Below are 258,222 nucleotides of genomic sequence, written 5' to 3'. Positions count from 1 at the left end.
AGGCAGGAGCTTCCGCTCCCTTTCTTAATTCTCTGATAGAGCTAGGGGTTCCGTGAACCAGGAAATAGCCGACTGGCACTTTCCAATGGCCATTTATTGCTACAGCCATGAAAACTAGGGCCGATATTGCAATCTCGTCAGAATCTTGGGCATTGTGGCCTAACCCTAAGTTTTCGTAACCGGAGAACTCTTTCCCTGTCCATTCTGTATGTTTTTGATGGACATTTCATCCAAAGATAACGCTATTAATAGCGAGTGTTTTGATTTTAGCACCTCATTTTTGATGTATGCAAAGCTTTCAGCAGTGAAACCAGGTTGGCCATCAATTTTATTTACCCATTCACGTATAGTGTTTGGGTGGGGCAAACAACGCGTTTTCCTCAAATATTCATACGCTTTGGGCGAAAAAAAGTGGATCGTCAAGGCAAAGCTTCGAATTAACTGAGGGTATTTTTGTTTTGTTGGATTTCTCACTCCTGTGTGTCGTAAAAGTTTAAACATTTCTTTCGCAGTTGGTCCAAAGCGCTCTTGAATTAGCTTCGCATTTTCTTCTAAAAGAAGATTTTGCTTCCTCATTTCACGAAGAGCGTCATTGAGGCAAGAAAGTTTTAAATTCTTTCGCCGTCGTGTTTGATGAGCGACCTTGAGCTTTTTTCGATGGGTTTTATTTTTGTTTTTTCTTTTTGTAGTGCATATTGAAGCGCCATCAAATGCATGGATGTTTGACTGGATTTCTGTTTAGTGGAAAGTAAATTTCACGACGAAGAATTTAATATTGTTAGGTATGTTTTAGATAATTGATTTTTCAAACCTCGCGTGTTTCTTTTTTTTTATGAACTGATGGCGAATCACAGGTACTGTGCCTCCTGAAATATGTCGTAAAAACCGTGGAAAAAACCTACTGTATGCACTGATATCGTAATTATTACTCGTAGCTCAGCCGCCTACATGATCATATTTGTTTTGTATTTGTGTTATCTCTTGGTAATCATGAACCCCATCAGGTTCTTGTACATCCATGGTGTTTCCTAGGTCATCAATTGAAGGATTACCTTCTCCCACATCATCGATCATTTCACTTGATCCAGCCTCAATTAATGCATTGTGGTCCAAAATCTCCGCAGACTTCCCATTGCAAATAATATATTATTAACCAAGCTGGGTCTTAATTATTATAATTTAATTATATTATTATTTTTCAAGATATGTACTTCGACGCTGTGGACGGCTGATGTACAGACTTCAACTTCGTGGGTAAAGAACAGAAAATCTTGGATCGATGATGAAGACTCTGTTGCGCGATGTTGGGTGGGTATTGTACTAGGCAATGCACTGTCAATGTATGGTTTCTGCAAATCTCTCGCGCCCGATTTGCCATAGGTGCGCTATTATGTTACATACTATGTACTGACATTCCGAACTTAATATTGCAGCGGCCTCATCCCTGAAGCCGTTGCAGACGATGACGGAGGGCTGAGCACCTTAGTCCACTTTGGGACTATGTTCAGCCTGCCGCCATCTAAGCCTCTCCTCCTTTCTTATTCTATCCTTAAAAAAAACCCCGTTTAAAAAATCAAACCGAGGCGAAAAGGAACGCCGGTTTGTTTCATATAGTTTAGTTCGCCTTTTTGTTTCTGCGGGTCAGTTCGTTTTTAGTTCCCGAACAGTTAGTTCGTTTGTGATTCTCACGGGACCAGGCACGGGTCCATTTCGGTTAAAGTATTTTTGAACGAACTAAATTGTATTCCGCGTGTATCGCGATTCCAATCTTGGATCTCGATTAATTTTTGACAGTTAAATTACTTCGACTTAATAAAGAATTATTCAAAGATCGACCACAAGGTATGTTTATTTACCTTTAAATCAAATTCCCTTATGGGACGATAGTGACGGTTTTGAGTTAGGCCTACACAACTCCCCTCGCTATTGTACACAAGGGACTTGTAGCGCGAACCCCTCCAACGACCGGCCGATAATTCTTTTTCCGAGGGGGAACCGTTACAAATGGTGCCGTGCTTGTCTTTCTGGGACTCGGTCTTTTTTTCCGTCGGGGTGATCGGACCCGATTCGCGAGTTAGCTAGAGGTTCATACACGTTTAGACAGAACGCCGCCATGATGGAAACTTTCCTTCTCGAACATTCGAAGCGAATTTCCGATTTTTATTTTTATCAGATTGAGTTATAAAATTATTATTCCTATCATTGATTTAAATTGAACATAATTATTTTTGACTTATCGTGCGTTAATTAAATTTCCGGGATAAATATTTTTGAATTAAGAATTTCCTAAATTAAATGAACACTCCCGAATCGTGCCCAAATTTAAAATTATACCGTGAAAGACAAGATACAGAATCCTCCTCAGCTTCGGGAAATATTTCGGAGTCCTCGGGTTCAACGTTACCGTTAGCTAAGCCTAATCTCGTGGCCGCGGATATTATACGCCCCCCTAGACTGAGCGATTTAAATATGGCATATGCCCAAAACCAAGGTGACGATTCCCCATGGGACGATAATCTGGATTTAACCCCATATTGCAATACGCAGGAACAAAGAACTAGACAAGAGAATTATTTAGCCCTATTTGATAACATGAGTCAAAGTTATTACCCCCAGGGGAATAGCCTAGTTAGAGCTAGACACGCGGGGAGTATCCCCGGTATAGTTGCGTTAAGTGGGCTAACTAGACCTAGTCTACCCAAACCAGACCCACCTAAACAAAAGTTAGAGGTTAAATTAAATGCATATGAAAAGGCAAAGCAGTCTCTGAATAGTTGGGTTTCCTCAAGGAAAAATATGGCAAAAGCCACGTCAAATGCAAATATTTCGCCAGTCACAGTAACTACTATCGCCCCCAGTAGGTCATTTCCACGTAGAAGTTCGGTCACATATACAAATGCTCCTAGTAGACCAAATAGACCCAATCCAATAAACCCTGGACAAACCCAGAACCCTACGGGACATATTCCACAGGGCATTCCCCAGTCCCCTCCTAGAGGACAACCTCAAGGTACTAATTAACCCCTAAGGGACATCAAACCCTCATCCCCAGAGTAGTCCCAATACTGGAGGTGCCCAGCAGGCAGCCTTCCTAGCGTCAGTCCTACAATCCTTTTCAAACCTGGCAGTATCAAACCAGGGTAACGTAAAGGGTTTAGAACCCCCTGAGAGATTAGCTTTTTACGGTAGAAAACATGAAAGTGTCCCTGAGTTTCTTAAACAATTCGAAGAATACGCGAACTTCTATAAACTAAGTGACGATGATAAGATGCTTTTCATGCCCCTCCTGTTAAGGGACAACGCTCTATATTGGTATCGTTCCCTCCCCCAAAGAGTAGATTGGGCAGAATTTAAGAGACGAATGAAGCATCATTATAGAGTTAAGGATGAGGGAGCTAAGGCCCGAATAGCTTTACATAATAGAAAACAAAACCAAAATGAGTCCATCGAGGAGTTTTTTTGGCTATTTCGTGAAAGTAAATCAGAATTTAAACCCTCCAATACCGGAAGATGAACTACTCCTCATAATTAAACAAAATTTAAGAATGGAATTAAAGGGGTTACTGATTGTTTTACCAACGCAAACGTTGGCTGATTTGCAAGATGTTTGCTTACAAATAGAAAAAACTTTTGATTAAGATCAGCCCCTCTCATTCCAAGACAACCCAAATCCTGCCCCACAACAAAATAGGGATGTTAGAGAGCCATCACTACAACAGATCCCACCATATCTAGCCCCCAGAAAAAAAGTAAATCAAGGGAACATCCCGAACAGGGGAACTCATACTAACATGGACATCCCGCATGGGAACAATAACAATCCCCATCAGGAAGGATATTACAATCCTCCTCCTGTCCAAAATGATCCCCAAAGATATCGAGCTCCCTTCCCGAGGCCAAATTCCCAACCAAGGCAATCCCACCTTACGTCTAGACCTCCACGAACAAGAAGCCTACCCAGAGATTTTTCTTACCAAACTCGGGTCTTTGAGAGAAGGAATCTTGAAGTTAAGCCTCGAGAGAACCATCCTCAACAAAATGAAATGCAACTCGTCCCAAGACGTCCACATAATCAAGTCCAGGAGAACCAAGATCCTCCGAGAGTCACTCAGGACGACCGACCAGTCACTTGTTTCAACTGCGGTGGCTTACGTCACTATGCCAGTGAATGTCCGTCACCAAGGGTGGTGAGACAAAGAGGTCCGTTTCCGGGAAACGCCAACCCGGGGGGATTCCCAGAGGACGTCTCCCTCCCGCCAACCAATAGTCCCACAGGAAGAAAACCGAATTGTGGCAAGACCACCGTTACAATTGGCCACAATTCGACGAAGAAGAAGACCCCGCAAAAGAAATCCACACCTAATAAACATTAACTTTGAACATACAACCCTACAAACTAGAATAGATAATGGTGCAGAAGTTTCCATGATTAGTTTAGACCAATGGCGGGTCATACAAAGATTTCGAGGCGATGTCAGATTAGAACGGAACTCGGAAAAATCAGAGTGTATCGTAATGGGAAATGGGCAATACTCTTTCACTAAAGGCTCTACCGTATTAGATTTCGAAATTAAATTCGAACAAGATATCACGAGGAGGTTTAGTCAGGAGTTCCACATCGTTCCTTCACTTCTCTGCGATGCAATCTTAGGTCAAGATTTTCTAGAAGACGGGAAAACTATTATTGATTTTGGAAACTTAACCTGTAACATTGGTGGACTAGTATTGAAATTCGTAGAAATAACAGAAGATAAACTTCCTCCCTCACCTCAAATGGTCTCTAACGTTAATGAAGCGGATGAATCAACCTCTCTCTCATATAAGCAGATGAGAGAGTTGAAAGAACTCCTTCTCCGATTCCCAGAACTGTTTAGTGATAAGCTAGGAAGAACCAGCTTAGTGGTTCACGAAATACACACCGGAAATGGGGCACGTAATTAACGAAACCGGAATTTACATAGATCCTTCCAAGGTTGATGCCATCAAGAAATACCCTCAGCCAAAGACACTGAGACATCTCCAAAGATTCCTTGGAATGGCCGGATGGCATCATAGATTCATACCTCACTATTCAAAACTAGCCACTCCACTCAATAAATTGAAGAAGAAAGGCGTTAAGTTCATATGGGTTCCTGATCAAGAGGAATCTTTTCAGAAAATCAAAGAGGCCATCTGCAGTTCACCTCCATTGGCCGCGTATAAACCAGATGCGCCGAGCATATTAACAACAGATGCGTCAGACGCCGGCTTAGGAGCGATGCTCTCTCAAGTTCAAGAGGGAATCGAAATCCCGATAGCATACGCCAGCCGAAATCTCCGAAATGCGGAAGCAAAGTACAGTACTTCCGAAAAGGAATGTCTAGCGATCTATTGGGCCATTGGACATTTCCGCCCTTACCTGGAAAGTAAACCTTTTACAGTCGTAACAGATCACAAGGCGTTACAATGGCTATTTAGACTCAAAGAACCAAACTCGAAACTTGTCAGATGGGCAATGTATCTACAGACGTTCGATTTCAAGGTTCAACATAAGAAGGGAGTCGAAAACGTCGTAGCCGACGCCCTCTCGCGAGCTCAAATAGGACTGTTCGCCATGTCGGTAGCCTCCACTATGGAAGAAGATAATCAGATCACGTCATCGGAAGAATCGACCGTACCATCGGATCATTCACACGTCGCGTACATTTTACCACCTTACCCTCACGCGATTTTTTATATCTTTGATCGCGATGATATCATTACCGCTCAAGGGGAAGATCCTGTTATTCGCGAAATCATTGAACAACTTCGACCAGATAATCCTCCAGACAACGCAGATTACAAGATGGTATACAACCTCTTGTACCGAAAAGCGCCGGGAGTTCGTCCAGCGAGGATTTATCTACCACAATCTCTCAGAAGAGAAGCCTTGAGACTCTTACATGATCATCCTCTATCTGCCCATAGAGGAAAATACAAGACAAGAGAAAAAGATGGACACAGATATTGTTGGCCCGATCTCGATAAGGACGTCAGACAATACGTCAAGGAATGCGTCCTTTGCCAACAGTATAAGATCAGTAACCGTAGGACTCATGGTCTTATGATATCTACAGTTTCGACTGGACCCTTCGACAAAATAGATTGGAGGTAAAGCAACATACGCCTGATGAGGCGCTGTCAAAGGCTTAGCGCCTTTAATTAATTAATTAATTAAATTAAGAACCTAATTACTCGAAATTATACAAAAAAAAGCCATTTACTGGATGAAAAATTGCTCTAAAATAGTCTATGCACTGCGGACAGAAGTACCACATACCCAATCTTAATTATTTATCAACCCTATATTGATTAATTTAATAATATTACATCAATTAGTTTTAATTTCTGCCTTAGTGGACACATTTCCTTGAACATCTGTGTTCGGCAGAGTAAACATCTTTACAGGCGCTCATTGAAAACCACTGGGATTTCAAAACCCTATAGGATGGCTAGATTTATCTTGATTTCCCAATACACCATTTTCAAAAGTCTGGAAGTAAAATAGAGTCTGATGTGTTGAGTACCTTGTTTTCTTACGCGGACAACAAATTAATTAAGATAAGTCTTCTTACAATACGTAACAAATTTTGACTGGTGACATTTAAGCCCTATTTAACGTCTTTGCGTCCACATAAATATTCAATGTTCCGTCTAAACTCTATATATAAGCAGACGACACTGCAACCGACTTCGCCCCATTTTGAAAACAGTAGACCTATTTGAAATCGTCGGATTAATCAACTTTTGTTGGGTAATGCATAAAGGGTATCGAGGAAGTGGGCTTATGAAGGAATAAAAGGCTTGTCAATAAGTGTATCGAGGCTTCTCTGCACGCGCTCTGCCATATTTCGAAGTTGGGTAATCTGCAGCTGGTAACCAATGGCAACCGAAGCGACCGGTTCGGAAGGTCCTTGAAAACAGCTTTCAGCTCTCTTTTTCTATTTGTTAACCCCGAATCAGCCTTTTCGTTCGGCCTTCCTTGGTTCTCAGGACTGTTATTGTTTGAAAATTTAATGATTCCATTAGGGCTTATCTCTCCCTTAAGTAACTATAGTTTTTTTGATTTCATTTCCAAGAAGAATTCGTCATCCCGCCCACAGTTCATCACATTTAATCACAGATTTATCAACTTGTAATCTTGAGGCGCTGTCAAAGGCTTAGCAATTCAGACTAAATAGGAAGATGGAAGTCCTGCAAAATTAACCACCGAATGTAGGACTTCAATACTCGCTTCCGTCGTTCTCGAACTAGCTCGAGCTGTAAGTCTGTAGCACTACGAAGTATGGGTAGTCTCATACTTTTGGAACATATCTTATTAACTTATGATATCAGTAACACTAGGGAAATCAAGTTCATTAGAAGTAGTTTGGTTCAGTTCTTCACAAGGGTTGGGACTTGTGCTAACACCTAGCCATTAAGCCTATTAAGAACTTCTTATTGTATACCTGTAACCTTTATAATTAACTTCTTATTGAGCATCGTTTAATTAAAATTGATAGTTGCAATATAACTGGTTAAAAAGAAATGCCTTCAAGGAGATGTTTTATTTGAGTGGGCATCTACATAGACTTCAGATCCTTAAAACATCCCGGGCAACGCCGGGTTTCTTGGCTAATGCAGATTTAATAGGAAACACATTTTTGTTTATATCTTAGTTACGCTTAATATAGTGTTGTTATTTTATCTTGGGAGAACTACCTAATCCAAACAGTAAAAAACTAATTTTGTCACAGGCTGGATTCGAGCCTGTGCAAAAACCTGAAGCTGATCTACTGCAAATCGCTTACTGGCCACTTTAAATTAAATATGTTTATTTGTATCAATGGCAAATAGAGATAAAATGGAGTGAGATAGTATGGACATATGTCAGCAAAGAGGGTACAAAGAGGCTACCCTCTTTGCTTGGCTGGAGTGTTCTCGCTTTGGAAGTCTTTCTCTGCACTCTTATTGGTTGAAATGCGGTGAACCGGATATAAAGAGTGAACTATAACCTGAGGATAAAGCAGTACAGCGAGAACTCCCACAATGCCTTGCCCAAGCAGTTAGCTTCAACTCCTAATCTCTTTGATGTTAGCTGCTTCAGAATAAGCGTGTTTAATTTTGATTTAATTAGAGAGTGGGTGAGCCGATCCTGAATGTAATGCAATATCAGGTCGACTCGTGGCGAAGTCGGGCAAGCCCGTTAAACTTCGCCCAGTTCCAAAAATGGAGTTAATATCGAAGGGTCCCAATGGAACCCGATCAGATATTAAGCTGATCAGAACCGATACTACACATGATCTTAGCCAAAAGGCCGAGAAGCGATACTAATTGCACGGTTAATTAAGCTTAAATATTTCATTAATTATCGCTAATTAATTAATTAAATTATGAACCTAATTACTCGAAATTATACAAAAAAAGCTATTTACTGGATGAAAAATTGCTCTAAAATAGTCTATGCACTGCGGACAGAAGTACCACATACCCAATCTTAATTATTTATCAACCCTATATTGATTAATTTAATAATATTACATCAATTAGTTTTAATTGCTGCCTTAGTGGACACATTTCCTTGAACATCTGTGTTCGGCAGAGTAAACATCTTTACAGGCGCTCATTGAAAACCACTGGGATTTCAAAACCCTATAGGATGGCTAGATTTATCTTGATTTCCCAATACACCATTTTTCAAATTCTGGAAGTAAAATAGAGTCTGATGTGTTGAGTACCTTGTTTTCTTACGCGGACAACAAATTAATTAAGATTTAATTAAGATAAGTCTTCTTACAATACGTAACAAATTTTGACTGGTGACTTTCAAGCCCTATTTAACGTCTTTCCGTCCCCATAAATATTCAATGTTCCGTCTAAACTCTATATATAAGCAGACGACACTGCGATCGACTTCGCCCCATTTTGAAAACAGTAGACCTATTTGATATCGTCGGATTAATCAACTTTTGTTGGGTAATGCATAAAGGGTATCGAGGAAGTGGGCTTATGAAGGAATAAAAGGCTTGTCATTAAGTGTATCGACGCTTCTCTGCACGCGCTCTGCCATATTTCGAAGTTGGGTAATCTGCAGCTGGTAACCAATGGCAACCGAAGCGACCGGTTCGGAAGGTCCTTGAAAACAGCTTTCAGCTCTCTTTCTCTATTTGTTAACCCCGAATCAGCCTTTTCGTTCGGCCTTCCTTGGTTCTCAGGACTGTTATTGTTTGAAAGTTTAATGATTCCATTAGGGCTTATCTCTCCCTTAAGTAACTTTAGTTTTTTTTATTTCATTTCCAAGAAGAATTCGTCATCCCTCCCAAAGTTCATCACATTTAATCACAGATTTATCAACTTGTAATCTTATTTCAGATTGTTTTTTCTTCATGACCTACACAGTTGCAATTGGTTACAGAATATGAATGGTCAAACTGTATCAACGTTAACCATAAGTTCATAAGATATGTTCCATAATAAGTTTTCAAACTCCTGGATACAAACTGGAGTTTGACAAGAAGTGATTGAAGTAGGTCATAGATTGGAGGTAAAGCAACATACGCCTGATGAGGCGCTGTCAAAGGCTTAGCAATTCAGACTAAATAGGAAGATGGAAGTCCTGCAAAATTAACCACCGAATGTAGGACTTCAATACTCGCTTCCGTCGTTCTCGAACTAGCTCGAGCTGTAAGTCTGTAGCACTATACGAAGTATGGTAGTCTCATACTTTTGGAACATATCTTATTAACTTATGATATCAGTAACACTAGGGAAATCAAGTTCATTAGAAGTAGTTTGGTTCAGTTCTTCACAAGGGTTGGGACTTGTGCTAACACCTAGCCATTAAGCCTATTAAGAACTTCTTATTGTATACCTGTAACCTTTATAATTAACTTCTTATTGAGCATCGTTTAATTAAAATTGATAGTTGCAATATAACTGGTTAAAAAGAAATGCCTTCAAGGAGATGTTTTATTTGAGTGGGCATCTACATAGACTTCAGATCCTTAAAACATCCCGGGCAACGCCGGGTTTCTTGGCTAATGCAGATTTAATAGGAAACACATTTTTGTTTATATCTTAGTTACGCTTAATATAGTGTTGTTATTTTATCTTGGGAGAACTACCTAATCCAAACAGTAAAAAACTAATTTTGTCACAGGCTGGATTCGAGCCTGTGCAAAAACCTGAAGCTGATCTACTGCAAATCGCTTACTGGCCACTTTAAATTAAATATGTTTATTTGTATCAATGGCAAATAGAGATAAAATGGAGTGAGATAGTATGGACATATGTCAGCAAAGAGGGTACAAAGAGGCTACCCTCTTTGCTTGGCTGGAGTGTTCTCGCTTTGGAAGTCTTTCTCTGCACTCTTATTGGTTGAAATGCGGTGAACCGGATATAAAGAGTGAACTATAACCTGAGGATAAAGCAGTACAGCGAGAACTCCCACAATGCCTTGCCCAAGCAGTTAGCTTCAACTCCTAATCTCTTTGATGTTAGCTGCTTCAGAATAAGCGTGTTTAATTTTGATTTAATTAGAGAGTGGGTGAGCCGATCCTGAATGTAATGCAATATCAGGTCGACTCGTGGCGAAGTCGGGCAAGCCCGTTAAACTTCGCCCAGTTCCAAAAAGGGAGTTAATATCGAAGGATCCCAATGGAACCCGATCAGATATTAAGCTGATCAGAACAGATACTACACATGATCTTAGCCAACAGGCCGAGAAGCGATACTAATTGCACGGTTAATTAAGCTTAAATATTTCATTAATTAACGCTAATTAATTAATTAAATTATGAACCTAATTACTCGAAATTATACAAAAAAAGCTATTTACTGGATGAAAAATTGCTCTAAAATAGTCTATGCACTGCGGACAGAAGTACCACATACCCAATCTTAATTATATATCAACCCTATATTGATTAATTTAATAATATTACATCAATTAGTTTTAATTGCTGCCTTAGTGGACACATTTCCTTGAACATCTGTGTTCGGCAGAGTAAACATCTTTACAGGCGCTCATTGAAAACCACTGGGATTTCAAAACCCTATAGGATGGCTAGATTTATCTTGATTTCCCAATACACCATTTTCAAAAGTCTGGAAGTAAAATAGAGTCTGATGTGTTGAGTACCTTGTTTTCTTACGCGGACAACAAATTAATTAAGATTTAATTATGATAAGTCTTCTTACAATACGTAACAAATTTTGACTGGTGACTTTTAAGCCCTATTTAACGTCTTTCCGTCCACATAAATATTCAATGTTCCGTCTAAACTCTATATATAAGCAGACGACACTGCGATCAACTTCGCCCCATTTTGAAAACAGTAGACCTATTTGATATCGTAGGATTAATCAACTTTTGTTGGGTAATGCATAAAGGGTATCGAGGAAGTGGGCTTATGAAGGAATAAAAGGCTTGTCATTAAGTGTATCGAGGCTTCTCTGCACGCGCTCTGCCATATTTCGAAGTTGGGTAATCTGCAGCTGGTAACCAATGGCAACCGAAGCGACCGGTTCGGAAGGTCCTTGAAAACAGCTTTCAGCTCTCTTTCTCTATTTGTTAACCCCGAATCAGCCTTTTCGTTCGGCCTTCCTTGGTTCTCAGGACTGTTATTGTTTGAAAATTTAATGATTCCATTAGGGCTTATCTCTCCCTTAAGTAACTTTAGTTTTTTTTTGATTTCATTTCCAAGAAGAATTCGTCATCCCTCCCAAAGTTCATCACATTTAATCACAGAATTATCAACTTGTAATCTTATTTCAGATTGTTTTTTCTTCATGACCTACACAGTTGCAATTGGTTACAGAATATGAATGGTCAAACTGTATCAACGTTAACCATAAGTTCATAAGATATGTTCCATAATAAGTTTTCAAACTCCTGGATACAAACTGGAGTTTGACAAGAAGTGATTGAAGTAGGTCATAGATTGGAGGTAAAGCAACATACGCCTGATGAGGCGCTGTCAAAGGCTTAGCAATTCAGACTAAATAGGAAGATGGAAGTCCTGCAAAATTAACCACCGAATGTAGGACTTCAATACTCGCTTCCGTCGTTCTCGAACTAGCTCGAGCTGTAAGTCTGTAGCACTATACGAAGTATGGTAGTCTCATACTTTTGGAACATATCTTATTAACTTATGATATCAGTAACACTAGGGAAATCAAGTTCATTAGAAGTAGTTTGGTTCAGTTCTTCACAAGGGTTGGGACTTGTGCTAACACCTAGCCATTAAGCCTATTAAGAACTTCTTATTGTATACCTGTAACCTTTATAATTAACTTCTTATTGAGCATCGTTTAATTAAAATTGATAGTTGCAATATAACTGGTTAAAAAGAAATGACTTCAAGGAGATGTTTTATTTGAGTGGGCATCTACATAGACTTCAGATCCTTAAAACATCCCGGGCAACGCCGGGTTTCTTGGCTAATGCAGATTTAATAGGAAACACATTTTTGTTTATATCTTAGTTACGCTTAATATAGTGTTGTTATTTTATCTTGGGAGAACTACCTAATCCAAACAGTAAAAAACTAATTTTGTCACAGGCTGGATTCGAGCCTGTGCAAAAACCTGAAGCTGATCTACTGCAAATCGCTTACTGGCCACTTTAAATTAAATATGTTTATTTGTATCAATGGCAAATAGAGATAAAATGGAGTGAGATAGTATGGACATATGTCAGCAAAGAGGGTACAAAGAGGCTACCCTCTTTGCTTGGCTGGAGTGTTCTCGCTTTGGAAGTCTTTCTCTGCACTCTTATTGGTTGAAATGCGGTGAACCGGATATAAAGAGTGAACTATAACCTGAGGATAAAGCAGTACAGCGAGAACTCCCACAATTCCTTGCCCAAGCAGTTAGCTTCAACTCCTAATCTCTTTGATGTTAGCTGCTTCAGAATAAGCGTGTTTAATTTTGATTTAATTAGAGAGTGGGTGAGCCGATCCTGAATGTAATGCAATATCAGGTCGACTCGTGGCGAAGTCGGGCAAGCCCGTTAAACTTCGCCCAGTTCCAAAAAGGGAGTTAATATCGAAGGGTCCCAATGGAACCCGATCAGATATTAAGCTGATCAGAACAGATACTAAATTATTTTATTAGTTTTGTCCAAAATTTACAACAAATCAGATAAACCGATATATTTTAAATTGCCATTAAGTTAATTTAATTTAGGCAATTTTCTGTCAGTAAGATTAACTAGGAAATATCTTATATGCCACTAGTCGTCAGGAGGAAACGATATTATCAATTAAATTTAAAATTTTTCATGTATAAATTAAAATTAAAAATGTTCACGTGTAAATAAAAATTTAAAAATATTCTTGTATAAATTAAAAGTTCATTAAGACTAGAATAACAATATTAGCGATTGGCCATCGCACCTAACGACTGGTAAGTTAGTATTACACCATCGGTCACCGAACTGAGAGGGGGTAAGTCTGTACTGGTCCAGGTACGCCTTGTGGATGAGGTTAGTTCGTACGCGCTCCAGGACTACTTTAGCAGAGTCCTGTCTGTTGTCGAAGATCGCTGCGTTTCGAGATTTCCAAATTTGATAGTTAATTTCGGTTATTAACAACGTAAGTGTTTCAACTAAGGGTAGTTGAACCGGAAGTGGCGCGAGATATAGAATTGACCTCCATTGAATGAAGGGGACATTGACGAACATGCGCAAGTGGTTACGTAGGAGTTTAGCCGTCTCGCACTCATAAAAGACGTGGATAATGGTTTCGTTGGCTGGGCACCTGGGACAACGCCGTGAGTTTCCAATTTGACGTGATAAGAGAACGTCTCTCGTGGGAAGCGCGTCGTGAATGATTCGAAACGCCAGGTCTCTACGGGATCCTTCCAGACGCGGATTTGCTGCCCGACCAAAGGTAGCTGTCCAGTTCAGATGAGGCTGGAGGGAGCAGACTCTAGGTCTATGTTGAAGGCGCAGGTGCTTCTTCACTTGTTGATTCGTAGCTTTACTGAAGTCAAAGGTGTTGTCCTTTCTTTTAATCGCGAGTGCCATGTTCTTCATAGACGTATAAGTCTTATGGACGGTGCCCGCATGAACTTGTTGGGAATTCCATGGAAGGTTGAAGATCGATTTACTTGTTGTGGACAGATTATAAACCACACAACGTGAGACTGGATGCTTAGATAATAGGCATGCTAGGTACCGGGTAAGAGTTAGAGCTTTAATTTCTAAAATAACATCTGGTACCCCCTAATCCTCCTTCGGACTTCGGTAGATACATAGTATTTCTTGAGATGCATTCTTGGCGTCCATCCCAGATAAAATTAAACATTGTCCGGGTAACTGTGATAAGTTGTTCCTCGCTTAACTTGAAGAACGGCACTCCATAAGTAAGCTTTGGGAGTGCCACTTGTCGGATGAGTTGGATTTTCGTCCGCCACGTCATAGGCAGGTCTTTCCAGTCCTGAAATGTCTCAGTAAAGTTATGTACGGAAGATTGTGCCGTTCTCACATCTGTCCCTCTCCCATTGAAATAAAGGCCCATTATTTTGATTGGTTCCTTCGTTGGTCGCAAGTCAAGTGCCCGGGGTAAATCGTCTCCTGTACCCGGTCCAATTATCATTAATTTCGTTTTCTTCTGATTCTGCTTACTACCCGATACGTGGCCAAACTCGTCCAAGATTCTCAGGGTTTCGACAACTGATGGACCATCGCCTAGAAGCATATTTGCATCATCGGCATGTGCGATATATCGTTCTTCTTCATGGGGTTTTCCGGGACAACGAAGACCTCGGATGCTTGGTGATTTTGTGATGGCGAAGAGGGCTGGTTCAAGTGCCAGGCAGAAGAGAACGGGAGATAATGGACAACCTTGTCGTACTCCGCGGCCAATAGTGAACTCAGGCGTAAGTTCACCGTTAATCAGTAAATGACTGTTATTGTCCTTGTATAGCAGCTGAAACCAAGAGATGAAAGAGTCTCCAAATCCGAAGCAATGCAACACCTTCCAGATGTAACTATGTTCTAGGCGATCAAACGCCTTCTCAAAATCAATGGCTAAAAGGTATCCTGACGTCTTTCTTTCATTGTAGGATGCGATGATGTCCCGTAACATGACTAGGTTAAAGACTGGCTGGCGACCTCTGACTCCACATGACTGTGTCGAGCCGATGAGTTTCTGAGTTAATTTTGACAGACGTAACTCAATGACCTTGGCTAGAAGCTTCCGATCAAAATTGAGTAGGGTGATTGGTCTACAGTTAGCTGGATCGTGTTTGTTCTTCTCATCTTTACACAGGAGCGTAACAACCCCTTTCTTAAAAGAATCCGGTAGAGTCTGGACGCGAAGTATCTCATTAAAGATGCGGGTTAGTAGCGGCCGAAGGGTAGCCCATAGGAACTTATAAAATTCCATAGGTAATCCATCTATGCCAGGTGCCTTTCCACTATTCATGTGGCTGAATGCTGCTTGCAAGTCTGCTTCCGTTATAGGTTCCGTGAGAGAGTCCAATTCTGTTGACGGTAATTGGGGTAAAGCCTCTGGTAAGTCTTCCAAGAATGTCCCCGAAGTTGCTTCGCTGCTATATAGATCATTGTAGAACTGCACGAAAGTTGCCTTGATGTCTGTTTTGTTCGTAGTGAGACCGTGCGGACCAATGACGGAGGTAATGTCTATATTGCGTTTTCTGCGGCGATACCTGCGATAAAATGCCGCGGAAAAAGTTTCTTCGCTACTCAACACCTCCGAGTGACTGGATAGTAAGCGATCCTGGTACTGTCTGCGGTATTCTTAATGGAGATCGGCCTGTACCCCATCCTTCGCTGCAATCACCTCCATAGTCTGGTCAGGGACACGGCTTATTTTTTGGAGAGCCCATCTCAAAAATGTTAAACGTCGCCTCTTCTGCGCCGATACAGCTTTGCTTACTTCCACGAGTATCGATTTCATGTCGTTTTTGGCGTTATCCCAGTCTTGTGGGGATTTCACCGTCTCGATAAGTGCTTCTAATCGTGGTTTTAAGGAATCCGCAGAAATTGCATCGTTCAACAATGCTATATTCATCCTCCAAAGTCCCGGACCCCTCGATACCAGTTCGGTGACTTTTAAAACGATTATGACAAGATCATGATCCGATACTACTACATTATTACTACCTACAGGTAAAACTTCAGCCTTAGTACAGAGTAGCGTTTCAGAGTTTGTAACATAGATTCTATCTAGCCTAGAATGATAATTTTTAGAGTGCCAAGTATAAATTGTTTTAGTCGGATGTAGGAGTCTATACACATCAATTAAGAAAAGGTCACTTAGCATGTTGCTTAATTCCCTGACGCTGAGATCATTAACAACTCCTGGACCCATACGATCCAATACATTATTTTCTACACAATTAAAGTCACCCCCTACAATCACATCGTCATATTTACCATCAAAAAATTCAAATAAGTTATTAAAAAATAAGCGCCGCTGTCTAGGTTTACAGGGAGCATACACATTTAAAATTCTAAATGTTCTATTGTTAAGTCTAAAATTAAGGCTTAGTACTCGACCATCGTTATCAGTGCGAAAATTTTTTACACAGTCTTTATATCTATCTCTAATTAAAATGGCGACACCACATGAGTAAGGCGATGGGGCGCTACTATAAAAAATAGTACAATTTATGAAAACACTACGTATCGAAGTCCAATCGTCCGCTTGCAATAAATGTGTTTCTTGTAAAAATAAAATATCTAAATTTTCTCCTAAGAAAAGTGACGCGACATTTTTCTGCTTGTTCTTATTTTTCATACCGTTAATGTTTAAAGTTCCGATTTTTAGAAATGACATAAAATAATTTAAAATGTCAACTGTTAAAAATTCAATAGTCTAAGCTTATTATCTACGTACTGTCCTCGTGTTCTTTAGCTTCCCCTTGGGACTGGGAGATCCTGGACTTGCTCTTCTTTTCACGGAAGAGCCTTTCTTGGTCTGGTTGGTATTACTTTCTGAACCGGTACTTGGGGTATTTTCACTCGCCATAGTTGCGAAATCTTTGCTGCTCGGTGTGGTACTTGATTCCTCGTCAGAGTCATCACCGGAATCATCACTGTTGTCCTTTTCGTCGTTTCCCAATGATTGGGATGTATCCTGAGGCGTGGCATCCTCGTCTAAGACTAGGTCACCGTCACCACTAGTGTTACTCTGAGTGGCCTCTCCCCTGGGCTCTTCTGGGGTTTCCGATTTGTTAACTTCCGGAACCTCATCTTCATGTCCTCCCAGTGGTGGGAAGTTGGTCGCTTCGTCGGATCTTTCCAAACCCGCGGAGCTCCCGTCTGCCTGTTGTTGACGACCTTTCACAACAGGGCAGTCCTTTTTAGCATGGCCCAGCTCATTACAGCCGAAGCAGCGTTTTTCCACTCCGTTGTAGAAAATTAAAGCTCGGTGAACCCGTGAAAACGTCATGACGTTAGGTAATGGTTTCACCATCTGCATTTTGACGATTCTCGTCCCAGTCTTTATTCCCGGTAGATCCGCGTATTCCTCAAATTTGTAGCTGACTACTTTACCGTATGGTGCTAGCGACGAGCACACTGAGTCCCATTGTAGCCAACGCGGTAGATTACGAATAGTAATCCATTTGCCGGCATCGTCTAAACTCGTTATGGGGCAATCCTTACCCTTGACGGTGATCTTGCTCAAGTCAAAAGCTTTAGTTGCACATACCAGGTTCATAAACGTGATGAGGTAAATCCCTCTTCCCGCCGGTTGAATGGTATCCACCGACTTTGGTCCAACGTCTGCATACAAAGCGTGGGCCACGTCGACGTAAGGAAAATCGGCTTCCAAACGCCCCGTCCGTTTGCGATCCGCGGTGGCGCCTGCCATTACCGCGGCACAAGCTGAGACGACCCCAAATATGGGAATCGTTAAACTGAACTTTTTAAATAACCCGTAAAGTCGCGTTAAAAAACGAACTAATTTCGAAAGCCGAAAAGCGTCGCGAAAAAAAGAACTTCGGAGACTAAGAAAACCGCAGAACCGAACAGATACTACACTTTGATCTTAGCCAAAAGGCCGAGAAGCGATACTAATTGCACGGTTAATTAAGCTTAAATATTTCATTAATTAACGCTAATTAATTAATTAAATTATGAACCTAATTACTCGAAATTATACAAAAAAAGCTATTTACTGGATGAAAAATTGCTCTAAAATAGTCTATGCACTGCGGACAGAAGTACCACATACCCAATCTTAATTATTTATCAACCCTATATTGATTAATTTAATAATATTACATCAATTAGTTTTAATTGCTGCCTTAGTGGACACATTTCCTTGAACATCTGTGTTCGGCAGAGTAAACATCTTTACAGGCGCTCATTGAAAACCACTGGGATTTCAAAACCCTATAGGATGGCTAGATTTATCTTGATTTCCCAATACACCATTTTCAAAATTCTGGAAGTAAAATAGAGTCTGATGTGTTGAGTACCTTGTTTTCTTACGCGGACAACAAATTAATTAAGATTTAATTAAGATAAATCTTCTTACAATACGTAACAAATTTTGACTGGTGACTTTTAAGCCCTATTTAACGTCTTTCCGTCCACATAAATATTCAATGTTCCGTCTAAACTCTATATATAAGCAGACGACACTGCGATCGACTTCGCCCCATTTTGAAAACAGTAGACCTATTTGATATCGTCGGATTAATCAACTTTTGTTGGGTAATGCATAAAGGGTATCGAGGAAGTGGGCTTATGAAGGAATAAAAGGCTTGTCATTAAGTGTATCGAGGCTTCTCTGCACGCGCTCTGCCATATTTCGAAGTTGGGTAATCTGCAGCTGGTAACCAATGGCAACCGAAGCGACCGGTTCGGAAGGTCCTTGAAAACAGCTTTCAGCTCTCTTTCTCTATTTGTTAACCCCGAATCAGCCTTTTCGTTCGGCCTTCCTTGGTTCGATTTCTCATTGGCTGAACGATGTTTTTTAAGTCGACTATGACGGTAAAAATAGAACACGTTTTAAGTCCGACCGAAACGAACCGAGCGGCAATTCTGTCGAGCCCGACGTAAAAGATTTCCGTCGAAACCAGTTACGCCGTGTTTCCGTCGTAATTTTCTGCCGAGTAGAAATCCAGCTTAAGCGATACAGGCTCGAGAAGAGATGCAGTAAAGGAGTTTTCCTCCGCGGTCTAACCCGGTTTCTCCTTTCCATAAAAACTTGTAGTGGTTAATGGTACTAGTTAGTATGCTGTGGCATAGGGGCTAGCCACCACCCCTCTATGCAATGTAAAGGGACCCACCCTAAAACAAGCCACAGGCTTGTTTTAGAAATCCCTTCATAGACAAAGCCTAGTTATTATTATTAGTCCATCAGAACATATATATCAACCAATTTTTAAATTTCAATTAAATACAAAATTTTACTTCCTAATTTTAACCTACTACTATTTTGTTTAATAATTATATATTTGTTATGCCTAATAGGATTATCGATTGTAACATTTTATATTTCTGTATAATTATCATATGTGAATGTGTTTTTTGGGGAACAAGTAACAAACGCCGCCACGAGGCGTCGTTTTCCCTTTTGACCTTTGATCCCGAATATACGCGCTTAGTCGGCCTAGTCACTTTTCATTTAGGTGCGGCATGGTTTGGGCTTAGTTGGCGGTATACGGGTGTCTCTCACTTCGATGGAAAACTGTTGGAAAATAAGAACTAAAGGATGTAACGTATTATTTAATTATTAATTTATGGACTCTATAGTAGCGAGATGTTTTCTCTGGCCCGCTAACTAGCTTTAATGTACGGATTGTAGGATTTGGTCTGTTACAGCCTTACTGGGCTCAGCAGATGGGATATTAGGCTTAATAGACACCTGCATTTGATAGACGTTGATACTCATTCTTTATCTCCTCTTTGCTGCAGCTACAGTGAGGGTGCACAATATGTATTTGGCATCAGTGGTGGGACGTGACTCCTCCCACAATAATAATTACTATAATTAAAGGGTTCCACATCCACAAGTCGCTTGGTAGGGATGAAATGACTAGTGATGCCACGAATATTCGGTTACTATTCGGTATTCGGCCTATTCGGCCATTTTTTTCGTATTCGGTATTCGGCCGAATATTTCGTAATATTCGGCCGAATACCGAATCTCCAATCATGAAGGGAAAAAACGGCAAAATGACTCAAAAACTATTTATTTCAATAACAATTTTTACTTTAATATTTATAATCTAATATTTATAATCATAATATTTCCAAACAGGCGATTTTTTGTTTGCCGATGACATTTTGTAAAGCATATACGCGCCGAGGATTGGTAGGTTAACTAACACGCAGCGCCTCTAGCGGACTGAATTGAAAACTCTAGGCGGGAAGTTCGCGAATGGTAGATTGGCAGTTTAAAAATGGCAAGCGCTACAATTATAAAATACGTCGCATTTTTAGCATTAGAAGGTTTACAAAATTATTTTAGGAATTCTACTCGTCGAAAAGTCTAAAATCTAATAAAACCTAAACACATTTTTAAAGTAAGAAGTATTTGTAAACCAAACGAAGTTAACACCGTAGTCTCGGGATAGTGTAACAGGGAAACTAATGTAACAAGCAAGTTTTTGATATTACCATCTATTTAAGTGTTCAAATTAAATAAATATGTTTATATTGTAAGTTAATTAAATTGCAAGTGATTCCAGACAGAAACATTTTTGAGGTTAACTGTGCCTATATACATCTCGTAGGAGTTTTGTACATTTAATTTGGGTGTTGGGATTAGATAAGATAAAGTCTGAAAACTTACTTTTTCTCTCTAAGCGCGTTAATTCATTCATTTATTTTAATACAGTGAATTCTAGAACTTCGAAAATGGGTAAAATTTCACCCCTTCTGGGGAATTTCAGTAATAATTCCTACAAGTAACTACACAACTACCCTATGGCTTCATTTAAAGACGCGGTAATTTTCCCGCCAATTTGTTATTCTAAAATCCGCTAGATGGCGAACGCGGCGGCTCGCTCGGCGCGTATAGTGACACGATCTACTCGCAAATGAACCAAAAACCTAAAAACGCTATAGACGGGTCCTATAGAGTAATGTCAGTTCTACTATGCAAACGTCATACCATAGAGTAGTGTCGGTAGAGGGGGGAGTAGACTGTGTATCCTTCCCTCTAGGCGCGCTTTTGTAAGAGGTGATACTGTACGGGCCTGGTAGGGGGGATGACACTTAGTTAAGAGATAGAAGGGTATGACGTTTGCATACGTAGAACTGACATCTAGCTCTAGCTCAATGTCATCCCCCTACCAGGCGCGTAAAGAATCCCCTCTTACAAAAGCGCGCCTAGAGGGAGGGATAAACAGTCTACTCCCCTCTCTACCGACACTATTCTATAGTGTTAAAGAGAGCGCGTTGAAAAATCGTAACTTCCCCCTTTTCATTCCCTCCTTCCCGAGTTTATCACCAACGTTGAAAGCTTCCGCGCAGGCGCGCTGTAGCAGAGGCGGTAGAGAGTGGATCTAAATCTAAACAGTGTATCCCTCTCTCTGCTTGCGCGCAAATATTGCGCAGAGCAGTAATCGCGTTACAGCTAGTGACGAGAGGAGAGGAGAGTTTTCCCACGTGACCCTACATTTCGCGTAGCCGTCTGCCAATTCACCTCACCATTCCATACCCTTCTTCTTCCATGATGAGACCTGTCCCATTGCCGTCCGTGCGGGGGATGTACGTATTTCGCGGAACGGGTTACAGCTCATAACCGGTTTCGCGCAAGTTGCACATATCTCACGCCCGAATATTCGGTGGCCGAATATTCGGTGCTTCGGCCGAGAGCATGGCTGAATATTCGGTATTCGGTATTCGGCAAAATCAATATTCGCGGCATCACTAGAAATGACACTACCTAGCTTAAACCGCACTAGGTGAAAGTAGCGCCATTGTCGCGGAGCAAGATTTTTCCAGTGGAAAGTATATAAAAGGAATGGCCGACTGACTTGTGCAAATTGATAGTCTTCGGCACATATCAAAATATATTTCCACTGCATATTTTGAGTTTCTATTTTAGAATCAGATACCGCGGTGAACTTCTTGCTAGGTTTTATAATAATTTGGAATTTTGAATTAGTTTATTGCGTGCATAACAACATACATAAATGTACTTTTCATAGTCATACACGCGTTAAACTATATTAATTTAAAATATTTACTAGCTAACAATTATATCTTTTTCCTTTTAAGACAAAAGTTATTCATTTGATAAATAAAAGAATTATATAAAGTTTTAAAATCCTATATCTTTGACTTTCAGAAGAATCGTCAATAAAATGTGAAAATAATAAAAATGTTAATGTCAAAATTTAAGTTTTTAACAATCATGTCCGTGTCTAGCCTTCCAATAGGTATTTAGTTATTTAAAATCTAATATAGATCATTAGTGGCATTATAGATAATAATAATAATAATAATAATAATAAAGGCTTTTTATTGGAACAATCATTAAGGTGGAGTCCTTATTTACAATGATGTCCAGAGTTAATTTAATAAATAAAAGTAATAGATAATAACTTAGATTAAAAGTATAGAGCCTGTTTACAGATAATTGCAGCCTCATTGGTCAAAGTAGTAGTTGTAGTCCGTGGTATTTATATTTGTGACTTCCGTCGCGGAGGAGTATTTTCGAGTATTGGATATAAATGTATGTATATTTTTGAAAGTAATTGGTTTATTTGTTCACTTTGCTTATATATTGGAAACACTAAGTTGTCCCTTTGATTACGTGTGGCAGAATTGGGCTCAAACATGTTTATTTGCTATTACAATTATGAAACTAAATTAGTCAAACGCAAAGGTGAATCTATTTCTTTTCAACGTCAATAAAGGATCAATGTATTGTATTTGTGGTTTATCATTATAATAAGCACACAGTAAGACCAAGTGTAAGTCACTGAACTAAATTAAATACTTACTAAAATAGGACGAATGCATTTCAATATAGTGGCTATGTAGGATCACATCCGCAAACCAAAATTTTGGAATAAAAAGAGTATAAAACCCGCGCCTTCAAACCGTCGTCTGCTCTAAGTCTAAGCTGTTAAATGGCAACTTATGTCCAGCACTGGTACCAAAAAATGGTCTGATCATAAACCAACCTTAAAAATTAAAGGTGGCAGCACATTCTCTGATTTTTTTGAAGCTGTGCGGGCAAGTAAAACTCTAGGGGCGAATCGTGAGCAGATTTCCGCTTTAACTGTCCGTATGTTCTCGGAGGGGGGAGCAGTGATGAAGGGAGTGCTTCCCTCCCGCGGAAGGACTTTATAGACTCTTCCATTTACTAGCCTTGAGTGAAGCGTTCCATAACTTGCATTCCCATTCCCCATTTTGGACGATACCAAATTGACTGTTTTTAAAGAGGTGATACCTAGCATCGCACGAAAAAAAGTTATAATATATGGCATGTTTTCAAAGGAGTAGTTCAAAATAACTAAGCCTACCGAAAAAAGGTCTTAAAATTAATATTATCATATTGCTCTCAAATTCATATCCCAAACAAATCATCAAATCCGCAAAATATCTTCAAACTTCTAATAAATCTTCAAATTATCGAATCCCTAGACAATTCTTTAAATCTATATCTATTAAATGAAAGTCCTGACTGACTGACTGACTGATAATCAACACCCAGCCCAAACCGCTTGCCCTAGAAGGCTGAAAATTTGCAGGAACGTTACTCTTTTTCTTTAACCTATAGACGGGCTGAATGGTCTTTCGGGTGCTCTTTTTTGCCATCTTTTTAAGTATCGGCCAAAAACTTAAAAACCTTTCTTTATGGAATAATGTCCGCATGAAAAGTAATAAAAATGTCCCGACGGGCTGACGGGCAACGCCGAGTACCTTCGCTTTTAGGGTGCCACAAAAATATTAGTCATCAGTAAAATATACCCATTCTTTATATCGTTTTGATGGAAGTTCTTACTACACGCTAGTCCTTAATAAATCTTCAAATTCGTAATAACTTTTGAAGTCCGCAATAAATTTTCAAACCCTTAATAAATCTTCAAACCCTTAATAAATCTTCAAACCCTTAAAAAATCTTCAAACCCATAATAAATCTTCAAATCCTTAACAAATTTTCAAATCCTCAACAAATCTTTAAATCCTTAACAAATCTTTAAATCCTTAACAAATCTTCCAATCCGTAACAAATCACAAATCAAAGAATTTGGCATAGATTTCAAATCTCGTACACAATTTTAACGAGTGACGGACCCCTCGGCTAATATACTTAAAGATGCTTTTTAAAAAGGGTAGTGATTTGTTGGTGTAGAATCTGCAGTTTAGCTCAGAGAGTTAATGAAGCGGCTTGTATTACGTTAGTGACATCTTCAATCCAGTTGATTTATTTTTTGTTCTATATTTAATACTATTGAACTAAGTTGGTTAATGTCATTAATTGGTAGCTTTTTTTACTGGTTCCATCGCGCTTGGTTTTGTTTTATTGATGTAGAGTCTGCAGTTTGGTTCACAGTTAATGAGGAGCCTCGTGTTTCACTATTGAACTAAGATGGCGTTAGTGGTTAATGTCATTAATTGGTTCACAGTTAATGAGGAGCCTCGTGTTTCACTATTGAACTAAGATGGCGTTAGTGGTTAATGTCATTAATCGGTAGCTTTTTTACTAGCTCCATCGCGCGTGATTTTGTTTTGTTAATGTATTGCAGAATCTGCAATTTAGTTCAGAGAGTTAATGATGTGCCTTGTGTTTGGTAGCGACATCTCCAGTCCATTTTATTTTTTTTGTATATTTATTACCTTTGAACTCAGATAGCATTAGTGCTTAACGTCATTAATTGGCAGCTTTATTTTACTAATTCCATCGAGCTTGTTTTGTTTGGCAAACGTCCGTAAAATAACGTTCATAAGGCGTTTCGATGGAAATTTAAATTGAAGTCCAAGGTGATTATGCGGTTAATCACAGTTGGGTTTTTTAGAGTTACGAGTGAAGTACCTGAGGTTTAATCGGGTGGTGAAGGAGGGGGGATTTGGGGTATTTCACCACCCGCGGACACGGGAGTAGTCAGTTCCTGTATGGTAGGCATGATGACAAGTCCCTTATTCCCTCAAAACTTTGTCGCCCAGAAGCTTGGCTTACAGGAGTGCGCCCAACTCCCAACATAGTAAAGAACATAATTTTAGTAACAAACCATTGCTGTTCTAAATTTTAATAACGTAAGCAACTTTTGTTGAAAAACGTTTTTTAAACTAATTCATAGCTGTTATGAACTTCTATTGTGTTGATGAACTTGAAGGCAAGGCTTGCCAAGCCGATACATAATTATGCAGGGAAACCAAATAATTGACATGTATTGTTTGGCCTTGGTACAGCTTGACCTTCTATAGACACTCGCTCAACCAATACGAGAATTATTTCTTTGAATATCTTTGCTGTTTTAATCCAAAGTCACTCTCATTCTTTGAACACGCCAGTCTAAAGTGTCTGAACTTATTTCGGCATAGAAGTTGAATATTTATATTTCTTGATCTGTCTATCGAAGTCTTGTGGTGTTGTTTTTTATAATGATGATGTTCATATTTTTTAGCTGTGTAGTTTTAACCTTTCATTATACTGGTAAAGGCTATGATGAATTATCTTTCTGTTGAAGCTTAGCAGCTGGCACGTGTTGATACAATACGCTTGTAGTTGTACGAAAATAGTCTTTAAATTGCATGTTTCAAACTTGAAAATATGCACTGCTTGTAGCATTTATGTCGAAATAATTTTGTTCTTCGTTATATTAGTTATGTAAAGGGGCGGAGGGGGAGGAGGCGAAAGAAAACTTTACTATTTACTCGCTATTATATGTTCATTTAAAAATAGATTTTGAGGGTCAATTTTTTAAAATTTTGTTAGGCAACTCTTAGCTTTAAGTTTGGAAACAGTGCTGCTAGAACATGAGAATTATTGTTTTGCGCGTGGGTTACCAAAGGGACAATGAAAAGGTTATTAAATTTTGAAGAAAAAAAAGCTATTCGAGAAGTTTTGCAAATTCTACCCCTGTTGGTTTTACTCAATGGCACCCGTCACTTAGACTACTCCAGCTGGTGAGAAACACATAGAGAATATGCAAAACTTCCTGGAATATTAATTGTAAAAAAAAATGGTTTAGTTATTTTATTTACAAGGGTAATGTAATATATATATATATATATATATATATATATATATATATATATATATATATATATATATATATATATATATATATATATATATATATATATATATATATATATATATATATATATATATATATATATATATATATATATATATATATATATATATATATATATATATATATATATATATATATATATATATATATATATATATATATATATATATATATATATATATATATATATATATATATATATATATATATATATATATATATATATATATATATATATATATATATATATATATATATATATATATATATATATATATATATATATATATATATATATATATATATATATATATATATATATATATATTGGTAAACGCAATTGGGGAAATAATTCTCAAACTTTATAAAAACAAATTCTCCAACAATAGTAGGATATTAGTTAGTGGGAAAAATTAATAAGTTCATATGGCAGGGCTCCCACAGAAATTTCTTAAAATAATAGTGAAAAAAGAGACCTTTCACGGTAAAAATAGGGTAAAATAAGGACCAAATTCTAGGAAATGGAACCAAATAGAGACCAATTCAAAATCAAAATTAGATCTTTATTTGTACGGAAGTATCACAAAAAAAGTTGGGAAACCAAAATAAACCTCTCCGAGCCAAGACGAATTTACTTTCTAAACACAGTTCCACCAGCCAATGAGAAAAACTGGAAACACATAGTTCAAATTGGCGAGATATTGCCAAGGTCATTTGTAAATGTTAAAGCGTTTAATAATTCCCTGTGGATCGGAGTGAGAATAGTTTTACTCTTGCAAAAAATTTTAGATGGAATATTAAAAACGGGAATTTTTGAAAATAGGGTGGTTTAGAGACCAAATGGCGATTTTAGGGTGGTTTAGAGACCTACCCAAAAAGTAGAGACTTTTAGGTATTTTAGAGACCAGATGGGAGCCCTGATATGGCTATTAAATAGTTTAAAAATGACTTTTTGTAAGTGGTATTAGATTGGGTCCGGTACACATTATTGATAAGTTATACAAAGGAAAGGTTATATTAATAAATAATATTGAAACACAAAATCTTCGCTACAGGGGGTTCAGTGTAATATTAGATTAAATTAATTTAGTTTATAAAATCTCGTGGATTTTTTTGGAACGGTTTGAAATTGTTAATGCAAAAAAATTTATAAGCGTCTTAATGTAAAAAAAACTATAGCGCGCTTAAAAGAGAAAATATGGTAGTTGCGAAACTGATATTTAGAGAACTCTTCGAATATATTAATTTTAATCAGTATTTATTTAATATTTGGTTACGAGTGTCTAAATCTCAGTTCCAAAAATCTGTTTAATGTTAACTAATAATATGAGTTTGTCTCAATAGTATCACCAGCTTATTAAAGAATTATATTTAATCACATAGCATTACCAACAGGGGCTACGTTTTTAACTTGTTTTTACATAAAATACCATTGGGGCAAGACTAATACAGAGTATTAAAAACCCTTCACTAGAAAATTTACAAATTAATGCAAGAATCATCGCCTTTTTTCATAACAATAGCATGGCCCTACAATCCTCCCTCCTCTCCCATTCACGGTTATTATAGTCTGGGCAACATCAAAATTAATCTCTAACCATTGTAAACCTTAAACATGCTCGAGGGCCAACAATCTTACCCAAGCATAAATTACTTAAAAGGGAACTATTAGTATATCTTCGACAGATATGATGCTCCTCTCTGGTACGATTATTGAAATTTTAGGCTTTACTCGGGGTAAATTTAATATGGACTTCAGGCACGTTAGTTCCCCTTTAAAGTGTTTAGACTCTTTCCAATAGCAAAACAGTGACGTCAGTCAAGCTACTGACGAATCCCTCCTTTTTTTCTGATCATTGCATCGCTGACCTCGTACCAGCCGTTGTTTTTTCTCACAAAGTTCACATAATGTCCCTCGGCCAACGATTGACCTTTATGAATAATCACCCCTTTAGTTTTAAAGAGAATCTTGCTCAAAGTGACATTTTGATTTTCAAAATTTGATATTTTAGTCGAAATCTTAATTGGTCGACCATCTCTGAAATCGCCCCGTAGAAGGCACAGAAAAACGTACTTTCCGCTGGATATCAATACATCACGCTCTTGTATTGTTGGATTATTACAATAAACGCACCGCATCTCTGTTAACCTCATCCTTTTTTCTAGAGATTTCCAATCAATTTTATCTCGGTTTTCTAGTGGAAGATTGAAAATGTTGCTTTCAACAATATTTTCCGAATTTTGTTCAACTTGACATTTGGGGCATTTGGTAACGTTTCGCGACTTTGACCGGAAAAGTTCTTTTAGAACCTTGGAGTAATCTGCTTCCATTTCTTGGCTTAGTGTCGTCAAGAGGACCATCAAAAATTCACTGGCGTCTTGTTGATCGTTTTGCGTAAAATGATTTCCAACAGCCATTCTCAGTTCCAACCCTTTACGACTGAAACTTCCTTGAGAACTCTCGATGTCGTTTATCGTGTTATGAAGGCACCGTAAAACTGGTTTTTCAACGAACGATCCATTGTAAGACTTAACCAATTCTCTTAATTCCGGCACTAATAAGAGCAGTTGCAAAACGCTATTAGAATAGCACGTTACTTGATCATCGTTAGCTAAACCCTTCAAGGGAAAATTTTATAAACTCTGTTGGGCTTTCCTTTTCTTCTTCGGTGTTTCTTCACATCTCTCTTCCTCGCCTTCTAAAAGGCTTTTAGATAGTGTAGGCGCACTTCTTTTCCTACCTCGACTTTCTTTCAACTCCGTTATTTCCAAAAGAGGCAGATCTGGCCTATATTTTTTGCGAAGCCTGTTATACTCCATAATGGCTCGTCCATACACCTTAATTTTAGTCGGATCGAACTGTAATAGATGGAGTCCGGCTGAGGACGTCACTCTCGATAAAGCCACGTACGCCATGCCAGTTCCGAATAAATTCGGACCCAAATCCATAATGGCGCATTTTAAACTCATGCCTTGGCTTTTGTGTATCGTAATAGCGTACGCCAGGATGACGGGAAACTGGGAGCGTTTAACGTAAATGTTTGCCATGAGCAAAAATTTGACGCAAATTTTCTCAACTAAAAAGTCAGTGTTAGCGTCATCGTTATTCGGTTCGCGATCTACTACTCTGAGAAAAATACCAGTAACGTTTCCTTGTTCGTCCTTCTTGAATCCAGTTACGAAACCCATCGTACCATTTACAACGCCTTTTTCAAAACTGATATTCCTTCTGACCATTATTCGGCAGGCAACGCAAAGAACTAACTCGCTCTCCAAACCGCCTGTTTTGGACGGTTCGTTTTGTAGCCCTTGCAGTCTCCTGAGAATGTTTTTATTCATTTTTTTCCCATAGTCAGCGAGTCTATCCTGACAACGAATGACTTCAACTTTCTCGCCGTTTTTTCGCAGCATATCAAAGTTGAATTTTACGCACATGGCTAATTTAGGCATCAAACAAATTGGGTGAAACCCTTCATTGGACAGCTTAATGAAAAGGTTCATAGCCACCTCGATGTTTTGACCTCCCTCAACCAATCTAGTTCCTAAGGTTGCAACATCAGCTTCGGAAATATTTCCAATTCTAACTCTGCTTAGAATGTCGCCGTAACTTTGGTCGTTGGCTTGTCTAACATTTTGCGTTAGTTCATCGTATTTAAAAAACTTCCAAAGATCACTTCCTCCGATGCAATTGAATCTAAGTCTGGCTTCTTCGGAAGTGATTTTGATAAACGCGGGATTTCCTTGAACCGGTGGCAATTGGAAAAAGTCTCCCAAGACAAGAATAAATACAACTCCACCAAATGGTTGGTTCATTTCCCAAAATTCGTTCAGCCTCAAGTGAACGTGTGTCAGTAAAACCGATGAGACCATAGAAATTTCATCAATAATTAACAGTTTTAAATTACCCAAAGTTTCTTTCATAATGCTCATATTGTCAGAACTTAGGGAATGGTATTCGGCAATACGCCCATGATCTACCGGCAGCATTAGTAATCTGTGTAATGTTACGCCATTAACATTCAACGCTGCCAAACCCGTTGGCGCGGCAATTGCCACGCTAGCAGGATTTTGAAAGTGTCGCCTTACGGCGTTGGCGAGAGTGTCGATAAGAAACGATTTGCCAGTGCCACCAGGTCCCGACACAAAAAGGCACTTGTTTTTAGATTTTTCTCCCTCTTGGGAGAAGTGATCCATGATGTGATCATAAATTCGCCTTTGATCCGAGTTTAGTAACGCCACATTGTCAACATCAGTCTCGAAATTCATTTCCATGGTTCCATGGCAGCTTCCACATCAGCCATCGCGTGTTCGGTTTCGATAACAATTTCCTTCCCTTGCAGCGCATTTTCATCGTCGTCACTTTCAGTCTCCGAGACTATGGTTTCTGGCTCTTTCGCCTTCTTAGAAGCCTTCCGTTTCTTTTCAACTTCTTTGGAAACCGAGAGTTTCTCGTGATATTCTCTCATATCTTTTAACACTGAAAGCGAGTTTTCGAAAGCATCGGCGTATGTTTCAAAATCGCCCAATAGCTCAGTTTCGTCACGCCACGGTTTGAAGAGGATCAGTAGAGCGTGACAATACTGTTCTTTCTCCTCTATCGGGTCGTGAATAAAGATTATGTACGGCTTAATTCTCTTTCTCATGAAACCCAGATTGTTTTTCAACTGGATTACATTCGCATTTTTCTCCACACCCTCTGAGCGCATCGCATAATCGTAAAACTGACCAAATTCCCGCAAACTTATATTTTCCAAGCTGTCAGGACGATTCGGATATTTGTCGTCGACGAACCCTTTTTGGCAAGTGTCCTTGCTTTCGGGGTCAGTTTCCCTCAAACGAGCGAGTTCCTTGTAACCTTTCAAAATTCTCGATCGGTTTTCTTTCAAGTTAGTGTTTATAAATTTAGTGCTGTCAGACTTGTTGAAAAGGTCTTGGCCCAGCATCATATCGAGAGCTTCATAAATTCCTATTTGCTTGCACGTCAAAGATTTCAATCTATAGGCAAATAATTTTTTGGACAAACTTTCGTTGCCTAACTCGGCAAAAGTTTGGTCCATGTCAGCCCGATCTCCCTTTGTCACGTAAGCCGTGACATAGTTTGCCACTATTTCCGATTTGTCAGCGACAAATTGCAAATCCATGTTGGCTTTGGAAGCCAAAAGTAGCGTGGGATTGTAATCATTGATTAAAACTTCGTGCTGTTTTCTCGGCAAGTCGTACAGTCGTTTCTGCACCTTTTTCATTTTACGGTGACGAGTAACTGATCTAACAGAATTCATAGTAGCAATGTTTGTTACGTTTCGAGGGAAACCGTAACGACACACTTTCAATCCTTTTTTAGAATTTTTCACCTTCTTATAACAACTGGAAGTGCATTTGTGAGTTTGGAATTTTTTTACCAGCCGGTGCAGTTCCGGACTTACCGATGCTCTTGGCATCGAACACGTGACGTGTTTTTGCACGTAATCCAAAATAGTCTCGGTCGAAGAAGTTCCAATCTTTGGAGCGTCCTTGGCCCACAATAGCATGTGGTAGTGAGGCAAACCTCGAGATTGGTATTCAACCCGCCAAAAATGATGTTCTATCATGCCAAGAACTGGATTTTGCTTACACAAAACAAAGTTGTTTAACAGCGACCGCACTTTGTTGTGAAAGTGCAAATTGACGCTAAGCGGGTCGAAATTCAACAATTCAGCCACCGTCATCGACTCTACTCCTGGAACGTCTGAATTCACTTTTCTCAAGTGATCGTGCAGTTCCATATCATCGTACTCGGCCGGATTAAAAGTTAAAAGCCAGGTGGGAGGACCAAATTCCCGAATCATCGCTAAAACGTTTCTAAGAACCTTATACCAGTAGTCCTTCGTTCCTCGAATATGACCCAAGAAAGTAGCTAAATTACTCTCGAGTTCTTTATCGCCAGATTTAACTCGATTGAGCAAATTTTCAACACCAATTGGCATGGGTTTCTTAACACGAAGAACGTAGTTCAAACTGCTAGAAATCGCTTTCATTTCGCATTCTTGATAAGAGTGGAAGAGATAGGCGTAATCTCGTCTAAAAATGGGACTTTTGTTCAAAATACGGGATAAACGATACTTGGTTTCCGTTATTTTCCCAAAAGGTCTATCATCGTGCTTGCCAAAGCGACCCCGAGGGAACAAATGAACGAAGCTCATGTATTCCAGTTTTTTGTCCCAAGTGCTAACCGGCTCGGCCTCGACGCGCTTCATTTGGTAAGCACCCAATAAATCCTTCGGCGGTTGGACGTTCACTGGATGAATAGAGTAATGATCACGGGCTTCACCCTCAGATAGTTTTCGCAACAAAGCCTCGGGCTGTGTTAAAATTTTGTAGGCGTTGCCTGGTGCAAGCCTAGACTGATTTTCATCCTGCTCCTGCATGTTCGAAGCGTTTTGGTCACCTTGGACGTCGTGACTACTATCCGGTGGCCCTTCTGTTTGAAGCGCAGCGGAAGCGCGTGTCAACGCATCAGATCCATCATTAATTAACGCAAGTGGATCTGTTACGCTCAGTAATTCTTCGGGAGTCAATGAATTTTCATTTCCATCAATTTCATGCGTGCCACAAATATATTCCTCATTCATTGTCGAAATATCAATGTCTTTGTAAAAAGGGTTTATCCTTTTCAGCACACTGAAAGCTTTCAACACTTTTTCGAGGCAAACAACCTGTTGCCAAACTTTTTTGTCCGCTGTGGGAACGCCATTGACCAAGATATGCAGTTCGTGATTTTTGGGCAACGTCTTGGGAATCATCTTCAAATTTTTCTCCACGGGAATTGGAAGATAAATTACTCTTCCCTTTAAAGCTTTAACAGTGCCAAACTGCATGTTGGAGTTGGTTTTGGTGCCTAACCGCACCACAGTGTGGAAGGCCTTCACAAGCTGAATTAAAACTTTCTCAAACATGTTTAAACTGGTGACATCTGGTGGAGGATTGTCAACCGCCAAGTTGTTCAGAAAACATCTGATGGGAACTTTACCCTTTCCCAAATCCGTAGCGCAGTAACGACATAGTAGCATGTCTGCTTCTCTCGTGTCGGAATTATTCATTATCCAGCCAGCTCTTAAAATCAGATAGGCCTCGTTCTCAAAAACAGCTCTGTTTACCAGTTTTTCTACTGCTCTTAAATCAGATTTTTTCAATAATCTTAAACAGCAGTCGCAGGGCGTGTCATGAAACTCGTTGCTGTTTAGCATTGCCCGAGCGAATTGATTCTCGTAAAGACTCTAGATTTCACTTTCATCGAGAGTCGGCCGAGGAGCGTTAATGCTTCCTGTGGGAGCATTGTTTTGTTCGTTATTTAAATTTTTCCCACGTGTAGCAAGGGTTTTCCTTAATTCCGCCATGACATTCGTCACAGACTCGTAATCACCACTTTCAATTTCAGTTGAGATTTTAGTTAACGCGTTGAGTAACGCTTTGACGTGATAAATATTATTCAGAATATTTCTAATTCCCGAATAGTGAGGAGCCAGTTCAGCTAAAGCACGCAAATGACTTTGGCACTCTTCGCTATCAGCGCAGTAAGCAGTGTGTCCTAGGAACGGAACTATTCTCACCACTACTTCGTCCCCATCTGGTGGTATTAACACGTTTGATTTTTTGCAAAATTCTTTTCTTAGTTCGCAAAGGTCCAAATCAGACTCAAAAATTTTAGTCAAAGATTTTTCATTAGCATTGGCAACTGTGTTTATGAAAGCTAGTACTTTTGCAATGGCTCGAGTTCGAACATTACAAATGTCACTGCATTCCCAGTATACAGTTTTGTTTTGGGTTTCAATAAACCCCCCTTCATTGATCACAAAATTTGCTTTTGGATTCTTCTCTTCAGTTTCAACAATTTTGAAAAGATTTGAAACAATTCCCGACTCATTAACTTGCAAAACTCGTTCTACGTTACTAGTCTCGTTATTGTTTTTTATGTCAACGAAATTTCCCATTTCGTCAACAAACAATTCTTTAGTCGAACTCGTAACACGGTCTCTCAGAACTTTTCGTACACGACCATTAGAATCCAATTGAAAAATTTTGGCGTAATGTGACTCATCGCCAGTTTTCAATATTTTTCCATTATTTCCAATCAGATGATAGGAAGTTTCATGGAAATAGGCCTCTTTCATGCTACTGTGAAGCCTTTTCCCACCCACAACTTCTGCCAAATTGTCAGGATCAATGGACCCAATTTCTTTGATTTTCTCGACAAAATCCTTAAATTCACTAACAACAGTTGTTAGTTGGGCGTGGTAAGCCGAATACAATTGCCTTTTTAAATGCAATATTCTACCAGCTAGCACTTGGCATTTTAGCTTGTGAGAGATAGACTTCGTGCGTCTATTTTTAGTCTCAGTGTCAAGAGACTTTGACGCCGCCAGTCTTTCAGTTAGACGTTTGACTAGAAATCTTTTATAGGTTTCAGCTATAAACTTTTTGTTTCTCGTTTTGAAAATCCCCGCATTAAGGAGTTTTTTCGCAAAGACAAATTTATCCCGTTTATTTGGTTTTGTATTTTTTGAACGCAAATTAGCAGCTCCACCTGGCGGCGAAGTTCTCTTCGGTTTTTTTCGCTCTCTCAAGTAGAGATTTACGCTCCACATAGTTTTTTGCATTATTTCTTTTAAAGAACCCCTTGTTTTTAAGATAGTACCGTTTACACTTAAGTTTGTTTGTTTGATCACGTTTCAATGATTTACTCGGAACTTGCAATTTTAGCTTGGCTTGCGCTCTTCTTTTTTGCAATAGTAAACGTTTATTTACTTTGTTTCGTTTTCCTCGAGAAAACATTTCAATTTTTCAAAATTGAGTGGAACTTTTGTACTGTATATGTTACAGGTATACACAGAACGCCTTTGTACTTGCAAAAGGTACACGCAGATCCTGTTGGATTTGCAAAGGTACACGCAGATCCTGTTGGATTTGCAAAGGTACACACAGATCCTGTTGGATTTGCAAAGGTACACACAGATCCTGTTGGATTTGCAAAGGTACACACAGATCCTGTTGGATTTGCAAAGGTACACACAGATCCTGTTGGATTTGCAAAGGTACACACAGATCCTGTTGGATTTGCAAAGGTACACACAGATCCTGTTAGATTTGCAAAGGTACACACAGAGCCCCTCTGTATTTGTAAAGGCATACTTAGAAACTTTTGTATTTGTAAAGGTGCACAACGAAAATATATGTAGTTCAAAGCAAAAGTAGATTTTAATAACGTAGAAAAGTTTGAAAAAAAAATACACTTAAACAAAGAAAACATAAACTTAAAAGGAATTGAAAGAAGTAGGCTTAAGGTAGGTTTATAGAATTGATATGAAAACGAAATAAAAGATTTAAGAAAAAATGTAAAAAGAAATGAGTTAATAGTTATTATTTACCTTATAAACCTTTCCCAGTTTAATCAGAAAGGAAAATGATACTAAGTTGCCGGTGGCTTTGGGTTACGAAATAAATATTATTATTAAGTGTCGCAAAGCAAATTACCCCAGGTCTTAAATTAAAGATCGGACGGGAAAATGTTTGGTTGGCAACCCTGCTTAAATTTAGCAAAATTTTGTATAGGGTTTGAGACGGCCAACTTGTATTAGGATCTTAGGAAAATAAGTTCACCCAAGTTGGCCGTGTTATAAGTTTAACTGTCGAACGTCAAATTCAAATTTTATTTGACATTAACAAGAAATCACGTAAGTTTTATGCCAAGTTTTATGAAAAGTTTATAATTTTACATATATTTTTATGGGAAAGGCATATATTTGAAAACACAATAGTTTGATTTATTGCCAAGTTTAAAAATAGAGTGTTTGCAAATTAATTAACGGTAATATACTAAGTTATTGAAATTTCTGGTTAATTGGCCTAGGCTTAGCAAAATGGACGCTTTGAAGGGAGCCCATTTTCATGGTAAAGTTACTCTTAACGTGATTGAGGGAGGTCGCGGTCGAGGACGAGGTGGGCGTCGCGGTCGCGGTGGACGCGTATGGAGAGGCGGGAAGAATGGTAAACCTTATGAAAGGACCTGTTATGAATGCCGTAAGCCAGGCCACCTGGCCCGGGATTGCCCAAACCTTAAAGGTACAATAAATTTGCCCCGGATTTTTTGTTATCTAATGCTAATAGCATGGATGAAGAATGCGCGTGAGGAAATTTGTTTTCACTTTACAGGATTGGCAACTCCCTATCTTGAACGACAGCTTATTCTGTATATACTCTGTTACAGCATCGGTTGGCAGCACGCGTAAAGCTAAGTCTCTATGTAACGTAGCCTTATACGTGCTGTCAAGAGACCAAAAAACTTCAGGATCTTCAGGATTTTAATATCCGCGAGTTTTTTGTCTCTTGTCAGCACGCGCAAGGCTAGATTACATAGAGACCTAGCTTTGCGCGTGCTGACAACCGATGTTGCAACAGAGTGTATACAGAATAAGCTGTCGTTCGAGATAGGGGAGTTGCCGATCCTGTAGCGTGAAAACAAATTTCCTCACGCGCATTCTTCATCCATGCTAATAGATTGTATTTTTTGAAGTCGCTGATTTTTTTAATATAATTTCCTAATTTTTTTAAAAAAACGAACAAACATATATTACTAACCTTTTAGACAGAGATGGGCATTTTTGCTAACTATTCTAGGTTATTCTGAGCTTGTCACTTATAAGAGAAGACCCACAGGGATGGATATAGTCTACTCCTATCCCTAGGGACACTAACTAGTCTATAGAATCAAAAAAGAAATAGGAGTTCTTTTTCCAATACAGGAAAATTAGGCATAAGTTTTTTCTCTCTTTTTTTTCTTTTTTTTTTCCATAAAAATAGTCAGCCAAGTTGACTTTATTAATATTGCAGGATCCCCAAAGGTAATATAATTCCTATAAAATGCTCCCACCATTTGCTCTCCTGTAGATTTGCAAAAAATAAACTGGTCCCGAGGACCAGTAACCCCTACTTTAAACTAGGTCAAGCTATTAATAAGCTGGTTTTGGACCAGAGGAAGTGTGCTATTTCCCAGACTGGTTGGCTGACCCAAAAAGCTTGACAAAGATAGTTTTAGCTCTATGTACCTTTATAAAAAGTTTTTATCTTATAAAAGTATGCCTTTAATTTAAAATCTCTATTCTAGACTTGAAAATGATAAATTTCACTGTCATAAAACTAATACCCAAATAATGCTTAAATTAGATATTTGATCAACTTGAAATGCAACATTTAATTAACTTTTGAATAGATCAGCCACAATCATAAGACAATATTTCATAATTTTGATATTTTATAAAAAAAGGGCGTGAGGGGGTTGGAAAAAAGGTTCCTGAAGGGGAAGAAAATCAGGGGCCGAAAGAAGATGAAACAATTGTGGTTGAAAAAGAAAAAGATCAAACCCAACTTAAAGAAGTGGTAGTCCAAAAAATGGACACAATTCCAGTTTAACAATTTATTGTAAGTATCATTAAAATATAACCTTATATTAAATTGTGACACTGGAAAATAGAATTAACTTTAAAATGTGTTAGACATCATCCTTCCTAAATTTAAATAAATTTTTAAAAATTTAACTGAGACTCAACCAATATTAACTTTTGACAGTTTTTTTATTAATATGATCGATTACTTTCCTGTGTTCCAATTAACATTTTTTAGTACCAGTAAATATAACATTGTTCTATGGTTTTTATGTAGCATCATCATCATTTAACGTCATCATTTAAACTAACAGTCATCCACGTAAAATTTTATTAACTAGTCATCCTTTAATTAATTAAATGTATCATCAAAATTTACTAAAAAAACTTGTTAACTTTTCATCATCAAAATTTACTAAAAAATATGTTAACTTTTCTAATTAAATTTTACCAAAATTTCATATTAGCTATTTATCATTTAACATTAAAATTTATAAACTATTTACCATCAAAATTTTCTAACTTTAAAACTAATTAGCAATTATTCGTAATTTATTAGCAATTAATTTTTTTTTTAAATGTATATAATAAACTGAATGATTTAACTTCTGAAATAAATTTTTTTTTGAACTTGAATCGTATTTTTAATAATTATTGTAGAAGTTGGGAGTTTTTTATCAATAAAGCAAGAATAGGGCTAAGTTTTATTGCATAAAAATAGCCAGCAAAAGTGCGTTTATCAATATTAAGAACATCAATTTTGTGTAAACATCTGGCTTGACTTTTAAAATTTGTTAATCCTTAAAAAGTGTAAAGATGGCAACGTTGAAGTTTCCTATCTTCTAATTTCTAACACTTTCCTTTAGTATTTACTAGCATTCCATAATGTCAATATGTTTGGGTGTCTTTCATTTCCATTTAATTGGAATTTTTACTTAACAGGGTTGCCACGGATTTTTCAGAACCAAATTCCCTGACCGTTCCAGGTTTTCCCTGACCTTTTTCTTAGTTTTTCCACGACCTTTTTAGACCCAAACTAAAAACAACTAATCTGCTTAAACTAAAAACAACTAATATACTTGAAAAATAAAAGTATTATATTCTACCGATATTATCTATAGATAGTTTTCACACATGGAGGATTCATACCATTTACACCAGGAAGCCGGGCTATCTGAAGGACAAAAGCAGACGGGTTTTTGTCCACCAAATAGCCCGGCCTCCTGGTGTTCATGGTATGAATCCTCCATGTGTGAAAACTATCTATTAAACGATTATCTTTTTTTTATCAACTTGCGTTAATCATTTCCTTCCTAACATAATTAATTTTTCTTAGATTGAAAAGCAAATAACTGGTGGGGTTTAGATTAAAAAAGCGCCATTAGATGCTCCCGTAGTCTAGGGGTGGAATTTACTACCCTGCTAACCTCAGAAAAATAAACTCCATTTCTACAAAACAATAAATTTACAACATAAGAAACATTGTTTTTTAAACTGAGTTATGGACATGCAAATAATTCAATTATTATTTAACTTTTACCTAATAACAATATTGGGCATTAAATACTGATTCAAGCATCGTATGACTTGATGTTCAGAAAACTTTTGTTTACACCAACGGAGAATTTTCTCCCTCAAACTGATGTAATTTATTTTGAAATAAAAGAAAAATACTTGCAGCATGCTTGGAAATAATACACTATTTTTGATTTACTCACAATAGTCTATTTAGTTAGAAACCTTTGTTTGTTGGTTGGCAAGTGTAAAGTGGTATCGTACCAAACTAAGCCTCATCCATCAACCGTTACATTCATTTAACCACAACTTGATAATGATATAACTTGTTAAATGTGTGTCAATTATAGGCCTTTTGAGTTAAAATTTCAATAAATGTGGACTATTAGTAAAGAAAATAAGGTGTGCTGCCATTACTTTCCTTGGGAAATCACCGTTAATGGCTGTGCTTTTTCTTGTGTTTAATAGTTTACAAGGTATAAAAAGATGTTACGTTGGTGACGAATATGTGTATATCTTCCTTAGTAAGCGTGGTCTTTCACAAAGCATTACATAATTAAAAATTTTAATCCTTTGGGTAGAAATGTAATTTTTTAATTAGTACAATGGAGAGATCGAAATAGCGGTAACGGATAAAAACACGTATGTACTAAAGAACACGGCAATATTACAGAATAGCTCCTGGTAGCAGATATCTTTTGTTTTTATGTTTACTATATGTAATATTGGATGAAAAAACAAAGACTTAAACGCTTGTAACTTTTTAAATAATCATTTGCGCCGAAAAAGTTTTGCACCATAATTATTTTCATCCAATTTTACATATAATAAACATAGAAAGAAAAGTGAACGACTACCAGGAGCTATTCTGTAATATGTCCAAGAACACGACTACGTTGTAAAAACTGTAAATTTAAGTGACAGTGTTATTCTCTATTACCCTGATTTAAGTAGATTAGATAATGGTATCCTGAATTAACTAGCGCTACTGTTAACTCTGACGAAGGCCCAGTCAACTTTTGGCAAGGCCTAATACCATTTTGCTTAACTGGCGCCGTCAAATTCCTTTTAAAGCATAGATTATATAGTATCCACCCTTGATTTTCATTTCGCAAGACACGTTGGATTCGTAAACCTCGACGCGCACCACGATTAGAATCATTAAAAGGCAAAAACAACACACTGAGTCACTGACCATGCGGTCAGTGACTCAGTGTGTTGTTTTTGTTAAATAACATTTGCTCACTACAGCTGTTTCCTGGGCTGAAAGACCGAAAAAAGAGTCAACAGACGGCGATAAATAAAGAAAAAGCCTCCGGCCAGTAACGTAAAGGGGGTAGTTTCGAGGGAACGAAATTCAAATGCAAGGCGCGTTCCATCAACAAAAAACATTGAATTCGTTTTACGCAATTATAATATTAAAATTTTATACAATTAAGTAATATTTAAGAAAACTAAGCACTACTTTCAAAGTCTAAACTTAAGTACGACGATACGAGAAGGCGAAGTAACGGGCAACGAAAGGTAAACATTTTTTAAACGGCAAAAATTAATGGTAAGCCAAGGCTTAGCGCAATTTCACCGCCTTAAAAAAAGTGCCAAGTTTAGAAATAGATTGTGGGACAATAAAAAGGTGGAAAATTATGAAATTGGGCTTATATTAAAGCTTGAAACCTACTTTATATTATATTTAAAATCCATCCATGAGCAAATCCTCAAAATATATGAAAATGACAACGAAAAAGGACCCACTCTCAAATTTTTTCACCTTAAAAAAATGGCGGCCACAAACGGGGTGAAAAGGGGGAAAAGAGCTATTAAAGCAGTCTTATCTCACTATCGATAGGCCATTTCAACCAAAAGGCATTAAGAATAAACAATCGGATTATATTATGAGGCAACTATACGTAAAAAAAGGCCAATACTGGTTGCGCTGATATTTGCTAATAAAACAGTGTATCCATGCCAAAATATCGCAGATTGGGGTAGTTTTTGAAATTTAAAATTAAACATACTTAAAATTAATTTTTCTCAAAAACCTTAAAAATTGTCCTAGAAAAAGGTTTAAAGTTTAATTTAAGACCGTTCCCAAAACTAACCAACGTATAGTTTTTCTAAATCACGAGGAACCGATTTGTTTTTTTCGAAAAATTTTCCATGTTATTTCTATGGGAAAAATTCCTGTTTTTCATCAAAAGGTGTGATTAATTTTATGGAAATGAAAACCACCCTTAGCAACTTTATTTTTTGTAAAATAAACTAATTAATGGATCTCTTTGAAATTTTAACCACATATTAAGGGCCCAAATTGTAGTTCTGTGGAATTATTTCAAAACAGTTAATACAATACAAAAAAACTACATCCAAACAAAAAACCCTCCTTATACATTAAGAGCAGTATGAAGTCTTATCTAAGAGAGCTACCGCTCTCTCAGAATTCATAAACCTATGTCCTTAAGTCTATTCTTCAAAACCGGTACAAAAGCACCCGCTCCGGTACCGGGAATCGAACCCGGGCCTTCTGGGTATCCTACCCACTAGACCATATCGGACTTGCTTAACCAAGTCTTAATTCTATTCATAAACCTATATCCTTAAGTCTATTCTTGAAAAGCGGTACAAAAGCACCCGCTCCGATAACGGGAATCGAACCCGGGCCTTCTGGGTGAAAGCCAGATATCCTACCCATTAGACCATATCGGACTTGCTTAACCAAGTCTTAATTCTATTCATAAACCTATGTCCTTAAGTCTATTCTTCAAAACCGGTGCAAAAGCACTCGCTCCGATACCGGGAATAGAACCCGGGCCTTCTGGGTGAAAGCCAGATATCCTAGCCACTAGACCATATCGGACTGGTTTGAGCAACCCTAGATATTATTCCTAAAAATGTGTCTTTAAATTTATTCTTTAAAAGCGGTACAAAAGCACTCGCTCCGATACCGGGAATCGAACCCGGGCCTTCTGGGTGAAAGCCAGGTATCCTACCCACTAGACCATATCGGACTTGCTTGAGCAAGTCTTAATTCAATTCATAAACCTATATCCTTAAGTCTATTCTTGAAAATCGGTACAAAAGAACTCTTTCCGATACCGGGAATCGAACCCAGGCCTTCTGGGTGATAACCAAGTATCTTACCCACTAGACCATATCGGACTTGCTTAACCAAGTCTTAATTCTATTCATAAACCTATGTCCTTAAGTCTATTCTCAAAACCGGTACAAAAGCACCCGCTCCGATACCGGGAATCGAACCCGGGCCTTGTGGGTATCCTACCCACTAGACCATATCGGACTTGCTTAACCAAGTCTTAATTCTATTCATAAAACTATATCCTTAAGTCTATTCTTCAAAACCAGTACAAAATCACCCGCTCCGATACCGGGAATCGAACCCGGGCCTTCTGGGTATCCTACCCACTAGATCATATCGGACTTGCTTAACCAAGTCTTAATTCTATTCATAAACCTATGTCCTTAGGTCTATTCTTCAAAACCGGTGCAAAAGCACTCGCTCCGATACCGGGAATAGAACCCGGGCCTTCTGGGTGAAAGCCAGATATCCTAGCCACTAGACCATATCGGACTGGTTTGAGCAACCCTAGATATTATTCCTATAAATGTGTCTTTATATTTATTCTTTAAAAGCGGTACAAAAGCACTCGCTCCGATACCGGGAATCGAACCCGGGCCTTCTGGGTATCCTACCCACTAGACCATATCGGACTTGCTTAACCAAGTCTTAATTCTATTCATAAACCTATATCCTTAAGTCTATTCTTGAAAAGCGGTACAAAAGCACTCGCTCCGATACCGGGAATCGAACCCGGGCCATCTGGGTGAAAGCCAGGTATCCTAGGCACTAGACCATATCGGACTGTTTTGAGCAACCCTAGATATTATTCCTATAAATGTGTCTTTAAATTTATTCTTTAAAAGCGGTACAAAAGCACTCGCTCCGATACCGGGAATCGAACCCGGGCCTTCTGGGTGAGAGCCAGATATCCTAGCCACTAGACCATATCGGACTTGCTATTACCAAGTCTTAATTCTATTCAGAAACCTATATCCTTAAGTCTATTCTTGAAAAGCGGTACAAAAGCACCCGCTCCGTTAACGGTAATCGAACCCGGGCCTTCTGGGTGAAAGCCAGATATCCTACCCATTAGACCATATCGGACTTGCTTAACCAAGTCTTAATTCTATTCATAAACCTATGTCCTTAAGTCTATTCTTCAAAACCGGTGCAAAAGCACTCGCTCCGATACCGGGAATAGAACCCGGGCCTTCTGGGTGAAAGCCAGATATCCTAGCCACTAGACCATATCGGACTGGTTTGAGCAACCCTAGATATTATTCCTATAAATGTGTCTTTAAATTTATTCTTTAAAAGCGGTACAAAAGCACTCGCTCCGATACCGGGCCTTCTGGGTGAGAGCCAGATATCCTAGCCACTAGACCATATCGGACGTGCTCTTACCAAGTCTTAATTCTATTCAGAAACCTATATCCTTAAGTCTATTCTTGAAAAGCGGTACAAAAGCACTCTCTCCGATACCGGGAATCGAACCCGGGCCTTCTGGGTGAAAGCCAGATATCCTAGCCACTAGACCATATCGGACTTGCTTAACCAAGTCTTAATTCTATTCATAAACCTATGTCCTTAAGTCTATTCTTCAAAACCGGTACAAAAGCACCCGCTCCGGTACAGGGAATCGAACCCGGGCCTTCTGGGTATCCTACCCACTAGACCATATCGGACTTCCTTAACCAAGTCTTAATTCTTTTCATAAACCTATATCCTTAAGTCTATTCTTGAAAAGCGGTACAAAAGCACTCGCTCCGATACCGGAAATCGAACCCGGGCCTTCTGGGTGAAAGCCAGATATCCTAGCCATTAGACCATATCGGACTTGCTTAACCAAGTCTTAATTCTATTCATAAACCTATGTCCTTAAGTCTATTCTTCAAAACCGGTGCAAAAGCACTCGCTCCGATACCGGGAATAGAACCCGGGCCTTCTGGGTGAAAGCCAGATATCCTAGCCACTAGACCATATCGGACTGGTTTGAGCAACCCTAGATATTACTCCTATAAATGTGTCTTTAAATTTATTCTTTAAAAGCGGTACAAAAGCACTCGCTCCGATACCGCGAATTGAACCCGGGCCTTCTGGGTATCCTGCCCACTAGACCATATCGGACTTGCTTAACCAAGTCTTAATTCTATTCATAAACCTATATCCTTAAGTCTATTCTTGAAAAGCTGTACAAAAGCACTCGCTCCGATACCGGGAATCGAACCCGGGCCTTCTGGGTGAAAGCCAGATATCCTAGGCACTAGACCATATCGGACTGGTTTGAGCAACCCTAGATATTATTCCTATAAATGTGTCTTTAAATTTATTCTTTAAAAGCGGTACAAAAGCACTCGCTCCGATACCGGGAATCGAACCCGGGCCTTCTGGGTGAGAGCCAGATATCCTAGCCACTAGACCATATCGGACTTGCTCTTACCAAGTCTTAATTCGGGCTCTCGAAGTTGGAGACGCAAGCTGGATGGCGCGCTTAATTTCCCCCCTTGCTTTGCTGCTCTGCCTTACCTTTCGCTTGCGCGACCGCTAGCTTGGGTCCTCAACAGTGCGTTGTATCACACCTCCTCGGTGGTGAGAGCTGGGCAACCACTGCGTTTTGTGGGCTGAGCTGATACGCGCCCTTCCCAAGCCAAGGTGTGCAGGTATCGTGCTGAGGGCTGTGTGGTACCGGGGAAGTTAATCTACGGTATCTCGAACGATCCCCTCGGGGCACCAGGCGAAACCCCGTTGTAACTAGCCTTCCACCCGGGTTGAGGACTACCGGGTGGCGACCTTTTATTTGCCTCATTACTCGTGGGATCTCTATGGATTCTTTAAAAACAAAAACCAAAACCAAACCTGGGCATGGAGCCGGTTCTACCGGTACCCAGCCTTCTCTCAGGGAAGGAGGCAACTCCCAACCTGCTTCTGGGCGAGATGCTGCCTCTGGCAGCACCCACCCGCAATCGGCGGAAGGCCAAAAGTCGCCTCCTGCTCCTCAATCGGGTTCCACCAGGTTGAGTGAAGCAAATAGGAGGCGCAGGGCCAACCGCCGAAGAAAACAACCCCTAAAAGGTGGCCAGAACTCTGCACTGGGTGCAGGAGATACGGGCCGAGATGTGACTCCTGTACCTTCGGGTGCTGGGAGAAACGTCCCGGGTACGGACTCTACGCCTGGTGCAAGAGAAGCAACCACCCTTTCTGGCAAGAGAGCTAGGACAGAGGACCCTGATCCCTCGCCTAGCTTACAAGCTGCGGCGTCAAAGAAGACCAAGTCTTACTGCGACGTCGCCAGTATTGTCAAGATGGCCATCGTTAAAGATGGCTATCCGACTAATGCGGTCACGGAGGAGGACGTCGTTCCTATCCAGGCCGCTATACTTGACGCATTGGACGCTGAGCTTTCTTCGGGAAGCTCGCTGCCACGTCCTCTCAATTTCCACATCATGGCTGGGGCCATGATCTATTCATGTGGGGATTCTGCGACCAGTGAATGGCTCGTGAAGGTGCTACACCATAATGAGCGTGCCATAGGGGGAACACGACTTTCAGTGATGAAGGCCAGTGAACTCCCGAAGCCGTTCAAGGTGTCCTTCCGGACCAAGGACCGTCGCACCACTGATCCGGCGGCTCTTCTCCGGCGATTGAAGGCCTACAACGGAAGGTTTCTGACCGACTGTTGGCGGTGCCTGAAGTCGTTCGATGAGAAGAGCACCAGACGCTGGATCTTCCTAATTGATGGCTCCTCCATGGAGGCCATCAAGGAAGCCGGCTTCGAGGGTCTTACTGGTGTAGATGTCGGGACATTTAAAGTCCTGAATGCGCCAAAGGACCCTCTCCAGAATGCCTCTGAGGCTTCTGAAGAAGAGGGTAATACTGCAGCCAGCGTGAGTGGGGAGCTGGCAGCAAATATTGCTAGTATTAATTTAGAGCCATCCCTTCCAGATAGCTCAGACATTGACCTCGGGACAGAGTCCGACTTCTTGAAGGACTCTGATACCGAGAGGACCTGCGCTCCTGTTACTGGGATGGAGCTGGGGGCCGAGGGTGCTGCTGGTGGTGGCGAAGGAGATACCGGTCCTGGATCGGGACTCCACGCTACCGCCAAGCGGTAGCCGGGGCCGCCTCTCTCCCTAAGTCATGAGCATCAAGGTGATCCAGATCAACCTGCATCACTGCAAAGCAGCCTCGGCAGTTCTATGCCGGAGGTTTGCCTTAGAGGGCCTGGATGTGGCCCTCATTCAGGAACCTTGGATTCATAATGGCAAAATCCTTGGTTTAAAGAATGCAGGTAATATCTCTTATGACTTTACCTCACCCAACCCCAGGGCGTGTGTTCTGACCAGGAAGGGTCTTGACATCCTTCCGCTTCCGAACTACCTCACTAGGGATACTGCTGTGATTAAGGTAATGCCCTCCTCTTCTGGAGAGGCAACTGGCCTTATCATGGCGTCTGCTTACTTTCCCCATGATGCCACTGGCTCCCCTCCACCACAGGAGGTTGTCACTCTTGTCGACCGCTGTGAGAGGCAGGGGGACAGGCTCATTCTGGGTTGCGATGCCAATGCCCACCATGTCACGTGGGGCAGTAGTGACTGCAACAGACGTGGTGATGAACTGCTAGAATATCTGGTCGGTACGAACCTGCATATTCTCAACAGGCACAATGAGCCTACCTTCGTTACTTCTAACAGAAAGGAGGTCATTGATGTCACCCTGGCCACAGGCAATATCAGTCTGTCGGTTTCTAACTGGCATGTGTCTAATGAACCGTCTCTCTCGGATCATAGGCACATCTGCTTCTCGGTCGCGGTCAAGTCAACTTCGGTTAAGACGGAACTGCGTAATCCCCGTCGGACCGACTGGTCTGGCTACAGGGAGGAACTTTGCATCCTACTCAGAGGTAATGCTCCAAAGCTTTCCTCGGTGCTGGAATTTGATTTGGCAGTTGATCTCATGCAACAAGCCATTATCAATTCCTACCACCACAACTGTCCGGCGAAGCCTGCCAGCCGGCCGAGGCTCGTTCCTTGGTGGAATACGGAACTTGGCAAGCTTCGCAAGCTCACTCGTAAACTCTTTAATAGGGCTAAGAGGACTGGGGACTGGACTATTTATAGACAGACCCTTAACAAGTATAATAAAGCCATCCGGGAGGCCAAAAGGAACTCCTGGAGGGACTTCTGCGGTAGCATCTCTGATGCCCCCGCTACTGCCAAGATCATGAGGATCCTGGCTCACGATAACACTCACCAGCTCAGCACCATCAAGGTGGCAGAAGGTGAGTTTACCAAGTCAGGGACTGACACCCTTAAGCATATGCTTAAGGTACACTTTCCGGACTCCGAGGCTTTTGACCCCACAAGCACCGACACTCCCCCCGTGCACTTTCGAAGAGCACACAGGGCGGACTGGGGCATCGCCAATAAGATAGTTACATACTCTAGACTTAAGTGGGCTGTAAATTCGTTTCAGCCCTATAAGTCCCCTGGCCCAGATGGCGTCTTTCCCGCCCTCCTTCAGGAAGGCATAGACGCCATTGGCCCCTATCTGTGCAGGATATTTAGAGCCTGCATTGCTCTGGCGCATATTCCAGATATCTGGAAGCGCTCGAAGGTTATCTTTATTCCCAAACCTGGGAAGACGAGCTATCTTGAGGCTAAGGCATTTAGACCTATCTGTCTTACCTCTTTCTTCCTAAAGACTTTAGAGAAATTGGTGGACAGGTATTTGCGGGATGGTGTTCTTTCCCACACACCCCTGTCCACTTTTCAGTTTGCCTATCAGAAAGGCAAATCTACAGAGACGGCGCTCCATGGCATCTTGAACTGCCTTGACAGGGCCATCGAGTTCAAGGAGATGTCTTTGGCCATCTTCCTTGATATTGAGGGGGCCTTTGATAGGGTCTCTAGTGAAGTTATCCTTCGCGCTGCGGAGCGGTTTGGTATTGACGACACTTTGTGTCGTTGGATAAAATCCATGCTCACGTACCGTAGGGTGACGGCGTCTCTTCTCGGGGAATCCTTGGAGATCTCCACCGACCGTGGCTGTCCTCAGGGAGGGGTTCTTTCCCCTCTTCTTTGGTGCCTGGTGGTGGATGAGCTGCTGGGCCGACTCGGGGAGGGGGGGTGTCACTGCTTTGGCTATGCGGATGACATCGCAGTGATTGTTACAGGGAGGTTCCCTGCAACTAACGCTGCACTGATGAAATCTGTCTTACATGATGTTGAGGAATGGTGTAGGGAAGTTAACCTCACCGTCAATCCCAATAAGACTGTCCTTATACCGTTTACCCGGAAAAGGACTAATGACCTCTTCAATGATATTTCCTTCTTTGGACAGGTTTTAAAGAAGTCCTCCGAGGTCAAGTACCTTGGCGTGACTCTTGATGCCAAGCTTACTTGGAAATCCCATCTTGATCTGAGCATCAAGAAAGGAGTTCAGTCAGCAAGTCCTGGGGTTTAAGCCCTGGCGCTGTAAACTGGATTTATAATAGGATCATCAGGCCAGTGGTCTCCTATGGAGCCCTTGTCTGGTGGCCCAGGGTTCGCCTTAAGACAGCCCAAGATGAACTACGCAAGCTTCAAAGGCTGGCGTGCATCGGTATCACGGGGTCCATGAGGACAGCCCCCACAGCCTCTCTGGAAATCCTTCTCAATATGCTTCCCCTTCACCTCTTTATTGAGGAAGAAGCTATTATGGGAGCCTGTAGGCTCAACAACCTCGGCTGGTGGAAGCCCAAGCACTGGGACTTCAGTCACACCAAGCTTTTCAGTGAGTACAGCAGTACTGAGCCATCACTTGTGATGGTCTCAGATAAGTCTGTTATATCACACCACTTCGACAAGCCCTTCAGCGTGCACTTTCCCAGTCGCGCTGTTTGGGAGACCACCCCAGTCCTTGGAACTGGGGGGGAGTCCGTCTGGTTCACGGACGGCTCTAAAACGGACTCTGGAGTTGGTGCCGGGGTCTACTGCTTGACCAAGAAGTTTGGTTTTTACGAGAGCCTTGGCAACTTTGCCAGCGTTTTTCAGGCGGAAATCATGGCCATTTGTTTATGTGCGGATTTCTGCAACAAGAAAAACTACCGCGGACGGACGATTCAGATTTATTCGGATAGTCAGGCCGCCCTCAAGGCGCTAAATCAGTGCCTTGTCGATTCTAGACTGGTGCTCAGCTGCCTGGATCTGCTGAGTTCTTTGGCTGCCCGCAACAAGGTTCAATTGCTGTGGGTGCCAGGGCACTGCGGATACCTGGGCAATGAGAGGGCTGATATGTATGCCAAAAGGGGGCTGAGGCGAAATTCTTCGGACCTGAGCCTGCGGTTCCCATCCCCCATGGCATCATTCGCCATAGGATTCACTGCCGGATGTCTGCACTTCAACTGCAACTCTGGCTTGACATGGATGGGCAGAGACAAGCCAAGGAGTTTGTCCCGGGTCCTTCTATTACTAGGGCAAAGGAACTGCTTGCCCTTACCAAAAGCAAAATTAGGCTGGTCACCAGTCTCCTCACTGGACACTGCCGGCTGAATAGACACCTGCACCTACTGGGCATCGTTGATGACCCACTCTGTAGGTTCTGCCGGGAGGAAGAGGAAACCTCCTCCCATATCCTGTGTTGCTGCGACTATCTCGCGGCCATGAGGTTTGAGCATTTCGATATGCATACTATGGAACCTCACCAGTTCTCTACTGTCTCGGTCAATCGGATTCTCCGATTACTCGAGGCGACAGGACTCTTCGCAGTCTAACCAGTTCGGGGCGCACAATATACCCTTAGTATCGGTGCTCGACGCGGCGACGCGTCACCCCCTTCAACAATAACAATAAGTCTTAATTCTATTCATAAACCTATATCCTTAAGTCTATTCTTGAAAAGCGGTACAAAAGCACTCTCTCCGATACCGGGAATCGAACCCGGGCCTTCTGGGTGAAAGCCAGATATCCTAGCCACTAGACCATATCGGACTTGCTTAACCAAGTCTTAATTCTATTCATAAACCTATGTCCTTAAGTCTATTCTTCAAAACCGGAACAAAAGCACCCGCTCCGGTACAGGGAATCGAACCCGGGCCTTCTGGGTATCCTACACACTAGACCATATCGGACTTGCTTAACCAAGTCATAATTCTATTCATAAACCTATATCCTTAAGTCTATTCTTGAAAAGCGGTACAAAAGCACTCGCTCCGATACCGGGAATCGAACCCGGGCCTTCTGGGTGAAAGCCAGATATCCTAGCCATTAGACCATATCGGACTGGTTTAAGCAACCCTAGATATTATTCCTATAAATGTGTCTTTAAATTTATTCTTTAAAAGCGGTACAAAAGCACTCGCTCCGATACCGGGAATCGAACCCGGGCCTTCTGGGTGAAAGCCAGGTATCCTACCCACTAGACCATATCGGACTTGCTTGCGCAAGTCTTAATTCAATTCATAAACCTATATCCTTAAGTCTATTCCTGAAAATCGGTACAAAAGCACTCGCTCCGATACCGGGAATCGAACCCAGGCCTTCTGGGTGATAACCAAATATCTTACCCACTAGACCATATCGGACTTGCTTAACCAAGTCTTAATTCTATTCATAAAACTATATCCTTAAGTCTATTCTTCAAAACCAGTACAAAATCACCCGCTCCGATACCGGGAATCGAACCCGGGCCTTCTGGGTGAGAGCCAGATATCCTAGCCACTAGACCATATCGGACTTGCTTAACCAAGTCTTAATTCTATTCATAAACCTATGTCCTTAAGTCTATTCTTCAAAACCGGTACAAAAGCACCCGCTCCGGTACCGGGAATCGAACCCGGGCCTTCTGGGTATCCTACCCACTAGACCATATCGGACTTGCTTAACCAAGTCTTAATTCTATTCATAAACCTATATCCTTAAGTCTATTCTTGAAAAGCGGTACAAAAGCACTCGCTCCGATACCGGGAATCGAACCCGGGCCTTTTGGGTGAAAGCAAGATATCCTAGCCATTAGACCATATCGGACTGGCTTAACCAAGTCTTAATTCTATTCATAATTCTATGTCCTTAAGTCTATTCTTCAAAACCGGTGCAAAAGCACTCGCTCCGATACCAGGAATAGAACCCGGGCCTTCTGGGTGAAAGCCAGATATCCTAGCCACTAGACCATACCGGACTGGTTTGAGCAACCCTAAATATTATTCCTATAAATGTGTCTTTAAATTTATTCTTTAAAAGCGGTACAAAAGCACTCGCTCCGATACCGGGAATCGAACCCGGGCCTTCTGGGTGAAAGCCAGGTATCCTACCCACTAGACCATATCGGACTTGCTTGCGCAAGTCTTAATTCAATTCATAAACCTATATCCTTAAGTCTATTCCTGAAAATCGGTACAAAAGCACTCGCTCCGATACCGGGAATCGAACCCAGGCCTTCTGGGTGATAACCAAGTATCTTACCCACTAGACCATATCGAACTTGCTTAACCAAGTCTTAATTCTATTCATAAAACTATATCCTTAAGTCTATTCTTCAAAACCAGTACAAAATCACCCGCTCCGATACCAGGAATCGAACCCGGGCCTTCTGGGTGAGAGCCAGATATCCTAGCCACTAGACCATATCGCACTTGCTCTTACCAAGTCTTAATTCTATTCATAAACCTATATCCTTAAGTCTATTCTTGAAAAGCGGTACAAAAGCACGCTCTCCGATACCGGGAATCGAACCCGGGCCTTCTGGGTGAAAGCCAGATATCCTAGCCACTAGACCATATCGGACTGGTTTGAGCAACCCTAGATATTATTCCTATAAATGTGTCTTTAAATTTATTCTTTAAAAGCGGTACAAAAGCACTCGCTCCGATACCGGGGATCGAACCCGGGCCTTCTGGGTGAAAGCCAGGTATCCTACCCACTAGACCATATCGGACTTGCTTGAGCAAATCTTAATTCAATTCATAAACCTATATCCTTAAGTCTATTCTTGAAAATCGGTACAAAAGCACTCGCTCCGATACCGGGAATCGAACCCAGGCCTTCTGGGTGATAACCAAGTATCTTACCCACTAGACCATATCGAACTTGCTTAACCAAGTCTTAATTCTATTCATAAACCTATGTCCTTAAGTCTATTCTCAAAACCAGTACAAAACCACCCGCTCCGATACCGGGAATCGAACCCGGGCCTTGTGGGTATCCTACCCACTAGACCATATCGGACTTGCTTAACCAAGTCTTAATTCTATTCATAAAACTATATCCTTAAGTCTATTCTTCAAAACCAGTACAAAATCACCCGCTCCGATACCGGGAATCGAACCCGGGCCTTCTGGGTGAGAGCCAGATATCCTAGCCACTAGACCATATCAGACTTGCTCTTACCAAGTCTTAATTCTATTCATAAACCTATATCCTTAAGTCTATTCTTGAAAAGCGGTACAAAAGCACGCTCTCCGATACCAGGAATCGAACCCGGGCCTTCTGGGTGAAAGCCAGATATCCTAGCCACTAGACCATATCGGACTTGCTTAACCAAGTCTTAATTCTATTCATAAACCTATGTCCTTAAGTCTATTCTTCAAAACCGGTACAAAAGCACCCGCTCCGGTACCGGGAATCGAACCCGGGCCTTCTGGGTATCCTACCCACTAGACCATATCGGACTTGCTTAACCAAGTCTTAATTCTATTCATAAACCTATATCCTTAAGTCTATTCTTGAAAAGCGGTACAAAAGCACTCGCTCCGATACCGGGAATCGAACCCGGGCCTTTTGGGTGAAAGCAAGATATCCTAGCCATTAGACCATATCGGACTGGCTTAACCAAGTCTTAATTCTATTCATAATTCTATGTCCTTAAGTCTATTCTTCAAAACCGGTGCAAAAGCACTCGCTCCGATACCAGGAATAGAACCCGGGCCTTCTGGGTGAAAGCCAGATATCCTAGCCACTAGACCATACCGGACTGGTTTGAGCAACCCTAAATATTATTCCTATAAATGTGTCTTTAAATTTATTCTTTAAAAGCGGTACAAAAGCACTCGCTCCGATACCGGGAATCGAACCCGGGCCTTCTGGGTGAAAGCCAGGTATCCTACCCACTAGACCATATCGGACTTGCTTGCGCAAGTCTTAATTCAATTCATAAACCTATATCCTTAAGTCTATTCCGGAAAATCGGTACAAAAGCACTCGCTCCGATACCGGGAATCGAACCCAGGCCTTCTGGGTGATAACCAAGTATCTTACCCACTAGACCATATCGAACTTGCTTAACCAAGTCTTAATTCTATTCATAAAACTATATCCTTAAGTCTATTCTTCAAAACCAGTACAAAATCACCCGCACCGATACCGGGAATCGAACCCGGGCCTTCTGGGTGAGAGCCAGATATCCTAGCCACTAGACCATATCGCACTTGCTCTTACCAAGTCTTAATTCTATTCATAAACCTATATCCTTAAGTCTATTCTTGAAAAGCGGTACAAAAGCACGCTCTCCGATACCGGGAATCGAACCCGGGCCTTCTGGGTGAAAGCCAGATATCCTAGCCACTAGACCATATCGGACTGGTTTGAGCAACCCTAGATATTATTCCTATAAATGTGTCTTTAAATTTATTCTTTAAAAGCGGTACAAAAGCACTCGCTCCGATACCGGGAATCGAACCCGGGCCTTCTGGGTGAAAGCCAGGTATCCTACCCACTAGACCATATCGGACTTGCTTGAGCAAGTCTTAATTCAATTCATAAACCTATATCCTTAAGTCTATTCTTGAAAATCGGTACAAAAGCACTCGCTCCGATACCGGGAATCGAACCCAGGCCTTCTGGGTGATAACCAAGTATCTTACCCACTAGACCATATCGAACTTGCTTAACCAATTCTTAATTCTATTCATAAACCTATGTCCTTAAGTCTATTCTCAAAACCAGTACAAAAGCACCCGCTCCGATACCGGGAATCGAACCCGGGCCTTGTGGGTATCCTACCCACTAGACCATATCGGACTTGCTTAACCAAGTCTTAATTCTATTCATAAAACTATATCCTTAAGTCTATTCTTCAAAACCAGTACAAAATCACCCGCTCCGATACCGGGAATCGAACCCGGGCCTTCTGGGTGAGAGCCAGATATCCTAGCCACTAGACCATATCGGACTTGCTCTTACCAAGTCTTAATTCTATTCATAAACCTATATCCTTAAGTCTATTCTTGAAAAGCGGTACAAAAGCACTCTCTCCGATACCGGGAATCGAACCCGGGCCTTCTGGGTGAAAGCCAGATATCCTAGCCACTAGACCATATCGGACTTGCTTAACCAAGTCTTAATTCTATTCATAAACCTCTGTCCTTAAGTCTATTCTTCAAAACCGGTGCAAAAGCACTCGCTCCGATACCGGGAATCGAACCCGGGCCTTCTGGGTGAAAGCCAGATATCCTAGCCATTAGACCATATCGGACTTGCTTAACCAAGTCTTAATTCTATTCATAAACCTATGTCCTTAAGTCTATTCTTCAAAACCGGTGCAAAAGCACTCGCTCCGATACCGGGAATAGAACCCGGGCCTTCTGGGTGAAAGCCAGATATCCTAGCCACTAGACCATATCGGACTGGTTTGAGCAACCCTAGATATTATTCCTATAAATGTGTCTTTAAATTTATTCTTTAAAAGCGGTACAAAAGCACTCGCTCCGATACCGGGAATCGAACCCGGGCCTTCTGGGTATCCTACCCACTAGACCATATCGGACTTGCTTATCCAAGTCTTAATTCTATTCATAAACCTATATCCTTAAGTCTATTCTTGAAAAGCGGTACAAAAGCACTCGCTCCGATACCGGGAATCGAACCCGGGCCTTCTGGGTGAAAGCCAGATATCCTAGGCACTAGACCATATCGGACTGGTTTGAGCAACCCTAGATATTATTCCTATAAATGTGTCTTTAAATTTATTCTTTAAAAGCGGTACAAAAGCACTCGCTCCGATACCGGGAATCGAACCCGGGCCTTCTAGGTGAAAGCCAGGTATCCTACCCACTAGACCATATCGGACTTGCTTGAGCAAGTCTTAATTCAATTCATAAACCTATATCCTTAAGTCTATTCTTGAAAATCGGTACAAAAGCACTCGCTCCGATACCGGGAATCGAACCCAGGCCTTCTGGGTGATAACCAAGTATCTTACCCACTAAACCATATCGGACTTGCTTAACCAAGTCTTAATTCTATTCATAAAACTATATCCTTAAGTCTATTCTTCAAAACCAGTACAAAACCACCCGCTCCGATACCGGGAATCGAACCCGGGCCTTCTGGGTGAGAGCCAGATATCCTAGCCACTAGTACATATCGGACTTGCTCTTACCAAGTCTTAATTCTATTCATAAACCTATATCCTTAAGTCTATTCTTGAAAAGCGGTACAAAAGCACTCTCTCCGATACCGGGAATCGAACCCGGGCCTTCTGGGTGAAAGCCAGATATCCTAGCCACTAGACCATATCGGACTTGCTTAACCAAGTCTTAATTCTATTCATAAACCTATGTCCTTAAGTCTATTCTTCAAAACCGGTACAAAAGCACCCGCTCCGGTACCGGGAATCGAACCCGGGCCTTCTGGGTATCCTACCCACTAGACCATATCGGACTTGCTTAACCAAGTCTTAATTCTATTCATAAACCTATATCCTTAAGTCTATTCTTGAAAAGCGGTACAAAAGCACTCGCTCCGATACCGGGAATCGAACCCGGGCCTTTTGGGTGAAAGCAAGATATCCTAGCCATTAGACCATATCGGACTGGTTTGAGCAACCCTAGATATTATTCCTATAAATGTGTCTTTAAATTTATTCTTTAAAAGCGGTACAAAAGCACTCGCTCCGATACCGGGAATCGAACCCGGGCCTTCTGGGTGAGAGCCAGATATCCTAGCCACTAGACCATATCGGACTTGCTCTTACCAAGTCTTAATTCTATTCATAAACCTATATCCATAAGTCTATTCTTGAAAAGCGGTACAAAAGCACTCTCTCCGATACCGGGAATCGAACCCGGGCCTTCTGGGTGAAAGCCAGATATCCTAGCCACTAGACCATATCGGACTTGCTTAACCAAGTCTTAATTCTATTCATAAACCTATGTCCTTAAGTCTATTCTTCAAAACCGGTACAAAAGCACCCGCTCCGGTACAGGGAATCGAACCCGGGCCTTCTGGGTATCCTACCCACTAGACCATATCGGACTTGCTTAACCAAGTCTTAATTCTATTCATAAACCTATATCCTTAAGTCTATTCTTGAAAAGCGGTACAAAAGCACTCGCTCCGATAACGGGAATCGAACCCGGGCCTTCTGGGCGAAAGCCAGATATCCTAGTTATTAGACCATATCGGACTTGCTTAACCAAGTCTTAATTCTATTCATAAACCTATGTCCTTAAGTCTATTCTTCAAAACCGGTGCAAAAGCACTCGCTCCGATACCGGGAATAGAACCCGGGCCTTCTGGGTGAAAGCCAGATATCCTAGCCACTAGACCATATCGGACTGGTTTGAGCAACCCTAGATATTATTCCTATAAATGTGTCTTTAAATTTATTCTTTAAAAGCGGTACAAAAGCAATCCTTCCGATACCGGGAATCGAACCCGGGCCTTCTGGGTATCCTACCTACTAGACCATATCGGACTTGCTTAACCAAGTCTTAATTCTATTCATAAACCTATGTCCTTAAGTCTATTCTTGAAAAGCGGTACATAAGCACTCGCTCCGATACCGGGAATCGAACCCGGGCCTTCTGGGTGAAAGCCAGATATCCTAGGCACTAGACCATATCGGACTGGTTTGAGCAACCCTAGATATTATTCCTATAAATGTGTCTTTAAATTTATTCTTTAAAAGCGGTACAAAAGCACTCGCTCCGATAACGGGAATCGAACCCGGGCCTTCTTTGTGAAAGCCAGGTATCCTACCCTCTAGACCATATCGGACTTGCTCTTACCAAGTCTTAATTCTATTCATAAACCTATATCCATAAGTCTATTCTTGAAAAGCGGTACAAAAGCACTCTCTCCGATACCGGGAATCGAACCCGGGCCTTCTGGGTGAAAGCCAGATATCCTAGCCACTAGACCATATCGGACTTGCTTAACCAAGTCTTAATTCTATTCATAAACCTATGTCCTTAAGTCTATTCTTCAAAACCGGTGCAAAAGCACTCGCTCCGATACCGGGAATAGAACCCGGGCCTTCTGGGTGAAAGCCAGATATCCTAGCCACTAGACCATATCGGACTGGTTTGAGTAACCCTAGATATTATTCCTATAAATGTGTCTTTAAATTTATTCTTTAAAAGCGGTACAAAAGCAATCGCTCCGATACCGGGAATCGAACCCGGGCCTTCTGGGTATCCTACCCACTAGACCATATCGGACTTGCTTAACCAAGTCTTAATTCTATTCATAAACCTATGTCCTTAAGTCTATTCTTGAAAAGCGGTACATAAGCACTCGCTCCGATACCGGGAATCGAACCCGGGCCTTCTGGGTGAAAGCCAGATATCCTAGGCACTAGACCATATCGGACTGGTTTGAGCAACCCTAGATATTATTCCTATAAATGTGTCTTTAAATTTATTCTTTAAAAGCGGTACAAAAGCACTCGCTCCGATAACGGGAATCGAACCCGGGCCTTCTGGGTGAAAGCCAGGTATCCTACCCTCTAGACCATATCGGACTTGCTTGAGCAAGTCTTAATTCAATTCATAAACCTATATCCTTAAGTCTATTCTTGAAAATCGGTACAAAAGCACTCGCTCCGATACCGGGAATCGAACCCGGGCCTTGTGGGTATCCTTCCCACTAGACCACATCGGACTTGCTTAACCAAGTCTTAATTCTATTCATAAAACTATATCCTTAAGTCTATTCTTGAAAAGCGGTACAAAAGCACTCGCTCCGATACCGGGAATCGAACCCGGGCGTTCTGGGTAAAACCAGATACCCTAGCCACTAGACCATATCGGACTTGCTCTACAAAGTCTTAATTCTATTCACAAACCTATATCCTTAAGTCTATTCTTCAAAACCAGTACAAAATCACCCGCTCCGATTCCGGGAATCGAACCCGGGCTTTCTGGGTGAGAGCCAGATATCCTAGCCACTAGACCATATCGGACTTGCTCTTACCAAGTTTTAATTCTATTCATAAACCTATGTCCTTAAGTCTATTCTCAAAACCGGTACCTAAGCACCCGCTCCGATACCGGGAATCGAACCCGGGCCTTGTGGGTATCCTACCCACTAGACCATATCGGACTTGCTTAACTAAGTCTTAATTCTATTCATAAAACTATATCCTTAAGTCTATTCTTGAAAAGCCGTACAAAAGCACTCGCTCCGATACCGGGAATCGAACCCGGGCCTTCTGGGTGAGAGCCAGATATCTTAGCCACTAGACCATATCGGATTTGCTCTTACCAAGTCTTAATTCTATTCATAAACCTATATCCATAAGTCTATTCTTGAAAAGCGGTACAAAAGCACTCTCTCCGATACCGGGAATCGAACCCGGGCCTTCTGGGTGAAAGCCAGATATCCTAGCCACTAGACCATTTCGGACTTGCTTAACCAAGTCTTAATTCTATTCATAAACCTATGTCCTTAAGTCTATTCTTCAAAACCGGTACAAAAGCACCCGCTCCGGTACAGGGGATCGAACCCGGGCCTTCTGGGTATCCTACCCACTAGACCATATCGGACTTGCTTAACCAAGTCTTAATTCTATTCATAAACCTATATCCTTAAGTCTATTCTTGAAAAGCGGTACAAAAGCACTCGCTCCGATAACGGGAATCGAACCCGGGCCTTCTGGGCGAAAGCCAGATATCCTAGCCATTAGACCATATCGGACTTGCTTAACCAAGTCTTAATTCTATTCATAAACCTATGTCCTTAAGTCTATTCTTCAAAACCGGTGCAAAAGCACTCGCTCCGATACCGGGAATAGAACCCGCGCCTTCTGGGTGAGAGCCAGATATCCTAGCCACTAGACCATATCGGACTTGCTCTTACCAAGTTTTAATTCTATTCATAAACCTATGTCCTTAAGTCTATTCTCAAAACCGGTACAAAAGCACCCGCTCCGATACCGGGAATCGAACCCGGGCCTTGTGGGTATCCTACCCACTAGACCATATCGGACTTGCTTAACCAAGTCTTAATTCTATTCATAAAACTATATCCTTAAGTCTATTCTTGAAAAGCCGTACAAAAGCACTCGCTCCGATACCGGGAATCGAACCCGGGCCTTCTGGGTGAGAGCCAGATATCTTAGCCACTAGACCATATCGGACTTGCTCTTACCAAGTCTTAATTCTATTCATAAACCTATATCCATAAGTCTATTCTTGAAAAGCGGTACAAAAGCACTCTCTCCGATACCGGGAATCGAACCCGGGCCTTCTGGGTGAAAGCCAGATATCCTAGCCACTAGACCATATCGGACTTGCTTAACCAAGTCTTAATTCTATTCATAAACCTATGTCCTTAAGTCTATTCTTCAAAACCGGTACAAAAGCACCCGCTCCGGTACAGGGAATCGAACCCGGGCCTTCTGGGTATCCTACCCACTAGACCATATCGGACTTGCTTAACCAAGTCTTAATTCTATTCATAAACCTATATCCTTAAGTCTATTCTTGAAAAGCGGTACAAAAGCACTCGCTCCGATACCGGGAATCGAACCCGCGCCTTCTGGGTGAAAGCCAGATATCCTAGCCACTAGACCATATCGGACTTGCTTAACCAAGTCTTAATTCTATTCATAAACCTCTGTCCTTAAGTCTATTCTTCAAAACCGGTGCAAAAGCACTCGCTCCGATACCGGGAATCGAACCCGGGCCTTCTGGGTGAAAGCCAGATATCCTAGCCATTAGACCATATCGGACTGGTTTGAGCAATCCTAGATATTATTCCTATAAATGTGTCTTTAAATTTATTCTTTAAAAGCGGTACAAAAGCACTCGCTCCGATACCGGGAATCGAACCCGGGCCTTCTGGGTATCCTACCCACTAGACCATATCGGACTTGCTTATCCAAGTCTTAATTCTATTCATAAACCTATATCCTTAAGTCTATTCTTGAAAAGCGGTACAAAAGCACTCGCTCCGATACCGGGAATCGAACCCGGGCCTTCTGGGTGAAAGCCAGATATCCTAGGCACTAGACCATATCGGACTAGTTTGAGCAACCCTAGATATTATTCCTATAAATGTGTCTTTAAATTTATTCTTTAAAAGCGGTACAAAAGCACTCGCTCCGATACCGGGAATCGAACCCGGGCCTTCTAGGTGAAAGCCAGGTATCCTACCCACTAGACCATATCGGACTTGCTTGAGCAAGTCTTAATTCAATTCATAAACCTATATCCTTAAGTCTATTCTTGAAAATCCGTACAAAACCACTCGCTCCGATACCGGGAATCGAACCCAGGCCTTCTGGGTGATAACCAAGTATCTTACCCACTAAACCATATCGGACTTGCTTAACCAAGTCTTAATTCTATTCATAAACCTATATCCTTAAGTCTATTCTTGAAAAGCGGTACAAAAGCACTCTCTCCGATACCGGGAATCGAACCCGGGCCTTCTGGGTGAAAGTCAGATATCCTAGCCACTAGACCATATCGGACTTGCTTAACCAAGTCTTAATTCTATTCATAAACCTATGTCCTTAAGTCTATTCTTCAAAACCGGTACAAAAGCACCCGCTCCGGTACCGGGAATCGAACCCGGGCCTTCTGGGTATCCTACCCACTAGACCATATCGGACTTGCTTAACCAAGTCTTAATTCTATTCATAAAACTATATCCTTAAGTCTATTCTTGAAAAGCGGTACAAAAGCACTCGCTCCGATACCGGGAATCGAACCCGGGCGTTCTGGGTGAAACCAGATACCCTAGCCACTAGACCATATCGGACTTGCTCTACAAAGTCTTAATTCTATTCACAAACCTATATCCTTAAGTCTATTCTTCAAAACCAGTACAAAATCACCCGCTCCGATTCCGGGAATCGAACCCGGGCTTTCTGGGTGAGAGCCAGATATCCTAGCCACTAGACCATATCGGACTTGCTCTTACCAAGTTTTAATTCTATTCATAAACCTATGTCCTTAAGTCTATTCTCAAAACCGGTACAAAAGCACCCGCTCCGATACCGGGAATCGAACCCGGGCCTTGTGGGTATCCTACCCACTAGACCATATCGGACTTGCTTAACCAAGTCTTAATTCTATTCATAAAACTATATCCTTAAGTCTATTCTTGAAAAGCCGTACAAAAGCACTCGCTCCGATACCGGGAATCGAACCCGGGCCTTCTGGGTGAGAGCCAGATATCTTAGCCACTAGACCATATCGGACTTGCTCTTACCAAGTCTTAATTCTATTCATAAACCTATATCCATAAGTCTATTCTTGAAAAGCGGTACAAAAGCACTCTCTCCGATACCGGGAATCGAACCCGGGCCTTCTGGGTGAAAGCCAGATATCCTAGCCACTAGACCATATCGGACTTGCTTAACCAAGTCTTAATTCTATTCATAAACCTATGTCCTTAAGTCTATTCTTCAAAACCGGTACAAAAGCACCCGCTCCGGTACCGGGAATCGAACCCGGGCCTTCTGGGTATCCTACCCACTAGACCATATCGGACTTGCTTAACCAAGTCTTAATTCTATTCATAAAACTATATCCTTAAGTCTATTCTTGAAAAGCGGTACAAAAGCACTCGCTCCGATACCGGGAATCGAACCCAGGCCTTCTGGGTGATAACCAAGTATCTTACCCACTAAACCATATCGGACTTGCTTAACCAAGTCTTAATTCTATTCATAAACCTATATCCTTAAGTCTATTCTTGAAAAGCGGTACAAAAGCACTCTCTCCGATACCGGGAATCGAACCCGGGCCTTCTGGGTGAAAGTCAGATATCCTAGCCACTAGACCATATCGGACTTGCTTAACCAAGTCTTAATTCTATTCATAAACCTATGTCCTTAAGTCTATTCTTCAAAACCGGTACAAAAGCACCCGCTCCGGTACCGGGAATCGAACCCGGGCCTTCTGGGTATCCTACCCACTAGACCATATCGGACTTGCTTAACCAAGTCTTAATTCTATTCATAAAACTATATCCTTAAGTCTATTCTTGAAAAGTGGTACAAAAGCACTCGCTCCGATACCGGGAATCGAACCCGGGCGTTCTGGGTGAAACCAGATACCCTAGCCACTAGACCATATCGGACTTGCTCTACAAAGTCTTAATTCTATTCACAAACCTATATCCTTAAGTCTATTCTTCAAAACCAGTACAAAATCACCCGCTCCGATTCCGGGAATCGAACCCGGGCTTTCTGGGTGAGAGCCAGATATCCTAGCCACTAGACCATATCGGACTTGCTCTTACCAAGTTTTAATTCTATTCATAAACCTATGTCCTTAAGTCTATTCTCAAAACCGGTACAAAAGCACCCGCTCCGATACCGGGAATCGAACCCGGGCCTTGTGGGTATCCTACCCACTAGACCATATCGGACTTGCTTAACCAAGTCTTAATTCTATTCATAAAACTATATCCTTAAGTCTATTCTTGAAAAGCCGTACAAAAGGACTCGCTCCGATACCGGGAATCGAACCCGGGCCTTCTGGGTGAGAGCCAGATATCTTAGCCACTAGACCATATCGGACTTGCTCTTACCAAGTCTTAATTCTATTCATAAACCTATATCCATAAGTCTATTCTTGAAAAGCGGTACAAAAGCACTCTCTCCGATACCGGGAATCGAACCCGGGCCTTCTGGGTGAAAGCCAGATATCCTAGCCACTAGACCATATCGGACTTGCTTAACCAAGTCTTAATTCTATTCATAAAACTATATCCTTAAGTCTATTCTTCAAAACCGGTACAAAAGCACCCGCTCCGGTACCGGGAATCGAACCCGGGCCTTCTGGGTATCCTACCCACTAGACCATATCGGACTTGCTTAACCAAGTCTTAATTCTATTCATAAAACTATATCCTTAAGTCTATTCTTGAAAAGCGGTACAAAAGCACTCGCTCCGATACCGGGAATCGAACCCGGGCGTTCTGGGTGAAACCAGATACCCTAGCCACTAGACCATATCGGACTTGCTCTACAAAGTCTTAATTCTATTCACAAAACTATATCCTTAAGTCTATTCTTCAAAACCAGTACAAAATCACCCGCTCCGATTCCGGGAATCGAACCCGGGCTTTCTGGGTGAGAGCCAGATATCCTAGCCACTAGACCATATCGGACTTGCTCTTACCAAGTTTTAATTCTATTCATAAACCTATGTCCTTAAGTCTATTCTCAAAACCGGTACAAAAGCACCCGCTCCGATACCGGGAATCGAACCCGGGCCTTGTGGGTATCCTACCCACTAGACCATATCGGACTTGCTTAACCAAGTCTTAATTCTATTCATAAAACTATATCCTTAAGTCTATTCTTGAAAAGCCGTACAAAAGCACTCGCTCCGATACCGGGAATCGAACCCGGGCCTTCTGGGTGAGAGCCAGATATCTTAGCCACTAGACCATATCGGACATGCTCTTACGAAGTCTTAATTCTATTCATAAACCTATATCCATAAGTCTATTCTTGAAAAGCGGTACAAAAGCACTCTCTCCGATACCGGGAATCGAACCCGGGCCTTCTGGGTGAAAGCCAGATATCCTAGCCACTAGACCATATCGGACTTGCTTAACCAAGTCTTAATTCTATTCATAAACCTATGTCCTTAAGTCTATTCTTCAAAACCGGTACAAAAGCACCCGCTCCGGTACAGGGAATCGAACCCGGGCCTTCTGGGTATCCTACCCACTAGACCATATCGGACTTGCTTAACCAAGTCTTAATTCTATTCATAAACCTATATCCTTAAGTCTATTCTTGAAAAGCGGTACAAAAGCACTCGCTCCGATAACGGGAATCGAACCCGGGCCTTCTGGGCGAAAGCCAGATATCCTAGCCATTAGACCATATCGGACTTGCTTAACAAAGTCTTAATTCTATTCATAAACCTATGTCCTTAAGTCTATTCTTCAAAACCGGTGCAAAAGCACTCGCTCCGATACCGGGAATAGAACCCGGGCCTTCTGGGTGAAAGCCAGATATCCTAGCCACTAGACCATATCGGACTTGCTCTTACCAAGTCTTAATTCTATTCATAAACCTATATCCTTAAGTCTATTCTTGAAAAGCGGTACAAAAGCACTCTCTCCGATACCGGGAATCGAACCCGCGCCTTCTGGGTGAAAGCCAGATATCCTAGCCACTAGACCATATCGGACTTGCTTAACCAAGTCTTAATTCTATTCATAAACCTCTGTCCTTAAGTCTATTCTTCAAAACCGGTGCAAAAGCACTCGCTCCGATACCGGGAATCGAACCCGGGCCTTCTGGGTGAAAGCCAGATATCCTAGCCATTAGACCATATCGGACTGGTTTGAGCAACCCTAGATATTATTCCTATAAATGTGTCTTTAAATTTATTCTTTAAAAGCGGTACAAAAGCACTCGCTCCGATACCGGGAATCGAACCCGGGCCTTCTGGGTATCCTACCCACTAGACCATATCGGACTTGCTCTTACCAAGTCTTAATTCTATTCATAAACCTATATCCTTAAGTCTATTCTTGAAAAGCGGTACAAAAGCACTCTCTCCGATACCGGGAATCGAACCCGGGCCTTCTGGGTGAAAGTCAGATATCCTAGCCACTAGACCATATCGGACTTGCTTAACCAAGTCTTAATTCTATTCATAAACCTATGTCCTTAAGTCTATTCTTCAAAACCGGTACAAAAGCACCCGCTCCGGTACCGGGAATCGAACCCGGGCCTTCTGGGTATCCTACCCACTAGACCATATCGGACTTGCTTAACCAAGTCTTAATTCTATTCATAAAACTATATCCTTAAGTCTATTCTTGAAAAGCGGTACAAAAGCACTCGCTCCGATACCGGGAATCGAACCCAGGCCTTCTGGGTGATAACCAAGTATCTTACCCACTAAACCATATCGGACTTGCTTAACCAAGTCTTAATTCTATTCATAAACCTATATCCTTAAGTCTATTCTTGAAAAGCGGTACAAAAGCACTCTCTCCGATACCGGGAATCGAACCCGGGCCTTCTGGGTGAAAGTCAGATATCCTAGCCACTAGACCATATCGGACTTGCTTAACCAAGTCTTAATTCTATTCATAAACCTATGTCCTTAAGTCTATTCTTCAAAACCGGTACAAAAGCACCCGCTCCGGTACCGGGAATCGAACCCGGGCCTTCTGGGTATCCTACCCACTAGACCATATCGGACTTGCTTAACCAAGTCTTAATTCTATTCATAAAACTATATCCTTAAGTCTATTCTTGAAAAGCGGTACAAAAGCACTCGCTCCGATACCGGGAATCGAACCCGGGCGTTCTGGGTGAAACCAGATACCCTAGCCACTAGACCATATCGGACTTGCTCTACAAAGTCTTAATTCTATTCACAAACCTATATCCTTAAGTCTATTCTTCAAAACCAGTACAAAATCACCCGCTCCGATTCCGGGAATCGAACCCGGGCTTTCTGGGTGAGAGCCAGATATCCTAGCCACTAGACCATATCGGACTTGCTCTTACCAAGTTTTAATTCTATTCATAAACCTATGTCCTTAAGTCTATTCTCAAAACCGGTACAAAAGCACCCGCTCCGATACCGGGAATCGAACCCGGGCCTTGTGGGTATCCTACCCACTAGACCATATCGGACTTGCTTAACCAAGTCTTAATTCTATTCATAAAACTATATCCTTAAGTCTATTCTTGAAAAGCCGTACAAAAGGACTCGCTCCGATACCGGGAATCGAACCCGGGCCTTCTGGGTGAGAGCCAGATATCTTAGCCACTAGACCATATCGGACTTGCTCTTACCAAGTCTTAATTCTATTCATAAACCTATATCCATAAGTCTATTCTTGAAAAGCGGTACAAAAGCACTCTCTCCGATACCGGGAATCGAACCCGGGCCTTCTGGGTGAAAGCCAGATATCCTAGCCACTAGACCATATCGGACTTGCTTAACCAAGTCTTAATTCTATTCATAAAACTATATCCTTAAGTCTATTCTTCAAAACCGGTACAAAAGCACCCGCTCCGGTACCGGGAATCGAACCCGGGCCTTCTGGGTATCCTACCCACTAGACCATATCGGACTTGCTTAACCAAGTCTTAATTCTATTCATAAAACTATATCCTTAAGTCTATTCTTGAAAAGCGGTACAAAAGCACTCGCTCCGATACCGGGAATCGAACCCGGGCGTTCTGGGTGAAACCAGATACCCTAGCCACTAGACCATATCGGACTTGCTCTACAAAGTCTTAATTCTATTCACAAAACTATATCCTTAAGTCTATTCTTCAAAACCAGTACAAAATCACCCGCTCCGATTCCGGGAATCGAACCCGGGCCTTCTGGGTGAGAGCCAGATATCCTAGCCACTAGACCATATCGGACTTGCTCTTACCAAGTTTTAATTCTATTCATAAACCTATGTCCTTAAGTCTATTCTCAAAACCGGTACAAAAGCACCCGCTCCGATACCGGGAATCGAACCCGGGCCTTGTGGGTATCCTACCCACTAGACCATATCGGACTTGCTTAACCAAGTCTTAATTCTATTCATAAAACTATATCCTTAAGTCTATTCTTGAAAAGCCGTACAAAAGCACTCGCTCCGATACCGGGAATCGAACCCGGGCCTTCTGGGTGAGAGCCAGATATCTTAGCCACTAGACCATATCGGACATGCTCTTACCAAGTCTTAATTCTATTCATAAACCTATATCCATAAGTCTATTCTTGAAAAGCGGTACAAAAGCACTCTCTCCGATACCGGGAATCGAACCCGGGCCTTCTGGGTGAAAGCCAGATATCCTAGCCACTAGACCATATCGGACTTGCTTAACCAAGTCTTAATTCTATTCATAAACCTATGTCCTTAAGTCTATTCTTCAAAACCGGTACAAAAGCACCCGCTCCGGTACAGGGAATCGAACCCGGGCCTTCTGGGTATCCTACCCACTAGACCATATCGGACTTGCTTAACCAAGTCTTAATTCTATTCATAAACCTATATCCTTAAGTCTATTCTTGAAAAGCGGTACAAAAGCACTCGCTCCGATAACGGGAATCGAACCCGGGCCTTCTGGGCGAAAGCCAGATATCCTAGCCATTAGACCATATCGGACTTGCTTAACAAAGTCTTAATTCTATTCATAAACCTATGTCCTTAAGTCTATTCTTCAAAACCGGTGCAAAAGCACTCGCTCCGATACCGGGAATAGAACCCGGGCCTTCTGGGTGAAAGCCAGATATCCTAGCCACTAGACCATATCGGACTTGCTCTTACCAAGTCTTAATTCTATTCATAAACCTATATCCTTAAGTCTATTCTTGAAAAGCGGTACAAAAGCACTCTCTCCGATACCGGGAATCGAACCCGCGCCTTCTGGGTGAAAGCCAGATATCCTAGCCACTAGACCATATCGGACTTGCTTAACCAAGTCTTAATTCTATTCATAAACCTCTGTCCTTAAGTCTATTCTTCAAAACCGGTGCAAAAGCACTCGCTCCGATACCGGGAATCGAACCCGGGCCTTCTGGGTGAAAGCCAGATATCCTAGCCATTAGACCATATCGGACTGGTTTGAGCAACCCTAGATATTATTCCTATAAATGTGTCTTTAAATTTATTCTTTAAAAGCGGTACAAAAGCACTCGCTCCGATACCGGGAATCGAACCCGGGCCTTCTGGGTATCCTACCCACTAGACCATATCGGACTTGCTCTTACCAAGTCTTAATTCTATTCATAAACCTATATCCTTAAGTCTATTCTTGAAAAGCGGTACAAAAGCACTCTCTCCGATACCGGGAATCGAACCCGGGCCTTCTGGGTGAAAGTCAGATATCCTAGCCACTAGACCATATCGGACTTGCTTAACCAAGTCTTAATTCTATTCATAAACCTATGTCCTTAAGTCTATTCTTCAAAACCGGTACAAAAGCACCCGCTCCGGTACCGGGAATCGAACCCGGGCCTTCTGGGTATCCTACCCACTAGACCATATCGGACTTGCTTAACCAAGTCTTAATTCTATTCATAAAACTATATCCTTAAGTCTATTCTTGAAAAGCGGTACAAAAGCACTCGCTCCGATACCGGGAATCGAACCCGGGCGTTCTGGGTGAAACCAGATACCCTAGCCACTAGACCATATCGGACTTGCTCTACGAAGTCTTAATTCTATTCACAAACCTATATCCTTAAGTCTATTCTTCAAAACCAGTACAAAATCACCCGCTCCGATTCCGGGAATCGAACCCGGGCTTTCTGGGTGAGAGCCAGATATCCTAGCCACTAGACCATATCGGACTTGCTCTTACCAAGTTTTAATTCTATTCATAAACCTATGTCCTTAAGTCTATTCTCAAAACCGGTACAAAAGCACCCGCTCCGATACCGGGAATCGAACCCGGGCCTTGTGGGTATCCTACCCACTAGACCATATCGGACTTGCTTAACCAAGTCTTAATTCTATTCATAAAACTATATCCTTAAGTCTATTCTTGAAAAGCCGTACAAAAGCACTCGCTCCGATACCGGGAATCGAACCCGGGCCTTCTGGGTGAGAGCCAGATATCTTAGCCACTAGACCATATCGGACTTGCTCTTACCAAGTCTTAATTCTATTCATAAACCTATATCCATAAGTCTATTCTTGAAAAGCGGTACAAAAGCACTCTCTCCGATACCGGGAATCGAACCCGGGCCTTCTGGGTGAAAGCCAGATATCCTAGCCACTAGACCATATCGGACTTGCTTAACCAAGTCTTAATTCTATTCATAAACCTATGTCCTTAAGTCTATTCTTCAAAACCGGTACAAAAGCACCCGCTCCGGTACAGGGAATCGAACCCGGGCCTTCTGGGTATCCTACCCACTAGACCATATCGGACTTGCTTAACCAAGTCTTAATTCTATTCATAAACCTATATCCTTAAGTCTATTCTTGAAAAGCGGTACAAAAGCACTCGCTCCGATAACGGGAATCGAACCCGGGCCTTCTGGGCGAAAGCCAGATATCCTAGCCATTAGACCATATCGGACTTGCTTAACCAAGTCTTAATTCTATTCATAAACCTATGTCCTTAAGTCTATTCTTCAAAACCGGTGCAAAAGCACTCGCTCCGATACCGGGAATAGAACCCGGGCCTTCTGGGTGAAAGCCAGATATCCTAGCCACTAGACCATATCGGACTTGCTCTTACCAAGTCTTAATTCTATTCATAAACCTCTGTCCTTAAGTCTATTCTTCAAAACCGGTGCAAAAGCACTCGCTCCGATACCGGGAATCGAACCCGGGCCTTCTGGGTGAAAGCCAGATATCCTAGCCATTAGACCATATCGGACTGGTTTGAGCAACCCTAGATATTATTCCTATAAATGTGTCTTTAAATTTATTCTTTAAAAGCGGTACAAAAGCACTCGCTCCGATACCGGGAATCGAACCTGGGCCTTCTGGGTATCCTACCCACTAGACCATATCGGACTTGCTTATCCAAGTCTTAATTCTATTCATAAACCTATATCCTTAAGTCTATTCTTGAAAAGCGGTACAAAAGCACTCGCTCCGATACCGGGAATCGAACCCGGGCCTTCTGGGTGAAAGCCAGATATCCTAGGCACTAGACCATATCGGACTGGTTTGAGCAACCCTAGATATTATTCCTATAAATGTGTCTTTAAATTTATTCTTTAAAAGCGGTACAAAAGCACTCGCTCCGATACCGGGAATCGAACCCGGGCCTTCTAGGTGAAAGCCAGGTATCCTACCCACTAGACCATATCGGACTTGCTTGAGCAAGTCTTAATTCAATTCATAAACCTATATCCTTAAGTCTATTCTTGAAAATCGGTACAAAAGCACTCGCTCCGATACCGGGAATCGAACCCAGGCCTTCTGGGTGATAACCAAGTATCTTACCCACTAAACCATATCGGATTTGCTTAACCAAGTCTTAATTCTATTCATAAAACTATATCCTTAAGTCTATTCTTCAAAACCAGTACAAAACCACCCGCTCCGATACCGGGAATCGAACCCGGGCCTTCTGGGTGAGAGCCAGATATCCTAGCCACTAGACCATATCGGACTTGCTCTTACCAAGTCTTAATTCTATTCATAAACCTATATCCTTAAGTCTATTCTTGAAAAGCGGTACAAAAGCACTCTCTCCGATACCGGGAATCGAACCCGGGCCTTCTGGGTGAAAGTCAGATATCCTAGCCACTAGACCATATCGGACTTGCTTAACCAAGTCTTAATTCTATTTATAAACCTATGTCCTTAAGTCTATTCTTCAAAACCGGTACAAAAGCACCCGCTCCGGTACCGGGAATCGAACCCGGGCCTTCTGGGTATCCTACCCACTAGACCATATCGGACTTGCTTAACCAAGTCTTAATTCTATTCATAAACCTATATCCTTAAGTCTATTCTTGAAAAGCGGTACAAAAGCACTCGCTCCGATACCGGGAATCGAACCCGGGCCTTCTGGGTGAAAGCCAGATATCCTAGCCACTAGACCATATCGGACTTGCTTAACCAAGTCTTAATTCTATTCATAAACCTATGTCCTTAAGTCTATTCTTCAAAACCGGTACAAAAGCACCCGCTCCGGTACCGGGAATCGAACCCGGGCCTTCTGGGTATCCTACCCACTAGACCATATCGGACTTGCTTAACCAAGTCTTAATTCTATTCATAAACCTATATCCTTAAGTCTATTCTTGAAAAGCGGTACAAAAGCACTCGCTCCGATACCGGGAATCGAACCCGGGCCTTTTGGGTGAAAGCAAGATATCCTAGCCATTAGACCATATCGGACTGGTTTGAGCAACCCTAGATATTATTCCTATAAATGTGTCTTTAAATTTATTCTTTAAAAGCGGTACAAAAGCACTCGCTCCGATACCGGGAATCGAACCCGGGCCTTCTGGGTGAGAGCCAGATATCCTAGCCACTAGACCATATCGGACTTGCTCTTACCAAGTCTTAATTCTATTCATAAACCTATATCCATAAGTCTATTCTTGAAAAGCGGTACAAAAGCACTCGCTCCGATAACGGGAATCGAACCCGGGCCTTCTGGGCGAAAGCCAGATATCCTAGCCATTAGACCATATCGGACTTGCTTAACCAAGTCTTAATTCTATTCATAAACCTATGTCCTTAAGTCTATTCTTCAAAACCGGTGCAAAAGCACTCGCTCCGATACCGGGAATAGAACCCGGGTTTTCTGGGTGAAAGCCAGATATCCTAGCCACTAGACCATATCGGACTGGTTTGAGAAACCCTAGATATTATTCCTATAAATGTGTCTTTAAATTTATTCTTTAAAAGCGGTACAAAAGCACTCGCTCCGATACCGGGAATCGAACCCGGGCCTTCTGGGTGAGAGCCAGATATCCTAGCCACTAGACCATATCGGACTTACTCTTACCAAGTCTTAATTCTATTCATAGACCTATATCCATAAGTCTATTCTTGAAAAGCGGTACAAAAGCACTCTCTCCGATACCGGGAATCGAACCCGGGCCTTCTGGGTGAAAGCCAGATATCCTAGCCACTAGACCATATCGGACTTGCTTAACCAAGTCTTAATTCTATTCATAAACCTATGTCCTTAAGTCTATTCTTCAAAACCGGTACAAAAGCACCCGCTCCGGTACAGGGAATCGAACCCGGGCCTTCTGGGTATCCTACCCACTAGACCATATCGGACTTGCTTAACCAAGTCTTAATTCTATTCATAAACCTATATCCTTAAGTCTATTCTTGAAAAGCGGTACAAAAGCACTCGCTCCGATAACGGGAATCGAACCCGGGCCTTCTGGGCGAAAGCCAGATATCCTAGCCATTAGACCATATCGGACTTGCTTAACCAAGTCTTAATTCTATTCATAAACCTATGTCCTTAAGTCTATTCTTCAAAACCGGTGCAAAAGCACTCGCTCCGATACCGGGAATAGAACCCAGGCCTTCTGGGTGATAACCAAGTATCTTACCCACTAAACCATATCGGACTTGCTTAACCAAGTCTTAATTCTATTCATAAAACTATATCCTTAAGTCTATTCTTCAAAACCAGTACAAAACCACCCGCTCCGATACCGGGAATCGAACCCGGGCCTTCTGGGTGAGAGCCAGATATCCTAGCCACTAGACCATATCGGACTTGCTCTTACCAAGTCTTAATTCTATTCATAAACCTATATCCTTAAGTCTATTCTTGAAAAGCGGTACAAAAGCACTCGCTCCGATACCGGGAATCGAACCCGGGCCTTCTGGGTGAAAGCCAGATATCCTAGCCACTAGACCATATCGGACTTGCTTAACCAAGTCTTAATTCTATTCATAAACCTATGTCCTTAAGTCTATTCTTCAAAACCGGTACAAAAGCACCCGCTCCGGTACCGGGAATCGAACCCGGGCCTTCTGGGTATCCTACCCACTAGACCATATCGGACTTGCTTAACCAAGTCTTAATTCTATTCATAAACCTATATCCTTAAGTCTATTCTTGAAAAGCGGTACAAAAGCACTCGCTCCGATACCGGGAATCGAACCCGGGCCTTTTGGGTGAAAGCAAGATATCCTAGGCACTAGACCATATCGGACTGGTTTGAGCAACCCTAGATATTATTCCTATAAATGTGTCTTTAAATTTATTCTTTAAAAGCGGTACAAAAGCACTCGCTCCGATACCGGGAATCGAACCCGGGCCTTCTGGGTGAGAGCCAGATATCCTAGCCACTAGACCATATCGGACTTGCTCTTACCAAGTCTTAATTCTATTCATAAACCTATATCCTTAAGTCTATTCTTCAAAACCAGTACAAAATCACCCGCTCCGATTCCGGGAATCGAACCCGGGCTTTCTGGGTGAGAGCCAGATATCCTAGCCACTAGACCATATCGGACTTGCTCTTACCAAGTTTTAATTCTATTCATAAACCTATGTCCTTAAGTCTATTCTCAAAACCGGTACAAAAGCACCCGCTCCGATACCGGGAATCGAACCCGGGCCTTGTGGGTATCCTACCCACTAGACCATATCGGACTTGCTTAACCAAGTCTTAATTCTATTCATAAAACTATATCCTTAAGTCTATTCTTGAAAAGCCGTACAAAAGCACTCGCTCCGATACCGGGAATCGAACCCGGGCCTTCTGGGTGAGAGCCAGATATCTTAGCCACTAGACCATATCGGACTTGCTCTTACCAAGTCTTAATTCTATTCATAAACCTATATCCATAAGTCTATTCTTGAAAAGCGGTACAAAAGCACTCTCTCCGATACCGGGAATCGAACCCGGGCCTTCTGGGTGAAAGCCAGATATCCTAGCCACTAGACCATATCGGACTTGCTTAACCAAGTCTTAATTCTATTTATAAACCTATGTCCTTAAGTCTATTCTTCAAAACCGGTACAAAAGCACCCGCTCCGGTACAGGGAATCGAACCCGGGCCTTCTGGGTATCCTACCCACTAGACCATATCGGACTTGCTTAACCAAGTCTTTATTCTATTCATAAACCTATATCCTTAAGTCTATTCTTGAAAAGCGGTACAAAAGCACTCGCTCCGATAACGGGAATCGAACCCGGGCCTTCTGGGCGAAAGCCAGATATCCTAGCCATTAGACCATATCGGACTTGCTTAACCAAGTCTTAATTCTATTCATAAACCTATGTCCTTAAGTCTATTCTTCAAAACCGGTGCAAAAGCACTCGCTCCGATACCGGGAATAGAACCCGGGCCTTCTGGATGAAAGCCAGATATCCTAGCCACTAGACCATATCGGACTTGCTCTTACCAAGTCTTAATTCTATTCATAAACCTATATCCATAAGTCTATTCTTGAAAAGCGGTACAAAAGCACTCTCTCCGATACCGGGAATCGAACCCGGGCCTTCTGGGTGAAAGCCAGATATCCTAGCCACTAGACCATATCGGACTTGCTTAACCAAGTCTTAATTCTATTTATAAACCTATGTCCTTAAGTCTATTCTTCAAAACCGGTACAAAAGCACCCGCTCCGGTACAGGGAATCGAACCCGGGCCTTCTGGGTATCCTACCCACTAGACCATATCGGACTTGCTTAACCAAGTCTTAATTCTATTCATAAACCTATATCCTTAAGTCTATTCTTGAAAAGCGGTACAAAAGCACTCGCTCCGATAACGGGAATCGAACCCGGGCCTTCTGGGCGAAAGCCAGATATCCTAGCCATTAGACCATATCGGACTTGCTTAACCAAGTCTTAATTCTATTCATAAACCTATGTCCTTAAGTCTATTCTTCAACACCGGTGCAAAAGCACTCGCTCCGATACCGGGAATCGAACCCGGGCCTTCTGGGTATCCTACCCACTAGACCATATCGGACTTGCTTATCCAAGTCTTAATTCTATTCATAAACCTATATCCTTAAGTCTATTCTTGAAAAGCGGTACAAAAGCACTCGCTCCGATACCGGGAATCGAACCCGGGCCTTCTGGGTGAAAGCCAGATATCCTAGCCACTAGACCATATCGGACTTGCTTAACCAAGTCTTAATTCTATTCATAAACCTATGTCCTTAAGTCTATTCTTCAAAACCGGTACAAAAGCACCCGCTCCGGTACCGGGAATCGAACCCGGGCCTTCTGGGTGAAAGCCAGATATCCTAGGCACTAGACCATATCGGACTGGTTTGAGCAACCCTAGATATTATTCCTATAAATGTGTCTTTAAATTTATTCTTTAAAAGCGGTACAAAAGCACTCGCTCCGATACCGGGAATCGAACCCGGGCCTTCTAGGTGAAAGCCAGGTATCCTACCCACTAGACCATATCGGACTTGCTTGAGCAAGTCTTAATTCAATTCATAAACCTATATCCTTAAGTCTATTCTTGAAAATCGGTACAAAAGCACTCGCTCCGATACCGGGAATCGAACCCAGGCCTTCTGGGTGATAACCAAGTATCTTACCCACTAAACCATATCGGACTTGCTTAACCAAGTCTTAATTCTATTCATAAAACTATATCCTTAAGTCTATTCTTCAAAACCAGTACAAAACCACCCGCTCCGATACCGGGAATCGAACGCGGGCCTTCTGGGTGAGAGCCAGATATCCTAGCCACTAGACCATATCGGACTTGCTCTTACCAAGTCTTAATTCTATTCATAAACCTATACCCTTAAGTCTATTCTTGAAAAGCGGTACAAAAGCACTCGCTCCGATACCGGGAATCGAACCCGGGCCTTCTGGGTGAAAGCCAGATATCCTAGCCACTAGACCATATCGGACTTGCTTAACCAAGTCTTAATTCTATTCATAAACCTATGTCCTTAAGTCTATTCTTCAAAACCGGTACAAAAGCACCCGCTCCGGTACCGGGAATCGAACCCGGGCCTTCTGGGTATCCTACCCACTAGACCATATCGGACTTGCTTAACCAAGTCTTAATTCTATTCATAAACCTATATCCTTAAGTCTATTCTTGAAAAGCGGTACAAAAGCACTCGCTCCGATACCGGGAATCGAACCCGGGCCTTTTGGGTGAAAGCAAGATATCCTAGCCATTAGACCATATCGGATTGGTTTGAGCAACCCTAGATATTATTCCTATAAATGTGTCTTTAAATTTATTCTTTAAAAGCGGTACAAAAGCACTCGCTCCGATACCGGGAATCGAACCCGGGCCTTCTGGGTATCCTACCCACTAGACCATATCGGACTTGCTTAACCAAGTCTTAATTCTATTCATAAACCTATATCCTTAAGTCTATTCTTGAAAAGCGGTACAAAAGCACTCGCTCCGATACCGGGAATCGAACCCGGGCCGTCTGGGTGAAAGCCAGATATCCTAGGCACTAGACCATATCGGACTGGTTTGAGCAACCCTAGATATTATTCCTATAAATGTGTCTTTAAATTTATTCTTTAAAAGCGGTACAAAAGCACTCGCTCCGATACCGGGAATCGAACCCGGGCCTTCTGGGTGTGAGCCAGATATCCTAGCCACTAGACCATATCGGACTTGCTCTTACCAAGTCTTAATTCTATTCATAAACCTATATCCATAAGTCTATTCTTGAAAAGCGGTACAAAAGCACTCTCTCCGATACCGGGAATCGAACCCGGGCCTTCTGGGTGAAAGCCAGATATCCTAGCCACTAGACCATATCGGACTTGCTTAACCAAGTCTTAATTCTATTCATAAACCTATGTCCTTAAATCTGTTCTTCAAAACCGGTACAAAAGCACCCGCTCCGGTACAGGGAATCGAACCCGGGCCTTCTGGGTATCCTACCCACTAGACCATATCGGACTTGCTTAACCAAGTCTTAATTCTATTCATAAACCTATATCCTTAAGTCTATTCTTGAAAAGCGGTACAAAAGCACTCGCTCCGATAACGGGAATCGAACCCGGGCCTTCTGGGCGAAAGCCAGATATCCTAGCCATTAGACCATATCGGACTTGCTTAACCAAGTCTTAATTCTATTCATAAACCTATATCCTTAAGTCTATTCTTGAAAATCTGTACAAAAGCACTCGCTCCGATACCGGGAATCGAACCCGGGCCTTCTGGGTGAAAGCCAGATATCCTAGCCACTAGACCATATCGGACTTGCTTAACCAAGTCTTAATTCTATTCATAAACCTATATCCTTAAGTCTATTCTTGAAAATCGGTACAAAAGCACTCGCTCCGATACCGGGAATCGAACCCGGGCCTTCTGGGTGAAAGCCAGATATCCTAGCCACTAGACCATATCGGACTTGCTTAACCAAGTCTTAATTCTATTCATAAACCTATGTCCTTAAGTCTATTCTTCAAAACCGGTACAAAAGCACCCGCTCCGGTACCGGGAATCGAACCCGGGCCTTCTGGGTATCCTACCCACTAGACCATATCGGACTTGCTTAACCAAGTCTTAATTCTATTCATAAACCTATATCCTTAAGTCTATTCTTGAAAAGCGGTACAAAAGCACTCGCTCCGATACCGGGAATCGAACCCGGGCCTTTTGGGTGAAAGCAAGATATCCTAGCCATTAGACCATATCGGACTGGTTTGAGCAACCCTAGATATTATTCCTATAAATGTGTCTTTAAATTTATTCTTTAAAAGCGGTACAAAAGCTCTCGCTCCGATACCGGGAATCGAACCCGGGCCTTCTGGGTATCCTACCCACTAGACCATATCGGACTTGCTTAACCAAGTCTTAATTCTATTCATAAACCTATATCCTTAAGTCTATTCTTGAAAAGCGGTACAAAAGCACTCGCTCCGATAACGGGAATCGAACCCGGGCCTTCTGGGCGAAAGCCAGATATCCTAGCCATTAGACCATATCGGACTTGCTTAACCAAGTCTTAATTCTATTCATAAACCTATGTCCTTAAGTCTATTCTTCAAAACCGGTGCAAAAGCACTCGCTCCGATACCGGGAATAGAACCCGGGTTTTCTGGGTGAAAGCCAGATATCCTAGCCACTAGACCATATCGGACTGGTTTGAGCAACCCTAGATATTATTCCTATAAATGTGTCTTTAAATTTATTCTTTAAAAGCGGTACAAAAGCACTCGCTCCGATACCGGGAATCGAACCCGGGCCTTCTGGGTGAGAGCCGTTATCCTAGCCATTAGACCATATCGGACTTGCTTAACCAAGTCTTAATTCTATTCATAAACCTATGTCCTTAAGTCTATTCTTCAAAACCGGTGCAAAAGCACTCGCTCCGATACCGGGAATAGAACCCGGGCCTTCTGGGTGAAAGCCAGATATCCTAGCCACTAGACCATATCGGACTTGCTCTTACCAAGTCTTAATTCTATTCATAAACCTATATCCATAAGTCTATTCTTGAAAAGCGGTACAAAAGCACTCTCTCCGATACCGGGAATCGAACCCGGGCCTTCTGGGTGAAAGCCAGATATCCTAGCCACTAGACCATATCGGACTTGCTTAACCAAGTCTTAATTCTATTCATAAACCTATGTCCTTAAGTCTGTTCTTCAAAACCGGTACAAAAGCACCCGCTCCGGTACAGGGAATCGAACCCGGGCCTTCTGGGTATCCTACCCACTAGACCATATCGGACTTGCTTAACCAAGTCTTAATTCTATTCATAAACCTATATCCTTAAGTCTATTCTTGAAAAGCGGTACAAAAGCACTCGCTCCGATAACGGGAATCGAACCCGGGCCTTCTGGGCGAAAGCCAGATATCCTAGCCATTAGACCATATCGGACTTGCTTAACCAAGTCTTAATTCTATTCATAAACCTATGTCCTTAAGTCTATTCTTCAAAACCGGTGCAAAAGCACTCGCTCCGATACCGGGAATAGAACCCGGGTTTTCTGGGTGAAAGCCAGATATCCTAGCCACTAGACCATATCGGACTGGTTTGAGCAACCCTAGATATTATTCCTATAAATGTGTCTTTAAATTTATTCTTTAAAAGCGGTACAAAAGCACTCGCTCCGATACCGGGAATCGAACCCGGGCCTTCTGGGTGAGAGCCGTTATCCTAGCCATTAGACCATATCGGACTTGCTTAACCAAGTCTTAATTCTATTCATAAACCTATGTCCTTAAGTCTATTCTTCAAAACCGGTGCAAAAGCACTCGCTCCGATACCGGGAATAGAACCCGGGCCTTCTGGGTGAAAGCCAGATATCCTAGCCACTAGACCATATCGGACTTGCTCTTACCAAGTCTTAATTCTATTCATAAACCTATATCCATAAGTCTATTCTTGAAAAGCGGTACAAAAGCACTCTCTCCGATACCGGGAATCGAACCCGGGCCTTCTGGGTGAAAGCCAGATATCCTAGCCACTAGACCATATCGGACTTGCTTAACCAAGTCTTAATTCTATTTATAAACCTATGTCCTTAAGTCTATTCTTCAAAACCGGTACAAAAGCACCCGCTCCGGTACAGGGAATCGAACCCGGGCCTTCTGGGTATCCTACCCACTAGACCATATCGGACTTGCTTAACCAAGTCTTAATTCTATTCATAAACCTATATCCTTAAGTCTATTCTTGAAAAGCGGTACAAAAGCACTCGCTCCGATAACGGGAATCGAACCCGGGCCTTCTGGGCGAAAGCCAGATATCCTAGCCATTAGACCATATCGGACTTGCTTAACCAAGTCTTAATTCTATTCATAAACCTATGTCCTTAAGTCTATTCTTCAAAACCGGTGCAAAAGCACTCGCTCCGATACCGGGAGTCGAACCCGGGCCTTCTGGGTATCCTACCCACTAGACCATATCGGACTTGCTTATCCAAGTCTTAATTCTATTCATAAACCTATATCCTTAAGTCTATTCTTGAAAAGCGGTACAAAAGCACTCGCTCCGATAACGGGAATCGAACCCGGGCCTTCTGGGCGAAAGCCAGATATCCTAGCCATTAGACCATATCGGACTTGCTTAACCAAGTCTTAATTCTATTCATAAACCTATGTCCTTAAGTCTATTCTTCAAAACCGGTGCAAAAGCACTCGCTCCGATACCGGGAATAGAACCCGGGTTTTCTGGGTGAAAGCCAGATATCCTAGCCACTAGACCATATCGGACTGGTTTGAGCAACCCTAGATATTATTCCTATAAATGTGTCTTTAAATTTATTCTTTAAAAGCGGTACAAAAGCACTCGCTCCGATACCGGGAATCGAACCCGGGCCTTCTGGGTGAGAGCCGTTATCCTAGCCATTAGACCATATCGGACTTGCTTAACCAAGTCTTAATTCTATTCATAAACCTATGTCCTTAAGTCTATTCTTCAAAACCGGTGCAAAAGCACTCGCTCCGATACCGGGAATAGAACCCGGGCCTTCTGGGTGAAAGCCAGATATCCTAGCCACTAGACCATATCGGACTTGCTCTTACCAAGTCTTAATTCTATTCATAAACCTATATCCATAAGTCTATTCTTGAAAAGCGGTACAAAAGCACTCTCTCCGATACCGGGAATCGAACCCGGGCCTTCTGGGTGAAAGCCAGATATCCTAGCCACTAGACCATATCGGACTTGCTTAACCAAGTCTTAATTCTATTTATAAACCTATGTCCTTAAGTCTATTCTTCAAAACCGGTACAAAAGCACCCGCTCCGGTACAGGGAATCGAACCCGGGCCTTCTGGGTATCCTACCCACTAGACCATATCGGACTTGCTTAACCAAGTCTTAATTCTATTCATAAACCTATATCCTTAAGTCTATTCTTGAAAAGCGGTACAAAAGCACTCGCTCCGATAACGGGAATCGAACCCGGGCCTTCTGGGCGAAAGCCAGATATCCTAGCCATTAGACCATATCGGACTTGCTTAACCAAGTCTTAATTCTATTCATAAACCTATGTCCTTAAGTCTATTCTTCAAAACCGGTGCAAAAGCACTCGCTCCGATACCGGGAATCGAACCCGGGCCTTCTGGGTATCCTACCCACTAGACCATATCGGACTTGCTTATCCAAGTCTTAATTCTATTCATAAACCTATATCCTTAAGTCTATTCTTGAAAAGCGGTACAAAAGCACTCGCTCCGATAACGGGAATCGAACCCGGGCCTTCTGGGCGAAAGCCAGATATCTTAGCCATTAGACCATATCGGACTTGCTTAACCAAGTCTTAATTCTATTCATAAACCTATGTCCTTAAGTCTATTCTTCAAAACCGGTACAAAAGCACTCTCTCCGATACCGGGAATCGAACCCGGGCCTTCTGGGTGAAAGCCAGATATCCTAGCCACTAGACCATATCGGACTTGCTTAACCAAGTCTTAATTCTATTTATAAACCTATGTCCTTAAGTCTATTCTTCAAAACCGGTACAAAAGCACCCGCTCCGGTACAGGGAATCGAACCCGGGCCTTCTGGGTATCCTACCCACTAGACCATATCGGACTTGCTTAACCAAGTCTTAATTCTATTCATAAACCTATATCCTTAAGTCTATTCTTGAAAAGCGGTACAAAAGCACTCGCTCCGATAACGGGAATCGAACCCGGGCCTTCTGGGCGAAAGCCAGATATCCTAGCCATTAGACCATATCGGACTTGCTTAACCAAGTCTTAATTCTATTCATAAACCTATGTCCTTAAGTCTATTCTTCAAAACCGGTGCAAAAGCACTCGCTCCGATACCGGGAATAGAACCCGGGTTTTCTGGGTGAAAGCCAGATATCCTAGCCACTAGACCATATCGGACTGGTTTGAGCAACCCTAGATATTATTCCTATAAATGTGTCTTTAAATTTATTCTTTAAAAGCGGTACAAAAGCACTCGCTCCGATACCGGGAATCGAACCCGGGCCTTCTGGGTGAGAGCCGTTATCCTAGCCATTAGACCATATCGGACTTGCTTAACCAAGTCTTAATTCTATTCATAAACCTATGTCCTTAAGTCTATTCTTCAAAACCGGTGCAAAAGCACTCGCTCCGATACCGGGAATAGAACCCGGGCCTTCTGGGTGAAAGCCAGATATCCTAGCCACTAGACCATATCGGACTTGCTCTTACCAAGTCTTAATTCTATTCATAAACCTATATCCATAAGTCTATTCTTGAAAAGCGGTACAAAAGCACTCTCTCCGATACCGGGAATCGAACCCGGGCCTTCTGGGTGAAAGCCAGATATCCTAGCCACTAGACCATATCGGACTTGCTTAACCAAGTCTTAATTCTATTTATAAACCTATGTCCTTAAGTCTATTCTTCAAAACCGGTACAAAAGCACCCGCTCCGGTACAGGGAATCGAACCCGGGCCTTCTGGGTATCCTACCCACTAGACCATATCGGACTTGCTTAACCAAGTCTTAATTCTATTCATAAACCTATATCCTTAAGTCTATTCTTGAAAAGCGGTACAAAAGCACTCGCTCCGATAACGGGAATCGAACCCGGGCCTTCTGGGCGAAAGCCAGATATCCTAGCCATTAGACCATATCGGACTTGCTTAACCAAGTCTTAATTCTATTCATAAACCTATGTCCTTAAGTCTATTCTTCAAAACCGGTGCAAAAGCACTCGCTCCGATACCGGGAATCGAACCCGGGCCTTCTGGGTATCCTACCCACTAGACCATATCGGACTTGCTTATCCAAGTCTTAATTCTATTCATAAACCTATATCCTTAAGTCTATTCTTGAAAAGCGGTACAAAAGCACTCGCTCCGATAACGGGAATCGAACCCGGGCCTTCTGGGCGAAAGCCAGATATCCTAGCCATTAGACCATATCGGACTTGCTTAAGCAAGTCTTAATTCTATTCATAAACCTATGTCCTTAAGTCTATTCTTCAAAACCGGTGCAAAAGCACTCGCTCCGATACCGGGAATAGAACCCGGGTTTTCTGGGTGAAAGCCAGATATCCTAGCCACTAGACCATATCGGACTGGTTTGAGCAACCCTAGATATTATTCCTATAAATGTGTCTTTAAATTTATTCTTTAAAAGCGGTACAAAAGCACTCGCTCCGATACCGGGAATCGAACCCGGGCCTTCTGGGTGAGAGCCGTTATCCTAGCCATTAGACCATATAGGACTTGCTTAACCAAGTCTTAATTCTATTCATAAACCTATGTCCTTAAGTCTATTCTTCAAAACCGGTGCAAAAGCACTCGCTCCGATACCGGGAATAGAACCCGGGCCTTCTGGGTGAAAGCCAGATATCCTAGCCACTAGACCATATCGGACTTGCTCTTACCAAGTCTTAATTCTATTCATAAACCTATATCCATAAGTCTATTCTTGAAAAGCGGTACAAAAGCACTCTCTCCGATACCGGGAATCGAACCCGGGCCTTCTGGGTGAAAGCCAGATATCCTAGCCACTAGACCATATCGGACTTGCTTAACCAAGTCTTAATTCTATTTATAAACCTATGTCCTTAAGTCTATTCTTCAAAACCGGTACAAAAGCACCCGCTCCGGTACAGGGAATCGAACCCGGGCCTTCTGGGTATCCTACCCACTAGACCATATCGGACTTGCTTAACCAAGTCTTAATTCTATTCATAAACCTATATCCTTAAGTCTATTCTTGAAAAGCGGTACAAAAGCACTCGCTCCGATAACGGGAATCGAACCCGGGCCTTCTGGGCGAAAGCCAGATATCCTAGCCATTAGACCATATCGGACTTGCTTAATCAAGTCTTAATTCTATTCATAAACCTATGTCCTTAAGTCTATTCTTCAAAACCGGTGCAAAAGCACTCGCTCCGATACCGGGAATCGAACCCGGGCCTTCTGGGTATCCTACCCACTAGACCATATCGGACTTGCTTATCCAAGTCTTAATTCTATTCATAAACCTATATCCTTAAGTCTATTCTTGAAAAGCGGTACAAAAGCACTCGCTCCGATAACGGGAATCGAACCCGGGCCTTCTGGGTGAAAGCCAGATATCCTAGCCACTAGACCATATCGGACTTGCTTAACCAAGTCTTAATTCTATTCATAAACCTATATCCTTAAGTCTATTCTTGAAAAGCGGTACAAAAGCACTCGCTCCGATACCGGGAATCGAACCCGGGCCGTCTGGGTGAAAGCCAGATATCCTAGGCACTAGACCATATCGGACTGGTTTGAGCAACCCTAGATATTATTCCTATAAATGTGTCTTTAAATTTATTCTTTAAAAGCGGTACAAAAGCACTCGCTCCGATACCGGGAATCGAACCCGGGCCTTCTGGGTGAGAGCCAGATATCCTAGCCACTAGACCATATCGGACTTGCTCTTACCAAGTCTTAATTCTATTCATAAACCTATATCCATAAGTCTATTCTTGAAAAGCGGTACAAAAGCACTCTCTCCGATACCGGGAATCGAACCCGGGCCTTCTGGGTGAAAGCCAGATATCCTAGCCACTAGACCATATCGGACTGGTTTGAGCAACCCTAGATATTATTCCTATAAATGTGTCTTTAAATTTATTCTTTAAAAGCGGTACAAAAGCTCTCGCTCCGATACCGGGAATCGAACCGGGGCCTTCTGGGTATCCTACCCACTAGACCATATCGGATTTGCTTAACCAAGTCTTAATTCTATTCATAAACCTATATCCTTAAGTCTATTCTTGAAAAGCGGTACAAAAGCACTCGCTCCGATACCGGGAATCGAACTCGGGCCGTCTGGGTGAAAGCCAGATATCCTAGGCACTAGACCATATCGGACTGGTTTGAGCAACCCTAGATATTATTCCTATAAATGTGTCTTTAAATTTATTCATTAAAAGCGGTACAAAAGCACTCGCTCCGATACCGGGAATCGAACCCGGGCCTTCTGGGTGAGAGCCGTTATCCTAGCCACTAGACCATATCGGACTTGCTCTTACCAAGTCCTAATTCTATTCATAAACCTATATCCATAAGTCTATTCTTGAAAAGCGGTACAAAAGCACTCTCTCCGATACCGGGAATCGAACCCGGGCCTTCTGGGTGAAAGCCAGATATCCTAGCCACTAGACCATATCGGACTTGCTTAACCAAGTCTTAATTCTATTCATAAACCTATGTCCTTAAGTCTGTTCTTCAAAACAGGTACAAAAGCACCCGCTCCGGTACAGGGAATCGAACCCGGGCCGTCTGGGTGAAAGCCAGATATCCTAGGCACTAGACCATATCGGACTGGTTTGAGCAACCCTAGATATTATTCCTATAAATGTGTCTTTAAATTTATTCTTTAAAAGCGGTACAAAAGCACTCGCTCCGATACCGGGAATCGAACCCGGGCCTTCTGGGTGAGAGCCAGATATCCTAGCCACTAGACCATATCGGACTTGCTCTTACCAAGTCTTAATTCTATTCATAAACCTATATCCATAAGTCTATTCTTGAAAAGCGGTACAAAAGCACTCTCTCCGATACCGGGAATCGAACCCGGGCCTTCTGGGTGAAAGCCAGATATCCTAGCCACTAGACCATATCGGACTGGTTTGAGCAACCCTAGATATTATTCCTATAAATGTGTCTTTAAATTTATTCTTTAAAAGCGGTACAAAAGCTCTCGCTCCGATACCGGGAATCGAACCGGGGCCTTCTGGGTATCCTACCCACTAGACCATATCGGATTTGCTTAACCAAGTCTTAATTCTATTCATAAACCTATATCCTTAAGTCTATTCTTGAAAAGCGGTACAAAAGCACTCGCTCCGATACCGGGAATCGAACTCGGGCCGTCTGGGTGAAAGCCAGATATCCTAGGCACTAGACCATATCGGACTGGTTTGAGCAACCCTAGATATTATTCCTATAAATGTGTCTTTAAATTTATTCTTTAAAAGCGGTACAAAAGCACTCGCTCCGATACCGGGAATCGAACCCGGGCCTTCTGGGTGAGAGCCGTTATCCTAGCCACTAGACCATATCGGACTTGCTCTTACCAAGTCTTAATTCTATTCATAAACCTATATCCATAAGTCTATTCTTGAAAAGCGGTACAAAAGCACTCTCTCCGATACCGGGAATCGAACCCGGGCCTTCTGGGTGAAAGCCAGATATCCTAGCCACTAGACCATATCGGACTTGCTTAACCAAGTCTTAATTCTATTCATAAACCTATGTCCTTAAGTCTGTTCTTCAAAACAGGTACAAAAGCACCCGCTCCGGTACAGGGAATCGAACCCGGGCCTTCTGGGTATCCTACCCACTAGACCATATCGGACTTGCTTAACCAAGTCTTAATTCTATTCATAAACCTATATCCTTAAGTCTATTCTTGAAAAGCGGTACAAAAGCACTCGCTCCGATAACGGGAATCGAACCCGGGCCTTCTGGGCGAAAGCCAGATATCCTAGCCATTAGACCATATCGGACTTGCTTAACCAAGTCTTAATTCTATTCATAAACCTATGTCCTTAAGTCTATTCTTTAAAACCGGTGCAAAAGCACTCGCTCCGATACCGGGAATAGAACCCGGGTTTTCTGGGTGAAAGCCAGATATCCTAGCCACTAGACCATATCGGACTGGTTTGAGCAACCCTAGATATTATTCCTATAAATGTGTCTTTAAATTTATTCTTTAAAAGCGGTACAAAAGCACTCGCTCCGATACCGGGAATCGAACCCGGGCCTTCTGGGTGAGAGCCGTTATCCTAGCCACTAGACCATATCGGACTTGCTCTTACCAAGTCTTAATTCTATTCATAAACCTATATCCATAAGTCTATTCTTGAAAAGCGGTACAAAAGCACTCTCTCCGATACCGGGAATCGAACCCGGGCCTTCTGGGTGAAAGCCAGATATCCTAGCCACTAGACCATATCGGACTTGCTTAACCAAGTCTTAATTCTATTCATAAACCTATGTCCTTAAGTCTATTCTTCAAAACCGGTACAAAAGCACCCGCTCCGGTACAGGGAATCGAACCCGGGCCTTCTGGGTATCCTACCCACTAGACCATATCGGACTTGCTTAACCAAGTCTTAATTCTATTCATAAACCTATATCCTTAAGTCTATTCTTGAAAAGCGGTACAAAAGCACTCGCTCCGATAACGGGAATCGAACCCGGGCCTTCTGGGCGAAAGCCAGATATCCTAGCCATTAGACCATATCGGACTTGCTTAACCAAGTCTTAATTCTATTCATAAACCTATGTCCTTAAGTCTATTCTTCAAAACCGGTGCAAAAGCACTCGCTCCGATACCGGGAATAGAACCCGGGTTTTCTGGGTGAAAGCCAGATATCCTAGCCACTAGACCATATCGGACTGGTTTGAGCAACCCTAGATATTATTCCTATAAATGTGTCTTTAAATTTATTCTTTAAAAGCGGTACAAAAGCAATCGCTCCGATACCGGGAATCGAACCCGGGCCTTCTGGGTATCCTACCCACTAGACCATATCGGACTTGCTTAACCAAGTCTTAATTCTATTCATAAACCTATGTCCTTAAGTCTATTCTTGAAAAGCGGTACATAAGCACTCGCTCCGATACCGGGAATCGAACCCGGGCCTTCTGGGTGAAAGCCAGATATCCTAGGCACTAGACCATATCGGACTGGTTTGAGCAACCCTAGATATTATTCCTATAAATGTGTCTTTAAATTTATTCTTTAAAAGCGGTACAAAAGCACTCGCTCCGATAACGGGAATCGAACCCGGGCCTTCTGGGTGAAAGCCAGGTATCCTACCCTCTAGACCATATCGGACTTGCTTGAGCAAGTCTTAATTCAATTCATAAACCTATATCCTTAAGTCTATTCTTGAAAATCGGTACAAAAGCACTCGCTCCGATACCGGGAATCGAACCCGGGCCTTGTGGGTATCCTTCCCACTAGACCACATCGGACTTGCTTAACCAAGTCTTAATTCTATTCACAAACCTATATCCTTAAATCTATTCTTCAAAACCAGTACAAAATCACCCGCTCCGATTCCGGGAATCGAACCCGGGCTTTCTGGGTGAGAGCCAGATATCCTAGCCACTAGACCATATCGGACTTGCTCTTACCAAGTTTTAATTCTATTCATAAACCTATGTCCTTAAGTCTATTCTCAAAACCGGTACAAAAGCACCCGCTCCGATACCGGGAATCGAACCCGGGCCTTGTGGGTATCCTACCCACTAGACCATATCGGACTTGCTTAACCAAGTCTTAATTCTATTCATAAAACTATATCCTTAAGTCTATTCTTGAAAAGCCGTACAAAAGCACTCGCTCCGATACCGGGAATCGAACCCGGGCCTTCTGGGTGAGAGCCAATTATCTTAGCCACTAGACCATATCGGACTTGCTTAACCAAGTCTTAATTCTATTCATAAACCTATGTCCTTAAGTCTATTCTTCAAAACCGGTGCAAAAGCACTCGCTCCGATACCGGGAATAAAACCCGGGCCTTCTGGGTGAAAGCCAGATATCCTAGCCACTAGACCATATCGGACTGGTTTGAGCAACCCTAGATATTATTCCTATAAATGTGTCTTTAAATTTATTCTTTAAAAGCGGTACAAAAGCAATCTCTCCGATACCGGGAATCGAACCCGGGCCTTCTGGGTATCCTACCCACTAGACCATATCGGACTTGCTTAACCAAGTCTTAATTCTATTCATAAACCTATGTCCTTAAGTCTATTCTTGAAAAGCGGTACATAAGCACTCGCTCCGATACCGGGAATCGAACCCGGGCCTTCTGGGTGAAAGCCAGATATCCTAGGCACTAGACCGTATCGGACTGGTTTGAGCAACCCTAGATATTATTCCTATAAATGTGTCTTTAAATTTATTCTTTAAAAGCGGTACAAAAGCACTCTCTCCGATACCGGGAATCGAACCCGGGCCTTCTGGGTGAAAGCCAGATATCCTAGCCACTAGACCATATCGGACTTGCTTAACCAAGTCTTAATTCTATTCATAAACCTATATCCTTAAGTCTATTCTTGAAAAGCGGTACAAAAGCACTCGCTCCGATAACGGGAATCGAACCCGGGCCTTCTGGGCGAAAGCCAGATATCCTAGCCATTAGACCATATCGGACTTGCTTATCAAGTCTTAATTCTATTCATAAACCTATGTCCTTAAGTCTATTCTTCAAAACCGGTACAAAAGCACTCGCTCCGATACCGGGAATCGAACCCGGGCCTTCTGGGTGAAACCAGATACCCTAGCCACTAGACCATATCGGACTTGCTCTACCAAGTCTTAATTCTATTCACAAACCTATATCCTTAAGTCTATTCTTCAAAACCAGTACAAAATCACCCGCTCCGATACCGGGAATCGAACCCGGGCCTTCTGGGTGAAAGCCAGATATCCTAGGCACTAGACCATATCGGACTGGTTTGAGCAACCCTAGATATTATTCCTATAAATGTGTCTTTAAATTTATTCTTTAAAAGCGGTACAAAAGCACCCGCTCCGATACCGGGAATCGAACCCGGGCCTTCTGGGTGAAAGCCAGGTATCCTACCCACTAGACCATATCGGATTTGCTTGAGCAAGTCTTAATTCAATTCATAAACCTATATCCTTAAGTCTATTCTTGAAAATCGGTACAAAAGCACTCGCTCCGATACCGGGAACCGAACCCAGGCCTTCTGGGTGATAACCAAGTATCTTACCCACTAGACCATATCAGACTTGCTTAACCAAGTTTTAATTCTATTCATAAACCTATGTCCTTAAGTCTATTCTGAAAACCGGTACAAAAGCACCCGCTCCGATACCGGAAATCGAACCCGGGCCTTGTGGGTATCCTACCCACTAGACCATATCGGACTTGCTTAACCAAGTCTTAATTCTATTCATAAACCTATATCCTTAAGTCTATTCTTGAAAAACGGTACAAAAGCACTGGCTCCGATACCAGGAATCGAACCCGGGCCTTCTGGGTAAAACCAGATACCCTAGCCACTAGGCCATATCGGACTAGCTCTACCAAGTCTTAATTCTATTCACAAACCTATATCCTTATCACCCGCTCCGATACCGGGAATCGAACCCGGGCCTTCTGGGTGAAAGCCAGATATCCTAGCCACTAGACCATATCGGACTTGCTCTTACCAAGTCTTAATTCTATTATAAAAAAACGTCTTGATTTGGACCAAGACCGAAAAAACAAACGATATGTGTGAGGTTTATCAATTGGCTGAAGCTTCAGATATTGAAATTTTTTTTAGTTATTTTTATCCATTTAATCCTTAAAAAATATTAAATTCAATCAACTGATTTTACTGTTAATCGATCTATTCCCTCTTAATTAATTGAAAAAATTACATATCTACGCTTTTTCAAGAACAATTACATTTTCCGAAAACATTTTATCATGAAATTAATTATTTTGAAGGGAGTACGTGTTAAGAGCTCAGTATTGAATATTTGAAACACTCTGTCTAAAAAGACCAAGCGAACTTTGACATAATTCGAAAGGAAAATGTAAATTTTTAAAAGTCGATTCCAAACCACCCTGCACGAATTCATACATTTAATTTCGTATATCGAAATGCTACATTTCTAATGTCGCGACTATGAAGGAAAGGTTGCACTGCAATTTCCCTCTTCGTACTTTAGAGTTTTATAACGTCACCACCCCTTTCTACATTGTTGGCGTTACTTGTACACCGGTAACGTATTACGCATAATCATTTTAGCACGCGTAAATACCATTTCGGAAAACACACAGTGGCGAGGCCACCATTGGGTATTATCCCTCGCACCAAGGGTCACCGCCAGACGGTAACAAAGTTGACTACAGGCAGGAGGCTAGTCAACTTGCACTGCCTATAGCGGTGCTTCTGGGCGAGAGAGAGAAGACCTTAATGGCGGCATCACACCTGTGTTTTAATTCTCTGTATGTAATTTCTAAAATGGTCTACTCTCTTACAAATGTACACCGATTACACTGAGTGATCGGTCCTTCAGGCGCTAGCGAGTGTCAAGCCACAACAATAATCATTCTTGTACACGAACGTTTTATAGTTTTAGGTTATTAAGGTTGGCGGGCAAGTCCGGAGAGTCATGTACCGTTCACTAATGTGAAAAGGTTTCGACCTATATGGTTATATTTGCTGGGTGTATTGCGTCGGCTCAGATGACCCAAAACACTGGAACCACTGGTGATTGTAAAATTTTATATATTGGGGAAATGGAGGAAGGGGGGGGGTTAAGTTAAGTGTGACATTCTTCGTTTAACTGGTAAAGAATGGAGATGAATATAACAAGCCATTGGTACTGAAACGTATTTCTTTTTATGTAATCTTTACCCTTACCTTTGGTTATATACCGTTATCATATTTGTCCAGTGCTACAGATAGCTACCTACTAAATGAAACCACACAGGATAAACGATGTTGCTTTGTCTTAAATAGACGACATTAGTTATTTACTTTATTAACTAGTCTGAACAAAATAAATTTAAATTATCATATTTTTTTTGAACATCAGTCTTCTTAGCAACTTACAGATTTAAACTTTTTTGGGTGCACATTTGAAAATTTGTCAAGCCAGCAACAATTAAATCTATGTCCGTCAAGGTGCTTACACGAAATCCCTTGAAAATAATTAATTTCATGATAAAATGTTTTCGGAAAATGTAATTGTTCTTGAAAAAGCGTAGATATGTAATTTTTTCAATTAATTTAGAGGGAATAGATCGATTAACAGTAAAATCAGTTGATTGAATTTAATATTTTTTAAGGATTAAATGGATAAAAATAACTAAAAAAAATTTCAATATCTGAAGCTTCAGCCAATTGATAAACCTCACACATATCGTTTGTTTTTTCGGTCTTGGTCCAAATCAAGACGTTTTTTTATAATATCTGTCACTTCAGTCTTAATGTAATTAAATTTTGAATAATTATGTTAGCTTTACCGTATATATATTTATATACGTGGGCTATTTATATATATATAGGCGCTAGCCCACTTGCGAGAAGGTTCAAGGTAGTTTGACCATAAAGGATAGGTTTGACTAAATTGACTCTGCGAGACTTCAAAATTCCAATCGTGCCGAGACTGCCGACTACCGTGTAGTTTTAAATCTAACTTAATACCACTACCAAAACCTGGTACCACTTGGCAAGCCCTTCATTTGGGTCTAAACTCTAGAGTGATGCGGTTTATTGTGTTTGAAATAGAAAAGTTAAGAGTAGAAATTGGAAGAAAGCTTGAATTTTTAAACTGGTCCCGCCTCCATTCTCATCAAAAAACTTAATTATTAATTTTTTCAATTAAAAACTGGTCCAAGCAACCAATAAACTGGTTTTGGACCAGTGGACGTATGCTATTTCTAAGTCTGGTAGTGTTAAAATTGTAACAATACTAGGGCCGTGCAGACTATTCGTTACTATTTGGTCGGACCAAATAATTTGGTCAAAATTGGCGTTTACTATTCGCACCGACGAATCGAATAATGATTTTCAAAATTCTAGAATACCAAATAATGAGCTTCGAAAAACCGACTATTCTATAGCGGATAAAACAATTTGAAAGTGAATGTTTTTAACAGTCTATTGACCAAATTATTTGGTATTCGCAACCAGTTTTTGAATTTTTCTGTTGATTTTGTGAATTTGAGGGCGCTGTCATAGAGATAGAAACATAAATGTTATGCTCCTAGTCCTATCCCTATGGGCGCTGTGATAATGTCCGCTGGACCGTGGCCTAATAGATGACGTGACTCGGCAGACACAGCCTTAAAATTCTGACGTGGCTACTGTTAAGTATTACCCGCGTTCACCGAGTCGCGTGATCTAGGAGGCTATAGCTGGAATCAGCCACTCAGTCTTTAGAAGTTCATAGACAAGGATAAATCATTATCGCTAACTATATTGAACTTCCTAATAATATGTCACTATAGTATACCTATTAAAAAATATAGTATCATGGAAGAGGTCATACATTGCAAAGCGAGTAGGGATATATTGACAATTAATCTAATTTTGATTAAAATAAAACCTTTGATTCGTTAAAAAATAAGTTTTCAGCTGTTCAAAAGTACCTTTCCGAGTCATATTATTTATAAATTTGAAATTTCGTAGAATATATTTATAGAAATTTAAATTTGGTCGAATTTTTGAACTTCACACTATTTGGTCAAATTATTTGGTCATTTTCCTATTCCGAGCCGAGAGATGGCTCCCAAAATCAGTGCTATTTGGTATTCGACGAATACCTTAAAAAGTACTATTCGCACAGCCCTAAACAATACTCCTGTTAAAAAGGCACAAATACTGTAAAATCCCCCCCCCCCCCAAACTTTAAGTTTCGCTCCTTTTCAATGGCTCTCTTTCAATATGGGAAAAATGCTTTTAAATGACAATTTATTTAAGTGTAAGAATTAAACAGGAAAATGGAGGCTGAGTGTAAGATAAGTGTAGTTTTAATTATAATTTGTTAGTTTAATTATAAGGTATCCATGAATTTCCCAAAAATATTCGTGTTTTGGGTTGATTTCACATTAATTATACTTGATTAAGTTCAATTTAACGGTTTATCTAGTGTGGATACAAGTTTCGATAAAATATTATCTTTAATTGCAATTACCCTTAAATATGTAAGAGCTTTCGATGTATTTTAATGATGAATTAAATTAATTTGAAAGTGAAATAGGAAACATCTGTGGCTGTGCGAAAAACTTGTGATGTTTTAATCTTAATTTGAGCGCGGTTCGGGAGAGTGGATTAAGCTTAAAAGTATAATTTCTTGGAATTTTTTACCCTAATTGCAACGTTTAGTGAAGTTTAACATTTTTGCCAGTCATTATTTTACCTTAAACTTTTGAATTTCGCGCCAATTAATGTACTTTAAAGACAGTTTAAATTAACTTAAGTGTGAAATAGAAAACATTGGGAATTATACCAATGGCTTGGGTAGTTTTAAATAAGATTAAAAGTTATTTGAGTTTTTATCCAAAAAATGAATATATTTGGTTTAATTTCACGTTAATTATATTTAATTGAGTGACAATTAACGTAGGATTGTGTTTCGGCAGTGTATATTTAGGTTATAAAATTACTTTCAATAAATACTTCACGTTAATTGCAATTTTTAGTGGAGCTTTTGAATCTTATTTTACTCTACACTTTCGAATTTCGCGCCTATTAATGTATTTTAAAGATAATTTAAATTGACTTAAGTGTGAAATTGAAAACATGGGGCTATACTAACAGCTTGTGCAGTTTTAATCTTAATTAAGTATTTTATTTCAAAGTTACTCGAGTTCTCATCCAAATATGTATATTTAATGTTTAAATTCACGTTAATTATACTTAATTAAGTTGAAATTAATGAAGGATTGAGGTTTGGCAGTGTTGATTTAGCTTACAAAATGAGTATCAAATCACCTTAATTGTAAAGTTTAGAAGAGTTTTTCATTCTTGCCAACACATTGCTGTCAATTTTTATCACACCCCGTGCTAAATTTGCGGTAGCATAAAGATCATCTATAACATATGTTAATGAATGATGTGATTCTATAGTTTGGCAACTTTGGCTTGAATACCAGTAATTAAATTAAATACCTAAACAATTCATAGCAATTTAGACAAATAAACAAACGGCAATGTGAACTGTGGAGATAGAGAACAACGTAACCCTCCGTTGCTGACGTGGTTACGTTGGAAAAATCTGCGCCGATGTAAACATGGAAATTATTTGACTAATTAAATTACATAACGACACTGTCCTCCTGGATTAATCAGACCACTGTTACTTATATTTATGAATTAACAAAATCCACTGTTGGTAACAAACTGCGCTAAGGTAAACACCACGAGTCTTTAAACTGCCGTAAGGAAAACATTTTAAACTTTTTGTCATCTTACCAGTAGCATTTTGAAGTTTTCGATCTTTTCACAGGGTGAAAAGCACTATCTTTATTTCAACACGTTAATAATTTGAATATGTATGCCATTTTTTACATCAAATTGCAAGCGCACACGGTAAATACAGCATAAAAAACCTAGGGTAGTAGGGTTAACCCGGTTAGGCTCTGTTTCTAGCATAAAATTGAGCAGACTATATAATGGATTCCAATCCAAAACAAATGAGAGCTGGAAATCAGCCTTTTTAATAATCTTTAAAGAGTAACTAAAATAGGGTAATGGCAGCCCTCTGCCTTCGACTGTATTAAGCTCTATGGGGAAACAACATGGGGTGCTATTAGTCTATATAACTTAAGCCTTGGCCGTAAAGAACGTCGAAAAACTTACTTCAAAAGATATAAAAACCTCTATTAAAGGGACTGCAAAGAAGGCATCGGCGGGTGGGTAAAAATTATTTGAAATACGTCACAGACATCACGTGATGCCAAGATACAAAGACTCCTCATGGAGTGGAACTGGACATCTAGTTCTTGTTTTTCGCGAGATTGCAGCGCCAATTCCGTGAAGTGGTGGTTTTCGAAATAAAACGAACTAAGCTTCTTTGAACCACGCCTCTCCTTGGTCACGTGCCTCTGACGTATTTCAAATTATTTTTACCCACCCGCCGATGCCTTCTTTACAGTCCCTTTAACTGTAATAATTTACCTGAATTACTTTTCTAGACGAAAATTCGACCTGATAAGGACCTATTTCTTATTAAGGGTGCTACAGTTAATTAGAAAATACATATAAAGGTGCTCAAGCTCGGACGAAATACCAAAGTAATTTGTTAGTCTACTGCTAAGAAATTAGGAAAATCAGCAAGAAAGCCAACATTTGCAATTTGTCAACGTAACTTGTTAGCACCCACAAACCTAGGCCCTTCTAGTTGTCAACGAGAACAAAATGATGCATTAGGTTTAAGCATGGTTTAAGCGCGCTATAAGGTTAGGCTGACTTCTGGCCCAAAAGTAATTTTTTGACGTACTATCTTAATTAGTTAAATTACAAAAATTAGAATTCATTAATTAAAAATCGAAACACGTAAGTTTCCCATTTAATAAATGCTTGTTAATTTAGAAGTATTCCGAAAACTAACTTCGCTATAGTTTTTCCGTAAGGCGGCTTCAATTGCCTTAAAAAACCGAAAATTTTTAATGCTTTTTCTATGGGACGCTAACCCTAAAAGGTGTGACTTTTTCTTTAACAAGGGTGTCATGTCATATCTACAAGGGCCTACCGGCCCTGTAGAATTCATAAACCTATATCCTTAAGTCTATTCTTGAAAAGCGGTACAAAAGCACTCTCTCCGATACCGGGAATCGAACCCGGGCCTTCTGGGTGAAAGCCAGATATCCTAGGCACTAGACCATATCGGACTGGTTTGAGCAACCCTAGATATTATTCCTATAAATGTGTCTTTAAATTTATTCTTTAAAAGCGGTACAAAAGCACTCGCTCCGATACCGGGAATCGAACCCGGGCCTTCTGGGTGAAAGCCAGGTATCCTACCCACTAGACCATATCGGACTTGCTTAACCAAGCCTTAATTCTATTCATAAACCTATGTCCTTAAGTCTATTCTTCAAAACCGGTACAAAAGCACCCGCTCCGATACCGGGAATCGAACCCGGGCCTTGTGGGTATCCTACCCACTAGACCATATCGGACTTGCTTAACCAAGTCTTAATTCTATGCATAAAACTATATTCTTAAGTCTATTCTTGAAAAGCGGTACAAAAGCACTCGCTCCGATACCGGGAATCGAACCCGGGCCTTCTGGGTGAAACCAGATACCCTAGCCACTAGACCATATCGGACTTACTCTACCAAGTCTTAATTCTATTCACAAACCTATATCCTTAAGTCTATTCTTCAAAACCAGTACAAAATCACCCGCTCCGATACCGGGAATCGAACCCAGGCCTTCTGGGTGATAACCAAGTATCTTACCCACTAGACCATATCAGACTTGCTTAACCAAGTCTTAATTCTATTCATAAACCTATGTCCTTAAGTCTATTCTTGAAAAGCGGTACAAAAGCACTCGCTCCGATACCGGGAATCGAACCCGGGCCTTCTGGGTGAAAGCCAGATATCCTAGACACTAGACCATATCGGACTGGTTTGAGCAACCCTAGATATTATTCCTATAAATGTGTCTTTAAATTTATTCTTTAAAAGCGGTACAAAAGCACCCGCTCCGATACCGGGAATCGAACCCGGGCCTTCTGGGTGAAAGCCAGGTATCCTACCCACTAGACCATATCGGACTTGCTTGACCATGTCTTAATTCAATTCATAAACCTATATCCTTAAGTCTATTCTTGAAAATCGGTAGAAAAGCACTCACTCCGATACCGGGAATCGAACCCAGGCCTTCTGGGTGATAACCAAGTATCTTACCCACTAGACCATTTCGGACTTGCTTAACCAAGTCTTAATTCTATTCATAAAACTATATCCTTAAGTCTATTCTTGAAAAGCGGTACAAAAGCACTCGCTCCGATACCGGGAATCGAACCCGGGCCTTCTGGGTGAAACCAGATACCCTAGCCACTAGACCATATCGGACTTGCTCTACCAAGTCTTAATTCTATTCACAAACCTATATCCTTAAGTCTATTCTTCAAAACCAGTACAAAATCACCCGCTCCGATACCGGGAATCGAACCCGGGCCTTCTGGGTGAGAGCCAGATATCCTAGCCACTAGACCATATCGGACTTGCTCTTACCAAGTCTTAATTCTATTCATAAACCTATATCCTTAAGTCGATTCTTGAAAAGCGGTACAAAAGCACTCTCTCCGATACCGGGAATCGAACCCAGGCCTTGTGGGTATCCTACCCACTAGACCATATCGGACTTGCTTAACCAAGCCTTAATTCTATTCATAAACCTATGTCCTTAAGTCTATTCTTCAAAACCGGTACAAAAGCACCCGCTCCGATACCGGGAATCGAACCCGGGCCTTGTGGGTATCCTACCCACTAGACCATATCGGACTTGCTTAACCAAGTCTTAATTCTATGCATAAAACTATATTCTTAAGTCTATTCTTGAAAAGCGGTACAAAAGCACTCGCTCCGATACCGGGAATCGAACCCGGGCCTTCTGGGTGAAACCAGATACCCTAGCCACTAGACCATATCGGACTTGCTTAACCAAGTCTTAATTCTATTCATAAACCTATGTCCTTAAATCTATTCTCAAAACCGGTACAAAAGCACCCGCTCCGATACCGGGAATCGAACCCGGGCCTTGTGGGTATCCTACCCACTAGACCATATCGGACTTGCTTAACCAAGTCTTAATTCTATTCATAAAACTATATCCTTAAGTCTATTCTTGAAAAGCGGTACAAAAGCACTCGCTCCGATACCGGGAATCGAACCCGGGCCTTCTGGGTGAAACCAGATACCCTAGCCACTAGACCATATCGGACTTGCTCTTACCAAGTCTTAATTCTATTCATAAACCTATATCCTTAAGTCTATTCTTGAAAAGCGGTACAAAAGCACTCTCTCCGATACCGGGAATCGAACCCGGGCCTTCTGGGTGAAAGCCAGATATCCTAGCCACTAGACCATATCGGACTTGCTTAACCAAGTCTTAATTCTATTCATAAACCTATGTCCTTAAGTCTATTCTTGAAAAGCGGTACAAAAGCACTCGCTCCGATACCGGGATTCGAACCGGGGCCTTCTGGGTGAAAGCCAGATATCCTAGGCACTAGACCATATCGGACTGGTTTGAGAACCCCAAATATTATTCCTATAAATGTGTCTTTAAATTTATTCTTTAAAAGCGGTACAAAAGCACCCGCTCTGATACCGGGAATCGAACCCGGGCCTTCTGGGTGAAAGCCAGGTATCCTACCCACTAGACCATATCGGACTTGCTTGAGCAAGTCTTAATTCAATTCATAAACCTATATCCTTAAGTCTATTCTTGAAAATCGGTACAAAAGCACTCGCTCCGATACCGGGAATCGAACCCAGGCCTTCCGGGTGATAACCAAGTATCTTACCCACTAGACCATACCGGACTTGCTTAACCAAGCCTTAATTCTATTCATAAACCTATGTCCTTAAGTCTATTCTTCAAAACCGGTACAAAAGCACCCGCTCCGATACCGGGAATCGAACCCGGGCCTTGTAGGTATCCTACCCACTAGACCATATCGGACTTGCTTAACCAAGTCTTAATTCTATTCATAAAACTATATCGTTAAGTCTATTCTTGAAAAGCGGTACAAAAGCACTCGCTCCGATACCGGGAATCGAACCCGGGCCTTCTGGGTGAAACCAGATACCCTAGCCACTAGACCATATCGGACTTGCTCTACCAAGTCTTAATTCAATTCATAAACCTATATCCTTAAGTCTATTCTTGAAAATCGGTACAAAAGCACTCGCTCCGATACCGGGAATCGAACCCAGGCCTTCCGGGTGATAACCAAGTATCTTACCCACTAGACCATACCGGACTTGCTTAACCAAGCCTTAATTCTATTCATAAAACTATATTCTTAAGTCTATTCTTGAAAAGCGGTACAAAAGCACTCGCTCCGATACCGGGAATCGAACCCGGGCCTTCTGGGTGAAACCAGATACCCTAGCCACTAGACCATATCGGACTTGCTTAACCAAGTCTTAATTCTATGCATAAAACTATATTCTTAAGTCTATTCTTGAAAAGCGGTACAAAAGCACTCGCTCCGATACCGGGAATCGAACCCGGGCCTTCTGGGTGAAACCAGATACCCTAGCCACTAGACCATACCGGACTTGCTTAACCAAGTCTTAATTCTATTCATAAACCTATGTCCTTAAATCTATTCTCAAAACCGGTACAAAAGCACCCGCTCCGATACCGGGAATCGAACCCGGGCCTTGTGGGTATCCTACCCACTAGACCATATCGGACTTGCTTAACCAAGTCTTAATTCTATTCATAAAACTATATCCTTAAGTCTATTCTTGAAAAGCGGTACAAAAGCACTCGCTCCGATACCGGGAATCGAACCCGGGCCTTCTGGGTGAAACCAGATACCCTAGCCACTAGACCATATCGGACTTGCTCTTACCAAGTCTTAATTCTATTCATAAACCTATATCCTTAAGTCTATTCTTGAAAAGCGGTACAAAAGCACTCTCTCCGATACCGGGAATCGAACCCGGGCCTTCTGGGTGAAAGCCAGATATCCTAGCCACTAGACCATATCGGACTTGCTTAACCAAGTCTTAATTCTATTCATAAACCTATGTCCTTAAGTCTATTCTTGAAAAGCGGTACAAAAGCACTCGCTCCGATACCGGGATTCGAACCGGGGCCTTCTGGGTGAAAGCCAGATATCCTAGGCACTAGACCATATCGGACTGGTTTGAGAACCCCAAATATTATTCCTATAAATGTGTCTTTAAATTTATTCTTTAAAAGCGGTACAAAAGCACCCGCTCTGATACCGGGAATCGAACCCGGGCCTTCTGGGTGAAAGCCAGGTATCCTACCCACTAGACCATATCGGACTTGCTTGAGCAAGTCTTAATTCAATTCATAAACCTATATCCTTAAGTCTATTCTTGAAAATCGGTACAAAAGCACTCGCTCCGATACCGGGAATCGAACCCAGGCCTTCCGGGTGATAACCAAGTATCTTACCCACTAGACCATACCGGACTTGCTTAACCAAGCCTTAATTCTATTCATAAACCTATGTCCTTAAGTCTATTCTTCAAAACCGGTACAAAAGCACCCGCTCCGATACCGGGAATCGAACCCGGGCCTTGTAGGTATCCTACCCACTAGACCATATCGGACTTGCTTAACCAAGTCTTAATTCTATTCATAAAACTATATCGTTAAGTCTATTCTTGAAAAGCGGTACAAAAGCACTCGCTCCGATACCGGGAATCGAACCCGGGCCTTCTGGGTGAAACCAGATACCCTAGCCACTAGACCATATCGGACTTGCTCTACCAAGTCTTAATTCAATTCATAAACCTATATCCTTAAGTCTATTCTTGAAAATCGGTACAAAAGCACTCGCTCCGATACCGGGAATCGAACCCAGGCCTTCCGGGTGATAACCAAGTATCTTACCCACTAGACCATACCGGACTTGCTTAACCAAGCCTTAATTCTATTCATAAACCTATGTCCTTAAGTCTATTCTTCAAAACCGGTACAAAAGCACCCGCTCCGATACCTGGAATCGAAACCGGGCCTTGTGGGTATCCTACCCACTAGACCATATCGGACTTGCTTAACCAAGTCTTAATTCTATTCATAAAACTATATCCTTAAGTCTATTCTTGAAAAGCGGTACAAAAGCACTTGCTCCGATATCGGGAATCGAACCCGGGCCTTCTGGGTGAAACCAGATACCCTAGCCACTAGACCATATCGGACTTGCTCTACCAAGTCTTAATTCTATTCACAAACCTATATCCTTAAGTCTATTCTTCAAAACCAGTACAAAATCACCCGCTCCGATACCGGGAATCGAACCCGGGCCTTCTGGGTGAGAGCCAGATATCCTAGCCACTAGACCATATCGGACTTGCTCTTACCAAGTCTTAATTCTATTCATAAACCTATATCCTTAAGTCTATTCTTGAAAAGCGGTACAAAAGCACTCTCTCCGATACCGGGAATCGAGCCCGGGCCTTCTGGGTGAAAGCCAGATATCCTAGCCACTAGACCATATCGGACTGGTTTGAGCAACCCTAGATATTATTCCTATAAATGTGTCTTTAAATTTATTCTTTAAAAGCGGTACAAAAGCACTCGCTCCGATAACGGGAATCGAACCCGGGCCTTCTGGGTATCTTACCCACTAGACCATATCGGACTTGCTTAACCAAGTCTTAATTCTATTCATAAACCTATATCCTTAAGTCTATTCTTGAAAAGCGGTACAAAAGCACTCGCTCCGATACCGGGAATCGAACCCGGGCCTTCTGGGTGAAAGCCAGATATCCTAGGCACTAGACCATATCGGACTGGTTTGAACAACCCTAGATATTATTCCTATAAATGTGTCTTTAAATTTATTCTTTAAAAGCGGTACAACAGCACTCGCTCCGATACCGGGAATCGAACCCGGGCCTTCTGGGTGAAAGCCAGGTATCCTACCCACTAGACCATATCGCACTTGCTTGAGCAAGTCTTAATTCAATTCATAAACCTATATCCTTAAGTCTATTCTTGAAAATCGGTACAAAAGCACACGCTCCGATACCGGGAATCGAACCCAGGCCTTCTGGGTGAAACCAGATACCCTAGCCACTAGACCATATCGGACTTGCTCTACCAAGTCTTAATTCTATTCACAAACCTATATCCTTAAGTCTATTCTTCAAAACCAGTACAAAATCACCCGCTCCGATACCGGGAATCGAACCCGGGCCTTCTGGGTGAAAGCCAGATATCCTAGCCACTAGACCATATCGGACTTGCTTAACCAAGTCTTAATTCTATTCATAAACCTATGTCCTTAAGTCTATTCTTGAAAAGCGGTACAAAAGCACTCGCTCCGATACCGGGAATCGAACCCGGTCCTTCTGGGTGAAAGCCAGATATCCTAGGCACTAGACCATATCGGACTGGTTTGAGCAACCCTAGATATTATTCCTATAAATGTGTCTTTAAATTTATTCTTTAAAAGCGGTACAAAAGCACTCGCTCCGATACCGGGAATCGAACCCAGGCCTTCTTGGTGATAACCAAGTATCTTACCCACTAGACAATATCGGACTTGTTTAACCAAGCCTTAATTCTATTCATAAACCTATGTCCTTAAGTCTATTCTTCAAAACCGGTACAAAAGTACCCGCTCCGATACCGGGAATCGAACCCGGGCCTTGTGGGTATCCTACCCACTAGACCATATCGGACTTGCTTAACCAAGTCCTAATTCTATTCATAAAACTATATCCTTAAGTCTATTCTTGAAAAGTGGTACAAAAGCACTCGCTCCGATACCGGGAATCGAACCCGGGCCTTCTGGGTGAAACCAGATACCCTAGCCACTAGACCATATCGGACTTGCTCTACCAAGTCTTAATTCTATTCACAAACCTATATCCTTAAGTCTATTCTTCAAAACCAGTACAAAATCACCCGCTCCGATACCGGGAATCGAACCCGGGCCTTCTGGGTGAAAGCCAGATATCCTAGCCACTAGACCATATCGGACTTGCTCTTACCAAGTCTTAATTCTATTCATAAACCTATATCCTTAAGTCTATTCTTGAAAAGCGGTACAAAAGCACTCTCTCCGATACCGGGAATCGAACCCGGGCCTTCTGGGTGAAAGCCAGATATCCTAGCCACTAGACCATATCGGACTTGCTTAACCGAGTCTTAATTCTATTCATAAACCTATGTCCTTAAGTCTATTCTTGAAAAGCGGTACAAAAGCACTCGCTCCGATACCGGGAATCGAACCCGGGCCTTCTGTGTGAAAGCCAGATATCCTAGGCACTAGACCATATCGGACTGGTTTGAGCAACCCTAGATATTATTCCTATAAATGTGTCTTTAAATTTATTCTTTAAAAGCGGTACAAAAGCACTCGCTCCGATACCGGGAATCGAACCCGGGCCTTCTGGGTGAAAGCCAGGTATCCTACCCACTAGACCATATCGGACTTGCTTGAGCAAGTCTTAATTCAATTCATAAACCTATATCCTTAAGTCTATTCTTGAAAATCGGTACAAAAGCACTCGCTCCGATACCGGGAATCGAACCCAGGCCTTCTGGGTGATAACCAAGTATCTTACCCACTAGACCATATCGGACTTGCTTAACCAAGCCTTAATTCTATTCATAAACCTATGTCCTTAAGCCTATTCTTCAAAACCGGTACAAAAGCACCCGCTCCGATACCGGGAATCGAACCCGGGACTTGTGGGTATCCTACCCACAAGACCATATCGGACTTGCTTAACCAAGTCTTAATTCTATTCATAAAACTACATCCTTAAGTCTATTCTTGAAAAGCGGATCAAAAGCACTCGCTCCGATACCGGGAATCGAACCCGGGCCTTCTGGGTGAGAGCCAGATATCCTAGCCACTAGACCATATCGGACTTGCTCTTACCAAGTCTTAATTCTATTCATAAACCTATATCCTTAAGTCTATTCTTGAAAAGCGGTACAAAAGCACTCTCTCCGATACCGGGAATCCAACCCGGGCCTTCTGGGTGAAAGCCAGATATCCTAGCCACTAGACCATATCGGACTTGCTTAACCAAGTCTTAATTCTATTCATAAACCTATGTCCTTAAGTCTATTCTTGAAAAGCGGTACAAAAGCACTCTCTCCGATACCGGGAATCCAACCCGGGCCTTCTGGGTGAAAGCCAGATATCCTAGCCACTAGACCATATCGGACTTGCTTAACCAAGTCTTAATTCTATTCATAATCCTATATCCTTAAGTCTATTCTTGAAAAGCAATACAAAAGCACTCGCTCCGATACCGGGAATCGAACCCGGGCCTTCTGGGTGAAAGCTAGATATCCTAGGCACTAGACCATATCGGACTGGTTTGAGCAACCCTAGATACTATTCCTATAAATGTGTCTTTAAATTTATTCTTTAAAAGCGGTACAAAAGCACTCGCTCCGATACCGGGAATCGAACCCGGACCTTCTGGGTGAAAGCCAGGTATCCTACCCACTAGACCATATCGGACTTGCTTGAGCAAGTCTTAATTCAATTCATAAACCTATATCCTTAAGTCTATTCTTGAAAAGCAATACAAAAGCACTCGCTCCGATACCGGGAATCGAACCCGGGCCTTCTGGGTGAAAGCTAGATATCCTAGGCACTAGACCATATCGGACTGGTTTGAGCAACCCTAGATATTATTCCTATAAATGTGTCTTTAAATTTATTCTTTAAAAGCGGTACAAAAGCACTCGCTCCGATACCGGGAATCGAACCCGGGCCTTCTGGGTGAAAGCCAGGTATCCTACCCACTAGACCATATCGGACTTGCTTGAGCAAGTCTTAATTCAATTCATAAACCGATATCCTTAAGTCTATTCTTGAAAATCGGTACAAAAGCACTCGCTCCGATACAGGGAATCGAACCCAGGCCTTCTGGGTGATAACCAAGGATCTTACCCACTAGACCATATCGGACTTGCTTAACCAAGTCTTAATTCTATTCATAAACCTATATCCTTAAGTCTATTCTCAAAACCGGTACAAAAGCACCCGCTCCGATACCGGAAATCGAACCCGGGCCTTGTGGGTATCCTACCCACTAGACCATATCGGACTTGCTTAACCAAGTCTTAATTCTATTCATAAAACTATATCCTTAAGTCTATTCTTGAAAAGCGGTACAAAAGCACTCGCTCCGATACCGGGAATCGAACCCGGGCCTTCTGTGTGAAACCAGATACCCTAGCCACTAGACCATATCGGACTTGCTCTACCAAGTCTTAATTCTATTCACAAACCTATATCCTTAAGTCTATTCTTCAAAACCAGTACAAAATCACCCGCTCCGATACCGGGAATCGAACCCGGGCCTTCTGGGTGAGAGCCAGATATCCTAGCCACTAGACCATATCGGACTTGCTTAACTAAGTCTTAATTCTATTCATAAACCTATATCCTTAAGTCTATTCTTGAAAAGCGGTACAAAAGCACACTCTCCGATACCGGGAATCGAACCCGGGCCTTCTGGGTGAAAGCCAGATATCCTAGCCACTAGACCATATCGGACTTGCTTAACGAAGTCTTAATTCTATTCATAAACCTATGTCCTTAAGTCTATTCTTGAAAAGCGGTACAAAAGCACTCGCTCCGATACCGGGAATCGAACCCAGGCCTTCTGGGTGATAACCAAGTATCTTACCCACTAGACCATATCGGACTTGCTTAACCAAGCCTTAATTCTATTCATAAACCTATGTCCTTAAGCCTATTCTTCAAAACCGGTACAAAAGCACCCGCTCCGATACCGGGAATCGAACCCGGGACTTGTGGGTATCCTACCCACAAGACCATATCGGACTTGCTTAACCAAGTCTTAATTCTATTCATAAAACTACATCCTTAAGTCTATTCTTGAAAAGCGGATCAAAAGCACTCGCTCCGATACCGGGAATCGAACCCGGGCCTTCTGGGTGAGAGCCAGATATCCTAGCCACTAGACCATATCGGACTTGCTCTTACCAAGTCTTAATTCTATTCATAAACCTATATCCTTAAGTCTATTCTTGAAAAGCGGTACAAAAGCACTCTCTCCGATACCGGGAATCCAACCCGGGCCTTCTGGGTGAAAGCCAGATATCCTAGCCACTAGACCATATCGGACTTGCTTAACCAAGTCTTAATTCTATTCATAAACCTATGTCCTTAAGTCTATTCTTCAAAACCGGTACAAAAGCACCCGCTCCAATACCGGGAATCGAACCCGGGCCTTCTGGGTATCCTACCCACTAGACCATATCGGAATTGCTTAACCAAGTCTTAATTCTATTCATAAACCTATATCCTTAAGTCGATTCTTGAAAAGCGGTACAAAAGCACTCGCTCCGAAACCGGGAATCGAACCCGGGCCTTCTGGGTATCCTACCCACTAGACCATATCGGACTTGCTTAACCAAGTCTTAATTCTATTCATAAACCTATATCCTTAAGTCTATTCTTGAAAAGCAATACAAAAGCACTCGCTCCGATACCGGGAATCGAACCCGGGCCTTCTGGGTGAAAGCCAGGTATCCTACCCACTAGACCATATCGGACTTGCTTGAGCAAGTCTTAATTCAATTCATAAACCGATATCCTTAAGTCTATTCTTGAAAATCGGTACAAAAGCACTCGCTCCGATACCGGGAATCGAACCCAGGCCTTCTGGGTGATAACCAAGTATCTTACCCACTAGACCATATCGGACTTGCTTAACCAAGTCTTAATTCTATTCATAAACCTATGTCCTTAAGTCTATTCTTCAAAACCGGTACAAAAGCACCCGCTCCAATACCGGGAATGGAACCCGGGCCTTCTGGGTATCCTACCCACTAGACCATATCGGACTTGCTTAACCAAGTCTTAATTCTATTCATAAACCTATATCCTTAAGTCTATTCTTGAAAAGCGGTACAAAAGCACTCGCTCCGATACCGGGAATCGAACCCGGGCCTTCTGGGTATCCTACCCACTATACCATATCGGACTTGCTTAACCAAGTCTTAATTCTATTCAAAATCCTATATCCTTAAGTCTATTCTTGAAAAGCAATACAAAAGCACTCGCTCCGATACCGGGAATCGAACCCGGGCCTTCTGGGTGAAAGCTAGATATCCTAGGCACTAGACCATATCGGACTGGTTTGAGCAACCCTAGATACTATTCCTATAAATGTGTCTTTAAATTTATTCTTTAAAAGCGGTACAAAAGCACTCGCTCCGATACCGGGAATCGAACCCGGGCCTTCTGGGTGAAAGCCAGGTATCCTACCCACTAGACCATATCGGACTTGCTTGAGCAAGTCTTAATTCAATTCATAAACCTATATCCTTAAGTCTATTCTTGAAAATCGGTACAAAAGCACTCGCTCCGATACCGGGAATCGAACCCAGGCCTTCTGGGTGATAACCAAGTATCTTACCCACTAGACCATATCGGACTTGCTTAACCAAGTCTTAATTCTATTCATAAACCTATGTCCTTAAGTCTATTCTTCAAAACCGGTACAAAAGCACCCGCTCCAATACCGGGAATGGAACCCGGGCCTTCTGGGTATCCTACCCACTAGACCATATCGGACTTGCTTAACCAAGTCTTAATTCTATTCATAAACCTATATCCTTAAGTCTATTCTTGAAAAGCGGTACAAAAGCACTCGCTCCGATACCGGGAATCGAACCCGGGCCTTCTGGGTATCCTACCCACTATACCATATCGGACTTGCTTAACCAAGTCTTAATTCTATTCAAAATCCTATATCCTTAAGTCTATTCTTGAAAAGCAATACAAAAGCACTCGCTCCGATACCGGGAATCGAACCCGGGCCTTCTGGGTGAAAGCTAGATATCCTAGGCACTAGACCATATCGGACTGGTTTGAGCAACCCTAGATACTATTCCTATAAATGTGTCTTTAAATTTATTCTTTAAAAGCGGTACAAAAGCACTCGCTCCGATACCGGGAATCGAACCCGGACCTTCTGGGTGAAAGCCAGGTATCCTACCCACTAGACCATATCGGACTTGCTTGAGCAAGTCTTAATTCAATTCATAAACCTATATCCTTAAGTCTATTCTTGAAAAGCAATACAAAAGCACTCGCTCCGATACCGGGAATCGAACCCGGGCCTTCTGGGTGAAAGCTAGATATCCTAGGCACTAGACCATATCGGACTGGTTTGAGCAACCCTAGATATTATTCCTATAAATGTGTCTTTAAATTTATTCTTTAAAAGCGGTACAAAAGCACTCGCTCCGATACCGGGAATCGAACCCGGGCCTTCTGGGTGAAAGCCAGGTATCCTACCCACTAGACCATATCGGACTTGCTTGAGCAAGTCTTAATTCAATTCATAAACCGATATCCTTAAGTCTATTCTCAAAACCGGTACAAAAGCACCCGCTCCGATACCGGAAATCGAACCCGGGCCTTGTGGGTATCCTACCCACTAGACCATATCGGACTTGCTTAACCAAGTCTTAATTCTATTCATAAAACTATATCCTTAAGTCTATTCTTGAAAAGCGGTACAAAAGCACTCGCTCCGATACCGGGAATCGAACCCGGGCCTTCTGTGTGAAACCAGATACCCTAGCCACTAGACCATATCGGACTTGCTCTACCAAGTCTTAATTCTATTCACAAACCTATATCCTTAAGTCTATTCTTCAAAACCAGTACAAAATCACCCGCTCCGATACCGGGAATCGAACCCGGGCCTTCTGGGTGAGAGCCAGATATCCTAGCCACTAGACCATATCGGACTTGCTTAACTAAGTCTTAATTCTATTCATAAACCTATATCCTTAAGTCTATTCTTGAAAAGCGGTACAAAAGCACTCTCTCCGATACCGGGAATCGAACCCGGGCCTTCTGGGTATCCTACCCACTAGACCATATCGGACTTGCTTAACCAAGTCTTAATTCTATTCATAAACCTATATCCTTAAGTCGATTCTTGAAAAGCAATACAAAAGCAATCGCTCCGATACCGGGAATCGAACCCGGGCCTTCTGGGTGAAAGCTAGATATCCTAGGCACTAGACCATATCGGACTGGTTTGAGCAACCCTAGATACTATTCCTATAAATGTGTCTTTAAATTTATTCTTTAAAAGCGGTACAAAAGCACTCGGTCCGATACCGGGAATCGAACCCGGACCTTCTGGGTGAAAGCCAGGTATCCTACCCACTAGACCATATCGGACTTGCTTGAGCAAGTCTTAATTCAATTCATAAACCGATATCCTTAAGTCTATTCTTGAAAATCGGTACAAAAGCACTCGCTCCGATACCGGGAATCGAACCCAGGCCTTCTGGGTGATAACCAAGTATCTTACCCACTAGACCATATCGTACTTGCTTAACCAAGCCTTAATTCTATTCATAAACCTACGTCCTTAAGTCTATTCTTCAAAACCGGTACAAAAGCACCCGCTCCAATACCGGGAATCGAACCCGGGCCTTCTGGGTATCCTACCCACTAGACCATATCGGACTTGCTTAACCAAGTCTTAATTCTATTCATAAACCTATATCCTTAAGTCTATTCTTGAAAAGCGGTACAAAAGCACTCGCTCCGATACCGGGAATCGAACCCGGGCCTTCTGGGTATCCTACCCACTATACCATATCGGACTTGCTTAACCAAGTCTTAATTCTATTCAAAATCCTATATCCTTAAGTCTATTCTTGAAAAGCAATACAAAAGCACTCGCTCCGATACCGGGAATCGAACCCGGGCCTTCTGGGTGAAAGCTAGATATCCTAGGCACTAGACCATATCGGACTGGTTTGAGCAACCCTAGATACTATTCCTATAAATGTGTCTTTAAATTTATTCTTTAAAAGCGGTACAAAATCACTCGCTCCGATACCGGGAATCGAACCCGGACCTTCTGGGTGAAAGCCAGGTATCCTACCCACTAGACCATATCGGACTTGCTTGAGCAAGTCTTAATTCAATTCATAAACCTATATCCTTAAGTCTATTCTTGAAAAGCAATACAAAAGCACTCGCTCCGATACCGGGAATCGAACCCGGGCCTTCTGGGTGAAAGCTAGATATCCTAGGCACTAGACCATATCGGACTGGTTTGAGCAACCCTAGATATTATTCCTATAAATGTGTCTTTAAATTTATTCTTTAAAAGCGGTACAAAAGCACTCGCTCCGATACCGGGAATCGAACCCGGGCCTTCTGGGTGAAAGCCAGGTATCCTACCCACTAGACCATATCGGACTTGCTTGAGCAAGTCTTAATTCAATTCATAAACCGATATCCTTAAGTCTATTCTTGAAAATCGGTACAAAAGCACTCGCTCCGATACAGGGAATCGAACCCAGGCCTTCTGGGTGATAACCAAGTATCTTACCCACTAGACCATATCGGACTTGCTTAACCAAGTCTTAATTCTATTCATAAACCTATATCCTTAAGTCTATTCTCAAAACCGGTACAAAAGCACCCGCTCCGATACCGGAAATCGAACCCGGGCCTTGTGGGTATCCTACCCACTAGACCATATCGGACTTGCTTAACCAAGTCTTAATTCTATTCATAAAACTATATCCTTAAGTCTATTCTTGAAAAGCGGTACAAAAGCACTCGCTCCGATACCGGGAATCGAACCCGGGCCTTCTGTGTGAAACCAGATACCCTAGCCACTAGACCATATCGGACTTGCTCTACCAAGTCTTAATTCTATTCACAAACCTATATCCTTAAGTCTATTCTTCAAAACCAGTACAAAATCACCCGCTCCGATACCGGGAATCGAACCCGGGCCTTCTGGGTGAGAGCCAGATATCCTAGCCACTAGACCATATCGGACTTGCTTAACTAAGTCTTAATTCTATTCATAAACCTATATCCTTAAGTCTATTCTTGAAAAGCGGTACAAAAGCACTCGCTCCGATACCGGGAATCGAACCCGGTCCTTCTGGGTGAAAGCCATATATCCTAGGCACTAGACCATATCGGACTGGTTTGAGCAACCCTAGATATTATTCCTTTAAATGTGTCTTTAAATTTATTCATTAAAAGCGGTACAAAAGCACTCGCTCCGATACCGGGAATCGAACCCGGGCCTTCTGGGTGAAAGCCAGGTATCCTACCCACTAGACCATATCGGACTTGCTTGAGCAAGTCTTAATTCAATTCATAAACCTATATCCTTAAGTCTATTCTTGAAAATCGGTACAAAAGCACTCGCTCCGATACCGGGAATCGAACCCAGGCCTTCTGGGTGATAACCAAGTATCTTACCCACTAGACCATATCGGACTTGCTTAACCAAGCCTTAATTCTATTCATAAACCTATGTCCTTAAGTCTATTCTTCAAAACCGGTACAAAAGCACCCGCTCCGATACCGGGAATCGAACCCGGGACTTGTGGGTATCCTACCCACAAGACCATATCGGACTTGCTTAACCAAGTCTTAATTCTATTCATAAAACTACATCCTTAAGTCTATTCTTGAAAAGCGGAACAAAAGCACTCGCTCCGATACCGGGAATCGAACCCGGGCCTTCTGGGTGAGAGCCAGATATCCTAGCCACTAGACCATATCGGACTTGCTCTTACCAAGTCTTAATTCTATTCATAAACCTATATCCTTAAGTCTATTCTTGAAAAGCGGTACAAAAGCACTCTCTCCGATACCGGGAATCCAACCCGGGCCTTCTGGGTGAAAGCCAGATATCCTAGCCACTAGACCATATCGGACTTGCTTAACCAAGTCTTAATTCTATTCATAAACCTATGTCCTTAAGTCTATTCTTCAAAACCGGTACAAAAGCACCCGCTCCAATACCGGGAATCGAACCCGGGCCTTCTGGGTATCCTACCCACTAGACCATATCGGACTTGCTTAACCAAGTCTTAATTCTATTCATAAACCTATATCCTTAAGTCGATTCTTGAAAAGCGGTACAAAAGCACTCGCTCCGATACCGGGAATCGAACCCGGGCCTTCTGGGTATCCTACCCACTAGACCATATCGGACTTGCTTAACCAAGTCTTAATTCTATTCATAAACCTATATCCTTAAGTCTATTCTTGAAAAGCAATACAAAAGCACTCGCTCCGATACCGGGAATCGAACCCGGGCCTTCTGGGTGAAAGCTAGATATCCTAGGCACTAGACCATATCGGACTGGTTTGAGCAACCCTAGATATTATTCCTATAAATGTGTCTTTAAATTTATTCTTTAAAAGCGGTACAAAAGCACTCGCTCCGATACCGGGAATCGAACCCAGGCCTTCTGGGTGATAACCAAGTATCTTACCCACTAGACCATATCGGACTTGCTTAACCAAGCCTTAATTCTATTCATAAACCTATGTCCTTAAGTCTATTCTTCAAAGCCGGTACAAAAGCACCCACTCCGATACCGGGAATCGAACCCGGGCCTTCTGGGTATCCTACCCACTAGACCATATCGGACTTGCTTAACCAAGTCTTAATTCTATTCATAAACCTATATCCTTAAGTCTATTCTTGAAAAGCGGTACAAAAGCACTCGCTCCGATACCGGGAATCGAACCCGGGCCTTCTGGGTATCCTACCCACTATACCATATCGGACTTGCTTAACCAAGTCTTAATTCTATTCATAAACCTATATCCTTAAGTCTATTCTTGAAAAGCGGTACAAAAGCACTCGCTCCGATACCGGGAATCTAACCCGGGCCTTCTGGGTATCCTACCCACTATACCATATCGGACTTGCTTAACCAAGTCTTAATTCTATTCATAAACCTATATCCTTAAGTCTATTCTTGAAAAGCGGTACAAAAGCACTCGCTCCGATACCGGGAATCTAACCCGGGCCTTCTGGGTATCCTACCCACTATACCATATCGGACTTGCTTAACCAAGTCTTAATTCTATTCATAATCCTATATCCTTAAGTCTATTCTTGAAAAGCAATACAAAAGCACTCGCTCCGATACCGGGAATCGAACCCGGGCCTTCTGGGTGAAAGCTAGATATCCTAGGCACTAGACCATATCGGACTGGTTTGAGCAACCCTAGATACTATTCCTATAAATGTGTCTTTAAATTTATTCTTTAAAAGCGGTACAAAAGCACTCGCTCCGATACCGGGAATCGAACCCGGACCTTCTGGGTGAAAGCCAGGTATCCTACCCACTAGACCATATCGGACTTGCTTGAGAAAGTCTTAATTCAATTCATAAACCTATATCCTTAAGTCTATTCTTGAAAAGCAATACAAAAGCACTCGCTCCGATACCGGGAATCGAACCCGGGCCTTCTGGGTGAAAGCTAGATATCCTAGGCACTAGACCATATCGGACTGGTTTGAGCAACCCTAGATATTATTCCTATAAATGTGTCTTTAAATTTATTCTTTAAAAGCGGTACAAAAGCACTCGCTCCGATACCGGGAATCGAACCCGGGCCTTCTGGGTGAAAGCCAGGTATCCTACCCACTAGACCATATCGGACTTGCTTGAGCAAGTCTTAATTCAATTCATAAACCGATATCCTTAAGTCTATTCTTGAAAATCGGTACAAAAGCACTCGCTCCGATACAGGGAATCGAACCCAGGCCTTCTGGGTGATAACCAAGTATCTTACCCACTAGACCATATCGGACTTGCTTAACCAAGTCTTAATTCTATTCATAAACCTATATCCTTAAGTCTATTCTCAAAACCGGTACAAAAGCACCCGCTCCGATACCGGAAATCGAACCCGGGCCTTGTGGGTATCCTACCCACTAGACCATATCGGACTTGCTTAACCAAGTCTTAATTCTATTCATAAAACTATATCCTTAAGTCTATTCTTGAAAAGCGGTACAAAAGCACTCGCTCCGATACCGGGAATCGAACCCGGGCCTTCTGTGTGAAACCACATACCCTAGCCACTAGACCATATCGGACTTGCTCTACCAAGTCTTAATTCTATTCACAAACCTATATCCTTAAGTCTATTCTTCAAAACCAGTACAAAATCACCCGCTCCGATACCGGGAATCGAACCCGGGCCTTCTGGGTGAGAGCCAGATATCCTAGCCACTAGACCATATCGGACTTGCTTAACTAAGTCTTAATTCTATTCATAAACCTATATCCTTAAGTCTATTCTTAAAAAGCGGTACAAAAGCACACTCTCCGATACCGGGAATCGAACCCGGGCCTTCTGGGTGAAAGCCAGATATCCTAGCCACTAGACCATATCGGACTTGCTCGAGCAAGTCTTAATTCTATTCATAAAACTATATCCTTAAGTCTATTCTTGAAAAGCGGTACAAAAGCACTCGCTCCGATACCGGGAATCGAACCCGGGCCTTCTGTGTGAAACCAGATACCCTAGCCACTAGACCATATCGGACTTGCTCTACCAAGTCTTAATTCTATTCACAAACCTATATCCTTAAGTCTATTCTTCAAAACCAGTACAAAATCACCCGCTCCGATACCGGGAATCGAACCCGGGCCTTCTGGGTGAGAGCCAGATATCCTAGCCACTAGACCATATCGGACTTGCTTAACTAAGTCTTAATTCTATTCATAAACCTATATCCTTAAGTCTATTCTTGAAAAGCGGTACAAAAGCACACTCTCCGATACCGGGAATCGAACCCGGGCCTTCTGGGTGAAAGCCAGATATCCTAGCCACTAGACCATATCGGACTTGCTTAACGAAGTCTTAATTCTATTCATAAACCTATGTCCTTAAGTCTATTCTTGAAAAGCGGTACAAAAGCACTCGCTCCGATACCGGGAATCGAACCCGGTCCTTCTGGGTGAAAGCCATATATCCTAGGCACTAGACCATATCGGACTGGTTTGAGCAACCCTAGATATTATTCCTTTAAATGTGTCTTTAAATTTATTCATTAAAAGCGGTACAAAAGCACTCGCTCCGATACCGGGAATCGAACCCGGGCCTTCTGGGTGAAAGCCAGGTATCCTACCCACTAGACCATATCGGACTTGCTTGAGCAAGTCTTAATTCAATTCATAAACCTATATCCTTAAGTCTATTCTTGAAAATCGGTACAAAAGAACTCGCTCCGATACCGGGAATCGAACCCAGGCCTTCTGGGTGATAACCAAGTATCTTACCCACTAGACCATATCGGACTTGCTTAACCAAGCCTTAATTCTATTCATAAACCTATGTCCTTAAGTCTATTCTTCAAAGCCGGTACAAAAGCACCCACTCCGATACCGGGAATCGAACCCGGGACTTGTGGGTATCCTACCCACAAGACCATATCGGACTTGCTTAACCAAGTCTTAATTCTATTCATAAAACTACATCCTTAAGTCTATTCTTGAAAAGCGGAACAAAAGCACTCGCTCCGATACCGGGAATCGAACCCGGGCCTTCTGGGTGAGAGCCAGATATCCTAGCCACTAGACCATATCGGACTTGCTCTTACCAAGTCTTAATTCTATTCATAAACCTATATCCTTAAGTCTATTCTTGAAAAGCGGTACAAAAGCACTCTCTCCGATACCGGGAATCCAACCCGGGCCTTCTGGGTGAAAGCCAGATATCCTAGCCACTAGACCATATCGGACTTGCTTAACCAAGTCTTAATTCTATTCATAAACCTATGTCCTTAAGTCTATTCTTCAAAACCGGTACAAAAGCACCCGCTCCAATACCGGGAATCGAACCCGGGCCTTCTGGGTATCCTACCCACTAGACCATATCGGACTTGCTTAACCAAGTCTTAATTCTATTCATAAACCTATATCCTTAAGTCGATTCTTGAAAAGCGGTACAAAAGCACTCGCTCCGATACCGGGAATCGAACCCGGGCCTTCTGGGTATCCTACCCACTAGACCATATCGGACTTGCTTAACCAAGTCTTAATTCTATTCATAAACCTATATCCTTAAGTCTATTCTTGAAAAGCAATACAAAAGCACTCGCTCCGATACCGGGAATCGAACCCGGGCCTTCTGGGTGAAAGCTAGATATCCTAGGCACTAGACCATATCGGACTGGTTTGAGCAACCCTAGATATTATTCCTATAAATGTGTCTTTAAATTTATTCTTTAAAAGCGGTACAAAAGCACTCGCTCCGATACCGGGAATCGAACCCGGGCCTTCTGGGTGAAAGCCAGGTATCCTACCCACTAGACCATATCGGGCTTGCTTGAGCAAGTCTTAATTCAATTCATAAACCGATATCCTTAAGTCTATTCTTGAAAATCGGTACAAAAGCACTCGCTCCGATACCGGGAATCGAACCCAGGCCTTCTGGGTGATAACCAAGTATCTTACCCACTAGACCATATCGGACTTGCTTAACCAAGTCTTAATTCTATTCATAAACCTATGTCCTTAAGTCTATTCTTCAAAACCGGTACAAAAGCACCCGCTCCAATACCGGGAATCGAACCCGGGCCTTCTGGGTATCCTACCCACTAGACCATATCGGACTTGCTTAACCAAGTCTTAATTCTATTCATAAACCTATATCCTTAAGTCTATTCTTGAAAAGCGGTACAAAAGCACTCGCTCCGATACCGGGAATCGAACCCGGGCCTTCTGGGTGAAAGCTAGATATCCTAGGCACTAGACCATATCGGACTGGTTTGAGCAACCCTAGATACTATTCCTATAAATGTGTCTTTAAATTTATTCTTTAAAAGCGGTACAAAAGCACTCGCTCCGATACCGGGAATCGAACCCGGACCTTCTGGGTGAAAGCCAGGTATCCTACCCACTAGACCATATCGGACTTGCTTGAGCAAGTCTTAATTCAATTCATAAACCTATATCCTTAAGTCTATTCTTGAAAAGCAATACAAAAGCACTCGCTCCGATACCGGGAATCGAACCCGGGCCTTCTGGGTGAAAGCTAGATATCCTAGGCACTAGACCATATCGGACTGGTTTGAGCAACCCTAGATATTATTCCTATAAATGTGTCTTTAAATTTATTCTTTAAAAGCGGTACAAAAGCACTCGCTCCGATACCGGGAATCGAACCCGGGCCTTCTGGGTGAAAGCCAGGTATCCTACCCACTAGACCATATCGGACTTGCTTGAGCAAGTCTTAATTCAATTCATAAACCGATATCCTTAAGTCTATTCTTGAAAATCGGTACAAAAGCACTCGCTCCGATACAGGAAATCGAACCCAGGCCTTCTGGGTGATAACCAATTATCTTACCCACTAGACCATATCGGACTTGCTTAACCAAGTCTTAATTCTATTCATAAACGTATGTCCTTAAGTCTATTCTCAAAACCGGTACAAAAGCACCCGCTCCGATACCGGGAATCGAACCCGGGCCTTGTGGGTATCCTACCCACTAGACCATATCGGACTTGCTTAACCAAGTCTTAATTCTATTCATAAAACTATATCCTTAAATCTATTCTTGAAAAGCGGTACAAAAGCACTCGCTCCGATACCGGGAATCGAACCCGGGCCTTCTGGGTGAAAGCCAGATATCCTAGCCACTAGACCATATCGGACTTGCTCTTACCAAGTCTTAATTCTATTCATAAACCTATATCCTTAAGTCTATTCTTGAAAAGCGGTACAAAAGCACTCTCTCCGATACCGGGAATCGAACCCGGGCCTTCTGGGTGAAAGCCAGATATCCTAGCCACTAGACCATATCGGACTTGCTCTTACCAATTCTTAATTCTATTCATAAACCTATATCCTTAAGTCTATTCTTGAAAATTGGTACAAAAGCACTCGCTCCGATACCGGGAATCGAACCCAGGCCTTCTGGGTGATAACCAAGTATCTTACCCACTAGACCATATCGGACTTGCTTAACCAAGCCTTAATTCTATTCATAAACCTATGTCCTTAAGTCTATTCTTCAAAACCGGTACAAAAGCACTCTCTCCGATACCGGGAATCGAACCCGGGCCTTCTGGGTGAAAGCCAGATATCCTAGCCACTAGACAATATCGGACTTGCTTAACCAAGTCTTAATTCTATTCATAAACCTATGTCCTTAAGTCTATTCTTGAAAAGCGGTACAAAAGCACTCGCTCCGATACCGGGAATCGAACCCGGGCCTTCTGGGTGAAAGCCAGATATCCTAGGCACTAGACCATATCGGACTGGTTTGAGCAACCCTAGATATTATTCCTATAAATGTGTCTTTAAATTTATTCTTTAAAAGCGGTACAAAAGCACTCGCTCCGATACCGTGAATCGAACCCGGGCCTTCTGGGTGAAAGCCAGGTATCCTACCCACTAGACCATATCGGACTTGCTTGAGCAAGTCTTAATTCAATTCATAAACCTATATCCTTAAGTCTATTCTTGAAAATCGGTACAAAAGCACTCGCTCCGATACCGGGAATCGAACCCAGGCCTTCTGGGTGATAACCAAGTATCTTACCCACTAGACCATATCGGACTTGCTTAACCAAGTCTTAATTCTATTTATAAACCTATGTCCTTAAGTCTATTCTTCAAAACCGGTACAAAAGCACCCGCTCCGATAAAGGGAATCGAACCCGGGCCTTCTGGGTATCCTACCCACTATACCATATCGGACTTGCTTAACCAAGTCTTAATTCTATTCATAATCCTATATCCTTAAGTCTATTCTTGAAAAGCAATACAAAAGCACTCGCTCCGATACCGGGAATCGAACCCGGGCCTTCTGGATGAAAGCTAGATATCCTAGGCACTAGACCATATCGGACTGGTTTGAGCAACCCTAGATACTATTCCTATAAATGTGTCTTTAAATTTATTCTTTAAAAGCGGTACAAAAGCACTCGCTCCGATACCGGGAATCGAACCCGGACCTTCTGGGTGAAAGCCAGGTATCCTACCCACTAGACCATATCGGACTTGCTTGAGCAAGTCTTAATTCAATTCATAAACCTATATCCTTAAGTCTATTCTTGAAAAGCAATACAAAAGCACTCGCTCCGATACCGGGAATCGAACCCGGGCCTTCTGGGTGAAAGCTAGATATCCTAGGCACTAGACCATATCGGACTGGTTTGAGCAACCCTAGATATTATTCCTATAAATGTGTCTTTAAATTTATTCTTTAAAAGCGGTACAAAAGCACTCGCTCCGATACCGGGAATCGAACCCGGGCCTTCTGGGTGAAAGCCAGGTATCCTACCCACTAGACCATATCGGACTTGCTTGAGCAAGTCTTAATTCAATTCATAACCGATATCCTTAAGTCTATTCTTGAAAATCGGTACAAAAGCACTCGCTCCGATACAGGAAATCGAACCCAGGCCTTCTGGGTGATAACCAATTATCTTACCCACTAGACCATATCGGACTTGCTTAACCAAGTCTTAATTCTATTCATAAACGTATGTCCTTAAGTCTATTCTCAAAACCGGTACAAAAGCACCCGCTCCGATACCGGGAATCGAACCCAGGCCTTGTGGGTATCCTACCCACTAGACCATATCGGACTTGCTTAACCAAGTCTTAATTCTATTCATAAAACTATATCCTTAAATCTATTCTTGAAAAGCGGTACAAAAGCACTCGCTCCGATACCGGGAATCGAACCCGGGCCTTCTGGGTGAAAGCCAGATATCCTAGCCACTAGACCATATCGGACTTGCTCTACCAAGTCTTAATTCTATTCACAAACCTATATCCTTAAGTCTATTCTTCAAATCCAGTACAAAATCACCCGCTCCGATACCGGGAATCGAACCCGGGCCTTCTGGGTGAAAGCCAGATATCCTAGCCACTAGACCATATCGGACTTGCTCTTACCAAGTCTTAATTCTATTCATAAACCTATATCCTTAAGTCTATTCTTGAAAAGCGGTACAAAAGCACTCTCTCCGTTACCGGGAATCGAACCCGGGCCTTCTGGGTGAAAGCCAGATATCCTAGCCACTAGACCATATCGGACTTGCTTAACCAAGTCTTAATTCTATTCATAAACCTATGTCCTTAAGTCTATTCTTGAAAAGCGGTACAAAAGCACTCGCTCCGATACCGGGAATCGAACCCGGGCCTTCTGGGTGAAAGCCAGATATCCTAGGCACTAGACCATATCGGACTGGTTTGAGCAACCCTAGATATTATTCCTATAAATGTGTCTTTAAATTTATTCTTTAAAAGCGGTACAAAAGCACTCGCTCCGATACCGTGAATCGAACCCGGGCCTTCTGGGTGAAAGCCAGGTATCCTACCCACTAGACCATATCGGACTTGCTTGAGCAAGTCTTAATTCAATTCATAAACCTATATCCTTAAGTCTATTCTTGAAAATCGGTACAAAAGCACTCGCTCCGATACCGGGAATCGAACCCGGGCCTTCTGGGTGAAAGCCAGATATCCTAGCCACTAGACCATATCGGACTTGCTCTACCAAGTCTTAATTCTATTCACAAACCTATATCCTTAAGTCTATTCTCAAAACCGGTACAAAAGCACCCGCTCCGATAAAGGGAATCGAACCCGGGCCTTGTGGGTATCCTACCCACTAGACCATATCGGACTTGCTTAACCAAGTCTTAATTCTATTCATAAAACTATATCCTTAAATCTATTCTTGAAAAGCGGTACAAAAGCACTCGCTCCGATACCGGGAATCGAACCCGGGCCTTCTGGGTGAAAGCCAGATATCCTAGCCACTAGACCATATCGGACTTGCTCTACCAAGTCTTAATTCTATTCACAAACCTATATCCTTAAGTCTATTCTTCAAATCTAGTACAAAATCACCCGCTCCGATACCGGGAATCGAACCCGGGCCTTCTGGGTGAAAGCCAGATATCCTAGCCACTAGACCATATCGGACTTGCTTAACCAAGTCTTAATTCTATTCATAAACCTATGTCCTTAAGTCTATTCTTGAAAAGCGGTACAAAAGCACTCGCTCCGATACCGGGAATCGAACCCGGGCCTTCTGGGTGAAAGCCAGATATCCTAGCCACTAGACCATATCGGACTTGCTTAACCAAGTCTTAATTCTATTCATAAACCTATGTCCTTAAGTCTATTCTTGAAAAGCGGTACAAAAGCACTCGCTCCGATACCGGGAATCGAACCCGGGCCTTCTGGGTGAAAGCCAGATATCCTAGGCACTAGACCATATCGGACTGGTTTGAGCAACCCTAGATATTATTCCTATAAATGTGTCTTTAAATTTATTCTTTAAAAGCGGTACAAAAGCACTCGCTCCGATACCGTGAATCGAACCCGGGCCTTCTGGGTGAAAGCCAGGTATCCTACCCACTAGACCATATCGGACTTGCTTGAGCAAGTCTTAATTCAATTCATAAACCTATATCCTTAAGTCTATTCTTGAAAATCGGTACAAAAGCACTCGCTCCGATACCGGGAATCGAACCCAGGCCTTCTGGGTGATAACCAAGTATCTTACCCACTAGACCATATCGGACTTGCTTAACCAAGCCTTAATTCTATTCATAAACCTATGTCCTTAAGTCTATTCTTCAAAACCGGTACAAAAGCACTCTCTCCGATACCGGGAATCGAACCCGGGCCTTCTGGGTGAAAGCCAGATATCCTAGCCACTAGACCATATCGGACTTGCTTAACCAAGTCTTAATTCTATTCATAAACCTATGTCCTTAAGTCTATTCTTGAAAAGCGGTACAAAAGCACTCGCTCCGATACCGGGAATCGAACCCGGGCCTTCTGGGTGAAAGCCAGATATCCTAGGCACTAGACCATATCGGACTGGTTTGAGCAACCCTAGATATTATTCCTATAAATGTGTCTTTAAATTTATTCTTTAAAAGCGGTACAAAAGCACTCGCTCCGATACCGTGAATCGAACCCGGGCCTTCTGGGTGAAAGCCAGGTATCCTACCCACTAGACCATATCGGACTTGCTTGAGAAAGTCTTAATTCAATTCATAAACCTATATCCTTAAGTCTATTCTTGAAAATCGGTACAAAAGCACTCGCTCCGATACCGGGAATCGAACCCAGGCCTTCTGGGTGATAACCAAGTATCTTACCCACTAGACCATATCGGACTTGCTTAACCAAGCCTTAATTCTATTCATAAACCTATGTCCTTAAGTCTATTCTTCAAAACCGGTACAAAAGCACTCTCTCCGATACCGGGAATCGAACCCGGGCCTTCTGGGTGAAAGCCAGATATCCTAGCCACTAGACCATATCGGACTTGCTTAACCAAGTCTTAATTCTATTCATAAACCTATGTCCTTAAGTCTATTCTTGAAAAGCGGTACAAAAGCACTCGCTCCGATACCGGGAATCGAACCCGGGCCTTCTGGGTGAAAGCCAGATATCCTAGGCACTAGACCATATCGGACTGGTTTGAGCAACCCTAGATATTATTCCTATAAATGTGTCTTTAAATTTATTCTTTAAAAGCGGTACAAAAGCACTCGCTCCGATACCGTGAATCGAACCCGGGCCTTCTGGGTGAAAGCCAGGTATCCTACCCACTAGACCATATCGGACTTGCTTGAGCAAGTCTTAATTCAATTCATAAACCTATATCCTTAAGTCTATTCTTGAAAATCGGTACAAAAGCACTCGCTCCGATACCGGGAATCGAACCCAGGCCTTCTGGGTGATAACCAAGTATCTTACCCACTAGACCATATCGGACTTGCTTAACCAAGCCTTAATTCTATTCATAAACCTATGTCCTTAAGTCTATTCTTCAAAACCGGTACAAAAGCACCCGCTCCGATACCGGGAATCGAACCCGGGCCTTGTGGGTATCCTACCCACTAGACCATATCGGACTTGCTTAACCAAGTCTTAATTCTATTCATAAAACTATATCCTTAAGTCTATTCTTGAAAAGCGGTACAAAAGCACTCGCTCCGATACCGGGAATCGAACCCGGGCCTTCTGGGTGAAACCAGATACCCTAGCCACTAGACCATATCGGACTTGCTCTACCAAGTCTTAATTCTATTCACAAACCTATATCCTTAAGTCTATTCTTCAAAACCAGTACAAAATCACCCGCTCCGATACCGGGAATCGAACCCGGGCCTTCTGGGTGAGAGCCAGATATCCTAGCCACTAGACCATATCGGACTTGCTCTTACCAAGTCTTAATTCTATTCATAAACCTATATCCTTAAGTCTATTCTTGAAAAGCGGTACAAAAGCACTCTCTCCGATACCGGGAATCGAACCCGGGCCTTCTGGGTGAAAGCCAGATATCCTAGCCACTAGACCATATCGGACATGCTTAACCAAGTCTTAATTCTATTCATAAACCTATGTCCTTAAGTCTATTCTTCAAAACCGGTACAAAAGCAGCCGCTCCGATACCGGGAATCGAACCCGGGCCTTCTGGGTATCCTACCCACTAGACCATATCGGACTTGCTTAACCAAGTCTTAATTCTATTCATAAACCTATGTCCTTAAGTCTATTCTTCAAAACCGGTGCAAAAGCACTCGCTCCGATACCGGGAATCGAACCCGGGCCTTCTGGGTGAAAGCCAGATATCCTAGCCACTAGACCATATCGGACTGGTTTGAGCAACCCTAGATATTATTCCTATAAATGTGTCTTTAAATTTATTCTTTAAAAGCGGTACAAAAGCACTCGCTCCGATACCGGGAATCGAACCCGGGCCTTCTGGGTATCCTACCCACTAGACCATATCGGACTTGCTTAACCAAGTCTTAATTCTATTCATAAACCTATATCCTTAAGTCTATTCTTGAAAAGCGGTACAAAAGCACTCGCTCCGATACCGGGAATCGAACCCGGGCCTTCTGGGTGAAAGCCAGATATCCTAGGCACTAGACCATATCGGACTGGTTTGAGCAACCCTAGATATTATTCCTATAAATGTGTCTTTAAATTTATTCTTTAAAAGCGGTACAAAAGCACTCGCTCCGATACCGGGAATCGGACCCGGTCCTTCTGGGTGAAAGCCAGGTATCCTACCCACTAGACCATATCGGTCTTGCTTGAGCAAGTCTTAATTCTATTCATAAACCTATATCCTTAAGTCTATTCTTGAAAAGCGGTACAAAAGCACTCTCTCCGATACCGGGAATCGAACCCGGGCCTTCTGGGTGAAAGCCAGATATCCTAGCCACTAGACCATATCGGACATGCTTAACCAAGTCTTAATTCTATTCATAAACCTATGTCCTTAAGTCTATTCTTCAAAACCGGTACAAAAGCAGCCGCTCCGATACCGGGAATCGAACCCGGGCCTTCTGGGTATCCTACCCACTAGACCATATCGAACTTGCTTAACCAAGTCTTAATTCTATTCATAAACCTATATCCTTAAGTCTATTCTTGAAAAGCGGTACAAAAGCACTCGCTCCGATACCGGGAATCGAACCCGGGCCTTCTGGGTGAAAGCCAGATATCCTAGCCATTAGACCATTTCGGACTTGCTTAACCAAGTCTTAATTCTATTCATAAACCTATGTCCTTAAGTCTATTCTTCAAAACCGGTGCAAAAGCACTCGCTCCGATACCGGGAATAGAACCCGGGCCTTCTGGGTGAAAGCCACATATCCTAGCCACTAGACCATATCGGACTGGTTTGAGCAACCCTAGATATTATTCCTATAAATGTGTCTTTAAATTTATTCTTTAAAAGCGGTACAAAAGCACTCGCTCCGATACCGGGAATCGAACCCGGGCCTTCTGGGTATCCTACCCACTAGACCATATCGGACTTGCTTAACCAAGTCTTAATTCTATTCATAAACCTATATCCTTAAGTCTATTTTTGAAAAGCGGTACAAAAGCACTCGCTCCGATACCGGGAATCGAACCCTGGCCTTCTGGGTGAAAGCCAGATATCCTAGGCACTAGACCATATCGGACTGGTTTGAGCAATCCTAGATATTATTCCTATAAATGTGTCTTTAAATTTATTCTTTAAAAACGGTACAAAGCACAGTCTCCGATACCGGGAATCGAACGCGGGCATTCTGGGTGAAAGCCAGGTATCCTACCCACTAGACCATATTGGACTTGCTCAACCAAGTCTTAATTCAATTCATAAACCTATATCCTTAAGTCTATTCTTGAAAATCGGTACAAAAGCAATCGCTCCGATACCGGGAATCGAACCCAGGCCTTCTGGGTGATAACCAAGTATCTTACCCACTAGACCATATCGGACTTGCTTAACCAAGTCTTAATTCTATTCATAAACCTATGTCCTTAAGTCTATTCTTCAAAACCGGTACAAAAGCACCCGCTCCAATACCGGGAATCGAACCCGGGCCTTCTGGGTATCCTACCCACTAGACCATATCGGACTTGCTTAACCAAGTCTTAATTCTATTCATAAACCTATATCCTTAAGTCTATTCTTGAAAAGCGGTACAAAAGCACTCGCTCCGATACCGGGAATCGAACCCGGGCCTTCTAGGTATCCTACCCACTATACCATATCGGACTTGCTTAACCAAGTCTTAATTCTATTCATAATCCTATATCCTTAAGTCTATTCTTGAAAAGCAATACAAAAGCACTCGCTCCGATACCGGGAATCGAACCCGGGCCTTCTGGGTGAAAGCTAGATATCCTAGGCACTAGACCATATCGGACTGGTTTGAGCAACCCTAGATACTATTCCTATAAATGTGTCTTTAAATTTATTCTTTAAAAGCGGTACAAAAGCACTCGCTCCGATACCGGGAATCGAACCCGGACCTTCTGGGTGAAAGCCAGGTATCCTACCCACTAGACCATATCGGACTTGCTTGAGCAAGTCTTAATTCAATTCATAAACCTATAGCCTTAAGTCTATTCTTGAAAAGCAATACAAAAGCACTCGCTCCGATACCGGGAATCGAACCCGGGCCTTCTGGGTGAAAGCTAGATATCCTAGGCACTAGACCATATCGGACTGGTTTGAGCAACCCTAGATATTATTCCTATAAATGTGTCTTTAAAATTATTCTTTAAAAGCGGTACAAAAGCACTCGCTCCGATACCGGGAATCGAACCCGGGCCTTCTGGGTGAAAGCCAGGTATCCTACCCACTAGACCATATCGGACTTGCTTGAGCAAGTCTTAATTCAATTCATAAACCGATATCCTTAAGTCTATTCTTGAAAATCGGTACAAAAGCACTCGCTCCGATACAGGGAATCGAACCCAGGCCTTCTGGGTGATAACCAAGTATCTTACCCACTAGACCATATCGGACTTGCTTAACCAAGTCTTAATTCTATTCATAAACCTATGTCCTTAAGTCTATTCTCAAAACCGGTACAAAAGCACCCGCTCCGATACCGGGAATCGAACCCGGGCCTTGTGGGTATCCTACCCACTAGACCATATCGGACTTGCTTAACCAAGTCTTAATTCTATTCATAAAACTATATCCTTAAGTCTATTCTTGAAAAGCGGTACAAAAGCACTCGCTCCGATACCGGGAATCGAACCCGGGCCTTCTGGGTGAAAGCCAGATATCCTAGCCACTAGACCATATCGGACTTGCTCTACCAAGTCTTAATTCTATTCACAAACCTATATCCTTAAGTCTATTCTTCAAAACCAGTACAAAATCACCCGCTCCGATACCGGGAATCGAACCCGGGCCTTCTGGGTGAAAGCCAGATATCCTAGCCACTAGACCATATCGGACTTGCTCTTACCAAGTCTTAATTCTATTCATAAACCTATATCCTTAAGTCTATTCTTGAAAAGCGGTACAAAAGCACTCTCTCCGATACCGGGAATCGAACCCGGGCCTTCTGGGTGAAAGCCAGATATCCTAGCCACTAGACCATATCGGACTTGCTTAACCAAGTCTTAATTCTATTCATAAACCTATGTCCTTAAGTCTATTCTTGAAAAGCGGTACAAAAGCACTCGCTCCGATACCGGGAACCGAACCCGGGCCTTCTGGGTGAAAGCCAGATATCCTAGGCACTAGACCATATCGGACTGGTTTGAGCAACCCTAGATATTATTCCTATAAATGTGTCTTTAAATTTCTTCTTTAAAAGCGGTACAAAAGCACTCGCTCCGATACCGTGAATCGAACCCGGGCCTTCTGGGTGAAAGCCAGGTATCCTACCCACTAGACCATATCGGACTTGCTTGAGCAAGTCTTAATTCAATTCATAAACCTATATCCTTAAGTCTATTCTTGAAAAGCGGTACAAAAGCACTCGCTCCGATACCGGGAATCGAACCCGGGCCTTCTGGGTGAAAGCCAGATATCCTAGCCATTAGACCATTTCGGACTTGCTTAACCAAGTCTTAATTCTATTCATAAACCTATGTCCTTAAGTCTATTCTTCAAAACCGGTGCAAAAGCACTCGCTCCGATACCGGGAATAGAACCCGGGCCTTGTGGGTATCCTACCCACTAGACCATATCGGACTTGCTTAACCAAGTCTTAATTCTATTCATAAAACTATATCCTTAAGTCTATTCTTGAAAAGCGGTACAAAAGCACTCGCTCCGGTACCGGGAATCGAACCCGGGCCTTCTGGGTGAAAGCCAGATATCCTAGCCACTAGACCATATCGGACTTGCTCTCACCAAGTCTTAATTCTATTCATAAACCTATATCCTTAAGTCTATTCTTGAAAAGCGGTACAAAAGCACTCGCTCCGATAGCGGGAATCGAACCCGGGAATTCTGGGTGAAAGCCAGATATCCTAGCCACTAGACCATATCGCACTTGCTTGACCAAGTCTTAATTCCATTCATAAACCTATGTCCTTAAGTCTATTCTTCAAAACCGGTACAAAAGCACCCGCTCCGATACCGGGAATCGAACCCGGGCCTTCTGGGTATCCTACCCACTAGACCATATCGGACTTGCTTAACCAAGTAGGGCCGTGCAGACTATTTGTTACTATTTGGTCGGACCAAATAATTTGGTCAAAATTGACGTTTACTATTTGCACCGACGAATCGAATAATGGTTTTCAAAATTCTAGAATACCAAATAATGAGCTTCGAAAAACCGACTATTCTATAGCGAATCAAACCACTAAAAAATGAATGTTTTTAACAGTCTATTGACCAAATTATTTGGTATTCGCAACCAGTTTTTGAATTTTTCTGTTGATTTTGTGAATTTGAGGGCGCTCGCCGCTGTCATAGATATAGGAACATAAATGTTATGCTCCTATCCCCATGGGCGCTGTGATTGTGTCCGCTGGATCGTGGCCTCATAGATGACGCGACTCGGCAGACACAGCCTTAAAATTCTGACGTGGCTACTGTTAAGTATTACCCGCGTTCACCGAGTCGCGTGATCTAGGAGGCTATAGCTGTAATTAGCCACTCAGTCTTTAGAAATTCATAGACAAGGACCATTTATGAACCATTTAAGGTTTTAAAGGGTAATGGTTATTATCAACTACAGTATACCCATTAAAAATAAAGTATCATGGAAGAGGTCATAAATTGCAAATCGAGTAGGGATATATTGACAACTACCCTAATTTTGATTAAAATAAAGCCTTTGATTCGTTCAAAAATATGTTTTCAGCTGTTCAATAGTACCTTTCCGTGTCCCATTATTTATAAATTTGAAATTTGGTAGAATAGATTTATAGAAATTTAAATTTGGTCGAATTTTTGAACTTCACACTATTTGGTCAAATTATTTGGTCATTTTCCTATTCCGAGCCGAGAGATGGCTCCCAAAAACACTGCTATTTGGTATTCGACGAATACCTTAAAAAGTACTATTCGCACAGCCCTATAACCAAGTCTTAATTCTATTCATAAAACCTATATCCTTAAGTCTATTCTTGAAAAGCGGTACAAAAGTACTCGCTCCGATACCGGGAATCGAACCCGGGCCTTCTGGGTGAGAGCCAGATATCCTAGCCACTAGACCATATCGGACTTGCTTGACCAAGTCTTAATTCTATTCATAAACCTATGTCCTTAAGTCTATTCTTCAAAACCGGTACAAAAGCACCCGCTCCGATACCGGGAATCGAACCCGGGCCTTCTGCGTATCCTACCCACTAGACCATATCGGACTTGCTTAACCAAGTCTTAATTCTATTGTAGCGGTTCAGCTACTGAGCCTACACACACACACCCTTAAATAAATTAGGCTTACCGTTTAGGCTCCTGCCTATTGAACTTATGACTAGGCCTATATCATTAACTAATTTTGAGTCTCCTCACTTGAGTCCGCGCTATTGCAGTCCTTGAGCGCCCCCTTGTGAGGATAGGCCGAACTATTATGATTTTATATATAGTCAAAGCAATAGAGAGTTAGTTGGTTAATTAGCAGTGAGAGAGCTAGTTAGTAGTCAGGTCAACTGACGTAGTCCAAGGGAATCGGTCGACACCCGTCAAGTTAACATCTACTTTACGGCGAGGTTGAGGGTACGACTACCACGTCCCTCTAGTAAGTTAGTGAGTTCTCGCGAGCTACTTATACTAGGCCCGCTTACTCCGAAGACCGTTACACATTGAACAATATGGCTCTTCATACCTCGGTGAGTGTACTAATTTGTAATTAAGAAGAAACCCTATGGCGCTACCCCAATTATGACTTGGCATTGTAAATAATTCATAGATTAACTTATTTAACATTACTTATGTATTTATCATTTTAGTAAAACTTTATTACTAACAAATTAAGAACCTGGACAATAAAAAGAATTCAAGCATTAAACTCCTATCTTGAGTTCATTATTTCACCTTGTAACCCGCTTTTTAGCCTAATCGGTTACAGGGGAAAAATAATTGGCGAGCTTGCCAGGACACCTGTTAGTATTTTAATTTTAACATTATCTAACTTTTTTTATAACTTAATTATTATACGTAGTTGACCTAGGTTTAGGAAGCGCGGTTCGCTCGTACCCCACGTGACTTATAGCTTAGGCAAGTTAGGACACGTTGTTCCCATGTGGCGAAACAAGGAGGCTGAATCCGATAGTGATTCGGGAGACGCCGCCATAGCTGCGGTGCGGCCTACTCCAATATTAGCTACATCTACACGGCGGGCTAGGAGGGATGATACCTCTGTAGCACGTGATATCCGTCGTTAGGAAGTTAGGCTAGCTAAACGGAATTTATTGTCACTATTTCGAAATTTAGCGTTATCCGACCCCCCAGTTACCACTAGCGGAATTCCTAATACTGTAATGACTACCGTTCCAGTTTCAGTAAGTCAAACCGGTTTTCAATTTAGTACTTGTAATATTCCTAGCTTAAGGTTTAATACAATGCCAACTAGTATTAATCCCTTCTCTATTGCGCCTACACCAAGGCTTATACCTAATACACATGTCCCTGTTAGTGTCATAAGTTCTGTGTCGTCCAATATGAACGCTAGGCCTACTTCTACTTATACCACTTCAGTGTTTGGGCAACAACCAGTCGTTACTACAAATATATATACCCATCCACTAACCCTTTTAGTAGTACCTTTACGACATCCTCTGTGTCATCCATGCTAGGCCACATTCCTAATAATTCTGGTCCTTCACCAACTGTTCCTTTCAATGGAACTTTACCAGTTAGGGGTGGTGGTTCTCTAGCAGCCTATGGACCGTTGTCATCGACACCAGTTAATGCTTTTCTGCCTACACATACTCCAGTAGATCCTAACATTGCAACCTTAAATACACAATTAGCTGCATTAACCAATTTAGTGGCAACTTATGTGGCTTCTAGTAACTCCAACGGTCAGAATTCTACTCTTACATCTAACGCTGCCACCAATCATCGGGTAATTAAACCGGATTTTAAGTATAATGGTAATTTTGCTGAAGCCGCAAACTTCCTTTACCAATTGGATGGTTTTCAGTTACTTCATTCATTAAGTGATGTAGAAATTTTAAGGTTGATGCCTACATTATTAGTAGACGGAGCGCGAGTATGGTATAGACAGGAGCGATTGGCTGGGGAAGGTTCATTAGTTAACTTTAAACGTAGATTTCAAGATTATTTCATGTCAGATGATAAACAAAGGTTTATGAAGACTGAATTAATCACCACTGAACAAAAGCAGGGGGAAAGTGTAGTTCAATTTATAGAACGGGTGCAGGATATGAACTTTTCATTACGCGAACCGCTAATTGATCTTGAACTTCTTCCCTTATTAGAAGAAAATTTCCTCCCTGATATTAGCCTGTATTTACAGAGAAATTATGATACTATTTCTGAGCTAAGTCTCCATGCTCAAAGAATTGAATCTAGACTTAATGCGTGTCGTAGGGATTCTAGAGTTTCCTCTAAAATTACCAGAAGTGAGAGTTGTTCTCGAAGTAAGCCTACTGTCTATAGTCAGGATACCCGAACAGAAAGTAGTTCGTCTAGTAGCTCTAGTAGTATGACTCCTAGATGCCATAAATGTGGGAAATTAGGGCACATTAAGCCAAACTGTCATGAGTCGAAAAGAAATCCACCTAAGTCTCCTCCAAAGTCTAGAACCAGTAAGAAAAAGAAGGGAAACTAGGGGGCAGGAAGGATGATGGAGGGTCCCTTTCCTGCCAGTATAACATCCCTCCCAATTCTCATATTCTTGCTTCTTCAAGTGTCTCTCCTCAGACTAGTTTGTCATTTGCCCTACCTTTGAAATTTCCCAATACTAGATTGATATTAGCTCGTGTAGATCAGGGTTCCGATTCTAGCTTTATTTCCATCAAGGCTTACCTAGATGTACTTCTGTAGCCGTATTCAGCTGAAAATTCACTAATACGACCACGCCCCCTCGGCGTATTAGCGGGTCACGTGATATCCGGCAATGTTAATCCAACGGCAATGATTGGAGACGTATGCTCTAGTCGCCGCCAGGCGCCGCACGAGGTGGTGCTAAGCGCGCATGCGTAGTACTCAAGATTAGTGTTGATGATAATGTAATTTTTTCCTAAACCCGTCACGTGTTGTGCACGTAGACGAACACTGATAACAAGGAAGATGTTATTGGTGGATTTTGTAAACCTCTCTTCAGCAACGGCAGCGCCTACAGCGGGGAGGTTAAGAGCACCATACGCCGGAATATGACGAATTTGGTGGTAAAATATTGAGAAATGGTGCCATTGGCCTCTCCGTCGTGGCAACACCTCCACAAGCGTCTGCTCTTAACATTCTCATATTACTGTGAGTCTGTGACTCGTGAGTTCGGTTAAGCACGTGGTTTAAGCGCGGTTAATGGGAATTCGGTGAGTAATAATAATGATAAAAATGAAATTGAAACAAATTTATAATAACAACGAATGCTTTTTATTGAATTATATCCCTTTAAAGTCAACTTAAATTGTACAACTCGTGTAATGATATTACTATGGGTTACCACTACAGTATGGCGACTTATGGCTTGCTTTGTGCAAAGGAACAAAAGCTCGAGGCAGATAAGAACTATTTTATGAACCTTGATAAGAGTCGACTTATAATATAATAATTAGATAATAATAACCATATTTAATTCGCAACAACATTCTCCGGCAAGCACAGATGCGAACAAACTCTGGGAACTGATATATTAAATAGTGTAACGCCACTGACCCCTTTCACATATTCACGTTTCAACAAATGAGGAAGGGTCATAGAGTGACATGGTTTGTGATGACAGCGGTTACGTTCGTAAGCCGAACTCGATGAAGTGTGGTCCGTGGCGAAACAGATACAAGCAGAAGCATTGCATGGCCAAATTGTGAAATTGCTACTCTGTCGAGAAACATTTATCAGCCAGACACAAGTACGTATACACATGTAAAACAGCATGTCCGTAAGATAAGTGTAGTTTCCTTCTTTGCGTCCTCTGCTGACACCAGTTATGGACATACGTTGAATATGTCGCTAATTGGGTTACTACAATGGGAAGCTAAAATACATTTTGTGAAGAAGGCGTGAAATGTGTTAGTTTCTTGTTATTACAATATCTAACCATAATGAGAGCGTCATACCGATTTGTCGCAGGAGTTGCAGTACACGCCATGTGTGGCACTTAGCGTCACCCGAGAAACACCACTTGGAGGTGGCCACACGTTGTTTCCCATGGGGAGTTTTGTTGATGCAGGTCCCCTTGCCTACTGCAGTCGCAATCGGGTCGGGGAGTTTTGATTACGCAGGTCCCTTTGCCTACTGCGGTCGCAATCGGGTCGGGGAGTTTTGATGACGCAGATCCCTTTGCCTACTGCGGACGCAATCGGGTCGGGGAGTTTTGATTACGCAGGTCCCTTTGCCTACTGCGGTCGCAATCGAGTCGGGGAGTTTTGATTACGCAGGCCCCCTTTCCTACTGCAGGTTCAAATCAGACTGTGGCGTTCTTCATGTGCAAACCCTACAGGACATGCACGTGAGCAACTTCTAAACATAGATAATAATTGGTGTTTCTTACAGGATGGTTCACATAACTGTGCAATTTCCAGCTTCCGCCATTCCTAACGCCCTTTCCATGACCACAGTTTGGCGTTCTTGAAGACTTGTTAGACGATCAAGCCTTTCAATCACCGCGTCATGAAATGCCTTTTCGTCTGCCCCGACCTTTTCGGCATTCTCCACCAACCTCTCTTTTAGAGATAATGGTTTTGTTGGAGTTGCTTTCTTCGCTGAAAGATGTGCAAATTATTTACGTTGGAATGGTTTTTGAAGGTTAAACATTGTTGTCAAACGTTAATACAAAAATGACGGCCACTCCTTTACAGTGGTATGTAACAATGGGCACTGAAGCTCGGTTTTTGGGGCTCACTCTTACCTTTTTTTCTCAAAGGTTGTTGGCCGTCAGAAGCACTACCTGCTTGTTCCACATGCGAGGAAGAGCGAGGGTTGGCGCCTGAAGTTGACGGCTGACTGTTGCTGCCACCAGCCAGCGGCGCGGGTGGGCAACCAATGGTGGCAGACTCGGGAGAGTTTTCTAAGACAGCGGAATTTTAGGTTTTTTATCATAAGTGCGGTTCTCCACACCACCACATGGTTTTTATATTGTATTACAATAAACACATACCTGTGTCCGTGTCAAATGATGTCATATCAAATGATGCGATGAACTCTTTCAGTTCACTTGTTGTTTCCTTGGTACTTCTGAGAATGCATGTTGTTTTATTATTACGCATTAACAAATAAATCACTATTGCATGTGATACTTACATTTTCTGTGGTATGTCGAGGGTTGGTTTCTGGGAACGCGGGCCAAGTTCTAAACCCCCCTGGATCCCCTCGTATGTTTGGGGATCGGCCATTGCCAGGAAACGTTTTTCCAGGGTGGTTAATGCCACGGTCTCAGATCCGCCCCCTCCAGTCTTCCTCTGCGACTTCCCTATTTCAGAGGCCTTATGGCGAACTTCCGACTTCTTGGCCTTATATTTTGTTTTGACCTCTTCCACAGTTCGCTCCGCCACTCCAACCCGACTGACTGCATCGGCCACCATTGCCCATTGCAAATTTCTGTCGACGGTTGACATACCATGTTCATTTTGCACCAAGTCCCGTCGTGTTTCCAACATGGTACATAACACGCCTAACTCCTCATCACTGAAGTTAGGTTTACGAGTTCTAGCTCTACCTACGTTCGAACGTTTCATTGTGTCAACTTAACAGTTCAGAGTCAAGTTAAATAATGAATGTGTTCTGCTTGTATATTGCCAATTTAACACTAATGTCAGTAATAAATACAAGGGTAGATGGCGCAGTACTATGGATCTTCCCTTATACAACCATTTCAAATGACATTGCAGGGGTTTTTTCATTAGTTATTTGTGGAATGTACATAATTTTACTAATGATAATAGCTCAATAACATATTGCTCTTTTAAGAATGATCCCCATGCAGGGTTTGTGGTGGGCCAATAATGTACATAGATGTTGAATATGCCCTTGAAATTGTAGAAAGTCATGTGGGTCAGTATGAACAATCTCAAGGGAATGGCCAAATACTGAAATGCGTAAAACAATAAAAAAGGCGAAGAGTATGTTTAATATATTTAAATCCGATATATAACATATTGACATGAGACAACTTTCCAAAATCAACCATTAAACCAACATGATCCCACGGTTTCACAAATCCCAAAACCAGTTCTAATTCCAACCGTAATAAATATTTGACTACATTTTCTTGCAATTAACTTTGAAGCGTTTTGTAATGAACAGCGATGACAGCGGATACTCTTTTCAAATGATTCTGGACATTCACAGTACTTTCATGCTTCATGACGTTAATTATATGTCTTTCTCAAGCGAATTACTGTGATAGTACGTGTTTTACTGAACCACTTGTAGGCACCATTGGTACGCTTGTCAGAAAGGCATGGTCAACAATTGTTAAGTGGTCAATGACGTGAATTCCTATCCAAAGATATGACAAGAACGATGACCGCAAGTTGCGTCACACACAGAAGTATACGACGCATCACTATGATTCTGCGTCTTCTCCATCACACTTGCGCCATGACTACCAGCTATCGATTAGTACAAATAAGTTATTATTCTACCAACGTGTCATCAATTTAAGCAAGCATTAATCAATACCGTCATTGTGCAGGGTATGCGGTCTTGTGTGGCACTTTGCGTTACCCGGGAAACACCACTTGGAGGTAGCCTCACGTCGTTTCCCATGAGGAGTTTTGATGACGCAGGCCCTCTTGCCTACTGCGGTCGCAATCGGGTCGGGGAGTTTTGATGACGCAGGTCCCTTTGCCTACTGCGGTCGTAATCGGGTCGGGGAGTTTTGATGACGCAGGTCCCGTTGCCTACTGCGGTCGTAATCGGGTCGGGGAGTTTTGATGACGCAGGTCCCGTTGCCTACTGCGGTCGCAATCGAGTCGGGGAGTTTTGATGGCAGGCCCCCTTTCCTACTGCAAACCTCAATGCCTACAAAATATGGAAGTCAGTGTCTTACAAACACATCCATGTAATTAGACGTAGATAAAGCTTCACCTTCCTGTTAAAATGAATTATAACTGGTTTTCGCAGATGTTTATGAGGTGTTGCCGGACACGATAACCAGCCGCTGCAGCCTGCCCATTCGCAGGGGCATCATCGTCGACCTGCATTTCGACAACTGCGTCATTCTCGACAGCACCATCTTCTACGAAAGAGGTACATACTGTTGTATACTGATGAGCAGTATGCAAAGAAAGTAACGAGCAATCTCTCATACCATTATCCTCAGGCAAGGGTATCTTATTCGCCAAACACATGTTGTGAAGAATGCAGCAAGCTGTTATAATGCGGCACACTTTGTCCGGATGGTAGCATAGTTTGCCTCCTGAGCCATCAAGGCAACGAAACCGTGACTTGAGGACGCCGTTAAGGCGCTCGATGACGTTTCGTCCTACATAAACAAACATAAATTTCACACAAAAAACTATTACCGGCCACACAAGGAAATAATGCACAACCTACCACGAATATGCCGGGTGTTAAATTCAACCTCTGCCGGAGTTTGTGGGCGGTATACTGGCACCATGAGCCACGGTTGTAAGGGATAGCCTCCATCACCAAGAAGATAACCATGGGGCATGTCCCCTTCCACAAATGCCTCAAACAGCCTGCTATTTCGCCAGATGAATGAGTCATGAACGCTACCAGGCCACCGAGCCGCCACATTCATGATGCGCAATTCGTTTTCGCTGACCTATTGTAAACGAAACATTTTAATTAAAACGGATTTGTTATGAATAGAGCAAAATGTCTCACAAGTTGAACGTTAATGGAGAATGTCCCCTTTCTGTTCCTGTACGCATTACTGATTGGTGAAGGGCCTTTGATTGGAACATGCGTACAATCAATTGCTCCAATAACGTTTGGTAAGCTGCAGGTGGCCATAAAAGACGCCTATGATCGTAACAATTACAATAAAAAAACGTTCCTTTGGAAAGCTAATATCTGAGTAAATTCATACCTTCATAGACCTTACTGACGCCTCATCTGTTGGAAACGATATCAAATCACTTTTGACATTAATTATGGCATTGGTGACCCGTTCAATGCTACGACTGACTGACGCCTGACTCATGCCGTGTTCGTAGTTGCTGGCCAAAGCGTGCTGAAATGTCCCCGAGCCATAAAACAGCAGTGTTACGAGCACTTCATCCTCCACCCCAATAACATCCACACCACGGTCGTGGTCTTTTTCCAATTGCGGCCTAAGAGCTAGGCATAAGGCGCGCACACTTAAAATGTCCAAACGATACTGTGAAAGAAATATCTCCTCTGGTAACAAGAACGCATTACGCCTCTGTCGGAGATATTGCTCGTCATCGAAAACGACAGCAATAGCTATGTCGTTAGCTATCTGCGCCATGATTAATACTCTTAACTGATATTAAAGAGTGTACTTTTAATATGTATATTCCACAATAAATAAATCTTACTGTTCCCGCTGTAAACTCAATGTAATATGCTTCCCAGAGCTAAGATGAAACCTATAGCGCCACAAGCGTCAAGTTTTAACTGTTTTCAAACTTCCCGCCATTTTGGGTGCTGCTATCCTCACCGCTTGTGGCGCTGCGATTGCTCAAGGTTGACTTCAAATATCCCGCCATTTATGGTGCTGTTCTACTCTCCGTTTTGGCGCTAGTGAGCCTAACATGATAGCCGGATATCACGTGACCCGCTAATACGCCGAGGGGGCGTGGTCGTATTAGTGAATTTTCAGCTGAATACGGCTACAGGACTTACACAACAATGACCCCGAAACATTCACACAAAATACCGAAGATTGCATCTTTATGCCAAATGGGCAATATTTCTTTACAAGTGGTAGTGTAGAGTTAGATTTCACAATATGTGGGACTTCATTTACACACTATTTTCATATTGTCCCTGATTTATTTTGTGACATTATATTAGGTGCAGATTTTCTTATGAAACATTCAGCTAACATAGATTTTCCTAGCTTAACGGTAACTTTAAACACTAAGCCTTATTCTTTGTTACCAGCACCCCCGATATCAATTGGTACCCTTGATTCGGCCGGTGATCAGCAAGATTTAAGTCCTGCATTTAAGGAAAGTACTATGACGCCATTACAAATCCAGGAACTTAAGGCCTTATTAACAAAATTTCCTGCGATAACAGCATCTAAACCAGGTCGTACACATATGACTACACACAAAATAGATACAGGTGACAGTAAGCCTATGAGAACTTTTGCCTATCGTTGTACTGAGTCAAAAAGAGCAATCACCAAAGAACACATCGATAAAATGCTAAAGGCGGGACAGATACGTCCTTCCCGAAGCCCATGGTCCTCAGGAATTTGTCTTGTACCCAAGAAGGAGGGGGGATGGAGATTTTGTGTAGATTATAGAGCACTTAACAAGGTTACTAAACCTGATCCTTATCCCCTTCCTAAGGTGGAAGATATTTTGTTGGGTTTAAATAAGCCAAAGTACATTACTTCGTTAGATTTAATGAGTGGATATTTTCAGGTACTAATGGACCCTGATAGTATATCTAAGACTGCGTTTTCTTCCCCTTTTGGAAAATACGAGTTTGTGGTTATGCCCTTTGGGTTGTGTAATGCACCCACCACCTTCCAAAAGTTGATGGATGAAGTATTTAGAGATAAGTCTAAATTTACCATTTTCGTCTATTTAGATGATCTTATCATTGCTTCCAGAACGTGGAAGGAACATCTTGAAACTTTAGAGTATGTCTTTCGACAATTAACGAAAGCAGGTCTTACTTTGAATTTAACGAAATGTCACTTTGCGAAACCTTCTACCTTAATTCTAGGCCATGTTATTGATAGTAAAGGTATCCACGTAAACCCCGCTAAGACCATAGCGATTAAACAATTCCCTAGACCTACAGATGTTAAGTCATTGGCGCGTTTCTTAGGTTTTACGGGATGGCACAGTAAGTTCGTCCCTCATTATGCGGAGTTAGCAGCACCCTTGTACCGTCTTAAACGTAAGAATATCCAATGGGTCTGGAGTGAACATTGTGAAGATGCCTTTCTAAAATTAAAAGCAGCTATAGTTCATGCTAATGAGAATCCGGTATATCATTATGATCCCAGTAAGCACACATACTTAACCACGGATGCTAGCAACGTTGGTTTAGGAGCTATGCTTAGTCAGAAAGAAGGAAAATTAGAATACCCTATAGCTTATGCTTCTACTCTGCTTAATACAGCTGAAAAGAAGTATTCCACTTATGAAAAGGAATGTTTAGCTATCTTTTGGGCTATTAACCGTTTTAAACACTTCTTAGATGGCAAGAACTTCACAGTGATCACCGATCATAAAGCTTTACAATGGCTTTACACACGGACTGACCCTTCAGTTCGCGTTTTACGTTGGATTATGTACTTACAGACTTACAAATTTAAAGTGGAATATCGAAAGGGCGTAGAAAACGTTGTCGCTGACGCGTTGACCAGGGATATCCCACCTACCGGTTATGTCTTAGGAGCATTGCTTAGGCCTAGACCTAACAATCCTATACCGCCTCCTTTACCCCAGGTTATGGACACCTTTAATCTTGCAGACATAACTCGAGAACAAGGATTAGATCCTGATATTCAGAATCTTAAAGTACAATTAGAGACTAATGATAGGCCGCATCCCTTATTTGAGGTTATTGATGGACTTGTTTATCGCAAGCGCTATGGCAATCAACCGCGTAAAATATACCTTCCAACCCCGTTAAGACCACAAGCGTTACATTTGTTTCATACCCATTTAACGGCAGGACATCGAGGTAGAGATAGTACCTATGAGCGTCTTAGATTTCGATATTATTGGCCTACTCTTAAGAAGGATGTTGCCTTATTTGTTGCTACATGCCTTATGTGTCAACAATATAAGGGACGCAACCGTAAGACCCCCGGGTTAATGCATAGTACTGTTGTTGAAAAACCTTGGGATATGGTGGGTGTAGACATCCTTGGCCCTTTACCTCTAAGTCCTACTGGTAATAGGTATATTTTAGTGTATGTTGACTATTACACGCGTTTTGTTCAATTAAATCCTTTGAAGAACATTACAGCAGAAACAGTAAGTAAGACACTTAAGAGTCTTATCTTACGATGGGGAGCTCCAAAAGCTATTCTTTCCGATAATGGAACACAATTTGTGTCTCGCATTTGGAAAGACACTTGTGCACTCTTTCAGATCACATGCACCTACACTACCCCATACCATCCCCAAACAAACGCTAAAGAACGAGTTAATAAGTCTATAGGTATTATGCTAGGCATATATGTAGGTAACGAACATCGACATTGGGACCGTAACCTCGATCTCTTAGAGTTTTCTCTCAATACAACACCTCATGAGACCACTGGTCGTACACCATTTTATTTGAATCATGGTAGAGAAGCTCGCTTACCGTGGGAACTTCCTTTGGATCCTTTCCAACCCCCTGACCTAGCTCAGTTGGGAGATAGATTGGAGGATAGAGTTACCCAGCTACGGGCAGATGTTCTAGCCGTCAGGACTTATATAGATCGTATGCAGGCTAAGCAACGACATTATTATAATCAGCGTAGGGATGAATGGGATTTAGACGTAGGCATGTTCGTATGGAAGGCAACACACCCCCATTCCCATGGTGCTTCCTACGTTTCTGCCAAATTGGCTCCTAAATGGGACGGTCCGTATCGAGTTTTGGAGAAACTGGACGCACTAGGTTACGTCATTGAGGAGGTAGCCACAGGAAAACGTTCTCTCGAAAATATAGCCCACCTTAAGCTATATCGTTCGACGGATCACTTCTTACCAACATCGACGCCGGACGTGGACTTGGAAGAACCTGTTCTTGACGTCTCACTGTCCATCCGTGAGCCTCATACGCCAGTCCGCCCTCGAGTGTCTACATCTCCAGGTCTACCACCTTCGCCAGATTCTCCTCCTAACACTCCACCCGTTTACACGTTACGTGACCTTGCCTGTCTTGGATCCAGTCCGCCATCAACTAGGGTTCCACCACCACCCTTGGCCTCTGCATCGCCACAACCGGGACCTAGTTCGGCGCCCCAATATATGCCATCATCCATCAGACGGAAACGCAGGGCGTTACCATCTTCTTCGGAGGGGGGGACCCCCGATCCAAAATTGGCTCGAGTCGGCCAGTCCGCTGACGAAAGCACAGCCGTCGCATTGGATGCTGCGCTTGAAGATCCTGCACATGAGGAGCCGGCACCTATTATAGGGCCTCACCCTCATCATCTTCAGCAGTATCCTTTGCTGACTCAGCAAACCATTCGACCGTTTCATTATGGCTTCATAAGAGAAGTGGTTCAAAGGCGTGTTGTTCAGCCTGGAGGTCGGGATCATGACACTTATTATTATGTACCCGAACCATTTCGACGAAAGCTCCGTTCTAAAAACGATGTGGATACGTATTTGCGATCATACCCCTTCCCTCATATTACTTCTGATGAATTCGACTTCCAAACTCGAGCTATATACGCTCCACCTTGGGAAGTTACTCGAAGAGCCCGCTAATATTTAGTCTTTCTCCTAGGACGTCTTGGAACTCCACCCCGACGAAGGATCAGATAACGAAATCCTCATATTCACAGCTACGACTTCGTAACTTAGAGACGTTTCCACCACCACTTCTATCGTGGGTTCTTCTACCGTCGTGAGGCGTACCACTCGCCGATACTCTTCAAACAGACACCCCAGGAGTACTTCAAGCACTCCTCCACCGGTCAATCCCGCAACTCCACCTTTATGGACACAGCCAGTAGATGCTGCCATTTCTGCTGAGGATAGTCCATCACGAAGCCCGTCTCCTGCAGCTCTTGCCCGCTCCACCGCCTCACTAGCAGAGCATGGAACGACACAAGAACCTGTGGTTCGACGTGTCGTTGTTCCAGCTCCTACTCTTCCAGAGAGACCTCTACGCGGTCGAGCACGAGGGACACCTCTTCGTCAGCCAACACCGGCCCTTTTACCAAGGCCACCTAGGGCCCTACTACCAACACCTCCTCCCCTATACGGATGGACCTGACATGGATGCTTACCCCACGGGTGACCCCGGTGATCTAGTTTGCTACCGTTGTGGTTGTCCACACCATGTGCGTGACTGTCCATACAGACGGAGCGTGGATAGGAAGAACGTCTTCTTGCCTTCCTCGAGACGTTTCTTCCATCCGTATTAATATCTTCAAACACATTTAAGGGTTTCTTCTTCTTTTTTAACGTGTGGGGGGATGTAGCGGTTCAGCTACTGAGCCTACACACACACACTTAAATAAATTAGGCTTACCGTTTAGGCTCCTGTCTATTGAACTTATGACTAGGCCTATATCATTAACTAATTTTGAGTCTCCTCACTTGAGTCCGCGCTATTGCAGTCCTTGAGCGCCCCCTTGTGAGGATACGCCGAACTATTATGATTCTATATATAGTCAAAGCAATAGAGAGTTAGTTGGTTAATTAGCAGTGAGAGAGCTAGTTAGTAGTCAGGTCAACTGACGTAGTCCAAGGGAATCGGTCGACACCCGTCAAGTTAACATCTACTTTACGGCGAGGTTGAGGGTACGACTACCACGACCCTCTAGTAAGTTAGTGAGTTCTCGCGAGCTACTTATACTAGGCCCGCTTACACCGAAGACCGTTACACATTGAACAATATGGCTCTTTATTCCTCGGTGAGTGTACTAATTTGTAATTAAGAAGAAACCCTATGGCGCTACCCCAATTATGACTTAGCATTGTAAATAATTCATAGATTAACTTATTTAACATTACTTATGTATTTATCATTTTAGTAAAACTTTATTACTAACAAATTAAGAACCTGGACAATAAAAAGAATTCAAGCATTAAACTCCTATCTTGAGTTCATTATTTCACCTTGTAACCCGCTTTTTAGCCTAATCGGTTACAGGGGAAAAATAATTGGCGAGCTTGCCAGGACACCTGTTAGTATTTTAATTTTAACATTATCTAACTTTTTTTATAACTTAATTATTATACGTAGTTGACCTAGGTTTAGGAAGCGCGGTTCGCTCGTACCCCACGTGACTTATAGCTTAGGCAAGTTAGGACACGTTGTTCCCATGTGGCGAAACAAGGAGGCTGAATCCGATAGTGATTCGGGAGACGCCGCCATAGCTGCGGTGCGGCCTACTCCAATATTAGCTACATCTACACGGCGGGCTAGGAGGGATGATACCTCTGTAGCACGTGATATCCGTCGTTAGGAAGTTAGGCTAGCTAAACGGAATTTATTGTCACTATTTCGAAATTTAGCGTTATCCGACCCCCCAGTTACCACTAGCGGAATTCCTAATACTGTAATGACTACCGTTCCAGTTTCAGTAAGTCAAACCGGTTTTCAATTTAGTACTTGTAATATTCCTAGCTTAAGGTTTAATACAATGCCAACTAGTATTAATCCCTTCTCTATTGCGCCTACACCAAGGCTTATACCTAATACACATGTCCCTGTTAGTGTCATAAGTTCTGTGTCGTCCAATATGAACGCTAGGCCTACTTCTACTTATACCACTTCAGTGTTTGGGCAACAACCAGTCGTTACTACAAATATATATACCCATCCACTAACCCTTTTAGTAGTACCTTTACGACATCCTCTGTGTCATCCATGCTAGGCCACATTCCTAATAATTCTGGTCCTTCACCAACTGTTCCTTTCAATGGAACTTTACCAGTTAGGGGTGGTGGTTCTCTAGCAGCCTATGGACCGTTGTCATCGACACCAGTTAATGCTTTTCTGCCTACACATACTCCAGTAGATCCTAACATTGCAACCTTAAATACACAATTAGCTGCATTAACCAATTTAGTGGCAACTTATGTGGCTTCTAGTAACTCCAACGGTCAGAATTCTACTCTTACATCTAACGCTGCCACCAATCATCGGGTAATTAAACCGGATTTTAAGTATAATGGTAATTTTGCTGAAGCCGCAAACTTCCTTTACCAATTGGATGGTTTTCAGTTACTTCATTCATTAAGTGATGTAGAAATTTTAAGGTTGATGCCTACATTATTAGTAGACGGAGCGCGAGTATGGTATAGACCCTATGGCGCTACCCCAATTATGACTTGGCATTGTAAATAATTCATAGATTAACTTATTTAACATTACTTATGTATTTATCATTTTAGTAAAACTTTATTACTAACAAATTAAGAACCTGGACAATAAAAAGAATTCAAGCATTAAACTCCTATCTTGAGTTCATTATTTCACCTTGTAACCCGCTTTTAGGCCTAATCGGTTACACTATTCATAAACCTGTGTCCTTAAGTCCATTCTTGAAATGCGGTACAAAAGCACTCGCTCCGATACCGGGAGTCGAACCCGGGCCATCTGGGTGAAATCCAGATATCCTAGCCTCTAGACCATAACGGACTTGGTTAACCAAGTCTTAATTCTATTCATAAACCTATATCCTTTAGTTTATTTTTCAAAATCGGTACAAAAACACTCGCTCCGATACCGGGAATCGAACCCGGGCCTTCTGGGTGAAAGCCAGGTATCCTAGCCACTAGACCATATCGGACTGGCTTGAACAACTCTAAATATTATTCCTATAAATGTGTCTTTAAGTTCATTCTTCAAAACCGGTACAAAAGCACCCGCTCCGATACCGGGAATCGAACCCGGGCCTTCTGGGTGAGAGCCAGATATCCTAGCCACTAGACCATATCGGACTGGTTTGAGCAACCCTAGATATTATTCCTATAAATGTGTCTTTAAATTTATTCTTTAAAAGCGGAACAAAAGCACTCGCTCCGATACCGGGAATCGAACCCGGGCCTTCTGGGTGAACGCCAGGTATCCTACCCACTAGACCATATCGGACTTGATTGAGCAAGTCTTAATTCTATTCATAAACCTATATCCTTAAGTCTATTCTTGAAAATCGGTACAAAAGCACTCGCTCCGATACCGGGAATCGAACCCAGGCCATCTGGGTGAAAGCCAGATATCCTAGCCACTAGACCATATCGGAATTGCTCAATCAAGTCTTAATTCTATTCATAAACCTATATCCTTAAGTCTATTCTTGAAATGCGGTACAAAAGCACTCGCTCCGATACCATGAATCGAACCCAGGCCTTCTGGGTGAAAGCCAGATATCCTAGCCGCTAGACCATATCGGACTGGCTTGAACAACTCTAAAAATTATTCCTATAAATGTGTCTTTAGGTTTATTCTTTAAAGTTGGTACAAACGCACTGTCTCCGATACCGGGAATCGAACCCGGGTCTTCTGGGTGAAAGCCAGATACCCTATCCGCAAGAACATATCGGACTTCCTTATCCAAGTTTTAATTCTATTCATAAACCTATGTCCTTAAGTCCATTCTTGAAATGCGGTACAAAAGCACTCGCTCCGATAACGGGAATCGAACCCGGGCTTTCTGGGTGAGAGCCAGATATCCTAGCCGCCATACCATATCGGACTGGTTTGTGCAACCCTAGATATTAGTCCTATAAATGTGTCTTTAAATTTATTCTTTAAAAGCGGTACAAAAGCACTGTCTCCGATACCGGGAATCGAACCCGGTCCTTCTGGGTGAAAGCCAGATATCCTAGCCACTAGACCATATCGGACTTGTTTAACCAAGTCTTAATTCTATTCATAAACCTATATCTTTAAGTCTATTCCTCAAAACCGGTACAAGAGCACTCGCTCCGATACCGGGAATCGAACCCGGGCCTTCTGGGTATTCTACCCACTAGACCATATCGGACTTGCTTAACCAAGTCTTAATTCTCTTCATAAACCTATATCCTTAAGTCTATTCTTCAAAACCGGTACAAAACCACTGTCTCCGATACCGGGAATCGAACCCGGCTCTTCTGGGTGAAACCCAGATATCCTAGCCACTAGACCATATCGGACTTGCTTAACCAAGTCTTAATTCTATTCATAAACCTATATCCTTAATTCTATTCCTCAAAACCGGTATAAGAGCACTCGCTCCGATACCGGGAATCGAACCCGGACTTTCTGGGTATCCTACCCACTAGACCATATCGGACTTGCTTAACCAAGTCTTAATTCTATTCATAAACCTATATCCTTAAGTCTATTCCTCAAAACCGGTACAAGAACACTCGCTCCGATACAGGGAATCGAACCCGGGCCTTCTGGGTATCCTACCCACTAGACCATATCGGACTTGCTTAACCAAGTCTTAATTCTATTCATAAACCTATATCCTTAAGTCTATTCTTCAAAACCGGTACAAAAGCACTCGCTCCGATAACGGGAATCGAACCCGGTCCTTCTGGGTGAAAGCCAGATATCCTAGCCACTAGACCATATCGGACTTGCTTAACCAAGTCTTAATTCTATTCATAAACCTATATCCTTAAGTCTATTCCTCAAAACCGGTACAAGAGCACTCGCTCCGATACCGGGAATCGAACCCGGGCCTTCTGGGTATCCTACCCACTAGACCACATCGGACTTGCTTAACCAAGTCTTAATTCTATTCATAAACCTATATCCTTAAGTCTATTCTTCAAAACCGGTACAAAAGCACTCGCTCCGATAACGGGAATCGAACCCGGGCCTTCTGGGTGAGAGCCAGATATCCTAGCCGCTATACCATATCGGACTGGTTTGTGCAACCCTAGATATTAGTCCTATAAATGTCTCTTTAAATTTATTCTTTAAAAGCGGAACAAAAGCACTGTCTCCGATACCGGGAATCGAACCCGGGCCTTCTGGGTGAAAGCCAGATATCCTAGCCACTAGACCATATCGGACTTGCTTAACCAAGTCTTAATTCTATTCATAAACCTATATCCTTAAGTCTATTCCTCAAAACCGGTACAAGAGCACTCGCTCCGATACCGGGAATCGAACCCGGGCCTTCTGGGTATCCTACCCACTAGACCATATCAGACTTGCTTAACCAAGTCTTAATTCTATTCATAAACCTATATCCTTAAGTCTATTCTTCAAAACCGGTACAAAAGCACTGTCTCCAATACCGGGAATCGAACCCGGGCCTTCTGGGTGAAAGTCAGACATCCTAGCCACTAGACCATATTGGACTAGCTCAACCAAGTCTTAATTCTATTCTTGAAAAGCGGTACAAACGCACTCGCTCCGATACCGGGAATCGAACCCGGGCCTTCTGGGTGAGAGCCAGATATCCAAGCCACTAGACCATATCGGACTTGCCTAACCAAGTCTTAATTCTAATCATAAACCTATATCCTTAAGTTTATTCTTCCAAAACGGTACAAAAGCACTCGCTCCGCTACCGGGGATCGAACCCGGGCCTTGTGGCTGAGAGCCAGATATCCTAGCCACTAGACCATATCGGACTGGTTTGAGCAACCCTAGATATTATTCCTAAAAATGTGTCTTTAAATTTATTCTTTAAAAGTGGTACAAAGGCACTGTCTCCGATACCGGGAATCGAACCCGGGCCTTCTGGGTGAAAGCCACTAGACCATATCGGACTTGCTTAACCAAGCCTTAATTCTATTCATAAACCTATATCCTTAAGTCTATTCTTCAAAACCGGTACAAAAGCACTCGCTCCGTTAACGGGAATCGAACCCGGGCTTTTTTAGTGAGAGCCAGATATCCTAGCCACTAGACCATATCTGACTGGATTGTGCAACCCTAGATATTATTCCTATAAATGTGTCTTTAAATTTATTCTTTAAAAGCGGTACAAAAGAACTGTCTCCGATACCGGGAATCGAAACCGGGCCTTCTGGGTGAAAGCCAGATATCCTAGCCACTAGACCATATCTGACTGGTTTGTGCAACCCTAGATATTCCTATAAATGTGTCTTTAAATTTATTCTTTAAAAGCGGTAAAAAGCACTGTCTCCGATACCGGGAATCGAACCCGGGCCTTCTGGTTGAAAGCCAGATATCCTAGCCACTATACCATATCGGACTTGCATAACCAAGTCTTTATTCTATTCATAAACCTATATCCTTAAGTCTATTCCTCAAAACCGGTACAAGAGCACTCGCTCCGATACCGGGAATCGAACCCGGACCTTCTGGGTATCCTACCCACTAGACCATATCGGACTTGCTTAACCAAGTCTTAATTCTCTTCATAAACCTATATCCTTAAATCTATTCTTCAAAACCGGTACAAAAGCACTGTCTCCGATACCGGGAATCGAACCCGGGCCTTCAGGGTGAAAGCCAGATATCCTAGCCACTAGACCATATCGGACTTGCTTAACCAAGTCTTAATTCTATTCATAAACCTATATCCTTAAGTCTATTCCTCAAAACCGGTATAAGAGCACTCGCTCCGATACCGGGAATCGAACCCGGACTTTCTGGGTATCCTACCCACTAGACCATATCGGACTTGCTTAACCAAGTCTTAATTCTATTCATAAACCTATATCCTTAAGTCTATTCCTCAAAACCGGTACAAGAACACTCGCTCCGATACAGGGAATCGAACCCGGGCCTTCTGGGTATCCTACCCACTAGACCATATCGGACTTGCTTAACCAAGTCTTAATTCTATTCATAAACCTATATCCTTAAGTCTATTCTTCAAAACCGGTACAAAAGCACTCGCTCCGATAACGGGAATCGAACCCGGTCCTTCTGGGTGAAAGCCAGATATCCTAGCCACTAGACCATATCGGACTTGCTTAACCAAGTCTTAATTCTATTCATAAACCTATATCCTTAAGTCTATTCCTCAAAACCGGTACAAGAGCACTCGCTCCGATACCGGGAATCGAACCCGGGCCTTCTGGGTATCCTACCCACTAGACCACATCGGACTTGCTTAACCAAGTCTTAATTCTATTCATAAACCTATATCCTTAAGTCTATTCTTCAAAACCGGTACAAAAGCACTCGCTCCGATAACGGGAATCGAACCCGGGCCTTCTGGGTGAGAGCCAGATATCCTAGCCGCTATACCATATCGGACTGGTTTGTGCAACCCTAGATATTAGTCCTATAAATGTCTCTTTAAATTTATTCTTTAAAAGCGGAACAAAAGCACTGTCTCCGATACCGGGAATCGAACCCGGGCCTTCTGGGTGAAAGCCAGATATCCTAGCCACTAGACCATATCGGACTTGCTTAACCAAGTCTTAATTCTATTCATAAACCTATATCCTTAAGTCTATTCCTCAAAACCGGTACAAGAGCACTCGCTCCGATACCGGGAATCGAACCCGGGCCTTCTGGGTATCCTACCCACTAGACCATATCAGACTTGCTTAACCAAGTCTTAATTCTATTCATAAACCTATATCCTTAAGTCTATTCTTCAAAACCGGTACAAAAGCACTGTCTCCAATACCGGGAATCGAACCCGGGCCTTCTGGGTGAAAGTCAGACATCCTAGCCACTAGACCATATTGGACTAGCTCAACCAAGTCTTAATTCTATTCTTGAAAAGCGGTACAAACGCACTCGCTCCGATACCGGGAATCGAACCCGGGCCTTCTGGGTGAGAGCCAGATATCCAAGCCACTAGACCATATCGGACTTGCCTAACCAAGTCTTAATTCTAATCATAAACCTATATCCTTAAGTTTATTCTTCCAAAACGGTACAAAAGCACTCGCTCCGCTACCGGGGATCGAACCCGGGCCTTGTGGCTGAGAGCCAGATATCCTAGCCACTAGACCATATCGGACTGGTTTGAGCAACCCTAGATATTATTCCTAAAAATGTGTCTTTAAATTTATTCTTTAAAAGTGGTACAAAGGCACTGTCTCCGATACCGGGAATCGAACCCGGGCCTTCTGGGTGAAAGCCACTAGACCATATCGGACTTGCTTAACCAAGCCTTAATTCTATTCATAAACCTATATCCTTAAGTCTATTCTTCAAAACCGGTACAAAAGCACTCGCTCCGTTAACGGGAATCGAACCCGGGCTTTTTTAGTGAGAGCCAGATATCCTAGCCACTAGACCATATCTGACTGGATTGTGCAACCCTAGATATTATTCCTATAAATGTGTCTTTAAATTTATTCTTTAAAAGCGGTACAAAAGAACTGTCTCCGATACCGGGAATCGAAACCGGGCCTTCTGGGTGAAAGCCAGATATCCTAGCCACTAGACCATATCTGACTGGTTTGTGCAACCCTAGATATTCCTATAAATGTGTCTTTAAATTTATTCTTTAAAAGCGGTAAAAAGCACTGTCTCCGATACCGGGAATCGAACCCGGGCCTTCTGGTTGAAAGCCAGATATCCTAGCCACTATACCATATCGGACTTGCATAACCAAGTCTTTATTCTATTCATAAACCTATATCCTTAAGTCTATTCCTCAAAACCGGTACAAGAGCACTCGCTCCGATACCGGGAATCGAACCCGGACCTTCTGGGTATCCTACCCACTAGACCATATCGGACTTGCTTAACCAAGTCTTAATTCTCTTCATAAACCTATATCCTTAAATCTATTCTTCAAAACCGGTACAAAAGCACTGTCTCCGATACCGGGAATCGAACCCGGGCCTTCAGGGTGAAAGCCAGATATCCTAGCCACTAGACCATATCGGACTTGCTTAACCAAGTCTTAATTCTATTCATAAACCTATATCCTTAAGTCTATTCCTCATAACCGGTACAAGAGCACTCGCTCCGATACCGGCAATCGAACCCGGGCCTTCTGGGTATCCTACCCACTAGATCATATCTGACTTGCTTAACCAAGTCTAGGGATGCAACGATGCATCGGCCAAGAATCGGCTTCGGCCAGAATCGGCCACTTGGCCGAATAATCGAATCGGCCGATTTTTCTAAGGTAATCGGCCGATTTTTTCGGCCGACTCTTTTTGGTTAGATCTAATCTTTTGAGCTAGTATAAAGGAACTAACAAGTTTGCCATTTAACAAATAACGTAATTTAACCAAATTCTCCGTCAGCCCCCCTTTCAAAAACGTTACCATTACCAGTCGCTCTCTAAGAGCGTGGCGCACATGCGCAATCGGCGCAACCGAGAGAAAAAAATCAGAAGTTTGTCAACGTTATTACAAAGCTACGGTAACAACGCTGAATGCTGATCTCTCTAGTCTAGTGTGAGCCTCTAACCGTATTTTCGGGTTTACCTTTTTTGAATTTCCTTCTCAACGGATCACGTGACGTCTTACTCCTCGGCTGTGCGCTGAGGTAGGTGCGCGGGAGAGCCATGGTGGCCGGCCGTTATGCCGGTTATGGTTTGCCTTCCCTCTTCTATCTTTGACTCTCCTTTCGATTTGTGCGCACTGCTACTTCCCACCAAAGAGAATATACCAAGAGGAGTGGTAACTTTGTAAATAGGGACCGGGACTGATTTTGAGAAACAAGTTCCGGTTGTTCACGTGACCGTGTCGTCTACTTAAAAATTACCTTTTGTACGTCAACGGTCAAACCAGAGATCAATCCTTTTCCACCACCAAAACTAAGCAGCCGACATAATTTAACCAATAAAAGGCGTCGCGGCTTAGCCACTAAACAAAACCGGATCTAGTTATTCCAAAACCGTGGCCGGGCTTTTCAAAAGCCCTGTGGAAGGCTAGACCTTTTGCTCCTCTTGGTATATTCTCTTTGTTCCCACCCGTTCCACAAACAATGTCGCTCTATCACAGTCTGGATTTTATTATTGTCAGCTATCCCTCTAATGTGTTTGGTGTCATTGTCTCTAGCGTGTATTCCTGCAGTCCCTTGTTTACTTAAAGTAATAATACTTGAAGTCTTGAATGCTACTTCTTGTTTTTAAAGGATGAGAAAGGAAAAGGGTGTTTTTAGGAAATGAAACTTAAATCTCACGCTTAAAATTAGTTTTCCTATCCGGAATGCAAAGAAAGAACTAATCAAAAACAAGTTGTAGCAGAAAGAATGGACAAAATGTGTGTTGAACAAAATGAACTAGTATCTCGGAAACAAAACCAGATAGATTATTGTCCTTAGACATTTTTGACAAGAAGCACTCCTATACTAATGCCTAAATCGTATAACCTTGAGGCTTCGGCCGATTAATCGGCCGAAGCCGATTTTTTAGGGACCGATTCATCGAATCGGCCGATTCCGAAAAATTACGAATCGTTGCATCCCTAACCAAGTCTAAATTCTATTCATAAACCTATATCCTTAAGTCTATTCTTCAAAACCGGTACAAAAGCATTATCTCCGATAACGGGAAACGAACCCGGGCCTTCTGGGTGAGAGCCAGATATCATAGCCGCTATACCAGATCGGACTGGTTTGTGCAACCCTAGATATTAGTCCTATAAATGTGTCTTTAAATTTATTCTTTAAAAGTGGTACAAAGGCACTGTCTCCGATACCGGGAATCGAACCCGGGCCTTCTGGGTGAAAGCCACTAGACCATATCGGACTTGCTTAACCAAGCCTTAATTCTATTCATAAACCTATATCCTTAAGTCTATTCTTCAAAACCGGTACAAAAGCACTCGCTCCGTTAACGGGAATCGAACCCGGGCTTTTTTAGTGAGAGCCAGATATCCTAGCCACTAGACCATATCTGACTGGATTGTGCAACCCTAGATATTATTCCTATAAATGTGTCTTTAAATTTATTCTTTAAAAGCGGTACAAAAGCACTGTCTCCGATACCGGGAATCGAACCCGGGCCTTCTGGTTGAAAGCCAGATATTCTAGCCACTATACCATATCGGACTTGCATAACCAAGTCTTAATTCTATTCATAAACCTATATCCTTAATTCTATTCCTCAAAACCGGTATAAGAGCACTCGCTCCGATACCGGGAATCGAACCCGGACTTTCTGGGTATCCTACCCACAAGACCATATCGGACTTGCTTAACCAAGTCTTAATTCTATTCATAAACCTATATCCTTAAGTCTATTCCTCAAAACCGGTACAAGAACACTCGCTCCGATACAGGGAATCGAACCCGGGCCTTCTGGGTATCCTACCCACTAGACCATATCGGACTTGCTTAACCAAGTCTTAATTCTATTCATAAACCTATATCCTTAAGTCTATTCTTCAAAACCGGTACAAAAGCACTCGCTCCGATAACGGGAATCGAACCCGGGCTTTCTGGGTGAGAGCCAGATATCCTAGCCGCTATACCATATCGGACTGGTTTGTGCAACCCTAGATATTAGTCCTATAAATGTGTCTTTAAATTTATTCTTTAAAAGCGGTACAAAAGCACTGTCTCCGATACCGGGAATCGAACCCGGTCCTTCTGGGTGAAAGCCAGATATCCTACCCACTAGACCATATCGGACTTGCTTAACCAAGTCTTAATTCTATTCATAAACCCATATCCTTAAGTCTATTCTTCAAAACCGGTACAAAAGCACTCGCTCCGATAACGGGAATCGAACCCGGGCCTTCTGGGTGAGAGCCAGATATCCTAGCCGCTATACCATATCGGACTGGTTTGTGCAACCCTAGATATTAGTCCTATAAATGTCTCTTTAAATTTATTCTTTAAAAGCGGAACAAAAGCACTGTCTGCGATACCGGGAATCGAACCCGGGTCTTCAGGGTGAAAGCCAGATATCCTAGCCACTAGACTATAACGGACTTGCTTAACCAAGTCTTAATTGTAGTCATAAACCTATATCTTTAAGTTTATTATTCAAAAACGGTACAAAAGCACTCGCTCCGCTACCGGGAATCGAACCCGGGCCTTCTGGGTGAAAGCCAGGTATCCTAGCCACTAGACCATAACGTACTTGCTTAACCAAGTCTTAATTCTAATCATAAACCTATATCCTTAAGTTTATTCTTCAAAAACGGTACAAAAGCACTCGCTCCGATACCGGGAATCAACCCGGGTCTTCTGGGTGAAAGCCTGATATCCTAGCTACTAGACCATATTGGACTTGCTTAACCAAGTCTTAATTGTAGTCATAAACCTATATCCTTAAGTTTATTATTCAAAAACGGTACAAGAGCACTCGCTCCGCTACCGGGAATCGAACCCGGGCCTTCAGGGTGAAAGCCAGATATCCAAGCCACTAGACCATATCGGACTTGCCTAACCAGGTCTTAATTCTAATCATAAACCTATATCCTTAAGTTTATTCTTCAAAAACGGTACAAAAGCACTCGCTCCGATACCGGGAATCGAACCCGGCTCTTCTGGGTGAAAGCCTGATATCCAAGCCACTAGACCATATCGGACTTGCCTAACTAAGTCTTAATTCTAATCATAAACCTATATCCTTAAGCTTATTCTTCAAAAACGGTACAAAAGCACTCGCTCCGATACCGGGAATCGAACCCGGGCCTTCTGGGTGAAAGCCAGGTATCCTAGCCACTAGACCATATCGGACTGTTTTGAGCAACCCTAGATATTATTCCCATAAATGTGTCTTTAAATTTATTCTTTAAAAGCGGTACAAAAGCACTCGCTCCGATACCGGGAATCGAACCCGGGCCTTCAGGGTGAAAGCCAGATATCTTAGCCACTAGACAATATCGGACTTGCTTAACGAAGTCTTAATTCTATTAATCAAAACGCGTCTTGGATTTAACCAAGACCTAAAAAGTATCGATAAGAACAAGGTTAATCACTTGACTGGATGCGCAGATATTGAAACTTTTTTTTAATTAAAACTTACATGCTTAAGAAAGTATGTTCCATCACCCTATTCTATTGAATAAACTTACGTTACTGGTAGTAAATTTTTTCCCTCTCAATAATTTTAAAAATTTACTTATCTCGGGTTTTCGAGCACAATTCCATTCCCCGAAAACATTTTATAACTACATTTATTATCACTTTTAAGAGAGTACGTGTATGACATTGTGTCGTTAATAGGTTGCTAACATATCCCCGTTCATGCCCTGAACGCTCCATAGTGAAACCTTTTGTTAATTTTAGTGCAAATTTCAACAATGGCAGCACATTCAATGGGGACGTTATGATTTTTGCTCTTGGTTAAACTGACTTATGTTAATAGACCACTTCGACATGGAAAGACACGGGGGTAAAACTTTGCCTTCCATCTCGGTCGAGTCGATGGAAAGATCATAAATAGAGCAGAGACGGCGAGGGGTCAAACCCCCCCTCCCGTATGTCCCGATACTAAGGATTGACATCTCTTTTTTGCGTAAAAAGGGTCTATAGCAACGGTACGACAGACAATGGTCAAACGGTTCTGCCATGGCGTTTCTATGGTTCGCAAGCAGTAGGGGCGTGCATGATATTCGTAATTTTTTGATTTTCTTTGTTGTAATTGTTAACTTAAGCGTGGTCGTAGCCTGAAAATTATGACTTGGTTATTTTGAAAAATAGCCTGCGTTCACCGAGTCGCGTGATCTACGACGCTGTGGCTCGACTCTGCTACTTAGTCTGCATATCTTCATGAACAAGGATAATGTATTAACGGTTTTTAAAGGAATATGGGATTTTTAAACTAGTCTCTGCGAATCTTCCTATAGTAAATGTTGTATTTCTAGTAGCCCCAGAGACTTCTGGTAGCACTCTTTATGCATTTGGTGGAACAGTTTTATAGAAATTGAAATGGTAGAAGATATTTATAAAATAAGATTTGTTCGAATATTTAAACTTCAATTTGGTCGAATTATTTCGTAGTTGTCCTATTTCAAGGCGAGGAATGCTCTCAAAAACAATTACTATTTGCTGACGAATACCTTAAAAAGTAATTCACACAGAATTCTCGAGCAGCTTAACGCGTAATTGAGTGGGCTATTGCCTTGGTGACGAGGCCAGCGAAAGACAAGGCATGACAGTGGCACAAGGCGTACTTCTATCAAGGGGGGTATACAACTATACATCCTCCTTGTTCGTATCGGGCGCAGCAGAGGCTAAAGCAGACCACCCTAAATCGTTTTGTCATTGTTACGTGTAGTTACTAGTTATAAGGTATATGCCGGGAGTGTGGCGTATCCTGTAAGCCAAGCTACTGGGCGGCGAAGTTTGAGGGAATACGACACAAGTCGGAGATCCTCCCCTACAGGTGCCGACTGCCCCGTGTCCGCCGGAGGTGACTTGACCCCCACGCCCCTTCCGTCACCTCCCAAGTAAACCTCATTTCCTTCCCTGATTAGTCACATACTGAAACCTGACTAATCGCATCCTTGTCGCGGACCCTTCAGGGACCCAATTTGCATTGAAACCTCTTAAAAAAAAAGTTATAAGGTATTTTTCCACACGAAAACTCTTAAAAGTGATAATAAATGTAGTTATAAAATGTTTTCGGGGAATGGAATTGTGCCAAGACCCGACTCGAGCCGAGCCGAGCTTTTAAAAAGCTCGCTCAGCTCGGCTCGTGAACAGTCCTAATTATTATTTTATTGGCATGTGCTAAAGATTTATTTTAAAACACACATTTGCTTTGATAATTGCTACGTTTATTTATAGCACGCAATTCGAAATTAAATTTCCCTGGTTGTTATTTATTTATGGTATTCATTATAATTATTTTCCAGTAAATAAAAATTATGTTTTTCACGTTTAAAGCTAATAGTTGCGCATTTTAAAGGGTTTCATTGGTAACTTTATAAGGAAAATTATTTTTGACACCAGAAAGGCTTTTGAAAATAATTAGTGATTGCGTCCTGGCTGGCAAAAAATAGACCAAACGGGGAAAAGCTATAAGTAACTATAGTTAATTTTAACTGAATCTAAAATGTAAGTTTCACTATGAATACACGAGAGGTATTAAAAAAAATGATCAAAGACAGTCATACGAGAAGGTTGGACTTTTAAAGTTCAACATTAACGTTTGAACACCCATAATCATTTTGTTAATCTCTCAAGTAAATAATTCAATGATGAAAAAATATTTAAACACATTTAATCCTAGGACTGTAAAATGGAGAATATGTCATAGCCAGAAAAATAGTAAGCATGGGTTTTAATGTTAAATTTTTTTAAGTATAAAAAAGGGAAGGGGAAGTTTGTTAAAATACTGCTAATATACTTAAAGATGCTTTTTAAAATTGGTAGTGATTTGTTATTGTAGAATCTGCAGTTTAGTTCAGAGAGTTAATGAAGCGCCTTGTATTTCGTTAGTGACATCTCCAATTCAGTTGATTTAATTTTTATTTTCTATAATTAATACTATTGAACTAAGATGGCGTTAATGGTTAATGTCATTAATTGGTAGCTCTTTTACTGGTTCCATCGCGCTTGGTTTTGTTTTATTGATGTAGAGTCTGCAGTTTAAATCAGAGTTAATGAGGAGCCTTGTGTTTCACTATTGATCTCAGATGGCGTTAGTGGTTAATGTCATTAATTGGTAGCCTTTTACTGGTTCCATCGCGCGTGATTTTGTTTTGTTAATGTAGAATCTGCAATTAGCCTTATGCCTGATCAGCGCCACTAGGGTGTAGCGGCGAATTTTCGAACTAAAGCAAGATAACACGTTAAGCCTTGGCTCAATATTGACAGTTGTCACAGTTTCGACCATAGACATTAGAATACTATAATGGTTTCGACAAGTGGTTGAGCAGAGAAAGTAAAAGAAAGCTCGTATTTTTTCTCATACAAACAAGACCATGAAATTTAATCCTAAAATTTAGTTAAGAAATGTCAAAACGAAACTCCGAAGAGAGTGTGAGGCCTAAGAAGCGCAGTGCACTTGTTGCTTCAACGTGTTTCGCTGAGGATTCTTCGAGGCGCTTATTCTGCATATGTAAGCAACCAAAGGACGTTACAGAAAAGATGTTACAATGTGGGACGTGCTTGGAATGGTATCATCCAAAATGCGTAAATTTAGAGGAAGAAGTACGACTTAATTTAATGCAAGATGAATGGTTATGTCAAGCATGTATTGATGTAATGGCGGTTAGTCCAAATATGTCGAAAGAAGGTAGGGCAATAAATACGCCTAAAAGGTAATTGGTCATTTTATTATGCAGTTTTTTTAATTAGGTTTGCTTAGACTTCAAGGCCGAGTAACGCCTATGAATGGTTGGGGTAAAAAATTAGAGCTGACCGACTTGTCTGATAGTATAGTGGAAACTCATGCTACAACAAAGCGCGAGCAAAAGCAAGGGTTCATGCTTTATAAAGAGGACAAGATTTTAGGCATTGAATCAAATCTTCAAGGTTTGTATACAAAATAAAATGTGAAGTAATTTACCATAAATAATACATACACATGCTTGTTTATATACATGGTTTTCAGGCTAGGAGGGTTCATACCATTTACATTAGACCAGGCTACTCCGAGGAAAAAGAAGTTTGCACTTTTCTTCTACATTTAACCTTGTGCCAATGATATGAACCCTTCTAGCCTGAAAATATTTAGCCCCAAAATTATGAATAATGTACGTAACACGATTTTCTGATTTAGGAAAGTTGCTTTACTTCCGAGCAACTTGTGATGCTGATAGAAGACCAACTTCTTATAACTTATTTAGTTGTTTCATTATTGATGAAGAGCCCAATAAACTCAAATGGATATCATGCTCATGCCCAGCCGGAACCAATGGTGATTGTAAACATTCTATCGCGTTACTTTATCAGTTACTGAACCGCGTAAGGGCAGGAGAAGAAACATTACTTCTTCGAGGTGTTTGTACAACCCGCCTTCAAATATGGCATGTAAAAAAAACCAAGAACTGATGAACCTCTATTGTTCAATGATTTAGAAATAGTGAAACACGATCCCGCAAAGCAAAAAAGGGTACTTTGGGAAGTCAGATTTCCACTCTCAATGTTATACCGGCCGACGCTAAGCCATTATCAAGAGAAAAATTAACAAATTTTGTAAAACTCTTCGAACAAATGAACATAAATTTAAGTCAAATGGATGCGTGCCAGTTCAACCAAGAATAAATAAATACGGAAATATAATAGACAAACTGTGGGAGTGGATTGTGAAAACCGGCGAAAGGGAAAGGAACGCTAGTGTTTGCAACTAGTCAAGGTTTTAAAGAGTAAAGAAGTTGATTTGGCTGTTGCTAAATACATTAAGATTAAAACTCGCTTGCAAAGCAAGTCTCTTTATTGGCATAACAAAGAAATTAAATTAGTATACTTACGACGGTTTATTTACTTATGCAAAAAACGCGATACAGGATTGATTGACGTATAAACAGCTGGTAGTGTGTTCAAAACCTGTTCGCTATCTGGATTTACATATTAGAACTGAAAATAGCTTTTAGGTTTTATCGATTCACACGGGTATACGGACTAAAGCAAGTCTCTTTATTGGCATAAACAAAGAAATTAAATTAGTATACTTACGACGGTTTATTTACTTATGCAAAAAACGCGATACAGGATTGATTGACGTATAAACAGCTGGTAGTGTGTTCAAAACCTGTTCGCTATCTGGATTTACATATTAGAACTTAAAAATAGCTTTTAGGTTTTATCGATTCACACGGGTATACGGACTAAACACTTCCAAGACAAAGAACCCCAGGCATAATCTCCCATTACTGAAATTGTAAAAAATCCCCCATCCCCAGACAAAATCCTCGGTTGTTAACCCTATCCGAGAAAAGTGAAAAACCCCCCGATAGTTATTCCCATCATAGAAAAAATACAATATCAATAATTAATTCGTTGACTTTTATTCATTTCAAGGGAAAAATAAGTTCAACCACTGAAAGAACACTTGTGGGAGTTTTAGAATTACTCATACCATTCACGGGGTCTCAGGAAACTCTTTGCCAAATTTCAACCTTCTGTTTTGGATAAAGAATGCGCACGAGGAAATTTGTTTTCACGCTATAGGATAGGCAACTCCCCTATCTCCGACAGCAGCTTATTCTGTATATGCTCTATTTTCAGCTTCGGTTGTTAGCACGCGCAAAGCTAGATCTCTATGTTATGTAGGTTTGTGCGTGCTGACAATAGACGAAGAAAAAAAAGGATTATAAATATCCGCGAGATTTTTATCTCAAATGCACGGACCCGTAGGCTTTAGTTTCAAATACGTGCATAGTCGTATGTGGTCCTTCAAACATTATCAAGGAACGTTGTGCTATTAAAAATAGCGAAAATTATTTCTTGAGATTCCCAAAAGATTTAGAAACGTAATAAATATTTATAATACTAATTCTAACATCCTTCTGTAATAGTCTAAATTAGTATTACTTGAAATTTTAAAAGTCACTGGCTCGACTATGAAGTCGACACTCGACAGTCGAGGCACTTCAACTTTTTTCGAAGCCTACTAGAATTTCCGCCCATACATTTGAGCTAAAACTCGCGGATATTTTAAATCCAGAGAATCATTATTTTCTTCGTCTCTTGTCATCACGCACAAAGCTACGTTACATAGAGACCCAGCTTTGCGCGTGCTGACAACCCAAGCTGAATCAGATTATACAGAATAAGCTGTCGTCAGAAATAGGGGAGTTGCCTATCCTATAGCGTGAAAACAAATTTCCTCACGCGAATTCTTTATCCATGCTCCTATGACACCCGGAAGTAGGATAAAAACCCTTGGAAAGAAAAAGAGACTGAGATCCGCCTTTTTACATAAATAGAAATTGATTTTTAACATTTTTAGCGGTAGAACTTTTGGTAAACATTATATTTTACAATATTATTACAACATTTACATAGAAATATACGAAAAGGTTTCCTCTAAAATAGCAATAATAGCGCTTAATAAAAATTATAATATTTGAAAAATGCTAAAACCATTCACAATTTGATATCGCAGCTTTTTGAAGATCATTTCATCACCTAATAGAGAAATTATGAAAGGCAACATATAAATTCTATTATTTGAGTGTTAAAAAATGGCATTCTTTAACTTCCGTTTTAAGACTTTTACCCTACTAAACCACATTAAGCCTTTCGAGTGGATGGGCATAAATTGGTGCACATCCATCCTCTAAAAAATTATCTGGCCATCGTGTCCGACGATGAAACGTTTATCATTCGTAAAGTCTACACTAACTGCTCGAGTGTCTAATTTGTGTTCTCTGTTCCAGGGTTGTTTGATTTAAATCAAGCGATTTTTTTTAAAAAAATCATTTGATTAAAATCAAGAATATATTTTTATTTTTAAAAAATGTTTTCTAAGATTCCAAGAAGTAGGTTAAGAAACTCGAGAAGAAACTTAACTAGAAAAGACCTATAATTGAAAACAATCATAGTGTTGTTATATTTCAGTTTAAGTTTTTCCCAGAACTTCAGTTTGTCTTGCTGGATAGGCTAAGAAATGAAATAGCGGTCAAGCTAGTTTTTTTATACAAGCATTTGAATAGCAACAATATCCAATAGCTGCTTAAATGTCATGATTATTTTCCTTTTGGTTAGTTTTGACTCAAGACTTTTCATGTTGGTAATTTACTATCTAGTAGTTCAATAAAAAGACAATAAATCAATTAAAATTAAAAAAATCCGATTTAAATAAAAACATCAATTATTTTGTTTTTTTGAAAAAATCAAAAAAATCAACAACCCTGCTCTGTTCCAAATTGAAGCCTCTTTAGACTTTTAGAGAAAATAAACTTCACGTTTCTTAAGTGCCACGCGAAGCGTTCAAGAAGACCCTGTCTCACCAAAGTTCATCTTACGGTTTTAAACTTATTTGAAGTTGCTCACAAGTATCACGCTTAAAAAACTTCTCGGACGTCAAATCTTTGGTCGTCCAATTCTTTGCCTATCACCTCCATCGTTAAATTAAGTTTTTAAGAATGTCTATTTTCAACCAAAAACTAATTTTTATCTTCCACTCGACGAAAAAATATTTTCACCTATTCCAAGTTTACTATATAAAAGAGACCGCAAACCACTCTTTTTATCATTTAATTTTCATATTCTCCGAACAATTAAAATGGCTGATAGAGTATTAATTCGTCGTCAAATTGTTGAACTTCATGAGCAAGGTCTTTGCAATAGAGCAATAGCGCGGCAATTAAATGTTTCACCGACCACAGTGGCTACATGGATTGATCGTCAAAGAAATAATGAATTTAACGGTGGAGCTGATAGGGAGAGAGCCGGACGACCAAGGGCCCTAACGGACAGAGACCTCCGTCTGATAGGTCGGACGAGTAGGGCACAACCTTTTTTAACCGCGAGGCTCGTTAGAGCTGAACTGGAGCTGCAAGCCAGTGTAAGAACTGTGGGAAGAGCCTTGGCAAGCCAAGGGCTGCACGGAAGGGTCGCTTGCCAAAAAGATAAGTTGACTGCGGCAAACCGACAAGCGAGGTTCGAATTTGCTCAAGAGCATTTAAATTGGACACTGGAGCAGTGGGAAACCGTGGTCTTTACGGATGAGAAGAGTTTCGTCGTTGGACATAATGGCCAGGTAATTTTAATTAGTTCGGAAGTGTGTTGAATGAGGAGATAGACATAGAGTAACAAAGCCTATCGTTAGAGTATTTATTACTTTACACTCGCTCACCATTAATCAAGTATGTTTGACGTTTTAAAGATATGGGTTAGAAGACCTGTTGGCATGCGCTACAGAGAGCCCTACATCATCGAGGTTCAACGCAGTGGTCGATTTTCCGTAAACGTTTGGGGTTGGCTATCGGCGGTGAATTCCGGATGTTTGGTTCATATCGAAGGACGAAACAATGCCCAACGATATGTCCAACTCTTGGAAAACGACGCTTTGCCCAGCATATTGGAAAGGTTTCCCGACGGAAACTTTACCTTCATGCACGACCGCGCTCCAATACATACGGCAAGATTGGCCACAGAAGCGCTGGAGAGGCTTAGTGCGACTGACGGTTTTAGGGTAAGTGTCTTATCACCGATGTTAAATGTTCTATCACAGCTTAATTAACAATAGCATTACATTATTTCTGTTAATGTATCGTAAAGGTTATGAACTGGCCTTCAAAAGGGTGCGACATGAACCCGATAGAAAATCTCTGGGCGGAAATGGTCCGAAACGTTGACCATGTCAACGTTAGAAATGCAGAACAATTACTGGAAGCTGTGCAAAATGCTTGGCGAGATCTAAAATTAAACGTGGAGTTATTCCAGTCCTACCACAACTCGATGCCTAATAGGATTCGAGATGTCTACGAAAACCAAGGATATTGGTCGCGTTATTGAAACGTCGTTTTGTGCAATAAGCCCATTTATTTTTTTTGTTTTTTCTTTATTCCAAGTATGCCAAGTTAAATAACCCCGATTTATAAAATATATGCAGCTATGTTTCTATAATGTCCAATGCTAAGTAACATTATTTTGTTTTGGTTCGTATGCGGTCATCATACTTAGAAAATACAGCGGCCACACATTTTCGATTTATGTTAAAACTATTTCCAATAAAATGAAACTAGATCCTTAAATTATGAACTTTGAGTTGACACATGATCTTTACTTCTTTCTTTGGGGGAAAACAACAATTGTCCTAAGTAGGCATATAATAAAGTTACAACTTTATATGGTCTCCGATAACGTTTAGGAAAATACTTTGCGAGATTATACACAATGCTTAATTCATCTTGAATTGTTTCACCGTAGATATTAACTTCATTAGATTTACTTCTGTGTGTTTTTACACATTTCTGCGCCACAATCTGCCTAAAATTCACATATATAAATTCAAATACTATTTGAAACAAACCATTAAGGTTGCAGTTGTAAAGTAGTACTACGATTATTTGGTCCGATTCTTGGTATACCCTACGGTTACAATGTTAAAAAACATAATAACCTACCTTCTTGAAAACACAATACGAAAGAGACATTTTCTGTAAATTTCACGAATACCAACCGTTCCACTATTACGTAGGGCTTTTTATTTTTGTCAAATATTACGTTCCAAAATTCAATCTTAGGTATCATTGCAAAAAAGGCAACGAAAGTTTAAAGAGGTAGTTGTTAATTTTCAAATGTGCAGGATTTAAGCAAATTCAACACTAAACCGATAAAGCTCGAAAGTATAGAAAACTTTAGCACATAAATATATTTCTGTCATAAGAATAATTGTAGTCATAACCGTAAACATACTTCAATAATTTGAATTACATCAGGGATTCTACATGTAAGAGGTATCGGAAGCGGACATATAACCAAAGTTAAACATCTGGCTCGGGCAGAGGGGTCTTTTAACTAGTAGAGGCGAAGGCTAGTGGTCCCTTTCAAGGACAAATTGAAAACAAATCCAAAGCTGGTGAAACACGGCTCAACTGCGCATGGCACACCGCTGCCGGAGCCACTCGTTTCTGATCCCTCTTACATCTAGAATCCCTGAGATTGATAAACATACGCGTAGTATTAAATGAAGGGCCCTTGTAACCATTCCCCATAATTTGTAACACTTTTTCTATATTCTTCATTTTCGATTTTCATCTATTTCTGATATTATGTCACTGGAATTCGATCAAACATTATTATAGACCAATTTGAAATTTCCTTGGCATAAGCCAACACTCAAGGGGTAAGCCCGCCATCGGGGTAAACTCGTGATTCTAAGAAGCTCCGCTAGAGGCAGTGCGAGTTGGCAATAGCCTCCTGCATGGCGTGAGCTCGGGATCCAATATAGCCGTGCTTCTTGGCGTGAAGCAGTTTACCCCGATGGCAGCCTCGCCCCTGCGTGTTATTTTATCTGTGTGTAATTTCCGAATTGGTCTATTAAAGTCCATTCTAACATCTATTCCTTAAGAGTTTCACAACCTTCAATACACGTTGCTCTGCATTCGAAACATTTATTCTCTAAACGCTTCAAATGTATAATTAAACTTAAGTCCAACTCCTAGCCCAGTATACGTGATTTACGAGAAGCTTCCTCTAGGGCGCTGCCATAGCGAGTGACAGCCGGGCGTGCCTTTGTTAGTGGCTGACATGGAGAGTGAGTAAACGTGCCTCTGTAGCCTTGACTGAAGAATTCTCTGAAAAGGGGGAGCTAACCTCGTAAGTCCTGTATAGAGCCCCTCCCTTCAACACATAATGAAACGTTTAAATTATCTTAATGGCTCACTTAAACTATGTTTTGCCAACGCTGCTGACGGAGACGGCAAAAAATACCAATGGGCCTTAGTTGCTAACTCGCTATAAGGAAAATAAGACTCGCCTCTTCTTTCATCCCCCCCGTCGCGGGGAAGGGGGGTCGTGGACAATGACGTGCGCCAAAATAACCCTGTTCTCCATTCCTTCTTAGAAAATTAAATGTGTTAATAATAAAACGAAAAGCCACCCAAATAGTATCGATCAAACATTTATTTTCCCAGGCGCCAAATACCATCATGCAAAATTCTGGAAACGTTTTCTTCTCGAAAATCCTCTCACTTTTAACCTATCACAAAACTCGTGTATTATATTTAATTCACTGAATACCATTTATGCAAACTCTAATTGTAATTCAAACATTTCTCAATTTCCAAACCGCCCTGAACATTCATTCCCATGTTAGTCTCTTCCCTTATTGCGTAACACCCGGTTTTCACTGGGCGAATTTTATGCGTTTTTCGCATTATTTTGCGGAAAAGGAAAAACCTTTCCTCTTTTTTTTGGCGAATTTCGCGATTTTGCGTTGTGGGTGCTATTTCTATTTTTGCGAATTTTCCCGAGGCGCGTTTTTCTTTTCCGTTGGCACGAACCAATTATTGAGGGTTTGCTGGTCACGTGGTTAAGTCATCGCTTTTAATATTTCTGAATTTCAGGGTGAAATTACCTTTAGTAGGGTTTGACCATCTTGTTTATCTCCGCTTTTCCTTTACTACAGAGTTAAGTTGATTCTGATACAACAAAATAATCGTTAGGCTTATTTTTCATCATTTTGGACGTCGCGTTTTGGGTCATAACTTTTGACTTTCTAAACCGATTTTCAATATGAAAATAGTTTTGGATTCTGTGTGGCAAGACGCGTGCAATGACTCCATTGTCGACCCATTTGGTGCATTATTTCGTCATGTCATTATCGGGGGTCTTTACCATTTCCGGTATTACTATCACCCAAATTATGCAACTGTGCAATATTTCTGCGCAAAATAATTTCGTGAAGCAGATCTATCTAGAAAGTCCTATTTTATTGCTCTAGTGCAAATAGAAATTAAATGGCAGCCAAATGAAAATGTCCAGAAACTTTTGTCGGGGACTGAATACAATATTCTTGGCGCGATCTCAAGTTGAACGTGGAACTATTCCAGGCGTATCATCATTCAATGCCTAGTAGAGTTCGGGAGGTTTACGAAAACCAGGGATATTGGTCACATTATGACACCGTAAACTTCGCATTTACGTCATGTAAAAACTTTAATTTGTTTTGTGTAATTTGTTAGAGTATGTTTAGATCTATTATTAGATTTCATTAAAATTTTCTTAAAATCTTGTATTATAAATATCGTAAGAATTACTTCTAACTGGTATTTATTGGTTTTAGTGTAATGGTGTCCACACATGTAAATACTGAAATAATAACTGGCGAAGTCAACTGGTTTTTCATTGCTCAAGTTTTAATAAAGAAAGAATTAAATATGATCGTATAGTTCTTTTAAAGTTCATTGCACAAGTTGTCCTGTGATCTTATTTAAAACCTAATTACTTCCAATAACGGAAATGTCGACATTGAACTACACGCAAACCTCTATCGCGTTTTTCGCAAAAGTAAATAACCATCAAAAGTATACTACAACCGGAAACAATAAAAAATAAACCAACAAATCGAACCCGTGTCCTTAAGTGTTCTCTAAACCATTAATTACTCAAACTTCGAAGACACCACTAATCTAAGACAACAAGTTTAATTTAAACTCGAAATTTTAATTTAATTCACAAGGACACCTACGTAAAGCTCAGTAGCTTGTATGCTTAACATCTATAGTTACAATTTGACTGATAATCTACTCCGAGTCCAAACTCCTTTATCAGAGGTATGAAATTTTGCAGGGACGGTACTCAAATGCAGTAGGCGAGCTCTTAGGTTTCTTCTATTCCTCATCATCTTGAAAAATGGCGGCGTCTACGTGTTTCAACCAAAGCTATAACATTTAAAACACTGGTTCCCAACATCCGTAAGACTGACTTCATGTCTTTTGAAGCTCGATTTGCCACCTTCGTTAAAATTGGCGGCCTGAAATGTAATAGTATATCTCGATGGGCAACGCCGGTTGTTTTTTTTACTACTCTGTAAATACTAAAGATTGAAGATGGATTTTTTATTCTAAATATTCAAGTTGGAATTCTCCTAAATATTCAAGATGAATTCATTTCTAAATATTCATGATATAATTTCAGTAAAACTTCATCTGCGAAAAAGTACATAAATAAAATAAAATTTCTATCCGAACAACCTTGGAGAAGCTTCAACCTATGACAGGGCAAGAAAATGGTATTTAACTCTATACATGGGCGCCCGTTAAATTTCTCATTTCAAGTAAAAAATCCAAGGCGTCTTAGATTATTGTGTAAATCTAAGCGTCCCTCTATCCATATAGATTATGAAACGTAAACTTTAAACTACAAAAGAATAATATCAAATTATTTTAGGGGAAATAGTCAAGGTTAATAATGGAAGCAGACTCAATTTAGTTTTTTGCCAAATAACCGATAGTAAAGTTGAGATATTAAATTCTCAATGTCACAAACCAAGGCGCTTACCGACTATATTATAGCAGGAAAAGTATGCGCTATTGAGTCTTATTTTTTCCTATCATCATTGATACTGCTCTACTCTAAGCTAAAAAATATATAGAGCAACCTTCATACGCTGAAACACGACACAATTGCAAACGCTGTGCTTTTTATCGTTTTTAGGGCCTCTCTCTCTTTTTAGCTCTATGTTCCAAAAACAGCCATAATTTTCAAAAACCAAATTCTTAAGTAAAGTTTAAAGGGATAGTTATCACGTCTAAAATGTGCTGGGAATAAGAAAACTTGCAGAGTAAAGCCGAGAAAGCGGGAAATACGTTAAAATTATCCACGTCGTAAAATATTTTCATGTCATAAGAACTTGCGAATAATTTAACCTGTATATATATATTATTATAATTCAAACCATTCTCATCCACTTTGAATTGAACAATGTCTTCTCAACCATCCTCATGAATTTGCCGTCGAAATATTATTCCCACAATATTATTTTCAGAGCATTTCTCAACATCCAGTTCTCAAGCGTCCAAACATTAATTACCGGACGTCAAATAAGTTCTGTTACACCTGTATTTTAGTCATGCCACCTATTTTGCTCCATAAACTATCTCTGTTACACCTGAATTTTAGTCATGCCACCTATTTTGCTCCATAAACTATCTCTGTTACACCAGTATTTTAGTCATGCCAGCTATTTTGCTCCTTAAACTTTCTCAAAGTATATTCTTGAAACACTGTCCATCATCCAATACCGCGGCTCGTCCAACTTTTAATAGCGATTCAACAGATAACGCCGTCTGCCGTAAAATATCCGTCAAAAGAATTATCCCCAAATATCCACCCACTGTATTAGCAACTAGGAAATTATAAAAAATCATTAAACATATCCAAATCTCTAAATATTTAGACGTTTACAAACTGCCACCAACAACCCTCCATTTCTGAAGACTGAGTCTAATACATAAGTTCTCATTTCTCATATGTCAGTGTGGAACTAAAAATTCTCGGGTTGGAACATCTTGTTTTTCTGATCGTAATATTTAATACGGAGCTAAGTTGATATAGATAAAATTAATAATTGTTAGGCTTATTTGCTATTGTTTTGAACGTCACGTTTTTTGTCATAACTTTTGATTTTCTGAATCGATTTTCAATTTGAAAACAGTTTCGGATTCTACGTGACAAGACGCGTTCAACGATAGCATTGTTGATCCATTTGAAGCATTATTTCGTAACGTCATTATCGGGGGCTTTACTATTTCCGCTATGGCTAACGCCCTATTAGCGCCACAGTGTCATTTGTAATTTTAAAATAATTTTGAGAAGTAAACCTATTTAGAAAGTCCTATTTTGTTATTCTAGCTGAAATAGGAACAAAATGGCAGCCAAATGAAAATGTCCAGAAACTTTTGTCCAGGACTGTACCATTATTTGCTTAAAGCATAGCGCGGCTCCTGTGGATCCCCTACAAGTTGACTTTCCTTACGAACTCCAATTTTGGCTTGGCGAAGCTAGAGGCATTTGTGGGCGGGATTTATACGTGCATGTATAAATCCCGCCCACTAGCCTTTGCCAAGCCAAACCCGGAGCTCAGGAGGAATCGAAACCTTAATTAACGGTATGATAGCTATTTTTACAATATTGAACAATCATTACTGAAGCCACTGTTGCAACTATTCGCCTGTAAAATGAGATATTATTCCCGACTTTAAGTTAAGGGCCATTTTCAATCAACGTTTTCCAAGAATTTGGCTTTCGTTTTTTTATTTTTCGAAATTTTGTCGCGCTTCCTAAGACAAAAATGAATATCCAAAATAGAATAGCCGCAACTCGGGCCGTTTTCAAACAAGCATCAAATGAATAAAATTGACTATAGAAGGCGTATTAACGCAATTGCTCTTACTTTGAGCCGCTAAAATTGAAAGAAAATGAGAAACAAATATCAAACTCTCGAAAGTTTAAAACCTGAGAAGACGAAAAGTTGAATTTGAAACTTGTTCGAAAACCATCTACAATTTGCGTTTCCGTTTTCGACTGAACATTACATTTGACGCAAAGGCTTATATTTTGTTCATGATAATCTTGATTGAAAATAGGCCTTTAAAAGTGAACATTTTAACTTCATGGCGTCGTAACACTGTTGAGTTTCGATATCGCAAATGTGCGTGCAAAACAAAGTGGACTCTAAAATGACTTTAATAACACTCCGTGATTGCTTCTCGTGTATGCCATCATTTCAAAAAGTAATTATTGATACCACCGATTTGGAAGGGTCACAGCAAGAATTGAGTCAATCTGTAGAGGAAAGCACTATGACCCTTTGTCAATTACAAGAGTTAAGCCAATCACTAGCAAAATTTCCTTCCATCACCTCTACCATTGTGGGACGTACCTACATCACAGAACACTTAATAGATACGGGAGATGCGAAACCTATTCGAACTTTCGCCTATCGTTGCTCGGATTCTAAGCGCGCAATCATTAAGGAACATATTGATAAGATGCTACAAGCAGTAATAGTTCGCCCGTCACGAAGTTCCTGGTCTTCTGGAATTTGTTTGGTTTCGAAACGGGAAGGAGGATGGCGGTTTTGTGTTGACTACCGACCCTTTAATAAGGTCACCAAACCAGACCCCTATCCTTTACATCAGATAGAAGAAATACTATTAGAATTAAATAAACCGAAATTTATAATTACGCTAGATCTAAAGAGCGGGTATTTTCAGGTCCCAATGGAGACAGACAGTATTCCTAAAACTGCTTTCTCTTCTCCCTTTGGTAAATTTGAATTTTTCGTGATGCCCTTCGGATTATGTAATACGCCCACGACATTCCAGAAGCTCATGGACGAACTATTTAGGGAATGGAATCACTTTACCTTATTTGTGTACTTAGATGACCTGCCTCGCGTACATGGAAGGAACATGCAAGGGCCTTAGAGTATGTTTGCCGGAAACTTAAACAAGCAGAATTAATCTTAAACCTAATAAAATGTCATTTTGCCAAATCGTCTACTTGTATCTTGGGTCATATAGTTGATAGCAGGGGAATACACATTGACCCTGACAAAACTCTGGTAATTAAACACTTTCCTCGACCAACGGATGTCAAATCCTTATCTAGGTTTTTAAGCTTCACTGGCTGGCATAACCGATTTATAGCCAAGTATGCAGAACTAGCCGCCCCTTTATATAGACTTAAACGTAAAAATGTAGAATGGTATTGGTCAGGAAAATGTGAGGATGCCTATGTTAAGCTTAAACAAGCCATCATATTAGCTAATGAAAACCCTGTTTACCACTTCGACCCTGATAAGGCTATATTTCTAACGACGGATGCCAGTAAAATAGGATTAGGCGCTGTGATTAGTCAAAAAGAAGGAAAACTGGAATACCCGATTGTTTACGCATCCACCTTGTTAAACGCTGCCGAGAAAAAATTATTCAACCTACGAGCAAGAATGTTTAGGCATATATTGGGCCATCAATCGTTTTCGCCATTTCCTTGATGGTAAGGAATTTACTGTGATCACCGATCACAAGGCATTACAATGGCTCTACACTCGTAATGAACCTTGAGTAGAGTATTGCGTTGGATAATGTGCTTACAATCATACAAGTTTAAAATCGATTACAGAAAGGGAGTAGAGAATGTCGTTGCGGATGCTCTGTCTAGGGATATCCCAGCTAGTGCTTAAAATTATGAACAGTTTCTTCTTTTATGACATCTGATTGCGATATCTTTCCCGCAAAATCGTCAACAGTTCGTTGAATGTCATATTTACTTTCAGTTATTAAATCTGATCCGATAAGGTGATAATTTTCAATAGACCTAGCGCTATCTAAACGATTTCTAATCATATATCTGTTCAGATATATTTATAATTTTACAGATATCCGTGTTTAACTTTATACACTGATTATACATACAACCTTTCCAGTACACATGAAAACCTTCAATTATCTAGTCAAGACAAAGATACAGAGATTCATGTAATTTTTGAAGCGGGAATAGAGAACAGGGTACTTTTTGCGTGCGTCAAAGTCCACGACACCCTTCCTCGAGATGGGGGAGGGTATGAAAGAAGAGGCTGGTCATTGTGACGGAGATAAAAAGCAACGATGTATTTTTGGCCGTCACCGTCAGCAACGTCATCAAAATGTAGTTTAAGTTAGCCTGTTAGATAATTTAAAATTTTCGTTACGAATTGAATGGATTGGATCTATGAGTCGCACTGAAGTAAATACTAACCGCTAATAAAATTACACGGATCCCTGGTCAAGACTAGTCACTGTGTTTTGATAAATCATAGCCCCCCCCCCTCTGACGCGATAAGTTCTTTCTATCTTTATTAAATAGGTGGAACAAATTACAACGGCAACCATTGTTGTGATATTGAATATACTGGTGCCACACAAATAATTGCCCTCTTCTAAGGACAAGTCTTACCTCGTACCTAGTGATGTGAAATTAACATATATTTTAAAAACGGTAATTTACTCCGTAAATTACTGATTCAAATTTTGCGAAAACCAAAATTACATTTCATCACCAAATTTGGTAATTTAAATTTTACGTGCTTACAGTAAATGAAATTTCAACAACGTTGAATTGTGAGAACTATATAAAGTTCTTTACATGATTTTGCGGCAGCCGTGGCCTTTCTAATCCGATCTTTAACTAACGATTTTTAGTTCTGGTTGGCGCCTGGCAACTCTCTTTGGAAGTAAATACAGTAATAGTTGATCATTTAAATATAAAATGAACTTTTAACGCGTAATGAGCCCCTGACCCAAATAAAAGAGCACTAGCATGTGCGTGTGACAACTTGGTCCGGCTTTCAAGTAAACACCACTTCAGTGACTAACAATGAATCACTATTTTAAGCTAGAACAGCCGCATGAACGAAAAGGGTACAGAGGAAAACGGGACTCCGAAATAAGAGAGGACATTGTTTTAGTCTCAGGAAGGATAGTACACTTGGTTTCACTCCCAGAAAACAAAAATTTAAAAAATGTTTCGTAATTCTTACCATTATAAAATTACGAAAATTTGGTAAATTACCACCGGTAGTTTACGAACGGTAAATTACTGACTCACATCTCTACTAGTACCAAGTCAATTGTTTGGGAAAATAAACTGAACTGCTTCCCTCGACATCCAACCTACAATAAACATCCAATTTGCCAGGATTTTTTAAGTATATGCGTTATAAATACATTTGAAACGTATAAATTCTTAAAAGGTATTAATCCGAAACTACGACCGATGCCACAGATATCTGTTTCAAATGTCTACAATCTGGTTTTTATCTCAGATATGATTTGATCCGAATGTGTATCTGTAAAATGCATCTGATCTGAACAGAAAACGGTGCTCAACTGTTTATCTGATAGCTGAAGTCAAGCAAACATATTTGATCTGTTCGGATCACAAATCAGTTAACTGTGTTCGGTTTAAAGCACTAGGTACAACTAATTACTTTGTTATATTTTTATGAGAATTTTAAATGAAAAAGACAGAATTTTCATTGTGGTAATAAATTTATATTGAAAGGGTATTTTTTCGGATTGTGGTATTGCGTTTGTGTCAGTCCGTACACATATTCCTAGATGTCGCTAGATACATATCTCAAATATATGTAGCAAGTTTTTCCCGCCGCTTGCAATCTTCATGTTTCTTCAATTTCCTTGTTTAAAATCAGTGATGGGCCCAAACCGATATGGCACTTTAATGACCAATATATCAGTTCGAGCTAAATGTATAGATTTTTACCGATATATTGGTTCTAGGTTATTTTACCGAAATGTCGATTCTAGGTCAAAATCGGTTTCATTGGGTTAATCGTTTAGTTCGCCGAATTTAAAATATCGTTTAAAATCGGTATCGGTTCCATTATAACTACGATATCGGCCATAACTATTTAGAACGTTTGAGGTTTTTTTATAGTGAAAACAAATCACTCGGTTTTCGTATTCCCTATAGGTTTATCTATATCTATAAAAATTAAAGTCCTGACTGACTGATAATCAACGCCCATCCCAATTAGGAGGCTGAAAATTTGCAGGAACGTTACTCATAAGTAGTAGGCGCGTATTAAGAAAGATTTTTCCCATCCGCCACCATCTTAAAATATGGCGCCCGGAAATGTAAAAAATCTTCTCTAAGCAACAAAGTCCGCGCGTTTCAACCGATTTTACAAACATTTAGTGCACTGGTTTCCTTTAACCTATAGACGGGCTGAACGGTCTTTTGGGTTCGATTTGTTGCCATCTTTTTAAATGGAGGCCAGAAATTTAAAAACCCTTCTTTATGGAATAACGTCCGCATGAAAAGTAATAAAAATTGTCCTGACGGGCGGAGGGGCAACGCCAAGTGCCTTCGCTCCTAGGGTGCTAAAATATATCAGTCATCAGTAAAATCTACCCATTATTTATATCATTTTGATGGAAGTTCTTATTTCACTCGAGCGACGCCGCGGGTAACAGCTAGTTAGATACAAATTTAAAAACAAATTGCGCTTTTGCAAGGAGCTAATTTGGCGGGCAGTGACGTTTTAGGGAAAGGTATATTTATTATTTTCGATTCATCGTCCGTTTTCTATTCATTTCTACGCATTTACTTTTTATTGAGAATTTATTAGGATTCTGATGCTGTAAACTTGTATTTCAAGCAAAACATAAAATAAAATTTTAGAATCAACAATATAGTGTAATATGTATATTCACCTTGATATATATAAATCTCTCGTTTTAAGTACCATTTTAAGGTAACATTAAAGAAAATGTTACGGTTTACGGTTTATTTTAGCTTTCCCATTAATTTACATAAGCCTTTAAAACCGTTTCCACGGTTAACTCATTGCTACTTCGTTTTATCGGAGATAACTAGGCAGTGTACACTAACGTTAAGTGCAGCTATTCATGGCTATCTCCACTTTTCGTAAACCGCCCAAGGTGCGGGATTTCGGTCCAATGGGACCTCCCTTCTTTGCTTTCGGTTGAATGGGATTTCGGTCCAATGGGAGGGAATCAAATGTTGTTGTTTGACGCAAGAACAACTCTGGGACTAACTGGTTACAAACTCTTTAATAATTTAATTAAAACATTAAAGTTAATTTCCGGGAACTTTACTGACTGTACACCGCTCGACAACTGACACCTGATATATGAAAAACATTATCAGAATGTTATCCGGTTATATAGTTAAAGGCATCGCGATAAAAAATAAAAGATTACAAGAATAACCGCGATGCATAAAAAAGATATGCCCCAAGGCATATTAACGCTGTTTGCAGTGTGATATTGTCTTTAACAAAACCCGAAATTAGGGATTCCCGCTACCAATAAGCAAGGCGTGGAAAAGTACAGGAAAAATATCGATAGCTTAACAACAATCCGTAGTGGCGCAGACGTTGAGTATCCGCATCCCACACCGGCGTCGTCACTCACTCGTAAGTTCGAGTCCCGATGCCTCTGAGTGTAAGCATAATATGATCGAATTTAGTATAGATGTCGCTAGTGCGGTGGAGAATGAAATTCCGGCAAGCTCTGCCGCGTAATTTAAATTTACGAAAATGAACGCGAACGCGAAACAGCCAGCCTGCCTGCCTGCTTGCTTGCCTGCCTGCCTGCTTGCCAGCCAGCCTGCTTCCAGGGGTCGCCGTATAAAGCTGTTGCTATGGGCAAACAGCATAACAACCGTTATTATCTCTAATTTACAACAGTCCCTCTTAAGATCGGTGGTTTCAATATTCTATCCAGGAGGTGGTTATTTAATTATTTCCAGTCCCAGGACTTTGACGCAGAACAGGTGCTTCGGACGGAACTGGCTCTTCGTACAGACGTCAGCTGGCATTTCCTCTGTTGGTAGATACCGCATGGCTATATGCCCCTGGTCGTAGGTGTCTCGAATGAAGTGGTGCCGGATATCAATGTGCTTGGTTCTGGCACGGAAAACAGGATTCTGAACGAGTTTCTGAGCACCCTGGTTGTCGTTGTACAGCTCGATCGCCTTAACTGATGCTCCAAGTTCGTTGAGAAGTCCTTTGAGATATATGGCTTCTTTGGTAGCGTCGGACATTGCCATATGGACAAGGCAACGGTTCACTGTTTCCGTGCTTCCCAGGATACTGCAGCGCCGGCTAGTTTGAATACATATCCAGTATATGATTTCCTATCTTTCGGACAGCCTCCATAGTATGCATCAACGAAACCCTGGATTGGCAATCCGGTCTTCCGATAAAGCAACCCATGATGAAGAGTTCCCTTCGGGTATCTCAGAACTCTTTTCCCGGCAATCCAATGAGTTTCGTCATAACTTGTGTTGAACTGGCTCAATACGCTGACTGAATACGCCATATCCGGTCGTGATGACACCACCAGGTACATAAGAGAGCCGACCAGAGATTGATACGGAATACGACTGATGTCTTCTGCTTCTGGGTTTTCTGGATTTTGCAACTTGTTGTTGGCATCCATTGGAGTCGCTTTTGCTTTGGAGTCTTGCATGTTGAAACGTTTCAGAACCGTTTCTGCATATTTCGCTTGGGAAACATGGATGGTATTTTGTTTTAGATCTTGCTAAAATTCCATTCCGAGACAGTGATGGATTGGCCCCATGTCCTTCATATCGAATTTTCTCCCAAGTTCAAGCTTTACATCAGTCATCCAATCCGGGTTGTTGCTTGCAAGGATCAGATCGTCGACGTAGACTCCAATGATCATAACATCTTCCGCGACTCTTAAAACGTATAAGCAGGGGTCTCTCTTCAATGGTGTCATTCCAATCTCCGAAAGTCTTTGATGTAACTTCTTGTACCATTGACGGCCCGACTGTTTTAGGCCGTAGAGGGATTTCTTGATGCGACAGACTTTATGTCCCTCTTAATAATAATAATAATAATAATTAATAATAATTTTTATTTCTCAGTAAAAAAAATACATTTTACTGATGGCAACTAGGTAAAAGACAAGTCCCATTTTTTCACTAGTTACCAGTACACACACAAAAAAAAAGAATAATAATTTAATTTAACATAAAAATATGCATTAGACCTGATATGGCTGCGCTTTAAGGTGCATACTGAGGTCGTTTTTAAAACTATACACCGACGTACAACATCTTATTTCAGCAGGAAGTACATTCCATTGTCTTATAGTGCGACTTAAAAATGAATATAAAAACGCGTCACATGTACATTTGGGGATATAAAAGGTTAAAATTTCACGCCGTTCATTGATTTTAACATAGTTTAATAAAGGTAGATAATAAAAACCATTAATGATTCTAAATAAAAATGTGAGACAGGCTTTTTGTTGTAAAAGATACATAGGTAAAATGTTCAAATGTTTAAGACGCGTACAATAATCCATTCTGTTATTTAAACTATTAACAGGCAAGTTTATACAAGGCTGTCCAACAAAAAATGAAGTAAAATGCCGCAATACTCTCTCCACCGAATTTTTATCTTTCATCAAATAGGGTGACCATACCTCGACCCCGTATTGTAGTAAAGGTATAACAAGAGCGTTAAATGAAATCAAACTAGCCTTGGAACGGCCGAAAATTCTGCGTATCATACCTGAAATACGACGGGCTTTCGCAGTTATGTAGAAAACATGATTCGCCCATTTAAGGTCACTCGTAAAAATAATACCTAGTAATTTACAATTAAAAACACGAGGCAAGACAGTGTCACTTATCCTATAGTCAAAATTAATTACTTGTCTCCTTCTAGTGAAAATAATATAGGAGCATTTTTTAATATTCAAGTTCAAAAGATTAACCGTGCCCCAATCAACGATTGCATCAATGTCCCTTTGTAAATTAAGGGAATCCTGTTGGCAAGTAACCGCACGAGATAAAAAAGAATCGTCCGCGTACTGCCAAAGAGTGCTATGCGGGGATATATTATGTGGTAGGTCTTGTGCATATAGGTTAAATAGTAGCGGACCAAGTATTGAACCCTGAGGGACTCCAGAGGTAACAGGAAGAAAACAGGAGGATTTACCCTGATAAACTACACGCTGTGTCCTTTCCCTAAGAAAATCAGCTACCCAACGTAAAGTATTCCCCTTAATTCCCAAGACTTTAAGTTTCATCACCAGTCTATCATGAGGTACCGAATCAAAGACTTTTTTCCAATCGAAAATGACCACATGTACGTCGGGCGGGTTTCTTTTGTCTAAGATAGAGGCCCAAGAGTGAAAGGCTTGAACTAGTTGCGTTGAGCAACTGAACCCCTTGCGGAACCCAAATTGACGTTGCGGAAGGATCTCATTTTCAGAGCAATAACTTCCAATTTGATCACTTATTATTGACTCCATTACCTTACAAACTACCGATGAGAGAGAGATTGGCCTATAAGAGGCCAGCTCGGACCTACTGAGGGAGCTACCTTTAAAAAGGGGGACCACATTAACTCTTTTCCAGGCTAAAGGGAGTTTACCCAATCTACAGTGTGGAAGAGATCAGATCAACACCTACCTTTGTGGAAAACCCCCAAAACCCCTGACGGACTACTTCACTGCAGTACATTTTCGAGCTCGTATATAGGGTGTGACATGTGTCATTGTATGCAAATGAGAACGTGCAACAAGTATCATAGTGAATATCGTTTAATGATACGCACTTTGAAAGTTAAAGACCTACGATTAAGCTTAGGAACTAAGGCATCACACTACAAATTAAAGGGCTGTTTGGTAAACCCATGAGCGTAAATGTTCGAAGTGCCTACCGTCGTGGTGTAGGCACTCTTCAAGACGATTTTCCATGCCTTGTATTACGTTTTCTAGCATTTGAGGAGTGATTCGTTAAATTGTGCTTCGAATTCTGGCCTTCAAGTCGTCTACATTTAAAGGTTCTGTTGCAAACACCTTCCCCTTAACATATCCCCATAAGAAGAAATCAAGTGGAGTTAGGTCAGGGGATCTTTCTGGCCACGGAATTGGTCCACCTCTACCGATCCAACGGTTCGGAAAGTGCTCAGTTAGCCATTGGCGAACATTGACCGCCCAATGTTGTGGCGCACCATCCTGCTGGAACCACAGGTCCCGCATCACTGCTAATGTTAATGCGTCTATCGCATCATTAAACTCGTGGCTTTGTCCTACTTAGATAAGGAATCCATACGAGGTTATGAAGGTCAGAATTTTCCGCGGCACTAAGGCACATTATTCAATCAAACGTACGCGTCGTTACTAGCAGCTAAGTTCGTATAAACGTTGTAAATCGTCGTAGACGAATGGCAGCCTACTCCAACCGAGAAAAATTGAACATGACGTTTATTTTGGGTGAATTTCGCGGTAACGTTCAACAAGTGGCATTGCTTTATGCCGAACGCTTCCCAAACCGACGAAGGCCGGTTCGAAGAACCTTCACGAACATTAAAGACAACCTACGAGATTTCGGGAGTTTCGTCGTGCAAGACCGTCAACGTAGAAGAGACCGTATAATTGGTAATCATGATAGGGAAGTCGACAATCTAGCTCGTTTTGAAGCCAATCCTCATACTAGTAGTAGAGCGGTCGGAGAAGAGGTTGGTCTAAGCCATTCAACCGTTCTTGACATTTTACATCGGCATCACTACCGGCCCTATCATATCCGCCTACATCAAGCCTTAACGGACGATGACTACCTAAGACGTCAAGACTTCTGTCTTACCATGCGCGAGCTAATTGAAGCCGATCCATTGTTCTTAAGAAAGGTTCTTTTTTCTGATGAGGCGACATTTCACAGGGATGGTACGGTAAACCGACATAACTTACATTAGTGGACCCAACGAAATCCATACATGTTACGGCAACATTACCATCAAATTCGATGGAAGATAAATGTTTGGTGTGGCATTCTGGGGAACAGAATCATCGGACCTTTCTTCTTCGAGGACAACAGTACTGGTGACGGGTATTTGCACTTCCTGCGCCACGAGCTTAGTGATGCGATAGACGCATTACCATTAGCAGTGATGCAGGAGCTGTGGTTCGAGCAGGATGGTGCGCCACCACATTGGGCGGTCAATGTTCGCCAATGGCCAACTGAGCACTTTCCAAACCGTTGGATCGGTAGAGGTGGACCAATTCCGGGGCCAGCAAGATCCCCTGACCTAACCCCACTTGATTTCTTCTTATGGGGATATGTTAAGGGGAAGGTGTTTGCAACAGAACCTTTAAATGTAGACGACTTGAAGGCCAGAATTCGAAGCGCAATTTAACGAATCACTCCTCAAATGCTAGAAAACGTAATACAAGGCATGGACAAGGCCTCGGAGATTCACTTTTCGTGAAACAACTTTATAACAGACTGGATTATCTTTCGCGCCAAGAAACTGGCGCTATGCCCAGAGTTAAAAAAATTAAAAATTCAAACCCCCGCGTTTAGAAATAAAAAACACAGATTCATTTAATTGCAACCCTGAAAGTAGTGAAGAAAATCTAAAAACCTGCGAAACTATTAGAAAAGAGCTTTCGGAACTTCATTTTGAAATGAATCCAGATAAAGATGTTGTGGAGATTAAAATGCGAAATGCTTATGCTCTTCAAAGACACGACATTAGTGAAGGAATGGATTTGGAAGAAATTAAGGCACGTTGGCCATTTCTATTTGAAACTACTGGAATGAGAGTGCATTTGGAGCAACTTCTTGGCTATGATCTTATTAAAAAATTCACCGTCTTTTTCAAAGAAAAAACGCCCTTATTTTTGCAATTTTTTTCCAAAAGCAAAAAAAAAATTCTGTGTCTCGTTGTTGGAAAAACTGAAAGATGTAGGAAGTAGAACCGAATCTGAAGTAATTGGTTCCGTAATTTTGTTGATCATGAATCATTTCAACGAGGAACCTAACCAAGTGTTCCCAGTGGTCGAAGTAATGCATAATGATTTAAGTACTAAATTTAACACACAACTAATCATATTGTATTTTAATCTTAGCCTGGTACTGAAGTAAACCACGCGGAACTTAAAAAATTTAAAGAGAAGTACTCGATGCTGATCGTAATAGGTATTGAAATTTTTACAAAACTATTTTACTGCCCAATATACTCCCTTTTTCTTTTTCAGGAGAGGGTTTGGATAATTGTTCCCATTTTGCTTTGGTTGCGGACAATACGGTCTTAAACGACCATATTTCAAATGATGAAATTGCAACTGGAATTGGAATGTTTTTTGGCGTATACTATGTTATGAACATGCATTATCCTGAAAAATGTCCCGCTTTTTTGGAATTTTTGCAAAGGTATTTTATTTTCTAATAAAGTTGTATTCATAAGCACAGATAGCCAGAATACTTTTTCCGTGAGATTTAAAATAGTATCACTACATCTTAGGTTCAGAACTATAACCAACTGCGCGAACACAAGTATAGTTATGGAAAATATCATAGAGGGAGTTTTTTTTAAGATGGCAGTTTTAGGTTTAAAGGAGGTAACACCAAAATGCCATTTTAACACGTGTTTTTTTATATTTTTAATGATATTGCTGCACTTGATTTTATTCCCTTCATTAAATTCAAACAAATTTGTGGACTAGAATCCAAGCGCGTGCAAGAATATTAATGAAAATATGAAGAAAACACTTAAACAAAAATGGTTTCTTCACATAAGAGGTTCATCATCCCATTAGTATTAGTCTGACAAGATACTTACGAGCCTATTCACACTATACGATTCATCATACATTTCTTGCTTTGCAACTAATCGCACATAGTGCAAGTAAAACCAGTTTATTTTTTGTACTAAAACTGATGTCTAAGTCTCAAATATTCCCCAAACATTTCTTAAGTCAAAACGACAACCAACAATGGGTACAATTAAGATGGTTTGGAGATACATAATTTTTCAACGAAAATTTTGTTTCCGTTCAAAATAAATGGGATTTAGATATAAACGTTTGAAACTTGGAGCTTTTTGAAAACGTTGCAGAAGCTATTTCTAACCATATACGTTGAATGGAACGTTAATGCTAATTTTGGCTGAAAAAATGTTTCACAGCAAAATCGGCATGATACATTTCTGCGACTTGAACCTTAGATCCATATCCATTTATATTATTAATTGTGTTTAAAAATTGGCAAGAAGTTGAGATATCTCGACATGGTTTTGTCTATCTATTTGAGGTTTTTTCACTTGCTTGACTTTGTGAAGAGACTGAGTTTGTTAGAATGGAATAAAGATTGCATTATTTTAGTCTAAAGAATTTAGCAGCGTGAAAATAGTTAAGGCAAAGCTGAAAGTAGCATTACTTCTAATATTCTAATTTTTATTGTTTTATCCCTTCTATAAAAATGTATAACAATTTTAATTTATTATATAGGTTTGTAGCAGACATCAATGATGACACAACCGCTGAAGTCAATACTAAAGCCATGGGGCTCTTCAACAAACTTTCTCCACTTATGTGGACTCAGTTTAAGCCGGCTTCATAAAATTAATGAATTTAGAAAATAAATTTTATCGATCATACTTGATTTCTAGTTCTTCTTAAACAAAAAAAGGTTTTAAACAGTAATATCTGCATGTATTTTTTTGAGCTGTAAATACCCTCTCGTTCTTAATATCTAATTGATTGTATCAAGCTAAAAATACACCATACCCCTGCAATATATACGTATTTCTTTACTTGAGATTTTACTAGTCTCCCAGCTATAAATACACCATACTCCTGTTGTAACCAACTATTTCTATCCAGTAGATTTTACTAGTCTCCCACCGAAAATTACGTCATACTCCTGTAATATCTTCGTATTTCTATCCAGTAGATTTTACTAGTCTCCCACCGAAAATTACGTCATACTCCTGTAATATCTTCGTATTTCTATCTTGCAGATTTTACTAGTCTCCCAGCAAAAATTAAGTCATACTCCTGTAATATCTACGTATTTGTATCCTGTAGATTTTACTAGTCTCCCAGCAAAAATTACGTCATACCATGAATTTATTTATTAACATGAATATATATGTGCATTGACTAGTTAAACTACATATTTAGGGATGGGAGGGGCTTAGTATGCGTGACGTCAGAGAATTTCTGGAGGTTTGTTTTTAAAGCAGACGACGCTTAATGCTTCTAGACTACAGTCTGGGAAATAAGGATATTTTTTAAACTAGTCCTTGGGACTAGTGACCCCCCTAGTGTCCTAAATAATAAAGTGGTCGCCGTAGTGGTCCCAGCCTTTGTTCTTCTATAGATTTGCAATTAATAAACTGGTCTCGAGGACCAGTAACCCCCACTTTTTGAATTAAAAAACAGGTCCAAGCAATTAATAAAGTGGTTTTGGACCAGAGGAAGTGTGCTATTTCCCAGACTGTTCTAGAGCTGTTCACTCCGGAGTCCGGGAACGCGTTGCGTTTGGCATGAGTCTCAAGAGAGAGACAGGGATTGAGAACTATTAAGGTATGGTTTTAAAACAAATGAATCTAATATTATTTTCAGGACTTTCGATATGATGCTCATACAAGATATTTCCACTGATCTATAGAATAGTATAGCATAAAGAGATGGCTAATCATCAAAGTGATCCTAAGCCTAGGACAAAGAAAGTGACGAAGCCAAAGAGCAGTTCTGGTAAAATCACCAAAAAGAGGTTGGAGACTCGAAAACAAAGGGATGTTCAAATAATATCGTCTCGAATTAAAAATGTTCCTCAAGAAGATTTGGTGTTAAACGTGGAAAACAACTTAATAGCAAATGTTGAAGGTTGCAAAGCTTCCAAAATAAAACTGATACAAGACATAGGATTTAGACAATCTGGTTCGGCAACATCAACAAACTCATCTAAAGTAGATCTAGTGTAAGAACTGAGAAGTACATTTCTGAATCTTTATGAAAACATTGCGCAAGAAAACAAAGTCAAAAATGAGGACAAGCAAATGGAAATGGAAAGGCAATGGTATTCTACTTTGGGATTAATTTGCAAGGCTCTTGACAACAATTTGGAAGAGTCATCTGTGCCTTTTTCTAAAGAATGTGATATTTTAATCAGTATTTTAAGAACGTACTCGGAAAGTCATAGTCTGAGTGACATAGTCTCAGTTTTTCATGCCGTCGCACATTCTACCTTTGAAATTTTAATGAAAGTTAGCCTCAGAGAAGACACAATCAACACACCAAGATCAAACGCTAACATTGACCTGAACAACAATAAACTAGAGTATGTGATATGCTACATGTGAAATACATAATTTACAATTCCCCTGCTAATTAAATATGTTTTTTAGATTCATTGATGGTGATCAGCAATTAAGATTAATTACACTAGCTGGAGGGTGCCTGGGTCAAATGATGAGCCTCCACAAGGAAGCCAGGAATAAGAAAGGCCAACCAAACATTGAATATGTAAATTTCATAACGTCGATAACGATGAGCGAAAAAGAGAAAAATACTCTGGAGGTGTCCTTGAAAGACCGAGATAGGGGTGGTTTATTATTTCCCCGAAAGGAACTGAACCATTTCCTTTTAATATTTGAAAGAGAGTTGAATAAAGTTGCCAATAAAGAAACCATGAAATTGTATGGAGCAAACGCAATCAAGGTAATATGGTGGTTCTTTAATCTAATTCGATTTTGAAAAAGAAAATAAGACCTTGAAATCTTTAATGGTTAGGTGATTTGTTCTCATATGAAAAATGACATAATTTTACAAGAAGAATTTGAAAAAGCTGTTAGCAATATGGAAGAGGAAGACCATCGTTTGTTTGACCTCAAAAATAGGGAAACCTTTTTCAAAATATTTGTCAGAAAATTAGTCCATGCTAGAGTCGGAGCTTTCTTCAGTTCGTACAATCAGTTAAAGGTCAACTAATATCGTTTTCAAATTGCAAGTATGCTTAAGCCTTATTATATTGAATAATTAATTTAATATAGGTCGACGCAGGAAAGGGAATGTCAAAAGGAGGCTCTATGCTGCGCGATGATCTGTATGGATTCGCCACAAATAAAAAGAAGAAAAAGAAAACTGTGATTGGAAAGAAGTTGAAACCTTTTCCTAAAGACTGTGATAATAAAAAATTGCGCAAACCTAAACGAGGGGAAAATGTCGCAGAAGCACCCCTCGCTAGTCCTGATTATCAAGAAATTACTGCGAAAACTAAATGTGATAATGCGCAGCCATCGTCTTCTGGCATCAAAAATAGTTCCTATTTAAATTATAAGACCAAAACCCAAACAGAATGTGATCTTAATTGTACAAAAGAAATTAACCCTCAAACATCTACGTCACTCTTTCCACGTTCAAAACGAATTATAAAGCGAAGAAAAATTTTAGATCTGTAATATTTTACATTCATTCTTTTAATTAAATGCTTATTTTACATTGAATTCTTGTTTAAACCATTGGTAGAATTTTGGATTTACTTTTCTTCAATTCCATATCAGCTACGGCCAGTGGTGCACTTCTATAATCACCATGAGAAAAGTGCATGCCGTGAATGTCTCTTTTTATCAAGAAAGCTCTTCTCGCTGTAGCATAGTTTATCCCTGATAATTTTCCGGCCGCGCTAAATTTAAATTGACTGAAGAGGGTTTCAACCGCGCTACCATTAATTTTGCCGGGTGACAAGAAATAACCAGGGTTGGCTTTCAAATAGTCATCAGAGAGATTTCTAAATCCGTAATACATGATACGCAGCAAATCCCACGTCTAAAATATACTGAGAATAAGTGTCCATAACTAATCACGCAAATTACAGAAAAAACTTACTTGCCAGGAAAGAAAATGGGCTTGTTCAAAATCAGGTTCCTCTGAAATTATATTTCGATTTAAAAATAAGCTTTTAAATATTACAAATAAAATGTTGCATTAGTAAGATATTTTTACTTTCAATTGAGTCAATCCAGGAAGCGAAAAAATTAAACCCCTCATCAATCCTTTTCAATACGGGATGATCCAGTCTCCAGAGAGAAAATTGCTGGAGAATTCCTCTCGCAAAAATGTAGTTACAGGCTTTTAAGTAATCGTACACAGCTAATACTTCGGTGGCATCAGCTGGAACTTCTGTCACTTCTAGAGTTTCTTCTGCCGATTGAGAGCTAGAAATACAGGAAGAAATTGCTGGTGGTTTTGCATAGTGTAGCAATGCCATCAACATCTGCTCTTGCTATTTAAGTAAGTTCATTCAAACCGTTAATAATTTGATGTGCAATTCATGAAAATGGCGAAATTTAAGAATTCTTGCCTGCATTATTTTTGCGGGTTTGACATTTAATTTTGTCCAAGAGTCCCTCTCAATATAACTATTCTGCAAGTTTTTTACAAGTTTTGGAAGGTTTTGTTTCATCCTGACTACTTCCCTTTCGTAGTGCTTTTCAATCACTGACCATCCAAAACGAACCCCTGATGAACTTCTAAACTTTCTAGCACCTTCTGGATTTCGAGAGGCGTGAAGTTGATTGATCAAACTTTTCAGCTAGGTCCAAAAATAAAAATATGTTACCATGATTTTGCAACTGTATAAGCCCCTCTGTGTCAAAAAATTTATTTTAATTCATTACTTCGTGAGTGGGGCAAATTATCCAATGAATTCTGCGGCCTGGCCAGAAAGGATTTTCAAAAGAAGGATCAATCACGTGAGAGCCATCTTTTTTCCCAAATGACGTCTTGGGGTGTCCCATCGTGAATTTAATTACCCTTAAATTTGTGCTAGCACCATCACACACACAGGCTCGAACATGAAAGTCATTGAACTCAAAAACACGTATCGTATTCATTAAGCAGGTGTACAAATGTTTCCGATTAACGGATCCAGCGAAGGTGAAATATGGCCCAAGAACATCGAAGTTATGAGAAAGGTCTCTCATAAGAATTGAAGAATATAGGTGGTTTCGTTTTCCATGGCACCCGCAATTTGTTGATAAATATCTCCTAGCATTGTGAAGTCATGTTCGCTCATTGCATATCCAGTTATCTCATGGTTCTTTGAATTCCACATTATTTTACCTATTACTCGCACTTCATCAAAAATCATGATTCTTTCACCAAGAGGGACTTTAAGGCCCTTTTTTCCCTGCTCAATTTTTAGCTTCTCATAAAGGTCCCGTTGAGATTCGAGGTAGGTATTTGATATTCCCGGTTTATCAAGGTGGTGCCTTGTAAAATGTTTCAACGTAGACTCACTTGGCAGATTTAGGATATGGAAACTTTTAAGCGCGGCGTAGGCTGCTGGGCTTCTGATATAAACTGACAGTGCAATTCTGTAGGTGATGAGGGAGCACTTGTTACCTCTATTTCCCGTAACTTTGAATTACAAGAAATAAACATTAAAATAAGCTTAATCCATGATATAACCATCACTTAAACTTACCGTATTTCTTCTGATCATGTTTAAAAGCCAGAGTATCTTGGGAATGTCTATTCATTCTATCTTTTTTCCATATTTGCCTCAGTTGAGCTTTTGTTTTTGGATTTTCATCTAAGACCTCATTAAGATCATCTTTGAATTCTGACTCTATTCGTGATACAATATCTTCTAATTCTTTTGATTGCTTCTCCGATAGCTTAACTTCGAATTTCGATAATCGTTTCCTAAGCATGGCAATTTCATTATTTTGCAAGACTCTCTTCTTCCTTAAATTGAAGAGCCGCTTCGTCCGAGTTGTAGGTGTCAAAAAACGAATTGGTATTCTTGACAAAGTATTTGTGGGAGTTCCGATTAATTTCTGGCACAGTTCTGGCACTTCTTACTGTAGAACTCATGGTAGAAAGTTCACCAAATCCTTTGCGAATAATAGTTGCTTTTTTTGTTCAGTATTTGTAACACAGACCCGTTTAGCTTGCGGCAGGGAAAGACTTTGCGATTTTCTTTTTACTCGTCTTGATAAAAAGGCCTGGCAATTCAGACATCGATGAAATGGGTATGCTGGCAATCGAAATTTTTGGTTTATATTAATTATAAGTGAGCAGTTTGGTGCTTCGTAAACGTACGCTCCACCTGGATACCACCGCTTAATCTTGCAATCAGAATGTTCAATTCCTTTTATATTCAAAGCATCAAATTCATCAACGGTTATTCCGCAACAAACTTTCACTCCACCCGGTTCAAGTGATCCAAAAGAGGAGACTTTACGCAATAATTCAATAAATTCCTTGTCAATTTCCCATACTTCATTAACCAATGTTGCCAATTTTCTCAGGTTTTGCACGGTTCTTCCAAAAACAACCAAGTGGGCAGACCACGTATGAGAAGAAACAACTACTTTCACGGGATCTGATACCACATTTTCTTCTCTTTCAACGCTAAAGCTCTTGTCATGTGAAAGGATATTTATGCTTGCAAATTGCTCAACTACAGCGTTAATTTTACCACCAACAGCGGGAAAAAACCAGCATTATCAATCCTCACGATTTCAAATGTTAGAAGTTTATTTTCAAATCTCTCGTTTACTTTATGGCCAAGGCTTATCACTTCACCAACAGTTTTCAGATTCAGATTTGGAAAAACATTGCACGCACTTGCTATAATTTCTTTTAAAAGCTTAATATCAACTTCGGACATCGTTCTGAGATATTTTTTACGCATCGGCGATCATTTTTAAGATTAAATTGATGCAGTTTGGTAAAAATAACCGAAAATTGTATGAGGCTCAGTCCGCTCAGACAATAGTGATAAACTTGTCGTCTGCTGTTCGAACTTCCAGGTGTCTTTATTTTGATTGGCTACCGCGATGACGTTAAACGCGTGTGTAATAGAAAGTTCCCTCCCATCCCTGAATAGCACGATAGAAAGGCTAATGATACACATATATATTCATGTTAATAAATAAATTCATGGTCATACTCCTGTAACATCTTTGTGTTTCTATCCTGCAGATTTTACTAGTCTCCCAGCAAAAACTACGTCATACTCCTGTAACATCTTTGTGTTTCTATCATGCAGATTTTACTAGTCCTCCAGCAAAAATTACGTCATACTCCTGTATCATCTTTGTGTTTCTATCCTGCAGATTTTACTAGTCCTCCAGCAAAAATTACGTCATACTCGTGTATCATCTTTGTGTTTCTATCCTGCAGATTTTACTAGTCCTCCATCAAAAATTACACCATATTACTGTAATATTTTCGTACTTCTATCCTGAGGATTTTACTGGTCTTCCAGCAAAAATTACACCATACTCCTGCAATATCTTCGTACTTCTATCCTGTGGATTTTACTGGTCTTCCAGCAAAAATTACACCATACTCCTGCAATATCTACGTATTTATGTTCTGTAGATTTTACTATTCTTCCAGCAAAAATTTCACCATACTCCTGAAATATCTACGTATTTATGTTCTGTAGATTTTACTAGTCTTCCAGCAAAAATTACACCACACTCCTGTAATATCTACGTATTTATGTTATGTAGATTTTAGCTCTGTTATTGTAATTTTTACGAACATGCCTGCGATATCTACCGCCTTAAATCCTAGATAAACTACATGCTATTCTCCTGCAATAAATACAGTTTTTTGCTGCGAAATTTTTTTACAGAATCAATCTGTAAAATTCACAGGAAGTCTTGGCTACTGTTGCTGCTTGGGCTTTCCTGTAATTTAAGCAGGATATTTTTTTCTCGGTGTAGGTTTGTGGGTGCTAACAAGTTACGTTGACAAATTGTAAATGTTGTCTTTTTTTGCTTATTTTCCTAATTTCCTAGCAGTAGACGCTAACAAATTACTTCGGTATTTCATCCGAGCTTGAGCACCATTATATGTATTTTCTAATTAACTGTAACACCTTTAATAAGAAATACGTCGTTATCAGATCGAATTTTCGTCTAGATAAGTAATTCAGGTAAATAATTACAGTTAATAGAGGTTTTTATATCATTTAAAGTAAGCTTTTCGACGTTCTTTACGACCAAGGCTTAAGTTGTATTTTAGTTTGTCTATGTAATGTAGTGTTTATAGTATATTTCCTTTTAAAGATTATAAGAAAGCTAATTTCCAGCTCTGTTTTGGAATTACAAAAATACGCAGTCTACTAGCCATCTCTCGCTATCCCTAATTACATAAATTTTCTTCTACTGAAATATCACCGAGCATACCAGTCAAGTGGGGGGAGCAACAGAAAATTTTAAAGCACAGTCTTGCGATTATTCTTCGAATTTGGGCCTCAATTTACTACCTCTAATCTGTTTGGTACACATCAACGTCAACGTAAATGTTCAATGTGATTACCATTGTGGTGCAGGCACTCTTCATCTGCCCATGTCTTGCAATAACTTTCAAGCAACGAACTCATGACGCAGGAAGTCCAATTAAATGCCATCAGAGATTTTCTTATCAAGAAAAGGGTCCGAAATTTGGTTTCCAAGAATGCCCTCCCAAAAATGCACGTTATGACGGTTTAAGGCACCATCCCTAAATAGCCTCGTCAGAGAACAGTACCTTTCTAAAAAATAATGGATCGGCTTCAATTAGTTCACGCAAAGGTTTTGCTGTCTTGGGTAATCCTCGTAAACATCATGTTCAATTTCCCTGGTTTGAATACACTGGCATTATGCTAAGAGAGTCACTAACTAATTAAATTCGATCCTAACTGCTACGTAACGACGATTTGTTTTCACTACGGTCTTTTTTCTCGGTTCCATAGACAACTCGGACCTTCTACTTCGAAGTTATTCCCAAAGAAACCTTCATGTTTTCTTTATTTTGTTCAAAGTTTAAGGTTAGGGGGCTAACCATTATTACAATGGTTTCTTTTTTCAGCATTTGTGCCTTTTTAACAGGCGTATTGTTACAATTGTAACACTACAGACCTTGTATTTCAAATGGGACCGGCAATACGGCAACGCTGAGCCGAAAAACAGGATGGTAATTGTTTGGACCTATGGGCTCAGGACATTGGAGAACCAAACATACCGTGGTGTCACGTGTCGAACGATAAAGCGACCTTCACCACTATACACACCATGACCTGCTCAAGCTGACAATCTTTGAAAACTCAACTTTGAGGGCTTTGAGGAACTTCCGGTCTCTTTAGATATACAGGGTCTTTCAGTGTCGCACCTAAGTAGTAGAATTACAGTAGTTGGTCTCGTTTCCTAGCAAAATGCCAACTTATTCTAACCAGGAAAAATTGGACAGCACGTTTATTTTGGGTGAAGGTCGCGGTAACGTTCAACGAGAAAGAATTTTACACATGTGTAAAATTCTCTCTGGTTCAACTTAAGGCAGTGCTTTATGCCGAACGGTCTCCACACCGACAGCATTTGAGTGCGAGGACTTTCATGATTTCGGTAGTGCAAAATCGTGAACGTAGAAGAGACTGTATAGTCTGTAATGAGGATAGAGACTTTGACATCTTAGAAAGTTTTAAAGCCAATCTCATGCTAGTGGTAGGGCGGTGGAACAAGAAGTTGCACTAAGCCATTCTACTGTTCGTGCCAGTTTACAAGGGCATTACTACCGGCATTATCATAACGCCCTACATCAAGCCTTAACGGACGAGGATTTCCTAAGACGGCAATACCATTAGTCTTACCATGCGTCATGAGTTTAGTGGTTGCAAATGTAATGCAAGACACGGACAGTCGTCTGGAAGAGTGCCTCAACCACAACGGTAGACACTTCGAATATTTACGTTGAGCTGTTTACCAAACAGTTTAGAGGTTGTAATTTGAGGCCCAGGTTTTAAGACTAATCGTAGGACTGTGCTTTAAAATATTTTGTTGCATTCAGGCATATTCTCCAGTATAATTTTTGTAACTTGTCACTCGTTGTCACTTCCATACAATAAAACATGAATTCTAAACATTAATTTACACCCTGTATAATTTAGCATGACATCACGCGTTGGCAGTATTGGGGGTTGTACATAAAGGAAGCTGTTGGTCTGATCTCGGCAACACTGTTTATGTATACAGTGTATACGAAACAAATATTTTTCTTCCATATTTCAAAATTTAAACTTCTTTCATAAATAAAGTACAACATTATATGCTTGTCGAAATCAATGTTATTGGATAAAAGTTAAATGTAATTAACGATACTTAAGTACTTCTTTAAGCAATTAAAAATAGATCAACCCCAAATATATGACCGTAAAGCAAAAATATAATTATTTAAATTTTAATTACAATAAGACTGAAGTACATATATTATAAAAAACGTCTTGAATTGGACCAAGGCCAAAAAACAAACGATATGTGCCAGGTTTATCATTTGACTGAAGTTTCAGCGATTGCAATTGTTTTAGTTATTTTTATCCATTTAATCCTTAATCAATATTAAATTCAATCAACTGATTTTACTGTTAATCGATCCATTTCCTCTTAATAAATTTAAAAAATTACATACCTACGCTTTTTCAAGAGTGACGTCATTTTCGCAAGCCCCCTATTGGCTGTGCCGAGCAAAGAGAGAAAAAAAAGTTGAATATTTTCAACTTTTTTTTCTCGCTTTCCCGAGATCAACAGTGTGAAAATTTTGGCCGTGTGAACAGTGCATCTTTTAGGTACACACAGACCTGACGAGAGAGAGCTGCGGGGTACCTGGGTTACAGACGAGCTAAGGTATGCTTTAGAGAGGGGGTACACTATTACTTACATGTACGAAGCCTGGTCGTACAAGATCACACAATACGACACCGAGACTAAACAGGGTGGTGTTTTTAAAGACTACGTCAATGCCTTTCTCGAATATAAAACCCTGGCTAGCGGTTTCCCCGCCGATTGCGTCACGCAGGAGGACAAAGAGAAATATGTCAGGAATTACAAAGAAGTTGAGGGGATAGATCTAGATATAGATAAAATTGAAAAGAACGAGGGGTTGAGATGCCTTAGTAAGCTTATGCTTAACTCGTTTTGGGGGAAATTTGGACAGAACACTAGACACGCCTCAACAGACATCATAAAAGACGCCAAGACTCTATGTATATCAGGTTTTTTCCGTTTGTAAAAACGTTTTTTTTATAATATGTGTCCCTTCCTTGAAAGGCTTGGTCTTACTAATAATGAAATATGAAATGATTAATTTCAAACAGAATGGATATTTATGTGTTCCTTCCATGAAAGGCTTGGTCTTACAGATAATGAAACGAATCGGAGAACGACAGAGATACGTGCATTGTAACTCAAAGAGAGTCCAAGTCTCAATAAACGAATCGGAGATACGTGCATTTTAACCACAATGCCTTGGAGTTACGAGAATTTTGAACTCGAGCATGTCGATAAAAGAGATACGTGCATTTTAACCTCAGTGCCTTGGAGTTACGAGAATTTTGAACTCGAGTACGTCGTTAAAAGATCCCCCACCATGATAAGAGCTAGATAGAGACCACCCTCGAGAATGACCTACGCGACTTACGCTTTTAGCAGCACAAGGGTTAAAAACGAATTGTCGTTTATTCGCGTGAAGCCTTAGCCTTGTCATTTCTGCACCTCAAAAAAACTTACGCGGAGGGGTCCTGTTTGCAGCACAACGGTTAAAAACCAATTGGCGTTTAATCGCTTGAAGCCATAGGCCTGCCATTTCTGGCGTCAAAATTATCTACTCTCCCGTTCCAAAAATTTGCCCATAGAAAGGCAGGAAACTCGATCGACCCGTTTATATCAGCCAGTCTGTCGACTGGCTTAAATAAAAGAAAAAACACAACGTTTCAAAGTCCACCGTGAGATCGACATCTACAGTAATTTAACAAAATGTTTATTCCATCATCGCTTAAATAGTAGAAACTGTAAGCTATGATCACATACTTGCTCTGTACTGTCACTGTTTATTCGCCACTAGCATTAGCAAGGATGAATCGGATCCTCCATCGCACATTAATCTTAATTCCAAGGTCGATTAGCCTAAGGTTTTCAAGTGACAATGTCAAAAACTATTAAGTGTGCTCCTTTAACTAAGCTTTATGAAAATATTTTGGAAGGTTGTAAAAAAGCACATCCAGACAATAAAGTTCTTAAACTCAATCAGAGGCAATCGATATTTGTAAAAGCTTAAAACAGAATTGAACTTCGACTTTCAAAAAATTTCTGAGTGGAAAAGAAGAAAGAATCTCTTTTTAAATTAATCAAATTAAATTGTTAAATTAAGACAAATCATAGTCGGTTGGGGGGGGGGGTTAAAGAAATGTGACGTGGTTTTCAGGAGAGGGGTCTTATAAAACGTGACAAAGCGTGATCTAGGGGGACGGGGGGGTCAGAAAATGCCATATTTTGCGTGACGTAGTTTATGGACGGTCCCTTAAAACGTCACGTCTTGAGTAAACATGAGAAAAACATATTGTTGTGAAAGTTGCAACAAATCTTTTACACGTAAAGACAGTATATAAAACATCCTTAAGTGATCAGGGAAAGGTTACTCAACGTGACGTTGTAGCGGATCAGCTACATGAGCCTTTCCAAAACATAAACAACACACATATTAAATAGTTAAAGAGAAACCCACTTTAGTGTCTTACCGTTCAGGCTCATAATCTTTTGCATTAAGCCTATTGACTCATTAATCAAAACGTCTTGGATTTAACCAAGACCTAAAAAGCATCGATAAGAAGAGAGTTAAGCAAGTGACTGAAGGCCCAGATATTAAAAGTATTTTTTAAATTAAGACTTACATGCTTAAGATGCTGTTCGGACAGTGGGACAAAGGACGATCTTCCTCGTAGAGCTTAACATGGCGGGTGGCTAAAAAACTAGAGGGCGTCGGACAGCCCCTTTAAGAAACTAATGTTCCATCACCCTATTCCATTGAATAAACTTAATTTACTGGTAGTCAATTTACTCCCTCTCAATAATTTGAAAAATTTACTTATCTCGGGTTTTCGAGCACAATTCCATTCCCCGTTTACATTTTATAACTACATTTATCATTTTTAGGAGAGTACGTGTATGACATTGTGTCGTTAATAGGTTGCTAACATATCCCCGTTCATGGCCTGAACGATTTACAGTGAAACCTTTTGTTTTTGTGCAAATTTCAACAATGGCGGCAAATTCAATAGGGACGTTATGAGTTTTAGTCTTGGTTAAACTGAATATATGTAAGAGTGAAAGACACGGGGAAAATACTTTGCCTTCCAACTCGCTCGATGGAAAGATCATAAAAAGAGTAGAGACGTCGAGGGGTCAACCCCCTGTATATCCCGATACTGAGGATTGACATCTCTCTCTTTTAAGTAGAAAGGGTCTATAGCAGCGGTACGACAGACAACGGTCACACGGTTCTATGCCAGGCCAATGGCGTCTCTATCGTTTCTAAAGTTCGCAAGCAGTAGGGGGGTTGTTGTAAACTTGTAATTGTCAACTTAAGGGCGCTAAGGCTGTGAGAGTGTCAGCTGGACTCAGCGCGGTCGTAGCTTGAAAATTCTGACTTGGCTATTTTGCCAGGGATAAGGGAGTTGAGATGGATTGGAAATGATGATGGGCGACCTGTGGCACCGTATATCTCCCAATGTACCTCGCGCACGCCCCTACCCTTCGCCTTCGGTAGGCGATTGCTAAGTGCTGCCGCGTAGCGCCATTTTATTTGTATGAGAGCAAGTTTCTATTTTAAGATAGAGGGAGCGCCTTTCCAATTTCATCCAGTAAGAGTGACGTACGACCCTATCTAACCGCTGAGGATGCTGGGAGGACTACGGTGCCGTAGGTGGGGTACACAGGCAACGCTATAGGTATGGGGGTTTCCACTCCATTCCTCTCTCCTTCAAGATTTTGCAATATAGCCTGCGTTCACCGAGTCGCGTGATCTAGGAGGCTGTGACTCGACTCTGCTTCTTAGTCTGTATATCTTCAGGAACAAGGTTAATTAATGTATTAACGGTTTTTAAAGGAATATGGGATTTATCAGGGATAGCCCTGGATTTATATACATGTCGCCGCGAATCTTCCTATATAAATGTAGTATTTCTAGTAGGCGCAGAGACTTCTGGTAACACTCTGTATGTATTTGGTAGAATACTTTTATAGAAATTGAAATTATTATTATTTACAAAATAAAATTTGGTCGAATTATTTCGTAGTTGTCATTTCAAGCCGAGGAATGTTCTCAAAAACAATTACTATTTGGTGACGAATACCTTAAAAAGTACTATTCACACGGAATTTTGGAGCAGCTTAACGCGTAATTGAGTGGGCTATTGCCTTGGTGACGAGGCCAGCGAAAGAAGGCATGAGAGTGGCACAAGGCGTACTTCTAGCCAGGACGATGTATACAACTATGCATCCTCCTTGGTCGTATCGGGCATAGCAGAGGCTAAAGCAGACTACGACTAAATCGTTTTGTCATTGTTACGTGTAGTTTTATGGTATTTTTCATGACGAAATCCCCTAAAAATGATAAATGTAGTTATAAAATGTAAACGGGGAATGGAATTGTGCTCGAAAACCCGAGATAAGAAAATTTTTAAAATTATTGAGAGGGAGTAAATTGACTACCAGTAAATTAAATTTATTCAATGGAATAGGGTGATGGAACATTAGTTTCTTAAAGGGGCTGTCCGACGCCCTCTAGTTTTTTACCCACCCGCCATGTTAAGCTCTACGAGGAAGATCGTCCTTTGTCCCACTGTCCGAACAGCATCTTAAGCATGTAATTCTTAATTTAAAAAACTTTTAATATCTGGGCCTTCAGTCACTTGCTTAACTCTCTTCTTATCGATACTTTTTAGGTCTTGGTTAAATCCAAGACGTTTTGATTAATATCTGTGACTTCGGTCTTAATTTTTAATTTTGTGTAGACACGTTGGTGATTTTATATTGATTATTTCAACGCTTATTTCTGCATGCCGTAGAATAGGGAGCTAACAGTTGTGACCCTGAAACGTCACACCCTTCTATCACTTACTGGAGTTTCATCCCCCCTAACGGTTGGAAACGCGCAAAAATGACAACCAGATAGGGCCTGCGTGACGTCTGACTATCTCATCCTCTAGCCAGTTGTTAGCTCCGTATAGGAAGTAGTTCATCATTCAATAGAAAATTGTTGAGAGATCGGAGCTATGGGAACGTCACATGAATATTTTTAGTCTAAATTGTATGACCTGAGCTGACAAAGATTGTAGTATCACACTATAGAGAGCTTTCAGTTGACTAGTAGTCCGTCACACCCTCCCAAGTCTTACCGCGGTTCTGGTAGCCATATTGGGTGGTCTCAGCTTCATCCCTGCTTTAAACCCACCAATATGGCAGCGTAAATCACGTCACGAGACTCGGCTCCTCCTCCAACTGAAAGCTCTCTATTACAGGTGGACCAAGACCAGATGCTCTATTAATCAAAAATGTCTTGATTAGAATCAAGACCTAAAAAGTATCGATAAGACTGAGGTTATCACTTGTCTGAAGGATCAGATATTAATTTTTCTTTTTAATTGAAACTTAAATGCATGATTAAGAAAAAACAACGTTCCATTACCGTTTTCCGTTGAAATAAATTATTTTACTGGTAATCAATTTCAAAAATTTACTTATCTCGGCTTTTCGACCACAATTCCATTCCCCGAAAACATTTTATCATTACATTAATTACTTTTGGGAGAGTACGTGTATGGTTTTGCGTTTTAAAAGGTTCCTTAAGACGTTACATCCCCATTTGTGACCGGCACGCTTCGCAGTGGAACATTTTAATTATTCTAAAACCAATGGCGCCAAATTCAATAGGGACAGTTAGATTTTTACTCGCGGTTTTGCAAAATGATGTAATATCAAGTGTACTTTAGTCAACCGTAGTATTGTTCTTTCTCATAGTTCAGGGCACGATAAGTGTCACTGCCCAATTTCTCTCTCTAGTTTCTAACAATGGTTAGAGACTATTTGATATGGCACGACACAACATTATGTACATTTGAAAATTCTAAGTAGTACAAAAGGAAAAAGAATCCATTTTTTTATATTTTGGTTTGAAATAAATAAACTCATGATAGTAGCTATAACGAACAGAAAGTGAAGGGAATGGCACCGGTAATGAGCAGCAAAAAGAGAGGAAAGTTTGCTTCAAGGTAGCAGAGGGACATGATAGTGAAAATAGTAATCTAGAATTTTGTTCATTCAAAACTTATTATATCATGAAAAATTCAAGTGAGCAGGCGGCACTACCTAGAAAGATTGATTTTGGCAGATAACAGCGAAAAAATTATGTTCTACACACATTGGGACTATGGGAGAGTTTCAGGGCCGCAGGTCGCACATGATGAAATTTCAACTCCAGATTACATCAATTCTCTCTGGTCGTACTAGTAGCAGGTTAAGCTATAGTTTTCTCAGGTCCAGTTAGTCTTGAAAGGGTTATATAGTGCTTGCAACTTTTAAAAGGTTGTTATCATGGCTAAACAGACCGCTATTACAGTTTTTTCTTCTTTTATAGGCTATTTTGACACGTTATCTCCCAAAAGTAATTAATGTAATGATAAAATGTTTTCGGGGAATGGAATTGTGGTCGAAAAGCCGAGATAAGTAAATTTTTGAAATTGATTACCAGTAAAATAATTTATTTCAACGGAAAACGGTAATGGAACGTTGTTTTTTCTTAAGCATGCATTTAAGTTTCAATTAAAAAGAAAAATTAATATCTGATCCTTCAGACAAGTGATAACCTCAGTCTTATCGATACTTTTTAGGTCTTGATTCTAATCAAGACATTTTTGATTAATATCTGTTCCTTCAGTCTTCATTTTAATTAAGAATGTTAAGAAACTGTTTTACATTTTCAAAATCTGCACTAAGCAGAAACATATATAAAGGGGACCATAACTTTAGCTCAATCAGACATTTATTTATAATGATAATTCAAAAAAAGCGTAAATCAATAAAAGTTTGTATTCTTATTGTAATTAACATAATAAAATTTTTACCAATCATTTATTGAAACGCGAGGCGCCCACCCACAAGTACCTACAAGCATCTACAACTACCCATAAGTACCTACAAGCACCCGGGTCAAGTACCCACAAGTACCTACAAGTACCCACAAGTACCTACAAGTACCCACAAGTACCTACAAGCACCCACAAGTACCTACAAGCACCCACAAGTACCTACAAGCACCCACAAGTACCTACAAGCACCCACAAGTACCCACAAGCACCTACAAGTACCCACAAGCACCTACAAGTACCAACAAGCACCTACAAGTACCCACAAGCACCTACACGCACCCGGGCAAAGCACCTACCCACAAGCACCTACAAGCACCCGGGCAAAGCACCTACCCAAAAGTACCCGCAAGCACCTACAAGCACCCGGGCAAAGCACCTACCCAAAAGTACCCAGAAGTACCTACAAGCACCCCCAAGTACGTACAAGCACCCACAAGTACCTACAAGCACCCACAAGTACCTACATGCACCCACAACTACCTTCAACTACCTACAAGTACCTACAAATACCCACAATACCTACAAGCACCCACAAGTACCCATAAGTACCTACAAGCACCCACAAGTACCTACAAGCACTCACAAGTACCTACAAGCACCCACAAGTACCCACAAGCACCTACAAGTACCCACAAGTACCCACAAGCACCAACAAGCACCCACACGCACCCGGGAAAAGCATCTACCCAAAAGTACCCACAAGTACGTACAAGCACCCACAAGTACCTTCAAGCACCCACAAGTACCTACAAGCACCCACAAGTACCTAGAAGCACCCACAAGTACCTAGAAGCACCCACAAGTACCTACAAGCACCCACAAGTACCTACAAGCACCCACAAGTACCTACAAGCACCCACAAGTACCTACAAGCACCCACAAGTACCTACAAATACCTACAAGTACCTACAAATACCCACAACACCTGCAAATACCCACAATACCTACAAGCACCCACAAGTACCCATAAGTACCTACAAGCACCCACAAGTACCCACAAGCACCCACAAGTACCCACAAGCACCTACAAGCACCCACAAGCACCCACAAATACCCACAAGTACCTACAAGCACCCACAAGCACCTACAAGCACCCACAAGTACCTACAAGTACTCGGGGCAAGCACCCACAAGTACCCGGGGCAAGCCCCCACAAGTACCCGGGGCAAGCCCCCACAAGTACCCGGGGCAAGCCCCCTCAAGTACCCGGGGCAAGCCCCCTCAAGTACCCGGGGCAAGCCCCCTCAAGTACCCGGGGCAAGTACCCACAAGTACCCGGGGCAAGCACCCACAAGTACCTACAAGCACCCACAAGTACCTACAAGCACTCACAAGCACCTACAAGCACCTACAAGTACCTACAAGCACCCACAAGTACCCACAAGTACCTACAAACACCCACAAGCACCTACAAGTACCCACAAGTACCCACAAGTACCTACAAGCACCTACAAGTACCCACAAGCACCTACAAGTACCCACAAGCACCTACAAGTACCCACAAGCACCCACAAGCACCTACAAGTACCCACAAGCACCTACAAGTACCCACAAGCACCTACAAGTACCCACAAGCACCAACAAGCACCCACAAGCACCGACAAGCACCTACAAGTACCGACAAGCACCTACAAGTACCGACAAGCACCCACAAGCACCCACAAGTACCCACAAGTACCCACAAGTACCTACATGCACCCACAAGTACCTACAAGCACCCACAAGGTAATCAAGTTTAAATAGCTTTAACCTACGCAGAGAAAAGATAAAATGTCCATTAAGCTAGCTTTTTGTTCTAAGAACTTGACTATAACCGCGGTAAAACGACCAAACTCTCTTCATACACTACATAACTCATGCTAAAAAGTCGCAGGTTCCATAGTTTCAGGGTAAACCACGTAAGTCGGAGCATGTAATTAAAACTATGAAAAAAAGTACTTAAACTTAATTTTTCTTGATGAAAAAAAATAGGCGCCAACTATGGATATGGGGCTTTCATTTAAGACCGTTTTCAAATCTATCTGACGTATAGTTATTTTTGTAAGGGTATGGACAAAATTTGTAACTTTAGAAAATTTCCCATGTTATTTCTATGGGAAATTTCCAGTTTTTCGTCAAAATCTGTGATTAATTTTATGGAAATGAAAACCACCCTTAGCAACTTTATTTTTTATAAAATAAACTAATTAATGGATCTCTTTGAAATTTTAACCACATATTAGGGGCCGAATTGTAGCTCAGTGGATTTTTTTCGAACCAATTAGTACAATACAAAAAAACTACATCCAAACAAAAAACCCTCCTTATACATTAAGAGCAGTATGAAGTCTTATCTAAGAGAGCTACCGCTCTCATAGAATTACAAATTTTTGAGCCCCATTTCCAATGTCATTGTTTGAACAAGATCTTATTCAAAATGGATAATTTCTTTTAACCTTGACAGGAAATGAAACATATAGAATATTCCATCTTTTGTGGCGCTCTAACTTTAACCTAGTTCAAAGAACTAAGATAGTATTATTTTGTTGAAAATGGCATTAAATTAGTAAACTATCAATACTTTAGCAATAGTTCGGGGTGAAAACAAATCCAATTTTGTAATATTTTGAGAAACATGTCAATTCGATAATAATAATAAGAAATACAATAACAGGCACACATTCAGTCATTCAGTTTTAATGTTATTAGCTTCGCCCTTAAGTACAATTGTAATTGGATTCAGCCTTTGGGAAATTGAAGTTGGTGTTAAAATAATTTGCCAGCATGCTAGGAGGTCAGGCAATGGAAGTATGCTTTGATTTATCATTAAATATAGGAAATAACAGGATTAAATTATTATTTACTTGTACTCATGAAATTAATGGTAATTTTATGCGCTGTAAACTATTTTACCTTTAATAAATAAAGTTAAATGACAGTTACGGTAATTTATTGATGACAAAATTTAGGGTTAATAATATTATTTCATATAATAGTTAAAATACAAATAGGAATGTTTTTAAGTAATGGCTGTTTAAAAATTACTTTCAAATCATTAAAGTACTAAATTACATTAAGAATATTTTCAAGTTTTTAAATACGCATGATTATGATATTGGAAGGCGCAAAAGATTTATTTAAATAAAGATTTGGTTTGATACTTGCCACGTTAAGCATGTAATTTGGGCTTGATTTCCCTAGTTGTTATTTAATTATGGAATTCATTATAAATTTATTCCAGTCAATAAATAAATTGTTTTTATTATGTTTAAAGGTAAAAGTTGCATATTTTAAAGGGTTTTTCCAAATAAAATTGTTTTTGACACCAGAAAGGCTTTTGAGGATAATTAGCGATTGCGTCCTGCTGCAAAAAATAGACCTTAACAGGGAAAAGCTAAGAGTAACTATAATTTATTTTTAATGAATCTAAAATGTAAGTTTCATAATGAATGCGTGAGAGGGATTAAAAAAATGTTCAAAGACAGTCATACGTGAAGGTTGGATTTAAAAAGTGTGAGAGTTAAACATTATTGTATGAATGCCTATAATAATTTTGTTAATCTCTCAAGTGATTGTTAATCTCTCAAGTGAACAATACAATGATGAAAAAATATTTACACACATTTAATCCTAGGATTGTCAAATTGAGGCTATATAATTGCCAGAAAAATAGTAAGCATGTGTTTCAATATTATATTTTTTAAGGTATAAAAAAGGGAAGGGGAGTTTGTTAAATTAGTCCTAATATACTTAAAGATGCTTTTTAAAATTGGTAGTGATTTGTTAGTGTAGAATCTTCAGAGAGTTAATGAGGTGCCATGTATTTCGTTAGTGGCATCTCCAATCCAGTTGATTTTAGTTTTTTTCTACATTCTAGGAGAGCGATAGCTCTCTTAGATAAGACCTCATACTGACTTTAATGTATAAGGATGGTCTTTTGATTGGATATAACTTTTTTTGTATTGTATTAACTGCTTTAAAAAATTTCCACAGAACTACAATTCGGGCCCTCAATATGTGGTTAAAATGTCAAAAAGATCCACCCATTAGTTAATTTTATAAAAAATAAAGTTGCTAAGGGTGGTTTTCATTTCCATAAAATTAATCAGCCCTTTTGGTGAAAAAGTTAAATTTTCCCATAGAAATAACATGGAGTTTTTCTCAAATTTAGCCATTTTGTCGCCACCCTTTTGAAATGAAATATTCGTTTGTTACGTTTGGGAACGGTTTTATATCAAAATTTAAACCTTTTTCTAGGACCATTTTAAAGGTTTTTGTGAAAAATTAATTTTAAGTATGTTTAATTTTAAATTTTAAAAACTACCCCAATCTGCGATATTTTAGCATTTATACACTGTTTTATTAGGAAATATCAGCGAGACCAATGTTGGCCTTTTTTAACGTATAGTTGCCTCATAATAATCCGATTGTTTCTTCTTAATGCCTTTTGGTTGGAATGGCCTATCGATAGTGAGATAAGACGGCTTTAATATTGCTGCAGTGACGTTGACGCGGCCGCTACAGCAACGCCATCAAAACACACGGGTCTAAATTGTCGCGGATATAGTCAAATTCAAACTAGCTTAATGGACATTTTAACTTTTCCCTGCTAATTATTCTGGATTACCAATAAAAGATAATTAAACTAGACTCCCAATTAAAGATAAATAAACTAGATTACGAATTTAATTAATTAAAGTAGTTTACCAATTAAACGTTCTTAAAATAAATTATCAATTAGAGTTAATTAAACTAGACTACCAATTAGAGTTAATTAAACTAGACTACCAATTAGAGGTTATTAAACTAGATTACGAATTAAGGGTTACTAATTAAATTACCAATTAGGGGTAATTAATCTAGATTACAATTAAGGGTAATTAATCTAGATTATCAATGAAGAGTAATTAAACTAGATTACCGACGACTGGTAATTAAACCAGATTACCGACGACTGGTAATAAAACCAGATTACCGACGACTGGTAATTAAGCTAGATTACCGACGACTGGTAATTAAGCTAGATTACCGACGACTGGTAATTAAGCTAGATTACCGACGACTTGTAATTAAGCCAGATTACCGACGGCTGGTAATAAAGCCAGATTACCGACCACTGGTAATTAAGCTAGATTACCGACGACTGGTAATTAAGCTAGATTACCGATGACTGGTAATTAAGCTAGATTACCGACGACTGGTAATTAAGCTAGATTACCGATGACTGGTAATTAAGCTACATTACCGACGGCCGGTAATTAAGCTAGATTACCGACGACCGGTAATTAAGCTAGATTACCGACGACCGGTAATTAAGCTAGATTACCGACGACCGGTAATTAAGCTAGATTACCGACGACCGGTAATTAAGCTAGATTACTGACGACCGGTAATTAAGCTAGATTACCGACGACCGGTAATTAAACTAGATTACTGACGATTGGTAATTAAGCTATATTACCGACGATTGGTAATTAAGCTAGATTACCGACGACCGGTAATTAAGCTAGTTTACCGACGAACGGTAATTAAGCTAGATTACCGACGACCGGTAATTAAGCTAGAGTACCGACGAACGGTAATTAAGCTAGATTACCGACGACCGGTAATTAAGCTAGAGTACCGACGACCGGTAATTAAGCTAGATTACCGACGACCGGTAATTAAGCTAGATTACCGACGACCGGTAATTAAGCTAGATTACCGACGACCGGTAATTAAGCTAGATTACCGACGACCGGTAATTAAGCTAGATTACCGACGACCGGTAATTAAGCTAGATTACCGACGACCGGTAATTAAGCTAGATTACCGACGACCGGTAATTAAGCTAGATTACCGACGACCGGTAATTAAGCTAGATTACCGACGACTGGTAATTAAGCTAGATTACCGACGACTTGTAATTAAGCCAGATTACCGACGGCTGGTAATAAAGCCAGATTACCGACCACTGGTAATTAAGCTAGATTACCGACGACCGGTAATTAAGCTAGAGTACCGACGACCGGTAATTAAGCTAGATTACCGACGACTGGTAATTAAGCCAGATTACCGACGGCTGGTAATAAAGCCAGATTACCGACCACTGGTAATTAAGCTAGATTACCGACGACCGGTAATTAAGCTAGAGTACCGACGACCGGTAATTAAGCTAGATTACCGACGACCGGTAATTAAGCTAGATTACCGACGACCGGTAATTAAGCTAGATTACCGACGACCGGTAATTAAGCTAGATTACCGACGGCCGGTAATTAAGCTAGAGTACCGACGACCGGTAATTAAGCAAGATTACCGACGACCGGTAATTAAGCTAGATTAACGACGACCGGTAATTAAGCTACATTACCGACGACCGGTAAATAAGCTAGAGTACCGACGACCGGTAATTAAGCTAGATTACCAACGACCGGTAATTAAGCTAGATTACCGACGACCGGTAATTAAGCTAGAGTACCGACGACCGGTAATTAAGCTAGATTACCGACGACCGGTAATTAAGCTACATTACCGACGACCGGTAAATAAGCTAGAGTACCGACGACCGGTAATTAAGCTAGATTACCGACGACCGGTAATTAAGCTAGATTACCGACGACCGGTAATTAAGCTAGATTACCGACGACCGGTAATTAAGCTAGATTAACGACGATTGGTAATTAAGCTAGATTAACGACGATTGGTAATTAAGCTAGATTAACGACGATTGGTAATTAAGCTAGATTACCGACAACCGGTAATTAAGCTAGATTACCGACCACCGGTTATTAAGCTAGATTACCGACGATTGGTAATTAAGCTAGATTACCGACGACCGGTAATTAAGCTAGATTACCGACGACCGGTAATTAAGCTAGATTACCGACGACCGGTAATTAAGCTAGATTACCGACGATTGGTAATTAAGCTAGATTAACGACGATTGGTAATTAAGCTAGATTAACGACGATTGGTAATTAAGCTAGATTACCGACAACCGGTAATTAAGCTAGATTACCGACGACCGGTTATTAAGCTAGATTACCGACGATTGGTAATTAAGCTAGATTACCGACGACCGGTAATTAAGCTAGATTACCGACGACCGGTAATTAAGCTAGATTACCGACGACCGGTAATTAAGCTAGATTACCGACGACCGGTAATTAAGCTAGATTACTGACGACCGGTAATTAAGCTAGATTACCGACGACCGGTAATTAAACTAGATTAATGACGATTGGTAATTAAGCTATATTACCGACGATTGGTAATTAAGCTAGATTACCGACGACCGGTAATTAAGCTAGTTTACCGACGAACGGTAATTAAGCTAGATTACCGACGACCGGTAATTAAGCTAGAGTACCGACGAACGGTAATTAAGCTAGATTACCGACGACCGGTAATTAAGCTAGATTACCGACGACTGGTAATTAAGCTAGATTACCGACGACTGGTAATTAAGCTAGATTACCGACGACTTGTAATTAAGCCAGATTACCGACGGCTGGTAATAAAGCCAGATTACCGACCACTGGTAATTAAGCTAGATTACCGACGACTGGTAATTAAGCTAGATTACCGATGACTGGTAATTAAGCTAGATTACCGACGACTGGTAATTAAGCTAGATTACCGATGACTGGTAATTAAGCTACATTACCGACGGCCGGTAATTAAGCTAGATTACCGACGACCGGTAATTAAGCTAGATTACCGACGACCGGTAATTAAGCTAGATTACCGACGACCGGTAATTAAGCTAGATTACCGACGACCGGTAATTAAGCTAGATTACTGACGACCGGTAATTAAGCTAGATTACCGACGACCGGTAATTAAACTAGATTACTGACGATTGGTAATTAAGCTATATTACCGACGATTGGTAATTAAGCTAGATTACCGACGACCGGTAATTAAGCTAGTTTACCGACGAACGGTAATTAAGCTAGATTACCGACGACCGGTAATTAAGCTAGAGTACCGACGAACGGTAATTAAGCTAGATTACCGACGACCGGTAATTAAGCTAGAGTACCGACGACCGGTAATTAAGCTAGATTACCGACGACCGGTAATTAAGCTAGATTACCGACGACCGGTAATTAAGCTAGATTACCGACGACCGGTAATTAAGCTAGATTACCGACGACCGGTAATTAAGCTAGATTACCGACGACCGGTAATTAAGCTAGATTACCGACGACCGGTAATTAAGCTAGATTATCGACGACCGGTAATTAAGCTAGATTACCGACGACCGGTAATTAAGCTAGATTACCGACGACTGGTAATTAAGCTAGATTACCGACGACTTGTAATTAAGCCAGATTACCGACGGCTGGTAATAAAGCCAGATTACCGACCACTGGTAATTAAGCTAGATTACCGACGACCGGTAATTAAGCTAGAGTACCGACGACCGGTAATTAAGCTAGATTACCGACGACCGGTAATTAAGCTAGATTACCGACGACCGGTAATTAAGCTAGATTACCGACGACCGGTAATTAAGCTAGATTACCGACGGCCGGTAATTAAGCTAGAGTACCGACGACCGGTAATTAAGCAAGATTACCGACGACCGGTAATTAAGCTAGATTAACGACGACCGGTAATTAAGCTACATTACCGACGACCGGTAAATAAGCTAGAGTACCGACGACCGGTAATTAAGCTAGATTACCAACGACCGGTAATTAAGCTAGATTACCGACGACCGGTAATTAAGCTAGAGTACCGACGACCGGTAATTAAGCTAGATTACCGACGACCGGTAATTAAGCTAGATTACCGACGACCGGTAATTAAGCTAGATTACCGTCGACCGGTAATTAAGCTAGATTACCGACGACCGGTAATTAAGCTAGATTACCGACGACCGGTAATTAAGCTAGATTACCGACGACCGGTAATTAAGCTAGATTAACGACGATTGGTAATTAAGCTAGATTAACGACGATTGGTAATTAAGCTAGATTAACGACGATTGGTAATTAAGCTAGATTACCGACAACCGGTAATTAAGCTAGATTACCGACCACCGGTTATTAAGCTAGATTACCGACGATTGGTAATTAAGCTAGATTACCGACGACCGGTAATTAAGCTAGATTACCGACGACCGGTAATTAAGCTAGATTACCGACGACCGGTAATTAAGCTAGATTACCGACGATTGGTAATTAAGCTAGATTAACGACGATTGGTAATTAAGCTAGATTAACGACGATTGGTAATTAAGCTAGATTACCGACAACCGGTAATTAAGCTAGATTACCGACGACCGGTTATTAAGCTAGATTACCGACGATTGGTAATTAAGCTAGATTACCGACGACCGGTAATTAAGCTAGATTACCGACGACCGGTAATTAAGCTAGATTACCGACGACCGGTAATTAAGCTAGATTACCGACGATTGGTAATTAAGCTAGATTACCGACGACCGGTAATTAAGCTAGATTACCGACGAACGGTAATTAAGCTAGATTACCGACGAACGGTAATTAAGCTACATTACCGACGACCGGTAATTAAGCTAGATTACCGACGACCGGTAATTAAGCTAGATTACCGACGACCGGTAATTAAGCTAGATTACCGACGACCGGTAATTAAGCTAGATTACCGACGACTGGTAATTAAGCTAGATTACCGACGACCGGTAATTAAGCTAGATTATCGACGACCGGTAATTAAGCTAGATTACCGACGACTGGTAATTAAGCTAGATTACCGACGACCGGTAATTAAGCTAGATTACCGACGACTGGTAAATAAGCTAGATTACCGACGACTGGTAATTAAGCTAGATTACCGACGACTGGTAATTTAGCCGCATTACCGACGACTGGTAATTTAGTCGCATTACCGACGACTAGTAATTTAGCCGTAATATCGACGGCTGGTATTTAAGCTAGATTACCGATGGACGCGCAACGCCCTAGGACTTTTTCTCCCATATTTTCTAAAGAATTTTAATTAATATGAAGACTGAAGTGACAGATATTAATAAAAACTGTCATTGTAGACAAAGACTGGATAAGGTTTGAAAATGAACTGCCTGAAGTAACAGATATTAAAATTTTCACTTTTGAAGACATCATTATAAAACATCAATTATTTTAAAAAATTCTTATCTTAGTTTTTTTCACCAAAATTTCATTTTCCCAAAATATTTTTCAGCAATATTTACCAAGTATTTTGTCCTCAATAGTAGTTGTCACCTAGAAGGGTTTAAGGGATACTAGATTGGTACTGGTTTTACTTTCAACTAACATTTGATTCTAGGAGATTCAAATGCTTGGATATCTGAAAAGATTTCTCTTGAAGAGTTTAAATTTTTATATTTTAAAATTGAAAATATTGCGAAGCGGAAAATAATATAGGCCTTTTCTTTGTGATTTAGATATTAGTGTCGAAAAGATCTGTAGATTGATCGTGATCTTTGAGAGCAACACAGCACGTTAATATTTAATACTTTGAAAGCTTTACAATTTAAGAATACGTTTTGTAAAGTTTTAATACGGTTTATATTTTGTAAGCTCTCAACGATTTTCTCACGTTATAGGGTCAATTTTCTACCTAATTTTAAATTTTTGATAAAAAATAAAATGTAAAGCCGTAGTATTTTTAAAATAACGCGCATGTTCTTTTTAAAATACTTTCCCGAAGTAATTTTGGTGAAAAAAAGTAAGATAAGAATTTTTAAAAATAATTGATGTTTTATAATGATGTCTTCAAAAGTGAAAATTTTAATACTGACTTTAATGTATAAGGATGGTCTTTTGATTGGATATAACTTTTTTTGTATTGTATTAACTGCTTTAAAAAATTTCCACAGAACTACAATTCGGGCCCTCAATATGTGGTTAAAATGTCAAAAAGATCCACCCATTAGTTAATTTTATAAAAAATAAAGTTGCTAAGGGTGGTTTTCATTTCCATAAAATTAATCAGCCCTTTTGGTGAAAAAGTTAAATTTTCCCATAAAAATAACATGGAGTTTTTCTCAAATTTAGCCATTTTGTCGCCACCCTTTTGAAATGAAATATTCGTTTGTTACGTTTGGGAACGGTTTTATATCAAAATTTAAACCTTTTTCTAGGACCATTTTAAAGGTTTTTGTGAAAAATTAATTTTAAGTATGTTTAATTTTAAATTTTAAAAACTACCCCAATCTGCGATATTTTAGCATTTATACACTGTTTTATTAGGAAATATCAGCGAGACCAATGTTGGCCTTTTTTAACGTATAGTTGCCTCATAATAATCCGATTGTTTCTTCTTAATGCCTTTTGGTTGGAATGGCCTATCGATAGTGAGATAAGACGGCTTTAATATTGCTGCAGTGACGTTGACGCGGCCGCTACAGCAACGCCATCAAAACACACGGGTCTAAATTGTCGCGGATATAGTCAAATTCAAACTAGCTTAATGGACATTTTAACTTTTCCCTGCTAATTATTCTGGATTACCAATAAAAGATAATTAAACTAGACTCCCAATTAAAGATAAATAAACTAGATTACGAATTTAATTAATTAAAGTAGTTTACCAATTAAACGTTCTTAAAATAAATTATCAATTAGAGTTAATTAAACTAGACTACCAATTAGAGTTAATTAAACTAGACTACCAATTAGAGGTTATTAAACTAGATTACGAATTAAGGGTTACTAATTAAATTACCAATTAGGGGTAATTAATCTAGATTACAATTAAGGGTAATTAATCTAGATTATCAATGAAGAGTAATTAAACTAGATTACCGACGACTGGTAATTAAACCAGATTACCGACGACTGGTAATAAAACCAGATTACCGACGACTGGTAATTAAGCTAGATTACCGACGACTGGTAATTAAGCTAGATTACCGACGACTGGTAATAAAGCTAGATTACCGACGACTTGTAATTAAGCCAGATTACCGACGGCTGGTAATAAAGCCAGATTACCGACCACTGGTAATTAAGCTAGATTACCGACGACTGGTAATTAAGCTAGATTAACGAAGATTGGTAATTAAGCTAGATTAACGACGATTGGTAATTAAGCTAGATTAACGACGATTGGTAATTAAGCTAGATTACCGACAACCGGTAATTAAGCTAGATTACCGACCACCGGTTATTAAGCTAGATTACCGACGATTGGTAATTAAGCTAGATTACCGACGACCGGTAATTAAGCTAGATTACCGACGACCGGTAATTAAGCTAGATTACCGACGACCGGTAATTAAGCTAGATTACCGACGATTGGTAATTAAGCTAGATTAACGACGATTGGTAATTAAGCTAGATTAACGACGATTGGTAATTAAGCTAGATTACCGACAACCGGTAATTAAGCTAGATTACCGACGACCGGTTATTAAGCTAGATTACCGACGATCTGTAATTAAGCTAGATTACCGACGACCGGTAATTAAGCTAGATTACCGACGACCGGTAATTAAGCTAGATTACCGACGACCGGTAATTAAGCTAGATTACCGACGACCGGTAATTAAGCTAGATTACTGACGACCGGTAATTAAGCTAGATTACCGACGACCGGTAATTAAACTAGATTACTGACGATTGGTAATTAAGCTATATTACCGACGATTGGTAATTAAGCTAGATTACCGACGACCGGTAATTAAGCTAGTTTACCGACGAACGGTAATTAAGCTAGATTACCGACGACCGGTAATTAAGCTAGAGTACCGACGAACGGTAATTAAGCTAGATTACCGACGACCGGTAATTAAGCTAGATTACCGACGACTGGTAATTAAGCTAGATTACCGACGACTGGTAATTAAGCTAGATTACCGACGACTTGTAATTAAGCCAGATTACCGACGGCTGGTAATAAAGCCAGATTACCGACCACTGGTAATTAAGCTAGATTACCGACGACTGGTAATTAAGCTAGATTACCGATGACTGGTAATTAAGCTAGATTACCGACGACTGGTAATTAAGCTAGATTACCGATGACTGGTAATTAAGCTACATTACCGACGGCCGGTAATTAAGCTAGATTACCGACGACCGGTAATTAAGCTAGATTACCGACGACCGGTAATTAAGCTAGATTACCGACGACCGGTAATTAAGCTAGATTACCGACGACCGGTAATTAAGCTAGATTACTGACGACCGGTAATTAAGCTAGATTACCGACGACCGGTAATTAAACTAGATTACTGACGATTGGTAATTAAGCTATATTACCGACGATTGGTAATTAAGCTAGATTACCGACGACCGGTAATTAAGCTAGTTTACCGACGAACGGTAATTAAGCTAGATTACCGACGACCGGTAATTAAGCTAGAGTACCGACGAACGGTAATTAAGCTAGATTACCGACGACCGGTAATTAAGCTAGAGTACCGACGACCGGTAATTAAGCTAGATTACCGACGACCGGTAATTAAGCTAGATTACCGACGACCGGTAATTAAGCTAGATTACCGACGACCGGTAATTAAGCTAGATTACCGACGACCGGTAATTAAGCTAGATTACCGACGACCGGTAATTAAGCTAGATTACCGACGACCGGTAATTAAGCTAGATTACCGACGACCGGTAATTAAGCTAGATTATCGACGACCGGTAATTAAGCTAGATTACCGACGACCGGTAATTAAGCTAGATTACCGACGACTGGTAATTAAGCTAGATTACCGACGACTTGTAATTAAGCCAGATTACCGACGGCTGGTAATAAAGCCAGATTACCGACCACTGGTAATTAAGCTAGATTACCGACGACCGGTAATTAAGCTAGAGTACCGACGACCGGTAATTAAGCTAGATTACCGACGACCGGTAATTAAGCTAGATTACCGACGACCGGTAATTAAGCTAGATTACCGACGACCGGTAATTAAGCTAGATTACCGACGGCCGGTAATTAAGCTAGAGTACCGACGACCGGTAATTAAGCAAGATTACCGACGACCGGTAATTAAGCTAGATTAACGACGACCGGTAATTAAGCTACATTACCGACGACCGGTAAATAAGCTAGAGTACCGACGACCGGTAATTAAGCTAGATTACCAACGACCGGTAATTAAGCTAGATTACCGACGACCGGTAATTAAGCTAGAGTACCGACGACCGGTAATTAAGCTAGATTACCGACGACCGGTAATTAAGCTAGAGTACCGACGACCGGTAATTAAGCTAGATTACCGACGACTGGTAATTAAGCCAGATTACCGACGGCTGGTAATAAAGCCAGATTACCGACCACTGGTAATTAAGCTAGATTACCGACGACCGGTAATTAAGCTAGAGTACCGACGACCGGTAATTAAGCTAGATTACCGACGACCGGTAATTAAGCTAGATTACCGACGACCGGTAATTAAGCTAGATTACCGACGACCGGTAATTAAGCTAGATTACCGACGGCCGGTAATTAAGCTAGAGTACCGACGACCGGTAATTAAGCAAGATTACCGACGACCGGTAATTAAGCTAGATTAACGACGACCGGTAATTAAGCTACATTACCGACGACCGGTAAATAAGCTAGAGTACCGACGACCGGTAATTAAGCTAGATTACCAACGACCGGTAATTAAGCTAGATTACCGACGACCGGTAATTAAGCTAGAGTACCGACGACCGGTAATTAAGCTAGATTACCGACGACCGGTAATTAAGCTACATTACCGACGACCGGTAAATAAGCTAGAGTACCGACGACCGGTAATTAAGCTAGATTACCGACGACCGGTAATTAAGCTAGATTACCGACGACCGGTAATTAAGCTAGATTACCGACGACCGGTAATTAAGCTAGATTAACGACGATTGGTAATTAAGCTAGATTAACGACGATTGGTAATTAAGCTAGATTAACGACGATTGGTAATTAAGCTAGATTACCGACAACCGGTAATTAAGCTAGATTACCGACCACCGGTTATTAAGCTAGATTACCGACGATTGGTAATTAAGCTAGATTACCGACGACCGGTAATTAAGCTAGATTACCGACGACCGGTAATTAAGCTAGATTACCGACGACCGGTAATTAAGCTAGATTACCGACGATTGGTAATTAAGCTAGATTAACGACGATTGGTAATTAAGCTAGATTAACGACGATTGGTAATTAAGCTAGATTACCGACAACCGGTAATTAAGCTAGATTACCGACGACCGGTTATTAAGCTAGATTACCGACGATTGGTAATTAAGCTAGATTACCGACGACCGGTAATTAAGCTAGATTACCGACGACCGGTAATTAAGCTAGATTACCGACGACCGGTAATTAAGCTAGATTACCGACGACCGGTAATTAAGCTAGATTACTGACGACCGGTAATTAAGCTAGATTACCGACGACCGGTAATTAAACTAGATTAATGACGATTGGTAATTAAGCTATATTACCGACGATTGGTAATTAAGCTAGATTACCGACGACCGGTAATTAAGCTAGTTTACCGACGAACGGTAATTAAGCTAGATTACCGACGACCGGTAATTAAGCTAGAGTACCGACGAACGGTAATTAAGCTAGATTACCGACGACCGGTAATTAAGCTAGATTACCGACGACTGGTAATTAAGCTAGATTACCGACGACTGGTAATTAAGCTAGATTACCGACGACTTGTAATTAAGCCAGATTACCGACGGCTGGTAATAAAGCCAGATTACCGACCACTGGTAATTAAGCTAGATTACCGACGACTGGTAATTAAGCTAGATTACCGATGACTGGTAATTAAGCTAGATTACCGACGACTGGTAATTAAGCTAGATTACCGATGACTGGTAATTAAGCTACATTACCGACGGCCGGTAATTAAGCTAGATTACCGACGACCGGTAATTAAGCTAGATTACCGACGACCGGTAATTAAGCTAGATTACCGACGACCGGTAATTAAGCTAGATTACCGACGACCGGTAATTAAGCTAGATTACTGACGACCGGTAATTAAGCTAGATTACCGACGACCGGTAATTAAACTAGATTACTGACGATTGGTAATTAAGCTATATTACCGACGATTGGTAATTAAGCTAGATTACCGACGACCGGTAATTAAGCTAGTTTACCGACGAACGGTAATTAAGCTAGATTACCGACGACCGGTAATTAAGCTAGAGTACCGACGAACGGTAATTAAGCTAGATTACCGACGACCGGTAATTAAGCTAGAGTACCGACGACCGGTAATTAAGCTAGATTACCGACGACCGGTAATTAAGCTAGATTACCGACGACCGGTAATTAAGCTAGATTACCGACGACCGGTAATTAAGCTAGATTACCGACGACCGGTAATTAAGCTAGATTACCGACGACCGGTAATTAAGCTAGATTACCGACGACCGGTAATTAAGCTAGATTATCGACGACCGGTAATTAAGCTAGATTACCGACGACCGGTAATTAAGCTAGATTACCGACGACTGGTAATTAAGCTAGATTACCGACGACTTGTAATTAAGCCAGATTACCGACGGCTGGTAATAAAGCCAGATTACCGACCACTGGTAATTAAGCTAGATTACCGACGACCGGTAATTAAGCTAGAGTACCGACGACCGGTAATTAAGCTAGATTACCGACGACCGGTAATTAAGCTAGATTACCGACGACCGGTAATTAAGCTAGATTACCGACGACCGGTAATTAAGCTAGATTACCGACGGCCGGTAATTAAGCTAGAGTACCGACGACCGGTAATTAAGCAAGATTACCGACGACCGGTAATTAAGCTAGATTAACGACGACCGGTAATTAAGCTACATTACCGACGACCGGTAAATAAGCTAGAGTACCGACGACCGGTAATTAAGCTAGATTACCAACGACCGGTAATTAAGCTAGATTACCGACGACCGGTAATTAAGCTAGAGTACCGACGACCGGTAATTAAGCTAGATTACCGACGACCGGTAATTAAGCTAGATTACCGACGACCGGTAATTAAGCTAGATTACCGTCGACCGGTAATTAAGCTAGATTACCGACGACCGGTAATTAAGCTAGATTACCGACGACCGGTAATTAAGCTAGATTACCGACGACCGGTAATTAAGCTAGATTAACGACGATTGGTAATTAAGCTAGATTAACGACGATTGGTAATTAAGCTAGATTAACGACGATTGGTAATTAAGCTAGATTACCGACAACCGGTAATTAAGCTAGATTACCGACCACCGGTTATTAAGCTAGATTACCGACGATTGGTAATTAAGCTAGATTACCGACGACCGGTAATTAAGCTAGATTACCGACGACCGGTAATTAAGCTAGATTACCGACGACCGGTAATTAAGCTAGATTACCGACGATTGGTAATTAAGCTAGATTAACGACGATTGGTAATTAAGCTAGATTAACGACGATTGGTAATTAAGCTAGATTACCGACAACCGGTAATTAAGCTAGATTACCGACGACCGGTTATTAAGCTAGATTACCGACGATTGGTAATTAAGCTAGATTACCGACGACCGGTAATTAAGCTAGATTACCGACGACCGGTAATTAAGCTAGATTACCGACGACCGGTAATTAAGCTAGATTACCGACGATTGGTAATTAAGCTAGATTACCGACGACCGGTAATTAAGCTAGATTACCGACGAACGGTAATTAAGCTAGATTACCGACGAACGGTAATTAAGCTACATTACCGACGACCGGTAATTAAGCTAGATTACCGACGACCGGTAATTAAGCTAGATTACCGACGACCGGTAATTAAGCTAGATTACCGACGACCGGTAATTAAGCTAGATTACCGACGACTGGTAATTAAGCTAGATTACCGACGACCGGTAATTAAGCTAGATTATCGACGACCGGTAATTAAGCTAGATTACCGACGACTGGTAATTAAGCTAGATTACCGACGACCGGTAATTAAGCTAGATTACCGACGACTGGTAAATAAGCTAGATTACCGACGACTGGTAATTAAGCTAGATTACCGACGACTGGTAATTTAGCCGCATTACCGACGACTGGTAATTTAGTCGCATTACCGACGACTAGTAATTTAGCCGTAATATCGACGGCTGGTATTTAAGCTAGATTACCGATGGACGCGCAACGCCCTAGGACTTTTTCTCCCATATTTTCTAAAGAATTTTAATTAATATGAAGACTGAAGTGACAGATATTAATAAAAACTGTCATTGTAGACAAAGACTGGATAAGGTTTGAAAATGAACTGCCTGAAGTAACAGATATTAAAATTTTCACTTTTGAAGACATCATTATAAAACATCAATTATTTTAAAAAATTCTTATCTTAGTTTTTTTCACCAAAATTTCATTTTCCCAAAATATTTTTCAGCAATATTTACCAAGTATTTTGTCCTCAATAGTAGTTGTCACCTAGAAGGGTTTAAGGGATACTAGATTGGTACTGGTTTTACTTTCAACTAACATTTGATTCTAGGAGATTCAAATGCTTGGATATCTGAAAAGATTTCTCTTGAAGAGTTTAAATTTTTATATTTTAAAATTGAAAATATTGCGAAGCGGAAAATAATATAGGCCTTTTCTTTGTGATTTAGATATTAGTGTCGAAAAGATCTGTAGATTGATCGTGATCTTTGAGAGCAACACAGCACGTTAATATTTAATACTTTGAAAGCTTTACAATTTAAGAATACGTTTTGTAAAGTTTTAATACGGTTTATATTTTGTAAGCTCTCAACGATTTTCTCACGTTATAGGGTCAATTTTCTACCTAATTTTAAATTTTTGATAAAAAATAAAATGTAAAGCCGTAGTATTTTTAAAATAACGCGCATGTTCCTTTTTAAAATACTTTCCCGAAGTAATTTTGGTGAAAAAAAGTAAGATAAGAATTTTTAAAAATAATTGATGTTTTATAATGATGTCTTCAAAAGTGAAAATTTTAATACTGACTTTAATGTATAAGGATGGTCTTTTGATTGGATATAACTTTTTTTGTATTGTATTAACTGCTTTAAAAAATTTCCACAGAACTACAATTCGGGCCCTCAATATGTGGTTAAAATGTCAAAAAGATCCACCCATTAGTTAATTTTATAAAAAATAAAGTTGCTAAGGGTGGTTTTCATTTCCATAAAATTAATCAGCCCTTTTGGTGAAAAAGTTAAATTTTCCCATAAAAATAACATGGAGTTTTTCTCAAATTTAGCCATTTTGTCGCCACCCTTTTGAAATGAAATATTCGTTTGTTACGTTTGGGAACGGTTTTATATCAAAATTTAAACCTTTTTCTAGGACCATTTTAAAGGTTTTTGTGAAAAATTAATTTTAAGTATGTTTAATTTTAAATTTTAAAAACTACCCCAATCTGCGATATTTTAGCATTTATACACTGTTTTATTAGGAAATATCAGCGAGACCAATGTTGGCCTTTTTTAACGTATAGTTGCCTCATAATAATCCGATTGTTTCTTCTTAATGCCTTTTGGTTGGAATGGCCTATCGATAGTGAGATAAGACGGCTTTAATATTGCTGCAGTGACGTTGACGCGGCCGCTACAGCAACGCCATCAAAACACACGGGTCTAAATTGTCGCGGATATAGTCAAATTCAAACTAGCTTAATGGACATTTTAACTTTTCCCTGCTAATTATTCTGGATTACCAATAAAAGATAATTAAACTAGACTCCCAATTAAAGATAAATAAACTAGATTACGAATTTAATTAATTAAAGTAGTTTACCAATTAAACGTTCTTAAAATAAATTATCAATTAGAGTTAATTAAACTAGACTACCAATTAGAGTTAATTAAACTAGACTACCAATTAGAGGTTATTAAACTAGATTACGAATTAAGGGTTACTAATTAAATTACCAATTAGGGGTAATTAATCTAGATTACAATTAAGGGTAATTAATCTAGATTATCAATGAAGAGTAATTAAACTAGATTACCGACGACTGGTAATTAAACCAGATTACCGACGACTGGTAATAAAACCAGATTACCGACGACTGGTAATTAAGCTAGATTACCGACGACTGGTAATTAAGCTAGATTACCGACGACTGGTAATTAAGCTAGATTACCGACGACTTGTAATTAAGCCAGATTACCGACGGCTGGTAATAAAGCCAGATTACCGACCACTGGTAATTAAGCTAGATTACCGACGACTGGTAATTAAGCTAGATTAACGAAGATTGGTAATTAAGCTAGATTAACGACGATTGGTAATTAAGCTAGATTAACGACGATTGGTAATTAAGCTAGATTACCGACAACCGGTAATTAAGCTAGATTACCGACCACCGGTTATTAAGCTAGATTACCGACGATTGGTAATTAAGCTAGATTACCGACGACCGGTAATTAAGCTAGATTACCGACGACCGGTAATTAAGCTAGATTACCGACGACCGGTAATTAAGCTAGATTACCGACGATTGGTAATTAAGCTAGATTAACGACGATTGGTAATTAAGCTAGATTAACGACGATTGGTAATTAAGCTAGATTACCGACAACCGGTAATTAAGCTAGATTACCGACGACCGGTTATTAAGCTAGATTACCGACGATCTGTAATTAAGCTAGATTACCGACGACCGGTAATTAAGCTAGATTACCGACGACCGGTAATTAAGCTAGATTACCGACGACCGGTAATTAAGCTAGATTACCGACGACCGGTAATTAAGCTAGATTACTGACGACCGGTAATTAAGCTAGATTACCGACGACCGGTAATTAAACTAGATTACTGACGATTGGTAATTAAGCTATATTACCGACGATTGGTAATTAAGCTAGATTACCGACGACCGGTAATTAAGCTAGTTTACCGACGAACGGTAATTAAGCTAGATTACCGACGACCGGTAATTAAGCTAGAGTACCGACGAACGGTAATTAAGCTAGATTACCGACGACCGGTAATTAAGCTAGATTACCGACGACTGGTAATTAAGCTAGATTACCGACGACTGGTAATTAAGCTAGATTACCGACGACTTGTAATTAAGCCAGATTACCGACGGCTGGTAATAAAGCCAGATTACCGACCACTGGTAATTAAGCTAGATTACCGACGACTGGTAATTAAGCTAGATTACCGATGACTGGTAATTAAGCTAGATTACCGACGACTGGTAATTAAGCTAGATTACCGATGACTGGTAATTAAGCTACATTACCGACGGCCGGTAATTAAGCTAGATTACCGACGACCGGTAATTAAGCTAGATTACCGACGACCGGTAATTAAGCTAGATTACCGACGACCGGTAATTAAGCTAGATTACCGACGACCGGTAATTAAGCTAGATTACTGACGACCGGTAATTAAGCTAGATTACCGACGACCGGTAATTAAACTAGATTACTGACGATTGGTAATTAAGCTATATTACCGACGATTGGTAATTAAGCTAGATTACCGACGACCGGTAATTAAGCTAGTTTACCGACGAACGGTAATTAAGCTAGATTACCGACGACCGGTAATTAAGCTAGAGTACCGACGAACGGTAATTAAGCTAGATTACCGACGACCGGTAATTAAGCTAGAGTACCGACGACCGGTAATTAAGCTAGATTACCGACGACCGGTAATTAAGCTAGATTACCGACGACCGGTAATTAAGCTAGATTACCGACGACCGGTAATTAAGCTAGATTACCGACGACCGGTAATTAAGCTAGATTACCGACGACCGGTAATTAAGCTAGATTACCGACGACCGGTAATTAAGCTAGATTACCGACGACCGGTAATTAAGCTAGATTATCGACGACCGGTAATTAAGCTAGATTACCGACGACCGGTAATTAAGCTAGATTACCGACGACTGGTAATTAAGCTAGATTACCGACGACTTGTAATTAAGCCAGATTACCGACGGCTGGTAATAAAGCCAGATTACCGACCACTGGTAATTAAGCTAGATTACCGACGACCGGTAATTAAGCTAGAGTACCGACGACCGGTAATTAAGCTAGATTACCGACGACCGGTAATTAAGCTAGATTACCGACGACCGGTAATTAAGCTAGATTACCGACGACCGGTAATTAAGCTAGATTACCGACGGCCGGTAATTAAGCTAGAGTACCGACGACCGGTAATTAAGCAAGATTACCGACGACCGGTAATTAAGCTAGATTAACGACGACCGGTAATTAAGCTACATTACCGACGACCGGTAAATAAGCTAGAGTACCGACGACCGGTAATTAAGCTAGATTACCAACGACCGGTAATTAAGCTAGATTACCGACGACCGGTAATTAAGCTAGAGTACCGACGACCGGTAATTAAGCTAGATTACCGACGACCGGTAATTAAGCTAGATTACCGACGACCGGTAATTAAGCTAGATTACCGTCGACCGGTAATTAAGCTAGATTACCGACGACCGGTAATTAAGCTAGATTACCGACGACCGGTAATTAAGCTAGATTACCGACGACCGGTAATTAAGCTAGATTAACGACGATTGGTAATTAAGCTAGATTAACGACGATTGGTAATTAAGCTAGATTAACGACGATTGGTAATTAAGCTAGATTACCGACAACCGGTAATTAAGCTAGATTACCGACCACCGGTTATTAAGCTAGATTACCGACGATTGGTAATTAAGCTAGATTACCGACGACCGGTAATTAAGCTAGATTACCGACGACCGGTAATTAAGCTAGATTACCGACGACCGGTAATTAAGCTAGATTACCGACGATTGGTAATTAAGCTAGATTAACGACGATTGGTAATTAAGCTAGATTAACGACGATTGGTAATTAAGCTAGATTACCGACAACCGGTAATTAAGCTAGATTACCGACGACCGGTTATTAAGCTAGATTACCGACGATTGGTAATTAAGCTAGATTACCGACGACCGGTAATTAAGCTAGATTACCGACGACCGGTAATTAAGCTAGATTACCGACGACCGGTAATTAAGCTAGATTACCGACGATTGGTAATTAAGCTAGATTACCGACGACCGGTAATTAAGCTAGATTACCGACGAACGGTAATTAAGCTAGATTACCGACGAACGGTAATTAAGCTACATTACCGACGACCGGTAATTAAGCTAGATTACCGACGACCGGTAATTAAGCTAGATTACCGACGACCGGTAATTAAGCTAGATTACCGACGACCGGTAATTAAGCTAGATTACCGACGACTGGTAATTAAGCTAGATTACCGACGACCGGTAATTAAGCTAGATTATCGACGACCGGTAATTAAGCTAGATTACCGACGACTGGTAATTAAGCTAGATTACCGACGACCGGTAATTAAGCTAGATTACCGACGACTGGTAAATAAGCTAGATTACCGACGACTGGTAATTAAGCTAGATTACCGACGACTGGTAATTTAGCCGCATTACCGACGACTGGTAATTTAGTCGCATTACCGACGACTAGTAATTTAGCCGTAATATCGACGGCTGGTATTTAAGCTAGATTACCGATGGACGCGCAACGCCCTAGGACTTTTTCTCCCATATTTTCTAAAGAATTTTAATTAATATGAAGACTGAAGTGACAGATATTAATAAAAACTGTCATTGTAGACAAAGACTGGATAAGGTTTGAAAATGAACTGCCTGAAGTAACAGATATCAAAATTTTCACTTTTGAAGACATCATTATAAAACATCAATTATTTTAAAAAATTCTTATCTTAGTTTTTTTCACCAAAATTTCATTTTCCCAAAATATTTTTCAGCAATATTTACCAAGTATTTTGTCCTCAATAGTAGTTGTCACCTAGAAGGGTTTAAGGGATACTAGATTGGTACTGGTTTTACTTTCAACTAACATTTGATTCTAGGAGATTCAAATGCTTGGATATCTGAAAAGATTTCTCTTGAAGAGTTTAAATTTTTATATTTTAAAATTGAAAATATTGCGAAGCGGAAAATAATATAGGCCTTTTCTTTGTGATTTAGATATTAGTGTCGAAAAGATCTGTAGATTGATCGTGATCTTTGAGAGCAACACAGCACGTTAATATTTAATACTTTGAAAGCTTTACAATTTAAGAATACGTTTTGTAAAGTTTTAATACGGTTTATATTTTGTAAGCTCTCAACGATTTTCTCACGTTATAGGGTCAATTTTCTACCTAATTTTAAATTTTTGATAAAAAATAAAATGTAAAGCCGTAGTATTTTTAAAATAACGCGCATGTTCCTTTTTAAAATACTTTCCCGAAGTAATTTTGGTGAAAAAAAGTAAGATAAGAATTTTTAAAAATAATTGATGTTTTATAATGATGTCTTCAAAAGTGAAAATTTTAATACTGACTTTAATGTATAAGGATGGTCTTTTGATTGGATATAACTTTTTTTGTATTGTATTAACTGCTTTAAAAAATTTCCACAGAACTACAATTCGGGCCCTCAATATGTGGTTAAAATGTCAAAAAGATCCACCCATTAGTTAATTTTATAAAAAATAAAGTTGCTAAGGGTGGTTTTCATTTCCATAAAATTAATCAGCCCTTTTGGTGAAAAAGTTAAATTTTCCCATAAAAATAACATGGAGTTTTTCTCAAATTTAGCCATTTTGTCGCCACCCTTTTGAAATGAAATATTCGTTTGTTACGTTTGGGAACGGTTTTATATCAAAATTTAAACCTTTTTCTAGGACCATTTTAAAGGTTTTTGTGAAAAATTAATTTTAAGTATGTTTAATTTTAAATTTTAAAAACTACCCCAATCTGCGATATTTTAGCATTTATACACTGTTTTATTAGGAAATATCAGCGAGACCAATGTTGGCCTTTTTTAACGTATAGTTGCCTCATAATAATCCGATTGTTTCTTCTTAATGCCTTTTGGTTGGAATGGCCTATCGATAGTGAGATAAGACGGCTTTAATATTGCTGCAGTGACGTTGACGCGGCCGCTACAGCAACGCCATCAAAACACACGGGTCTAAATTGTCGCGGATATAGTCAAATTCAAACTAGCTTAATGGACATTTTAACTTTTCCCTGCTAATTATTCTGGATTACCAATAAAAGATAATTAAACTAGACTCCCAATTAAAGATAAATAAACTAGATTACGAATTTAATTAATTAAAGTAGTTTACCAATTAAACGTTCTTAAAATAAATTATCAATTAGAGTTAATTAAACTAGACTACCAATTAGAGTTAATTAAACTAGACTACCAATTAGAGGTTATTAAACTAGATTACGAATTAAGGGTTACTAATTAAATTACCAATTAGGGGTAATTAATCTAGATTACAATTAAGGGTAATTAATCCAGATTATCAATGAAGAGTAATTAAACTAGATTACCGACGACTGGTAATTAAACCAGATTACCGACGACTGGTAATAAAACCAGATTACCGACGACTGGTAATTAAGCTAGATTACCGACGACTGGTAATTAAGCTAGATTACCTACGACTGGTAATTAAGCTAGATTACCGACGACTTGTAATTAAGCCAGATTACCGACGGCTGGTAATAAAGCCAGATTACCGACCACTGGTAATTAAGCTAGATTACCGACGACTGGTAATTAAGCTAGATTACCGATGACTGGTAATTAAGCTAGATTACCGACGACTGGTAATTAAGCTAGATTACCGATGACTGGTAATTAAGCTACATTACCGACGGCCGGTAATTAAGCTAGATTACCGACGACCGGTAATTAAGCTAGATTACCGACGACCGGTAATTAAGCTAGATTACCGACGACCGGTAATTAAGCTAGATTACCGACGACCGGTAATTAAGCTAGATTACTGACGACCGGTAATTAAGCTAGATTACCGACGACCGGTAATTAAACTAGATTACTGACGATTGGTAATTAAGCTATATTACCGACGATTGGTAATTAAGCTAGATTACCGACGACCGGTAATTAAGCTAGTTTACCGACGAACGGTAATTAAGCTAGATTACCGACGACCGGTAATTAAGCTAGAGTACCGACGAACGGTAATTAAGCTAGATTACCGACGACCGGTAATTAAGCTAGAGTACCGACGACCGGTAATTAAGCTAGATTACCGACGACCGGTAATTAAGCTAGATTACCGACGACCGGTAATTAAGCTAGATTACCGACGACCGGTAATTAAGCTAGATTACCGACGACCGGTAATTAAACTAGATTACGAATTAAGGGTTACTAATTAAATTACCAATTAGGGGTAATTAATCTAGATTACAATTAAGGGTAATTAATCCAGATTATCAATGAAGAGTAATTAAACTAGATTACCGACGACTGGTAATTAAACCAGATTACCGACGACTGGTAATAAAACCAGATTACCGACGACTGGTAATTAAGCTAGATTACCGACGACTGGTAATTAAGCTAGATTACCTACGACTGGTAATTAAGCTAGATTACCGACGACTTGTAATTAAGCCAGATTACCGACGGCTGGTAATAAAGCCAGATTACCGACCACTGGTAATTAAGCTAGATTACCGACGACTGGTAATTAAGCTAGATTACCGATGACTGGTAATTAAGCTAGATTACCGACGACTGGTAATTAAGCTAGATTACCGATGACTGGTAATTAAGCTACATTACCGACGGCCGGTAATTAAGCTAGATTACCGACGACCGGTAATTAAGCTAGATTACCGACGACCGGTAATTAAGCTAGATTACCGACGACCGGTAATTAAGCTAGATTACCGACGACCGGTAATTAAGCTAGATTACTGACGACCGGTAATTAAGCTAGATTACAGACGACCGGTAATTAAACTAGATTACTGACGATTGGTAATTAAGCTATATTACCGACGATTGGTAATTAAGCTAGATTACCGACGACCGGTAATTAAGCTAGTTTACCGACGAACGGTAATTAAGCTAGATTACCGACGACCGGTAATTAAGCTAGAGTACCGACGAACGGTAATTAAGCTAGATTACCGACGACCGGTAATTAAGCTAGAGTACCGACGACCGGTAATTAAGCTAGATTACCGACGACCGGTAATTAAGCTAGATTACCGACGACCGGTAATTAAGCTAGATTACCGACGACCGGTAATTAAGCTAGATTACCGACGACCGGTAATTAAGCTAGATTACCGACGACCGGTAATTAAGCTAGATTACCGACGACCGGTAATTAAGCTAGATTACCGACGACCGGTAATTAAGCTAGATTACCGACGACCGGTAATTAAGCTAGATTACCGACGACTGGTAATTAAGCTAGATTACCGACGACTTGTAATTAAGCCAGATTACCGACGGCTGGTAATAAAGCCAGATTACCGACCACTGGTAATTAAGCTAGATTACCGACGACCGGTAATTAAGCTAGAGTACCGACGACCGGTAATTAAGCTAGATTACCGACGACTGGTAATTAAGCCAGATTACCGACGGCTGGTAATAAAGCCAGATTACCGACCACTGGTAATTAAGCTAGATTACCGACGACCGGTAATTAAGCTAGAGTACCGACGACCGGTAATTAAGCTAGATTACCGACGACCGGTAATTAAGCTAGATTACCGACGACCGGTAATTAAGCTAGATTACCGACGACCGGTAATTAAGCTAGATTACCGACGACCGGTAATTAAGCTAGATTACCGACGGCCGGTAATTAAGCTAGAGTACCGACGACCGGTAATTAAGCTAGATTACCGACGACCGGTAATTAAGCTAGATTAACGACGACCGGTAATTAAGCTACATTACCGACGACCGGTAATTAAGCTACATTACCGACGACCGGTAAATAAGCTAGAGTACCGACGACCGGTAATTAAGCTAGATTACCAACGACCGGTAATTAAACTAGATTACCGACGACCGGTAATTAAGCTAGAGTACCGACGACCGGTAATTAAGCTAGATTACCGACGACCGGTAATTAAGCTAGATTACCGACGACCGGTAATTAAGCTAGATTACCGTCGACCGGTAATTAAGCTAGATTACCGACGACCGGTAATTAAGCTAGATTACCGACGACCGGTAATTAAGCTAGATTACCGACGACCGGTAATTAAGCTAGATTAACGACGATTGGTAATTAAGCTACATTAACGACGACCGGTAATTAAGCTAGATTAACGACGATTGGTAATTAAGCTAGATTACCGACGACCGGTAATTAAGCTAGATTACCGACGACCGGTAATTAAGCTAGATTACCGACGATTGGTAATTAAGCTAGATTACCGACGACCGGTAATTAAGCTAGATTACCGACGAACGGTAATTAAGCTAGAGTACCGACGACCGGTAATTAAGCTAGATTACCGACGACCGGTAATTAAGCTAGATTACCGACGACCGGTAATTAAGCTAGATTACCGTCGACCGGTAATTAAGCTAGATTACCGACGACCGGTAATTAAGCTAGATTACCGACGACCGGTAATTAAGCTAGATTACCGACGACCGGTAATTAAGCTAGATTAACGACGATTGGTAATTAAGCTACATTAACGACGACCGGTAATTAAGCTAGATTAACGACGATTGGTAATTAAGCTAGATTAACGACGATTGGTAATTAAGCTAGATTAACGACGATAGGTAATTAAGCTAGATTACCGACAACCGGTAATTAAGCTAGATTACCGACGACCGGTTATTAAGCTAGATTACCGACGATTGGTAATAAAGCTAGATTACCGACGACCGGTAATTAAGCTAGATTACCGACGACCGGTAATTAAGCTAGATTACCGACGATTGGTAATTAAGCTAGATTACCGACGACCGGTAATTAAGCTAGATTACCGACGAACGGTAATTAAGCTAGATTACCGACGAGCGGTAATTAAGCTAGATTACCGACGATTGGTAATTAAGCTAGATTACCGACGACCGGTAATTAAGCTAGATTACCGACGAACGGTAATTAAGCTAGATTACCGACGACCGGTAATTAAGCTAGATTACCGACGATTGGTAATTAAGCTAGATTACCGACGACCGGTAATTAAGCTAGATTACCGACGAACGGTAATTAAGCTAGAGTACCGACGACCGGTAATTAAGCTAGATTACCGACGACCGGTAATTAAGCTAGATTACCGACGACCGGTAATTAAGCTAGATTACCGTCGACCGGTAATTAAGCTAGATTACCGACGACCGGTAATTAAGCTAGATTACCGACGACCGGTAATTAAGCTAGATTACCGACGACCGGTAATTAAGCTAGATTAACGACGATTGGTAATTAAGCTACATTAACGACGACCGGTAATTAAGCTAGATTAACGACGATTGGTAATTAAGCTAGATTAACGACGATTGGTAATTAAGCTAGATTAACGACGATAGGTAATTAAGCTAGATTACCGACAACCGGTAATTAAGCTAGATTACCGACGACCGGTTATTAAGCTAGATTACCGACGATTGGTAATAAAGCTAGATTACCGACGACCGGTAATTAAGCTAGATTACCGACGACCGGTAATTAAGCTAGATTACCGACGATTGGTAATTAAGCTAGATTACCGACGACCGGTAATTAAGCTAGATTACCGACGAACGGTAATTAAGCTAGATTACCGACGAGCGGTAATTAAGCTAGATTACCGACGATTGGTAATTAAGCTAGATTACCGACGACCGGTAATTAAGCTAGATTACCGACGAACGGTAATTAAGCTAGATTACCGACGAACGGTAATTAAGCTACATTACCGACGACCGGTAATTAAGCTAGATTACCGGCGACCGGTAATTAAGCTAGATTACCGACGACCGGTAATTAAGCTAGATTACCGACGACCGGTAATTAAGCTAGATTACCGACGACCGGTAATTAAGCTAGATTACCGACGACTGGTAATTAAGCTAGATTACCGACGACCGGTAATTAAGCTAGATTATCGACGACCGGTAATTAAGCTAGATTACCGACGACTGGTAATTAAGCTAGATTACCGACGACCGGTAATTAAGCTAGATTACCGACGACTGGTAAATAAGCTAGATTACCGACGACTGGTAATTAAGCTAGATTACCGACGACTGGTAATTTAGCCGCATTACCGACGACTGGTAATTTAGTCGCATTACCGACGACTAGTAATTTAGCCGTAATATCGACGGCTGGTATTTAAGCTAGATTACCGATGGACGCGCAACGCCCTAGGACTTTTTCTCCCATATTTTCTAAAGAATTTTAATTAATATGAAGACTGAAGTGACAGATATTAATGAAAACTGTCATTGTAGACAAAGACTGGAAAGTGTAAAAGATAAGGTTTGAAAATGAACTGCCTGAAGTAACAGATATTAAAATTTTCACTTTTGAAGACATCATTGTAAAACATCAATTATTTTAAAAAATTCTTATCTTAGTTTTTTTCACCAAAATTTCATTTTCCCAAAATATTTTTCAGCAATATTTACCAAGTATTTTGTCCTCAATAGTAGTTGTCACCTAGAAGGGTTTAAGGGATACTAGATTGGTACTGGTTTTACTTTCAACTAACATTTGATTCTAGGAGATTCAAATGCTTGGATATCTGAAAAGATTTCTCTTGAAGAGTTTAAATTTTTATATTTTAAAATTGAAAATATTGCGAAGCGGAAAATAATATAGGCCTTTTCTTTGTGATTTAGATATTAGTGTCGAAAAGATCTGTAGATTGATCGTGATCTTTGAGAGCAACACAGCACGTTAATATTTAATACTTTGAAAGCTTTACAATTTAAGAATACGTTTTGTAAAGTTTTAATACGGTTTATATTTTGTAAGCTCTCAACGATTTTCTCACGTTATAGGGTCAACTTTCTACCTAATTTTAAATTTTTGATAAAAAATAAAATGTAAAGCCGTAGTATTTTTAAAATAACGCGCATGTTCCTTTTTAAAATACTTTCCCGAAGTAATTTTGGTGAAAAAAAGTAAGATAAGAATTTTTAAAAATAATTGATGTTTTATAATGATGTCTTCAAAAGTGAAAATTTTAATATCTGTTACTTCAGGCAGTTCATTTTCAAACCTTATCTTTTACACTTTCCAGTCTTTGTCTACAATGACAGTTTTTATTAATTTAATACTATTGAACTCAGGTGGCACTACTGCTTAACGTCATTAATTGGCAGCATTTTTTACTGGTTCCCTCGACCTTGTTTTGTTTGGCAAACGTCCGTTAAACAATGTAATATACCATCATGGTATATTACCTTTAAGGCGTTTTGATGAAAATTGAAGTCCAAGGTTAATCAGTTGGTATTTTAGTGTAAAGAGTGAAGTACTTGAGGTTTAATCGAGTGGTGAAGGAGGGGGGATTTGGGGTATTTCACCACCCGCGGACGCGGGGTAGTCAGTTCCTGTAGGGTAGGCATGCTGACAAGTCCCTTATTCCCTCAAAACTTTGTTGCCCAGAACCTTGGCTTACAGGAGTGCGCTCAACTCCCAACATAGTCAAGTACATAAATTTAGTAACAAACCATTGCTGTTCTAAATCTTAACAACGTTGAGGCAACTTTTGCGAGAAAAAGTTTTTTTGCGAATGTATAGCTGTTATGAACTTCTATTGTGTTGATGAACTTGTAGGCACGGCTTGCCAAACTGTAACGTAGGGAAACCAAAGAGGTGACATGTATTATTTGGCCTTGATACAGCTTGATGTTCCATAGACACTGACTCAAGCCAATAGAAAGATTATTTCTTTGAATATCTTTGCTGTTCTTAATCCAAAGACGCTCTCACTCTTTGAACACGCCAGTCTAAAGTGTCTGTTATTTCGGTGGAGAAGTTGAATATATTTCTTGATTTGTCCATCGAAGTCTTGTTGTGGGTTTTTTTAAAATGATGATGATCATCATATTTTTGAGCTGTGTAGTTTTAACCTTCTATTATAATGGTAAAGGCTATGATGAATTATCTTTCTGTTGAAGCTTAGCAGTTGACACGTGTTGTTACGATACGCATGTAGTTGTACGAAATTAGTCTTTAAATTGTATGTTTCAAACTTGAAAATATACACTGCTTGTAGTATTTATTTCGGAATAATTTTGATCTTCGTTATATTAGTTATGTAAAGGGGCGGGGGTTGAAAGAAAACTTTACAATTTACTGGCAATTATATGTTCATTTAAATATGAGATTTTGAGGGTCTATTTTTAAAATTTTGTCTCGCAACTCTTAACTTTAAGTTTGGAAACAGTGCTGCTAGTACATGGCAATTATTGTTTTGCGCGTGGGTTACCAAAGGGACAATGAAAAGGTTATTAATTTTTAGGAAAAAAAAATATTCCAGAAGGCTTTGCAAATTGTACCCCTGTTGGATTTACGCAATGCAATCTGCCACGCAAACTACCCCAGCTGGTGAGAAACACAAAGAGATTATGCAAAACTTACTGGAATATTAATTGGAAAAATGGTTTAGTTGTTTTAATTACAAGGGTAATGTCTATATATATTGGTAACCACAATTTGGGAAATAATTTTCACACTTTATAAAAACAAATTATGCAACAATAGTAGGATATTAGTTATAGGGCAAATTAATAAGTTCATATGGCTTTTTTTAAGCCTAACTAATAAATAGTTTAAAAATCAATTTTTGTAAGTGGCATCGGATTGGGACGGGTAAACATTATTGATAAGTTATAGAAAGAAAAGGTTATATTAATAGATAATATTTAAACATAAAATCTTTGGTAATCTTTGATATTGTAACAGGATAATATTAGATTTGATTAAATTAATTTAATGTTTTTGAATGGTTTTAAATTGTTAATGTAAAAAAGTTATGGGCGTCTTAATTTAAAAAAATAGCGCGCTTAAAAGAGAAAAAAATGGAAGATGCGAAACTGATATTTAGAAAACTCTTTGAATATATTAATTTTAATAAGTATTTATTTAAAATTTGGATAAGAGTGTCTAAATCTCAGTTCAAAAAATCTGTTTAATGTTAACTAATAGGATGAGTTTCTCTCAATAGTTTCACCAGCTTATTAAAGAATTATATTTAATCACATAGCATTACCAACAGGGGTTACGTTTTTAGCGTGTTTTTTACACAAAACACCATTCTGGCAAGACTAATACAGAGTACTAAAAACCCTTCACTAGAAAATTCTAAAATTAATGCAAGAATCATCGCCTTTTTTTCGTAACAATAGCATGGCCCTACAATCCTCCCTCCTCTCCCTTTCACGGTTATTATAGTAGGCAACATCAAAATTACTCCAGAACCATCGTTAACCTTAAACTTGCTCTAGGATTAACAATCTTACCCAGTCATAAATTACTTTAAAGGGAATATGAAAGTATTAGTATATCTTTGACAGATATGATACTCCTTTCTGGTACGAATATTGAAATTTTGGACTTTACTCGGGGTAAATTTGATATGGATTCTTCAAGCACGTTAGATTTCCTTTAATGTGTCTGGACTCTTTCCAAGAGCAGAACAGTGACGTCAGTCAAGTTACTGACGAATCTCTCCCTTATTCTGATCATTGTATCACTGACCTCGTACCAGCCGTTGTCTTTTCTCACAAAGTTCACATAATGTCCCTCGGCCAAAGATTCACCTTTATGAATAATCACCCCTTTAGTTTTAAAAAGCATCTTACTCATAGTGACATTTTGATTTTCAAAACTTGATATTTTGGTCGAAATCTTAATTGGTCGACCATCTTTGTAATCGCCACGGAGAAGACACAAAAATACGTACTTCCGCTGGATATCAATACATCACGCTCTTGTATTTTTGGGTTGTTACAAAATACGCATGGCACCTCTGTTAATCTCATCCTTTTTTCTAGAGATTTCCAATCAATTTTATCTCGGTTTTCTAGTGGAAGATTGAAAATGTTTCTTTCAAAAATATTCTCCGAATTTTGTTCAAACTTGACATTTGGGGTCATTTGGCGACTTTGACCAAAAAAGATCTTTCAGAGCCTTAGAGTAATCGGCTTCCATTTCTTGGCTTAGTGTCGTCAAAAGGAGCATCAAAAATTCACTGGCGTCTTGTTGATCGTTTAGCGTAAAATGATTTCCGACAGCCATTCTCAGTTCCAACCCTTTACGACTGAAGCTTCCTTGAGAACTCTCGATGTCGTTTAATGTTCAACCTTTCATTTAAAACCATTTTCAGACCTATCGAATAAATAGTATTCAAAAAATGGTCGAGTAGCTTTGGCCATCACAGCAAACATTTCCCATGTTATTCCTATGGGAAAATTTCCCTTTTTTTTGCCAAAATGACTGAATTTTTTTATGAAAATGAAAACCACCCTTAGCAACTTTATTTTCTATGAAAAAAACTAATAGAGGGATCTCTTTGAACTTTTAACCACATATTCAGGGTCCGAATTTTAGTTCAGTGGATTTTTTTCAAAACAATTAATACAATGCAAAAAAAAACTACATCCAAACAAAAAACCCTCCTTCTACAGTAAGAGCAGTATGAGGTCTTATCTAAGAGAGCTATCGCTCTCCTAGAATATACGCTGGCAAACAAGGATCACGTAATTTACGCAATCAACCAGCTAATTAAAAAAATAAACATCATCCCTGGGAGTTTAAATACACCCCCCATTGGATTGAAATTTCACGGTTGCAACGTCAAATTGAAAATTGAATACCGTGGGCTTAATATATACCTCTAGCAGGGAACAAATTGAAATGGCCAAAAAGAAAAAAGAAAAACATTGCTAACCGGAAAAATCTAACTACGATTTGACATGAGTATAAAACAAAATAATAAAAAAACTAAGGGTTGAGAAGGTTTGGTGGCCTTAACGCCGTACCCTTCCTGAATTTGGGTCCCTGGGTCTTAAATTATGACCTCCATAGGGTTTTAATTCATGCACATTGGGTGTATAAATATCGGGATAACATGTCCCGGAGGCTACATCTGAGTCTTGCAGGGCAAGATCAGTACGGGGCACAAATTGCCTTAACTCTCTAATATGATACGTCCCTTTGAGAGGACGACCTCTCAAGGTTTCTAACCTGTACGTTAAGGGGGAAACTTTCTTCGCAATGCGAAAGGGGCCTACGTAACGAGGGGCCAGTTTACTAGAGAAATATTCTCCTGATTTCGAAAGGTAGTGAGCCTTTTTGGTTACAAGAGTGCCTTCGTCAAATTCTATATCCCGATGATGTTTATCGTATTGCGCCTTCTGGGAGGCTTGTGCCGTACGAATATTTTCCTGGGCTACTTTGAGGGCATCTTGAATCTTGTTCTGTACAGTCAAACCATAGACCCTAGAGGTTTCGCCACTGTCATAATAGTTAGGGTCCTGTTTAGATAGAGTACTTGCGGCAGTACGCATTTCGCGTCCAAACATGAGATATGCGGGGGTGAACCCCGTTGATTCCTGAACGGCAGATCGTATGGCCATAGCAAATTGCTGCAATCCTCTGTCCCACTCCTGTTGATCCCCATAAATATAAGAAGAGAGCATAGTTCCTATCGTTCGGTTAAATCTCTCTGTGGGGTTTGATTGGGGAGAATATAGAGACGTACACTTGTGCTTTACCTGAAGCTTTTCAAAAACACCTTCAAATAATTTACTAACAAAACAACTGCCGTTGTCACTCACCACGGTATCAGGGAGACCGTATCGAGTAAAAATATCATCCACTAAATGACGCACTATGGGGGTGGTTGTCGCTTTCTTAAGAGGGATGATTTCCACCCACTTTGTAAGGTAACAGGTAACTACTAGGATATACTTAAAACCTCTTTTCGAACGAGGAAAGGGGCCTTTCAGATCCATCGATATAATCGACCATGGGGTCGTAACCGCACTGGGCTGCATTAGTCCCGGAGGGGCTTGATTTGGGGCCTTCCTAGTCTGGCAAATCTCACAAGAGCGACAATAATTTCTTATAACTTATGTCATACCAGCCCAAGTGTACTGGCTTTGAATTCTTTTGGTGGTCTTTTTGATCCCGAAATGACCAGAAGACGGAATATCATGACTGATATGAAGTGAGCGGGCTCTAAGAGCCGGGGGAACTAAAATTTTGAAGTTATCCCATCCGTATTCATCAATTTTTCTCTTGTCTTTGTACAAGATTCTTTCTCGAATATCACAAGTGGGTGCTATATTTTCCACCCATGTTCTCAACTCATTATCTGGGAGTAATTGATTTTCTTCTAAATAAATAATTAAGGGCCCCAATTGTTTGTCGGCACGCTGGGCCGCAATGAGTTCCTCATTGTCAAATTTAACTAAGAGCTGAGGGGTATCTTTAGCACTTAAAGCAGAGATATGACCAACTTCTATGGATTCAGGTATTCTAGACAAAGTATCTGCTACCACGTTGGAGGTACCGGGGACGTGATTAATGGTAAAATCAAAGGCTTGAAGTCTAGCGTTCCATCTGGCAATCTTGCCAGTAGGATCCGGTGCCTTCTGTAGCCATTTTATGGCGCTATTATCGGTATAAAGTTCAAAATGGGTCCCTTCAACGTAAGGGCGAAAAGTTTCTACAGCAAATAATACTCCTAGGGCTTCTCGTTCAACGGCGGAATAATTTCTTTCGGCGGCATTCAGGGACGTACTAGCATATTGGATGACTCGTCTTTTACCGTCAATATTTTGGCTTAAAACTGCCCCAAGACCCACCTGACTGGCATCGGTGTGAATTATAAATCCGTAATTATAGTCGGGGGTACATAGAATTGGTGGGGACCCTAATTTATCCTTCAGAATGTTAAATGCTATTTCCTGAGAAGTAGTCCACTGCCATTTAGTGTCTTTCTTTAAGAGTTGGTTTAAGGGGCTGGCCGTCTTTGAAAAATTTTCAACAAATCGCCGGTAATATTTTGCAATACCTAAGAATCTCCTCAATTGTTTAATGTTTTTAGGGGCTGGAAAATATCTAATTGTAGCCGTTTTATCGGGGTCTACCTTAATACCGGATTCTGATACGACATGCCCTAAGATTTTACATTCATTTTGGCAAAATTGGGTTTTAGAAGCTTTGATTGTTAGGCCAGATTGCCTGAGTCTATTAAAAACCTCCGCAGAGATTTGTATGTGACTATCGAAATCTCGAGAAGCTATAATAAGTTCATCTAGATATGCACATACGCCATTATCTGACAAATCTAAAAATAGTGAGTTAACCATTCGCTGAAACGTGGCGGGCGCGTTAGTCATTCCAAACATAAGAACTTTGGGTCGAAAGAGCCCGCGGTGCGTTACAAAGGCGGCCATATCTCGATGCGGCTGATGAAGGGGTACTTGCCAGTAGCCCGCTCGCATATCTAAGGTGGTTATGTATTTGGGGTTATGAATTGACTCCAGGATATCATCGATACGCGGTAGGGGATATACATCGCGCCGAGTAACAGGTTTCAATTTGCGGTAATCTATACATAATCGGAATCCACCATCCTTCTTAGGAATGATGATGATAGAGCTGGCCCATGGGCCATTGCCGGGTTCGATAATATCCTGGCTAATCATTGCGTCTATAGCTTCGTTTATAAGACCTCGTTTAGGTATGGAAACGCGGTAGGGTGGCACGGAAATAGGCCTAGTATTAATTAAATCAATATAATGTTCGACATTAGTTATTCGACCCGGTTCCTTAGAAAAAATTATTTTATATTCCTCCACTAATCCCTTCAAAATTTTCATTTGCTCGCTAGGCAAGGAGGCGATTTCCAAGGCCTGACTAATCCCTTCTTCGTCTATGACATCCCTCGCGTCATAATAAGTATTGTGATTATTCCGCAGCTCATTAGCCGTGGCTAGTCTACATAGGTTACCATGGGTTGAATCGTGGAGCCCTTTAAAATAACAATTAAAATTCTAGGAGAGCGGTAGCTCTCTTAGATAAGACCTCATACTGCTCTTAATGTATAAGGAGGGTTTTTTGTTTGGATGTAGTTTTTTTTGTATTGTATTAATTGTTTTGAAAAATTCCGCTGAACTAAAATTCAGACCCTTAATATGTGGTTAAAATTTCAAAGAGATCCCTCTATTAGTTTTTATTATAGAAAATAAAGTTGCTAAGGGTGGTTTTCATTTCCATAAAAAAATTCAGACATTTTGGCAAAAAAAAGGGAAATTTTCCCATAGGAATAACATGGGATGTTTGCTGTGATAGCCAAATGGTCTCGACCATTTTTTGAAGACTATTTATTCGATAGGTCTGAAAATGGTTTTAAATGAAAGGTTGAACATTAAACTGGTGCCTTTCGAAGTTTTATTGAAAACAATTAATATTAAGTATTATTTTTTGTACTTCTAAGCACATACTTAAACTTACGACCTTTTATTTTGTTGGACTTACGTGGTATAATCCTAGCTAAAATCATAGAGAAACGTACTGTTGGACTTACGCTGTTTTACCGCTAATAGAGCGAAGTTTTTTGTTTACTAAATGCGTCGTCCGCTCTGTTTATGGACGAGCTTAAGGCGAATTTTTCCACTTTACATCTAAAAGAAGGGGTTAATTGGTCCCAATTTTATTTTATTCTCGTAAGTTAAACTTCATTATAATTTAATACAAAAGAATTTAAAGTTAAGATTTAGCCGATAATTTTTGAATTCACTGATTTCACTAAGCCTCGGTCAAAAGTTCAAGACAGGCTGATTGTACTATTGTACACTAGAGACCAATTGGCCGTGTTGCGTTCGTTTTAATGTGTTTCACCTGGTGCCATCGCTACGATAGCCGCTAATTAGGTATTTTGTTTAAATTAAATCAATTTTTGTTGTTTAAAGTTGATTAATGCAAACTACGCACCAGGGTTCGTTCCCTGGTTTCTCGACTGGTGCCACCAGTGGCCAGCCAAGTGCCAACGGTTACCGCTATGAAGATACGTTTTTTACTGGTAAAATAAATGATAGATTCAATCACACTATCACTAAATCCTGTCACCAAATCAACCAATATTTTTAATTCAGGTCCTTCCAATCATTTGTACTAGGTAACAATTGAATTATTAATTATTTTGTGCCAATTCTAACGTTACCTAAGAAAACAGTAAACAATGGCCAGATTGCCTACGATAAACGCTACAAAGATTTTATCTGGTGCAACCGACAAACGATAACCACTGCTTAGATCATTTTGAATGTTTCATTAGTGGTAAAATAATTGATAGATTAAATCACACGATCACTAAACCCTGTTAACAAACCAGTTTTTTATCCCGGCTCTTGGAATCATTTTTATTAGGTAACAGTTACGTTTTTAATTACTATTTATAACCGCTATTTAGAATAAACTTTTTTGTTTAAATTAGATACATTTTTGATGTTTAAAGTAGATTAATTCATACTACGCAGAAGGGTTCATTCCCTGGTTTCTAGACAACGGTTACCGCTACGAAGATACGTTTTTTGCTGGCAAAATAAATGATAGATGCAATCACACTATCACTAATTCCTGTCATCAAATCAATATTTTAAATTCAGCCTCTTCCAAGCGCGAAATAACAAATTAAAGGGATGTACAGTGTGTTAATTATTTAATATAAATTTTGCATAAATATGTAACACACTATCATTATTAAATTTCTGAAGAGAGGAAAATAAGGTTGAAATTAATTTTCTTTAAATTTTAAAAGCAAATTTGGCTCAAAAAAAACCCAGCGGCAGAAGCCTGTCTTATAAAATTTTCACAAGATGATTCGTTCAAGAATGTCTAGAATTAAGTCGCATAGAAGCATGAATCTATATAACTATGAATATACAGCTCTATCATATGCCCCTTCTATCATGTCGATTTGATTTGGGTGTTACCCTCCTAGCTTTGACGCGTTTTGCGTACCTCTAATAGCCAATGACGAGACAGAGGAAGTGACGTTTCGAATTTACACACCCCCGGACTCCCCCTCCCTTCTCCCGCTCCTAACACTATCAGACACGTGACTGATGTCTCCTTTCGCTAAGCCCCGCCCAAACCTTATCGAGAGGTTAGACAGCGTTATATAGATTCATGATAGAAGTAATAAATATTTCACCTAATTCAGCTGACTTGACCAGGCAGGGTTTAGCCCACTCGATCCTCACGGACGCTGCTCTGGAACTTGCGTCGTGTTACGCGTGATCGAGTGGGCTATGGGCAGGGTAAACAAATACGGGGCTGCCAGGCCAGGGTGGGAAATAAGGATTTTTTAAACTGGACATTGGGCCAGCGACCCCTCTGGCCTAGAATAAATAAACTGGTCCATGACCACTGACCAGGGCGCGTCGACTGCTAAGTTGAACAAGTGGATAATTACAATATATTAGCTAATGTCTGGATTCTGGAAACCCTTGAATTTTCTTAGTGGTCCTGTGGACCACTGTGACCCCCCTCCGAATTAATTTTTAAACTGGTTCAGGCAATTTTTAAACTGTTCATTTGCCCTGTGCCACCGTCTTATTTCCCACGCTGTGCCAGGCTGTCTCTTACACAACAATGATGGCCATTATCCTTCATGAGAAATGCTTCCTTGCCCAGTGTGGGAAATAAGGCGATGGCTCAGGGCAAATGACCAGTTTAAAAATAAAACCACGGGACCACTAAGAAAATTCAAGGGTAACCAGAGTCCAGACACTAACTCAAAAAGTTTAATTGTCCAATTCCTAAATTTAGCAGACGACGTGACCTGGTCAATTATTATTAAATAGCGCGAGCAGCTTGCGTCCATGAGCGCGGATCGAGTGGGCTATGCTTGCAGGCAGAAACTTAAAGAAAGGCAAATATTTAGTTATTTTCTTTAAAAATTCGTCGAAATGTCATTAAGTTAAGAAGAAATTGATTAACGCAAGTTGATCAAGAAATTAATTATTTAATAAAAATTAATATTTGTTTACAGTAATTAATGATTCATTTATGTTACAATAAATTATTCATTTGTGTTGCTAGATAACCATTTGTAAGATAAAGGGATAGCAAAATGACTAGGAAACGTTTTCTTAAGTTCAGGGATAATAATTATTAAAATAGATTAATGAGAACAGAAGGTAATTTATTAAAAATAATTAATTAAAAAAAAAGGAATAAGGATGGCGAAATGAATCTTTTTAAGAGATACCAAATGGCTGTGAAGCCGTTTCTTAACGTCCAGGGATAATGAAATGACTGAAAAAAACCTTTTCTTAGCTTCAAGGGATAACGGAATGGCTGTTCAACCGTTTCTTAACTTCAACCATAAGTTTGTCAAGTTGACTGAGAGCTTGTAATGAAGTGGCGCTAGCGGAACGTCCATTCTCGTAAAGCGACAGCTGGTGAGGTGCTAAGCAGGAAGATGGGCTCGAAAACTGTGTGATGCCAATTCTTGCGTCGTTTCTCAACAATCAGTTATACTTATGGAACATATCTTATAAACTTACGGTTCAAGGGATAACGAAATTGCTAGTCAACCGTTTCTTAAGTTCTAGGGATAGCAAAATGGCTGGTCAACTGTTTCTTAAGGCCAAGGGATAACGAAATATAACCTAAGCTTTTGTTTGGGAAGGGATGGCCACACTAAGCATGTGCCTTGTTTACAGGTGGGTCCCTTTACAATGCATAGAGGGGCTGTAGCTAGCCCCTATGCCAAAGCTAACTGAGAGCGCCCTACCCTAACAATTATCGTTAACTTCTACAAATTTTGATGGAAAGGAGAAACAGTGTTAGGCCGTGGAGGAAAAATTTTAAATGGGGAGAGAACTTGCAAACTACGCAGGATTCGTTCGTAGATTGTGACCCAGTGGCACACTCCGTCATTGAACCCGGGATCCTTTTGCGGCGAGACGAAAGGGCTAAATGATGTGCCACCCCACTCTAGTCAAACGTTTCTTAAGGCCGAGAGATCACAATCTGGCTGGGAAACTATTTATTAAGTTCAAAAGATAAGGGAATGGCTGGTCAACTGTTTCTAAAGGTCAAGGGATAACTAAATGGCTGGACAATCGTTTCTTAAGAACCGTTTCTAATGTTTGAAGGACAAAAAATGGTTGCGAAACATTTCTTAAATTAAAAGAATACAAGTTGGGAAAACCAAAATATTACCTCTCCGAGTGGGGATGACTATAGTCAAACCAGCGAGAGAATAGCTACCACCCACTTACACAACAAGAATCGCTTTGTATTGCTTGGCAACTGCAGGAAGTTAATTTTTCAATGGTAAACTGTTCAAGCGATTTCAATATCTATCAGTTGCCATGTAAGCACTGTTCTACCGCTACACCTCATTGTTTCACGAATCAGGGATACTATCCGTGGGCGAACGTTAATGTCCACCACGTTTCCAATCTTTATCGTCTGATAAAACTCTAAGCTGGGTTCAGCGAGAAAAACTGTTTATTCGTAGTTACATACATGCACTTAAAGGCAACTTGTGACTCGACAAAAACAGTAAACCCATCGTAAAACAAGATAATAATAATAATCTAAGCTTGGTCTAGGAAGGGATGTCCACACTAAGTCAGCTCGCGACTTATTTACAGGTGGGCCCCTTTACAATGCATAGAGGGGTGGTGGCTAGCCCCTATGCCACAGCTAACCTACAGCGCCCTATACTAACTATTACCGTTAACCTCTGCAAGTTTTGATGGAAAGGAGAAACCGGGTTAGACCGCGGAGGAAAACTCCTTTTAACAAGCGGGGAGAGAACTTGCAAACTCTACGCAGAAGGATTTGTTCCCAGGTTTTCACCCGGTGCCACAGTCCGGGATCGAACCCGGGATCCTCTTGCTGCGAGGCGAAAGCGCTAACCGCTACGCCACCCCACCGTGGTTGGTGTTGGAACTATTTTAAGTATCACCTATTTTTATACACTAAGAAGAGATATTTAATGAAGAAGAATTAATAAAAATAACATCTTTATTTAAAGTGCTTTTACACACGTTACCCATGTTTTTATTGCGTAAACAAAGTTGTTATTTTTATTAATTCGTCTTCATTATTAATATACGTAAGCCGCCAAAAATCAAGTACTTCTAAAAAGATATTTCTTGAAAAATAAACTATATACTATAAAAAATAAATAAAATCCTCCAAACTTTAATCTTATCAGTTTTAATTAAGACCTAATTAGAAAAATAAAGGTATACTGCTTGAATACTGGATTTGAATTCACTTTGAATTTTATTTTACGAAATAAGACAAAAATTTCAGTAAATAACTATATATAATCAATAATAAAGCATTTTATATTAAATTTAAAGAATATATCGATTTTCATTTTCACCAAATTTTAATTAAATTGTAATCTTGTTCTGGCGTTTTTCTTTTATAAAATAGACCAAATAAGATTAAATATTGACACATAACACTTTCTTTGAGAAATAACTCAAATATAGATAATAACCCAAAGTAATATCAATAGAATAATTTTTCACAAAATAATTAATTTTTGCATTAAACTAATTAAAGGGGCGGGCAGTGAAGATAAACAACGAGGGGTTCTTTTTCCTCTCCCAATATATCTGTACATCGCAGTTCCGTCAAAAACTAAAGAGTGTCTTTTCGCGCCGATGCAAATTAAAGGAAAAAAAGGTTGTTTTATTATATAATTGGGAAAAACACAAACATCTTAAATCAAGTTAAAAGTTATTCAACTTTGGCTAGTTCGTTTGACAACCAATCTAATCCTTCGTACAGACCCTGCCCTGCGTAGCGCACGTCACTTGAAAATACCACTATTTACAGTAATTAAGATTAATTACTCTTAAATTCCCCATATTAAGTTTTAAAAAAGCTAACCTTTCTATTCCGTAAATATATCTTTCTCTTCGTTCACATGCTCGCCACCTTGCTCAGCAACAGCGGCATCTCCAGTCAACCACGCGTCTCCATCACACGTCTCGTCTTTTGTCGCACACCAGACCCCTCATCTTCCTTAGCCACTTCAAATATTTCTGAAATACAGTGAATAACAACAACTTTACACATAAACCTTCCCTAACAAAAAATGTACACAAAGGGTTTCGAAATATTTTATCCGTCCCGCAACAACCCAAAGCCAGCACCAGATCAATCCTACCCTTAATAATAAAGTTCACGATTTCGGACTTTAGATAACTCATTAAAAAGAAGCACAATTAGCCATAAACGTTTACCAAATACATAAGAGACTTATATAATGTCCAAACCACCAATTTATAGAAAGATCACTACTCACGATGAGAAGAATTGGGAAAGTTCACGTTCGTCGCAACTATCTATGTCTGAATCGAGGTTTAATACCGCTACAGGTGAAGCGCTCCTGTAGGATATTATATTCAGTTCTATAAACGCCCATTTAAAGTTTTCTTCCCAAGTTTTTAACAATAGACAATTTCGGAAATTACATTCAGAGAAACCAACACACAAGAGGCCAAGCCACCATTAGGATAATCTCCATCCCTAGCTTTCTGCGTGTAGGGAACTTGGGCTCCGTCTGGCGTTGCTTCTTTGAGAGAGGGAGAATACGCCAATGGCGGCCTCGCCCCTGTTTGTTGGTTTCTGAGAATATAGTTTCCGAAATTGTCTATTCATTTAACCTTAAGATTACTATAATCCGGGAAAATTCCCAATGAAGGCCCATTTTTGACCAAAATCTCCTCTGGTATTCTATTAGTTTTGAAAAATAAAACAATTTTTTACTTAGCAAAGTAATAAAATAAAAATTAAATGGTATTATCTGCTACCATCCAAATAACACTAAGACTTTATAGCTACTGAGTAGCTTCCGATGGACATTCTTACACTTAAACTTGTGTCCCACAAACAGTAAAAAAGATTTATCGAGTTTAAGGGATTATCGTACAAATGGACCACTTTATTATGGGAAAGGGCATCAACCATAATTTGAGAAGGTTTCCCATTCAAATATCCGTAAGCAGCTAACATCGATAATTGTTGAGGATACACTATGCTCTTCATAAAAAATATCATAGAAATATCTTGGGGCCAATCCTTGGCGAAAGCGCCCGCAAGTCTTTGCAAAACATTCCATGCATTGTACTTAACGTCAAAAATAGATTATAAAAAATGTCTTGGTTTGGACCAAGGCCGAAAAAACAAACGATATGTGTGAGGTTTATCAATTGACTGAAGTTTCAGATATTGAAATATTTTTCTAGTTATTTCTATCCACTCAATCTTTAATCAATATTTAATTCAATCAACTGATTTTACTGTTAATCGATCTAGTCCCTCTAAATTAATTGAAAAAATTACATATCTACGCTTTTTCAAGAACAATTACATTTTCCGAAAACATTTTATCATGAAATTAATTATTTTGAAGGGAGTACGTGTTGAGGGATTAGTATTGAATATTTGAAATGTTCTACTGGATGTCTAAAAAGAGCAAGCGAACTTTGGTATAACTCGAATGGAAAATGTAAAAATTTAATAGATGCCAAACCAGGGTGTTGCGCGAATTTATACATTTAATTTCGTATATAGAAATTCTTCATTTCTATTGCCGCCTCTATGAAGGTAAAGTTGCACTGGAACTTCCATTTCCGTACTTTAGAATTTCTTGGTCATAACTCAGTCTTCATTTGAAACGTCACCACCCCTTTCTACATTGTTGGCGCTACTTTTACACCGGTTACGTATTACGCGTAATCATTTTAGCAAGCGCAAAGATCAGGGGCGAGGTGTATTCTCCCTCGCACCAAGGGTCATCGCCAGACGGTGCCAAAGTTCACTACGGGCAGGAGGCTAGTCAACTAGCACTGCCTATAGCGGTGTTTCTAAGCGAGCGAGAGAATGAGAGAAAACACCCCAATGGCGGGATCACACCTGTGTTTTAGTTTCTCTGTATGTAATTTCCAAAATGGTCTACTCACTTAAAAATGTACACCGATTACACCGAGTGATCGGTCGTTCCTGCGCTAGCGAGTGTCAAGCCATAACCATAATCATTCATGTACACGAATGTTTTAAAGTGTTGGGTTAATAAGGTTGGTGGGCAAGTCCGGAGTGTCATGTACCGTTTACTAATGTGAAAAGGTTTCGATCTATTGGCTGAGTGTGTTGCGACGGCTCAGATGACCCATACACTGGAACCACTGGTTATTATAAAACGCCATATATTGGGAAAATAGAGGAAGGGAAGGGGTGTCGGAGTTAAATGTGACCTTCTTGGCATAACTAGTAGTGAATGATGTGTTTAACCATATTATTTCCGCGGGAAATAAATATAACAAGTCATTGGTACTGAGAAGTATATCTGTTTATGTGATCTTTACCCTTTACCACACAGGATAAACTTTGTTGCTTTGTTTTAAGTAGACGACATTCACTGTAAACGACAGTTATCAACAATTTACAACAGATTTAAACTTCTTTTGGTGCAAACTTGAAAATTTGTCAAGCCAGCAACAATTAAAACTATGTCGGTCAAGGTGCTTACAAGTTAGTGAGCATCGACACGAAATCCCTTCAAAATAATTAATTTCATGATAAAATGTTTTCGGAAAATGTAATTGTTCTTGAAAAAGCGTAGATATGTAATTTTTTCAATTAATTTAGAGGGACTAGATCGATTAACAGTAAAATCAGTTGATTGAATTAAATATTGATTAAAGATTGAGTGGATAGAAATAACTAGAAAAATATTTCAATATCTGAAACTTCAGTCAATTGATAAACCTCACACATATCGTTTGTTTTTTCGGCCTTGGTCCAAACCAAGACATTTTTTATAATATCTGTCACTTCAGTCTTAATGTAATTAAATTTTGAATAATTATGTTTGCTTTACCGTCATACCATTGCACTCTAAAATATAACGGTGCATTCAAACACCATTTATGCTGTTTTTTCCGGTGCCAAAAAAGACATCATTTATGGTGTACTTTAACCCCATTTTTATGATCAATTGACGCCATTTTCTAATATTATTTGCAAGTATTAAGGAAATATTTGGCATTTATGCACCATTTACAGTGGTTTTTAACATCTTTTTTAGGCAATCTGTTGAACTTCTAATATTACTTAGTTTAATGGTGTTAAAAGTAGGGAAAAAGTACGCTACCTATAACACATTATTAAACCAAGTGAAGTGAAAAACTGTGAAATAGTTGTTAAATATTTTTTTTCCATATCTAGCACCACGTTTATGGTGTAAAACAAACCCGTTAATACACCATTTCAAGTCCCTGTTTACCCATTTAAAGACCCTATTTCCCCCGTTTTAAGGCCCTATTGACCCATTTAGGTCTGATTAATTTATAAAGATTGAGTGGTTATGTAAAATGAGCAAAATTCCCATCTATTTTGTAAAACATTAAGCAAAATTTATAGTTTAGAAGAATGAAAAATTTTTAAGTCGCAGAAATGGACCGTTATAAAGCGATTCGCTTATTTTAATTTTTAAGTCAAATTACGTAACACTGTAACGAACTTAAACGAAGATTGAACATAGAATGAGTTCCCAAAAATAATTTTCCAACGTAATATAGTGCCTATATTATTACATATTATTAAAAGCAAATATTTTTATTTTTAAACGCTGTCAACGATAAAACGTTTGTTATTATTGAACTATTTTTTTATTAAATTTATAGCATTTATAGGATAAATACTTCTACTATTAAGAGGCACAATGCTTTAAATTTGTGTCTCAATGAAACGTAACCTAACTAACATATGCCTTACCTAACCCGACCTATAAAACAAGCAATATATTCAACGTTTTTAGTTGAAGGACCTTGAAAAATAAACGATTTTTTTTGGAAAAGGCCCGCGTTCACGCGTTGTTTAGTAATGACCTAATATTAAATATCGGTTTGTAAAATAAAAATAAAATTTTTATGCCATGAAATATTTTCCAATAAGCAATAATTGAAAGCATGTATTTTTAAAAAATTGTGCATACAAAACTCAGAAAGGTTTTTAAGTGATGTTTTAAAAAGTAAAACATGCTCATTATTAAAACCAATCTGACTCCATTAGTTGTTGCCCAAAAGAGTTCATTTGGATAATTTTAACGGCATTAACTTATAATCGTGTTCATTCAGGATTGATATAATAAGAAAGCCTTCAACGTGTACATACACAATAGGAAAGGTAGCAAAGTCCCACTGAACACGACTATGAATTATCCTGTAAATCAGGCGTATGGTCCTGAAATGGGGTGAACAGGGGTTTGATATGAGATTAATAGGGGTTTTAATTTGGGACATGAAATGGGGGTAAATATGGACTTGAAATGGGGGTAAATATGGACTTGAAATGGGGGTAAATATGGACTTGAAATGGGGGTAAATATGGACTTGAAATGGGGGTAAATATGGACTTGAAATGGGGGTAAATATGGACTTGAAATGGGGGTAAATATGGACTTGAAATGGGGGTAAATATGGACTTGAAATGGGGGTAAATATGGACTTGAAATAGGGGTAAATATGGACTTGAAATGGGGGGTAAATATGGACTTGAAATGGGGGTAAATATGGACTTGAAATGCGGGTAAATATGGACTTGAAATGGGGGTAAATATGGACTTGAAATGGGGGTAAATATGGACTTGAAATGGGGGTAAATATGGACTTGAAATGGGGGTAAATATGGACTTGAAATGGGGGTAAATATGGACTTGAAATGGGTGTCAATATGGACTTGAAATGGGGGTAAATATGGACTTGAAATGGGTGTCAATATCGACTTGAAATGGGTGTCAATATCGACTTGAAATGGGTGTCAATATCGACTTGAAATGGGTGTAAATATGGACTTGAAATGGGTGTAAATATCGACTTGAAATGGGTGTAAATATCGACTTGAAATGGGTGTAAATATAGACTTGTAATGGGTGTAAATATCGACTTGTAATGGGTGTAAATATCGACTTTACATGGGTGTAAATATCGACTTGAAATGGGTGTAAATATGGATTTGAAATGGGTGTAAATATGGATTTGAAATGGGTGTAAATATCGACTTTACATGGGTGTAAATATCGACTTGAAATGGGTGTAAATATCGACTTGAAATGGGTGTAAATATCGACTTGAAATGCGTGTAAATATCGACTTGAAATGGGTGTAGATATCGACTTGAAATGGGGGTAAATATGGACTTGAAATGGGGGTAAATATGGACTTGAAATGGGGGTAAATATGGACTTGAAATGGGGGTAAATATGGACTTGAAATGGGGGTAAATATGGACTTGAAATAGGGGTAAATATGGACTTGAAATGGGGGGTAAATATGGACTTGAAATGGGGGTAAATATGGACTTGAAATGCGGGTAAATATGGACTTGAAATGGGGGTAAATATGGACTTGAAATGGGGGTAAATATGGACTTGAAATGGGGGTAAATATGGACTTGAAATGGGGGTAAATATGGACTTGAAATGGGGGTAAATATGGACTTGAAATGGGTGTCAATATGGACTTGAAATGGGGGTAAATATGGACTTGAAATGGGTGTCAATATCGACTTGAAATGGGTGTCAATATCGACTTGAAATGGGTGTCAATATCGACTTGAAATGGGTGTAAATATGGACTTGAAATGGGTGTAAATATCGACTTGAAATGGGTGTAAATATCGACTTGAAATGGGTGTAAATATAGACTTGTAATGGGTGTAAATATCGACTTGTAATGGGTGTAAATATCGACTTTACATGGGTGTAAATATCGACTTGAAATGGGTGTAAATATGGATTTGAAATGGGTGTAAATATGGATTTGAAATGGGTGTAAATATCGACTTGAAATGGGTGTAAATATCGACTTGAAATGGGTGTAAATATCGACTTGAAATGGGTGTAAATATCGACTTGAAATGCGTGTAAATATCGACTTGAAATGGGTGTAAATATCGACTTGAAATGGGGGTAAATATGGACTTGAAATGGGGGTAAATATGGACTTGAAATGGGGGTAAATATGGACTTGAAATGGGGGTAAATATGGACTTGAAATGGGGGTAAATATGGACTTGAAATGGGGGGTAAATATGGACTTGAAATGGGGGGTAAATATGGACTTGAAATGGGGGTAAATATGGACTTGAAATGGGTGTAAATATCGACTTGAAATGGGTGTAAATATCGACTTGAAATGGGTGTAAATATCGACTTGAAATGGGTGTAAATATCGACTTGTAATGGGTGTAAATATCGACTTGTAATGGGTGTAAATATCGACTTTACATGGGTGTAAATATCGACTTGAAATGGGTGTAAATATGGATTTGAAATGGGTGTAAATATGGATTTGAAATGGGTGTAAATATCGACTTGAAATGGGTGTAAATATCGACTTGAAATGGGTGTAAATATCGACTTGAAATGGGTGTAAATATCGACTTGAAATGGGTGTAAATATCGACTTGAAATGGGTGTAAATATCGACTTGAAATGCGTGTAAATATCGACTTGAAATGGGTGTAGATATCGACTTGAAATGGGGGTAAATATGGACTTGAAATGGGGGTAAATATGGACTTGAAATGGGGGTAAATATGGACTTGAAATGGGGGTAAATATGGACTTGAAATGGGGGTAAATATGGACTTGAAATGGGGGGTAAATATGGACTTGAAATGGGGGGTAAATATGGACTTGAAATGGGGGTAAATATGGACTTGAAATGGGGGTAAATATGGACTTGAAATGGGGGTAAATATGGACTTGAAATGGGGGTAAATATGGACTTGAAATGAGTGTCAATATGGACTTGAAATGGGGGTAAATATGGACTTGAAATGGGTGTCAATATCGACTTGAAATGGGTGTCAATATCGACTTGAAATGGGTGTCAATATCGACTTGAAATGGGTGTAAATATGGACTTGAAATGGGTGTAAATATGGACTTGAAATGGGTGTAAATATCGACTTGAAATGGGTGTAAATATCGACTTGAAATGGGTGTAAATATCGACTTGAAATGGGTGTAAATATCGACTTGAAATGGGTGTAAATATCGACTTGTAATGGGTGTAAATATCGACTTGTAATGGGTGTAAATATCGACTTGACATGGGTGTAAATATCGACTTGAAATGGGTGTAAATATGGATTTGAAATGGGTGTAAATATGGATTTGAAATGGGTGTAAATATCGACTTGAAATGGGTGTAAATATCGACTTGACATGGGTGTAAATATCGACTTGAAATGGGTGTAAATATGGATTTGAAATGGGTGTAAATATGGATTTGAAATGGGTGTAAATATGGATTTGAAATGGGTGTAAATATCGACTTGAAATGGGTGTAAATATCGACTTGAAATGGGTGTAAATATCGACTTGAAATGGGTGTAAATATCGACTTGAAATGGGTGTAAATATCGACTTGAAATGGGTGTAAATATCGACTTGAAATGGGTGTAAATATCGACTTGAAATGGGTGTAAATATGGATTTGAAATGGGTGAAAATATGGATTTGAAATGGGTGTAAATATCAACTTGAATCCTCATTTAATTGTAAAGATTAAAATGGAAAATTGAGACTGGGTGAAAGATAAATTTAGTTTTAATTTTAATTAAATAAGGTATCCATGAATTGAACCAAAAAAATCGTGTTTTGGGTTAATTTCACCTTAATTTTATTTAAGTTTAAAGGTTTATCTCGATTAAGTTTAATTTAAAGGTATATCTCGATTAAGTTTAATTTAATTTAAAGGTATATCTCGATTAAGTTTAATTTAATTTAAAGGCATATCTCGATTAAGTTCAATTTAATTTAAAGGTATATCTCGATTAAGTTCAATTTAATTTAAAGGTATATCTCTATTAAGTTTAATTTAATTTAAAGGTATATCTCGATTAAGTTTAATTTAATTTAAAGGTATATCTCGATTAAGTTTAATTTAATTTAAAGGTATATCTCGATTAAGTTTAATTTAATTTAAAGGTATATCTCGATTAAGTTTAATTTAATTTAAAGGTATATCTCGATTAAGTTTAATTTAAAGGTATATCTCGATTAAGTTTAATTTGAAAGTATATCTCGATTAAGTTTAATTTGAAGGTATATCTCGATTAAGTTTAATTTGAAGGTATATCTCGATTAAGTTTAATTTAAAGGTATATCTCAATTAAGTTCAATTTAAAGGTTTAATCTTGATTAAGTTTAATTTAAAGGTTTTAGGCTTAATTGAATTGAAATTAATGATGGATTATGGTTTGGCAATATTGATTTAGCTTATAAATTGAGCTTGTTTAGATGAGTTTTTAATTAGTTCCAACACATAGCCCCGTGATAAATTTGCGGTAACGTGAAATATGTTGTACCGGGGAGCCCGTTACAACGGATCACTACAAAGGTTACAATGTTAATAAATGATGTGATTCCATAGTTTCGCTTAAATACCAGTAATTAAATCAAATACCTAAACAATTCATAGCAATTCTGACATATAAACAAACAGCAATGAGGACTGTGGAAATAGCGAACGTAACCCTCTTTTTCCCACATGGTTACGTTGAAAAGATCTCCACACGTAATTTATTTGACTAATTAAATTACGTAAAGACAATGTTCTCCTGGATTAACCAGCACCACTGTTACTTATATTTCTGAATTAAACAATCCTCTCTTGGTAACAAACAATTTATAAAACGAAATATCATATACGGACTCTTGCAACAGGAAAAAATTGTTTTAACGAATCATGTCGTCCTCTACATTGGTTGAGTTTCAGGAATTATACCACACACCTTCTGAATTAGTAGCATTTTAGTGAGATTAACAAATACTAAAACCCTGTATACCTCAAAGGAATGTTGAATTAACTGCTATAGAAACAGTTATTGTAACGGTTGCGGAGCTTCTGAAATTTTAATAATACTTCTAAAATAAAATAAAGATAAGTCCTTCAAGTAGCAGCTCTTTTTCTACAACATACTGTTACTATCCTAAAGAGTAAAGATCAAGAAGCATCACTATTATTAAAATTATCCAAGTCTGTAAACCAAAAACGTTGCAACATAACCTTCAGCTTAAAAACGTGACGAGAGCGTAAGCCAAACTAGACGACACTGGAGGCTCGGAAGCTGGCTAAGTGTAACTGGGTTCTCCCGAGTCCCGACCAGTGTGGGAAATATGGATTTTTTAAAAACTGGACCTGTGGCCAGTAGAGCCTAGGTATTTTAATTTAAAAACTGGCCACAGTGCCACCTACCATTTTTAGCCTCAAAAATCAGGCTTTCGTAATTTATGGCCAAATTATCTATTCTTGATAAAATGTGCTATGGCATAGGCTTAGTAGGTTAGGTTTTAGAGGTATGGGTGTTTCAAAATATTGGAGTCCTAAATTAAGAACTATTAGTTTTTATTGAGTAATGCTAAATTAAAAAATTCGACTCGTAGGGAAGGAGTTGGCACTCCATTGTTATCTTCCCATAGACGCTAGTACAGTCAAAATCAGCAGACTGCCTCTCCCTATAGACCAGACCCAAACAAGACTACCGAGAGATTATCTTCCCTTAAGCTAACTGCAAAAATCACTTCATCTACAGATTCTACGCTGTGTGTAGAGCGTAGACAGACATACGAAACCCACCCATAATCCCACTCCCAAATACACAATTCAGGGGAAACAAGCAAACAGCATAGAAGCAAAGACGAGACAATTTTAGGGATTAATCCCATAGTATTTATTTAATGAACGAAAATCTTGAGGAGGAAAAACTTTGAATTAATTAAGTGGCCACCAGGGCCAGTAGACCCCAAAGCGTTTAATTTTTAAACTGGCCCAGGTAATTTTTAAACTGGCTATTGGCCTGTGATTGTGCCTTATTTCCCACACTGGTCCCGACTCCGAGAATCCAGAATATATACAAATACAATACATAAGAAACCTAAGCCTTGGTCTTAAAGAACATCCAAAAACCAATATCTTATAATATAATGAAATCAATTACCTTTAGTTTTATACCTGGATTGCTTTATTAAACAAAATTTCGACCTGATAGCAAAGTGTTTCTTAGCAAGAGTGTTACAGAAAATTTATAAAATGAAATAAATATTTTAAGCCGGTAAAATACTAAACAAGCGTCGACTGCTCAAAAACAAGTTAAACCATGGAGCCTGTATCTCTTTAAGATTCAGGCTCCATGGTTCAACTTCCACAGAATGAATCAAACTGAAAATGTCAACTTAACTTGTTATTAGGCACAAAGCTAGGCCCTCCCTTGTTCTCAATATGCTTGATAATTGAAGAAATGGGTATCAGCGCGCTAACAGGTTAACCTGACGTTTAACTCAAGAGCTGTACTTCCGTAATTAACTAAAATTAACATACTTAGACTTAATTGTTTCTGATAAGACTAGCGGATCGCACACCCTGAATACTTAATTGTTAAATTAAGAGTATTCCGAAAAGTAACTTCACTCTAGTTTTTCGGTTAGTGGTGGCTAAATATCACGAAAAACCCCATGTTAATCTCCATAGGAAAATTGGCAAAAGCATGTGAATTTTGCTTTAACGTTACAAAAGAGTATCAAGTCATATCTACAAGGGCCTACCGGCCCTGTAGAATCTCTCGCGATTCATCTAAAAGAATGCACAAACAAAAGTTTGATTATTTAGTCTATTTCTCCCTTATTTTTTCAGTAAACCTTCCCAATTAATTAATTTTGCGGTATTTTTAATTTTAGTTTTCAGATTTAGATTTACTAAACGTTAACATTAATACCACGAAGTACTCTATAATTTTTTGCTTCAAACCATCTCCTTAATATATGCTTAACATAATTTCCAATTGTAGTTAATGTCTTGTTCGATCGAATCCCATTGGAACGAATACCGCAATATGGGCGGATTGCCAATCATGAATTTTCCTTTCATTTCTGGCTTTGTTTTCAAATAGTTGTTTTTTAATTTTACACGGAATTTTAATTCCGTTAAAATTTAAGAAACGGCACCAAAACCCCTGTCCCTGTCCCTGTGCCGGACGCGTCCGCGAAACGAACGCTTACGATAAGAGAGGGAAACCGGTCGCGTCCGCGAAACGTACGCTTACGATGAGAGAGAGAGATCGCTAGCGTACGCGGTGGCGATACGAAGCTCCGCGTAGAGAGAGAACTGCCTGCCTGGTATATTAGTGAGAGGGGGAAGAGGGAGAGGGGGCATCCCGCTTGGAGAGAGAGGAAAGAAAGGTAGTTTAAATCTCGCGGGCTTTTTTGAGTGAAGGGAAACAAGATGATAATTTTCGTGCACTACTGCACTTTGTGCGCGTGATACATCAGAGATTATGCTGGATGGTTAGGTTAGGTTTCGTAAAATAGAGGAGACGGTTTACGGTCATAGTTATTTCTGGTTTAGGGGATCCAGGATTTTGTTTTAGATACATTATTTGATTCGTGTGGTTTTAAAAATTATACTTTAGTGGGGTGCACAATATAGTTTCATTAATATTATTTGAAATGTGACGTTATTAGAAATTAAGGGGATACACGATTGTGTTTCAGAAATGTTTTTAGTTGTACGATTTATTGGAGATCAAGTATACGGGGGGTCACGTGAGCCGTGTAAAATTACTATTAAGGCCCAGCCCTTGGGCCATCTTGTTTAAGTTAGTATTTTTTCGTATGATCAGAGCAAATGGTCTCATTTGTAATGCAAATATCTTAGTTTAAAAATAAAGAACAATATTATTCAAAAAGGAGTAAGGTTACATCGGAAGTGAATATAAAATATAATTTTTTGGAAAAGGCATATTAATTTGGAAAGTCAATGAAGATAAACTTCAACATTTTGGAAAAGGTGTAACATATTAGTTTTTTATAAAATATTACTAACCTAACCTAATCTTTGGAAAAGGCATATTAATTTGGAAAGTCAAAGAAGCTGAACTGCAATATTTTGGAAAAGGCGTAACATTTTAGTTTTTTTCGTTTATTAAATATTACTAAGCTAACCTTTGGAAAAGGCATATTAATTTGGATAGTCAGTGAGGATAAACTTCAATATTATGGAAAAGGCGTAACATTCTCGTCTTTTTATTAAATATTGCTAACCTAACCTAATCTTTGGAAAAGGCATATTAATTTGGAAAGTCAATGAAGATAAACTTCAATGTTTTGGAAAAGGTGTAACATTTTAGTTTCTTTTTTATAAAATATTACTAACCTATCCTTTGAACAAGTTGGGAAAACCAAAATATTACCTCTCCGAGTCAAGAGGTCTACTACTACAAAGTTATATACCTATTATATGGAATTATTTCTCTTTTTTGAAGTAAAAATTTACGAAATATTGAAGCAGTATTCCAAGCATAGCGAATATACAGTAAAGCAGACGACATTTTACTTCCAATAAGGATAAATCTTGGACACATGAAAATCAGTCAATGGCAAAAAGAACAGGAAATGAAGTCTACGCTTCAGCTGTTTACCCTATATTCTGATAGCTACATTCACAACTGGTTAGCAGTGTAAACACTATCGTCTCGTCTCACCTCAACAATATTCTTAGTTTGCCAACATGAGTGTTAACGTTAAATAATAGCAAAGCTAAATTGTAGCTACACGCACTGATAGTCAATGTGCACAATAAAGAGAATAAAAACTCTGTAGCTTAGCTCTACTAATCTTATTGCCACCATGATCTTTTCTTCTATTATAAAATCTTAACCTGATTATTTAAGAGTGTATTTAACTTTCGGCTCACTCTGAACCGTTGATGTCTCTTCATTTCAGACACGAAAATCAAAACCCAAAAGTTTACTTCACCTCAGGCCTCAATTATTTACTCTTTGTTTCACAAAAGCTTTTGGCGGATAATGCGCGCTTGTTATATCCGCCAGAGTCTAGGTCTTAGTTTTATTCATGAAATCACTAAACCAAGGATTATTCTATATACAGATGTAGTATAGCTTAAGTAATATATAAACAGCCATTTCAAATAACAATATTAAAAAAAATCTTTGGAATATCAAAATGAAACAGAGCTTTAAAGCTACAAAAGCACTAAATGCATCATAATTACGAAAAATACTTCCACATGTTCACTTTATATTATGGAAAAAGGGAATATTAAGGTTCTGTATGATTTCTTAACACATCAACACAAGGCTAACTGCTAACGCGACGCACTAGTGTAACAATGGACGGACACACACAGACAAAAACATAAGCTGCTTTTTAACTCTTTCCGTATTAATTTTGAGTTGAGAAACAGGATTATCTTAAATATTAAAATAAATTTAATTAATATTAAATATTTTCTTCGTCAGTTGTTTGCCTTATTGAGCGTTACATCGTTTTGATAAAGAACAATTAAACATTCTTGAGAGACCTGACTAATATTGGCGTTTGAAATGAAGCATACGCCCGTTGCGTCGCCTTACTCAAATAGGTAGTATACAAGGGTGTCGAACTACACCTTAAAGCAAGAACAACCGCAATTGCGAAAACCTTTGGTGGACAACCCACACTAGGGAGGCTAGACGATTCTCGTAACCCTAGCTGATCGCCGCGAATGTCTTAAACCAAACGATGACGATGGAGTTCGAAGCCAATGAGACAGATTGGTGTCTATGTGGAATAGACGGAAGACCAGTAGATGGTGGTGTTTAGAAGCCAGTATGTACAGACTGGTGTCCAAGTGGGATGGACAAAGACTAGAAGATGGGGGTGATTAGAAGCCAGTATGTACAGACTGGTGTCCAAGTGGAATGGACGAAGACCAGAAGATGATGGTGATTAGAAGCCAGTATGTACAGACTGGTGTCCAAGTGGAATGGACGAAGACCAGAAGATGGTGGTGATTAGAAGCCAGTATATACAGACTGGTGACCATGTGGGATGGACGAAGACAAAAAGGTGGTGGTGATTAGAAGCCAGTAAGTACAGACTGGTGTCCGTGTGGGATGGACAAAGACCCGAAGAGGGTGGTGTGAGAGCTCAAGTAGAGGAGCCATTTCCGTGACTGTGAAAGCAGTTCGGAAATGGCGAACACGTTTGCTCCGATTTGGAAACTGCGAACGCGGTCACGTGGGTGTAACAACAGACACACACACACACACAGACACGGCCGTTACAGAACCTCTCCTGGACTACGTCACACGGAGAGGTAAAAATAGCTATACTTCTTCCTCGATCTATTCACAGCACTTTTCCCACGTGACAAAGAGAATAATACTGATTGGTTGTACGACACCTACGCCGGCAAGGTCGACGTAAAAAGTTTAGCTCAATAAACATTTTTCCTCTCTCTCGCCGTCTTCGCTAGGAACGCTGATGGTGTTGCGATTTCCATCCCAACATAAGAGTTTGTGATACCTCCTGATATCACATCTCTTATGTTGGGATGGAAATCGCAACATAAAATGGTGCCGAAACCCGGGACAATTACGTGCTCGGGAAAAATTACGTTAATTGGACAAATTTTGTGAAAATTGGACTTGGTTCGAGAACTTCGAAAATAGTGGAACTCTTCAAGTCCCTCGTCAACTCCACGATGGATGCTTTTTGCCGATGCCTGAGAGAAAGGGAACATGAACGTGCCGCAAGAAGTCCAGCGGTGGGGAGCGACAAGAAGCGGGATGAAGGAGAGTCCCAGCCCAAAGACATCAGAGTCTACAGAAGCCAAAGGAGTGGCCCTTCTCAAGGTTGGAAGGAACTACATGCAGTTTGGAAGCAACGAACAACCGTTTGACTTCAGGTTGATAAAATTGATTCGCACTTCGTAATGAAGTTGGGTTCGTAGAAAAATTTGTATTAATAGAAAACAAAGGTTTGACACTAAGTTGTCATAAGATTAAAAAAGTAGTGCTCTGGTTGAGCTTGGTTAAAGTTGTGCTCTGGTTGAGCTTGGTTAAAGTTGTGCTCTGGTTGAGCTTGGTTAGTTGTGCTCTGGTTGAGCTTGGTTAAAGTTGTACTCTGGTTGAGCTTGGTTAAAGTTGTGCTCTGGTTGAGCTTGGTTAAAGATGTGCTCTGGTTGAGCTTGGTTAAAGTATTGCTCTGGTTGAGCTTGGTTAAAGTATTGCTCTGGTTGAGCTTGGTTTAAGTAGTGCTCTGGTTGAGCTTGGTATAAGGGTTTATTACCGATAGGTCGGTCTTGGCTTGTTGTGAAAGAGAGAGTGTATGATGGCGTGGCCACGGTAAAAAATTAGATGCCCCAGAATGGGCGAATGTAGTATCGTTCCAGAAAGAGCGAAATTAAGTAAATACCCTAGCCGGGTATCCCCTCCCATACCCTAGAACGGGCAGTAGACAAAGTGAGACAAAGTCCATGAAAGGACAAAAAAGCTCTTAATTGAGCACGAACCTTTTCCTACATGGATAAAAGGGTTAGCCAAGATAAAAGAGTTGCACATGGGCATTCTTAAGACCTGATCGGGGCGTACCTAAGAAAAAGGCGACGCTTATTAGTTGGCGATTTCGATAGACTTAGTAGTGCATTCACGACACGAGCGGCGCTGTAAGATTTATTTCGAACGGCGTCGACGAGTGATTAACAGGTGTACAGACCGAAGTTTGGATACTCCCTTGTGGTGGTCCCTTCGCGAGTCCCTGGCTGACTTTGTCCAATCGTTATTGCCGTCAAGTAAGTTGTTTGGTAAAAGGTAAAATTACTATTTGTAAAAGGTAATGTTGGTATTTGTTAAAAGCGTAAAATATTTGTATTGGTTTAAAAGTAACACTTATAAGGTGATTACATAACATGTATATTTGGTGAAATATGGTAAATGTGTAAAATTGGTACAATAACATTGATACTGGTAAAAGTCCTTGCACTTAAAGTGCTACTAAAATGGTTCAGTAGGTTGTTTTAAAGGGAAAGATAAGTTAGTATCCCTGGTGTGAAGGGATGAACGACGTGGATGGTGGCATTCCTACTTTTCTTTGGTGCCTCTTTTTTCATGGCACCTCCTTTTCCCACTTCCCTGTCCACCTGACATGGCTCGTTCTAGTTTTATTGGGAAATATGCAAAGAGGTTCATATTAAGAGTTATATCTTCCTGATAAAGGAGAAGAGTTGTATCTTAATGATAAAGGAGAAGAGTTGTATCTTAATGATAAAGGAGAAGAGTTGTATCTTAATGATAAAGGAGAAGAGTTGTATCTTAATGATAAAGGAGAAAATTCAATGGTTTAAATAAGAGTTCAAATTAAGGGTTATTTGATTCCATTTAAGAGTTATATCATTGAAAAGTAACAATTTGGTTCATTAGTATGACTTGTTGTTTTAAATAAGTAAAAGGTTGATACGCTCTGAGAGCGAGGGTGATTAGTTGGTCGCATGAATATTTGGTATCACGACTGAAAATGTAACTTATTAATTTATGGAAAGGTATTTAAGAGTTCTTGCAGTAAAGCAGTAGTCAGCTCATAACATTCTTGAGTAAAAGAAAAAGGTGCATCGTGCCTCAAGCAAAGGGGAAAAACACTGGTCACAGAAGCAACGTTTCAATTCTACCT

General features: G+C 40.3%; 5 protein-coding genes, 2 long non-coding RNA genes, 259 other non-coding genes and 2 pseudogenes across 278 annotated transcripts; 5 read left to right on the top strand and 263 right to left on the bottom strand.

Moving 5' to 3' along the window:
* Positions 1 to 8,136: 8,136 nt before the first annotated feature.
* On the bottom strand, positions 8,137 to 8,326 carry LOC149704913 (U2 spliceosomal RNA). The gene has a single exon (XR_016381645.1). It is a non-coding gene; the product is annotated as a U2 spliceosomal RNA (small nuclear RNA).
* A 2,212-nt stretch (positions 8,327 to 10,538) lies between these two features.
* LOC149704912 (U2 spliceosomal RNA) lies at positions 10,539 to 10,728 on the bottom strand. The gene has a single exon (XR_016381646.1). It is a non-coding gene; the product is annotated as a U2 spliceosomal RNA (small nuclear RNA).
* Positions 10,729 to 12,942: 2,214 nt separating this feature from the next.
* LOC149704911 (U2 spliceosomal RNA) lies at positions 12,943 to 13,150 on the bottom strand (annotated as a pseudogene).
* A 4,719-nt stretch (positions 13,151 to 17,869) lies between these two features.
* On the bottom strand, positions 17,870 to 18,044 carry LOC149704910 (U2 spliceosomal RNA; annotated as a pseudogene).
* A 23,721-nt stretch (positions 18,045 to 41,765) lies between these two features.
* TRNAE-UUC (transfer RNA glutamic acid (anticodon UUC)) lies at positions 41,766 to 41,837 on the bottom strand. The gene has a single exon. It is a non-coding gene; the product is annotated as a tRNA-Glu (tRNA).
* A 79-nt stretch (positions 41,838 to 41,916) lies between these two features.
* TRNAE-UUC (transfer RNA glutamic acid (anticodon UUC)) lies at positions 41,917 to 41,988 on the bottom strand. Its single transcript has one exon. It is a non-coding gene; the product is annotated as a tRNA-Glu (tRNA).
* A 79-nt stretch (positions 41,989 to 42,067) lies between these two features.
* Positions 42,068 to 42,139, bottom strand: TRNAE-UUC (transfer RNA glutamic acid (anticodon UUC)). Its single transcript has one exon. It is a non-coding gene; the product is annotated as a tRNA-Glu (tRNA).
* A 79-nt stretch (positions 42,140 to 42,218) lies between these two features.
* On the bottom strand, positions 42,219 to 42,290 carry TRNAD-AUC (transfer RNA aspartic acid (anticodon AUC)). Its single transcript has one exon. It is a non-coding gene; the product is annotated as a tRNA-Asp (tRNA).
* Positions 42,291 to 42,648: 358 nt separating this feature from the next.
* TRNAE-UUC (transfer RNA glutamic acid (anticodon UUC)) lies at positions 42,649 to 42,720 on the bottom strand. Its single transcript has one exon. It is a non-coding gene; the product is annotated as a tRNA-Glu (tRNA).
* Positions 42,721 to 43,090: 370 nt separating this feature from the next.
* Positions 43,091 to 43,162, bottom strand: TRNAE-CUC (transfer RNA glutamic acid (anticodon CUC)). Its single transcript has one exon. It is a non-coding gene; the product is annotated as a tRNA-Glu (tRNA).
* A 231-nt stretch (positions 43,163 to 43,393) lies between these two features.
* On the bottom strand, positions 43,394 to 43,465 carry TRNAE-UUC (transfer RNA glutamic acid (anticodon UUC)). Its single transcript has one exon. It is a non-coding gene; the product is annotated as a tRNA-Glu (tRNA).
* Positions 43,466 to 43,683: 218 nt separating this feature from the next.
* Positions 43,684 to 43,755, bottom strand: TRNAE-UUC (transfer RNA glutamic acid (anticodon UUC)). The gene has a single exon. It is a non-coding gene; the product is annotated as a tRNA-Glu (tRNA).
* Positions 43,756 to 43,974: 219 nt separating this feature from the next.
* On the bottom strand, positions 43,975 to 44,046 carry TRNAE-UUC (transfer RNA glutamic acid (anticodon UUC)). The gene has a single exon. It is a non-coding gene; the product is annotated as a tRNA-Glu (tRNA).
* Positions 44,047 to 44,125: 79 nt separating this feature from the next.
* On the bottom strand, positions 44,126 to 44,197 carry TRNAE-UUC (transfer RNA glutamic acid (anticodon UUC)). Its single transcript has one exon. It is a non-coding gene; the product is annotated as a tRNA-Glu (tRNA).
* A 219-nt stretch (positions 44,198 to 44,416) lies between these two features.
* On the bottom strand, positions 44,417 to 44,488 carry TRNAE-UUC (transfer RNA glutamic acid (anticodon UUC)). Its single transcript has one exon. It is a non-coding gene; the product is annotated as a tRNA-Glu (tRNA).
* Positions 44,489 to 44,567: 79 nt separating this feature from the next.
* Positions 44,568 to 44,639, bottom strand: TRNAE-CUC (transfer RNA glutamic acid (anticodon CUC)). The gene has a single exon. It is a non-coding gene; the product is annotated as a tRNA-Glu (tRNA).
* Positions 44,640 to 44,762: 123 nt separating this feature from the next.
* On the top strand, positions 44,763 to 46,327 carry LOC149704897 (uncharacterized). Its single transcript, XM_089865710.1, has 2 exons — positions 44,763 to 46,094; positions 46,153 to 46,327. Exons 1-2 carry the CDS (start codon positions 45,033 to 45,035, stop codon positions 46,192 to 46,194), a joined length of 1,104 nt encoding a protein of 367 aa, XP_089721836.1. The 5' UTR covers positions 44,763 to 45,032; the 3' UTR covers positions 46,195 to 46,327.
* LOC149704896 (uncharacterized) lies at positions 46,236 to 48,643 on the top strand. The gene is made up of 3 exons (XM_089865733.1): positions 46,236 to 46,318; positions 46,998 to 47,488; positions 48,550 to 48,643. The coding sequence occupies exons 1-3, from the start codon at positions 46,236 to 46,238 to the stop codon at positions 48,594 to 48,596; spliced, it is 621 nt and encodes a 206-aa protein (XP_089721859.1). The 3' UTR covers positions 48,597 to 48,643.
* A 1,462-nt stretch (positions 48,644 to 50,105) lies between these two features.
* TRNAE-UUC (transfer RNA glutamic acid (anticodon UUC)) lies at positions 50,106 to 50,177 on the bottom strand. The gene has a single exon. It is a non-coding gene; the product is annotated as a tRNA-Glu (tRNA).
* Positions 50,178 to 50,396: 219 nt separating this feature from the next.
* TRNAE-UUC (transfer RNA glutamic acid (anticodon UUC)) lies at positions 50,397 to 50,468 on the bottom strand. Its single transcript has one exon. It is a non-coding gene; the product is annotated as a tRNA-Glu (tRNA).
* A 79-nt stretch (positions 50,469 to 50,547) lies between these two features.
* TRNAE-UUC (transfer RNA glutamic acid (anticodon UUC)) lies at positions 50,548 to 50,619 on the bottom strand. The gene has a single exon. It is a non-coding gene; the product is annotated as a tRNA-Glu (tRNA).
* Positions 50,620 to 50,698: 79 nt separating this feature from the next.
* TRNAD-AUC (transfer RNA aspartic acid (anticodon AUC)) lies at positions 50,699 to 50,770 on the bottom strand. The gene has a single exon. It is a non-coding gene; the product is annotated as a tRNA-Asp (tRNA).
* A 79-nt stretch (positions 50,771 to 50,849) lies between these two features.
* TRNAE-CUC (transfer RNA glutamic acid (anticodon CUC)) lies at positions 50,850 to 50,921 on the bottom strand. The gene has a single exon. It is a non-coding gene; the product is annotated as a tRNA-Glu (tRNA).
* A 521-nt stretch (positions 50,922 to 51,442) lies between these two features.
* Positions 51,443 to 51,514, bottom strand: TRNAE-UUC (transfer RNA glutamic acid (anticodon UUC)). The gene has a single exon. It is a non-coding gene; the product is annotated as a tRNA-Glu (tRNA).
* Positions 51,515 to 51,593: 79 nt separating this feature from the next.
* On the bottom strand, positions 51,594 to 51,665 carry TRNAD-AUC (transfer RNA aspartic acid (anticodon AUC)). Its single transcript has one exon. It is a non-coding gene; the product is annotated as a tRNA-Asp (tRNA).
* A 79-nt stretch (positions 51,666 to 51,744) lies between these two features.
* On the bottom strand, positions 51,745 to 51,816 carry TRNAE-CUC (transfer RNA glutamic acid (anticodon CUC)). Its single transcript has one exon. It is a non-coding gene; the product is annotated as a tRNA-Glu (tRNA).
* An 80-nt stretch (positions 51,817 to 51,896) lies between these two features.
* On the bottom strand, positions 51,897 to 51,968 carry TRNAE-UUC (transfer RNA glutamic acid (anticodon UUC)). Its single transcript has one exon. It is a non-coding gene; the product is annotated as a tRNA-Glu (tRNA).
* Positions 51,969 to 52,047: 79 nt separating this feature from the next.
* TRNAE-UUC (transfer RNA glutamic acid (anticodon UUC)) lies at positions 52,048 to 52,119 on the bottom strand. The gene has a single exon. It is a non-coding gene; the product is annotated as a tRNA-Glu (tRNA).
* A 79-nt stretch (positions 52,120 to 52,198) lies between these two features.
* TRNAD-AUC (transfer RNA aspartic acid (anticodon AUC)) lies at positions 52,199 to 52,270 on the bottom strand. Its single transcript has one exon. It is a non-coding gene; the product is annotated as a tRNA-Asp (tRNA).
* Positions 52,271 to 52,488: 218 nt separating this feature from the next.
* TRNAE-CUC (transfer RNA glutamic acid (anticodon CUC)) lies at positions 52,489 to 52,560 on the bottom strand. The gene has a single exon. It is a non-coding gene; the product is annotated as a tRNA-Glu (tRNA).
* An 80-nt stretch (positions 52,561 to 52,640) lies between these two features.
* Positions 52,641 to 52,712, bottom strand: TRNAE-UUC (transfer RNA glutamic acid (anticodon UUC)). Its single transcript has one exon. It is a non-coding gene; the product is annotated as a tRNA-Glu (tRNA).
* A 521-nt stretch (positions 52,713 to 53,233) lies between these two features.
* Positions 53,234 to 53,305, bottom strand: TRNAE-UUC (transfer RNA glutamic acid (anticodon UUC)). The gene has a single exon. It is a non-coding gene; the product is annotated as a tRNA-Glu (tRNA).
* Positions 53,306 to 53,384: 79 nt separating this feature from the next.
* On the bottom strand, positions 53,385 to 53,456 carry TRNAD-AUC (transfer RNA aspartic acid (anticodon AUC)). Its single transcript has one exon. It is a non-coding gene; the product is annotated as a tRNA-Asp (tRNA).
* A 77-nt stretch (positions 53,457 to 53,533) lies between these two features.
* On the bottom strand, positions 53,534 to 53,606 carry TRNAE-CUC (transfer RNA glutamic acid (anticodon CUC)). Its single transcript has one exon. It is a non-coding gene; the product is annotated as a tRNA-Glu (tRNA).
* Positions 53,607 to 53,687: 81 nt separating this feature from the next.
* Positions 53,688 to 53,759, bottom strand: TRNAE-UUC (transfer RNA glutamic acid (anticodon UUC)). The gene has a single exon. It is a non-coding gene; the product is annotated as a tRNA-Glu (tRNA).
* Positions 53,760 to 53,838: 79 nt separating this feature from the next.
* Positions 53,839 to 53,910, bottom strand: TRNAE-UUC (transfer RNA glutamic acid (anticodon UUC)). Its single transcript has one exon. It is a non-coding gene; the product is annotated as a tRNA-Glu (tRNA).
* A 79-nt stretch (positions 53,911 to 53,989) lies between these two features.
* On the bottom strand, positions 53,990 to 54,061 carry TRNAD-AUC (transfer RNA aspartic acid (anticodon AUC)). The gene has a single exon. It is a non-coding gene; the product is annotated as a tRNA-Asp (tRNA).
* A 218-nt stretch (positions 54,062 to 54,279) lies between these two features.
* Positions 54,280 to 54,351, bottom strand: TRNAE-CUC (transfer RNA glutamic acid (anticodon CUC)). The gene has a single exon. It is a non-coding gene; the product is annotated as a tRNA-Glu (tRNA).
* Positions 54,352 to 54,431: 80 nt separating this feature from the next.
* TRNAE-UUC (transfer RNA glutamic acid (anticodon UUC)) lies at positions 54,432 to 54,503 on the bottom strand. The gene has a single exon. It is a non-coding gene; the product is annotated as a tRNA-Glu (tRNA).
* A 79-nt stretch (positions 54,504 to 54,582) lies between these two features.
* TRNAE-UUC (transfer RNA glutamic acid (anticodon UUC)) lies at positions 54,583 to 54,654 on the bottom strand. Its single transcript has one exon. It is a non-coding gene; the product is annotated as a tRNA-Glu (tRNA).
* Positions 54,655 to 54,733: 79 nt separating this feature from the next.
* On the bottom strand, positions 54,734 to 54,805 carry TRNAE-UUC (transfer RNA glutamic acid (anticodon UUC)). The gene has a single exon. It is a non-coding gene; the product is annotated as a tRNA-Glu (tRNA).
* Positions 54,806 to 55,024: 219 nt separating this feature from the next.
* TRNAE-UUC (transfer RNA glutamic acid (anticodon UUC)) lies at positions 55,025 to 55,096 on the bottom strand. The gene has a single exon. It is a non-coding gene; the product is annotated as a tRNA-Glu (tRNA).
* A 79-nt stretch (positions 55,097 to 55,175) lies between these two features.
* Positions 55,176 to 55,247, bottom strand: TRNAE-UUC (transfer RNA glutamic acid (anticodon UUC)). Its single transcript has one exon. It is a non-coding gene; the product is annotated as a tRNA-Glu (tRNA).
* A 79-nt stretch (positions 55,248 to 55,326) lies between these two features.
* Positions 55,327 to 55,398, bottom strand: TRNAD-AUC (transfer RNA aspartic acid (anticodon AUC)). Its single transcript has one exon. It is a non-coding gene; the product is annotated as a tRNA-Asp (tRNA).
* Positions 55,399 to 55,629: 231 nt separating this feature from the next.
* TRNAE-UUC (transfer RNA glutamic acid (anticodon UUC)) lies at positions 55,630 to 55,701 on the bottom strand. Its single transcript has one exon. It is a non-coding gene; the product is annotated as a tRNA-Glu (tRNA).
* Positions 55,702 to 56,071: 370 nt separating this feature from the next.
* On the bottom strand, positions 56,072 to 56,143 carry TRNAE-CUC (transfer RNA glutamic acid (anticodon CUC)). Its single transcript has one exon. It is a non-coding gene; the product is annotated as a tRNA-Glu (tRNA).
* An 80-nt stretch (positions 56,144 to 56,223) lies between these two features.
* On the bottom strand, positions 56,224 to 56,295 carry TRNAE-UUC (transfer RNA glutamic acid (anticodon UUC)). The gene has a single exon. It is a non-coding gene; the product is annotated as a tRNA-Glu (tRNA).
* A 370-nt stretch (positions 56,296 to 56,665) lies between these two features.
* On the bottom strand, positions 56,666 to 56,737 carry TRNAE-UUC (transfer RNA glutamic acid (anticodon UUC)). The gene has a single exon. It is a non-coding gene; the product is annotated as a tRNA-Glu (tRNA).
* A 219-nt stretch (positions 56,738 to 56,956) lies between these two features.
* Positions 56,957 to 57,028, bottom strand: TRNAE-UUC (transfer RNA glutamic acid (anticodon UUC)). The gene has a single exon. It is a non-coding gene; the product is annotated as a tRNA-Glu (tRNA).
* A 231-nt stretch (positions 57,029 to 57,259) lies between these two features.
* Positions 57,260 to 57,331, bottom strand: TRNAE-UUC (transfer RNA glutamic acid (anticodon UUC)). Its single transcript has one exon. It is a non-coding gene; the product is annotated as a tRNA-Glu (tRNA).
* A 79-nt stretch (positions 57,332 to 57,410) lies between these two features.
* TRNAE-UUC (transfer RNA glutamic acid (anticodon UUC)) lies at positions 57,411 to 57,482 on the bottom strand. Its single transcript has one exon. It is a non-coding gene; the product is annotated as a tRNA-Glu (tRNA).
* Positions 57,483 to 57,701: 219 nt separating this feature from the next.
* Positions 57,702 to 57,773, bottom strand: TRNAE-UUC (transfer RNA glutamic acid (anticodon UUC)). Its single transcript has one exon. It is a non-coding gene; the product is annotated as a tRNA-Glu (tRNA).
* Positions 57,774 to 58,293: 520 nt separating this feature from the next.
* TRNAE-CUC (transfer RNA glutamic acid (anticodon CUC)) lies at positions 58,294 to 58,365 on the bottom strand. Its single transcript has one exon. It is a non-coding gene; the product is annotated as a tRNA-Glu (tRNA).
* A 219-nt stretch (positions 58,366 to 58,584) lies between these two features.
* Positions 58,585 to 58,656, bottom strand: TRNAE-CUC (transfer RNA glutamic acid (anticodon CUC)). The gene has a single exon. It is a non-coding gene; the product is annotated as a tRNA-Glu (tRNA).
* Positions 58,657 to 58,736: 80 nt separating this feature from the next.
* TRNAE-UUC (transfer RNA glutamic acid (anticodon UUC)) lies at positions 58,737 to 58,808 on the bottom strand. The gene has a single exon. It is a non-coding gene; the product is annotated as a tRNA-Glu (tRNA).
* Positions 58,809 to 59,469: 661 nt separating this feature from the next.
* On the bottom strand, positions 59,470 to 59,541 carry TRNAE-CUC (transfer RNA glutamic acid (anticodon CUC)). Its single transcript has one exon. It is a non-coding gene; the product is annotated as a tRNA-Glu (tRNA).
* An 80-nt stretch (positions 59,542 to 59,621) lies between these two features.
* On the bottom strand, positions 59,622 to 59,693 carry TRNAE-UUC (transfer RNA glutamic acid (anticodon UUC)). The gene has a single exon. It is a non-coding gene; the product is annotated as a tRNA-Glu (tRNA).
* A 219-nt stretch (positions 59,694 to 59,912) lies between these two features.
* Positions 59,913 to 59,984, bottom strand: TRNAE-UUC (transfer RNA glutamic acid (anticodon UUC)). The gene has a single exon. It is a non-coding gene; the product is annotated as a tRNA-Glu (tRNA).
* A 79-nt stretch (positions 59,985 to 60,063) lies between these two features.
* Positions 60,064 to 60,135, bottom strand: TRNAE-UUC (transfer RNA glutamic acid (anticodon UUC)). The gene has a single exon. It is a non-coding gene; the product is annotated as a tRNA-Glu (tRNA).
* Positions 60,136 to 60,354: 219 nt separating this feature from the next.
* Positions 60,355 to 60,426, bottom strand: TRNAE-UUC (transfer RNA glutamic acid (anticodon UUC)). The gene has a single exon. It is a non-coding gene; the product is annotated as a tRNA-Glu (tRNA).
* A 79-nt stretch (positions 60,427 to 60,505) lies between these two features.
* TRNAE-UUC (transfer RNA glutamic acid (anticodon UUC)) lies at positions 60,506 to 60,577 on the bottom strand. The gene has a single exon. It is a non-coding gene; the product is annotated as a tRNA-Glu (tRNA).
* A 79-nt stretch (positions 60,578 to 60,656) lies between these two features.
* Positions 60,657 to 60,728, bottom strand: TRNAD-AUC (transfer RNA aspartic acid (anticodon AUC)). Its single transcript has one exon. It is a non-coding gene; the product is annotated as a tRNA-Asp (tRNA).
* Positions 60,729 to 60,807: 79 nt separating this feature from the next.
* Positions 60,808 to 60,879, bottom strand: TRNAE-UUC (transfer RNA glutamic acid (anticodon UUC)). Its single transcript has one exon. It is a non-coding gene; the product is annotated as a tRNA-Glu (tRNA).
* Positions 60,880 to 61,248: 369 nt separating this feature from the next.
* On the bottom strand, positions 61,249 to 61,320 carry TRNAE-CUC (transfer RNA glutamic acid (anticodon CUC)). The gene has a single exon. It is a non-coding gene; the product is annotated as a tRNA-Glu (tRNA).
* A 219-nt stretch (positions 61,321 to 61,539) lies between these two features.
* Positions 61,540 to 61,611, bottom strand: TRNAE-CUC (transfer RNA glutamic acid (anticodon CUC)). The gene has a single exon. It is a non-coding gene; the product is annotated as a tRNA-Glu (tRNA).
* Positions 61,612 to 61,691: 80 nt separating this feature from the next.
* On the bottom strand, positions 61,692 to 61,763 carry TRNAE-UUC (transfer RNA glutamic acid (anticodon UUC)). Its single transcript has one exon. It is a non-coding gene; the product is annotated as a tRNA-Glu (tRNA).
* Positions 61,764 to 61,982: 219 nt separating this feature from the next.
* On the bottom strand, positions 61,983 to 62,054 carry TRNAD-AUC (transfer RNA aspartic acid (anticodon AUC)). The gene has a single exon. It is a non-coding gene; the product is annotated as a tRNA-Asp (tRNA).
* A 79-nt stretch (positions 62,055 to 62,133) lies between these two features.
* On the bottom strand, positions 62,134 to 62,205 carry TRNAE-UUC (transfer RNA glutamic acid (anticodon UUC)). Its single transcript has one exon. It is a non-coding gene; the product is annotated as a tRNA-Glu (tRNA).
* Positions 62,206 to 62,574: 369 nt separating this feature from the next.
* On the bottom strand, positions 62,575 to 62,646 carry TRNAE-CUC (transfer RNA glutamic acid (anticodon CUC)). Its single transcript has one exon. It is a non-coding gene; the product is annotated as a tRNA-Glu (tRNA).
* Positions 62,647 to 62,865: 219 nt separating this feature from the next.
* On the bottom strand, positions 62,866 to 62,937 carry TRNAE-CUC (transfer RNA glutamic acid (anticodon CUC)). Its single transcript has one exon. It is a non-coding gene; the product is annotated as a tRNA-Glu (tRNA).
* An 80-nt stretch (positions 62,938 to 63,017) lies between these two features.
* TRNAE-UUC (transfer RNA glutamic acid (anticodon UUC)) lies at positions 63,018 to 63,089 on the bottom strand. The gene has a single exon. It is a non-coding gene; the product is annotated as a tRNA-Glu (tRNA).
* A 369-nt stretch (positions 63,090 to 63,458) lies between these two features.
* Positions 63,459 to 63,530, bottom strand: TRNAE-CUC (transfer RNA glutamic acid (anticodon CUC)). The gene has a single exon. It is a non-coding gene; the product is annotated as a tRNA-Glu (tRNA).
* A 219-nt stretch (positions 63,531 to 63,749) lies between these two features.
* TRNAE-CUC (transfer RNA glutamic acid (anticodon CUC)) lies at positions 63,750 to 63,821 on the bottom strand. The gene has a single exon. It is a non-coding gene; the product is annotated as a tRNA-Glu (tRNA).
* An 80-nt stretch (positions 63,822 to 63,901) lies between these two features.
* On the bottom strand, positions 63,902 to 63,973 carry TRNAE-UUC (transfer RNA glutamic acid (anticodon UUC)). The gene has a single exon. It is a non-coding gene; the product is annotated as a tRNA-Glu (tRNA).
* A 370-nt stretch (positions 63,974 to 64,343) lies between these two features.
* On the bottom strand, positions 64,344 to 64,415 carry TRNAE-UUC (transfer RNA glutamic acid (anticodon UUC)). The gene has a single exon. It is a non-coding gene; the product is annotated as a tRNA-Glu (tRNA).
* An 80-nt stretch (positions 64,416 to 64,495) lies between these two features.
* Positions 64,496 to 64,567, bottom strand: TRNAE-UUC (transfer RNA glutamic acid (anticodon UUC)). Its single transcript has one exon. It is a non-coding gene; the product is annotated as a tRNA-Glu (tRNA).
* Positions 64,568 to 64,646: 79 nt separating this feature from the next.
* TRNAE-UUC (transfer RNA glutamic acid (anticodon UUC)) lies at positions 64,647 to 64,718 on the bottom strand. Its single transcript has one exon. It is a non-coding gene; the product is annotated as a tRNA-Glu (tRNA).
* Positions 64,719 to 64,938: 220 nt separating this feature from the next.
* On the bottom strand, positions 64,939 to 65,010 carry TRNAE-UUC (transfer RNA glutamic acid (anticodon UUC)). The gene has a single exon. It is a non-coding gene; the product is annotated as a tRNA-Glu (tRNA).
* Positions 65,011 to 65,229: 219 nt separating this feature from the next.
* Positions 65,230 to 65,301, bottom strand: TRNAD-AUC (transfer RNA aspartic acid (anticodon AUC)). Its single transcript has one exon. It is a non-coding gene; the product is annotated as a tRNA-Asp (tRNA).
* A 79-nt stretch (positions 65,302 to 65,380) lies between these two features.
* TRNAE-UUC (transfer RNA glutamic acid (anticodon UUC)) lies at positions 65,381 to 65,452 on the bottom strand. The gene has a single exon. It is a non-coding gene; the product is annotated as a tRNA-Glu (tRNA).
* A 369-nt stretch (positions 65,453 to 65,821) lies between these two features.
* On the bottom strand, positions 65,822 to 65,893 carry TRNAE-CUC (transfer RNA glutamic acid (anticodon CUC)). Its single transcript has one exon. It is a non-coding gene; the product is annotated as a tRNA-Glu (tRNA).
* Positions 65,894 to 66,112: 219 nt separating this feature from the next.
* TRNAE-CUC (transfer RNA glutamic acid (anticodon CUC)) lies at positions 66,113 to 66,184 on the bottom strand. Its single transcript has one exon. It is a non-coding gene; the product is annotated as a tRNA-Glu (tRNA).
* Positions 66,185 to 66,264: 80 nt separating this feature from the next.
* TRNAE-UUC (transfer RNA glutamic acid (anticodon UUC)) lies at positions 66,265 to 66,336 on the bottom strand. Its single transcript has one exon. It is a non-coding gene; the product is annotated as a tRNA-Glu (tRNA).
* A 369-nt stretch (positions 66,337 to 66,705) lies between these two features.
* Positions 66,706 to 66,777, bottom strand: TRNAE-CUC (transfer RNA glutamic acid (anticodon CUC)). Its single transcript has one exon. It is a non-coding gene; the product is annotated as a tRNA-Glu (tRNA).
* Positions 66,778 to 66,996: 219 nt separating this feature from the next.
* Positions 66,997 to 67,068, bottom strand: TRNAE-CUC (transfer RNA glutamic acid (anticodon CUC)). Its single transcript has one exon. It is a non-coding gene; the product is annotated as a tRNA-Glu (tRNA).
* Positions 67,069 to 67,148: 80 nt separating this feature from the next.
* On the bottom strand, positions 67,149 to 67,220 carry TRNAE-UUC (transfer RNA glutamic acid (anticodon UUC)). The gene has a single exon. It is a non-coding gene; the product is annotated as a tRNA-Glu (tRNA).
* A 370-nt stretch (positions 67,221 to 67,590) lies between these two features.
* On the bottom strand, positions 67,591 to 67,662 carry TRNAE-UUC (transfer RNA glutamic acid (anticodon UUC)). Its single transcript has one exon. It is a non-coding gene; the product is annotated as a tRNA-Glu (tRNA).
* Positions 67,663 to 67,742: 80 nt separating this feature from the next.
* Positions 67,743 to 67,814, bottom strand: TRNAE-UUC (transfer RNA glutamic acid (anticodon UUC)). Its single transcript has one exon. It is a non-coding gene; the product is annotated as a tRNA-Glu (tRNA).
* A 79-nt stretch (positions 67,815 to 67,893) lies between these two features.
* Positions 67,894 to 67,965, bottom strand: TRNAE-UUC (transfer RNA glutamic acid (anticodon UUC)). Its single transcript has one exon. It is a non-coding gene; the product is annotated as a tRNA-Glu (tRNA).
* Positions 67,966 to 68,185: 220 nt separating this feature from the next.
* TRNAE-UUC (transfer RNA glutamic acid (anticodon UUC)) lies at positions 68,186 to 68,257 on the bottom strand. The gene has a single exon. It is a non-coding gene; the product is annotated as a tRNA-Glu (tRNA).
* A 369-nt stretch (positions 68,258 to 68,626) lies between these two features.
* TRNAE-CUC (transfer RNA glutamic acid (anticodon CUC)) lies at positions 68,627 to 68,698 on the bottom strand. The gene has a single exon. It is a non-coding gene; the product is annotated as a tRNA-Glu (tRNA).
* Positions 68,699 to 68,917: 219 nt separating this feature from the next.
* Positions 68,918 to 68,989, bottom strand: TRNAE-CUC (transfer RNA glutamic acid (anticodon CUC)). The gene has a single exon. It is a non-coding gene; the product is annotated as a tRNA-Glu (tRNA).
* An 80-nt stretch (positions 68,990 to 69,069) lies between these two features.
* Positions 69,070 to 69,141, bottom strand: TRNAE-UUC (transfer RNA glutamic acid (anticodon UUC)). The gene has a single exon. It is a non-coding gene; the product is annotated as a tRNA-Glu (tRNA).
* Positions 69,142 to 69,511: 370 nt separating this feature from the next.
* Positions 69,512 to 69,583, bottom strand: TRNAE-UUC (transfer RNA glutamic acid (anticodon UUC)). Its single transcript has one exon. It is a non-coding gene; the product is annotated as a tRNA-Glu (tRNA).
* An 80-nt stretch (positions 69,584 to 69,663) lies between these two features.
* TRNAE-UUC (transfer RNA glutamic acid (anticodon UUC)) lies at positions 69,664 to 69,735 on the bottom strand. Its single transcript has one exon. It is a non-coding gene; the product is annotated as a tRNA-Glu (tRNA).
* Positions 69,736 to 69,954: 219 nt separating this feature from the next.
* On the bottom strand, positions 69,955 to 70,026 carry TRNAE-UUC (transfer RNA glutamic acid (anticodon UUC)). The gene has a single exon. It is a non-coding gene; the product is annotated as a tRNA-Glu (tRNA).
* A 79-nt stretch (positions 70,027 to 70,105) lies between these two features.
* On the bottom strand, positions 70,106 to 70,177 carry TRNAE-UUC (transfer RNA glutamic acid (anticodon UUC)). Its single transcript has one exon. It is a non-coding gene; the product is annotated as a tRNA-Glu (tRNA).
* A 79-nt stretch (positions 70,178 to 70,256) lies between these two features.
* TRNAD-AUC (transfer RNA aspartic acid (anticodon AUC)) lies at positions 70,257 to 70,328 on the bottom strand. Its single transcript has one exon. It is a non-coding gene; the product is annotated as a tRNA-Asp (tRNA).
* A 79-nt stretch (positions 70,329 to 70,407) lies between these two features.
* On the bottom strand, positions 70,408 to 70,479 carry TRNAE-CUC (transfer RNA glutamic acid (anticodon CUC)). The gene has a single exon. It is a non-coding gene; the product is annotated as a tRNA-Glu (tRNA).
* An 80-nt stretch (positions 70,480 to 70,559) lies between these two features.
* On the bottom strand, positions 70,560 to 70,631 carry TRNAE-UUC (transfer RNA glutamic acid (anticodon UUC)). The gene has a single exon. It is a non-coding gene; the product is annotated as a tRNA-Glu (tRNA).
* A 219-nt stretch (positions 70,632 to 70,850) lies between these two features.
* Positions 70,851 to 70,922, bottom strand: TRNAE-UUC (transfer RNA glutamic acid (anticodon UUC)). The gene has a single exon. It is a non-coding gene; the product is annotated as a tRNA-Glu (tRNA).
* A 370-nt stretch (positions 70,923 to 71,292) lies between these two features.
* On the bottom strand, positions 71,293 to 71,364 carry TRNAE-CUC (transfer RNA glutamic acid (anticodon CUC)). The gene has a single exon. It is a non-coding gene; the product is annotated as a tRNA-Glu (tRNA).
* A 382-nt stretch (positions 71,365 to 71,746) lies between these two features.
* TRNAE-CUC (transfer RNA glutamic acid (anticodon CUC)) lies at positions 71,747 to 71,818 on the bottom strand. Its single transcript has one exon. It is a non-coding gene; the product is annotated as a tRNA-Glu (tRNA).
* Positions 71,819 to 71,898: 80 nt separating this feature from the next.
* On the bottom strand, positions 71,899 to 71,970 carry TRNAE-UUC (transfer RNA glutamic acid (anticodon UUC)). The gene has a single exon. It is a non-coding gene; the product is annotated as a tRNA-Glu (tRNA).
* Positions 71,971 to 72,491: 521 nt separating this feature from the next.
* On the bottom strand, positions 72,492 to 72,563 carry TRNAE-CUC (transfer RNA glutamic acid (anticodon CUC)). The gene has a single exon. It is a non-coding gene; the product is annotated as a tRNA-Glu (tRNA).
* An 80-nt stretch (positions 72,564 to 72,643) lies between these two features.
* TRNAE-UUC (transfer RNA glutamic acid (anticodon UUC)) lies at positions 72,644 to 72,715 on the bottom strand. Its single transcript has one exon. It is a non-coding gene; the product is annotated as a tRNA-Glu (tRNA).
* Positions 72,716 to 73,085: 370 nt separating this feature from the next.
* TRNAE-CUC (transfer RNA glutamic acid (anticodon CUC)) lies at positions 73,086 to 73,157 on the bottom strand. Its single transcript has one exon. It is a non-coding gene; the product is annotated as a tRNA-Glu (tRNA).
* An 80-nt stretch (positions 73,158 to 73,237) lies between these two features.
* TRNAE-CUC (transfer RNA glutamic acid (anticodon CUC)) lies at positions 73,238 to 73,309 on the bottom strand. Its single transcript has one exon. It is a non-coding gene; the product is annotated as a tRNA-Glu (tRNA).
* A 219-nt stretch (positions 73,310 to 73,528) lies between these two features.
* TRNAE-CUC (transfer RNA glutamic acid (anticodon CUC)) lies at positions 73,529 to 73,600 on the bottom strand. The gene has a single exon. It is a non-coding gene; the product is annotated as a tRNA-Glu (tRNA).
* An 80-nt stretch (positions 73,601 to 73,680) lies between these two features.
* On the bottom strand, positions 73,681 to 73,752 carry TRNAE-UUC (transfer RNA glutamic acid (anticodon UUC)). Its single transcript has one exon. It is a non-coding gene; the product is annotated as a tRNA-Glu (tRNA).
* Positions 73,753 to 74,122: 370 nt separating this feature from the next.
* TRNAE-UUC (transfer RNA glutamic acid (anticodon UUC)) lies at positions 74,123 to 74,194 on the bottom strand. Its single transcript has one exon. It is a non-coding gene; the product is annotated as a tRNA-Glu (tRNA).
* Positions 74,195 to 74,274: 80 nt separating this feature from the next.
* On the bottom strand, positions 74,275 to 74,346 carry TRNAE-UUC (transfer RNA glutamic acid (anticodon UUC)). The gene has a single exon. It is a non-coding gene; the product is annotated as a tRNA-Glu (tRNA).
* A 510-nt stretch (positions 74,347 to 74,856) lies between these two features.
* Positions 74,857 to 74,928, bottom strand: TRNAE-UUC (transfer RNA glutamic acid (anticodon UUC)). The gene has a single exon. It is a non-coding gene; the product is annotated as a tRNA-Glu (tRNA).
* A 230-nt stretch (positions 74,929 to 75,158) lies between these two features.
* On the bottom strand, positions 75,159 to 75,230 carry TRNAE-UUC (transfer RNA glutamic acid (anticodon UUC)). The gene has a single exon. It is a non-coding gene; the product is annotated as a tRNA-Glu (tRNA).
* A 79-nt stretch (positions 75,231 to 75,309) lies between these two features.
* TRNAD-AUC (transfer RNA aspartic acid (anticodon AUC)) lies at positions 75,310 to 75,381 on the bottom strand. Its single transcript has one exon. It is a non-coding gene; the product is annotated as a tRNA-Asp (tRNA).
* Positions 75,382 to 75,460: 79 nt separating this feature from the next.
* TRNAE-CUC (transfer RNA glutamic acid (anticodon CUC)) lies at positions 75,461 to 75,532 on the bottom strand. The gene has a single exon. It is a non-coding gene; the product is annotated as a tRNA-Glu (tRNA).
* An 80-nt stretch (positions 75,533 to 75,612) lies between these two features.
* TRNAE-UUC (transfer RNA glutamic acid (anticodon UUC)) lies at positions 75,613 to 75,684 on the bottom strand. The gene has a single exon. It is a non-coding gene; the product is annotated as a tRNA-Glu (tRNA).
* A 661-nt stretch (positions 75,685 to 76,345) lies between these two features.
* TRNAV-CAC (transfer RNA valine (anticodon CAC)) lies at positions 76,346 to 76,417 on the bottom strand. The gene has a single exon. It is a non-coding gene; the product is annotated as a tRNA-Val (tRNA).
* Positions 76,418 to 76,497: 80 nt separating this feature from the next.
* TRNAE-UUC (transfer RNA glutamic acid (anticodon UUC)) lies at positions 76,498 to 76,569 on the bottom strand. The gene has a single exon. It is a non-coding gene; the product is annotated as a tRNA-Glu (tRNA).
* A 370-nt stretch (positions 76,570 to 76,939) lies between these two features.
* TRNAE-UUC (transfer RNA glutamic acid (anticodon UUC)) lies at positions 76,940 to 77,011 on the bottom strand. Its single transcript has one exon. It is a non-coding gene; the product is annotated as a tRNA-Glu (tRNA).
* A 79-nt stretch (positions 77,012 to 77,090) lies between these two features.
* TRNAE-UUC (transfer RNA glutamic acid (anticodon UUC)) lies at positions 77,091 to 77,162 on the bottom strand. Its single transcript has one exon. It is a non-coding gene; the product is annotated as a tRNA-Glu (tRNA).
* Positions 77,163 to 78,124: 962 nt separating this feature from the next.
* Positions 78,125 to 78,196, bottom strand: TRNAE-UUC (transfer RNA glutamic acid (anticodon UUC)). Its single transcript has one exon. It is a non-coding gene; the product is annotated as a tRNA-Glu (tRNA).
* An 80-nt stretch (positions 78,197 to 78,276) lies between these two features.
* TRNAE-UUC (transfer RNA glutamic acid (anticodon UUC)) lies at positions 78,277 to 78,348 on the bottom strand. Its single transcript has one exon. It is a non-coding gene; the product is annotated as a tRNA-Glu (tRNA).
* Positions 78,349 to 79,019: 671 nt separating this feature from the next.
* Positions 79,020 to 79,091, bottom strand: TRNAE-UUC (transfer RNA glutamic acid (anticodon UUC)). The gene has a single exon. It is a non-coding gene; the product is annotated as a tRNA-Glu (tRNA).
* An 80-nt stretch (positions 79,092 to 79,171) lies between these two features.
* TRNAE-UUC (transfer RNA glutamic acid (anticodon UUC)) lies at positions 79,172 to 79,243 on the bottom strand. The gene has a single exon. It is a non-coding gene; the product is annotated as a tRNA-Glu (tRNA).
* Positions 79,244 to 80,205: 962 nt separating this feature from the next.
* Positions 80,206 to 80,277, bottom strand: TRNAE-UUC (transfer RNA glutamic acid (anticodon UUC)). The gene has a single exon. It is a non-coding gene; the product is annotated as a tRNA-Glu (tRNA).
* Positions 80,278 to 80,357: 80 nt separating this feature from the next.
* Positions 80,358 to 80,429, bottom strand: TRNAE-UUC (transfer RNA glutamic acid (anticodon UUC)). The gene has a single exon. It is a non-coding gene; the product is annotated as a tRNA-Glu (tRNA).
* Positions 80,430 to 81,090: 661 nt separating this feature from the next.
* On the bottom strand, positions 81,091 to 81,162 carry TRNAE-UUC (transfer RNA glutamic acid (anticodon UUC)). The gene has a single exon. It is a non-coding gene; the product is annotated as a tRNA-Glu (tRNA).
* Positions 81,163 to 81,833: 671 nt separating this feature from the next.
* TRNAE-UUC (transfer RNA glutamic acid (anticodon UUC)) lies at positions 81,834 to 81,905 on the bottom strand. The gene has a single exon. It is a non-coding gene; the product is annotated as a tRNA-Glu (tRNA).
* An 80-nt stretch (positions 81,906 to 81,985) lies between these two features.
* Positions 81,986 to 82,057, bottom strand: TRNAE-UUC (transfer RNA glutamic acid (anticodon UUC)). The gene has a single exon. It is a non-coding gene; the product is annotated as a tRNA-Glu (tRNA).
* A 962-nt stretch (positions 82,058 to 83,019) lies between these two features.
* On the bottom strand, positions 83,020 to 83,091 carry TRNAE-UUC (transfer RNA glutamic acid (anticodon UUC)). Its single transcript has one exon. It is a non-coding gene; the product is annotated as a tRNA-Glu (tRNA).
* Positions 83,092 to 83,171: 80 nt separating this feature from the next.
* TRNAE-UUC (transfer RNA glutamic acid (anticodon UUC)) lies at positions 83,172 to 83,243 on the bottom strand. Its single transcript has one exon. It is a non-coding gene; the product is annotated as a tRNA-Glu (tRNA).
* A 510-nt stretch (positions 83,244 to 83,753) lies between these two features.
* TRNAE-UUC (transfer RNA glutamic acid (anticodon UUC)) lies at positions 83,754 to 83,825 on the bottom strand. Its single transcript has one exon. It is a non-coding gene; the product is annotated as a tRNA-Glu (tRNA).
* A 230-nt stretch (positions 83,826 to 84,055) lies between these two features.
* Positions 84,056 to 84,127, bottom strand: TRNAE-CUC (transfer RNA glutamic acid (anticodon CUC)). Its single transcript has one exon. It is a non-coding gene; the product is annotated as a tRNA-Glu (tRNA).
* An 80-nt stretch (positions 84,128 to 84,207) lies between these two features.
* TRNAE-UUC (transfer RNA glutamic acid (anticodon UUC)) lies at positions 84,208 to 84,279 on the bottom strand. The gene has a single exon. It is a non-coding gene; the product is annotated as a tRNA-Glu (tRNA).
* A 521-nt stretch (positions 84,280 to 84,800) lies between these two features.
* On the bottom strand, positions 84,801 to 84,872 carry TRNAE-UUC (transfer RNA glutamic acid (anticodon UUC)). The gene has a single exon. It is a non-coding gene; the product is annotated as a tRNA-Glu (tRNA).
* Positions 84,873 to 85,102: 230 nt separating this feature from the next.
* Positions 85,103 to 85,174, bottom strand: TRNAE-CUC (transfer RNA glutamic acid (anticodon CUC)). The gene has a single exon. It is a non-coding gene; the product is annotated as a tRNA-Glu (tRNA).
* Positions 85,175 to 85,254: 80 nt separating this feature from the next.
* Positions 85,255 to 85,326, bottom strand: TRNAE-UUC (transfer RNA glutamic acid (anticodon UUC)). The gene has a single exon. It is a non-coding gene; the product is annotated as a tRNA-Glu (tRNA).
* A 521-nt stretch (positions 85,327 to 85,847) lies between these two features.
* Positions 85,848 to 85,919, bottom strand: TRNAE-UUC (transfer RNA glutamic acid (anticodon UUC)). Its single transcript has one exon. It is a non-coding gene; the product is annotated as a tRNA-Glu (tRNA).
* Positions 85,920 to 86,591: 672 nt separating this feature from the next.
* On the bottom strand, positions 86,592 to 86,663 carry TRNAE-UUC (transfer RNA glutamic acid (anticodon UUC)). Its single transcript has one exon. It is a non-coding gene; the product is annotated as a tRNA-Glu (tRNA).
* Positions 86,664 to 87,324: 661 nt separating this feature from the next.
* Positions 87,325 to 87,396, bottom strand: TRNAE-UUC (transfer RNA glutamic acid (anticodon UUC)). The gene has a single exon. It is a non-coding gene; the product is annotated as a tRNA-Glu (tRNA).
* Positions 87,397 to 87,766: 370 nt separating this feature from the next.
* TRNAE-CUC (transfer RNA glutamic acid (anticodon CUC)) lies at positions 87,767 to 87,838 on the bottom strand. The gene has a single exon. It is a non-coding gene; the product is annotated as a tRNA-Glu (tRNA).
* A 219-nt stretch (positions 87,839 to 88,057) lies between these two features.
* On the bottom strand, positions 88,058 to 88,129 carry TRNAE-CUC (transfer RNA glutamic acid (anticodon CUC)). The gene has a single exon. It is a non-coding gene; the product is annotated as a tRNA-Glu (tRNA).
* Positions 88,130 to 88,650: 521 nt separating this feature from the next.
* On the bottom strand, positions 88,651 to 88,722 carry TRNAE-UUC (transfer RNA glutamic acid (anticodon UUC)). The gene has a single exon. It is a non-coding gene; the product is annotated as a tRNA-Glu (tRNA).
* Positions 88,723 to 89,101: 379 nt separating this feature from the next.
* TRNAE-UUC (transfer RNA glutamic acid (anticodon UUC)) lies at positions 89,102 to 89,173 on the bottom strand. The gene has a single exon. It is a non-coding gene; the product is annotated as a tRNA-Glu (tRNA).
* Positions 89,174 to 89,252: 79 nt separating this feature from the next.
* On the bottom strand, positions 89,253 to 89,324 carry TRNAE-UUC (transfer RNA glutamic acid (anticodon UUC)). The gene has a single exon. It is a non-coding gene; the product is annotated as a tRNA-Glu (tRNA).
* A 492-nt stretch (positions 89,325 to 89,816) lies between these two features.
* Positions 89,817 to 89,888, bottom strand: TRNAE-UUC (transfer RNA glutamic acid (anticodon UUC)). Its single transcript has one exon. It is a non-coding gene; the product is annotated as a tRNA-Glu (tRNA).
* Positions 89,889 to 96,008: 6,120 nt separating this feature from the next.
* Positions 96,009 to 96,080, bottom strand: TRNAE-UUC (transfer RNA glutamic acid (anticodon UUC)). Its single transcript has one exon. It is a non-coding gene; the product is annotated as a tRNA-Glu (tRNA).
* A 79-nt stretch (positions 96,081 to 96,159) lies between these two features.
* TRNAE-UUC (transfer RNA glutamic acid (anticodon UUC)) lies at positions 96,160 to 96,231 on the bottom strand. Its single transcript has one exon. It is a non-coding gene; the product is annotated as a tRNA-Glu (tRNA).
* A 369-nt stretch (positions 96,232 to 96,600) lies between these two features.
* TRNAD-AUC (transfer RNA aspartic acid (anticodon AUC)) lies at positions 96,601 to 96,672 on the bottom strand. Its single transcript has one exon. It is a non-coding gene; the product is annotated as a tRNA-Asp (tRNA).
* Positions 96,673 to 96,751: 79 nt separating this feature from the next.
* On the bottom strand, positions 96,752 to 96,823 carry TRNAE-UUC (transfer RNA glutamic acid (anticodon UUC)). Its single transcript has one exon. It is a non-coding gene; the product is annotated as a tRNA-Glu (tRNA).
* A 79-nt stretch (positions 96,824 to 96,902) lies between these two features.
* Positions 96,903 to 96,974, bottom strand: TRNAE-UUC (transfer RNA glutamic acid (anticodon UUC)). The gene has a single exon. It is a non-coding gene; the product is annotated as a tRNA-Glu (tRNA).
* A 380-nt stretch (positions 96,975 to 97,354) lies between these two features.
* Positions 97,355 to 97,426, bottom strand: TRNAE-CUC (transfer RNA glutamic acid (anticodon CUC)). The gene has a single exon. It is a non-coding gene; the product is annotated as a tRNA-Glu (tRNA).
* An 800-nt stretch (positions 97,427 to 98,226) lies between these two features.
* TRNAE-UUC (transfer RNA glutamic acid (anticodon UUC)) lies at positions 98,227 to 98,298 on the bottom strand. The gene has a single exon. It is a non-coding gene; the product is annotated as a tRNA-Glu (tRNA).
* A 380-nt stretch (positions 98,299 to 98,678) lies between these two features.
* TRNAD-AUC (transfer RNA aspartic acid (anticodon AUC)) lies at positions 98,679 to 98,750 on the bottom strand. Its single transcript has one exon. It is a non-coding gene; the product is annotated as a tRNA-Asp (tRNA).
* A 369-nt stretch (positions 98,751 to 99,119) lies between these two features.
* TRNAD-AUC (transfer RNA aspartic acid (anticodon AUC)) lies at positions 99,120 to 99,191 on the bottom strand. The gene has a single exon. It is a non-coding gene; the product is annotated as a tRNA-Asp (tRNA).
* A 669-nt stretch (positions 99,192 to 99,860) lies between these two features.
* Positions 99,861 to 99,932, bottom strand: TRNAE-UUC (transfer RNA glutamic acid (anticodon UUC)). The gene has a single exon. It is a non-coding gene; the product is annotated as a tRNA-Glu (tRNA).
* A 380-nt stretch (positions 99,933 to 100,312) lies between these two features.
* Positions 100,313 to 100,384, bottom strand: TRNAD-AUC (transfer RNA aspartic acid (anticodon AUC)). Its single transcript has one exon. It is a non-coding gene; the product is annotated as a tRNA-Asp (tRNA).
* A 369-nt stretch (positions 100,385 to 100,753) lies between these two features.
* TRNAD-AUC (transfer RNA aspartic acid (anticodon AUC)) lies at positions 100,754 to 100,825 on the bottom strand. Its single transcript has one exon. It is a non-coding gene; the product is annotated as a tRNA-Asp (tRNA).
* A 369-nt stretch (positions 100,826 to 101,194) lies between these two features.
* On the bottom strand, positions 101,195 to 101,266 carry TRNAE-CUC (transfer RNA glutamic acid (anticodon CUC)). The gene has a single exon. It is a non-coding gene; the product is annotated as a tRNA-Glu (tRNA).
* An 80-nt stretch (positions 101,267 to 101,346) lies between these two features.
* Positions 101,347 to 101,418, bottom strand: TRNAE-UUC (transfer RNA glutamic acid (anticodon UUC)). The gene has a single exon. It is a non-coding gene; the product is annotated as a tRNA-Glu (tRNA).
* Positions 101,419 to 101,637: 219 nt separating this feature from the next.
* On the bottom strand, positions 101,638 to 101,709 carry TRNAE-UUC (transfer RNA glutamic acid (anticodon UUC)). The gene has a single exon. It is a non-coding gene; the product is annotated as a tRNA-Glu (tRNA).
* Positions 101,710 to 102,089: 380 nt separating this feature from the next.
* TRNAE-UUC (transfer RNA glutamic acid (anticodon UUC)) lies at positions 102,090 to 102,161 on the bottom strand. The gene has a single exon. It is a non-coding gene; the product is annotated as a tRNA-Glu (tRNA).
* A 671-nt stretch (positions 102,162 to 102,832) lies between these two features.
* TRNAE-UUC (transfer RNA glutamic acid (anticodon UUC)) lies at positions 102,833 to 102,904 on the bottom strand. The gene has a single exon. It is a non-coding gene; the product is annotated as a tRNA-Glu (tRNA).
* An 80-nt stretch (positions 102,905 to 102,984) lies between these two features.
* On the bottom strand, positions 102,985 to 103,056 carry TRNAE-UUC (transfer RNA glutamic acid (anticodon UUC)). The gene has a single exon. It is a non-coding gene; the product is annotated as a tRNA-Glu (tRNA).
* Positions 103,057 to 103,286: 230 nt separating this feature from the next.
* TRNAE-UUC (transfer RNA glutamic acid (anticodon UUC)) lies at positions 103,287 to 103,358 on the bottom strand. Its single transcript has one exon. It is a non-coding gene; the product is annotated as a tRNA-Glu (tRNA).
* A 79-nt stretch (positions 103,359 to 103,437) lies between these two features.
* TRNAD-AUC (transfer RNA aspartic acid (anticodon AUC)) lies at positions 103,438 to 103,509 on the bottom strand. The gene has a single exon. It is a non-coding gene; the product is annotated as a tRNA-Asp (tRNA).
* A 219-nt stretch (positions 103,510 to 103,728) lies between these two features.
* Positions 103,729 to 103,800, bottom strand: TRNAE-CUC (transfer RNA glutamic acid (anticodon CUC)). Its single transcript has one exon. It is a non-coding gene; the product is annotated as a tRNA-Glu (tRNA).
* An 80-nt stretch (positions 103,801 to 103,880) lies between these two features.
* TRNAE-UUC (transfer RNA glutamic acid (anticodon UUC)) lies at positions 103,881 to 103,952 on the bottom strand. The gene has a single exon. It is a non-coding gene; the product is annotated as a tRNA-Glu (tRNA).
* A 79-nt stretch (positions 103,953 to 104,031) lies between these two features.
* Positions 104,032 to 104,103, bottom strand: TRNAE-UUC (transfer RNA glutamic acid (anticodon UUC)). Its single transcript has one exon. It is a non-coding gene; the product is annotated as a tRNA-Glu (tRNA).
* Positions 104,104 to 104,333: 230 nt separating this feature from the next.
* TRNAE-UUC (transfer RNA glutamic acid (anticodon UUC)) lies at positions 104,334 to 104,405 on the bottom strand. Its single transcript has one exon. It is a non-coding gene; the product is annotated as a tRNA-Glu (tRNA).
* Positions 104,406 to 104,635: 230 nt separating this feature from the next.
* TRNAE-UUC (transfer RNA glutamic acid (anticodon UUC)) lies at positions 104,636 to 104,707 on the bottom strand. Its single transcript has one exon. It is a non-coding gene; the product is annotated as a tRNA-Glu (tRNA).
* Positions 104,708 to 105,226: 519 nt separating this feature from the next.
* TRNAE-CUC (transfer RNA glutamic acid (anticodon CUC)) lies at positions 105,227 to 105,298 on the bottom strand. Its single transcript has one exon. It is a non-coding gene; the product is annotated as a tRNA-Glu (tRNA).
* Positions 105,299 to 105,377: 79 nt separating this feature from the next.
* TRNAE-UUC (transfer RNA glutamic acid (anticodon UUC)) lies at positions 105,378 to 105,449 on the bottom strand. Its single transcript has one exon. It is a non-coding gene; the product is annotated as a tRNA-Glu (tRNA).
* A 79-nt stretch (positions 105,450 to 105,528) lies between these two features.
* Positions 105,529 to 105,600, bottom strand: TRNAD-AUC (transfer RNA aspartic acid (anticodon AUC)). The gene has a single exon. It is a non-coding gene; the product is annotated as a tRNA-Asp (tRNA).
* Positions 105,601 to 105,819: 219 nt separating this feature from the next.
* Positions 105,820 to 105,891, bottom strand: TRNAE-CUC (transfer RNA glutamic acid (anticodon CUC)). The gene has a single exon. It is a non-coding gene; the product is annotated as a tRNA-Glu (tRNA).
* Positions 105,892 to 105,971: 80 nt separating this feature from the next.
* On the bottom strand, positions 105,972 to 106,043 carry TRNAE-UUC (transfer RNA glutamic acid (anticodon UUC)). Its single transcript has one exon. It is a non-coding gene; the product is annotated as a tRNA-Glu (tRNA).
* Positions 106,044 to 106,402: 359 nt separating this feature from the next.
* TRNAE-UUC (transfer RNA glutamic acid (anticodon UUC)) lies at positions 106,403 to 106,474 on the bottom strand. The gene has a single exon. It is a non-coding gene; the product is annotated as a tRNA-Glu (tRNA).
* A 79-nt stretch (positions 106,475 to 106,553) lies between these two features.
* Positions 106,554 to 106,625, bottom strand: TRNAD-AUC (transfer RNA aspartic acid (anticodon AUC)). Its single transcript has one exon. It is a non-coding gene; the product is annotated as a tRNA-Asp (tRNA).
* A 510-nt stretch (positions 106,626 to 107,135) lies between these two features.
* On the bottom strand, positions 107,136 to 107,207 carry TRNAE-UUC (transfer RNA glutamic acid (anticodon UUC)). Its single transcript has one exon. It is a non-coding gene; the product is annotated as a tRNA-Glu (tRNA).
* A 79-nt stretch (positions 107,208 to 107,286) lies between these two features.
* Positions 107,287 to 107,358, bottom strand: TRNAD-AUC (transfer RNA aspartic acid (anticodon AUC)). Its single transcript has one exon. It is a non-coding gene; the product is annotated as a tRNA-Asp (tRNA).
* Positions 107,359 to 107,868: 510 nt separating this feature from the next.
* TRNAE-UUC (transfer RNA glutamic acid (anticodon UUC)) lies at positions 107,869 to 107,940 on the bottom strand. Its single transcript has one exon. It is a non-coding gene; the product is annotated as a tRNA-Glu (tRNA).
* A 230-nt stretch (positions 107,941 to 108,170) lies between these two features.
* Positions 108,171 to 108,242, bottom strand: TRNAE-UUC (transfer RNA glutamic acid (anticodon UUC)). Its single transcript has one exon. It is a non-coding gene; the product is annotated as a tRNA-Glu (tRNA).
* Positions 108,243 to 108,610: 368 nt separating this feature from the next.
* TRNAE-CUC (transfer RNA glutamic acid (anticodon CUC)) lies at positions 108,611 to 108,682 on the bottom strand. The gene has a single exon. It is a non-coding gene; the product is annotated as a tRNA-Glu (tRNA).
* Positions 108,683 to 109,052: 370 nt separating this feature from the next.
* TRNAE-UUC (transfer RNA glutamic acid (anticodon UUC)) lies at positions 109,053 to 109,124 on the bottom strand. Its single transcript has one exon. It is a non-coding gene; the product is annotated as a tRNA-Glu (tRNA).
* A 661-nt stretch (positions 109,125 to 109,785) lies between these two features.
* Positions 109,786 to 109,857, bottom strand: TRNAE-UUC (transfer RNA glutamic acid (anticodon UUC)). Its single transcript has one exon. It is a non-coding gene; the product is annotated as a tRNA-Glu (tRNA).
* Positions 109,858 to 110,087: 230 nt separating this feature from the next.
* Positions 110,088 to 110,159, bottom strand: TRNAE-UUC (transfer RNA glutamic acid (anticodon UUC)). Its single transcript has one exon. It is a non-coding gene; the product is annotated as a tRNA-Glu (tRNA).
* A 79-nt stretch (positions 110,160 to 110,238) lies between these two features.
* TRNAD-AUC (transfer RNA aspartic acid (anticodon AUC)) lies at positions 110,239 to 110,310 on the bottom strand. Its single transcript has one exon. It is a non-coding gene; the product is annotated as a tRNA-Asp (tRNA).
* Positions 110,311 to 110,678: 368 nt separating this feature from the next.
* On the bottom strand, positions 110,679 to 110,750 carry TRNAE-CUC (transfer RNA glutamic acid (anticodon CUC)). Its single transcript has one exon. It is a non-coding gene; the product is annotated as a tRNA-Glu (tRNA).
* A 230-nt stretch (positions 110,751 to 110,980) lies between these two features.
* On the bottom strand, positions 110,981 to 111,052 carry TRNAE-UUC (transfer RNA glutamic acid (anticodon UUC)). Its single transcript has one exon. It is a non-coding gene; the product is annotated as a tRNA-Glu (tRNA).
* Positions 111,053 to 111,131: 79 nt separating this feature from the next.
* TRNAD-AUC (transfer RNA aspartic acid (anticodon AUC)) lies at positions 111,132 to 111,203 on the bottom strand. Its single transcript has one exon. It is a non-coding gene; the product is annotated as a tRNA-Asp (tRNA).
* A 219-nt stretch (positions 111,204 to 111,422) lies between these two features.
* Positions 111,423 to 111,494, bottom strand: TRNAE-CUC (transfer RNA glutamic acid (anticodon CUC)). Its single transcript has one exon. It is a non-coding gene; the product is annotated as a tRNA-Glu (tRNA).
* An 80-nt stretch (positions 111,495 to 111,574) lies between these two features.
* On the bottom strand, positions 111,575 to 111,646 carry TRNAE-UUC (transfer RNA glutamic acid (anticodon UUC)). Its single transcript has one exon. It is a non-coding gene; the product is annotated as a tRNA-Glu (tRNA).
* Positions 111,647 to 112,156: 510 nt separating this feature from the next.
* On the bottom strand, positions 112,157 to 112,228 carry TRNAD-AUC (transfer RNA aspartic acid (anticodon AUC)). Its single transcript has one exon. It is a non-coding gene; the product is annotated as a tRNA-Asp (tRNA).
* A 790-nt stretch (positions 112,229 to 113,018) lies between these two features.
* On the bottom strand, positions 113,019 to 113,090 carry TRNAE-UUC (transfer RNA glutamic acid (anticodon UUC)). Its single transcript has one exon. It is a non-coding gene; the product is annotated as a tRNA-Glu (tRNA).
* A 230-nt stretch (positions 113,091 to 113,320) lies between these two features.
* TRNAE-UUC (transfer RNA glutamic acid (anticodon UUC)) lies at positions 113,321 to 113,392 on the bottom strand. Its single transcript has one exon. It is a non-coding gene; the product is annotated as a tRNA-Glu (tRNA).
* Positions 113,393 to 113,471: 79 nt separating this feature from the next.
* Positions 113,472 to 113,543, bottom strand: TRNAD-AUC (transfer RNA aspartic acid (anticodon AUC)). Its single transcript has one exon. It is a non-coding gene; the product is annotated as a tRNA-Asp (tRNA).
* Positions 113,544 to 113,911: 368 nt separating this feature from the next.
* TRNAE-CUC (transfer RNA glutamic acid (anticodon CUC)) lies at positions 113,912 to 113,983 on the bottom strand. The gene has a single exon. It is a non-coding gene; the product is annotated as a tRNA-Glu (tRNA).
* A 79-nt stretch (positions 113,984 to 114,062) lies between these two features.
* Positions 114,063 to 114,134, bottom strand: TRNAE-UUC (transfer RNA glutamic acid (anticodon UUC)). Its single transcript has one exon. It is a non-coding gene; the product is annotated as a tRNA-Glu (tRNA).
* A 229-nt stretch (positions 114,135 to 114,363) lies between these two features.
* On the bottom strand, positions 114,364 to 114,435 carry TRNAE-CUC (transfer RNA glutamic acid (anticodon CUC)). The gene has a single exon. It is a non-coding gene; the product is annotated as a tRNA-Glu (tRNA).
* Positions 114,436 to 114,514: 79 nt separating this feature from the next.
* TRNAE-UUC (transfer RNA glutamic acid (anticodon UUC)) lies at positions 114,515 to 114,586 on the bottom strand. The gene has a single exon. It is a non-coding gene; the product is annotated as a tRNA-Glu (tRNA).
* A 230-nt stretch (positions 114,587 to 114,816) lies between these two features.
* TRNAE-UUC (transfer RNA glutamic acid (anticodon UUC)) lies at positions 114,817 to 114,888 on the bottom strand. The gene has a single exon. It is a non-coding gene; the product is annotated as a tRNA-Glu (tRNA).
* Positions 114,889 to 114,967: 79 nt separating this feature from the next.
* TRNAD-AUC (transfer RNA aspartic acid (anticodon AUC)) lies at positions 114,968 to 115,039 on the bottom strand. The gene has a single exon. It is a non-coding gene; the product is annotated as a tRNA-Asp (tRNA).
* Positions 115,040 to 115,258: 219 nt separating this feature from the next.
* TRNAE-CUC (transfer RNA glutamic acid (anticodon CUC)) lies at positions 115,259 to 115,330 on the bottom strand. Its single transcript has one exon. It is a non-coding gene; the product is annotated as a tRNA-Glu (tRNA).
* Positions 115,331 to 115,410: 80 nt separating this feature from the next.
* TRNAE-UUC (transfer RNA glutamic acid (anticodon UUC)) lies at positions 115,411 to 115,482 on the bottom strand. Its single transcript has one exon. It is a non-coding gene; the product is annotated as a tRNA-Glu (tRNA).
* A 661-nt stretch (positions 115,483 to 116,143) lies between these two features.
* On the bottom strand, positions 116,144 to 116,215 carry TRNAD-AUC (transfer RNA aspartic acid (anticodon AUC)). The gene has a single exon. It is a non-coding gene; the product is annotated as a tRNA-Asp (tRNA).
* Positions 116,216 to 116,585: 370 nt separating this feature from the next.
* On the bottom strand, positions 116,586 to 116,657 carry TRNAE-UUC (transfer RNA glutamic acid (anticodon UUC)). The gene has a single exon. It is a non-coding gene; the product is annotated as a tRNA-Glu (tRNA).
* Positions 116,658 to 116,887: 230 nt separating this feature from the next.
* On the bottom strand, positions 116,888 to 116,959 carry TRNAE-UUC (transfer RNA glutamic acid (anticodon UUC)). The gene has a single exon. It is a non-coding gene; the product is annotated as a tRNA-Glu (tRNA).
* Positions 116,960 to 117,328: 369 nt separating this feature from the next.
* TRNAE-UUC (transfer RNA glutamic acid (anticodon UUC)) lies at positions 117,329 to 117,400 on the bottom strand. The gene has a single exon. It is a non-coding gene; the product is annotated as a tRNA-Glu (tRNA).
* Positions 117,401 to 117,480: 80 nt separating this feature from the next.
* TRNAE-UUC (transfer RNA glutamic acid (anticodon UUC)) lies at positions 117,481 to 117,552 on the bottom strand. Its single transcript has one exon. It is a non-coding gene; the product is annotated as a tRNA-Glu (tRNA).
* An 80-nt stretch (positions 117,553 to 117,632) lies between these two features.
* On the bottom strand, positions 117,633 to 117,704 carry TRNAD-AUC (transfer RNA aspartic acid (anticodon AUC)). The gene has a single exon. It is a non-coding gene; the product is annotated as a tRNA-Asp (tRNA).
* A 79-nt stretch (positions 117,705 to 117,783) lies between these two features.
* TRNAE-UUC (transfer RNA glutamic acid (anticodon UUC)) lies at positions 117,784 to 117,855 on the bottom strand. The gene has a single exon. It is a non-coding gene; the product is annotated as a tRNA-Glu (tRNA).
* Positions 117,856 to 117,934: 79 nt separating this feature from the next.
* TRNAE-UUC (transfer RNA glutamic acid (anticodon UUC)) lies at positions 117,935 to 118,006 on the bottom strand. The gene has a single exon. It is a non-coding gene; the product is annotated as a tRNA-Glu (tRNA).
* Positions 118,007 to 118,236: 230 nt separating this feature from the next.
* TRNAD-AUC (transfer RNA aspartic acid (anticodon AUC)) lies at positions 118,237 to 118,308 on the bottom strand. The gene has a single exon. It is a non-coding gene; the product is annotated as a tRNA-Asp (tRNA).
* A 370-nt stretch (positions 118,309 to 118,678) lies between these two features.
* On the bottom strand, positions 118,679 to 118,750 carry TRNAE-UUC (transfer RNA glutamic acid (anticodon UUC)). The gene has a single exon. It is a non-coding gene; the product is annotated as a tRNA-Glu (tRNA).
* A 230-nt stretch (positions 118,751 to 118,980) lies between these two features.
* TRNAE-UUC (transfer RNA glutamic acid (anticodon UUC)) lies at positions 118,981 to 119,052 on the bottom strand. Its single transcript has one exon. It is a non-coding gene; the product is annotated as a tRNA-Glu (tRNA).
* A 368-nt stretch (positions 119,053 to 119,420) lies between these two features.
* Positions 119,421 to 119,492, bottom strand: TRNAE-UUC (transfer RNA glutamic acid (anticodon UUC)). Its single transcript has one exon. It is a non-coding gene; the product is annotated as a tRNA-Glu (tRNA).
* Positions 119,493 to 119,571: 79 nt separating this feature from the next.
* Positions 119,572 to 119,643, bottom strand: TRNAE-UUC (transfer RNA glutamic acid (anticodon UUC)). Its single transcript has one exon. It is a non-coding gene; the product is annotated as a tRNA-Glu (tRNA).
* Positions 119,644 to 119,723: 80 nt separating this feature from the next.
* Positions 119,724 to 119,795, bottom strand: TRNAE-UUC (transfer RNA glutamic acid (anticodon UUC)). Its single transcript has one exon. It is a non-coding gene; the product is annotated as a tRNA-Glu (tRNA).
* Positions 119,796 to 119,874: 79 nt separating this feature from the next.
* Positions 119,875 to 119,946, bottom strand: TRNAE-UUC (transfer RNA glutamic acid (anticodon UUC)). Its single transcript has one exon. It is a non-coding gene; the product is annotated as a tRNA-Glu (tRNA).
* Positions 119,947 to 120,176: 230 nt separating this feature from the next.
* TRNAE-UUC (transfer RNA glutamic acid (anticodon UUC)) lies at positions 120,177 to 120,248 on the bottom strand. The gene has a single exon. It is a non-coding gene; the product is annotated as a tRNA-Glu (tRNA).
* A 218-nt stretch (positions 120,249 to 120,466) lies between these two features.
* On the bottom strand, positions 120,467 to 120,538 carry TRNAE-UUC (transfer RNA glutamic acid (anticodon UUC)). Its single transcript has one exon. It is a non-coding gene; the product is annotated as a tRNA-Glu (tRNA).
* A 79-nt stretch (positions 120,539 to 120,617) lies between these two features.
* Positions 120,618 to 120,689, bottom strand: TRNAE-UUC (transfer RNA glutamic acid (anticodon UUC)). The gene has a single exon. It is a non-coding gene; the product is annotated as a tRNA-Glu (tRNA).
* A 79-nt stretch (positions 120,690 to 120,768) lies between these two features.
* On the bottom strand, positions 120,769 to 120,840 carry TRNAE-UUC (transfer RNA glutamic acid (anticodon UUC)). Its single transcript has one exon. It is a non-coding gene; the product is annotated as a tRNA-Glu (tRNA).
* Positions 120,841 to 120,919: 79 nt separating this feature from the next.
* TRNAE-UUC (transfer RNA glutamic acid (anticodon UUC)) lies at positions 120,920 to 120,991 on the bottom strand. The gene has a single exon. It is a non-coding gene; the product is annotated as a tRNA-Glu (tRNA).
* Positions 120,992 to 121,221: 230 nt separating this feature from the next.
* On the bottom strand, positions 121,222 to 121,293 carry TRNAD-AUC (transfer RNA aspartic acid (anticodon AUC)). The gene has a single exon. It is a non-coding gene; the product is annotated as a tRNA-Asp (tRNA).
* Positions 121,294 to 121,372: 79 nt separating this feature from the next.
* Positions 121,373 to 121,444, bottom strand: TRNAE-UUC (transfer RNA glutamic acid (anticodon UUC)). The gene has a single exon. It is a non-coding gene; the product is annotated as a tRNA-Glu (tRNA).
* Positions 121,445 to 121,523: 79 nt separating this feature from the next.
* TRNAE-UUC (transfer RNA glutamic acid (anticodon UUC)) lies at positions 121,524 to 121,595 on the bottom strand. Its single transcript has one exon. It is a non-coding gene; the product is annotated as a tRNA-Glu (tRNA).
* Positions 121,596 to 121,825: 230 nt separating this feature from the next.
* TRNAD-AUC (transfer RNA aspartic acid (anticodon AUC)) lies at positions 121,826 to 121,897 on the bottom strand. The gene has a single exon. It is a non-coding gene; the product is annotated as a tRNA-Asp (tRNA).
* Positions 121,898 to 121,976: 79 nt separating this feature from the next.
* TRNAE-UUC (transfer RNA glutamic acid (anticodon UUC)) lies at positions 121,977 to 122,048 on the bottom strand. The gene has a single exon. It is a non-coding gene; the product is annotated as a tRNA-Glu (tRNA).
* Positions 122,049 to 122,127: 79 nt separating this feature from the next.
* On the bottom strand, positions 122,128 to 122,199 carry TRNAE-UUC (transfer RNA glutamic acid (anticodon UUC)). The gene has a single exon. It is a non-coding gene; the product is annotated as a tRNA-Glu (tRNA).
* A 230-nt stretch (positions 122,200 to 122,429) lies between these two features.
* Positions 122,430 to 122,501, bottom strand: TRNAD-AUC (transfer RNA aspartic acid (anticodon AUC)). Its single transcript has one exon. It is a non-coding gene; the product is annotated as a tRNA-Asp (tRNA).
* A 369-nt stretch (positions 122,502 to 122,870) lies between these two features.
* TRNAE-CUC (transfer RNA glutamic acid (anticodon CUC)) lies at positions 122,871 to 122,942 on the bottom strand. Its single transcript has one exon. It is a non-coding gene; the product is annotated as a tRNA-Glu (tRNA).
* An 80-nt stretch (positions 122,943 to 123,022) lies between these two features.
* On the bottom strand, positions 123,023 to 123,094 carry TRNAE-UUC (transfer RNA glutamic acid (anticodon UUC)). The gene has a single exon. It is a non-coding gene; the product is annotated as a tRNA-Glu (tRNA).
* A 219-nt stretch (positions 123,095 to 123,313) lies between these two features.
* On the bottom strand, positions 123,314 to 123,385 carry TRNAE-UUC (transfer RNA glutamic acid (anticodon UUC)). The gene has a single exon. It is a non-coding gene; the product is annotated as a tRNA-Glu (tRNA).
* A 219-nt stretch (positions 123,386 to 123,604) lies between these two features.
* Positions 123,605 to 123,676, bottom strand: TRNAE-UUC (transfer RNA glutamic acid (anticodon UUC)). Its single transcript has one exon. It is a non-coding gene; the product is annotated as a tRNA-Glu (tRNA).
* A 230-nt stretch (positions 123,677 to 123,906) lies between these two features.
* Positions 123,907 to 123,978, bottom strand: TRNAE-UUC (transfer RNA glutamic acid (anticodon UUC)). The gene has a single exon. It is a non-coding gene; the product is annotated as a tRNA-Glu (tRNA).
* A 962-nt stretch (positions 123,979 to 124,940) lies between these two features.
* On the bottom strand, positions 124,941 to 125,012 carry TRNAD-AUC (transfer RNA aspartic acid (anticodon AUC)). The gene has a single exon. It is a non-coding gene; the product is annotated as a tRNA-Asp (tRNA).
* A 510-nt stretch (positions 125,013 to 125,522) lies between these two features.
* On the bottom strand, positions 125,523 to 125,594 carry TRNAE-UUC (transfer RNA glutamic acid (anticodon UUC)). The gene has a single exon. It is a non-coding gene; the product is annotated as a tRNA-Glu (tRNA).
* Positions 125,595 to 125,824: 230 nt separating this feature from the next.
* TRNAE-UUC (transfer RNA glutamic acid (anticodon UUC)) lies at positions 125,825 to 125,896 on the bottom strand. Its single transcript has one exon. It is a non-coding gene; the product is annotated as a tRNA-Glu (tRNA).
* A 79-nt stretch (positions 125,897 to 125,975) lies between these two features.
* TRNAD-AUC (transfer RNA aspartic acid (anticodon AUC)) lies at positions 125,976 to 126,047 on the bottom strand. Its single transcript has one exon. It is a non-coding gene; the product is annotated as a tRNA-Asp (tRNA).
* A 218-nt stretch (positions 126,048 to 126,265) lies between these two features.
* On the bottom strand, positions 126,266 to 126,337 carry TRNAE-UUC (transfer RNA glutamic acid (anticodon UUC)). The gene has a single exon. It is a non-coding gene; the product is annotated as a tRNA-Glu (tRNA).
* A 79-nt stretch (positions 126,338 to 126,416) lies between these two features.
* Positions 126,417 to 126,488, bottom strand: TRNAE-UUC (transfer RNA glutamic acid (anticodon UUC)). The gene has a single exon. It is a non-coding gene; the product is annotated as a tRNA-Glu (tRNA).
* An 80-nt stretch (positions 126,489 to 126,568) lies between these two features.
* Positions 126,569 to 126,640, bottom strand: TRNAE-UUC (transfer RNA glutamic acid (anticodon UUC)). The gene has a single exon. It is a non-coding gene; the product is annotated as a tRNA-Glu (tRNA).
* A 672-nt stretch (positions 126,641 to 127,312) lies between these two features.
* On the bottom strand, positions 127,313 to 127,384 carry TRNAE-UUC (transfer RNA glutamic acid (anticodon UUC)). Its single transcript has one exon. It is a non-coding gene; the product is annotated as a tRNA-Glu (tRNA).
* Positions 127,385 to 128,646: 1,262 nt separating this feature from the next.
* TRNAE-CUC (transfer RNA glutamic acid (anticodon CUC)) lies at positions 128,647 to 128,718 on the bottom strand. The gene has a single exon. It is a non-coding gene; the product is annotated as a tRNA-Glu (tRNA).
* A 2,798-nt stretch (positions 128,719 to 131,516) lies between these two features.
* Positions 131,517 to 133,694, top strand: LOC149704667 (uncharacterized). 9 transcript variants are annotated; one of them, XR_016381640.1, is made up of 6 exons: positions 131,517 to 131,643; positions 131,733 to 131,999; positions 132,085 to 132,535; positions 132,612 to 132,695; positions 132,736 to 133,486; positions 133,550 to 133,694. It is a non-coding gene; the product is annotated as an uncharacterized LOC149704667 (long non-coding RNA). The 9 variants fall into 9 exon arrangements; XR_016381643.1 differs by having other exon boundaries at positions 132,612 to 133,083; positions 133,180 to 133,486; XR_016381639.1 differs by having other exon boundaries at positions 132,581 to 132,695; positions 132,757 to 133,486.
* A 1,324-nt stretch (positions 133,695 to 135,018) lies between these two features.
* LOC149704666 (uncharacterized) lies at positions 135,019 to 137,157 on the top strand. Of its 4 annotated transcripts, none has more exons than XR_016381632.1 (6): positions 135,019 to 135,066; positions 135,134 to 135,246; positions 135,320 to 135,663; positions 135,751 to 135,876; positions 135,950 to 136,586; positions 136,690 to 137,157. It is a non-coding gene; the product is annotated as an uncharacterized LOC149704666 (long non-coding RNA). The 4 variants fall into 4 exon arrangements; XR_016381633.1 differs by having other exon boundaries at positions 135,134 to 135,256; XR_016381631.1 differs by having other exon boundaries at positions 135,025 to 135,246.
* A 7,045-nt stretch (positions 137,158 to 144,202) lies between these two features.
* Positions 144,203 to 144,274, bottom strand: TRNAE-UUC (transfer RNA glutamic acid (anticodon UUC)). Its single transcript has one exon. It is a non-coding gene; the product is annotated as a tRNA-Glu (tRNA).
* Positions 144,275 to 144,353: 79 nt separating this feature from the next.
* Positions 144,354 to 144,425, bottom strand: TRNAE-CUC (transfer RNA glutamic acid (anticodon CUC)). Its single transcript has one exon. It is a non-coding gene; the product is annotated as a tRNA-Glu (tRNA).
* A 230-nt stretch (positions 144,426 to 144,655) lies between these two features.
* Positions 144,656 to 144,727, bottom strand: TRNAE-UUC (transfer RNA glutamic acid (anticodon UUC)). Its single transcript has one exon. It is a non-coding gene; the product is annotated as a tRNA-Glu (tRNA).
* Positions 144,728 to 145,259: 532 nt separating this feature from the next.
* Positions 145,260 to 145,331, bottom strand: TRNAE-UUC (transfer RNA glutamic acid (anticodon UUC)). Its single transcript has one exon. It is a non-coding gene; the product is annotated as a tRNA-Glu (tRNA).
* A 1,092-nt stretch (positions 145,332 to 146,423) lies between these two features.
* TRNAE-UUC (transfer RNA glutamic acid (anticodon UUC)) lies at positions 146,424 to 146,495 on the bottom strand. Its single transcript has one exon. It is a non-coding gene; the product is annotated as a tRNA-Glu (tRNA).
* Positions 146,496 to 146,714: 219 nt separating this feature from the next.
* Positions 146,715 to 146,786, bottom strand: TRNAE-UUC (transfer RNA glutamic acid (anticodon UUC)). Its single transcript has one exon. It is a non-coding gene; the product is annotated as a tRNA-Glu (tRNA).
* Positions 146,787 to 146,839: 53 nt separating this feature from the next.
* On the bottom strand, positions 146,840 to 146,911 carry TRNAE-CUC (transfer RNA glutamic acid (anticodon CUC)). The gene has a single exon. It is a non-coding gene; the product is annotated as a tRNA-Glu (tRNA).
* Positions 146,912 to 147,577: 666 nt separating this feature from the next.
* Positions 147,578 to 147,649, bottom strand: TRNAE-UUC (transfer RNA glutamic acid (anticodon UUC)). The gene has a single exon. It is a non-coding gene; the product is annotated as a tRNA-Glu (tRNA).
* A 219-nt stretch (positions 147,650 to 147,868) lies between these two features.
* On the bottom strand, positions 147,869 to 147,940 carry TRNAE-UUC (transfer RNA glutamic acid (anticodon UUC)). Its single transcript has one exon. It is a non-coding gene; the product is annotated as a tRNA-Glu (tRNA).
* An 801-nt stretch (positions 147,941 to 148,741) lies between these two features.
* TRNAE-UUC (transfer RNA glutamic acid (anticodon UUC)) lies at positions 148,742 to 148,813 on the bottom strand. The gene has a single exon. It is a non-coding gene; the product is annotated as a tRNA-Glu (tRNA).
* Positions 148,814 to 149,032: 219 nt separating this feature from the next.
* Positions 149,033 to 149,104, bottom strand: TRNAE-UUC (transfer RNA glutamic acid (anticodon UUC)). The gene has a single exon. It is a non-coding gene; the product is annotated as a tRNA-Glu (tRNA).
* A 53-nt stretch (positions 149,105 to 149,157) lies between these two features.
* TRNAE-CUC (transfer RNA glutamic acid (anticodon CUC)) lies at positions 149,158 to 149,229 on the bottom strand. Its single transcript has one exon. It is a non-coding gene; the product is annotated as a tRNA-Glu (tRNA).
* A 666-nt stretch (positions 149,230 to 149,895) lies between these two features.
* Positions 149,896 to 149,967, bottom strand: TRNAE-UUC (transfer RNA glutamic acid (anticodon UUC)). The gene has a single exon. It is a non-coding gene; the product is annotated as a tRNA-Glu (tRNA).
* Positions 149,968 to 150,186: 219 nt separating this feature from the next.
* On the bottom strand, positions 150,187 to 150,258 carry TRNAE-UUC (transfer RNA glutamic acid (anticodon UUC)). Its single transcript has one exon. It is a non-coding gene; the product is annotated as a tRNA-Glu (tRNA).
* A 2,046-nt stretch (positions 150,259 to 152,304) lies between these two features.
* Positions 152,305 to 152,376, bottom strand: TRNAE-UUC (transfer RNA glutamic acid (anticodon UUC)). Its single transcript has one exon. It is a non-coding gene; the product is annotated as a tRNA-Glu (tRNA).
* A 510-nt stretch (positions 152,377 to 152,886) lies between these two features.
* TRNAE-UUC (transfer RNA glutamic acid (anticodon UUC)) lies at positions 152,887 to 152,958 on the bottom strand. Its single transcript has one exon. It is a non-coding gene; the product is annotated as a tRNA-Glu (tRNA).
* Positions 152,959 to 153,942: 984 nt separating this feature from the next.
* TRNAE-UUC (transfer RNA glutamic acid (anticodon UUC)) lies at positions 153,943 to 154,014 on the bottom strand. Its single transcript has one exon. It is a non-coding gene; the product is annotated as a tRNA-Glu (tRNA).
* A 28,243-nt stretch (positions 154,015 to 182,257) lies between these two features.
* On the top strand, positions 182,258 to 184,448 carry LOC149704648 (uncharacterized). Its single transcript, XM_089865691.1, has 6 exons — positions 182,258 to 182,564; positions 182,650 to 183,060; positions 183,154 to 183,321; positions 183,389 to 183,701; positions 183,817 to 183,962; positions 184,034 to 184,448. The coding sequence occupies exons 2-5, from the start codon at positions 183,041 to 183,043 to the stop codon at positions 183,913 to 183,915; spliced, it is 600 nt and encodes a 199-aa protein (XP_089721817.1). The 5' UTR covers positions 182,258 to 182,564; positions 182,650 to 183,040; the 3' UTR covers positions 183,916 to 183,962; positions 184,034 to 184,448.
* A 45-nt stretch (positions 184,449 to 184,493) lies between these two features.
* On the bottom strand, positions 184,494 to 185,779 carry LOC149704647 (uncharacterized). Its single transcript, XM_089865714.1, has 4 exons — positions 185,660 to 185,779; positions 184,986 to 185,265; positions 184,869 to 184,909; positions 184,494 to 184,808 (listed from the first exon to the last, which is right to left on the bottom strand). Exons 1-4 carry the CDS (start codon positions 185,777 to 185,779, stop codon positions 184,494 to 184,496), a joined length of 756 nt encoding a protein of 251 aa, XP_089721840.1.
* LOC149704646 (uncharacterized) lies at positions 185,100 to 188,241 on the bottom strand. 2 transcript variants are annotated; one of them, XM_089865709.1, is made up of 5 exons: positions 186,469 to 188,241; positions 186,282 to 186,401; positions 185,660 to 186,171; positions 185,290 to 185,574; positions 185,100 to 185,197 (listed from the first exon to the last, which is right to left on the bottom strand). In XM_089865709.1, exons 1-3 carry the CDS (start codon positions 186,695 to 186,697, stop codon positions 186,155 to 186,157), a joined length of 366 nt encoding a protein of 121 aa, XP_089721835.1. In that variant the 5' UTR covers positions 186,698 to 188,241; the 3' UTR covers positions 185,100 to 185,197; positions 185,290 to 185,574; positions 185,660 to 186,154. The 2 variants fall into 2 exon arrangements, with proteins under 2 accessions (XP_089721835.1, XP_089721834.1); XM_089865708.1 differs by having other exon boundaries at positions 185,660 to 186,401; positions 186,469 to 188,233.
* Positions 188,242 to 258,222: the final 69,981 nt, after the last annotated feature.

The sequence above is a fragment of the Phalangium opilio genome, unplaced genomic scaffold (genome assembly GCF_054372755.1).
Source record: "Phalangium opilio isolate 3A_F unplaced genomic scaffold, DU_Popi_V2 ptg000015l_1, whole genome shotgun sequence".
NCBI lineage: Eukaryota > Metazoa > Arthropoda > Arachnida > Opiliones > Phalangiidae > Phalangium > Phalangium opilio.
This window is presented reverse-complemented; position numbering and strand designations above follow the sequence as displayed.

Coding starts and splice junctions, on each gene's coding strand:
- LOC149704897 (XM_089865710.1), top strand. CDS start 45,033: ATGGATTCTTTAAAAACAAAAACCAAAACCAAACCTGGGCATGGAGCC. Junction 46,095..46,152: donor AGGGTAATACTGCAGCCAGC/GTGAGTGGGGAG, acceptor CATCCCTTCCAG/ATAGCTCAGACATTGACCTC.
- LOC149704896 (XM_089865733.1), top strand. CDS start 46,236: ATGGAGCTGGGGGCCGAGGGTGCTGCTGGTGGTGGCGAAGGAGATACC. Junction 46,319..46,997: donor CTCCACGCTACCGCCAAGCG/GTAGCCGGGGCC, acceptor CTCGGATCATAG/GCACATCTGCTTCTCGGTCG. Junction 47,489..48,549: donor CACCATCAAGGTGGCAGAAG/GTGAGTTTACCA, acceptor TTCTTTGGACAG/GTTTTAAAGAAGTCCTCCGA.
- LOC149704648 (XM_089865691.1), top strand. CDS start 183,041: ATGGAAATGGAAAGGCAATG. Junction 183,061..183,153: donor ATGGAAATGGAAAGGCAATG/GTATTCTACTTT, acceptor TATTTTAATCAG/TATTTTAAGAACGTACTCGG. Junction 183,702..183,816: donor ATGGAGCAAACGCAATCAAG/GTAATATGGTGG, acceptor TTTTACAAGAAG/AATTTGAAAAAGCTGTTAGC.
- LOC149704647 (XM_089865714.1), bottom strand. CDS start 185,779: ATGGGACACCCCAAGACGTCATTTGGGAAAAAAGATGGCTCTCACGTG. Junction 185,266..185,659: donor TAATTTGCCCCACTCACGAA/GTAATGAATTAA, acceptor TTACTTAAATAG/CAAGAGCAGATGTTGATGGC. Junction 184,809..184,868: donor CCCATTTTCTTTCCTGGCAA/GTAAGTTTTTTC, acceptor AGTATATTTTAG/ACGTGGGATTTGCTGCGTAT.
- LOC149704646 (XM_089865708.1), bottom strand. CDS start 186,697: ATGCTTAGGAAACGATTATCGAAATTCGAAGTTAAGCTATCGGAGAAG. Junction 186,402..186,468: donor ACATGATCAGAAGAAATACG/GTAAGTTTAAGT, acceptor TGTAATTCAAAG/TTACGGGAAATAGAGGTAAC.